The sequence below is a fragment of the Prorops nasuta genome, unplaced genomic scaffold (genome assembly GCF_024137725.1).
Source record: "Prorops nasuta isolate Cenicafe-Biocafe unplaced genomic scaffold, Cenicafe_Pnas_1.2 PNAS00002, whole genome shotgun sequence".
Taxonomy (NCBI): domain Eukaryota; kingdom Metazoa; phylum Arthropoda; class Insecta; order Hymenoptera; family Bethylidae; genus Prorops; species Prorops nasuta.
The window spans coordinates 10735222-11023579 of NW_027116799.1; the positions used below are offsets into that span (position 1 = coordinate 10735222).

The following is a 288358-nucleotide window of genomic DNA, read 5'->3' on the forward strand; positions in this document are numbered from 1 at the left end:
GTCGAGAAGAGGAGGGAAGAGGAACGGGAGAAACGGAGGAAGGAGGAGGCGAGAAAGAGGGAGAAGGAGAGGAGAGAGAAGGAGAAAGAAGAAAAGAAGAGGAAGGAAGAGGAGGCCATGGAGGAGGACCTCCTCCTCCTGAGCGTTTAGCATGTCCGCGTCTAGTGTTTAAGTTTTTTTGTTTTGTATAGAGTCTATTTTTTTTTATGATTAATATTTTTTTTTGTGTATCGAGCCGGATAATTATTTTTTTTTGTTTTTGTTGTTATGTAGGCCGAATTTTTTTTGTGTGTGTAATAAAGTATGTGTGAATGTTAAGCGAGCGTTTTTTTCTTAGTGTAGGATTGCGCGCACCAGAAAAAAAAAAAAAGTAAACCGAATCAGAGACACCCCAGGGTCGACTTTAACCGGGAGGAAGTTGACCAACCCCTACGTTGGTCCTAACGAGGGGGGAGTTGTAACGTTGCGTTCTCGCAACGTTACTATAGCTGCCATCTAGCGCTTTGCTAATCTCAAGCGCTAGATAGGCGGGTCGCGTACGAACTAGGGAGTCATCAACCGATAAGTATTGATCTAGGATCGATAACTTGTCGGCTCCCTAGTGCCGCGCGATGGGTGTAGCGGGGCAGCGGCGGGACAGGCGCAGGGCCTGACCTGCTCCCGCGGACTGCCCCGGCACACGTAGTTTAGAAGTCATAAGTGACAGATCGAGCCGAGAGAAGTTCCCCTAGCCGGTACGAGCCCAGGAGTGACAGCCGCTACAGGACGGAAATTTGGGAGGCACGGAAAGTGCAGCGACTGCCACCGCCACGAACCCATACCGGCCAGAGGAAACCTACTGCCCCAAGGGCAAGAATTAAGGGCGAGAGCGAAAGAGAGAGAGAAGGAGAGACTGAGGCGAGAGAGAGCGAGAGAGAGAGCGAAGAAAGCCAGCCATAGTAAGCCGAATTTAGGGTGATTATTCGTTTTGTAAGAAAGTCCTGTGACGTCCCGGGGTGTGCTAGGGCTTCAGGGCTCGTAGCACCGAACGGTTTTATAGGGAACCGCTGGCCCTGCTCACCTGTCACGGGTAAGCGGGCAACTTAGCGGAGTGGTCATTCCGTCGGACCGATAACGCGTGTCATAGTGTAGAGAATCGCGAATTATCCAGATTGTTCGCGATTACCGTGACCGTTGTGAGTTCGACCGTTGACAGGGACGTTCCCTTCAGTCGGTTCAAGGCCGCGGGCTTATTGTAGTGATCGTGAGGACTCGCGACCTTAGGCTTATAGAAGTAAACACTCCGGGTCGTTGTTGTGTTTAAGTACGCGGGAACGGAGCGAGTGCGGGTAACCGTCGCGGGACGCGCACGCGCGGAAAGGGGGACTTATCCGCGTAGCGCTGAGGAGTAGTTAGTCTAGGGATCCGCCGGTGGCGCGCGAGGACCGCGCGACTCGGTGGGGCCGCCGCGAACGCCAACTAGTGGCTCGAGCGCGAGGCTAGCTAGTACGTCATCGGGACTTCAGCCGCGTCCGCACCCCTTAGGCCGCGCCCACACGTAGGACCTAAGGTAACTTCCCCAATACCGGGTAACACGAACCGGATATTGTATTGATCATTGATATCGTAATAAAGAGAGTCTAACTGAAACTAGCGTTTATTGTATTAGCACCCCATCCCCGATAGTCGCGTATGAGGGTTAGAACCCCCTCTGCATAAATAAATATTCGGGTATTATCAGAAATACATCGAAGGCGCCCGGGTCTAGTAGGAAGTCGCCTATTGGGACGCGAACGCGATCGGTGAGGGATCACTCCTCCCTCCCCTTCTATACTATCCCCGAGGATAGCCAGTAGCGTCACACTACAAAATGTGCAATAGTAGATATACTAGGCGTCTCCGATGACAGGGTGGTGAGGGGTGTGCGGGTGTGCGGGGGAGTGCCTTACTCCCCCCACACGCCCTTCACCATCCTGTCATCGGATCCGCCTAGTATATTTATTTGCACTACATATCACTGCATAAATAGATGGTTTCCAATCTTTATTACATTTTCTGCAATATTAAATAATATGTATTATTAAGAATAACCAACATATTTGAATTTAAAAATAATTAAGATATTTACGAGTATTTGTTAATTGCATCTATCCATAACTGACGCTTCTGAGATTTCTAGGCTCTATGTACACTGGCACGAGGAAATGTATAAAATTTTATTAATGGGATGCTACCTTTGCATTTAGCTGGTGTATTAAAACACCCCTTTACACAGCACATTTTTCTTGACGTAAACATTTCCAAACTTTTATAAATAAATGTAAAATTTGAAGAAATAAATTTTTTTGTATATGTCATTATACGTATCTGCACATAATAATTTTCGATAAAAGCCCAGCAGACAGCTTCGTTAGTACCATAAAACTTCGTGCTTGTTCCCTGTAGCATAGAGACGGATGAAAATTCGTGGTAGCCTATTGTATATTAAGTGCAGTTGATCTCGATTATTCATTTACAATGTACCCCCCCCCCCCCCCACACACCTGTGTTTGAAACGTCACTAGTCGATAGATACTTCATCATCAGCGATCTTTGGCTAGCTGCCGATGGTACAGATGACTTCTGTTTCACCTGATCGCATTCGTTCTTGCGAAAAAGCAACGGTGACAGCACGACCTGCTCCTTTCTACCAAGAAGCAGTTTCTCTAATCGGTGAGTGCAGTCGAAGCGAGTAAAATTGTTGAACGAGCATGAAGGAATTCCGAATTTCTCTTATCTCATCTCGTCCACTCTTCTCTCCGTTGGATTTTTTCGCTTTTCGCGTCGCGCTTGTTCTCTCAGGAGCTTCGTTATTATTAAATTCGAAGTTTCATAAAGTAAAGCTTTCAGTCTTCCATCGAGTGCTCAAGGAGTGCCTTAAATCGCATTTATACCAAGTTATAAATTCCATGATTTAACAATCGAGCACGCTATCTGATAATCGTGCAGCAGAGTTTGGTAAACTTTTAACAACGTGAAAACTCAGTGAAAAGTGCACACTTGTGCTAGTTGAGAAGTTTTGCGGTAACTTGGACAACTCCTAAAAGAGTTTCATTCAATCCACCAGTTTTTGCTGGGAAAATTTTCGATATCGCTATCTTCGTACACTAAATCACTTGGGGAGAATTCATTCCAATTCGAATAGGTAGAGATTCATTTGCGGAAATTATTGATTATTTTTGGATATTTATAAGAATTTCCCTTCTCTGCACGCAGTTAAACGGACGAAAATTAATTTAAATGAATGAAACGCTGTGGGGAAGCTGAAAATCTTTAATTAATTATCATTTGTAACTTGATATTTTGCAGGTAAAATTTCTCTCTCTCTCTCTCTTGGAAGACAATCAGATACGTAATATATAAATATAAAGCATAACTGAAGAACTTATTAAAAAGATTTTCTGTGATTTATTCAAATTAGGTAGAACTGTATACGATAGAGGTATTTTTAAAAAAGACAAATATTATTGAGGAAAAACCTTAAACACACGTCGAGTAATACTTTGAGGAGGAAACTTCTCTTTTAGCCCTCAAGTGTCGGGTGCATTACCCTTAATATCTTAAACGGTTAGAGGAGGGGATGGGGGTTAAATGTCGTTATCATTTTAAAACTCTTATAAACTCCTGGCAAATGCTATACAGTTTATTTTTTCATTTGAACTGGTAGTGTTTAAAAGATAACCCTGAGAAATGAAAAAGAAATTACAGTTGGCTATTTACCCCTGATTTACGAAATTAAATATTAACTATCTAGGCCACCGACTATCCTATAATAAAACAAATGAAGTGCAAAATGTAATAAAAACTTTCAAAGTATTAACTTCAGTGTTACTTCAACAGTTTCTTAAATAATGCTCTGTCCACCTCGACTGCGATTTACAAAACACCTTTTCCTATGTATAGCTTGTCAGTGATCAATCAACAATTTAAACATTTAATTAATTAAGGTGTAATGTTTAACTGAAATTTTTATCAACTGTTAAAGGTCATTTCTCCGAAGAGTTAAGGGGGTGGGGGGTAATTGTCTAAATTGGAACAAAACAATACAGTGTTGCAAAGAGATTTAAAAACACTTGAAAATGTTTTGCTACTCAACCTCTTTTCTATTGAAGATGTTAAGTACGATTACCAAGTTTTTTCATCAAACTATCACTCGTCTTGCTCAATTAATTTCTTAAAATATTTGCGCGTCTTGAAAATAGTTGTTACCTTCGACACATCAACTTGTATAGCCACTCTACTTTGTAAAAAGAGCCGTTGTTTATAGGAGAGATTCGCTTTTTCATCGATCGTATGTCCATCATACCTTTCCGAAAGTTTCTGCCCCAGCCCGAACGACTCACTATAATTCTTATTCCATAAATGTTCGTCCTTCGAGGACTAAAGGTAGTTTTAATTGGCATAGCATTTGATGATTCACGTACAGCCTACTTTTTGAGGTTAATTCAGGTCTTTAACCTAAATTACCTACTTGAACTACAGCATTATATAGGTATATGAAGCACTCGCGAGAGCGCACCATCATTTAAGTTGCAGCATTTTTTTATTCTAGGCTGCTTTCTTAGATTTGCCAAATAATTATGGGCACGGATATTACGTTGTCGAGAAACAATAACCAACCATGGGGATTTCGTCTTTCCGGAGGAGCAGATTACAGTTTTCCCTTAACCGTTGTGCGAGTAAGTCCTATCTAATTAATTCATACTTATACAGGGTGTCCCTAATTGATAATAAAGCCGAAAATCTACGAGAAAGAGGCTATTTCTGAGCAAAATATTCTTAGATAATTTTGTGCAATGTTAATACCTTCCTATATTCATAACATGTTTAGACTGGCAATCTGTATAAACAGTTATGCACGTTGATCAAAATCCGTTTAGTCAAAAATTTATTAGGTTAGTTGACTTCAAACATTATTATGTAACTCGTTACATATATGAGTAATATTAAAAAGTGTACAATAATTTTTAAAAGATATAGTAATATGCAATAAAACATTTAACACTAAACGTACCAAGCGGGGTCAAATGACCCTTTTTAAATGTAGACACACACATGTGTATAAAAATCCTTGGTACGTTTAGTGTTAATTAAATTTTTTTCCAATTATTGATATTTATTGAATTAGATAAGCAAAATGCGTGTGTTTAGACCACGTAAATTTTTAGCCACTGGATAAATGTCAAAGATATAAAATAATGATTAGCTTCTTGTTGCAGAGTATTATACCTTAATAAAATTATTTTATAATTATCTTGATGTTGTTCATATTTAACAAATTACACAATAATGTTTGTAAACTGTCAGCCTAATCATTTCATAATGAAAAGAATGTCGACATAACTTCAAAAATATTACTAATATTAAAACAAGTTTTTATAGAGTTTATTAGAATTATTATTCCATTTACAGGAACAAATAAGTTCTCATTATTATTATTAATATTTGCCAATAATCTGCATAACAGTTTATGCAAACTCTTAACGTGAAATTGTTATTATGTAGCTCTGAAAATACTAATAATACTAAAAAAAATATATAAGCTTTGTCTTCTCAGAATTGGCTCTTTTTCTAGAATTTGCAGATTGATAATTCTTTACGGGACACCCTTTATACATAAATAGATCCGAAGGTATTTTCACCTATTGGCTCAGTCGCGAAATTAGATTAAATCTTCAATTTAAAGTTTATTTTCTGTTTGTTTTTAGATTTTATCGAAATTTAAGATCGTTATACTTCTATAGAGTTAAGAGAAATACAGTCGTCAAAAAAATATAAAGTATAATATGATGAGACTCCCTGATTTTTAAAGAGATACCTGGTTTAAAGATGATATTAATGCAAGTTAAAATTATTGTGGCTCAATTAACTTATTGTTCATACTTACTCAGTGTAGGTACAATTAAATTATTCTGGAAACTCTTCAGTTGTACTTCATCTTACAAGTAGCCTCTTTTCAAGGTCTCTCATCAACGCGTTTACTGACATTGCGATACACAGAAACACACACATATTCAAGCGCGAGTATCTTATGTGAAGAACGTAAATCTCTGTAATAACAATCATCTCTTATCAATTAGTTAAAAGCGATCAAATCATTGTTTCTCATTGATTGAAGGGTTCGTTCCACTTTACACGCCTGAAAATTTAGTTATTCTTGCGAATTTTTCGCACAGTCCCTACAACAAATATTCTTGTGAACTTTCCAAGGTTAGATGCAGAAATTCTTGAAATTTATATAAAAAAGAAATGTTAATTTATTTTGTATTATAAATTTATTAAAAATAGCAGCATTCCCATAGCTCCCCTCCACAAAAAAAAACAATGTCTGCGGCGTTGATGTTATTTTAACGAAAAATTATATGTAACGTATAAAATCCATGGAAATTAACTTAAGTATGAGTGTAGTTATCTTGTAAACTAGAAATATACGTTTTTAGACAATAATAATAAACTGGCGAATGTTTAAAAAGCAAAATCGAAAAATACAAGATATTGTGTGTGTGGAATAATTATAGTGAAAAAAAAAATTATACCAAATGCCAAATAATTATAAATTTCGGTCATACTTATATATATGACAGATATGTGTTTACAATTTCATAGGGATCGTTGGAGTACTTCTGAGGAAAATGTCAACGATGCAGATAGAAAAATCGTTTTCAGAATATCGCTTATAAAGTGCTTATGCAGGTATACGAACATCCAGGAACGTATTCAAACAAATTTGAAAAATACATACTTAGACTGCTCTAATCTTTCTAAAATTTTCATCGAGTATTTTTCACATATTGTACATTCAGAAGCCATAAAAAACTGCAATTTTATAAATCTCACATAGTGGAATGACCCCTTCGCAAAATCGTGTAAATGGATATACATTACTCGCGACTGTCGGAATAAAATCTTACTGCACTATATGTTTTCGCAGAATATTGAGTAATATTTATTAAAAGACAATCAACTGTCGTGCTAATTAGAACACGAAAAATTGGCTTCCATTCAACTGCTTAATTAAGCAACGAGTCTTGAAATTAAAGGCGTTAGTGTTCAGTACACAGCGTGTATTAAATTTATACTTAATCGGACTCGAAGGTACTGTTCGTTATTGATTTGTTCGTTTCGAATTCAATGTTACGATATAATTCGATTAATCATAGGTGGCCGCAATAAACAATGGAGCCTTTTAAGCTGCGTGTTATACGTTTGCCCTGACCCAATTATCCGGCGATGCTGCATTATTATGAAAAATTAATATTATAATGTTTTCTTGCTGATAAGGTGACGATTGGAGGTTTGGCCGATCAGTGTGGTTTAAAAGCGGGCGATATTGTAACTCACTTAAATGGGGAGCCCCTAAGTACGTTGACCCAGAAACAAGCACATCGCAAATTTGCATGTGCGGGCAGCAATTATGATCTTACCATTCTAAGAATCGGACCGAAGAGACCACTCGAAAAGGAATACTACGTCGAATATACAATTTGCAAGTGAAATCTTTCAACCTGCACGAGAGGAGACAGCGACGAAGAAAAAACAAAATTTTGTAAAATAAAAAAAAAGATAGAATCAGTTGGATTGAAAAAAAGACTATTGTCTCGAACGAATCATATAAATACACATATATATGTATATAATAATACAAAAATTTCTATAATAATATATTCTTCACATCTTTTATATATATAAATATTTAAAGTAAGGTTTCATCGATCTGTACAATATTTTGCATATTTCAATGTATATGATTCTTTTACAATGTTACGGAGAGAATAAATAAGTTTGTAAAATATAAAGTGATGCTGATTGGATAATTGAAAATATTCTTCCCGATAAACGAGCTCGTCGCTTTGGCTAAATATCCACATGTTGTTAAACCATCTGTGACACCAACTAGGTAATTGTTTTTATTTATTGGCTGACGTTCATGACCTCCTGGCAGCCGTGATCAATTAACCGTCTACAAGGTCCAGGCAAGCACTCGTCTGATTACGACACGATTGACCCACATCGTACACACTTGGTAGGGCACAATAATTCTCTCTCTCTTTTTTATCTATCTGTATATCCATCTCCAACGTCAAGGTCCCATCGTGTCGCGTCTCGCTCCGAGCGATCGTCTTTTCATCTCAATTTGTCACTACCCATTAAGAGCCAAGCGACTCTCGACTGCATCCTCTTAACATTAAAACCTGCTTCGTGCAATTTTCACCTAAAATCGCCCCTTTTAAGTGCATTTCAAGCTAGCTGCTTCTATCTATAGAGTAAAATTGTAAGAGATAAGTTGATTATAAGCTTCATCCTTCCTCCTCAAAACGTTGATTTCGTTAAAGTAAGATAAATATAACTTGATTCACACACACACACATGTGGTCTTGCTATTACAAATAATATTTATCTTGCTTTCTTTGTGCTATTAGTTATTTTTTGGAGAAATAAGAGAACACGGGATAACATGGGATGTCAAAGAGGAAATACAACATAAATATAGTATTGTATCACATAATTTAGTTTCGCTTTAATATATTAGATATTATTTGTATAGTATAATATATGACTCTCTCGTGCTATTGTTAATCGCAACTATTATATAAACAACGTACATTCTAATCATTCGCACCGTGTGTAAACGATTACTCCATTTACAGAAATTTTACAAGCCATTGTCTTCTATTTTTATTTCTTTACATATTTTGTATGTGTGTTTTTCATTTTTCATGAAACGCTTTCCTAAACGTACCCTTTTCCTCCGGTACTCTCAGACTCCATAAACACGCGTACGTACTCACTAACTCGCTCCAACTTTATTCTACTTCACTCCCCATATATATGAATATATATCAGGTTAGTCGGTAAAAGTGAATTTTTTTTATTTTTACTGAAGCACTCTGCAATTTTAAACTAAATAAATATATAAATATCTGTGTGTGAAACTTGGGTGTGTTGAGAAAAAATCCAAAAATACTTCACGATCTGTTTACTTTTTGTCATTTAAATAACTTGGGATTTTGATGGATCGTGGGCATTAATTTTGGATTTTCCATAATTGTCACCTTAAAAACTTGTAAACCATATAAAACTGTCATTTATATATACTAATGTTTATAAAAATATTTAGCAAGTTTTCTTTCACATACACAAATGTTACAACGCATCATTCATATCGACTCTAAAATTGAGTTTTGGTTAATTTCAGTAACATACGAATTTGTATACGTGTGATCGAAAATTCGCTCATAATTTTTGCTAATACTAGGATCTATACTTTACACATTCATGTGTTTTACAATTTTTTAGCGTAAATATTACGAAAAAGCCAAAATTAATTTCTACAGTTCATCAAAATCCCATGTTATACAAATGGGAAAAATTAAGGTACTCGAGGATACATTAGAATTTTTTCTCAGCGCCCAGAATTCAGGGATAATTTTTTTTATTTATTTAAAGTAGATTTGAAGGATGCCTCAATCAATATTGAAAAAAAACACCATTTTTAACGATCACCCTAACATATATAGGGTATACAAAGCTCAAGTTTTGAGCTGATTATTTTAAGACTAAATGGATTTTGCAAAAAATTATAAAAAAAATTTCTTTGACTTAGTCAAGGACATTAAACGGTATCATTGGTTTGAGCCTGAGTTAACATTCCAAGGTCACACGAAGGTGATCTTAATTTTCTTAAATACAGCACCCTACATATTTTTGCACATTCTTAAAAGACATCTCATGAGCTTCTCAAAACACTGTATGAACGTATCATTTCCCCGAGTCGTTCTCTACGTATTTCAGTTTTAAATTTCAATTAGGTTGAACAGCTACATATATGTAGAATAGCGGTCACGCACACTATTTCAGCCAAAACCCCACAAATTTAGTTAAAATTTTAAATAGAAATATCTAGTTAACTACTTGGGGAAATGTTATGTTCATATAATGTTTTAGAAAAATCTTAAGATAATTTATAAGAAAATAATATATGTAACATGTTCGATTTAAAAAATTAAAGATGACCTTCGTGTGGCCTTCGAATATCACGCCAAAGTGAAACCAATAATACTAAACATTTTGTCCTTCTTAAAGCCATAAAATATTTATTTGAAATACTTTAATCAGAGAAACCATTTGATTGTAAAATAATCAGCTGAAACCACAGCCATGTGTGTGAACACCCTGTATATATATATATATTCTCTCTTCCCGTGACAGCAGAACTTTGTTCAAACAGCGATAGGAGGCGATCTACATCTTTGAGTCAACATTGATAAAAAAAAGGACAATTTTAGGATAAAGGAACATACAAGAGATACGATTTGTACCATAAGTTATAATCATGCAAGGAAACAATTTCTGTATTACAGAATTCTTAAGGCGCGTTGATCCTTGCTTTGTGTGGCCTGCAATCTACGATACTTCATTACGAATCTCTGATTAAAATAGATGCATTAAGAAATTCTTTAGTCGCTTATAGATATTACCATACTTATTCAGTATAGAGATGCGGTTTGATAATACTGCGCAAAACATAATATTATTCGCCACCGAAACACACGATACCAGCAGAGCTTTAAAAAATTATTCTCTTTTCATTGGCATTTTGTGCTATAGGTAGCATAATAGGCGAATGAAACGACTAATGCATGGGAGGACAAATGAAAATTTGTGCATCCCCAGTTATTGGTTTCGCAATGGTTATAACCTCATCGTGGTGATTAGATGCTTAACGCTAATGCCCTTGGTTTCTCTTTTTCCTTTCAAAGATCAAATATCCATTAGTCAATATTACAGAATCCAGCAAAAAGCCAAATTAAAAAATGACAGATTAAAATATAATTTGCGACAATTATTTAAAAAATAAAGTGATATGTACATTATTGATCACCCAATGTTTTCTTTCTTTTTTTCGTTCTTAATTACTGTAATATAGCGATCATAAGCTGTATCTTAAGGTATTGAAAGAATATTAAATCATCCGTGCGATTATCAACAGTGATGTACAGATACATACAAGAGCTAGATTTCGTTTCCAGACAATATGGAAATCATGATCACATATAAACCTCTTTCTCTCTCGATTTTGATTATGCATACCATAGCTCCTCTAATCATTCGATTCAATATTTTAATAGTTAGCCCTAGATTAGCGAGACCATTATATTATAATTTCTGAATGAACAAACACACAACAAAGAACTGTTTAAGCTCTTCGTGATATTATTAACCACGCGGGAACAGTGAGGTACTGCCTGTGCATATGTATTGGTCAAGACGGATCTCCATATAGTAGAAATGCACACTTTGGTGTATATATATATGAATAGTTTATCTAATTTATACATGCTATCGTTTCACCTGGACATTGGCGCTAGCCTTAAAATTATTATTCTTACACCAAAAATAGCTTTGTGTAAATGCACTCAGCAGACAAAGGTTAAATATCATTCGGAATTGTGTGCTTCCAGTATGTATATAATTTGCGCGTAAAAATTGTTAAGCGTGATCGAAGATTCGCTTAAAATGATCCTGATCCTGTGGCAATGTATTTTTATTTCATATATGTGTTTAACATACGAATCTCTTTATCCTCTCTCGACATTGAAATTTAGTCATATCAATAAACGTACGATACGATCAGGTACAAGAGTAGCATCTCAGAGTCCGTCTGTGTTTCTGTTATGCCATTATAGATATGAAAAGGAAGGAGATGATTTTAATGAAGAGAGGAAGAGAATGACAAAAAAATGGATAGGAGAGAGGATAAAGCTGTGCTAAAATATCATCGATTGCTATTAATTCTCTTGACTGTTCAGTCACGGACGTGCTCTGCGTTGATAGAGGATTTTACACAATTTTGGAAAAATTGAGCATCTGTTATTTATATAGAAATCTAGCTATTGTAAATTTTGCTCGTGCACTAAAGAGAGTACGTCTCTCACTAATTGATCAAATTTAACGATGAAATTAAAAGCTATATAGCTACGGGACGGTTCCTGCATGATTGATACTCCCAGCTCAAGAGAATGATAACGCATAATCGAGTCTCGTTAATATCTTAAAATTTAATGGAGAAAGATCGATTTTTGTATGTTAGTGAGGCTTTCCGAAAGTAAGTCAACGCAATCGAAAATTCTGCATCGTGCAGCTTCCGTGTCTGAAATTCAATTAAGAACGATGCAGTATAGACTGTTATTGGTCTGCTTGTTCACTGATTTCCTCGTTATCATCGGACATTGCCGTAGGTGTTGTCCTGTCATGATTGGTGCAATTTTCAGTTTGACATTGGGACTCCGCTATCTCTATCCAATGCTGCTTGTTCTCTCTTACGCCTTTCAATAAGGGGTCCAATTTGTCCGACAGCAAGGCAAATGCCTAGAAAAATACTCTTCGATCAATATTCAAGCGCAAAGATGAAGCTACTACTAGGTGTACACATTGAAGCTGAATAATTGAATAAAATTACCTCGTAAATTGGTAGACAAATAGAGTCGATGAATCCAACCTGCATCATTGGTAATTCGTCTTCTTTTTCCCTATTCATGATATCCTATACAGACGTTTAGATGCAATTAATGTGTTTATAATAATAATAATAATAGAAATAGCGATAATAGTAGTAGAGCAATATTGCAATGCTTACGATTGGTGTAATGTTCAATGTCCGCCTCTCAATGTCGCCCTGTTCAAAGAATTCGCTACTGACTAACTCAGCGACTCTCTTCTCTATTTCCCATGGCTTTGTAATGGCGGCCAAGTCGCAAACGGTCATCAGCATCCCTCTTAAGAGTTCCCGATGATCGCTGTACGCCCAATTATATGTACCGCCACAAGCTAATTGGAGGAAAGCACCTCTCTTTCTGAAATATACAGCTAGGTCTGTAGAAAGAATAGCATCTTCAAGAACCTTCACCACACGGGAATATTCCTCGGGTGATAGATTCGACAGAATCTGGTTGCCTTGACTACTGAGAATCATCAAGCATTGGTCAAAGTGATGATGCTCCATCGTGGACGTTGAATAAAGTTGTGCGAGTGGTGACGATGCTCTATAAATCGACAAATCCAGACATTTACTATTGGGTAACCAACCAACACGAGTGTACAAAATGTGATAAAAGAGGGTGAGCTTACTTGATTTGAAAAGAGTTATTTGTTCCCCGGTGATCCAAGTCGTGACAGAGGCAAGCTATTATTAAAGCCAGACATTCTATTTCACCAAATATCTGCCACCATTGCGTAGCCTGAAAGGTGTGTGTGCGTGTGTAAGAATTTGATAATATAGTTTCAAGTGGATCGAGTGAAAAGAACAAATGTTAGCTTTTAATTAAAATAAACTTACGGTTAAAATAGCGAACATCATTTGAGCGACATTGAAGGCATGGCGCCAATTGTGATAGGTAACGTTCCGGTAATTTTTTTTAACGCTGAGGAGCCACCGACAAAGTACGTCGTAATCGATATGGAATCTTTCAACAAAGTCCAAATCGAGAAACATACGAAGACAGGCTGTCAGTGTTTCATCATCCTCCATATGAATATCGTCAAACTTGAAGTCGTGTAGTTGGAAATGTGCTGAAGATGGTACTCGTAGGCTCTGGTATAGAGGAAGAAAAATAGACTTTGATGAAGAAGAAAGTGAAGCAATGAGAAAAATGCGTACTGAGCGTAAACTATGATTCGACAATTGTTATATTAAACAAATTTACGGATTAAACACATATTCCATTCGATTATTGATTATTCGTGCTGTCGATAATGTAAATTTTTGCTGGTAAAAGATTGGATCGAGAACTCATGGTTGTGTGTACCATGTTCCAGTAAATATGCTAAACTAACCCTCAGTCTCTGTGCATCTTCCAGAGATGCCGAGGCATGGTAGCTGAGAACTTCCAAGGTAACGCTTTGTTTGGCCATTGCTATTACAGCTTTCTCGTACCTGAAGACGGAAATGGAAAATTAAGAAACGATTGAGATAGCTCCTATTAACATTATTACGATGCAATCACGAGTAGACTTACATATGCGTGTTGTGAATACCCATTCCACAGAAAATGGCGAAAGCTTCGACAAAATTCTCGTCATTCTTTGTGAATGCTAGGTCGTCGAACTTGTTGATCAGCTGGATGACACCAATTATCTGACCGGACGAGTTCTTGATAGGCATGCAGAGAATGGTGCGATGTCGAAAACCGGTACCATCGTCGACCGAGGGATCGAATCTCGTATCGTCATAGGCATTGGGTATATTTACAGTCTGAAATTGAAACCGACAATCATTCAATGGTCCAGGAATCGCCTCCGAGGACCGATCATCATCGCACCACGTTGGAAATGATAGTGTCCTTCCGTGTGCTTACACAGGTATCTACGTTAGCACGATAAATGGTACCCACCTCACCAGTCGTTGCGACGTATCCGGTGATTCCAACGTTTATAGGAAACCTGCTCTCAAATGGACTGCAAAAAAGAGCGCAATAGACATTTATTAGATCGTGAGGGAGCACTTTTAGACAGCTATTGTTGGTGATAAAAATGCGAGCGTAATTACAAACTTTATTCACCTAGTGCGAGAATCAGAGTCCTCGCCTGCGAGATCGTTTGCTTCGAAATCAAAGACGCGGGAGAAACTTCCTTTGGACGCTTTGTGCACCAGCAGGACCTGAAGAAACGGTAACCCCAGTTATTAGTACATATACATCAATGATACATCGTCTTTGGCGACCCGGTGTTGCCGAAAAGACGGTTAATCAAATCCCAATTAAATCGTAACAGACCTGGACGCGCTGACACTGGATCAAGGACTGAGTGTGCGTCAAAATTCTAAGAACCATGTGCTCTATCGTGCTTTGCTCCTCGAATATCATCCGTGCCAAGTCCAGTAAGACCTGTTACATCCAACGTTTATAACATTATAAACATATACATCTGTACTATCGATATAAAGATACCTATCACTAAGGAATACAGTTCCGAGCAAGCTTCTCTTCGCCTTACCTGATTCCTCTTTACTTCCAATTGACTTTTCTCGTAAAGTTGAGCATTCCTTAATCCAATACCACAAAACTGTAAGTAACCAGCGAATATCTTCTCATCTTGCGCCGTAAACTGACCCTCGGTACCGAGTTTGTTGATAACCTGCGCGACTCCAATAACATCGCCACTACAGTCCTTGATCGGCATGCACAACAAAGCTCTCGTTCGGTATCCCGTCAGGGCGTCGATCTCTCGATTGAACCTAGAATCCTAAAAGAAACAAGGACAATGAGGATCCCGTTAGAATTTTCGTCCAAGACATGTGGGTTCGGTAGAGGAAAATGGTGTTTTGGGTATAAAGCGAGGGACGGTTGATAGATCGAGCTTGCCTTATAAGCGTCAGGTATATTAACGGGCTCCCCGCTTTCGGCGACGTAGCCGACGATACCGGTGCCCCATGGAATCCTAATTTCTTCCTTCTTCTCCATCTCGACGAGGGTCGACCTTGAGCAGACGTCGAAAAGTTTGGAGACCAGGTACCTGCCTCTCGAGTAAGATTGCCGACTAAGAGGCATCCTCCGTGAATTAGTGTTGTCGCTAGCAGCCGAATTATGGGCTCTGCCATCGTGTAACCTTTGCGAGGACGAGGGCATGTAGTCTCCACCTCGCTCGCCCTGAACCAAGAAGAGGGAGCCACGATCCGCGTGCAGAAGGGTGCTCACGTTCTGCAAGATCTTGTGGCACAAGGATCTTACGTCCAATTCGTTACAAATGTCCTTCACCTGTTGGGTTCGATCATCGATGATTATTATTATTTTATTTATAGCTGCGCGCGGTAGATCCTCATCACTGATGATGAATCAACTGTATAACGATAATATCAATACCAGCTCGAAGATGAGGTCTTTTTCATCGAGATGCCTGAGTTCGTGCCTGGATCTTCTCTTGGTCCTATTGGTCGAGCTGTTGCAGCCGACTGCCGGGCTTCCCGATTGGCCAGTGTCCTCCGGTGAAACACTGAGAAAAGTGGGGGTGCCATCAATCGTGTTGACGATCGGCTTCAAGAGACCTCCACGCTCGAATTCGTGGGCCGAAATTTTTCTCACTGGCGTCGTGGCTCCCGAGCCGCCTGATGCACCTCGACCCGAAGCAGATGTCTGCTGCTGACCTGCGTGGGTCGGGCTCGAAAGCTCCATGCAGCTGCTCGAGGTGGAGGTCGGCGTCGCGTGAGACACGAGCCACATGTCCACCGTCTGTCTCGTCACTTTCCTAAAACAACCAGATTACTCTTTACACATATACTGTACAGTGTTATCGATGGATGGACATATTGTATATGCTTATATAGATTAGTGCACCAAATGGTATTTTCAGAAAACAAACATTTTTTGAAAAATATTTGGAACTATCCATTTGTGCTTCGAGTGGACCGTAAATTGACTAGATCACAAATATGCTCGGTTGAGAGAAGTAGGAAAGCCATCGAAAGAAACTATCTATTTTTTATTAGGTATATGTATAGTTTTGCATTTTATTATAAGAAATATCAAAGAAACTATGCTAATTTGCCTTTCTACCCAGCGGTTCGCTGACTATTTCTCCACTTAACATTGTAATTGAACGAATCGAAGAGAGAGAGGGTGAGAGAGAGTGTGTTTGTATATATGTGTAAAATCACAAACACTACTTCAACATCTCAAACCTATATGCATGGAATTACAAAATAACAATATCTAGCGAATGCCTAGATTAAATAGTAAATTAATATAGTGATGTGAAAAGTTCTTTGGGTAAGCTGCAAGATTATGCAATCTGAAAATAGAATCCAGCTAAAAACCACAAGGTAAACTTTAAAACTTCCATGTTCCTCCATTTAGAATATTTTTTATATAATTACTTCACATCCTTCTAAAGCCATAAATTGAAGTGTTTGAGTAATTTTCTAAAAATTAAATGCATTTCCTGGAAATATTTCTGTTACCCTACGCCACTCTGTGTATAAATTTACATATATATATATATATATATATTAGTGTACTTATTAAACATGATATTTTTTTAATTTAACCGAGGTATCTTCAAAATCTGCTTCAAGAAAATAAAAGAAAGCCCTGGAATCTGAGTGCTGAGAAAAAATCCTAAAGTGCCCCTCGAGCCACTTACTTCCTTACTTAAGCTAGTAGTCTGGTAAATCGATCATTTTTCGAAGTTGTTTGCGCAATTTTTGTTTACCAAATAAACAAAATCCAATCCAACAAAATTTTATATATTTTACTGTTAACATTTTCGAGTGTACCTAACTATTTTTTCTTTTTTCTTACAATATTTTATTCAAGTTATTCGACGCTAATGTAGGTGCGTAAAAAATATATATAAATCGCTGATTCTGATTATTTCTCTGTTTTGGATTATATAAAACAAAAAATTCAGATAGATCATTGTTCTATAGAATTGTCATTCTCGTTGAAACTGGAATTAAATAATTTTCTTGAATAATAGCAAAATGGCAGTCTTAGAAAAAAGGGACAACTTCTCTGTTAATTTGGCTGTAAACGTAAAAGTAGTGGATGCAAAAAAAAAGATCATAGTTCCAACCAGATTTACAGATGTGTATAAAAGAACGTGTTAAAAATTTCAGCCCGATCGATTTGATAGAAAACTGTTTGTGATCAGGTCCGATCAAGAAAATGCGATTTCGAGAAAAGCGCGTTTAGGGTTTGGCCAATAGAAAATTCCCACTCCTATTAATCATCTATTCCTGGTGTGTACAGCAAGTCTTCGGTCTCTTGATATGCGTCAAACATGGGTATATCTTTTTGTAAACCGAAAGGTATAAGAAGCTTTAAGCAGGTATAAAGGTGATGAGACGTAATAGAAAGGACCGACGGTTAGCAGCTGTCGCACGACTATTATAGCGTGCAATTCTATGCGTCGCTCTCAAATATGTACTATAATTTCGTTAATGATTTCAATTTCGGTCTAAAATTTATATACGTATTCTCATAACATTGTACTATCGAAATATGCAAAAATATTGATTTTTCAATTCAAATAACTACGCTACTTCTTTAAATAACGTAAGATTTTGATGGGTCGTGGATATTAATTTTGGATTTTCCGTAATTGTTACCTTAAATGTTTTTAAACCAAATGAAACTGTCAACTATATAGATACTAATATTTATAGAAATATTTACTTAATTTTCTTTCAAACACATACACAAAGACGTACAATAGATACTTCCCATCAAAACGCTACCCTGTCTTTTGATATATACAGGGTATATTGGCATCGATGCATATAATTTAAACCAAGTATTTTTGAGGATATAATGAGCTGCAATATCTTGTAGCATTTATCTGCAAAGGCTTCGTTATTGAGATGATTAATTTTTAAGTCAATGAATCGGGTCTTGAATTCAACAGAATAATTACTTTACTTTCACTTTCGTTAACAGTTCTCTTTCAATAAACAAATGAAGCTCTTACTTCTCAACGTTCTGTATCACCATACACACACGTGTGATTAAACCTGTTATTAATACTATATCCTGACATCTTACATTCATGATCCATGCATTGAATAATAGTAGATTTTGTTACAAGGGACGAAAGTTGACGATTGTGAACGAGTGTGAAGTTGGCAACACGAGCGAAGCGAGGGCTGCCATCACACGAGTACAATTGTCAAATAGTCCCGAGTAACAAACGATATTTTTTATCACGAGTGCATTATAGATTTGTAATGTATTAATAAATTGTTCAGTATGAATTAATTATAAGTGAAGAGTGAATGAAATGATAAATGAATGAGTACGTAAAAGGGTACATGCAGGTTTTCGAAGGCAGTGATTCTAAGAAGGGCAGGGAGGGTAGCGGGGGGTTCGGGGGCGAAGCCCCCGCCGGGGGCAGGGGGCAGAGCCCCCTAAAATAAAAATAAACAAAATTATTATGTGTAAAAAAATAAATATAGTCACTCTAATTCTGCATTATAATTTATATTATATTTTGGATAATCTTATTCGGAGTTTATTAGTTTTTTTATGACAATGAAATATAACCCTTCTTATTTAATTTCTCATATGGTCAATAGTAACTATATTCAGCCCTTGTGGGAAGTACTACACTTTTGTCCCTTGGTAGGAAAGTAGTCATTTTGTACCCTAGAGAGGAAAGTATCGGGCCGAAAGTGAAGTTAACCTCTACTGCGCATGCGCGGCTATACTGGCATGAAAATATTCATTTTCGATCCCAAAAACTATACTGAAATCAGGCAATTTCCATGCACGAGTGATAAAAAGTTTATTTTCTGCGTATTTTAACGGAATCCTTCAACTGCTTATTCAGTTAAAAATTCTGGAAAACAATACGATGTTACCTGGAGATCGATTTTAAAGTCATTTTACCTATTCAGTGACATGCTATGTGTACTGCTTTATATAATAAGATAAAGAGAAAAAAATATATTACAAAAGTAATTTTTACCCTTACATGACACACTATTTTAGTAAATCGTAGATAGCGTATAGGAAGCCATAGTATCCCTAACGAAAAATATCACCACCAAAAAAAATGTATTAACTTTAAATAGATGAAAAATGTCTCGAATGTTCTTCAAGTCTTAAAATCCGGCGTGGAATAATTTTTAAAATAAAACTTAATTTCAAATACTTGCAAAAAATCCGAAAGAAACGATATTGTGAATGATATTAGTAAAAGCCACAAATTAATGTTAAGATCATTTAGACTCTCGTGCAGCATGCAAATGTTAAGAAGATGTTGTTCTTTTTAGTTTCTGAAAATTCTTTCGCTTTATTAACCCATTAACGTCCAAAATGTCAAAATTTCTTGCACGTTTTCAAAGTGATTTCTTCCTATGTAATTGGCGTTGAAAAAATTCTTGAACCACATATTCTGATGTAAAATTGCATGCTCTTTCAGAATCCGTTGCCAGAATCATGATAAAACTCACAGGAAAAGAGATATGCTCGATTGAAACATAAAAAACACCTAAATTTTCGAAAAAAAATATTTTTAGGATTTTTTTTCGAAGTGTTACGGTGAAGATATCACCTTGCGACCGTGATCAAAGGTGATCATGGGAGTTGAAGTTTAAGAGGGAATTTTTTTGTTGACCTTGAACCATCGCTTCTTTACAAAATGGCGGAAAAAACGAATTTTTATTTTTTCAACTTTATCAATTTTTTTCTCGAAATCTATGGACTTTAGAAAAAAATTCATAAGAACAAAAATGTCTTAGAAGCACTCGAGAAATATCCTAAAATTTTTTCAGAATTTTTGGAGACATTTTTGAAAATTCCATTTCACAAGTTTCCCGGAAAATAAAAAATTGTCTCAAAAAATTCTGAAAAAATTTGAGAATGTTCCTCGTGCGATTCTAAGGCATTTTTGTTTTTATGAATTTTTTTCTAAAGACCATAGATTTCAAGAAAAAAGTTGATGAAAATTGAAAAAAAAAATTCGTTTTTTCAGCCATTTTGTAAAGAAGCGATGGTTCAAGGTCAACAAAAAAATTCCCTCTTAAACTTCAACTCCCATGATCACCTTTGATCACGGTCGCAAGGTGATATCTTCACCGTAACACTTCGAAAAAAAATCCTAAAAATTTTTTTTTTCGAAAATTTAGGTGTTTTTTATGTTTCAATCGAGCATATCTCTTTTCCTGTGAGTTTTATCATGATTCTGGCAACGGATTCTGAAAGAGTATGCAATTTTACATCAGAATATGTGGTTCAAGAATTTTTTCAACGCCAATTACATAGGAAAAAATCACTTTGAAAACGTGCAAGAAATTTTGACATTTTGGACGTTAATGGGTTAAATAGAGCAGTCCACACGGTGTATCACCGAAAAGGTAAAATGACTTTACAATCGGTCTTCAAACAATGTCCCATATTGGTCTCCAGAATGTTTAACTTAATAGGTACTTGAGAGATCCCCCTAAAAATGAATAAAATTTATACAGTGCCTAAATCAGAAATGTAAAACATCGAAAGTTAACATTAATAATGGGTGTAGTTTCACATGTGTGCTTGTGTGAACGCAGAACAGTGAGAAGCACAAGCTTCATTTGTTTAATGAAAGAAAACTGTCAACAAAAGTGAAAGCAAAGTAATTATTCCAAAGAATTCAAGCCCTGATTCGTCCATTTTAAAATAAATTAACTCGTAAACCATGTTTTTGCAGAAAAAATGCTATAGAACTTTGTGGCTCGGTATACCCTAAAAAATGCTTGGTTCAAATTATATGCATCATCAACGATACACCATGTATAAAGGTACATGACATTTACAAAAGTAGCAAAGTCCGTGAATTGAAGGAAATACAAAGAGAATTGCAGACCGATAGTCGAGCGAAGCTATTGTTACGCAACAATGTTATTAACCTTTCGGCGTTATATACGAGTCACTCTCCACAAGCAGAATATTTCATGCGAGAGGAGAATATTCGCTCTATTTCCGGTGCATGCTTTAATCGCGCTTGGAGCTGCCCGTCTCTGCTCACGATTTGTTTACCCTAGCGAGACCATCTAGCGTGTTCCCCGTGTAGTTGATAACTGATTAATATACCTGTTTGCATACATGCAGTTAATATCCTTCATACGTGCCACATGTGTATCTTTCCTTCTCGATTAAATTACGAATCATGATTTTCATTCTGATAAAAGTTTTGGGTCCGCAGGTTGTTCTTTGTACAACAGGAGAAATAGTGATGCTCGTCGAGGAAAGTTTCTAAGTGGACATATTCTGGTCGCAGTCAGAATCAGCAATTTTTTTTTTTGTATAAAATAGCAATATAATTTTATATTTGGCTTTTTTTACGAAGCTGAGAAAATAGTCATCGTCGAAACGAGGGTGTCTGTCGAGATAAGGTTCCATATGGACATATTTCGTGTGGCAGTAATAAACAATTTTTTATTTTAAATTTTCTTCCCTTTTTTCGTTTTGAATTCTAAGAATTTTAGTCTCGGGCCTTTACCTACCTAAGGAAGTAGTCATTGACGAAATCGGGATGCTCGTCGAGCCATGCTTCCATGCGAGCGTACTCAGGGTCATAATAATAACCAGCAGAGTTTGCGCCGCTGATAGTTTTACCATCCTGCACTTGTTGCAATGTACTCTGGCTGGCCATAACGCCCTGCATTCCCTGCATCCCCTGCACGCAAGGAGCTGCCGTTTCCGCCGTCATTCTTGGCTCTTCAATGCTTCGCAGATGCAAGCCTATGCAAAAGAACAAATCAATAGGAATTTGCAAGTTGATTTTATGCAATGAATTTCTAATTGATTGCTCGCGTGTCCTCTATTTCATCGCACATTAGGTCTCGATCAATTTTTCGCCATAGCTCGCTTGACTCGCGTGATCTATACAGAGTATAATTAATTTCTATTAAATTCACGGATCCCCACCCTCCCATTTATAATGTATACGTCATTAATAAACACTTAAACTCCTATTTCAGTTGTTAATTACTCTCTGAAAGAGCTTTATAAATGGATATTATATAAGGTCTTGCAATTAAAATGCCACAAAGCATAGATGTAAGAAAATGTCTATCTTCGTAACTATATACTTAAGTTACAACAATTTTTCATATTTAAATACCATATATTCACCAATTTTCATTTTTGTGTATTTAATTTTTTTCCTCAGGCGGATGGAACTCGAACTTACGGCCAATGACAATCTCACGCTCAATTGTCCGATGTTAAATCCACTCGGCTAATTTTTGACTCTTTTCATCGGCCACTATTCAATCATGTTTAGGAACAATTGAAAAATATATTATGTTTTAAACTGATAGAACAGGATATATGCGAAAAAACTCGTTATAACACTGAGTAGACCAAACATCGGGTAGCCAAGTGTGAGATTGACATTGATCGCACATATTCCAGTTCCATCACCGGAATAAAGAATTAAATATACCAAAATAAATTTGTGAACGTTATGGAATATAAATATATAGGTAAGTAAAATATATTGATTTATGAAGTTTCGTATTTTTTAATTATCTTCCTATATTATAGGTCCAACTTTAGGGAAAAGTATCAAAGAGTGGCGTGACTAATGGGAGTTATAAGATCTAGTATAGCAAGTGGTATAGGAGTATAGTATTGGAGCATGGCACATATGCTACAAAATTGCAGGCATAAGCCAGAAACAAAATATAAATTGAAGAGCTTACAAAAGGCAATAGATAAGTGAAGGAGCAAAAAACTAATTTAAGCAAAGAAGTAGATAAGCTTTTCGATTGAAGATTAGATTATGTTACAGTTGTGGTAGGTGGACGCACGAAAACTGTAACAACGTTGAGAGCTCATACAAATGCTACATTTGTGATTTTTGTACCAATATATTTTAACACATAAGTTGTTCGTATTTCCTCTCCATCTATCGAGAAATTACGAAAAAAGGTTTGAATTTCTGATAATAATTTTTGTCTATATATATTCAAATATTACGAAAGTTGATTTATTATTTTATAGTAGATTACCCACAGTGTATCATTTAAGAAATTAATGAGAAGTATAATTTGTATATTTATTGATTTATTTAACTTATCGATTGAATATTCGCAATTCTCCCACTCTCCCCTACTAAGATACGAGTGTTCTTGCATGTATGCATTGCGGTGTTTTAGTCGACGACGGGTTCTGTATGCTAATTTAGATCCACACGCATGTCACGCTAGATTTAAACATTTTATTTTATTTTTTTTTTAATCAATCAATGAAGAATTTCTATATTGAAGTGAATGCGTTAATTCTTGTGAAATTTCAAGATAGTGTAGCTATTGGATATTAGGGTAGTCGAGCTGTAAAGAGAGTTTGGTATTGGTGTGCTCCATAAATTTTTTCCACGACTCGCGACAACTCGAAACAAGGTCGAAGGTCACGTCACGTGGCAATGAGCTGTACAAACTCATGCCGCGCAACCATTAAAAGCGAGCCTGCGTATGTTGGCCACAGTGGAAAACTTTCTTACACCACCTATACAAAAATTGGCAAACTTGTTCGAAGTTATTCATCCGCTGTGAGAAATATATTCGGTCTATTTCTATGGACAAGTAATACACAGGAACCGCGATAAAAAATAAATGATATTGAAATCAAATAGCATTAGCATATCGAGTGGGGGTGGGTGACGGTTGATCGATCGTTAACTTTATTTATAGATTGCAGGCGTGAGTCGAGATGAACCATGTGATCTGCGAACGCAAAACGGAAAGAAGGGCATTTTCCATACACACGTGTACGTAACTTGCAGACAATAGGGTCTGTGGAAACTAAAGACCAAGTAAAATACTGCACAGATATGGTGTGAGCTATATCTATATGTGTGGTAAGACTTTTCCCCTTTCCATTTTGCATTCACTGCCTGTTGTAAAGGAAGTAAACAAAATATTGGAGAGGCGAAGAATTTTTGAGGGAGTAATAAAAAGTAGTATGTACCTGCGATGGAGAAGAGGCTGAGGCTAGTGGCCAATGCCAATAATAGTTTAGTTTTCCACTGAGACTGCACCAATAGATAACTGCACAGCAAGTAAATAAATCATTTTTTCGCTAACGCACTGTATGTGGTCATATAAGCTTAAATATTATTATGCAGGATTTACTTGATACAAATAATGACTATATTTTCCAATAAGAGTAAGATGTAACATTAAAGAAATGTTCGTAAGATTTCCAATTTAATTAAGAAAACATATTTAACAGTTAAAACGTGGATCCTTGTACGCAAATTGTATATAAAAATTGCAAAAGGCTCGTTTTCTCAGCATGATCAGGTTATAAGTCATCTACTGAAGTGTCGATAGCTAGTGGTTGACTGAAACTGCTAGTTAGTCACTGAAATTCAACAGTTTTTAATTTTTTAAACAATTTGTGTACCAGGTTCCACTTTTTAAATACTGTATATGTCTTCTTCATTAAATTAAGAATCTTATATGAATATTTGCTCAGTGTTTTCTCTAGCCTTTACTGGAAAATATAATGCTTATTTGTTTCAAGCTTCTCCTGCACCTTTATATTGTGCTTGTCTGACTATATACAGCGGGTTAGCGGAAAAATGTTTGGTCTACTTGCTCTCTGCAGTAGTAATCTATAGTGATACAGTCACCGGACAAGATTATCCGAATCGGACACTAGAAATCGGTTGCTAAAACTTCAACCTCGTGTACCCACATATGTTATTTATTCTCCTAAGGATATGTCATAAAATATTTCAGTATATGTATATATTGGATGTATCCCTTTTAGAAAGCATTATTTAATCACCTATTCTTTGGACCTTTACAAGCAAAACAGTCTAATACAATTCTTAGGCTTGGCCCTCTATTTTTGAAATAAATTATTATATTCTTGGCGAACCAATCAAACGATGGTATGAGCGGGAAGAGCGTGATCAGCGAAGCCTGTTGCCTATATACTCACGCGCTCCTCTTTTCTTCTGTCGCCTCATTCATTCACTAACAAGTAGAAAATTGCAGAAACAAAGGATGATGAAAGGAAAGTTATTAAAATGTTTACTTCTAATTATCCATTGAATATACGGTTAAAGCGATGCCTCTCGAAAAGTATTAACTATTTATATTATTTAGCAGTATTATTAAATTTTATGCTTATAATTGATTTTTTTTTTCTTGCATTTGCGTAACCTATTCATTCACGAATTTTTAGTCTTTTTATTGTAAAACTGATGACTATTGTAGAATTTGAAAATTCTGATATTACTAGGAAGGATAAAATAGTATGTTACTAGAGCCACCTAAAAATGAAATGTGAAAAAATTAACTTCGTAAGTGAAGCGGGAATATATTTATAGTCGCAAAAAAGAGGTCCTATATATTATGTATATGTATGTATATGGGGCATTCCATGTCAAATCACTGAGTCGCGGACCCGACCATTTTTTATTTTCTTGTAAATTTTTTGTTTTGAAGTAATCACAAAAAAAAGCTCTTATACAAATTTTTAGAACTTTTCATTAAACTTTAAGAAAGTTCCGAATTTTTTAAAATCTCAGAATCTTTAACGTTTCCGATTGTTTAAATGCTTATAACTTTTTGAAAAATAAAGATATTTACATGATCGAAACGCCATTTTTCTCGTCTTGAATTGAGGTTTCTTCGAGAAAATTGAAGCAAATGTAACTTTTTTTTATCTATGATTTTTTTCCAATTTAATCAAAGATTCATGTTTTCGACGACAAACATCATTTTCAATATTTTTAAAAAAATTATATAAAAATTCTATGGCTCAAAACCTAACTTTTAAGCCTATCGCTCCGATGTGTGTCGTCGAAAACATGAATCTTTGATTAGATTGGAAAAAAATCATAGATAAAAAAAAGTTACAGTTGCTTCAATTTTCTCGAAGAAACCTCAATTCAAGGCGAGAAAAATGGCGTTTCGATCATGTAAATATCTTTATTTTTCAAAAAGTTACAAGCATTTGAACACTCGGAAACGTTAAAGATTCTGAGATTTTAAAAAATTCGTAACTTTCTTAAAGTTTAATGAAAAGTTCTAAATATTTGCATAAGAGCTTTTTTTGTGATTACTTCAAAACAAAAAATTTACAAGAACATAAAAAATGGTCGGGTCCGCGACTCAGTGATTTGACATGGAATGCCCCATATATAGTACCTTTTACAGCAAAGGATTAATCACAAATAAAATATAAATATGAACAAAAGGCACGGGGCGAATAAAAGAAAATATTGTAAGATGTTAATCAATGTATTCTTATATAATTATGTGACAACATGTTACTTATTCGTCAATGTTCATAGTAGAAATATATACGGTAATTTTGTTGTTTATTACACAATAGATAATTATTTACAATATTTTCTATTGATAATACTTCAAAGTTCTCAGTCTTCTTATAGCATTTATCAATTTATTTTCTTTACAAACAAGAAAAGTTTCAGATTAAGGTGGTCAAACAAATTAAATGCTCGGTTGTACGAGTTAATCTACTTTAAAACGATTCAAACCTATTGGATTATATGTTGATAGATTGAAAACGGGCAAAGGAAACGTTATTAATGCAAGCGAGGATCGATAATTGATACGACAGCCTCTAGGATATCAAAAGCAATCTTCTTAAAAACTCGCGGCTACTTTGTCAGTTAGAAATTAAGAGTATAAACGTAAATTCCAATACAGCAAAATACCTCATTGAGGCTGGATCAAAGATTGCAAAGCCAGAAAGGAGCGATGGTTCCCGGAAAAAGAAAAAAATCCATTGCAATGGACTCTAAACATCAAAATTGGATCACAGAGAATTAGTGAATAGCCATATGGTCCGACAAATCTAATTTTCGGTTACGTTTATTTAAGCTTTATATATATTTGCTAAAATAAAGTAATTAGTACTAGAGTAAATTATAAAAATAGTAAATTGCTAGGAAATAAAGATTTAATATTTTTATATATAAATTTTCAGTTGTTTGAAACTTCTGACACAGTGTATGTAAGACGACAGGTGGGTGAAGAACACAGCCCTGAGTGCGTCGTGGAGTTAAGTCTTACATGTTGGGAATATTTTTTAATTTTTCTTTAGATCCAAAGAATCTTCTGACTGAACGAATATGTAACTAATTTTTTAATCAATTTTGAAAGAAACATAGTGCATGCATAAAGTGAATATATAAAAGAATCTTAATAAAGTATTTTCTGAGTTACACCAATTTAATTAAAATTGACCCATGTTACCAGGATCTCTAATCCTCACTAGAAGAAAGTATAACGTTGTAAGAGGGTTGCGTGGCAGCTTTGATTGTTAGTAGGAATATAATTTTATGTAAAGGTCATATGAATAGCGGAAAGTAAATAGAAGTCCTAAAAATGATTTGGAGATATCGATATGTGAAATTTTCGGAACTACAAATGTTTACACAGTAAAATTTCAATAACAAAATACTCTACATCACAAGTAAAGGCAGATAATTAAGCAGATTCAGGAAAATTTTAATAATTACTCGAGTGGCCCCTCCACAGTCCTCGTATATTATTTCAACTGAGTACTTAAGGTGTATTTAATGAAAGAAAAAAAAAATAGGAAATTATAGGATATTATGAAAATGATCGCTTTGGCATTCTCTAGAAAAAGAATGGAAAGGCATAGGCGATAAGGAATGTGATAAATTAGTTATGACTATGCCTATAAGAGAGTCGCTTTAGCTATTAAAGTTAAGCATGAGATAAATAAATATTGAAAAGACAGGAAATAAATTGATTATCTTAAAATATACATATACAATTTTTATATGTATACATTTACCAAACCTGATAACAGCTTAGTACCTACAGGGTGTCTAATATTTTCACAACGCTTGAAGGTCCAACAGATGAAACTGCTCAGTCCATGGATATAAAATTATGTTTAATTTCATAATCATAAGAGATATCAATATTTTTTGTAAAAGATGGTTTTTAAGCAACATTCAGTTTACACTATAAAAAGTCTTGTAAACAAAAATTAATGTCGTTTCTAGTTACAAAGACAAACAGATTTTTATGACAATGGTTTGAGTCTTTGTCTCTTGAGGATCCTGCATACTAGGTGTATATTTTAAAATGATCCAGACCAAGAATCACGTATGTACAATCTGTGACGAGAGAAATGCTTCTTAGTATGTACTGCAGAAGTGTACTCCAACGTAAAAACAAATCTATGTACAGTACTGCGAATATTGGACGTATATTATTGAACGCAGTCATAATATATTATTGTTATTATATACTAGGTTTCAAAATTTAAAAGTTAGATTGTAAGCAATTCAGTCTAAACTGATGAAGCAACAAATTTTGATAGAGGCAGTTGGTGTAAGAGTATATACACAGAAACTGAATTTTCGGTTGGGGGAGGGGGATTCAAAATTATTTTTCGTATCTTATTCGTCATTGAGTACTTTTATTGAAATCAAATGGTATTTAGCTTCTAATCGTGTTTTACTGTGAAATGCAAAATAAACATTCATTTTAATGGCTGAGTTAATACAATTTTGTGACCAGGAAAAGTTTGCTCTAGTTAATATAGGTTTATAATTTATGTACATTTTGTATGATATCTATAATATATATATATATATATCCACTTTAAAAACCATTTAATATTTATAACCGTTTTAAATATATCGATTATTTAAAATCCCTACCTATTAGGATAAAAATACGGTAGCAAGTGTACGCCCAAATTTTTAAACACAATATATTTGATATTTTCATCTTATCGATATTTTGTATAAAAAGTAATAGTAAATTATTTTTAACGGTTTAAACAATGTTGCAAATAAATAAAAAAAATCAATCTCTAAGGTGCAAAAAGGGAAAATAGAAAAAGATTTAAACAAAAAGGCTATAGTAAGTAAGCAAGTAATAGTAATTTAATTTATATTTTTTTATTATATTCACTATGTAAGATAAAGTTAATGTTAATTATTAAAAAAATAGTGAACTTTTTTGAATGCCTACTTTCCCAACACTATGGACTAAGAGTGCTCAATTCACAAAAAATTAAAGAGCCACCTGCATAACACCGTTACATTGCTGGTTAAAAACGTATTAAATAACGATAACATATTATAGATTTCTATAGAAAGAGAATCAAATAACTCGTCTGCAATGATTAAATTTCCTATTTGTTAACATGAAAGGAAATATGCGTATTTTGGTTCCAATTGACTATATATTTTTTGTAGCACCGTTTATTACGTTGCCAGATTCATATGTGTCTATGGATATAAAATTGTTTATCTTTATAACTATTAGAGATATCAATGTTTTCGTAGAACACCTGTTTGAGGCATTGTTTGATTTAAATTGAAAAAGGCATTATAAAAAATTTAAGATCTCTCGTAGTTATGGAGATAAAAGGAATTTTAAGTCGGTGGTCTGGGTCATTATAAATATTATAGTAAGTTCATATTGCACAGTATAGCATATGTTGCATGACCCTAATTAATATATACTGCCCAATAGTAACTCTTGATTTTAACAGGAGAGAACCAGAGACAATGGCTTGATCTTATATGGAAGGATTATTCGGAAGATTTATTTGACTCTTATTTATGTAGAAGTCTCAAAATACGATGATTGTGATAGCCATGCAAGATAAAATAGAAGCTTATTAAAATGATGATGTGATTTTACAAATAGCAGGGCACGATATCCACTTGTTTGATGTTTAAAAAATTGGCACCCAATTTTTTTATTTGTGGAATATTGAGAATCACTCCAAGCTATATTCTAAGTTTATTTTAAATTATTTTAAAGCCCTAGAGTTTATTAATTTTAAATAACTTAAAAAATATAAGAAAAGGGATATTCGTTCCAATCCCAACTTTTGGAAAAATTAATATTGTATACTTATTCAAATTAGATTAGTTCTTTTAAATATTATCCTAGAATATTATTTGGATAGAATCCGTAATTATGAATACACGGTAGGATGAAGCTTTATTTGAATTTTCATTTTATTTATTTTTTGCAAATGAAGCTTGCTCTGGGTTCCGCGTCATTTGCATCTAGCTTTACTAGTCCTGGAATAACTCGGACAAAAATTATACGTTCTGAACAATGTTTTTCGGTGTACTTTATTCTAGGACGGTAGGTCAAAAAAGCATTTGTGGTACAATAAATCTCGAGCACGTGCAATTCTTTCCGGATCCTTCGCTTTGAATTTCGCATCAATATTCTTAGAAAAATTCGTATAAATGTTGCATTTTTGATACTCTAAATTACTGATTCTACACATAAGGGTATCTCATTTTAATTAATTCACTCATGTATCTTCAAAACTAACGATCTTATTTAACCTGTTCACTTGAAGTGTACAGTATACTGTACATGAAATAAATAGTTACATTGTAAAAATAGATGACTTTCCTGTCGACTTAAACCCTAAGCAAATTTTTCCAGTATAGACTAAAAAAGAAAAGAAAATAAATATTTACATTAAACTAATAGTATAAATGGTTATGTTAGGACATATTTTTCACTTTTTTAATAAAAACATTATATTTTAAGGTTCTTATATATTTTCAAGTGAACGGGTTAAAAAAGTTAGAAAAAATTGTTCGACTTCGAGGGTAATATGACTAGTATCATTGGTTTGTTTTTAAACCATGAGTAAAATGTGATATGGAGTTTACCTTGAGTTTTTTAAATAGAATTACCCATTTTTTATTGCATATAATCCGGTACAACTTTTTTTTCGCAGTATTATACACAAATATTCCTTTATATTTCATACCAGACGAATATTTAGAACAGCTGTAAACATCAAGATCAATAATAAAAGTCAATTTGTCAAAATTGGGGGGGGGGGGGGGGGGAGGGAGTATTAGCGACTTAAATTTGTATTATACATTAAAAGTTAAATATATTTATTTAAATATAGAGCACACATCTAGTTTTCATATTATGATTCGAAAGAGAACAGTGTTTTTGTACCTATCAACAAAGGGTAAAGTGCTTCGTATACAATTATTCTGATTCTGTGATATATTTTCCGAGTTTATCCTAGGTATATTAAACTAGATTTAAAACAAGAGATTTAGAAAAATCCCCGTTTAGGAAAAAGAAAATGAAACATAGGAATCTAGTACAATTTTTATTATTAATAATTCTTTTCTACTAGCTCTTTGGAACAATATTTAGAAGAACTTAGACAAATCAAGGAGAATCGTCAAATGTAGATTTTTCAAAAAGTGGGAGCTAATTATTTTTTCAATGCTTTTGTTATAACTTATTACTTATGAGACCTTCTTTTGGATTTGTTTCGCAAAGCAATGTTTAGAAAAACTAAGGGGTCTTCTCATATCAGAATGCTAAAAAAATCAATTTTAATTTGGTTGCTTTTTGTAAAAGTATAGATATTGAAATATATCATACTAAAATTTTATGAAGATTCAAGTAACTTAACTCTATTCTTAGTGACTTCTCCTGTCTACCTGAGCACGAATCTGCTCAGCTCGGTCGGACGGTACTACCAGGTATACTGGCTACATGCAGATAAATGAAGCAAGTGCAATAAGTGCACATTCTTTCTATTGTTATTCTCCTCTAGATTCTATAGAAGATAATGAGCAGTATGAAGAAGTAGAAAACATACTCTATGTTGCAGGAATCGTTGATTAACCTCAGGAAAGACTTCTTAAATATCTTTCATTAATAAAAACTTTATAATGCATTTTTCTTGATACTACGTTTCTCAACGCTTTATTGATGAAATCTTCAAAATTATTCAACCGATCCTTATGAAATTTTAAGCATGTATTCTTTGCAGCTATAGTTAGAGCACATTTCAGGAATTTATTGAAATTTTACTTTTACTATTTTTTTCATTGCAAAAACTAATGAAGTGAGACCTTTTTTTCTTTTTTTTTCAAAGAATGCTCGCTATTTTATTATTTTTGCATGTGTAAAAAATAGCATAATAAGAGTTATTTTTATTTATTAATTACTGCTTTAAATAACAACTTTCAGAAATGAGAAAAATAGTATTATAATCTTTGAAAGTGTAATTATTAAATTTAATATTTTCCCCTCAATATCTTTTAACATAAGACTATTAAAAAAATTGTTGACAATAACTTTTTTTTGTAACGTCTAAAGTGAGAATACCCCCAAAAACAATTAAAAACAGTGATTTGAATTTAATTTTCCAAAATTGGGGGGTTGGTACAAAAATCCATTTTTCTCATGTTTCAAGTAATATTATAAAATACGAAGCTAGCGCTTTGAAACAATGTGAAACGCAGCTCGACCAGCTTGGACCAACTTTCAAAACCCCAAAAGTGGGGATCGTAATTGTTGCATATACATAATTGATTAAATTGTTCATATTGCAACGGCGGATATTGCAATTGGGCCTCTGAATTTATGTCGCGAACGGGTACGTGTGTGAGTTAATACCTATTATTGCCTTAACCTATATAACTAAACCGAAGATAGAGTATAAGTATGTTGTAACAGGTGAAAGATGAAACATAGTCAACAGAGCTTTTCTTGAAATTGAATTTATGCGCTTACAGCTCTGTTAAATGGAAAAAATCATATTGGACATCGATAAGCGCTTCGCCGATGAATTGAAAGAGTGGCGCGATGCAGGCAAAGTACCTAATGTTTATATCTACGGCATACGAGGCAAAAGAACCGTTAATGCATTTCTTACGCCATTACGTTATTACCCTTAGGTTACGCAGCATTTTCAGAAATTGCCTAGCGCTGTTTTGATACGGTTTCTGTACACTTATGAAATAATCGTTATAATAAAGATAATAAGCGTTAACCTGATGGAGGTGTGACCCTAGCGTATACACTATTATGCGTTTACTATAGTAAAATGCAGTCGATAGACTCGCACGAAGAAAAAAGAGGATTCATCTCACACGTGTGCATAGCTATATATATACAACTATATCCGATTAATTTCGGGAAACGGGTTTCGCGAGACACGAAGATGATTTTTTTTTAATGAAATTTTTTACAGTTAGACAGCTATAGATCTCAAGCGATCGATTAAGTGTAGAATTAGCCGAGCGGCAAGGTTTATGTGCCGCCGAAATCCGGTAACTTCAGATCGTTGCGTTTCTTGGAAAAATGCCAGAAGAGCTCCATTATCTTAATCAATCAATCTGAGATAAGCCTCTTTCTTTTTCGTCTGTCTATATATATAACAAAAGCTTCACTTTGGATTGGCCTACCAATCGCGCGGGATGTACTTTACCTCATCCTCGTGCTCCTTCAGTATCTTATATGTAAGAATGATCCGTATTCACCATATGGTGCTTCATTCCCTTTTGACGTCGTTAGCCCTTCCACATAAGTGCGTAACTTTTTTTTTACATAGTTAGCCGTGTGGAATGGCATGGATACGCTGTTTACTTTTTATTGTTTAACATAAAATATTTATCAATTCAGATGTACATTGTTTTCAATAGGAGAGAGAGAGAGAGAGAGAGAAGAGACAGTAGGTAAAATGTGATCCCTCCAGGGAAAATGATCCCAAAGTGGTTTAATGGAAATGATTGGTATTATTGGTTTAAAAATGAATGAATATCAAAATAAAAATTTCGAAACATAATATTATATATATATATATATATATATATATGTCTGTATTTAATGTGTAAAAATTTCTTAACAATGTTTATATGTTTTATCATTATTTGATGTGTAACATAAATAATTTTTGAATCATATAGGAAAACATATGTGATATTTTTTAAAGTGTTCAGCTGATTAACTAATCATAACAAGTTTGAACTTATATTTTTCTTAAAGTTACTACAAAATCAACTTCTCTAAACTTTGAAAATTCAATTAAAGATGCGCAATGCATTTGAGACAAAATAATCCCTTTATGGATTCATCGGTAAGAAGTAGATCGCGGTTCAATTGGTAGTAACGAGGTATATATTTTGTATAAATATGTAAGGAAAAGAGCGGAGAATTGTGGGAATCTTAGCGGGCACAATAACGGTTATCCACGTATCTACTAAACTACATATTCACAAGTCGTATTTACAATTTTACCACCCCACTCTACAGCTCCTGACACCATTGTGAATGTCTACTTAATAGCCATCGAGTATTAAAGATGAAAGCTATGCTTTGTTTTTGTACCTCGTCGAAGTAACATTTTGTCTGAATGAAATAAACAGTAAGTTTTGGATTTCGTTAGGTACAAAAATAATATCTTTATGTGTATTTAGTCGAATATTCGGAATAGGGATGTGTAACTTGGATTGTGAATACAATGTATTTTTTTTGTAATTTTCTTTCGTTATGGGTAGTTTTTGGAAAAGGGAATCAGGTTATTTCAATAACCTGCAAAAGTAATGTGCTTGTACAAATTAATTACCTATAAATATAGTGATTTTTTCTCTGAATTCTAAATATATGTGTTAGAGTGACTAACAAGGCTTCGTATCCCTCTGAAACTTTAAAAAAAGCTATGCAGCTTATTCAACTAAAAAGCTATTCTATATGGCAAACTGCTACAACTATAAGCATTCTATTTTCCAGTCTCCAAAAAAGATAAAAAAAAGAATCTAATATGAAGCCACGTCTTGGATGAAATACTATATTGAAGTCTGAAGTAGAAGAGAAGATAGGAAGTTTGGGGAAAGAAATGGCTAATATTTTCTATGGATGTACTACCCAAACCATAATTTTAATAAATGTGCAAGAATAAATGAACATGTTTAGTGGAATGGATTTATGATTAGGTATAATATTTCTGTTAAATAGCCAGAAGCAACAAGTATAAATAGAATCTCAGCTTTTAGCAAAACCGAAATACAGTTGTTTTAAAAGCCGTTATAGAACTAATGGAAAAGCATGGTTTTGTTCCAAGAAATATTTAAAATTGCGACGAAACAAGCATTTCAACTGAACAAGCCCTCGCAAAAATATTAGGGACAAAAGGACAGAAGAGAAAGCTATCTGTCACAAGTTGGGAGAGAGGAAAAAAATACTCTAAGATGTGTACAATGACTTCTGCTGGTGAATTCATTCCACCAATGTTTATATTTCCTAGAAAGAGAATGGCTCCACAACTGGAGAATGATGGCCCAACAGGAGCTCTTTATAAATGCTCCGACAACGGTTGGTTAAATGAAAATCTTCTTCTAGAATGGCTTTTGCACTTTAAGCTACACGTTGATCCAACTGTAGATGAACCTGACCTGCTAATACTAGACAATCATGTTAGACATATTTCTCTCAACGTCTGCGAATTTTGCAAGTGTACCAATATTCACATGCTAACTTTAAAACTATACACATTGCACAGGATGCAACTCCTGGACGTTTCTTTCTAGGGTTATTTAAAGTGGCTTACGAAAAAGAGTGTGATTTATTTATGGAAAGTTATTTCGCAAAAAAATAACACCTTATGACGTAGCATTTTTAGTGAAAAAAGTTTTAAGTAATAAAGGGATTATTGGCAAAGGCCTATCAGGATTTAGAGGTACAAGTATGTTCAGAAGAAGAATTTGTTGCAGTTGAAATTCTCTTATCTGAGTCTTTTGATAATCAACATTACTATAGATCAGTTTTAGCAAATGCTACTGATGCAATTCAAGATAAAAGGTCAGTTTCTCGCTTATCAAAACAAGTTGATCTAATAGCTAAAATCTCAGAAACATCAGATAAGATAATTGCGCTCTACGATTTTATTATAATACCAGAAAAAGCATCTGTCCTCAATGCTAGACCAAGTCGAAAGAAGCAGCTTGCTACAGTATTAACTGCATAGCCTATAAAAGCAGACCTCATAGAAAAGGAAAATAAAAAGATTAGAATGTGTCAAGAAGGAAGTGAAATGGAAAACAAAGAATAAAGGAAAACTGGAAGAAAAGGGCCAAAAAAAAATAATTTATGATCAGAAGAAGAGTCTCAGAAGAGTAAACAAAATTTATCTACAATTTAATAACGAAGGAAACAGATGTATAATATGCAGAGAATTTGGCAAAAATAATGACATGCGGTGCAGGTGTACGTCATATAAACTTTGGGCATTGCGGAGTTCTCTCGACAGGATTCAGTGAAAGCTTATATCTGCAATTATTATTAAACTGTAACTATAATTACCCAGCGGATAACCACCATTAATATCATCACCTCTGTGCAATAAGGTTAGTGTTGATTAGTTTTTAAATATCAGTATTCCGAAAATTGGTTGCTAAAGTAATAACAAATTATATCAATTAATAGAAGATTGACTAAAATTTGTTATGAAGCAGTTGCAATAAAAATAATATTTTGAAATAAGTTTAATTATATTTGAAATTGCACTTAAGTGACTCTTATTACCCTCTTTTACTCTACGACAAATAGTTTAAAAACGAAACTTATAGAGAAGATTAGATTCCATGTACTTTTTTCATTGTTTTTCTGTTTTAAGCAATTGTACTTGAATAACATGTGCTTTTTCTACAAAAAAAAGCAGAATGTCAGCACTAAAATATGCTGTTTTGGTCTTTTTATTGAAAATTTTGTAGCTTCTTTCTATCGTATATATATAGTTATAAGTTTATAATTTAAATTATTCAGCATAGAATCATTTTACCCTCACCCCTGGGATAAAGTGACCCTTTGCAACATTTACTTTAAATCGATTACTATAAAGCATCTTTAACATTTTAAACTTAACAACTACGTAGAAATGTAAGGAAATATGTGATATTTCGTGCGTAATATTTCCGCTATGTCAAAATGAATAATAGTGCCACTGCGATGGATATTTTCTTAAAGGAATTACTTTATCCTACTCTCCTCTAAATATTATCCATATGATTTTCTCATATAGATGTACAAGAGAATCTGCAGTTGTTTAATTTATTTATATCAAGCAACAAAGTAGTGTCACACGATAAATAAGTACAAAAAAAAGTCATGCGAACATTAATTACTTCTACGTGAAAATTTGACAAAATTATGTACCTAATTTTATTTTCAATGAATATATCTTAATTGAGACCGACTCATATAATTGAAAAAAATCAAATATAACTTTCATGATATAATATCGATATAAGCTTTCAAATGAGACTACAAACGCTTAAATCAATTCATCCAGTGCTGAAATATCAAGGTTGTGTAATTTTAAATAGTTACTTTAAGCATTTCTTCTGCTCTCGACCGAAAAGAAGGTCCCCAAAATATATTCTCGTTTGCCCTTTTATGAACCTCGAATTTAAAATTGTTTGATGCACTAAATATTATAGTGCATGATAAGACATTAGTGGGCAAAAAGTTTCCTGAGGAGCATAGGTCTGGTTTCTGAGATACAAGGTGTCTTACTTGAAATATCTCCGATTAAATATCTGAAGAATCGCAGGAAATTTAAAACATTGTGTCAGACAAAACTTTTATTGTTTCCAGTGATACAAACGATATTACTTATTGATTTGATCTTTAATAATTGGTTGAAACTCGCATAAAGATAACATTTTATTTGTTAATGGTTATCACAAGTTGTTGTTCCATGTGCTTATAAGTTACTTGTAACGCTTTTCAAAATATTATATTAGTGAATCACTTGACATATCTCTATCAATTTTATTGTGAGATTACATGGAGGTTCGAAATCTTCCACCTTTGTAAATAATTAGTAAGGGGAGTCCGGGAGACTTCACCAGGTGGGAGACATAAACCATTTGAAATATCTTTTTTATATTTAGGCAATTGGAGCGATTTTTTTTTGTAAATATATACTTAGGCACCGCTTACTCTAGCGCATGACAAAAGAGTGCTATGCAAAGGCACCTAGTTACTATTAAGGAAAAGTTGTTTGGACGTCTTTCAAGTATAATATTGCAAACTCCTCATTTTGCTTCCTATTTCTTCGAATTGTAAGTTATTTATTTGAAACTTTGTATTTTAACTCTTAATACTCTTTAGTTTGATAAAATAAAATCAGTTTAGTATAAAATAATTTCAATTTTTTTTAACAAAATAATCCTAAGTGGTATAGGGAGGGAGACATAATCTATGTTGTGAAGAGAGAGATAAACCACTGTTTTGCGTTTTCGTAGGCGCGTAACCAATTTGGAAATTCTAATAGAAAATTATTTTATTACTTTTAAGATGTGAAATGTCTTTTCAATATAAAAAGAAAGGAAAGTAATAGAAAAAGAAAACAACTCGCCGTGGCAGAAAGCCTAAATAAAACTTTATTTGTATTCAATGCAAAATTCTAAAAGATGAATAAAAAGTAGTTTTTCTTCAAACATGGCTTATTAAGAACTAATTTGTGTATTAAATTTAATATTTAATATTTACATTTCCGACTTTTATTGGTATGGTGAAGTCTCCCACCTCTAGAGGAGATTTGAGCTACTTTACAGTTTTTATAAGAATAAATGCCACACTTTTCCTGATCAATGAATATAAACCTACAGGTTACCTGTATTTGTCAATAAACCAAGCTATCTTTAGCCACCCGCTTCATCTCTCTATATTGTTTTATTAAGGAAATATATTAATTTTGTTGAAAAGTGACTCAAGTCTCCCGGATTCCCCCTATACTATAGTCTACCCTTAAACTGATGATTATTTTTATTTTTAAAAGGTCTTTAATCAATTGTTCCAAAATAAGGTAACATATACCATGATATTAATTAAATTGACAAAGAGTTCCATTTTAACCATATACATACAATATATGAAACGATACGCTGCTTTTGTACCCAAGTTGTTTGGATTCACTATATCTATGTAATAAAACTTCGTTTCAATCCAGTTTTATCTATGCTCTTGGTCACTTCAATGATTAAATTTGTATATTTCACCTCTTGTAACAGCAAATACGTTATTATTTTCTTTGTTATTTTATTATCGTATATCGTAAAAAAATACTTTTCCTTATTTGTTTTGGCTGCAACAAACAAAAATGAAAGTAAAATGATAAGTTTTATTCTATTGCAAATATTACAAACCTACCGATTGTTATTAACAGCTTGCGACAGACATATAACACAAAAAATTGGCAATTTAATGAAATAGACGACATTTCTACAAATAGTAAGCTGTGTAAGTTATGCTACATAATTATTTTAGAAAAACCTTGCGTTTGAAGCACTGTCGATAACGATCAACTAGATGTTTCACGGTACAGAGAAAGGAATTATTTTTCACAATCGATGCGCATTTTCTTGTGAGAATATAGAAAGTTTGGTTTTAATTCCGTAGAAGATTCGTTATGATCTAATAACAAGCTATAAGTTTTTTGCTCAACGAGGTGCTCTCATGTGCATTGATCATGTTGGTATCATTAATTATTAAATGTATGTAAATAGAGAACAAGAGTGACAGACAAGGAGTAAATATTTATCAGTGGTATTAGGTTTTAGGGTATGAAGAATCAAAGATAAATGAACGTCGAGTGGTATTTGATATAGAAAAAATCAATTCTTTTGATGATTCTATATTTAAAGCTTGGTTTACTTATTGTAAAGACGAATTTAAAAAAATCTGTAGTTTTGTTAGAAAAAACGAGGCGAAGCATGTAGCTGTCTTCTTAGGTAAGACACGCACTGCTTTTTCCGATGAGCAGCTGTCCTTTCTGTTTGAAGTTTGCAGTTAAATAATTGCTAATTACCTCCATTTAGCAGGAGGAGATCTAATGGAGCATTTAGTATCGAAATTAATTAATGGCAATATCCGTTCGACATTGATCAACCATAACACATCTATTTTCAAGGGACCATTCGATGTTACCAAAGATAAAGCTTGCATCATCTTTGCTGTAACTTATCGACTTGGACAAAGATCAAAAAACTTTTAAGGCTAAAAACAACTTTGTAATCAGCAGAAAAAATTACACTCGCCAAACATATGGTATACCTGACACCTAACAAGTGGATACATTTGCTCTAGGGCCATATAAAGTTAATCATAATAACGCGACCTTATTACAGGACTGTTTTAACAGGTTGAGAAAGTTGGAAGTTATTGATGCTTTTTTTAGTTGACAGAGGTTTTTGAAATGTTGTAACGTTTCTTACAGATAATAAAAAAGTACGTTTGTTTTCGCTAAGGTCTCGGTAAACTTGACACTTTGAAAGCAATTTCTTCGAAATTGGTCACTAAAGTCCTTGAGTGATAGAAAAGGTTATTGGTCGATTAAAGACCCAATTCAAACTTTTCGCTATTCCAGGTGATAATTCAACTTTAACTTACGGCTTTAATTCCCTTTTAATTGTATTAGTTCTTTTGGACCTTTTTCACCAATAGATAATCAGTAACATTACGCACAAAGATGTGGTTGAAATAATGAAGTACCGATTAACCATACCGAATCGCTGAAAACTAATAGTAGAGGATTACAATTTGTCACAAGTTAGGATATTTTATATCGAAGTTTATTATATATCAATAGATAATCAAGACAATAATGGAAACCTTGATTTTCCTCAGTTTGAACCAAATGACTTGTTTTACCTAAGTCTTGGTTTATACCAAATCAATAATTCAATACCGTATGTACTATGCAGAACATTAAAGAAGGAACAATTCTTATTCATAAGTTTCAGCCAAGTCACACACATGCGATTGCCTCTATTAATTTTGTAAACTATGCTATTGTTGTCGAGAAATCCTTACTTACAAAGGCTTATATTAGAACTCGATATCGATAATGGAAAGCATCATAATATATTTGTACTTGTGGATAAATCACTATAAGGTCGAGCTTCAATAATAAAATACGAATATACATGCGACAAAGTGATGCACACACCGCAGGACGTTGCAGTCACGTTATGACAATCGTCTGGTATATGGAATATGATCAATACAATAATATACAAATACCTAATCCCGAGATCTGCGATGTATCCATAACCATTCAAAATGATCAACATTAACATAATCAAGCCTGTTTTTATTTGCTGGATGGAGAACCGTCTTATGTTTCCTGCTTTTGACGACTAAAATGTTAAATGTTACCTACATAAGAACTTTTCGCGTTGTTATCCTAAGATTAAAAAGATTTTGGAACTTATAATTAATAAATGTGTATGTATGCATAGTTGGAGAATTGTGATTTTATTTAGAAGATATTTTTAAGAGTTCGTACTCGATAACTATGAAGTCTGTATCTTTTCTTTAGAAAGTTGATTTTAGGGCTAATACTCAAATATGAAATCAATTAGTCAACAGCTAATATAATTCGTAATTTAGTTGCTCGAAAAATCCTAGATGAACTGCTGAATAATATTATAAGAGAATGTCACTTTATCTAATTTAAAGGTTATAATTTTTATGCTCCGTATCTCAGAAAGCAAACGTATGCTCATCGGGAAACTTTTTCCTAAAAATGTCTTAACATATACTATCATTTAGTAAATCAATCGATTTTAAAATCAATGTCCAATAAAAAGGCACACTTTAGGTACTTTTCTTGGTCTCTCTATCAGAACCCTCATTCTTACATGATTGAAACCTATCTATAGCATCTTCTGTCCATTACCCCTTCTATCGCGATACAGTCTCTTACTTTACGTAAGAAATAAGTGCATAGTCTGGTAGCTATATATATATATATAAATATATATATATATACACAGGATATACTATTTAAAACGCCCAGGAATATATGTACAAAACCACGCGTATCTTTTTAACAAAAAGAGATATTTAATTTTCCATAGAATGTTTTCGGAGCCTCTTGTTATTTGCTTTGAAAAAAGTTATATGCGAAAATTGAATATCTCTTATAGTTAAAAAGATATATACGTGTTTTTGTATCTATGCTCTGGGGTGTTTTAAGTGGTAAACCCATATACATCTATACGTAATTTACTGTATGTATGTAAGTACATATATATAGCTCTAATATTAAAAAGAATAAATATAAAAATGTATGGTTACAGTACTGTTGGTGTGAGTTAAATGATAGTAATATCTACTGATATTTATCGGTAGTATAGGTGTTTTGTCCATGTACGTTTGACAATAATAAAGTGTAGTTATAAAAATGTGTCTACTGAGTGATTGATTATCAATTGTGAGAGCTACATGCATAAATATGATCTTCATATGCAGGCACAATTAGCACTATACCTAGAAATAGAATACAGTAATCTTAATAAGAACTAGATATAAGGATTTTGTATCATATACGAAATAACAGTACATTGAAACAGCGATACTTTGTGGTTCTTTAATTCCAACAGGTATTAAAAAATAATTATGAATGGACAAGTTGACCGTTAAAGAAGATTCTTAGAAATGTTACGAAGTAGACGAAAATAATGATTGCGAATGAATGGAATCATATAAAGATTGTAAATGGATCATATCATAGGAAGTTGGTGAAATTCCAACTTACGCAGACCATTAACCCTTTGCACTCCGTTGTCCCCTCCGAAGGGACATAATGCTCTCTGTATGATAACAGCGAAGTGCAAAGGGTTAGGACGACTTAGAATAGGTGACGGAAGACTAATTTTAAGGTAAATTGTTATTTCCAATATCCAATTTTAATTAAATTACAGTTTACTGTTAACTCTGTAATTGCTATAGGTAAATTATATGTTTCTAATTTGCAAGTTATTCTAGAAAGCAGCAAAGAAGCAGCTATAAATATTATTTTATATTAAGCATATGTAGGCCATCCAAATAAGCTATAATGGATTCGTCTTTAGTTTACATTTTGATTGTTTTTATAAAAATATTGTATTTTTTCATTATTCTTAAATTTTAATAAAAGCTTTTAATTTCTAGCGTATTCTTATTTGTTTACTTTATCAGTAAAAATAACTAATTCATAAATATATATTTTTCTATTAAATTAGTACTAATCAAGAGACACGGTAGTGTCTCGACGGCAAGTACACACATATATAGTCGAGCGCCACCGTGTAACTTAGTAAGTTTAGCCGTTCCAATTTTTAAATCGACGTATCTCTGTGAATTATGCATTGTCACGATTTAACCATAGCATATCTGAATAAGGTTTTAAAAGAGCTTTCGAATGAGACCTCGGACATTAAAAATGGTTCACGCAATTCAGAGATCTCGTACTCGGTTGTCTATATATATACCGAAATATTACGATTCTTCTTTTTCTCCTTCAATCCTCGGCGGATGTCTTCGCCCTGAAGTTAGTCTCTTTGACGTCATTTTTCTACTACTGCGCTGCTAACCAATTTTTCACTTTGACAGTTTTGCTCTCTTTAATGATAATGAGGTTGTATTTAGTATTGTCTCGCTCGAATTTTGATCTGACGTATTGTCAACTCTGTGTGTATCTAATTAATCTGACGCAGTGAGTCTAGTTTGTGGTTAAAAGTGTCAATTTAACAAATCCACAAAAACTTCCAATTGATTATAATAAGAGGAACCAATAATTAGATAAGTATAACATTCTATTTTACAATATAGAATGCAATAAGCTTTGTGGTACTTTGTGAAGTTTCTTTTTCAGATTAAATGAAAATACAACAGCCCCTATTTCATTGTGGAGGATAGAACTGACTGGATAACCTGAGATTTATATTCATTACTTTGCTAATGAAAAGTTTACGTTAAATATTAATGTGCATCAATCAGTATCAGGATTATATTAATAGGTAGAAATTGTTAAGGTATTTGAAAAACATATATGCTATACTTTAAGGCATTAAAATCAATAACAAAATGCATGTTTCAATTTTTATTTTTTTTTAAAATGATATGGAGACCAAATGTCCAAAAGATTATATCCTACATTTGAACAATTTTCCTGGAGACAATAAAACTTTCTTATTACTATATACGATTAGAGAAAAGTAGATGAATATTTGCTTAACGTTTTATTTAATATTCAATGATAATATGAAAGAATATTTAAACCAAATATTTACCTCTACGCCTCACTAATTAAAGTAAAAAGAAATTATTATCGTCTCCAAAATATAGTATAAATTTGGTATACGTTCTTTCAGAAAAATAGTATGAATATATTATTATTAAATAATAATCTAGCATTCCTGATTTTATAAAATAAATAGTAGCGTCTGTATTTTCATGAAAAGAAGTCTTTTGCAAAAAAAGTTTTGTCTATTAATAAGCACAGTTAACTCTACGTATAATATTCAAAAGATGATAAATATATATAATAGTGGCAGCAATATCGCATAAGCCAAGAAAATTAAATAGTACAGCTAGTAAAATATTTAAGATTAAAAAATATAAACTGTAGAAATAGCTGTTCATCTATTACCAAAATTAAATTAAATGGTTGCAAAATTAATAGGATATTTGCAAATATCACATACTGTATACCATCTTAAACACATCTAACCATCAAGTTGGATAAAAAGTAATAAAAATGGCTTCTGCATTATGTATGGTGTATAAGGTAACAATAAAAGCCTCTTTCAGTTGACTTTAAAAAATGTTAAACGAATAATATATAATAAGTGCAACAGATTTCAGAAAATATATTAAATAAAATATTTAGTAACTAGCAAAAATCTACTAGATATTAGGCTATAAATTTCTATGGACATAATACGTAGTGTATTTCTTTCATTTCTTATCTAACTTGTGCAATTATTAAATTCTGTATTGAGGTATACGAAATTTAAAACGACAATAAAATACTCTAATCTCTGTATGAAAACTGGTAGAATGCAAATTTTATGCGTAAGACCAGACCCTGCAAAAATGTCAAAAAGTAACTAAATTTTCATCAATGTTATGAACATTTAAAGCTTTAAGGTCCATTTTCCCTTCAAAATATATAAAAAAAATTCTAAATACACATCATGATTTGAATTCAGGGCTTTGTATTTTAATTTCTTTTCAAAATGCATTAAATTTGTATTAATTAGCATTTTATAAGAAAAACTTGCAGGTTATTTTGGGCATAAAATGGTGGAAATATAATTTAAATATAGTCAGTGAATATTATGAGGGCACTCTCCAAAATTGTAATTATGATACAAATTCATCATTGCATTATTTTGTATTTTATTTAATAAATTATTAATTTAATGTCTGAATTAAAATTTTACATTTTGCAACAATATTGATATTGGAAAATGTTTCTTTAGCTTGTATTAATTGAAACAATTATTTACTTTTATTTTCTACATTCTTACAAAACGTTATAAGATCCCACAAAAAACAAGCTTCGCTTGTAAAAAAAGGCGGCAAGTACATTAATCATCTAGCATGAATAATATAATAAAATAAAATATTCGAATTAAAAAAATGAGTGAAATCCAAATGTTAGGCAAGTATATATTTTTACTGTAGCAAAAGTTAAATTTTCTAAAAAATAATAGTAATACAACAAAGTTACTTGCCGGGCTCCTAAAGTTCATACCTAAGTGGCTATCTTACAACACAAGCGTTGCTTCTCATAATTTCAAAATGTGGCTATTTAATGGCATTGCATACAACGGGCCTGGCAAGTAACTTTGTTGTATTACTATTATTTTTTAAAAATTTTAACTTTTGCTACAGTAAAAATATATACTTGCCTAACATTTGGATTTCACTCATTATTTTAATTAGAATATTTTATTTTATTATATTATTCATGCTAGACGATTAATGTACTTGCCGCCTTTTTTTACAAGCGAAGCTTGTTTTTTGTGGGAGAAAATAATTACCTAAGATATTTTAATAATTAGAAAAATTATTGAGATTCTCTCGAAAATCACTTACGTATAGGAAACAAATGGCAAGTAATTAAACTAATAATTAGCAACAAAAAATGTTGAAATGGAATGGGAAAAATTCGGCAAGTAACTGTCTTGATCAGTATAACACATTTAAAACATTAAAAAATAGCTAAAAATGTGATTACCTAATCTTCTAAAGAATAATATTTAAAATTCTATTTAAGAGGAAAACATCTGGAGTAAAAGCTACTTGATAGCCCTATGTTACATAATAAGACTGAATAAAATATTTAAATATTAATTTACGAGAAATATCATTTTTATAGTAAGGTAATAGGGGAAAGTTGCCAAAATCGTACCACCTAAGAATTTTTGCATATATCTCATATACAGGGTGTTTCACGTAAGGCGCCCCAGCTCGAAATGAGGACTCAGAGCGCATGGTGGGGGCAGATGCATCTAATTGGCCGCGGAGGGAGAGAGAAGGATTAACGTGGAGGAGGATAGAGCTATCCTTTACTAGACGATACGCCTAGCGTATCACTGCCCCTCCCTTCCCCGCTCACATCAGTCATCTTTGGTCAACTCTTATCCTCTTTCTCGTACTCTCTCTCCAACCGCGGCCAATAAGATGCATCTGCCCCCACCATGCGCTCTGAGTCCTCATTTCGAGCTGGGGCGCCTTACGTGAAACACCCTGTATAGTACACATTTTTATTAAAATTATTGCACGTTATTATGCTGTAATCTTTCTAAAATATCTTTAAATACATATTTTACATATAAAATAATATTAAAAAAGGTATGTGGATATTTTAAAAAGACATTACGAAAGTACGATTTTGGATACTAGTCTCCTAAATCGTACTGCTGTACTGCTGTGTTTCCAAAATCATACTTACCTTAGATTCAATACATTTTATTATGAAAATATGATCTTTAATATATTTTTATTATAGTGAAACAGAAATTATGGAATTAAACTGCTTCTAAATCTAGAAGATGTTGGACAAGCTTTTCTTCAACTTCCAGAGGCAATGTTTGTAAGGCACCATTTGCTCCTGCGTCCAAAGACCATATTTTCTTTTTTCCATGCTTAAAGAAAATTTTAAAAATTCAAATAAATTAAAATTTAAATGGAATTTTAGTTTATGTCCTAAATTGTATGAAATTTTACCGGTACGATTTAGGAAATTAAACGAACTGATAAAAATATTATTTATCTAACTTAAAGATTGTATACATTATATTTTAAACTTACTACATTACAGTACATTGAATATATTTTAAAGAAAATACAAAATTGATTAATGAATTATATTATTTAATTGATATTTGCTTCAAAATAATTAGTACAAATTTATATCATACTTCTTTCAAAATTTCCGGCTTCTATAACTTAGCACTAAATCAACTGACATAAGACAAAATGTGTCCTGTATTATCGACTACACGTACGCTTAATATTTTCACCTCTGTAAATTCGTAATATTGAGCTGTTAACCAAAAAATGAGCTCGTACGATTCAGGTGACCAGTACGATATTGGCAACTCTCCCCTAATATTATATTATATGCAGTATAAGAATAAAATACGGGCCTGGCAAGTAGCTTTTGGTTCAGATTCTTTGCCCTTAAATAAAATTTGAAATATTGTTCTATTGAGAAGCGCGTAATTACTTTTTTGTTTTTTTTTATATGTTATTTTGATCAAGTAAATAACTTGTCTAAATTATCTGATTCCACTATAAACCATCTTATTACTAGGGATTAGTTTAACCACTTGCTGTCATTTTCTTACACGTAAGGATTATTTAGGATTAAATAAACGCTCATACTAAGGAGTGTATGACAACCTCAAATAACATTAGGGCTGTGTTCGGAAATTCTTTATACGGGTAAACCCGGGTACATTCGAGTAATTGGTGGTAGAGGTCGGGTTTACTCTGAGTGAGATTAGGTAAGAATAGTTTTCCGAACTAGTCTCTGAAGTATGGTAAAGAAATTAAGACATTTGGAGGCGGACAAGAATTTATTTTTGTATCAGCATCACTAATATACACACGTGTATTGTATTAGCAATACAAATGGACAACGTAAATTAAAACTGTATTTTAATTGATATGGAAAAAATACAAATTGCTTCTATTATTCATTATAAATATGATTTTAATTAAATAATCTAGGTGACTACGTTTAATACTTAAATTAAACGGAAAATAGTAATTTTACTATAGTAAAAAGTACTATAGACAAATAACACGAAATCTCATATGTATTTCCGCCGTTAGGAAAAGACCCTGTATATATAATAAATATATTAAATAATAATTTAATAATGATAATAAAATTACTTCTTTACTTTGTTGAAAGGAATGCCATAAGGCATATATAGTCGAAAGAACAAATGAAGCTATTAAAATATCATCCACTTTTAACACATCCATCAATTTTATAAATTCTTTAAGCCAATTAATTTAATTCTTAATCGCCTCCAAGGGTATCCAACTGTCTCTGAATTCTGAAGACTGAAATAGTCTGAGTGACTCTTTAATTTTCATATCCCCACCACCCAGTATTTAATATTCACCCGATTCACCCAGAAATTTCAAGGTAGAAAAATTTTACTTCAAGGTGTAACTCGAGACAAATTTTCTGATTTCCGAACGACATTGCTAAAATCACTCCAGTGCAACCCGACAGTTTCCGAACGGCTAAAGTTCATTGGGATCACTCTAGAGTGCACCCGATTGGTGTTTCCGAACACAGCCTAGGTTGTACTACCCCCCAGGGTATTCGAGACATCCCACGCGCTTATTCACGTGTTAGCACTATGTTAATGTCGACACAGGATCAGCTTTGACTAGTGTCATTTTTTGGAAATGCGATCGAAACAGACCATATATCTCCCTAGTTAGTACCTAATGATCTAGTACCTGAATCTCTATTGTTTCAATACTATAACGCGAGATATATCTAGTACATTGATAAGGTACAGCTTTAATATCAGATTGTCATATTGGAACGTCTACTTTGGCATCTCGCGGTATGGATTAGCATATTAACAATATTGAAAAAAATAGCTGTTATGTTTTACCTACTCAGTAAGCAGTAACACTATGGGATATTTGTACACACACACATATATATATATATATATACATAAACCAACTACTACACACCAGCAAAGAGGCTATTACCAAGTTACATTTAAGAACATGTATTAAAGCAGATATTCGTAATAGGAATAGATTGGACAAAGTTTAAGTTCATAAACCATGTTCCCCATAAATCTATTGTCATCTGTAGCCCAACCTATAAGAAAATTCCTACATATCTTTAAATAATCAGAATATACAGTCAGCTACTATGAAGATTGCTTTCAAGAAAGACAATGTTACTGTATATAGGTGGTGCAAATTTTTATCCTTTTCGATAGCAATTTTTTAGGGTTTCATCAAATATACAAAGTTAGTCGGTTAAGTCGTGTCAAACTGACGAGTCTTAATAGGAATGACAATTTAAAGGGAAAAAACCCTAATAAGATTTCTTCCTAGCGTCCGTAATTTAGGAGCAATTATTAATTGAAGCTTGTTATCGAACAGACTTATTATTGGCGGAAAATCTACGAAACGATCTGGTGAGTTGGTACATTTAAACGACGATACCATATAGGAGATTAGTAAACACCTGCTTGAATCTGTGTTAGTAACCGAGCGCTACTGTGCGACAGAGCGGAGACAGGGCTGTAAAAACAATGAAAACGCTAAGACACGTAAATAATACGATAAGTGAATTATTATCTTATAGAATTGAGCTTTGGTAAGTTTACAATTATTATTTATGACTTGCAGGCATTTTTACGGATATAAGATAAGATCAAACACCATGTAAATATGATTATTTTATTCGTAAAACGTGTATAATTCTTAAGTAACACTATTGTAAACTTGTCAAATTCTCATTTTACGAGTTTACAATTTACGTATCGCATTGTTTGGATATCTTAGCGTTTCATTTGTTTTTATAGCCCGTCCGCCGCGCCTGCCTGACGCACGATTACTAACACAGATTTAAGCAGGTGTTTACTAATTTAATGTATGGCATCGAGGTTTAAATGCTCCGACTCACCGGATCCTTCCAATGATTATCAGCCAATCACAAGCCTGTTCGTTAACGAGTTTCGATTAATGACTACTTCTCAAACAGGGTTGCTAGAAAAAATTTGATTAGGAATGTTTCCACTGGACTTCCAGCCTTGTTTAGATTTTTCTATTTAGCATTACTTAACTGACCAACCGGTATACATGCATACCGTATTAAATCAGTTTTAGGACATAATGCTAGAATAACAGCAGATTCAACCACTGAATTGGTATACGTACTATAACTATAAACCGAGATACGGTTCGTCCTTATCATTTCCGAATTATGGAAATACTCGAAGCAGGTGTTCCGTCGAAATTGAGGCAATGTTTCCCACAATATACTGCATGGTACTACGATCACTTAATATTTCAATCGACACTGTTAATGTATTGCACAAGTGTCAGATTGAGTAATGGAGAATTACTAGATTTAGATATTATATCAGTATTCCTAAGCTATTCCGAACAAGTATTAATATCTAGGATGAGGTATGTAAGTATGATCTCGACTTATCGAAGCTGTATAATTCCGATATACTTATCCGGTACTCGAGATATCTCTAAAGGATAAGTATTGCGTCTTAATATTTAAACAATATCACTTGACAACACTTAATATGTATGCGTTTTTCAGCCATATTGATATTGACGCGACAACGAAAATCCATTACATTCAGTGAACCCTTCGAATATTGTAAAACGAGTACTAGTTTTCACAGCTCTTCAGTACTGGGTCGGACGTTCCTATCGACACACTTGGTCGATTCCTACAGAGAATATATAGTACAACGTGCTTTTGGCCCTTCTCGGTGCAGCACGGGGTATCTCATTCTATCGATCGCGCGAAACATCGCGTTAGTTATGACTTATCGAGGTTTCCAAGCACTCGATACTGGATTCTCGGAAGAATCGCCTGAGATGTTACATAACGGTCGATCGATCAATCTCGGAAAAAGTTGCGATACAACGCGAGAATAATAACACTTTGAGAAGCGTTGCTTTGAAAAATAAGAAGGATCGACTCCAAGCAATATACAATATATATAGTGGCAACGTCGCGAAGGGCTAGCCAGCGAGCGTATACAGAGAGGATTGCAAAAGCGATTGCGAGATGATAAAAAGAATTTTCGCAATTTGGAATATGTCGGGCGCTGGCTGGGACGATGATTTGCAAAATTACGAAGAGCGAGACTGGCGCCGCGTCGCATGCTAGAAAGAACAATGGCAGCGCAATAACAATAATCTTAATTGAGCTAATCGGAATAAAAATCTACTTTAGTCTTTGGTTCACGTGCTATTATAGTTAATGCGCGAAGAGAGAGAGAGAGAGAGAGAATTGCGATGAGCGAGCGAGCATGCAGCTGTGCGGAAGATAATTATCGCGAGGCATCAGACAAGACTCTTGTGAATCGATTTGTTTGGTACTTTTATCGGCGAGCTTATCGTCAATAATATTATTCTTATTATCGTTGCTCTCCATTCGACCGGACTCGAGGGAGCCAACTTTATCATCGTCCAAGGCACCCGAGTGGTCGCCGCGGCCTCCTTCCCGCGTTCTTCTCAACCATTGAGCGGGACTTGGAATCCCGAGCCGAGTTAATTCTCTCGGAGCTATCGTCGGCGCGCGAATCATGGCCAGAAGTAGAACGTGTTTTGCAGCCTGCGTATACATACACTGTTAATTTTTTCGCCGAACTCGCGATAATTCTTGCGCTTATCGACCGCGCGTCGACAGACACAAATGCGATACGGATCGATGCTCGATAATATTATACTTTTCCAGCCTCAATTAGCGGGATTATTGCTGAGATAGCCGAACCACAACCGTACGTTTCATCGATCGATCATAATCGTTCTTCTTTGAAGGATTGCGACAATGATGAAGAATCGATTCGAAGTGAGGTGTAGTCTCTCGCATTGTATACCTCGCAAAATGCATCGTGTATACAATATGACGCATCGTATACGCATTATAAAATTGTCTATAATTTCGGACATTCGAAGGTCGAGTACACGGGATCCCCCCCCCTCCTTCGCTCGTATCAAGCCGTTGCTGCGTTATATGACAATCGGCCATTTCTTTAAGCCAGCCATCAGTATTCGTCGAGCGAAATCGCAGGAGGCGACCGCGCAGCGAGAATCGCTGAAATACTGCTAGACGAGAGCCCTCATACCACCCACGTGTTCTCGATCCAAGACCCGATCTCACTTTGTTTACAAAGGAGGAAGGTCGCGAGAGACGAAACGGAGAAGCACGCACGCCATTCTCCCGTCTCAATCTTCCTTCCAGAGACTCCGAATTCGCATTCCTTCGGCTACGCATCGGCCGGCTTGAAAATTATCGAAATAGGAAAAAACGACTAAAAACGCATGCGATTTCTTGGCAAAGAGCCATCATGCTTGATGTTGCTTCGCAATACGGAACAACTTTTTCGGAAAGCAAACCATTGCTCTAGATCCATCGTGTATATATGTATAGCGAGGATGATGGCGGATGACGATAGTAAGGTTCGTACGGTAAATTAGCATTGTCCTCTTCCTTCGGGATAAGTTGGCCGCACAGGATATTTACCGGCAAGTTGTCTCCCGTATTTTTCCATCGAGATCCAGTTGCATGGTTGTCTCTCCGCGCTGCTCAACTTCCCATTCGGATACAAGGATCGCGATGGTCCCGTAGCAGCATTCCATTATACTTGCTGGAGTATTCCGTAAAGTGCGTCAGTCCAGATCCGATGAATCCCTCGATGACAAATTTATGCTGAACTGTATCTACACTGGACGCTAAGAATTTTCATGAAAATCGATAACAGCAACGATGAAGCTTCTTCGTTTAAGTGCACGTTCCAATCGTAAGATATACCAATGCGCGTATGATGGCCGCGAGCGGATATTGCACATACATGAGACGGAAAGCACGTAACGACCACAGTGCGGCGCGTCGGTGCACAATGCCCAACGGCTCAATATACCCGTGCTATGTCGAGGATACGTTGTTCCAAGATGCGTATTGTCTTCGATCATCGAAACTCGGACGCCAATCGCAGTTGTGATAAGAACGAAGCTTCGGACGCACCAACACTCGTGCAGAGGTCTCTTCCGAAGATCTCTGATCCGTTATAGGTGTGTGCCCATTAAGATGATGCCTATTATCGCCTTCATCCTATTTGTCACCTTATACATAAATGCCTAGCGAATACTTACGACTGCCGTGCGAACGCGGAGAACTATGGTACGTCTTATGTAGATGTTCGAGGCCTGCGAGCAAATTGGTTTTGCAGCTATAAACCTTTCGGAAACATTCCCGCCATTCTTCGGACAACTAATAATATTGATAGATTGATCGCAACGGCGGTCATCGTTACGACGACCGATCCATATACCTTACCCCTGAATCCCGAGGCCACTTCGGTCATATCGGCCACCGGAACAGTAGCCTTTGTACCTCTGCCTGAAATATGCTCCTGACCGTTCGTTCATTGCACAGATTTTGGCCTATAGTACGACCGCAGCGACACTCGACGCTATTTTACTAACTTTTGTGTTAACGATTGTTGGGTTAGGTCAACCCATGACGTCAGAGCGGTTAGAATGACCGCATTAATATTTTCGGCTGAGTTTTCGAGAAAAAAAAGTTATTCATAATTGAGATAAGTAGATTAATATGGCAGAGTAATCCAGATTGAAGTGTATGAGTTTAGCGGAACTTACGGAAGATATATCGGTCTCGTGTCGTACTTGTTATGCTATATTTTATTTAGTTTCATTTTGTAGAATATCTTTGTAACGTTATTGGATTCTCGTAGGTTTGTTCTTTTGTTTGATTATTGGCTATTAGTATTGGCAGTGTTGGTTGACTGCTGGGGGGGGGGGGGGGGGGGGGGGACGAGAGTGGCTCGAGTTTGCAGTGTGATATAGCGTAGCCATGGTGAACACTGGGCGGTGCGTCGAGTGAGTGAGGCCAAGCGACCGGCAAAGCGACCAATGCAAAAGTAAATCGGTTTCAAAACTAAAGCAGCTTTCTGCTCCGATGTATTTCATTTCCAGCTCGGCGCAACGGCTCTAAATACCTATGTATACGTCGATCAGAATGTTTTGGACAACATCCAAGGAACTCAGTAGAAACAGACGACCAGTCTGAATAGGAACACGAGAGCAGGAAAATGCACGAGTTCTCTGGATCTCCGCGTTATCAACCATTTTCTCCTCTTTATCACTCGACCGACCATTGTCATCTTTCTCCTTCTCTCGCGCGCATACGCGAGTTTAGTCGTGGTACAAGAACGGTGCTCCACGAATTTTAACATGTCAGCAACATGATGCAATTGCCATATATATATATATATACCACAATATCCGTGGAATGATTGGTCAGTATATGTATCAATGGCGTAACTGTTTGGTCGCGAACGCGAGGCCCGAGCGTTTCTCCTGTTTTTAGAAATATCCAGGTCATTGCGACGACGTTCCGAGAACACTGGTAGCTCTAGAATGCTTTACCTATTGCTGCTAGATGGATTTTTTCCCGAGAAAAAATCTTATGACATGCGTACCCTGCAATCGTCTGGTATATATCGATAGTTTTTTTTACGCTCCTTCTTCTTTAATGACCACTATATCAAATAATCAGACTCTCTTGATGAGACTGACGTGCTTTCAGAAGTATTTTTCTCTTGCTTTTATTTCTCATGGTATTCTCCGAGCGTCTTCTCGTCCTCCTCCTGCCATTATACTACATGCTGGATCCTTAATCGTAACAAATGACGATGATTCGGCTTATTTATAATTAATGCCTCTTTCAGTCACGTTACACTCTCTCAAATCCCATATTCGTTAATAATTCTCAACGCTTTGCAGCTACACGAAATTAATAAACGTAATCGCATTTACTACGGCATTTATCATCTCTGGCGGTTTTCACTCGGTGCAATTCATTAACGACAGCGAAGCAATGCTCGCGCATCGGTGCTATTTAAAAATTACGTAATTTCCACACACACACACACTTGCGCATCGGTGATTTTCCTTTGAGCCGATATTGTTACCGATGTACATAGCTTACAGAAGCATATTTCAAAATGTTCCGTTAGCCTGCAATCACGAGAATCACATTGTAAAGCAACAGCAGCAGACTGCACCACCCACGTACTCGCAACACGTATTTTGGCACGTCCAAAATATCCAATTCGCTAGTGACGACAGCGTATATCCAAAATAAAATCAAGCGGTGCGTGCATCGTGTAAAGTGCATACTGATTAAATCGTTCTTCGCCAGAGACTTGTAAAGTTTTCCTATATAGCTATATATACACCCATATACGAAGGCATTCGATGAATAATGCCGACACACACGTGTCAAAAATGCTTCTCGGAAGGAATTTTCCGAAGAATGGACAAGCTGCATCCAGCAAACTCATCCTGCGATATATCCGACCGTAACTCACTGATGACTCGAGCTGAAAAATGAAACGTCCATTCGACCAGGTTGGCAAGGAAAATTAGCTTTGCTTACGCTGCGCGAGGATCGCAAGGCGAGTGCTTGGGAATCGTGCTGGCGAAAAGAATGGAAAATTTGATGGATGAAAGGAGGATTATGAGTAGCACGCGTGCACGTGCACGCGCACGCGCATTCCTCGCGCAATTCGCCGGCGCCGCGCGGTGCAGCTATATACCAGCACGGTGGCAGCTCGTCGAGGCAGTGAGAGTGTGTGCATAGGTGAATTTTGCTCGTGTCGTTAGTGGCAAGCGTGCATGTGCATGTGCAACCGAGCGGCCTTCGCTCGCCTCGGCCTGGTGGCGCCAAGCTGACCTATCTGTCCCAACAGGCAACAGTAAGAGCACACACGAGTCTTTCTGCCTGCCTGCCTGCTTGCTTGCTTGCCTGCCTCTACCTCTGCATTGCTTTGCTTTCCTTTGCTTGCTTACTTACTTGCCTCCTTACCTGACTGCAGCCCGTCAGACCGCTTTGCCCCCGTACCGTGCAGTGCTTTCCATTCCCGCGGAACAACAAAGATGCACTACCACTCTATACGATATTTATCCAAACAAACAATCTCTTAACGCGGTTTGCTCCCACTTGAATATAAACATCAAATGGCAGTTTGGCCACTTCTGCACTAGACTTTTCCAACAATTCGCTTAAGTGTAAATTCATGATTCTTTTCTTCTTCTCTCATCATTGCAATCGCAGAAGGACAATCCTCGTCGTTAGGAGTTGGAATGTCATTGAGGAAAGTATGTATATAGATACTTATGGGATATTCACGTGCAATGACTCATTATTGATTAAATTAACGAGAATGAACAGCCAAAATAAATCTGTCGGACGTTTAGACTTTCCGAGGATAACTATATAACATCTGCATGTTTTACATGTTTCACTTCTGGCAAGATAAAATGGCATCATGATGAAGCATACGCAAATAAGCAGCTCTTCCTCCCCCCCTCTTTATCGCGCTAATGCCTCTAACTGTACTTGGATGCGAAACATAATAAATCTGTCATTTTATGCCTGTCTCTAACGTCCTATAGATACGCACAATATGCGAGAGACATCGATACTTCTCAGACTCGTCGCGTTTGCTTTTGCCCCATTAGCTATGTATATGAGATAATGGACCTTGATTCTCATATTCCATTTGAAAACTGACATTGTCTCGCTATGCAATCGAGCTTGTATACGTTTGCACAATTTCAATTCGATTCAATACGCAGACGTTTCACCATGAAGAATTCAATTGCTTTCCTCTTCAATTAATATCCATAAATCTGCAGGGGACTGTCGATTTTACTCTCTGTACAAATAAATCATACCAACTCTACAGGACCTTTGATAACAATGAATGTATAGCTCTGGTAAATACATTGTCCAATTGTCGAATAAATCCCAAACACGAAATATAGGATAGTACTCGTATATATACATAGTGGAGCATACGAGGAATCACTATTCAATTCAGCTTATTTCAACTGCAACACTCTTTTTTCCAGAATACCGAGAAAACTTTAAAGGAAGATATATGGATTGAAAATATTTCTAAAGTACCCTCTTCTACCGTAAACTTAAAATCACTTGTCATCGTATATATATTTGTATAAGCTGCTTCGAGTAAAAAAGATATTAATAGTTGTGAGGACATAGGTTTGCTGAACATAGTTAGGTTGCATAGGAAGCACATTTTAGTGCTTCATTCTTTTTCCAAGCAATGACTTTTATAGACCTCACATCCAATAAAAACTTAGCGAAGACTATTAAGTAGAATCTAAGATGATTCGTAAGAGATAAATTTGTCGAAAATGTTAAACGAGTTTGTTTGAAAAGCAACACTCCTCGCATGAAAGTCAGCACGTGCCAGTATCAGCATCCTTGACAGAGAGTTCGACAGTAGGTATACAATAAACATACCATCAGAGTAGCTATTTATCGTACGAGTGTGACTGAAACGACGAAAAGGACGAAGGAAAGGAACGTTACGTTGTCCTCTTAACGACAGTCACACTCACACTTTAAATTTCAATAACAGCATAAAAATACAAAATTCTACCATAATATATAATCGTATACTATTCCTCCAACTTTGTCCCATTTAGTTTTTAAAGGATTGCACAGAAGAAGCCTAAATCTATAGCCGTGAAGAGAAGTCTTCAACTTTTGCCAGACTTATTTCTTCGAGGACACCTGTGGTAATATTAGTTGTTGATATTAAGGATTCAAGTGGGTAAAGCTATAGGAACGACGGAGGAAAGAAGGATTCATAGTTTGTCGAGAATTCGAGGATTGACTGGTCGTTATAGGAGGCCTGTTCAACCAACATGTGGCTCGATCGGATGAAATAACTGCCGAAACCTGCTCGATTCCCGAATTTTCGATCGAGTACTGGCCACTCGCTCGTTCCATCTCACTCCCCCCTCCTTGCTCTTCATCAAGCTGTTCAAGAACCTTTTCCTTATTCCGCGTAACAGGCGTAAGCAACTTCTCGAACGTGTCAAGTTCAATGCTACTGTATCTCCGTTTCTTCCCTCTCTTTCATTATACACTCGACTCTCTCCGAAAACTTTACCGTCTACCCTTTTCCATCGACGTCGCTTTTATTATCGCTTCCCCCTCCTCTCCACTCTCGGTCAATGTTATTCTCCTTCTGTTTTACGAACAAGCATGCCAACTCGCTTTATCTCTCTCTCTCCTCTTCGCTACTCGTCTCACCACCCTCCCCCCCCCCCCCTCTTCATCCTAAACCCAGCATAACCCCACTCGATTCCTCCCTCCCACCATCCTCTCTTCGCTGCCAATCTCGCCATTCTCGCCTCGCGGCGGCCAATTCTCTGGCCATCTTTTTCCGTTTCTCTTTCGTTCCATCCGAGAGCATGCAGCTACTGTGCGCGTCAAAGCCTCTTTTTCCTACCTGCTATACCTATACTCGTCGCACGGTAGCCAGCTGAGCAGCTGCTGCCGGCGATTCGCGATCATAATCACTGCCACTCTCTCCCCCCCCCCCCCCCCCTCTCTCTCCTCATCTCCAAAAGTTACAACCTACTCTCACACATCTGCGATCAAAGTTATCGAGCTTTCAGAAAATTTTCTTACGCACCAGTGACGCATCACCGAGATTCTATACGCGTGACCTTCGGATTTACAGTCTTCTCGCTTTCTTCGTGAATTTGAATAATAATAATAATAGTAACGCGCACAATGATTCCTTAACAGCGTGGTTCTTTTGTGAAAGTTCAAAGACTCTGTGAAATTCGCTCGATTAAACGTAAGGAAGTGTGCTTGGAGCAATTTGTAACAATTTTTGGAATAATTTGCATAATTTTAAATTTTATTGTAATTTCTTAGTGGTAGCTAGCTTCTCTTAAAGATCAATTATTCGTTCATGAAATACAGAAGGAAATTGTTTAGAATCTTTGTTGATCTTAGCAAAAAATTTATTTTTTCAAAATTAGTCGATTGTTACAATTTGCTCCTTATTTGGGGTAAGTTGTAGCAAATGATTTGCAAGCATTATATATTGAAAACGACAACATGTAAAAATCTTTTTGTTTATCTTCCCTTCATTAATAGATGAAAAAAATGTTTACTTAAGTACTAATAAATATTTATGGTAAAATAAGAGGAAGATTATTCAATTAATCATAAAGTTGATTAAATTACTATTAACATAGACACAAACGTACATTTTTTTCCACTCACACACTTTATACGTGTCCACTCTTAGCAAATTACGCATTACACCCATTCTTCTTCATTACATTTGCTATAAACATATTCGCAAACCAAGACTGCAGCTACAATTTACCTATAGAATTTAACCCAACCTACAATTTTGAACGTTTTTCCTTATGAAGAAAAATATAATGCGACTAGATAACAAAATAACACAGCATTTCAAATCTTAAAACAGTCAGAATAAAGAGATATTTATTTTTTATGTTGGAATTAACTAATTTACCTTAAATCAAGATTTACGAAAAATATTTGTTTCCATTTACTAACTAAATTTAAGCATACTACCGTATCTCTTATTTTTCCATTTAGATTAAGCACTGATTATGTTTACGTAGTAGGAATAGTTATATTAGAAATATTCATAGTGAAAAATTTGATCAAAGTTTTCATATAGCTTTGCGCAATGAGAATGTTACAAATTACCCCTGTTACATCCAGCCCCTTGGCTCTCCTATTTCTTTATTAAACTTATACCAACGAATTAATCGGGTTTTCAGACGCAATTGAAGAAATTTCCTTCAAGCGGATACATGGCCGTGAAACATCTTATTCAAGAAAAACTTTTCCAATATATTAAGCAATTCGAATTTCTTTCGAAGGAACGAGATTATTCGTCTAAAAGTATCTTTAAATGGTACGTTGCCGTATATTTGAAGAAAATTCATTAAATTATAAATAATTATGTTTTATATATATTTTTAAAGAAATTTGGTAAATTGACGATGTTTACCATCATTAAGAAAAATTCAACGAGTTTAACTCGAAATCAAATGAACCCAATTCGTCAAAGATGTCCGAATGATGTTTCCTTAATTAATACAAGAGTTTATTGCATATTGCTTCTTACACTTATATTCGCTGTATGATTGTATTTTAATAAATTCATGATGGGTAAAAGTGTAATGCCCCCCTCCCTTTTGGAACCTCTGAAATGCACGAAAAATACAGAATATTTTTTCAAATAACTAACTTAGCCGTTCGATGACCACGGCTCTGTGTCTCATCTTTGCAGGTTCAAGCGAAGTTCGGATCAAAGTGGTATACCTCGCGTGGCATGAACTATAATAATTTGATCCGTATTGCGTTTGAAGCAGAGACGAGACGCCAGACCTAATTTTGTTAAAACTATATTGCCCGGAATAATAAGATAGAAAAAAGAGCAACCTAATTACGGAGTAAGGACCGTATGGAAATTTCCGTTGTGTGTGTGTGTGTGTGTACAAAGAACATGCGTAAAGTTTCTGTTTAGTCAAAACGAGTTATTACATATGATTATTCAAGATGAAAGAGAAAGGGATGTTACAATAATTTTGGGAGCATAGCACGTGCTTTCCTGTGTAGATAGAAACGCAGTATTACATTTTTTTTAGAAAGACAGCAAATATAACAATCTCCTCCTTAGCTGGATTGAACATTGTCCTGTAGCCTGTAGGGGACTAAGGAGCAAGTTGTAATAACTTTTGCAGAAACGTATAAGATTTTAAATGTTTTTTATTATTTCTTGATTTTAGCTTTTTTCTTAAAACACAATTATTCGTGCATACAGCACACAAACAAATCATTCAAAAACTTCATTGATTTTACGAAAAGAAATGTTTTTTCAAAACTATTCAGGTGCTACAGTTTTTTCTGTATCTGGACCTCTTTGTATAACAAATGATTGACGATATTACAATGAAGACACTAGTCTTTATAGAAATCTCGTTTTGTTTAATAATTCTTTTATTAATTATAGGAAAAAGATATTAACTTTAATACTATTAAATAATCTATAGGAAAATAAAACGTAAATGATTTAATTAATGAAAAGACCGATTGAACAAAAAATAGTTCTCATTAAAATTAAAATTAATGCGAGGAATTAAAAATTTTGTTTACTCAAATGCCCCATACGTGCACACTATTTGCAAATTATACATTGCACCCATTCCTCCGTAGTAAAGATACTAAAAGGACCTCCAAAAAATGTGATAGTTACAACTTATCCGAAATCCGAACCCAAACTTTGGTACGTTTTTGCGCATTTTTAAAAATAGAACGTAAGTAATGAATAAATGAAAGCAGCACTTTAAAGATTAATAAATATCTAGAATACATAGGCATTTACTTTTTTCTAAATTAATTAATTAACCTTAAATAAAGAACCGAATTGAAAATGATTTGAAGGTGAGGGCGGGCGAATTTGTTTTAAATGTATATGACAGTGCCTCGACACAGTATGTATATATATATATATATATACATACATATAAGCACATATACTTGCTGTCGAGACACTACCGTGTCTCCAGATTTACGAGTAGTATATTATGCAACTAATACGAGAGACATGTGTTTTTTAACAAGTGAAAAGTTCGTTGCAAGAGCGGGTGTATGATCAGTCACACGAGACAAAAAAAACATCTCGCACATGTTGCATTTATTACCTGTTGAAACGCTATGGTAAAAAGCTTGACTCGTCAAGCAGGGCTAAGCGTACGTACGTATATAGCAGTCGTTTTAGGCACTTAGGCACGTACAGCTTTGAGAAGGGTGCGTAAAACGACTGTTTCTCACACGCTGGCCTTGAACGAGAAATGGAGCTTCTCGCATAACCTTTCAAGAATTTATACGTATTCCTTACGTATAACCATTTGAATTCCAAGCAGCACGATCGCACTCTTCAGATTCTGTGTCGAAAAATCCTAATACCGACAAAAGTGTAAGAAGCGCTATAGTGCCCGCGCCACGCCGCTTGGGATTTATCGACATAAAAAGAAGGAAGTGTTGTCGCGCTCCTTGGGTTTTTTCGTACTCATTTAGAGAAAGCGCGGTCGCGCCGTTCAGGATTTTCCGACAATGTTTCTTTGTTATCCCTTGGGATTCAAACGGTTAACAACTAAAACACAACACGTTAATGTAAACTTTTATTTTTCCGCTTTACTTGTACACTGATTATCTTTACGTAATAAGTCCAGTCATGGAAGACATGTAGAATGATGAATTCTGATGAAAATGTTCAAATATCATTGCGTAATGATTATGGTACAAGTTGTAGCCCTGTTTTAATTAGCTTCTAAATACCTTCTTTTTAAAAAATTACAAGATTCTGGTACAAGGTTAAAAATATTCTTATTCGGAACAGCTTCGGAAATTAGGATATTAGGCGCAGATATAGATACACGAGTGTGTTAATAATTACATTTGTTTTGGTGTTTGAAAGGAACTGGAATATACTGGAAAGATAGATATAGTAAGTGTTATCAAGGTATGTTTTGTTGTGAGATGAGTATCGTTAGAGTGTATAAAAGTAGATAGAGTTGCGATAACACGGATAAGACGTGTTTTGAAGTATCTCTAAATCCGAGCAAATCAGAAATATTGTAAAAGCGTCATTTGTGTTGTTCTTTCGTTCCAAGTTATTAATTATTAAACGTTTGGAGTTCACATTTATAAAACTGAATTATTTATTGCGAAAAGGATTACGTGAAACGTAACCGTATATAAAAAAGCAAAGGAAAAAAGAATGGTGCGTGTTGGCAGTAGCATCATTATATCCCCATCGTCATCGAGTCTCGTCGAATGAACAATGACATATTGCCGGAACATCCGGCCAAATTTCCCATTAATATTCTCTGACATACGTGTGTCACGCGGGCTCCTGACAAATGCCTTTGAAATACAGTCCTCTTGAATTCTGCGCGATGGTATACGAATAATAATCCTTATAATTGCAAAAATAAATTAGCGATAGAAATAGCATTAATGTTGGCGCGCGTTTGCCTTGGAGTATCTTCGAGTAACGCTAGGTTGCAGGTCGCTACTCTTTGAAACTGTAATTCCATCAACGCGACAGCTTTAAGTAGGTAAGATATTGTTGTATTATAGAAGGACGTACAGTTAAGATTTGTTAAGTTTAACAGAATGACCGAAACAACAAGAGATCAACAAGAAAATAAACTTCATTTCTTAAAGTATTTATTTAGTTAAATAAACTTGGAGAATAATGCAGTTACCACTAGGTTTTAATGCAGTTAACAGCGTTTACGAAGAAATAGCGTTCGCGGACTCTTATAACATACGGGTAAGAGATAGGATTTGCATGAAAGTGGATGCGAGAATCTGAAACCAATTAATCTTTGTCGTTGTTCATCCATCGTCATAATATAGCTGCGTCCATCGCTCTTCTCTCACGAAGATTTTATATGATTTTCTTAAATTTCTGACTGGTGTATTATAAATATAATTAGGTTTAGTCGCCTGCGCGTTATGACCAAGTGAACGAGTGATGAAAAGGAGGTAAAGAATTTGAAGAAAAAATTATGACCTATGTATGTGTAGCTTTACGGTTATTGCCAATGTTTGACTATTTTCTATATGATGTAGACTCTCGTATTCATCGTCAATGTTCCAAACATTAATTAACCTGCCTGAATAGAGTAAACCATTTACTGGTTATATACGTACAATTTCTTCCCTTATTTCGTATGCTGCAGTATTCTTGTAGACCAGCATATTGTATGCATCTCGCCTAGGGCACTCTAAGATATTACACTACCACATGTCGCAAAGAATTTTTCAGCAAGCTTTACATTGCAGTTTTAGCAATCATGAAACATATCGTCAATTGTTTGACTATTTACCGAACTGTAATTAGATTTGGCAGAGCGAATATCAATTAATTTTGTTATTCTTTCATATTAACATTGAATTATAATCCATTAAATAGTCAAACACTTGACGATATGTATCTTGATTGTTAAAAGTATATTGTAATTTTTAGTAACAAATTTGTTTCGTGTACACTATACAAAATTAATTTGAAGATGTTGATTTGGGAAGAGTAATTTAATGTTTATATGAAATTTCGTGTTTTGGGACTGGATACGAACTTGTTTGAAAATTACAGCCATTAAAAGAATTTCTTTAGTTTTTAGAAAAATTGCTTATAAATTTATTTTCCTTATTACTTTCATTTTATTACAGTAGTATTTAATTTTTAAGTAAGGTGTAAAAGAAGTCCTTGAAATTTTGTAAAGTGAGTTTAAATGCCTTAAGTATTTCGCGTTAACCTTTATAAATATTATTAAATATTTGAATAAATTATGCATTGCGAATGAATAAATGAAAAAAATCGATTAGACGTATCATCAAGTGAATATCTAATGGAACATGCTTCAAGCAGATTATAATTAAAATCCATTTCATTGAACGGTTAAGTTAACATTTATTAACATCATGAAAAATGATGAAATCTGACGAAATTATCGAGTCCCTTGTTTATTATAACCTTCTCCTATCTATCTTCAATATATAATATTGACGAGGTCCAAATGATCTAGTTTCTTGATCATAGCGTTTTAACCACGTCACCTGAATGGCTGAAATACAAATAGAGTAAATCACGCTAATCAGACTTTTTTCAAGTTTATACACTCGATATACCACAATATAAAATTTTATCACACATTAATTTGTCATCAATTTGATTAAGGGGGTATCCTGCTTTAGAACACGTTCAAAAAATCGAATTTTTTTTTATTGCTTAAGTCTATTCCTTATATGTATAAGAACATATATCCGAAGTTATAGAGTCGGATTCGAAGTATTTCCGAAGATACAGCACTAAACGCAGCGGGGCATCGAGCAAGTGCCAGTGCTCGGTCAGACTGAAACGCGCGCGCTCCTCCCCTCGTCATCGTCTTGCATCCTTCAAACATTCTGCTCGATTGATTGACGAAAAAGTGGAGGAACATATTCGTCCAATCTACGAAGAACTTTCGAATGACGATCTCATGACGCGATGCTTAGGTGGACACACGCAAAATTCGAACGAATCGTTCAACTCCACTGTCTGGCGCATAATTCCGAAACATCTCAATTCTGGTAAAAAAATCGTAGAAATTGCTGCGTATATGGCTGCAGGAATGTTCAATGAAGGATATTCAGCAGTTCTGCATACCATGCAATTACTCAATTTGAAAATTGGCCAGCAATGTAAAATGTTTGCGAATAATGTCGACATACAACGGATTGAACGAGAAAGACGACGTTCGTCTCTTTCCAGTAAAGGAAGCTCGTACGGCTTGTAGACTTGAACAACTTCAACAAAATGAGTTCCATGAGGAAGCTGAAGGTCTATTGTATGGCGCAGGAATAGCTGATTAGCGAATTATTGCCGTAAGTAGTCGAAAATTAACATTTTTCCAGTTCATAAACTTCAAAGCGCTTTTTCTCGAGTTTTCGTTTTTCCACTTTTTCTAAACTGGCGGGCGTGTTTGCAAAAAAAATAAATAAGCTATCGTAACGATCCGAAGTTTGTTAGCTTCAGTTTTATCTACTCTTCTATATGAACCAAAAAGGTTTTTGGAAATAAATTTCTAAAAGACTTTTTCAGCACATTGAAGAGATTTTTTTCTCGTAAAGAGCACTTTTTGCTTCAAATTCGGAAAAAATTTCAAATTTCACAATTTTTTCGGAATTTTCTTTGTTCAAATAGAAAATACATGTATGAAAATGAAATATTTTTTTGGCTTTCTGTTTCAGATCAAAATTAAGAGCTCTATCACTCCCGCCAATAGAAGACTCGGATTACGGATTGCCCAACAAATGTGTCTAATAATCGGCTGCATTTTGATATTTTTCCTTAAAAAATTTTTTTTATAATATTCAATTATATACTAAAATATTCCTGAAAGTTCGCTGGAGTTGGTTATTTTTTTCTATCTTAAAAAAATTCCCTAGAAAACGGTTTTTTAGGCCTTCCAAAGCAGGATACCCCCTTAATAAGCCTATTCAATGATGTAGAAAAAACGTACAACCTATTATCATTGACTGCAGCTGACTGGACTAAAAAAGAACGAATGCGACGACGCGAAAAGTGTTGGATTGAAGAAAGGTGAACTGCAGGAAAGCAGGGGCGATCCGAGAAATTATGCAAAGAAGCAAAGTTGCGTGGGTAGTCGCTGCTACAGAGAGCGAATCAAGTCGGATGATAAAATAAAGTGTAAATTAGTTTTACAAGAAGATGACCAAATTCGCAGTTAACGGTTTCCTGTTGGTTCGTGTGTTGTTGCACCTCGGTTGCGGGCTGTTGGATAATTGGCCCTTTTTATACGAGAGAGAGAGAGAGAGAGACGAAAAAGTGTCGTTGACTGAGCAGACAAGGGAAAGAGGAGAGCTTAGCGTAGAAAAGATGCCAGCAGCTTCCACGGTGTGAAATGTCGGGCGTGGGGCGTAGAGCAATCTGCGGATTAGCGATATTTCCGTTGGCAACGTCCATTCGTCGTCTTATTGTCGTCATCGTCGAAAACGGCATAAATCTTGACGTAACTCGAGATGAGATAGGAATCGGTCCGGCGCAAAATTACTTATGCAAATGAGGAAAGCCGCGTGGGCTTCTTTCGGAAGAACATTAGGCTATCAGCTGCCGTGTAAATCTTGCTCGAGCGATATATGTAACTGGCAGGCAGGCAGCAGCAGGCGTAGCGGCTTTGGCCATAACCGCCTGCGTCAAAGTCCAGTTTAATTATCGATTGACTTTGGAGCGTCGTCCATCGAAACCCAACCACGATCCTCGCTCTTCCACTAAAATCTATGTATGATACGAGACACGATGTTCTTCATCTTTTCCACGCGGGACTTTTCGTTCGAGCGGGACAAAGATTTCACTCGTGCAGTAAAATGGCCGATTCGAGCCACTCGCCAGGCAAGCAGCCAGACAGGGAACGTCACTCTGGTTTACTAACCCAATTAATTTTGACGAGTCATCGCTGGAAATCATTGATTGCTTCGAGACAGCCGGCGAGGTCCCCAGCCGTTTTTTTCTCAAACACATGCATGCATGCATGCGAGTGTCGAGAAACTCGATGTAACAATTGATCGTTATGCACGTAGAACCTTGAAATATGTTAAGTTGAAGGTGAAATATATGTACACATATATATTGGCGATAACTGCGAATTTATGATCCAGCTATTTCAAAGAGTCTGATGCACCATTGGACTCTCTTCGAGGCTGCAGCTTTGGAAAATGGATGAGAGGAAAAAGACATTGTTGTTTTCTTTCGCTATTTCGTTCAACATTTGAGGATTGTCGTTCGTGTTGCTTGTAGATTATTTAGGATGAATAATTGCTTCTGTTGCTGTTGTTCTTGTTACGCAATAAAGAGAAGGAAACTCGATCTGCTTTGAGAGCGTATGAAAGGAGGGCTTTTGATTTAGAGGCGGTGTTCCGAAGATTTTTTAATATATATTTAGTTTCATGAGGACATACTGGGTAGTATTGTAGTCGGATATGTTTTAAGGGAACGAAGAGTCTGCTCGAGCTAAATTGAAAAATCTATTTTTTCTTTGGTTTTTGTTTTGTTTGAAAACCTTCACACATGGCCAGTACATTTTCAAAAATATAACATTAAATTCGATCCTAATATTTATATACCTATATGTTAGAAAAAGACTGAATAACTCAGATAGGCATCTTTAATGTTTTGATGTAGCCATTGTGTTGTTTTTTAATGTTTGATGTGCGCATGACGTTAGGGAGTTGAGCAGTGTTTGATAGCGTCACAGTCAAAAGCAACTGTGATTTTAAAAACTTATAGAAAAAGTTTAAGTTTGAGCATTTATTAGTGAGAATGACAGTGCTCCTTTATGACAATCGTGCATACCTGTGAATTCTATTAAAAACAAAATCTAATATATAGGGTGTTTTTGGTATGTTTTACGTAAGACGCCCCAGAGCATGGATACAAAATAATGCGTATCTCTTTAACTATAAGAGATATTCCATTTTTTCATATGACCTTTTTGAAAGCAAATAACAAGAGGTTTCGTAAAGGTCCTACATAAAAATTGAATATCTCTTATGATTAAAAAAGTACGCATCATTTTCTATTTATGCTCTGGGGCGTCTTACGTTAAATACTCTGTATATATGTATATGTATAGTTACGAGCAGCCCCCCAAGCAGGTAAAACCCAAAACGGTGTATGCCAGAAAATTCTCAAGGTGGTTTTCCATATACACCACTTTTTTCAAGCTAGCGGCAATCGAACCATCATATTAAGAAAGTAGGATCTGCAGTTTTTTGTACTTTTATTTATGCTTATATCGTCATATTTATTCCAATTCTGTGTTCGTAAAATCTCGATAATACATCTGAATTTTTTTAGCATTTTTATCACCTTAAACCACTTTTGAACCATTCATGCACATGTATCTTAATTGTTAAACGTTCAATTATTGTGAAATATCATAAATGTCGTTCACAACTTCTAATCTTAACACGATAACGTGCCTCATCGAATTTTCTCTCATCTGACTTAATCCAAAGTTTAAATTAAAGATAACAAAATTTCTACGCAAATGAACTTGTGAAATTTAAAACTTATTATTATCATACAAAGTTATAGAGAAAATAGGAACGAATTCTCTCATTGTCTTTTCTTCTCGTCGATATTTTTGAATTTTTATTTTTTGCTTTTGGAATTCCATTTACTTTATACATGACATTAAAAATTACTTTTCTTAGATTTTATGTTTTAAAACTTTCTTTGAAGACTGAACATTTCCCGCTGTTTTCCTGATTCCTCTATTTGCACGGCTCTATCTATACAGGGTGTATCACCGAAGATGCACCAGAAGTCGAGCATAAAAATTCATTTATCTGTGTAAAGATAAGAGATATTAATTTTTGTATAGCACATTTTTAATTGCAAATGCAAAGGAGCTTCAAAAATGTTATATACAACAAATTAATCTCTTTTATTTTTTCAGAGATAAATGAATTTTTATGTTCGACTTCTGGTGCACCTTTGGTGATACACTCTGTATATACACATATTCTTATACAATTTTTAATCTAATTCTTTCTTTTTTAGACATGATTTCATACGTATCAAAATTTTTGCAAAGCTAAATAAATTGTAATCATGAAAAACTGCGTTTGAGAATAAGCTTTGTTACAATAGACTCCCTCCTTAAATATATAATAAGGGTCCCTAGGGGTTTTCTTTTGCTCTAAAAATGAAACAATATCAAGTTGGTCACACGTGCTGAATATTTGCATTGAATAAATTTAGAACATATGTATTTTAAGTTTTAACCGATATTATAATTACTACTAGCAATTCTATACTCCCAAAGGGCTCGAATAATTCCAATTTTATACTTTTCGCAAAAATTGCACAATGTTTTTATCTACATTTGTTATGAATGTAGTTGCATAAACCATATATTTATGCATGATATGACTCGTACATAGTATATATTATAAAATATTTCAATTTGGAGGTGGTTGCGGTCTTACGAAAAAAGTATGTATAATCGAAAAAATTGATGAATTTTTGGCAAGAATAAAAAATTATGCATTGTTGACCCCGTGAGGAAAATGTCACATTAAAATTAATACATATTTAAAATATTTATGTTCCAAAATAATTAAATTCAAAAGCTCTTATGCGTGATCGATCTTACGCGCGCGCGCGCGCGCGCGCGCGTTTTCTTTATTTTCAAGGTCAATAAACCCCCTAATGAATCATCATCCATTAAATCAACAAAATTCCCTTACAATTTAATAATTCATTATGAAATATCCACAAATAACAAGAAAAGGAGAAACCATGTAATACTTTATTAGAGATTCATACATCAATTACTGTTTTTCTTCATCAACTTAATTTTTATATTTTTATAGAAGACTTTTTAATTCCTCTATCCAGTTGGCATCTCATCTAGAGAAATCTCATAAACAATAGGACTTTTTCCTATAGCACTGCAAATAATTCCAGTGCTGTAATATGTTCAGAACTAGTTCTATATATTTTCTAAGATTAATAAATTTACTATTTATAATGTCTAATCTCATGCTATAAATCATAGTTGCTTCTCACATAAAATTATTTTTCTTAACCTTTCCCTAATATGGTTCTATTGACCTACCGCTTTTTAAGAGAATAGTTGTTCGGCTTTGAGAACAAAAAAAAAGCCTTTAACCCGCCAATAGGCGCGTGCTTTTTTTTTACGTAGATAGGCGCGTGGGGTGCCACGGACACCCCATTTGTTTTTCGTTATTAGACGTAAAATATTTACAAATACAGATTTATTTTTCAATAAATATCATCTATGCGAAGTTCCCTTTGGTATACAATAGCAATTGCATTTCTTTACATTATTTGTATTAATTAAACGCTAATATTTTTAAGTGACTGCACCAATTTTTCGCTACGTTACCAATAGATTTCTATTTTTGGGGTGTTCTGAACACCCCGCGCGCCCATTGCCGGGTTAAACATAGGTGTTTTTTTAAACCGGAACTCCATCTCAAGTAAGATGCTGCTGCAAATGTCTTTGACTTACATCGATTTTGCCCCGGAAAAATTGACGGTCCAGAACTTTTAGCCACAATATATTCTCTCCATTTCTAACCTTGGTAGGAAAATCAGTCAAAGTCGCGGCTGTACATATGTCCATCGCTATATAATGTTGTAACGGTGCGAATTTTAACTCTTCAATTAATGATATATTTTCCTGTTATTTACAATAATTTAGGAATTTGCTTGGCAATCCTTACTTGAATTAAAATTTCACATTGATGCCACTGCAACATTCTACGCCAGTACATTAAAATTTCCTACGTCGACTCAGCAGCGTCACGTGATATTTTATTTGTTACACACATTTATAAATTATCCCCATACCACGAACAAGCTCACATCGTAACTGCTAACAGTTAAAATACACGAAATTGTATTCTCTAATATGTAAAAATTTTTTTTCCTAGAATTCTTCAATTTATTAGGAATTATTGGAGTGGACGGAGCAACTGGAATCTCCCACAGAACTATCTTCGGAGCATTTCGAACATTATTGACTAGAAGTTTTTATTGTCATCTGTGATACCTTGTAAAGCAAGAAATACTAGGCATGCAACGTTAAAACTTGACTTTTCGACGTGAATTGTTCTTTTCAAAGTATTTCTTACAGAGAGAGAGAGAGAGAGAGAGAGAGAGAGAGAGAGAGAGAGATGAAAGAAAAGGCTATTACTAACAATAGCATGTTCATACCTAAGAGCGTGCAAATACTGTGAATAATATATGGCGTTAATAAAAAATTATTCTTAATTTTTTGGCTCGTCTTTTTCCGAAAAATAGAAGAAGGCTTTATTTTCAAAGAGATCCTCGAGCTTTCCTCTTAGGTAAAAACTTCCAGATAAGACTATGGCATTATTCGAAAACTGATTTTCAAGTCATTTGATTCTTTCAATAATGTAGCAATATATTCTAAGTAAGAGAACAGTAAAATTTTAAACAGCGAAAAAATTTTTCTTAAAATTGCTTTTTTAATATAATATTTCTTTTTTGACTACCTTATTAGATATAGCAATTTATAAGGCTCATTGCCGATAAGATAAAAGGACTTTAAAATTAATCAACAAATAGCGCCTTATGTATTGTTATCTAGAATTTTCAGCTTAACAGGCGCTTTTGAGGATCTTTTTTACAATAGGCAGAAAATAAATTTCATACAGCACCAGGATCAGGTAAGACGTCAGGAAATAAGAATAATAATGGGTATATTTTCACATATGTGCGTTTGGCGGCATAGAACGGTGATAAGTATGAGCTTCTTTTGTTTATCGAAAAAAAGTGTCAACAAAAGTGACAGTAATGTAATTTTTCCGTTGTATCAAAGCCCAGATTTATCGGTTTAAAATTGACTTATCTCAGCAATGATGCTTTTACGGAAGTAATGGTACATGCCTTTCAACAAAATTTATCCTCAAGAATATGCGATTAAAATTATATGCATTGTTACTGATACACCCTGTATACCAATACCCAACAAGTTAGCCGCTTGAAATTTTTTCAATAATAATTAACTCGGGTACATCGTACCAAATGTGTTTTTCGATCGTTAAATCAACAGAAGATTAATGTTTTATATGTTTCTCTATAAATACCATAAAAAATCGAGTTTTGAAGGGAGATTTAACGAATGAAACAACTTCTCCAAAAATACTATAAAATAGGATGCAAAAATTTCATAATATTAACGTCAAGATGAAAAATGAAGTGGAAAATTGCTTATATTATCGAATAATATTGAACGTAAGTACAAAAGTGAATGACTTTGTTTAATTTTTTTAATATTGTGTGTTATTCAAGATATTTAATAAAAACCGAAGCTAGTAGATACTAGGATTGAGATTTGAAAAAAAAGTTGACTCTAGTATGGTCGATATCGAAAAGTACAAAGTTGAGGGAGAAGAATGAACGGAGGGTGCTTGAATGGTAACTCGCGTGGTCTGGTCTCACTCGTGGTGTTGCGTAGTTGAGCGTCGCGCGTCGCGTTGGTATATAGCCGGGGGCCCCATACGGTTAGTTACTCTCTAGAGACGCGCATACACATATATACACACTTATGCTCAGCCACGTAATCCACGAAGGCTCGATGGTGATTCCACAGCCGGGCGAGTTTGCTTTTCCGTTTGCGTTTGCGACTCATAGCACTAAAAATACACGAGTTAATTCATATAAGGAGAGCGGAAAGTAATCTCCGAAAAGTTGCGAGGGATTAGCAGAGCGCGCGCCTATACGTCAGTGGGTTTAAATTTAAACGAGACGTTGAGCGCGGATTCTTACCTATCGTCGGACATGCCTCGGGAAAGACTATAATCGTCTTGCTCGTTTAGAGAGAGAGAAAAATTGCTCGAGTGTGGAGCGAGGCGACAAAAATAAACACACGGATGGGATCACGCACGTTCCCGAACGAATGTTTTCGCCGATCGGTAATATTGTGAATGGTGATCTAGATGGGAGGGGGAGTATATTTGTACAAAATAATCGTGGTTCGCGTTGAGCGACACTTATACACGACAATCAAGGATTGTACAGAGAGCGCAAGGCAAGCTTGAAAGAAGTACTGAACTTTTGGGGCGACATTTGTGTGTGTGAATAAAATAATCGCGATTCATTGAACGACACTTACACAATAATCAAGGATTGTACAGAGATCGCGGAGCCCGCTTGAATGAAGCATGAAAGTTTTTGCAACATTTGTACAAAATAGTTGCAATTCGTTGAGCTACACCTATACATATATATACATAATAATGAAGGATTGTACAGAGAGCGCGAAGCTCGCTTGAATGAAGCATGGAATTTTTGGCAACATTTGTACAAAATAACCGTGGTTCGTTGAGCGACACCTATATATATATATAATAATGAAGGATTGTACAGAGAGCGCGAAGCTCGCTTGAAAGAAGCACGGAATTTTTGGCGATATTTGTACAAAATAATCGCGGACCGTTGAGCGACACTTATACAATAATAAAGGATTATACAGAGAGCGCGATGCTCGACTGAAAAAAGCACTAAATTTTCGGCGACATCCATGAGGGCGGGTGAGCGAAGATCGATGCGCTAGAATGTTAACGAGACTGCTGCACGCATCTTGGATTTTTCCCATTGACGTTTAGAAGCGCGCGCGCGCGCGCGCGCACATAGTCGACATGTGAGATTGCGATTAAAAGGCGCCGCACGGCGCACGGACAGCGCGCTTGAAAACGTGCATTCGCGCGTGGTCACACGTGATTGGTCGTCACGATAGCAGGCATTCTAAACGAATAACGACGCGCATTTGCATTGTCCAAGGTAACCGGCGCTATTTCTTACGCAACTTGTAACTAGCGGCGCGAGTACAGGAAGCCGAAGCATCTCCTCCTGTGCGCGTCGCTCGCGCCCGCCACAATGCGAGGTCCTCTTCTTCCTCTCTCGGGGCCCGAAGTACCACGTACGTACGCGCAACTCCCTCGTGTCGTTGCGACGTTCCCGCGCGCTCTTTCAGCGACCGTTCGTTGCCTCTTTTTCCTATTTCTTTAGCATCGCTTCGGCTTGGTCTCTCTTTCCCTCTTCCACGCGCGCTCCCTGGATGCGTGGAGGAACACGGTGTGGAATTGACGCGCGTCGAGCATGACTTTGCACTCCATCGCTAACCAGCTAAACACTCTCGGCAGCAGCTCACGCCAATATGAAATTCCTCTATATTTATTTTCGTGCCAGATTCTCAGGATAAATTCTTAGGACTGGTCATTGAGTGCATCACCACGCCACGACACGGCGAGAGACTTTCTTGGTATATACTATATATATACGAATACCGACAGATTACGGTGCAGGAAATACATATACATATATATATATATATATAGCCATTGGCTCTGTTAGGTCGGGAAATATTCAGTTTTGTACGCATGGGCATTATTAGTTGTGTGGAAAAGTGCTATAATGTTGGAGAGGGAGGGGGGGGGGGGGGGCATATTTAAGAAGAAAATCATCGCTGAGCGAGCGACCTTTTGGAAATCTTTTTCCTCGACTCTCGATAAACAGCCACTTGGGCACGACGATTTAGTACGAGAACGCTATATACATTGCGGGCACGTTTCTGATAAGTCGCGCCGGGGAGGAAGACTCGTTCCTACGTGGACGAGCAAAGCTTTCTTTATGCGAGGGACTCTTTGGTGCGCGTCCGATACACAAATGCTTAATATACATATATCTATTATTGAGGGGGGGGGGGGGGGGGAGACAATTTTCATCGTAATTCGTTTGTCATATCTATATATATACATATACAGGGCTGATCCACCACGACGCCATCGTTTTTCGGATTAAACGAGCTTACAGTACGTACGTGCGATAACCTGATAAAACTTTCGATCTCTCGCGATACATACAGGTGTGTGCTGCGAGTGGCTGTTATTCTCGCGGAAATTCCGTCGCACTGCTGCAATTTCCTTTTATTCCTACCGGTAGATAAGACTCTTTGCTTTTCTTTACTCTCAATCTCTTATCACTCTGTACGAGATTATAGAGCTCCTACTCCCTCCTCCCTTCTGATTTCAATTGAAATAATACGAAATGTCGCAATGCTTCGCTCGTAGCCTTTCCGATGCTTTTTCTTACATAAATCGCATTTCGAGAGAGATAATATGGTAATAACGCGTGTACGATAATAAAATGGAGACAGCTGCAACCGTAGCTATAATTTGCATGTGGCTATAGCAGTCATTTGCTATAGACACGGAGGGAATAGAAATTGTCGAATGAACGAGCTACTCTCCCGGTGCTGACTAGATTTCACGGAAAAGCTCGCTACTCTACTTTGCTTTTTTAAACTATCCTTCATCGGTCTTGCTTTCGAATCGATCAATTCTTCCATTTTATATATATATATATACAATGTATATTGCTAGAGCGAGGTGCGTAGGATTACATTATCCAGTCTCTGTCTTGCTCTAAATGGCTGACAATCGAAGTAGGAATAATATCCAAGTGTTCCTCGCACCCTACGGTATATTTGACAGTTTTACAGGAAGTGACAAGAAACAGGTTATTGGATATTAATTGTATCCTATGGTATATACAACCTACCACTCGTCATTAGAGACCGAGTTACCGGAGATAAGCTCGATTATACTGGTAAAAATTCCACATTGCAGTCTCGTTTGGTAAAAACTACAGGAGTCGGTTATCCATCGTCTTCCTCCCAACATACGTAGATCGATCCTCATTCTTATGCACCGAAGGTAGCATGTAAAAAATCAAGAAATCGCGCTGACAAAATTCGTCCATTCCTCGTTCCCATGTCAACAGCTCGAATCTTGGAAATGTTTTTGAACGCAGCATTGGTATGTATATATATATATATATATATTATATATAGAGCTCGACAGGTAGTTTCTCCAATTGGAAGAGTAGCTTGGAATGCAGATGAGAGAGAAAATTTCTCGAGGCGAATCTTCCAGCGCGAGTTTTCCTGGATTGTTCGAAGAAACGCAATTGGACGCGTCCCAGTGAAAACATTGAACAATCGTGGTTGTTCAGGAAGTTGCTTGTATAGAGCAATCGCAGGCGCGGTTCTATTCTCGGCGTAGTAACTTTACCTCGACTCTATACGAGAACGTTTAACGTTAAGCACCAGCGGTACTTTTATCGGCTCATTGTCCGATCAGCTGCGGTGTGAAATGGAAAAAGAGCTAACGAACCTTGGGAAAGTCTGGTAGAAATAGGTGTGAGGGGAGGGGGGGGGGGGGGATAAATTCGAAAGAAGAGGAACTCCGCGCTGCTCGGACGACAATATAGCGCGTAACGAGCGGCTAGCTGAACCCTGTACAGCATCCAGCTTCATGGAACTGTACATTTCCGAAGGATCGTTTCATCATCGAAGATGTGGAATTTCTTCGCTTCGAGACAAAAGCATGAAAATAAGAAATAGGCCGGATAGTATGATCGATGAACGGATCCTAGTTACTCACATTGATCGAATATCTTAAGCATAGCTTTCTTGAGCTGCATAATCGTGCGGTGTCCCTGTGTAGGCACCTGGACGAAAAGGCGTGATCGACGAGATCGGCGAGATCTTCGTGGCCGAAGGATCGCTGAGGAATCGAGTAGGGCGAACGGCGTCTTTTCCGACTGTGCAGTCCATCGTCCGTCGAGGCTGCTCGGCAAAAAACTCGGCGGTTTCAAGGCTGCCTCGACACGCTGGGATGAGGACGCTCCGTCGTCCAGTGAGCAAGAAGAAACATCCAGCGCGACATCACTCGTGCAAAAAGCGTTGGAATGACTTTACTCGTTCGTGGCTCGCCTCCTTTTCCGCCAGTCTTGTGTGCGGCCTGGTGCCTCCACCACTCTCTCTCTCTCACACACACACACACACACACACACGGTGTCACTGTACGATGGAAAGAACCGCGATGCCTGAGCAGCGATTAAATACTTTGGGCGCCGGTTGAAAAATCTTCACTATTCGTCGACTCGCACCACGGATCACAAGTCACAGTACGAAGAATATCAGTGCATCCTTTTCCTGTCTCGGGACCACTGGAGATTTTATTGGGACGACAGCAGCAGCCACGTGGTCTTGCGCCTTTGGCCGCGCTACATTTGCAAATCATATCGGAGGATTTTCATCGCGGTACTGCGGGGAACGGTTGGGGGGGGGGGGGGGGGTATATACGCGCAGCGTCGACGTTAGGAACGAGCGAGATGCGGATGGCCACGCTATCCCCTCTACTGTGCTTTTGGTACTTGTTATTCACCCGTGTAAATATATATATATATATATATATGCTCTGGTACAGCATATGCACAACTCGGACGATATTATAGACAGTCCCCTCCTGATTTACGAGCTCCCTACTTCCGGACTGATGGCGTTCGCTCGCTCGCCACTTTTCCTTCCTTCTCAGACGTCGCAGGATGGTGGCAGTGCCGCGGTAAAATTCAACGCTGTCGGTTGAATGGTGTGTGTGTGTGTGTGTTGGTGTATCGGTAAAAAGTCTGGTGTATCGGCGTGGCACTCGAAAAAAGAGTGGACCAGCGAAATCGTGCATATACACACGAGAGTCAAGTCTCTCTCTCTCTTTCTCTCGTAAATGTCGTAGGCTTGAATGATGTTTACGATAAGGCGTCAGGTTAGGCTGGGTTATCGCGCTTGGCTTCTATATTGCTGATTGGAGGTTCGCGACACGATCCAGCAGCATCCACGGTCTACTCGAGGAAGATGATCCAGCACCGCTCTGCAGGCGTATGTCGTGGTCGTTGTTGTTGTTGCGTCGATGGTGTCAGTGCAGGAGCGGAGAGACGGTGCTACCACCTTGCAAAAGGGATCAGCTGAAAGACACACCGCTAGCCAGCCAATGACCAAGCGCAGCGTGCATTCAGCGCTCATTCCGCCGCGCACACCGTTTATTTAACGTTTGTTCACCACTTAGTCGTTGGACTTTGCTCCGTCGCTTCGGAGAGCAGTGTAGCTGTCGAAAGACGCAGCCTGCTCCTACAGCCCCGCTGTGTAATCGCTCGTTAAATTTCTCGGCAACGATAGGTAGCACTGCCGCTTTTACTATTTACTATTTCACGCCAGTCTGGCGTCGACGGAGCAATTTGGAGAGAGAGAGAGAGAGAGAGAGAGAGAGAGGGATGAACGATAGTCGCCCCGCGTAACTCCTAACCAATGAAACTCCTCGAAGAACCTCCTTCCCGACTATCGTTTTGCGCGGGAAATCCAACAACTTTCCTTTTTTTTGCAAACCTTTTTAAGGAACAGGGAGGGAGTGAGAGAGAGAGAGCGTTGGATTTTCGATTTGTTTTCAGCGTACTCCTGTCAAGAAACGGTTTCCGTTTACGGACTTTGGTACACGCGCGATCAAACACGTACTCGAGTGTTTCGCGATGCGCGTGTCGTTGTTGGTGCGCGAGTTAAACCGCGACTGGCTGCACTGCGCGTCGCCGAACCGACTAAACTAAACCGAGTCGAGTTACTCTCGCGCTGCGGCTGACTCTGGTGGACTGAGGAGTGAGGAGGACTGAATGTGAGCGACAGTGCCTGAGAGTCAGAGATGGAGGTGGTGGGGGTCTCGCCTCGGCTTAGTCAGAGTCAGGCCCGTTCGTATGTATGTGTGTGTGTGTGTGTGTATGAAATACGGTAGGTGAGGTGCGAGTGGGCAGGGGAGTGTTCTGCTGGAGGAAGTCAAGGGGGGGGGGGACACGTGGGACTGGAGGGGAGAATTTTAAAACGATGCAGAGGAAAGAACGAAGAGAGAGAGAGAGAGAGAGAGAGACAAAGTTGAGAGGTACGAGCTTGCACCGCACCATAAAAATCCTCGAGGGAGACATTTTTCGGGGAACGCCCGGAAGAACGTCACGTAAGCTACGAATTTTCCTAAAGGAAAATCACACAGTACGTAATTGTGAGAAAAACATAAAGCGACGAAAGACGCGTGTCTTTATCGACAATTTATTATTCAGAGATATCGTCGAGAAACGTATCAGAATCTTTCGTCGCGCGTTCGACGAAACTCGCGTCTCTTTGTATTTTCACGATTCATGAAGAATATTGGCCAGTGAATGGGAGGAGATTCGATTCGTTTTCCTTGCAACGATATATGCCACGCTTGTATTGGCTACATGCACATACGTTTCACGATAGTCCCCGACGTTGTGTCGTGTCGCTCGAACCACATAACTTCGGTACAGAAACGGATGAACAGTGATAAAAAAAGCCGAGAGCGGGCCAACGAGCTACGAGATAATGCAGGATAGAAAGAGACGGCTGGAAGGTATATGCCAGAGTTGCATGGCTAGCGAAGCGTTTGCCTATAACGACAGCTTTATTCCTCAATTACGAACAGATACCAAACCAGATCTCTCTCTCTCTCTCTCTCTCTCTAGAAAGCAAATAGCAGAAAAAACTGAATGACACAGTGGTGCAGCAAAAATTTCAAATCGGTGCAATAGGCGAGTCGTTAAATAGGGAAAATATTCGTACGTGGTATATATATATAGCTAAATGGCAAAGTGCATTAGCGTGGTGAAAAAAGAAGGCAAGACGCTTTCCCGTAAAGTTTGTCAGTCGAAGCCAGGGCCCGCACCACAGATAACGTGTCTTATCTGTTCCGCGACCCCCTCGCTCCGACGGCGTAGTCGCTGTGCTCTGCGCGCGATAAGTGCGACCATATACTCTATGTATGTGTATATATATACCTATACTACACGTTTATTTACGTAAGTATACGCGCGAGAGTAAAGAAAAGCGGGAGGAATAAACCGATGACGATGAACGAAACGTTAGCGAAGCACCGGAAGTGGCAGACCTCCTCTTTTTATCATCAAGAAAGGACAACCTTGTACACCGACTCGATAGTCTCTTTCGATTCGTTCGTTTCCGTAGCGCGTTAATTACAGCTGCATATCCAAAAGACCTTATTTGCTTTGAAACAACGAGCGATGGGATAAGAAATTTCTTTGTAAAATCGATCGGTTCCAGAGGTTTTCAATGAATTCTGGATAAGCGACTAGTTATCGTGGGTCGCGACGCGACGCGACGCGACACAGTGTCGTCACGATTAGTCAGCAGAGCCAGGGAGAGTTGCTAACCTACGATTTGCCGCATGACTAATATCACGCGCGTTCCTAGAGATACCTATAGTGACCACTACACAGCGAGCAACATGCTTGTAGAATGTGTAGTCGGTAGGGAGTGCCCGTTGTGAGAGCAGCTTCCATTTTTCTAGGTTAACGACTCTTGGGATGCTATGCTCGGCTGACGTGTAAAATTGAACGTAGCCCGGTCGTCTAGCTGGCCCGTACGTACCTCTCCATCTCCATCTTCCTCTGCCTCCCAGAAATATCTTCTCGCTTTTATACAGAAATCATCTAAACCCTCTGCTCTCCGTATCCAGCTCTTACGATCGCTTCTTCTTACCGCTCCGCGCGAACTTCGAATTCCATTTCGGGGATCGTTACGTAACTTGACGATCCGTGAGTTTCACCGATGTTCGACAAAAGCGATATCGATCATTGTGATCACCTGCAGGTGTACCAACTGTTTGGTACATGCTAGTTTATTAACGACGTTTTTTTTTCTTCTTTTTTTAAATGGTGTGCACTTTGCTGAGAGGGAGCCCCAAACCACGTTCGAGTCTAAATAAAAGCTAAACTGCCTCGGCATCACCTCTACCCTTCGCCAAATATGCTTTCATGGACTATAAATAGGAAACATTTTCAACTTCAGGGCTCCAAAGCCTGCAGGATGCTTTTGCTCGACCTACCAACAATCGTCTCGTCTCGCGCTAAATTGCATTTCAAAGTCCGTTGTGTGCATCGGTCGCTGTGCAATAATAATAATACATGTATGTATAAAAGCAGCAGTCAACGAAATAAAATCTGAAAACCGCTAATTTGAAGAAACCGCGCCTGTCCATTTATTATATTATCGTTGCCCTATACAATGCACTTGTAGGTTTAAAATCTACTCGAGTTTTTGACAGGACGAAACTCGTTAATATAATCAAACTGGTTTGTCAATTAGGCATCGACCAATCGTTTTCAAACTGTTATAATTTTATATTTTTCTATAATCTTTCTGAGTTAATAAAATATTTTCCTTAAGACAAAAAGGTAAGGTTCCTCAAATGCATCCATTAGGGTGGTCTTTAGGAGATAAATTTTCAACGACGCCCCATAAAACGCTAGTATTTGATGAGAAACTGTACAGGTTTAAATCTTTTCGCGAAAAGATGAAAGAAGCAGGTGCCGCGTCGCTTTCAAATTGTGTTTCTCAAGGATTTTAAAGTTTATCCGGGATAGTCGGTTAAATATACACTTTTTTTTTTCTTTTAGAGTCTTTAAGCTACAAAAGTGCTATATGACTACGATAATATTGACATAATACAATAAAACAGTTTTACACTGAAAAGCATTGCATTGCAGTACATTACATTACATTGTAAATAATTTGACAGTATTGTACTATTTAGAAACTAGTATACTATTATGCTTTTTTATATAAGAATATCATGGTATTTTATAAAATATACACTTTGCGGAAAAGATGTATACAGCATTTTCTCTAACGGAATTTAAACTTAAAGAAATATATATATATATATATATATTTATTTATAAACGGTTCTATAAACTCTTTCATCATACATCTCATATTAATTGAGATTATCCTAAGAAAATTAAATTAAAAGTGGCACGTGTAGAAATTGAAACCACACGTATTTCTTGATTCTTGGGGCATGAAATAACTCTCCAACATTCAAGTCATTGTAATACATTAATATTTATATAAATAAAAAATGTATTTTACCTTAATCCTTTACAGAACAGTGGGATGTATTCGTCCCACCTTTTTCCTTTTGAATTTTTACACATTTGTAATCGACTTTGATATTTGTGATGTTCATAAAGTACTTTTTAGACTCTAAAGTATCCAAGTTATAGAAGTTTTACGCAAAATTGGGTTAGTGGTTAATGTTGGATTTTTTTTATAAGCAGGCTAAGTTAAAAAGAAACTCGTTTCTTTTTTTACAGAAAAAGCGGTTTTTCTTCATTGCTATAATTTATAGTTCTTATTCTTTTTTCATGTATTCTACCTCTGTATAGTATTATAATATATATATTTAATAATTTTCGATACATCAGTTATTCTGAGAAAAATTTAAATATTTGAAATTTGAAATATTTTGCATTTTATCCTAGATAATATATCAAAGCTATTCCAAATTGGGATGGACGATTTATTTAAGTTTGGTTGGGGTTAACGTTTATATCTGTTCTAAAATCCGCTAATCTTCTATCTTATTTTTACTCTAATTAATACAAAAAAAAACTTAAAATTAATTAAATTATTTGCCATATTAAATAATTCCGATTTTTTTCATTCTAACTATGAATTGTAAACAGCGATCTCAAAAACTATTATATCACTAATAATTTTCACGATATGTTTATTACAAAATAGTGTCCCTGAAAGGGTTAAGCAATTAATAATTTCGCTCGAAATATTTTTACAAGCATGCGTTCAATGAAAACACTATGTATATAACATTTCTTGTGTAAAATTTAATTCTATACATCCTCTAGAAAAACGTATACATTCAACAAACTATCTTAGAAATATGACAAAATTATCCCCAAAAAACCTAATTTAAAACCGATGACGTATTTGTCACTCTCCATTAACTTTCTATAGAACGGCGCGCGTTGAAAATGTAATTTTTAACAACCACCCTAATACACGCACATAAAACATATTAAATCCATAATTTGTAATTATCTATGCAGAATCGATTTGAAAATGTGTAGCCAAGCCACATTCATTATGCAATCAACATCTATAGTTTGAAAAAACTCGCAAGAAAGCTTATTTGTCACACTCTAACGACTCATAATTACAATTATCTTAGCTGTTTTACCCATCTGTACAGAGATCGAAATTATTTGATTCGAGTACGTAATATTTTAAATAACACCACAACGATGATTATTTACTTAATTTTAAAAAATAATCTTGTTCTTTTATAAAAAGAAAGTCATTTAAATAAAACTTATTAATCTGAAGTGAATAATATTGTAGCCAACACTTCAAGCATAATTGATTTGAATCAAATCATGTTTTCCTCTTCGATATTCATATAACAACATTTTTTGTGTGTGGTCATTCTAACATTTTTTCTTTTTACAGAAAAAAGTATTTTCTAATCGTAAATAAACAGATTTACTTCCGTGCCAAAGAAAAGAGTAAAACAAATCGTTTTCTATACATCGTACTAAATAATAGCAGAAAAAATAAAATTGCTTGTAATATCATTTCGAGTTTTTTTTTAATTCAAATAGCTATGTATAGTCGCGTAATGTATATTGGAAAGGATTGGAGCATGTAAAGCTTTATGCAGTGCTCAATAAATTTATTCAAAGTAGTTTTGCTTGTTTTGTTTGTCAAGCAATAATTATAATATAAGATTTAAAAAATTAAAACGATTTTTTTTTGTGTCATTGATTCCAGAGTGACCCATACGAATGTTGTTGTAAATGTAAATATCTAATCTTATTATAGTTTCATGGTATCAACAACTAAAATATTCTTATATATAGTCCAATATAAACTTACAAGGACAGTCAAGAATTAAAAAATGGCAGACGGCTGTCATTGTAATTTTGCAACAATTTTTCACAACGATAGTCTGTGTACGTGTGTGTATGCAATTGAATTATAAGACTGGATTATTTTATCTGCAGGATATAACACGCGATATGGGTTTTACTGAAAATCACAGATGAGATAGCAACTGCTCATCGGAAATGGCGGACCACGGTGAAGTTGTCTGAATGAAGCTGCTGGGCGATAAGCGTTGGCTGGGCAATCTAATCGAAATGAAAAAGTGCAGACTGCGGCAGTTTACAACAACGGTTGAGGAGAGTCTCGTGTCAAGATGATCGAGGACGATGATGAAGGAGACGAAAGCCGAGATGGAGATGGAATGGCTGTGTCGTGCACACGCGTGGCACGCCGTACGTGTCGTTTCTGACTTCGGCTTTCATCAAGACTAATCGTTCTACATAGTGCGTACATGCAAGCAGAGTACGATGTACGATTCGAGTTCCTACCTATCCCATCTCGCTTTTCATTATATATACCTATATAGATAGGCTCGAGGGAGTTGAAGCGCAAACCGACACTGGAACGTCCTTGCCACGCACGATGCCATCGGGGGCACCACCTTGGTTAAGATATGTACAGCGTGATAATGGGAGGGTCGCCGTATAGGAAAAAAAAGGAAGATGCAGCTGGAATGTTGCCTTTGTTTCGCACGCGCCACAAATGTATAGGTCTACGAGTACTAAATCCTTATGTGGTATACCAATAACACTACCCTGTGATACATTAAAGTATCAAATATTCCAAGAAATCACATATTTTTTTTTATTTCAACTGATCTGTGCCGTTAAGGCAATAGTTGCTTATCAATCTGGCAAATAAATCATTTTCTTATGTTTAGAGTACTACATTTATGTATATTTATAAACATTACAATCTGAGCATCAAAAAAAATAAAAGTACAAACTGAAAGTTTCGACTGAGCGTTTTATTTTTATTTAAAAAATCAGTAATAGATCAACGTAACCTGCAGGGAATAATTATGTAAACGAATATGATCATTATTTAAATAGTTTCATTTGAATAAGTTTTCTATCATTTTGATCAAAGTATCGACAATATATCCATGATTAGAATGTGGTTTCTCAACTGATCATGAATTTATTCTATGGATGAAATAGGAGAGTTATACGTTAATCTCTTGCAGTTCACGATATAAATTCATTTAATTATACAGGGTGTAACGAAACGACCGCATTTCCTCGTAACTGGAGGTTCGGGGTGACAAACTGAGTGCACGTGTAAAATTTCGTTCGAATCGTTCAAGGGGTTTAAAAGTTATTTACATTTAAAAATCACCCTTTTTCGGTCCTTTTCGAACGACTTTGATTGCACAATGGAAAGTGAAAAAACAATTGATGAACACCCCAATGAGAATGTAAAAGTTATCGATCGCACGCGATAATACTTTTGCTATTTATTCCATTAATCTGGCTATCAGATTAATTTTAAAAATAGCAAAATCCTTTTCTTTACATTTCCAATTCAATTCAGTACAATTGTCATTGACTGAATTTATGGAAAGAGCGAGAAGACGCAATGAAAAGGAAAGTATCAAAAACTAAGATGTCGCGCGAACGCACTGATAATTTAATAGGAAACGCATGAGGGCATTCTCTTTCTACTAACGAAGCTAAAGAGAATGATTCAAAATCAATACATTGATGATAGAGAAAACTAAACTTACCCATTTAATGTTCTCCAAGTTCTTTTACATCGAAGTTTTCGAAATAGCTTCAAACTGGCTCTTCGATGATTTCCAGAAAGCACACTATCACTGTTTTTGCATTTAAGCATTCGTGAATTTAAACAAATTAGGTATTAACCTACGTTTCTTCAAAACACTGGTTAATTTGACACTTTTGAACTGTTTGAAGTATGCTGAAGAGAAAGAGAGAGAGAGAGAGAGAGAGAGAGAGAGTCACAGAGAGGAGAAATAATAAGTAATTCGTTTCGACTACTCTTAATCAGCCTACTTCAAACAGTTCAAAAGTGTCAAATTAACCAGTGTTTTGAAGAAACGTAGGTTAATACCTAATTTGTTTAAATTCACGAATGCTTAAATGCAAAAACAGTGATAGTGTGCTTTCTGGAAATCATCGAAGAGCCAGTTTGAAGCTTTTTCGAAAACTTCGATGTAAAAGAACTTGGAGAACATTAAATGGGTAAGTTTAGTTTTCTCTATCATCAATGTATTGATTTTGAATCATCCTCTTTAGCTTCGTTAGTAGAAAGAGAATGCCCTCATGCGTTTCCTATTAAATTATCAGTGCGTTCGCGCGACATCTTAGTTTTTGATACTTTCCTTTTCATTGCGTCTTCTCGCTCTTTCCATAAATTCAGTCAATGATAATTGTACTGAATCGAATTGGAAATGTGAAAAAAAGGATTTTGCTATTTTTAAAATTAATCTGATAGCCAGATTAATGGAATAAATAGCAAAAGTATTATCGCGTACAATCGATAACTTTTACATTCTAATTGGGGTGTTCATCAATTGTTTTTTCACTTTCCATTGTGCAATCAAAGTCGTTCGAAAAGGACCGAAAAAGGGTGATTTTTAAATGTAAATAACTTTTAAACCTCTTGAACGATTCGAACGAAATTTTACACGTGCACTCAGTTTGTCACCCCGAACCTCCAGTTACGAGAAAATGCGGTCGTTTCGTTACACCCTGTAAACATTAAATTATTCTTATTCCATAATTTTTTATTTGTTATGTATATACCTTCAATGTTTGTCTTTCACTGGAGAAAAAAACACTTTGTAATTTCTTCTTATATTTGGATTTAATATCGAGTATAATGTTAAAATTTGTCTTAATTAATTAACGACGAAGATGGTCGATTTTAGCTTACAATTTTGTAACTAAATGTCAGGTATGTAAAGAAGTAGTAACTGCGTCTAAGGTGTGATTCTTTATATTTTAGGGTCTACTGAATTAGAATCCGGGCTCAAAATCCAAAAATTGTGTTTTCAACATTTTTGAATTTTGAGCCCGGATTTTGATTCAGCACACCTAAAAATATAAAGACTCACACCTCAGACCCAGTTACTACTTCGTTAAATATCTAAAATTAAACTACAAAATCATAAACTAAAATCGACCTTCTTCGTCGTTAAAGGGTTAACTGAACAGAAACTAGTCCCTTAACGATATATACATACTTGAGAACTGTGTCAATAATAATAAAAAGAAACATCACCTATCTCCTTTTTAAATGGATATAAAAATATCGTGTCCCGAAAAACAAAGTGTAATGCTTGCTACTTCGCTCCCCTCTAACTTAATTTTACCACTTGACGCGAAATTCTATCGGGTTTCGGGCCTCGACTGATACATAATCGATTTATTCATCGATAATCCCGCATCTCTCTATACGCCTCTTCTTGTTTATCCATGAGAAAAATGCGCTCTGGTCTGCTCGTATTTCATCACACTATTTACTCTCGAAGCTTCTCTTGCAAGAACAACGATGCTTTCGTGTTGATCAGTTATTCGAAGCATTCTGTATTACGTAAACTGAGCCGAACACACTAATGTCAGGCTCTTCCTCTTCCGTCCGTTTCGCGTTCCGTTCCGCATAGTAATCTTTCCTCTATACGTATATTTTTCAAAACCATTTTAAGTAAAGCTTTACTTAAATCATGACAATTGATCATTCATAGAAATAAATCGGTTTGAAAATTGGGACGGCTAAACTTGCTGTATAAGTTACACGGTAGTGCTCGGCGGCATAGACATGTCATTATCTACTTTTATATGTACTTGCCGTCGAGACACTACCGTGTCTCTTGATATATAGGGTGTAACTGCAGCGATGCGCGATACATATTTAAGGCTCCATGCAATACTTCATTGGGCAAACAGTTTCTTGTCAAGAAATATTTGGTTCTTACCTTCATCCCAGTTTCCTGGAATATAATTTTTTCAGTAATTAAAACAATTATTACACGCTACATGTAACTAAGTGAAAACAACTAACTGAAAAAGTTTCTTATAGGCTAGGCTGAAGCACTTGCAAAATCCTGAAGGTAATGGAAAACAAAATTTTATTTTTCTGTGTAACGCTGAGAGATATCAATTTTGTGCCCAATATCTCTCTAAGAGACTGCCACAATAAAAATTGTTTGTGAAATTACAACGACAGCCGTGGGCAACTTTATTACCCATGATTTCGTTGTAAATTTATATTTTTTAATTTAACAATAATTTCGCAATAATAAAAATTAAATTGTTCTTTTTATCACCTATGTAAATTTACAACGACAGTTATGGGTAACAATGTTGCCCACGACTGTCATTGTAATTTTACACAAGTTTTTACAGCGAAGAACTTGATTAACAGGATTCCACGCTAAACAATGATATCTCTCATAGATAACGAGATTAGATTTTGTTACACTTGTATTAGTACAGGATATACCAAGTGCCTGATCCTTTAATTTGATGAAATTTCAAAACCAGTGTTTATACGATACACGCCAACGGTACCCACATTATACTCGTACTCGAAAGTTGAGTCAAAATGTTCTGCACGCGCTAATCCTATATCTATATTCCAGCAGTATATATACAAGTTGTGCAACCGTGGCTGAGATTATATACCAGGGAGGGGACACCTTTCGAAAATCTTACTATAAGCTCCCGCAGGGTTATATTGTGCAGGAGAAAGCTGCAGAATGGGCCAATGTGCGATTTCCACATGCGCGGATATCGTCGTGGAACGCTTGCGTAGCTGTTGTCCGATCGTCGTTCTCTCATATATAATCTCCGTTTATCTATCGGAACTTTATAACAGTCGAAATTATAGACCAAACAGAAGCTCTCCAACTCTAGCTTAGTAATTATAGAGAGTGTTTTGCTTAATTCGCATGAGCTCTTCGTAAATATAACCGAAATCAATTACTTTCAGGACCTTTTATTCCGAAATTATTTTTTACTCAGATTCAAGAAGATTTTATCAATACAAAAATTCATTTCTTTATTATTACATGGAGGAAATATTAATGTAAATTCAGTGATTAACAGGTTTGTTACTCCATTATTCAGGAACGTCGTCGAATTCTTAATTTCAATTTTTGAAATTTGTATATAAGCATAAACAATAAAAATAAGGACATTGTTACAACAGCATCGCGTACTTTGTACGTGGCATGTAAAACAAAGCTTCATTTATACAACATGTATCACTAATGTCGTACCACAGCAAGGACGCAAAACTCACTTCTTTTTTGAAATTATAAAGCATTCATTTCTTGTCAAAACCTATTAAAATGTAAATAGGTAGAGGCTTCAAAAGGATCTTGCCACAATACAAGCTATATCTTTCTTCATATAATCACTATTATTTAATTGTTTATTCCTTAAACCATGAAAAGTAGAAACCCTTATAACATTTTATTTCATCGCTCTTCATTTTCGAAATATACCACACTACAGTGCAATGATCGCATATTTCCACCTAGAGTAACTATTCACATATACAAGCCGCTGTAACCGTGTGATTGGACAAACGTTGTCACATTACACGGATACGGCGGTTGTATGTGCGAGAAGTTACTCTGGGTGGAAAATATACGATCACTGTTACAGTGGATCAATCAAGTGATAAGATGAACAGGAAAAACATGTGTGTGAAAAACTGAACTTCTTACCTACTTGCATACGCGTTCTCCGCTCGCTATACATCACATTGTTGCTCCGTTGGTGTTTGACAAACAGTAGAATATTTCAAAAACGAAGGGCAGTGACAACAAGTTTTTTTATAATTCGTTACTTCCAAATGGCCCAAGAAATAAGCGTTAGTTAAGTACTGATACAAATGCTTTAGTGAGAGTGTGTACTGATAAACGTTCATACACATTAGCAGAGCTGTCCATCGGTAACATTTAGTTTTTTTAGCGTGACTTTTCCTTATACGAATATATATTGGTATATACATATTCTCGATATATTGTGTTTAGCGTAGTACCTAACTAGCATATATGGTTAAAATAATACTTATCGGAAGGGATACACCCTGTACATCTCTTATCGTGTTACCATGATACCTGAATAACTTATGTGGATGTTCTGGTGTACCTTAAATGGTACACCCTGTATAAACGAATCGAGAGATATCAGATAGCGTTAAAAATGCCTTAACCATCGAGTGGCAGAGCTATTAATCCTTCTAAATAAAGCGTTTAATTAATGACGTAGTATAAGAAATTTTATTGTAGACTACACATCTGATAATACAAATGCTATATAAAATCGTAATTTTCATTCTAATTTCAATTTCATTGCACGAAAAACAAATGATTAGTACACAGTAAAATTTACATTAAGATTTTTTCAAAGAATTACTCAATAATGTTTCCTGTGTATTTTGGTAATAATTTAAGTGTGAAAATATTAATTCATCTAGTTCCCTATATAAATTGCTAAATTTTTTCTTCTAAAGAAATTATATTATAAATTACTCTTTGAAATTTTAAATCCCACTGAAATTAAGCCATTTTTCTTTAAGATTTAAAAGTATGATGTCAGAACTGTAGACACACGGTAAAATTTAATTTAATATTATCTCCATGTACGAAGAGAAATGAAATTTTTTACATTTCCATGCTCTGTGGGACGAATTAAGTGACACCATATTAAGACGAGAACCATGTTTTGCTTTGAATTGAAGTTTCGAGTGAGACAAGTTGATTCCAGCTAGAAAAGCAAGCTTTAAACTTAAGTTCAGTCTATACAGATATGATGTGATATATAAATACTTGCAGGAAATTCCGTAAATGCTTTTTAATCCTTCCTATTTTATTCAAACACAAAATATTTTCTGAGCAAAAATTGAATCTTCGATATTCGTCATATCTTCTCATTCATGTCCTGCTCATGCAGAAAAAATAAAAATTCCATTTGACCATAGATCAGCGGAAAAGGCACTTGAACAATACATATGCAGGGTATATTAAAGCATATTTAAGAGGGGAAAGGGAAATCCATTTAAAACCTTTAAAAATCAATTTTTACCCTTTCTTATATAATCATGCATGGTAGGTTTATAATTTGAAAAATATTTCCTCATAGTTTCAAAAAGAAATTTGAAAAACTAAAAAAGTTACAGGTTTCTGAATACTGCGTCTCTTCTAGTCGCTCGAACTTAGAGCGATACGCGGTGCCGCACGAATAGGGTAAAATGGAAAACGCTCAGGTGTAGGTTTACGGAGACCGTTTTTTTCTAATTCTGAAAAATTCATTTTTCCACTATACGAAAATTTGATTAGAACCAATTCGTTGGAAAGAGGTGCTTAGGAAGCCACACCCAGAATGCAAATGACAGATTTAATTCCATCGTTTGATATCTTGCACCTAAACATTTACATTCTGGATTTAAAATAGTAAAAATTATAGCTTATTTAGCAGCAGGGTTATTTAATAAAAGCCATATATCAATATTAAACATAATAGATTAGTTGGGGTTGCAGATTGGACCTGTTCACATAAAAATTTCGCAGATAATGAAGATTAAAAATTAATAAAGCGGTAAAACCGGTGTAGCATTTCAGCAACCAAGAAAGTCCGGAAAGCAAAAAAGGGAGCTTTATTTAAGCAAAATGATGTTTTCGAAGCGACGGTAAATCTACTGTATGAGCAGTATCGCTAATTAACCGGTTGACTGATTATATCACATATGTACAAATAATGATAACTTTGCAAATTTTCACAGGATTTCAACCAAATTTGTTATACTATAGTTTTAGGGGTGCTGAATAAAAATTTAATATATATAAGATTAAAAAAATTCAATATAGCGGACTCAAAATGGTCTACTCCAAATGTTTGACAAATAATCAATAAGAGACACCAAAACAATGCTTTATGTGCATTAGTTGAAATATTATGACAAAATGAAGAAAATCAATTGTAAATCCCTGAAACTAATAATGCAGGGATAAAAATTATAAAAAAATAATTTTTATTGGTCAATTAAACGTTCTTATACAAATGAGTTACAAATAATTGGATAAAGATTTTTTAGCAATGAAAAGATTGCCACCGACCCCTATTGTTCACCCTTTTGAGGACGTTAATTCGAAAAATCACCATAGAAATCGATTTAACAAAATGAAAAACACTTAAACACCAAATTTTGTTGCATTTAATAAATTTTTCACGCAAACAGTTGTGGCACGAAAAGTAGAAACTGCTTGGCCAATCAACCAATTAACACGTATGTAATATTGATCATTGGTTTTTCGTGCATCGACACTTTAAACGCGTTTAACTCAGAACTCATTCACGGACTTGGCCTATAATTTACAGCGAATACTGTTCAACCAATTAATTTAAAATTTTAAATAAATGTAACAAATATTAGTCATTTCTATATGACGAAAATTGATTTTTAAAATTTTGAAATAATATTTTTTTTCCATAGTTAACATCATTTGAAAATATTTGTTTAGCATGCAAATTTTTAACATTAGATTTTTTATTCATTTTTATCGACGTTGTATAGAAACTACTTATGATATAAACAAGAAAATTTGTTTTGGATACAAATCAAAGGCTACGGACAGCTATATAGTCGAGTACACCACCGACTTTAAACTGCTGCTGCTAGTGCATGACACAGCTCCGTTATATTAACATTGATTTTATTAAAAAATATATATATATATATGTATATATTTGAATACACACATAAATATATATATATATATATATATATAATTTATACTAAAAAACCTGCACTAATGTGAAATAATTTATTTTTAATTATAATAATTCAATGAAGAGTATAAAATTTTCGTAATGTAAATGGATATCTCTCCTTAATTAAAGCCATGTTCACCACTTAATTGTCGTCATGCTAGTAAATTAAGAAAGGATATACGAGGTCTCACAGGAAAATTGAATTACCACAATATGCATAGCAGGGATGCAATTGTCAAAATTCATCTATATATTTATTCTATAGCTTTCTCGAAAATGTAAATATTTTCTATAGTCGTATCTGCAGTTCATTCAGAAAATTGTGACTTGGTACAGAAAACTTCAATTAATTTGCATCTTGCGAAAAAATATTAAACTTCGTATAGTCCTCACTGATTCTTCATTTTTAAGCTGCTATGTAGAAATTCTGTAAGTCAATTAGTTTGTTGACTCAAACTACTGCGTAATTTAAAGAGGCAATAAGGTATCTACCATAGTTTCATTTGATAATTCAGTGCACATTGGACGGTGCAGGAGAAAACAATTTAAAAGCATAGTAAATTATTCATTTCGCTGAAACAATTTCATAAATCTACAAGCGTAATTACGAGTCACTCGGTAAGTTTTAGTGCCACATTATTTTCGTATCGGTTTCTACAGTTTTTCTGATAAAAGCGAGAAAACTTGTTAGCATCTATTTTTCGATCGAATGCTACAAGCAGGATGGCTAGCGTAGGTGTGTTTATTATCTTACTGTTCCACACAGTGAAAATTCAATTGGTCGCAAATCAGTACAATCCTTTACAAACTGATGCTACATCAGCAAGTCCTGATATTGTAAATAATATAAAAGATGACGTACAATCTCCACATATTTTACTGCGACATCGTTTCCTAATCTCGATGTAAGGGTTTACAGCTCAGATGTTAAAAGTGTGGTCTGCACTGGTGTCATGTGGAATGCGCAGACGTTGATAAAACGATCAAAAAATTTGGCTTGCGACATGGATAAAATGTAATGTAGCGCCATATGTATATGTCGTCTGATCATTATTACTATACATATAGATACAACTGAGATAGTATTTATAGTATTTTATTTTATTTATTGCAAGTTTATATCTTTGATAAAGAAGATTTTATTAAGAGTAAATGAAATAGAGCGCAAAAGAAAGTGGGGTAGTTTCTTTTTGGTCCTAACCGCTTCAAAATAATTACTTTATTTTAAAAAATATATTCTTATTTAAGAAAGTATACTTAGTAAGACGTACCCTTTCCCTACTAATTCCATTGAGAAAATTTCGATCCAGAAGTACCGCAGTAGGAAAAAGAATTTTCTTCGTGTGAGTCAGCAAATAGAGAGACAGCTGCTTCGTTATATTTTAAAAACTCTCTATTCGTTTATAAGATAGTCATTGCGACGGGTAGATTAAACTGTTGATCTTTTATAATAAGTATTCTTCACAAACATCATATTTTCTTAATTCATTAAATTTTACATAGTTTATAGTTAAGTTTAATTGAATTAATTTATTCGCCTCTGTCCAGCTGCTTTTCAGATTTTCATCGATTCGAATGTTCCAAATTGGTCGACCAGTACGATAATCCTCACATGACGACAAATAATAATTCACAATTGCATATTCATCTCGTTGATTGGATTTTATTCAAAGATTGAACCGGAAATAATTTAAAGCTATCCATTATTGTCACGTTGTTTTGGACCGTTGTACATGAGCTACCAGAGTATACTTGATTAATAAATCTTTCGTTATAATAGTTCTTTAATAAGATAATTGAAGCTGCAAAAACGATTTCTTGCACATCTGTGATCCAGTTCACTCCGATGCAGCAACTTTATCATGAATTTTTCGAGACTTTGGTGATATTTTTGGACTGGACAGCTGAGTCACACCGAATCTGTAGCAGAAACATTATATAGAAAATGACTTGCCGGCAGGAATTTCAGAGTACAAAAACGGGAATACGTCATATATCTCGTGGTTTCCGGCCAATGAAGAATCGAGACGCGAGAATATCGTTTCTTTCGATTTGCTCATCTTTCGTCAGTTCCTTCTTTTATTTCTATTTCGAGACATCTATCTTTTTGACTTTCAGCGTCCGCTATACGTTGTACTTATATCTCCTGCGTAACTTCTTTAGCTGCCTGCACATCCGTGGCTTGTCTTTTACGATCCTGTCGTGTCTTTTATACCGCGCTTTATCTCCGTCCTTTTGCATTTTCCTACCGTCGCGTCGACCATAAACTGTCAACGTTTCCTCGTATTTCTTAACAAACAGCACCATCTATTTGATCCATTTTTGCTCAATCCTATAATATTGTATTATGTGTGTATGTGTGTGTGTGTGTGTGTGTGTGAGAGAGAGAGAGAGAGAGAGAAAGTTACATTAAACTTGACATATTTGCACTGTTGAAGAAGAAGTTTGAGAAAAGAAGAAAAACATTTGGACAATATTCAGTGGAGCATACTTGATTGCTTCGCCACAGATTAAGCGTTAAATTTTCCATTACGGATAAGCTTCGTACGATACAATTCACCTTCCTAAACACATGATTTTCCATTGCCTAAAAAGTATAATAAAGTTAATCCTATAACGTCACGTATATACAATTACGATACTCGGTGATTCTTTCAATTATCTTTGGGAGAAATTCATATATTTTGTTTAACCAAAGATTTTCGCTAATATTTACTCTTTCCGCTCTCTTACAAGACAGGTTCTGACGGAGAAACGGTTTCAACGGAAACGACAATTAGGACGTAGCTAATTCTCTTTGAGGTTTCGGACGTTTCCGTTGACGCGCGGCCCACGCATACACGGTTCGTGTTAAGGGAACAACTCCAATGCACGCGAAGCACAAGGCCTGATATAATAACGAGGATTGGACTGTTCCTTTGAAATTCGCTAAACTCTTTCACGCTTTAATACACGTGTGCTTTTAGCTTGGTCAAGGTTATTCCTCTACCTACATTAGATATTTTCTCCGGAAGGATTTTCTACTTCTGTGTGGATGTGGAAGCGCTACCCAAGATTGACTGCAGGTCGAGGTCAATAAGACGGGGTCAAGCGTTCGCAACTCGCGCACATAATGAAATTAGTGTGTCGCGGAGAAATTGACCCCTAGGCCAATTGCTCCTTCCACAGAAAGATCAATGACAGCCAGCTTCGACCCTCGCAAAAGTAGCTTATGTGCAATGTTGAAAACTATATTGCAATGTAACTGATACAGTTGTTTCTTGTGTTCTCGGCTCTTGGATTCGTTCTTGTTTTTCTTCTACAATGTTGTCGCGAATTTCTTTACTCGTGATAACTTCTCGTACAATAAATGTAGCTTTCATCTGGTTTGCATCGCGAATACTCATTTACATCATTCACTCTGTAGTATATTATCTATTCTCCATTGTGAATTTGCGACTAGCACCAGAAACTACGATGAGATCTGACCGCAGTGCTGGGTTTCTTTTGAAATATTCTACAGTACCTGAATATTCATTTCGCTATTTCTCTTTAAATTTTGTTAAAAAACATTTTTTTCTGGACTTTTTTGAGAGGTTAGATCAAATTAGGATTTTGTAAAAAATATCTTTTTTTATTTATTGAACAGTTACTAATTAAAGATTAAATAAGTAACATACTAAACTATTAAGGTTACCTAAAATGTTCAAATAACCGAATGTTGACATTTTCCTCAGCTGTTCGTGGTCAGATCTAGCCAACATTGTGGTATTTATGTTGTAGAGACAAAGTTATATGCAATTTGTACGTTTCTGAACATAAACCAGACCATCCTGATAATGTTTTTAAAATTGCGGAACCGACTTATGAAGAATGAAGAATTTATAGACTTTTTACTAGTTGTCTTGGTAACGAAATAGGCAAAATAGCAAGAACAGTTTACTTTCACTGTTTGGCTTTCATATAGTTTTAAAAATTGTTTCGCGTGGCGAATTAATGGAGGTTCCAACCAATACTATTCTCTGCTTATGTATTGATGATCTTGCTATGGATTACGCCTATTTTTTTACTCGTGGGCATGAAAAATGATCTCAGCAACTATAGTAAATTCTTCTTAGGGGGCTGATTTATAATGCTTCAAACCCGCGAAGTTATCACCGTTTCAGGGAACGAAACAGATAAGGATTAGCTTATAAATGTTTAGTAAGAGAGTAGAGAAACATGATATCAATCTTAATTGCCAAATACATGGTACAGATCTAGCTAATTAAAAATTAGACAAAATTTTGTACGATTTTTTTAAAACTTTATCGTAAAAACTGGGCAAAAATAGAACTTGACTAAATTTTGACTCTAATTATTTTGAAATTTTTATCGCATGGTTTCATAAATAGATTTTTTACAAAAGTGTGTAGTATCTTTTTTACTTGTATAGTTTTTTTGTGTGAACAATTATTTGTGGATGTTTCTTTGAAATTTCTAAAGAGTTTTTAAAAATCACGATATAAATATTAAAAAATCAATATTTTCAAAAAAGAATAGTACGTATTTCTGTAGCTGTTTATATATTAATTTGAAAACTTTTTACAATTTTTCTTCTAGGTTGAAAATTACAGACGCTGCTTGTCCGCTAGTTTACCCATTTAATACACGAAGCATTAAGAAAAATAGTTTGTATAGTCATTCGGGATAAGAGTACGTATATTTTCTTTAACATTATTAAACATCTAGTTTAATGGTAATATCAGAGTTATTTGGTGTTTTACTTCCGGTAAATCCAATATATTATTATTATTTGATAAGAGAAAGTATTTAGCCAAAGCTGTAAATGTTTCTTGGAAGGATCGCTTTACATTTTTTTTCGGATTGCGCGTATTCTTGCTCTATGGTGTGTGAGTAAGAGTATGCAGAGCTGCTTTGTCAAAATAAGAATTCAAAATACCTGAAGGTCTTTTAATAATCAACATGAACATTATATGGTGAATATAATAAATATAAATTAAATAACTTCTAATTGATGGTTGCAAACATTTTATCTGATTTTATTTTAATGTTTCTATTTGCATATTAAAAATTTGGGTCCTTTTCGATTTTCTTATAATTGTACAAGCATTGTTAGAACTGTTACGATTAATTTAATATCATTTCTTATACGAAATATTAATAAGACCAAAATACCGAATATGCAATGTATAAAATATGTCTCCATATTGTTCCCGTACTCTTATCATACATGCACATGAAATAATTGGCGTATTTAACAGGATTTTAAAATCTAGAGTGTTTTCAAAATTGACATATATGTATATTATAGTAAGCAACATATACTGTAACTAGCTTACCTGTATATAGTAGAGCAAACTTTTCATTGCAACGAAAATTTTATAATTAAACCATTAGTTGTAATATGTGTACAATGCACACACACACATTTTACTGAAACAATAACATATAGCTATCTACCATGTGGTTTCAATAGAACTACTCAATAGCTAATAAGATATCATAAATATACATTTACCCCCCCCCCCCCCCAATTCAAAATAAGTTTCTGCATAACGTGTACCGAATGACTCTATATGCGACATTTTGTTATATATAATTATAAATATTAATGCTATTTTCAATTTTGAATGTTAATTTATTCAGACTCATACATAGAGACTTACGATTAATTTTATTTTCTTGTAAAAAAATTATCAAATTATCCTATTTTTTCCTTCCTTTAGAGTTGTCTGACCCCTTAAATTTCAAAACTAGATTTTTCAGATATCAGCATGAGAGGTAGGAGAAAGTACCCCAATAGCAGACCCTTATATGTAGGTATATACGCGTTTTATGAAATAAAATTATCAATACTCTCTAAACTATATAGTAATTCAATAGAAATCATTCTCTATTACATATATTAGATCGTTTCAGTTTTTTTCTACTTTCTATCCCATTTACCTAACTTTTTACTTTTATCTTTAAAATGGTTTTCTCGCAACGTGAAGCTTGTACGATATTTTTTAAAGGTCGCGTAACGACCATTTGGTTTTTCCATAAGATTAACACAGAAAATTTTGGTTTAAATTGGTTTTGGTATACCAAACGATTTTCCACATTATACATATATACTATTGCAAGTTGGCATTAGATAGTTGAATTACACATTTGTTTAGAATGTCTCATTACACATATATTAAGAAAAAGTGGTTAATTTCAGATTAATTTAGAGTTGGATTTTATTTGATTTCAATTAAAAGCATGATACATCCAGTGATTCAATTAAAAAATAGTCAATAATGAAAAGTATTCATGTAAAACATAAATAATACTTCCAACAGGTATATTTATTGCAATTACTTATTATAATGATATAATTTTATTATTTCAAAGCCTTGATACTATTAATGGAAAACGTGACTACATAAGTACACTCCATAGTTAGCAGCACTGATGATTAGATTTCGTCACGTTTCGAGAAGAGTGAAGCGATGCAAATGAATGCTACGATGTTTTCTATTACTTTATTTTTGTTCGCTTCAATTATATAGTGAAAGTTAATAAAAATTATATGAAAATGAAAAGGATAATTTCTATCATTAAAAAATTAAAAATTGGATTCTTCTTTATTTTCAAACGGTTTTAAACGTGTTCGATTTTAGATAATCTCCAGAAGAACACGTATCAAAACATACGAACTTTATATCGCCATAGCTTTTAAGAAAGTTGAATAGTCAATCGAAAATTTACGAATGATATGAAATCCTGAGAAATTGTTTATTAGTTAAAAAACACCAACATGCAAAACTTCAGCTAAGGTTGCCTATTAAACTTGCGAGAAAAGACATTTTGAAAATCGGTATTTTAACATGGGCTCTTATGAGAAACCATCTGTGTTTACGTTAAATTGAGTAAGAGTTAGTTACGATAGAGTTAAAAAATAACTAGGTACGGACATCTGTTATTTGTATAGTTTATGACAACTTAAAGCTGTCATTAAATATAAATAGTCAGTGTTCAGGGTGTTCTGTTAACCTGGATTAAATATACTTAAAAATAATAAATAATAAGAAAGAAGAAATATAAGAAAAAATTGAAAATGGAATTACAAGGAATATGTGAATTATTTTCGGGTTATATATCAGACGATGACTTAGATGTAGTAGAAGATGAATCAAGAGACACGGTATTGTCTCAACGGCAAGTACACATATATATAGTCGAGCGCTACCGTGTAACTTATACAGTAAGTTTAGCCGTCCCAATTTTTAATTCAACGTATCTCTGTGAATTATGCATTATCACGATTTAACCATAGCATATCTGAATAAGGTTTTCAAAGAGCTTTCGAATGAGACCTCGGACATTAAAAACGGTTCACGCAATCCAGAGATCTCGTACTCTGTTGTCTATATATATACCGAAATATTACGATTCTTCTTTTTCTCCTTCAATCCTCGGCGGATGTCTTCGCCCTGAAGTTAATCGCTTTGACGTCATTTTTCTACTACTGTGCTGCCAACCAATTTTTGACTTTGACAGTTTTGATCTCTTTAATGATAATGAGGTTGTATTTAGTAATGTCTCGCTCGAATTTTGTTCTGACGTATTGTCAACTGTGTGTGTATCTAATTAACCTGACGCAGTAAGGCTAGTTTATGGTTAAAAGTGTCAATTTAGCAAATCCACAAAAAGTTCCAATTAATTATAATAAGAGGAACATATAATTAAATAAGTATAACATTCTATTTTACAATATAGAATGCAATAAGCTTTGTGGTACTTTGTGAAGTTTCTTTTTCAGATTAAATGAAATTAAAACAGCCCCTTTTTCATTGCGGAGGATAGAACTGACTGGATAACCTGAGATTTATATTCATTACTTTGCTAATGAAAAGTTTACGTTAAATATTAATGTGCATCAATTAGTATCAGGATTATATTAATAGGTGGAAATTGTTAAGGTATTCGAAAATCGTATATGCTATACTTTAAGGCATTAAAATCAATAACAAAATGCATGTTTAAATTTTTCTCTTTTTTAAATTGATATGGATACCAAAGTCCAAAAGATTATATCCTACATTTGAACAATTTTCCTGGAGACAATAAAACTTTCTTATTACTATATACGATTAGAGAGAAGTAGATGAATATTTGCTTAACGTTTTATTTAATATTCAATGATAATATAAAAGAATATTTAAACCAAATATTTGCCTCTACGCCTCTCTAATTAAAGTAAAAAGAAATTATTATCGTCTCCAAAATATTGTATAAATTTGGTATATGTTCTTCCAGAAAAATAGTTTGAATATGTTATTAATAAATAATAATCTAGCATTCCCGATTTTATAAAATAAGTAGTAGAGTGTATTTTCATGAAAAGAAGTCTTTTGCAAAAGAACTGTAGTCTATTAATAAGCACAGTTAACTCTACGTATAATTTTCAAAAGATGATAATTATATATAATAGTGTCTGCAATATCGCATAAGCCAAGAAAATTAAATAGTACAGCTAGTAAAATATTTAAGATTAAAAAATAAAAACTGTAGAAATAGCTTTTCATCTATTACCAAAATTAAATTAAATGGTTGCGAAATTAATAGGATATTTGCAAATATCACATACTGTAAACCATCTTAAACACATCTAACAATCAAGATGGATAAAAAGTAATAAAAATGGCTTTTGCATTATGTATGGTGTATAAGTTAACAATAAAAGCATATTTGAGTTGACTTTAAAAAATTTTAACGATTTATATGTAATAAGTTCAACAGATTTCAGAAAATATATTAAATAAAATATTTAATAATTAGCAAAAACCTACTAGATATTAGGCTATAAATTTCTATGGACATAATACGTAGTGTATTTCTTTCTTTTCTTCTCTAGCTTGTGCAATTATTAATTTCTGTATTGAAGTATACCAAATTTAAAACGGCAATAAAATACTCTAATTTCTGTATGAAATCTGGTAGAATACAAATTTTATGCGTAAGACCAGACCCTGCAAAAATGTCCAAAAGTAACTAAATTTTCATCATTGTTATAAACATTTAAAGCCTTAAGGTCTATTTTCCCTTCAAAATATATAAAAAAATTACTAAATACACATCATGATTTAAATTCATGGCTTTGTATTTTAATTTCTTTTCAAAATGCATTAAATTTGTATTAATTAGCATTTTATAAGAAAAACTTGCAGGTTATTTTTGGCATAAAATGGTGGAAATATAATTCAAATATAGTCAGTGAATATTATGAGGGAACTCTCCAAAAGTGTAATTATGATACAAATTCATCATTGCATTATTTTGTATTTTATTTAATAGATTATTAAGTTAATGTCTGAATTAAAATTTTACATTTTGCAACAATATGGACATTGGAAAATGTTTCTTTAGATTGTATTAATTAAAACAATTATTTACTTTTATTTTCTACATTCTTACAAAACATTACAAGATCCCAAAAATAAACAAGCTTCGCTTGTAAAAAAAGGCGGCAATACATTAATCGTCTAGCATGAATAATATAATAAAATAAAATATACTAATTAAAAAAATGAGTAAAATCCAAATGTTAGGCAAGTATATATTTTTACTGTAGCAAAAGTTAAAATTTCTAAAAAATAATAGTAATACAACAAAGTTACTTGCCAGGCCCGTTGTGTGCAATGCCATTAAATAGCCACATTTTGAAATTATGAGAAGCAACGCTTGTGTTGTAAGATAGCCACTTAGGTATGAACTTCATGGGCCCGGCAAGTAACTTTGTTGTATTAGTATTATTTTTTAGAAATTTTATCTTTTGTTACAGTAAAAATATATACTTACCTAACATTTGGATTTTACTCATTTTTTTAATTAGAATATTTTATTTTATTATATTATTCATGCTAGACGATTAATGTACTTGCCACCTTTTTTTACAAGCGAGGCTTTTTTTTGTTGGGATCTTCTAACGTTTTGTAAGAATGTAGAAAATAAAAGTAAATAATTGTTTTAATTAATACACAAGCTAAAGAAACATTTTCCAATGTCCATATTGTTGCAAAATGTAAAATTTTAATTCAGACATTAACTTAATAATCTATTAAATAAAATACAAAATAATGCAATGATGAATTTGTATCATAATTACACTTTTGGAGAGTTCCCTCATAATATTCACTGCCTATAATTGAATTATATTTCCACCATTTTATGCCCAAAATAACCTGCAAGTTTTTCTTATAAAATGCTAATTAATACAAATTTAATGCATTTTGAAAAGAAATTAAAATACAAAACCCTGAATTCAAATCATGATGTGAATTTAGTAATTTTTTTATATATTTTGAAGGGAAAATGGACCTTAAGGCTTTAAATGTTCATAACAATGATGAAAATTTAGTTACTTTTGGACATTTTTGCAGGGTCTGGTCTTACGCATAAAATTTGTATTCTACCAGATTTCATACAGAAATTAGAGTATTTTATTGCCGTTTTAAATTTGGTATACTTCAATACAGAATTTAATAATTGCACAAGCTAGAGAAGAAAAGAAAGAAATACACTAGGTATTATGTCCATAGAAATTTATAGCCTAATATCTAGTAGATTTTTGCTAATTGTTAAATATTTTATTTAATATATTTTCTGAAATCTGTTGAACTTATTACATATAATTCGTTAAAATTTTTTAAAGTCAACTCAAATATGCTTTTATTGTTACCTTATACACCATACATAATGCAAAAGCCATTTTTATTACTTTTTATCCATCTTGATGGATAGATGTGTTTAAGATGGTGTACAGTATGTGATATTTGCAAATATCCTATTAATTTCGCAACCATTTAATTTAATTTTGGTAATAGATGAACAGCTATTTCTACAGTTTTTATTTTTTAATCTTAAATATTTTACTAGCTGTACTATTTAATTTTCTTGGCTTATGCGATATTGCTGACACTATTATATATAATTATCATCTTTTGAAAATTATACGTAGAGTTAACTGTGCTTATTAATAGACTACAGTTCTTTTGCAAAAGACTTCTTTTCATAAAAATACACTCTACTACTTGTTTTATAAAATCGGGCATGCTAGTTTATTATTTATTAATAACATATTCAAACTATTTTTCTGAAAGAACATATACCAAATTTATATAATATTTTGGAGACGATAATAATTTCTTTTTACTTTAATTAGAGAGGCGTAGAGGTAAATATTTGGTTTAAATATTCTTTTATATTATCATTGAATATTAAATAAAACGTTAAGCAAATATTCATCTACTTTCCTCTAATCGTATATAGTAATAAGAAAGTTTTATTGTCTCCAGGAAAATTGTTCAAATGTAGGATATTATCTTTTGGACATTTGGTATCCATATCAATTTAAAAAAGTGAAAAATTGAAACATGCATTTTGTTATTGATTTTAATGCCTTAAAGTATAGCATATATGATTTTCAAATACCTTAACAATTTCCACCTATTAATATAATCCTGATACTGATTGATGCACATTAATATTTAACGTAAACTTTTCATTAGCAAAGTAATGAATATAAATCTCAGGTTATCCAGTCAGTTCTATCCTCCGCAATGAAAAAGGGGCTGTTTTAATTTCATTTAATCTGAAAAAGAAACTTCACAAAGTACCACAAAGCTTATTGCATTCTATATTGTAAAATAGAATATTATACTTATTTAATTATTGGTTCCTCTTATTATAATTAATTGTAACTTTTTGTGGATTTGCTAAATTGACACTTTTAACCACAAACTAGCCTCACTGCGTCAGGTTAATTAGATACACACACAGTTGACAATACTTCAGAACAAAATTCGAGCGAGACATTACTAAATACAACCTCATTATCATTAAAGAGATCAAAACTGTCAAAGTCAAAAATTGGTTGGCAGCACAGTAGTAGAAAAATGACGTCAAAGCGATTAACTTCAGGGCGAAGACATCCGCCGAGGATTGAAGGAGAAAAAGAAGAATCGTAATATTTCGGTATATATATAGACAACAGAGTACGAGATCTCTGGATTGCGTGAACCGTTTTTAATGTCCGAGGTCTCATTCGAAAACTCTTTGAAAACCTTATTCAGATATGCTATGGTTAAATCGTGACAATGCAAATAATTCACAGAGATACGTTGATTTAAAAATTGGGACGGCTAAACTTACTGTATAAGTTACACGGTAGCGCTCGACTATATATATGTGTACTTGCCGTCGAGACACTACCGTGTCTCTTGATTTAAATGATAGAGAAAATAATTATAACACAAAACATTCACAGACTCGTACAGTAATAGAGCGTGCATTCGGCATTTTAAAAAATCGATTTAGAAAATTAAAGTATATCTACATGTACAATACTGAAATGATTCCATTAGTGATTATTACATCTTCCATTTTACATAATATTTGCATAAAAAATGAAGACAAACCAATGTACATTCACCCAATAGATATGCAAGAGACGCAAATTAATGAAGAGATGTTCTTTATAAGTGGATTAGATAAAAGAGATATTATATCTAACTTATTATAAAAATTCATGTTATTACAGGAATATTTGGTGGATACTCTTATATATATGCGTTTGTAATAAAAAATATTTTCTGTATTTTAATAAAAATTGTTATAATGAAAATAAGTTTTATTAACTTTTAGAGTTTTATGAATCATATGATTATTTACGAAAACTAGAAAGAAGAAACTTAACATGTAATAATCAAGTATTTGTATTCAACCTTTGACAGAAACTTAAATACTTACAACACCTTACATTTTCACAAGGTGTGTGCCAAGCAAAAAGTCAAAAGAAAAAGCTATAATACTTGTAAAAAATTTAAATATCATAATATCTTTAATTTGTTTACGGTCATAACTAAATTTTTAATATGACAATATATTAATCTTAATCAAGTCCAACTAAAATACTATATCGATGTAATAAGTAGTAAATTTGACTTTGCATAATATTGTTGGTACAACATATTCTGCAAATTCTTATTATCAATAAAATTTACAAAATATATATAAAAGCAAAACCTTTAACAAGTGTTCTAATTGCAATTTGTTTTCATCTATACTAGCACAACCATGAATGTTTATAAAAATAAAATCCTATATTTTCAAACATAGAACAGCATAGAAAATATTAATTTGAGAATAATAATTAACTAAACTTAAATGATTGTTCAAAAAACACTAGAACAACACAATAAACACAGATTTACTTATTTACATATTTTTCAAATAATGTTAAAAATCTCTCTCTCTCTTTGTTCATAATTTTTTAAATGGTGTTTTTCTCTTTGTTCTCCCAGTTCTGAAACTCAGCCTGGTGCTTTTACTTGTCTCTTTCTTATTGTACGAATTGAATTTAAATTAGATCCCATGGATGATGAATTTTCTTTATCCTCTTCATTATCACTGCTGTTCATTTCTATAGTTTCAACTCTAGATATATTTGAAGTAGAAATAGTAGGATTACTTAATTTAAATCCACTTGTGCTTGAAGCTATAGATAATGGTTTAATCTCTGGACGCTATATTAACATTTCATTTAAAATATCATAAAATTGCCAGTTACTTTTCTTTCCAGAACCTGCTTTATTACTTGAATCTTTTAATGTTTTATATTTCTTTTTCAAACTTGTCCATTTAATGTAGCAATTTTCTGCTGACAATTTATAGCCATAATTATTCATATCTACTGCAATTTGTTTTTAAATTCTTTTATTTACTGGGCTATAGAAAGATATCACACGATCCTTTATTGCCGTTAATAATAATTTTACCATGGAATCAGTCCATTGAACTCTACAGTTTGTTAAAAAAAAGGCAAAATTACAATAAAAAGGAAAAGTAAATACTATTAAATGAGGTTAAAAAAATATATATATGAAGAATTTTTCTACATACGAATTCCATCAGATAAGTATTCAGAATAATTATCTTTATCCATTTTTCTAGCAATATGAAATAAAAAAGAGTCCAAATCTTCTTTGATAATTTTAACCAATATGTAAGCACAAATCCATTACCTTATTCCATTCTTTTATCCAATCATTAAAGACAGCTTTAAGTTGTCATAAACTATACAAATAACAGATGTCCGTACCTAATTATTTTTTAACTCTATCCTAACTAACTCTTACTCAATTTAACGTAAACATCCCATGACTGTATCACCGAAAGTACAAATGCATCTTTTACAATTCTATTACCATCTTACTCAAAAACTAAGAAGTTATAGTTCTAATATTTAATTTTATATCGGGATATTGAATACTATACATTAACGGTCAAAATAAAAAGAAATTAATTAACGAAGTTACAAAAATGCAGGTTATGAATTATTGGAGATTATGGTGCGAAATTCAAATAATGTTTATGGTGATTTTCACGTTATTGTTGAAAATGTCGTTTTTGGATATGGAAGGTTGGAGGTGATGCACGTCTCCTTTCGCCTTCTCTTTCTAATATTCGTGCTGGATTTCTTCGGTTAGGAATTGTTAATCAGGAGTCTTCAGTATATAGCTTTATTTTGTCTTGCTACAGTACTCCAGGCTAGCTTATTAAGGTCTAACCAATTTTGCTCAGTGCCGTGAAACATTGCGGACACATAAGCCTGGAGGGGGAAACTGTACACTATTTGTACTTTCAATAGTTTGTGTCAAGGGACGGAGAACATGCTCCAACATACCCCCTACCATGGGAAGTTATGCTCGCCATAATTGACCATAGAATTATAACAATTTGAATAATAGCAATGTCATAGATAAAGCATAGCCCCCTTTCTTTAAGATATGAATATAGTTAATGCGCAAATTATAATTTAGTACAAGAGAATGATTAAAACAATTAGTGTGCTATTAATCAATTTCCCTTTATGGGAAGAGGATATAATTTTGTTAAAGATCTTAGTGAAGATGCCGCTAGCTGTTTTCATTGATGCGACTCGAACGACGCCATTTTTGCCTGGGTGGGTGTCGATGATTCTCCCAATTTTCCATTTGGCAGGTGGAAGCTGGTCTTCCTTCAATAGGACGAGTGTGTTTGATTCCAACGTGGGAAAAAGGCTTGTCCATTTGTTTCGTGTTTGGAGCTCTGAGATGTATTCTTTGCTCCATCTCTCCCAGTAATGCTACTGGATAAATTGTATACGCTGCCAATTGGATAAGCGTGCCTTAGGTATGTGATCCAAAGGGGGGTCAGCGACGGTGGTAAACGTTCTACCTATTAGAAAGTGGGCAGGAGTCAAAGGACTAAAATCTGTAGGATCGAGCGATAAAGGTGATAGAGGACGGGAATTGAGCAGAGATTCTATCTGTGTCAAAACCGTGTAAAATTCCTCGAAAATGAGATGTGTATTTGAAGCAACTCTTTTGAAGTGAAATTTCATTCACTTGACGCCAGCCTCCCATAACCCTCCCATATGAGGAGAATATGCCGGTATAAAATGCCAATTGATACCCCAGGAGCTGGCAGATTCACCCAATGCCCCGTTCTCATTCTTCAAGAACAATCCTAGGTCGTTTAATTCATTATGAGCACCAACAAACGATGTGCCATTATCAGAATATATGTCCGCAGGTTTACCGCGTCTCGCAATAAATCGCCTTAAAGCAGCTATAAATGCATTTTTTGACAAATCAGACACGACATCCAGGTGTAACGCCTTTGTGCTAAAACATACGAATAGAGACACATAACATTTCTCTAGCTTCGATCCTCTCCCTCTCTTATTTTTTATAAAAAATGGGCCAGCGTAATCTACGCCAGTTGAACAGAAGGGATACGATGAGGTGATCCTGCTGGGTGGGAGATTTCCAATTTTAAAAGATAATATAGCAGGTTTTGCCCTGAAACACCTTATGCAACCGTGTACAATTTGTCGGGCTAAGTTTCTACCGCGAAGAGGCCAGAATCTTTGGCGAATCGAATAGAGTAGCTGCTGAGGACCTGCATGAAGTAATTTAAAATGTTCGTTAAGCATGATACGTCGCGTTAACTCGTGCTTGCCAGGCAGTAAAATCGGGAAAGTTTTATCTTCAGGGTAGTTAGAATTCGCCAGTCTCATCCACAAATGGTGATAACTTTGCTAACTTGCCCCTGAGAGAATTTTGCTTGTTCAATATCCTTATTTCTTTACTGAAGCATTCCGATTGAATGCACTTTATTAGGAAAAACAGGGATTCGTTTATCTCTAAGGGAGTAATAAAACCCGTTTTTGAAACGCCGCTTCTTAATCTCTCTTTGAAACGACAGACGTATACTAAAATTCTAGAGCATTTGTCAAAATTGAAAAACGCTGCAATATTTAATTGCAAAGTGGGTTTGAAGTTTGTTCTAACCGCAAGCAATTATAAATTATCCGCACCCTTTCAGTGATGTTGTAATCCGTTATGTTTTTTGGCCAATTAATTTGATCCTCCTTCAGAAAGTTAGGACCGATCCACCATAAAGGATGTTTTAGAATTTCTTGAGGCAAAAGGCCTCGAGAGAGAGTCTGCTGGATTACTGGTGGTAGGTACGTAACGCCAGCCTTCTACAACCGTTAGTTCTTGTATACGAGCTATGCGATTAGCTACAAAAACAGGTAAGGTATTGGGCTGCAACCTTATCCAGGACAAAACTATGGATGAGTCTGACCAAAAGGAATTGTTGCAGATATTGTTTTCTATGGCAGAGGATACGATTGCCATTAACTCTGATAATAAGAGTGCTGCACAAAGTTCTAATCTTGGTATGGATTGTGTTTTTAGTGGGGCGACTCTGGATTTTGAGGAAAGCAGATTAATATGGATTTTGTTTTTCTTGTCAATAGACCAACCATAAATGCAAGCCCCATAGCCATTCTTAGAGGCATCTACAAATCCATGGAGTTTAATTCGAATGCAATTCTTACATGAAATTAAGCGGGGTACATTGATAAGTTTAAGATACTTCAACTGGTCTTTGTACTTAATCCATTCAGTGTGTAATTCAAAGGGCAGTGATTCATCCCAAGATGGTTTCGCTTGCCATAACTTTTGCATGAGAATTTTTGCCAAGATAGTGACGAGACCGATTGAACCCAGGGGATCGAATATTTGTGAAATATCCGATAAAATTTGTCTCTTGGTAATCTCTCTTGAATTTAGCATTTTTACTATGTAACCAAGTTGATCGAGCTGTGGGTTCCATTTTAATCCTAATATTTTAACTGATTCAGATGTTGATGGAAAATCTAGTTTTTCAGAGTTCACGATGTCTGACGCATTTTTAAGTACCGTAGGATTATTTGACACCCATTTTCGGAGATGGAAACACCCTTCTTTTAAGACTTCCGATATATGAGTGATAATGAAAATAGCCTCTCCTCTATAGTATCAGCGCCCGTCAGAAGATCATCCACATAGAAATCATGGAAAATGATTTTGGAAATTGTAGGAAATCTGTCTCGACATTCATACCCCAGGCTGAAACAGCGACCTATCGAACAGGAAAGAGGCTGAGGCTGTACCGTAAGTTACTATGTTTAAGCTAAAAGTTTTTATAGGTTCATGAGAGTCAGAGCGCCAGAGAATGCGTTGAAGAGATCGCTGCTCCGGATCCACCAGGACTTGCCTGTACATTTTCTCTACGTCTGCTGAAATTATGTATAACTGTTTGCGAAACCTAATGAGAATGTCGAACAGGGTGGCTTGAATAACTGGTCCAACCATTTGAACGTCATTTAGGGAAACTCCTGACAAAGTAGGAGCGGAAGTATCGAAAACCACACGAATCTTATCTGATTTGAACACGCAATGATGTGGAAGATAGTAAGTAGGCTGAGAATTATCATTATTTGTTAAACTCATATAGCCGAGATGCTTATATTCCTCTAAAAAATCTGCATAGGCCCTCTGTATTTCCGGTTGACGGTTTAACCTTTTCTCAAGATATACAAATCGGCGTTCTGCTAATTGGCGAGAGTCACCTAGCTTGTCCACGTTGTTTCTTAACGGAATTCTAACTATAAACATGCCGTCCCTGTCCCGGCGAAACGTGTTTACAAATAAGCTTTCGCACTCACTTTCTTCCAAAGATAAAGGTTTGTGCTGGGACAGATGCTTTAATTGCCAAAATTTTTCAATTTTGTCATCTAATGTAGAATTGTTTAAATGAGGTTACATTTAACTGTTCCTACGTGAGCGATTGAGACAGGACCACCCACAACCCATCCGAGCTTAGTTTTTTGCAGTGTAAGCCCTTGCTGATTTAACGATACCTGTCCCACACATAACAAGCATCAGAACCATTCAGCACCTAGCAATAGATCGACTTTATTAGGTACGTTGAACGAAGGATCCGCAAGTTTCAAATTTATTGGTATCTCGGTTTTGGTTAAATTAATCGGCGATGAGGAATACGTTCGATTATCCTTGGAGCAATAAGGCAAGCTAACTTTGTCTTGAAAGAATTATGATGGGTTGATAGGTTCACCGTGCATTTACTTTTTATAACAAATTCAGAATCCTCATTCAAGGTTTCTATAGATATATTTACTGGGATTCTTTTTAATTGAAGGCTTTCACATACATCCTCGGAGGTAAAATTCGATTGTGAACAGGAATCGAAAACTAAACGAGCTCGCGCAGTACGTCCGCCCAAGTAGAAAATTGTTAAGGCTCCAACCCGGGTCAAGCCTGACATACCTTTGGTTAGGTCCGGCCCATGTCATGTTAACGGATCTGGTCCTAGTGTGAAATGTAACGCCTCATCGAAAAAGGCCCTGTGTACACTTCACAGTCTAGGCCCTGAGTAGGGAAACCTGATCTAGCATAAATCTTAAAACTTAAATTTGGCCCTAATTTAAAAAAACGGATTTGTGGTGCGGATCTAAATTCCTAGTCTAGCCCAACAGTCTCGCAAACCGACTTGGTCCTAACAGAAAATGTAACGCCTCAGCAAAAATGGCCCGTTTCAATTTCCCTCTGTAGGCCCTCATTAGGCTAAACTGATCTCAGTGAAATCTGAAGATTTGGATTTGGCCCTAATCGAAAAAATCGGATTATAAAATTCGAAAAAGGAGAAATTAACTATCATAATTCTTATTTTTACAGACTCCAATTTTCCATTTGTACCTTTATTAATAACCAATTGTTTCTTATTAAATAATTACAATGTATATATAATAATCTGAAAAATTCATCTTATATTTAGATATTTTATAATTCCTACGACTGGACGCGAACCTGGAACATTGATCCTTGCGTACCGCAACAGCCTGCTACCTTATCCATTCGGCTATCCTAGAATTTACGAATGTTGTCTTTAACCGTTTACTTAATTCTTATGGGGCTTACTAATTTTATTTTTTATTTATAATTACTATTGCTCCAAATGTAAACTATAATGTAAATAACAAAAAGTAAAATTCGAATGTATTTTATTAATGATTTTAATCATAAAGGGAACTAATTAACATTAGAATAGGTATTTTTATGTAAGGTGAAATTAATAGTTTGAATTAGAGCAGACTATTATAATACTAAGTATTCGTATAAGCAGATGATGTTAGATTTTCAAAATTGTGGATCTGTAAATAACTCTGCTTTGGCAAAAACATCTCATCGACAGAAATAAAGTTAGATATCTCCAGTCAGTTCATACGTGTACTAGATTTCAATTCTTCTCTTTCGAATCACTCACTATTTGAAATCATTATTTCATCCAGAATAAAACAATATCTGTTTCGAACACAATAAATAGGGGAAGCTAATGTACAAGCTTTATGTAATGTCTAAACGTGAGTTATATAGCACAAGTTCTATTAAATTTATTACACTAAATTATAATTAGATAGAATATATCATATATAATTTAATATAGCTTGGCAGGTCTCTGTATAACAAAAAATCTGTAGGCTCAGTATTTAAAATTTAATTGCAGAAAAAATTTATTTTATAATTATCTTATAAAAATATTTAAAAACCAACTTTTAAAATAAGTTTTTTTATGCACCTAATATTAAGAATTACAAATTATCAGTAATGTTATTTTTTGGTGTTGTGAAGTACATAGGACTTGAAGCTATCAAAGGCACTTGGTTTCTATGCTTGCGGTGACCATCCCAATCCTTTGCGTTGCTTATAACTGCACCTAGTGCTTCATAAAACTTTTTTTCTGTCACAGGAGAACTGTTTGGAATCTCATTGCACACTTTTTGTACAACACCTAAAAATTAAATTACATAGGTTATTATAACTAATAAATGTAATTACTTTTGACAGGAAAAATTAATTGTAAATGTGAGCTACTTTATAGACTAATTTACTACTTTAAACAAACAGATGGTTACTATAAAGTGTTTCGCAGAATGTTGTATTCTTCAATACCAATTTGCTAGAAACCTGTTTTACAGCGGTAAAGTTCATTATTAGGTCCCTATTAAAGAATTTTGCCAAAATTCTGCTTATAGACTTGGATAGTTTTTGTTTTGGCTTTATTAATGGCCACATCATTGAAATCTGCAATTAAGAAACATTACTGCAGATACAACATTTTATATACAGTCATTTTTACAGAGAAAGAAACTTACTATGTCCTTTCGAAGTGATTCCTTCTCTTTAAGTGTGCCATCAAATTGCAAGAAGCTTTCCAGTGACGAAAAAGGCAGAGTTAAATTATTTTCAATATTGTTTAATACAAGAGGATTGCAGCTTGATGTTTTCAACATGGTTATGTTATCTTGCATTGTTATTAATTCCCTGGTCATTGTTCCTAGCTGCGCCACCAATTGATCAAATCTTTTATTCAATAATTGCTCCAGTTTATCTTAAAAAGTATGATTATAATTAATAATCTTATTACAATATGCTTGCTTATAAATGCTGTATTTCAATTTATATATCACTATACCAACTGCGTAGAAAGTACATTTAAAATGAAATACTTTTTGATATAAGGAGAATAATATTATTAACAAATTTGCTGTTACGTACCAAATCTTTCATAAAAATGTTGGCTAATATTTTTTGCAGGCTCTAACTCTTGAAGCATTTACTTGAATTTAGACTTGAGCTTAAGCTGGACAAGCTATTATTGCATTCGTTGCTTCCTGAAAATAGCCTCTTTCTCTTTCTTGGAGCTTTGATTAAATTAAAAAGTACATTTATATTATCTACCTACATTGTAAAAAATTAAAATATACTACATGGATAAATAATACTTACAAGAATACGTATCCATCAAGTTGAATTTGCAGTCATTTAATATTCTTGACACATCAGCCATATTTTTATCCGAACCCTTTATACCACTCCTATGCAATTTTGTTTCGGACTGTTGTTTCTGAGTATTATTTTCAGAGTCTGTACTGAACACGTAGGGCTGCCTTTCTAATTTTTTTATTTTAATTTCAGCTGCTTCATAAGTACCTTAAAGTAAAGTGAACACATTTCAATAGTGTTTTTCAATAATAATTAATAACAAAATTTTATAAATTGTACAAAAATTTAATAATTGTAACTTACAGGCGTAACCTTTTATTTCCACTTGATATTTTTCCCACTCTTTCAATGGGCTTTTTAAATTTTTAATTGAATCCCTCAAAATTTAAAAATTTTTGTTGGTCACTTCTTTTGGAAATTTACAATATGGCGTATTTCTTTCAAACGTGATCCACGATAATGGCACAATATTAATGGATTTCTTCTCATTTTTTGAGGTACAGTTCACAAAAAGAATTAGGGCAAACCTACTTTCCATAATTAATGGATTTTCCTTAATAATTAACTGTTCAATATTCTTCACCAATGCGATTATTGCATTGTCCTCGTTCGTTAGTTGTTGTAGCACTGATGGAGAACTGCAGTGGCACGATAGGAATTGGGAGTGGTCAACCTTCAAAACGTTTAGAAACAAATGAGTCTCAACGGTGAAACCATAACATGACACAACCACAAGTCACTCTACTCCTGTTTGTTTTGAACTCTCCCCTGTTAGTTTTTTATTCCACAGTAATGTGTCTCTGTGTTTTTTGTTTTTTCTATCACACATACACATACATAGTTACAGTCAATAATACTAATGTTTCATTATAAATGTAATAGTGGCATTACATATACTTTTTACTTATCGTTTTTAATCATTTGTAATTTAACCATTTTATCAACAACAGCATCTAAAGAGAATTTAGCTTGTTTTTTATTTTGTGTTGTAACTTTCCATAAGTTTAAAAATTCGCAATTGCAGGGATAATTTAACGAAGCCCCTAATTTCCTCAAAATGTTGCCACTTATTGTAATGACTCCTTCTTTGGGGTTTATATAATTGGATGCTGTTATTTTTTTTATTTCTAAAATCTCATTATTTTTTAATAAAACTGTATTATTTGGTTCTTTTGTACTTAACGTAAATCCCTTGTAAATTATTTTTAAAATATTTCTTTCATGTATTTTCACAACTTTAAACGTGGGTCTTAAATTATTTATCCCTACCCACAAAGTTGTGTTCAATCTTCGGCAAACCTGAGCTAGAGGCTTGTTTCCACTTCTTAAGGTAGTAGTCTAGTTGTTTGGGTCGAAAAAATTTTTTTTTTTCATATTTCGATAGTATACCAACATGAGAATGTGGTGTATAAATTTTAAACTGATATTCAAAATATTAACAAAGATATAACATATATTCGAGAGCGCCGCATAATTGAACGCTGTAAGGTGCACGACAGCTACTAACGGTTATTCCTGACTATTATGACTCATTACCTTTATATTTCCTTGAAGTTTCGTATACCTTTTGATATACGAAAGAATATAACCAGATATACCCGCGTTTGACACGTATGAAGAGACCTAAAGCTTGTTGCACGCACCGGGGATCGACGATTAGTGTGAGGATGAAAGTTCTGTTAGCCAAACTTTAAACGCGTTTTTCTCGAAACCACGTTTTCTCGGTCGGCCCGAGGCATAACAGATTTTCTGTTGAACCGATCGGGCTGAAATTTTTACAGGTTATTCTACACATTTGTAATTTTGGCCGGAACTAGAATCATTTTTTTTCATCCATTATTTTTCAAGTTACAACCCAATTAACACTTAAAAATTGTACCTTTTTTTCGAAGTCCGCCATTTTGTTATTTTTCAACCAAATTAATTTTTTCTAGTTCCGGCCAGAATGACAATCCTATTGAACAATAATCCATTGCACTTTTATTTTCGATTACCCAAACTGGAGATACCTCACGGGCCAGCAGTACATATTATTTTTTTTCACCTACTTTGAACCCATATAATTTAAATAAAATATCGTAAAAATTAAAAAAATATATATATTTTTGTATAATTCAATATAGTGTTAATAACATATAAAATTTTCAGAGTTTTTGCACTTCATTTAGGTAGTCAAAAAAATTCCCGAAGAATACCTTGCAAAATCGGTCGATTTACTAGACTACTACCTTAAGAGTCGTTTCATTTTACCCAATTCATTTTCAAACGGAAAAGCTGTAAAATTGCTTAATGAGGCGTTTAGATGCTGACAATCGTCTGTTAGATGTATTAGGGAGTGTAGATTCATGACAGCACATTCTTTACCATATAGCATTACAGCAGTCGTTACAAACTTGACCAACATTGTGTTAGCTTGATCCTTTAATTTCAATGCAATTGAATTGGATGATAAAATTCTGCAAGCATTATGCAGTAGAAGAAAATTTTTTAGTAATTGTCTGAAAGACATTCCTTTAAAATTATAGGTCCACAGTACAACAAGAAAAACCGGAACTCTGTAGCGTTCCATTTTTGTATGTCTATGATATCTCTCATAGTTCTTTGAAATTCACAGGGTATCTGACCACGAATTGATAACAATATTTCTGAGAACCTTCCTTTATTTTGCTGGCTTATTTTTGCGATTGATTGGCTATTCAGCCAGTAATCTACTAGCAACTTTTTCATCACGCCTAAAAATGCTAAGTGCATGAAGTCTAATACAAAATGATTAATCATATCAATTGATTTAAGATTTAACAATGGAGATATTCCTGTATGGTACTGTTCATTTTTTTGCTCTACAAACGTTTGATGCGTTCTCTTAGCACAATCAGTCTCTAGGTAAACAGTTCGTCTGGATACTCTATTTCCTTTGACATCGCATCTTTCGCAAGCATAATATCCTCCTTGATTTTTTATAGCTTTTACAAAAGAGCGAGCAGGCCTATCGTAAATAAATGCTTTTATAGAAACGCTATATTTCTGCTCACCGATTAGTATTCCGTCAGTTCTCAGTTCGTTCATTTCTTCAACAAATGTTTCTAAATATTTGTGAATATTACTAGGCTTCTTTCTTCCTGAATAAATTCCTAAAGAAAATGGCGAATAAACTGCTTTTTCATTATAAATGCAGCCTAAAATAGGCCAAAATTCTTTAAACGAGGAATTAAACAGTGGAGTTCCATCAATATTAAACAACAATTCAATTTTATTATCAAAATGTAGTGTACTTGTTTCAACAACTTTCTTTAAATATTTTGTTATCCCAAAGTAAACAAATTCAGACGAATCATCAAACTTTTCAATTACATATTGCTGTTTATTGGTCAGTAAAAACGTTTTGGCACTTTTCGGTAGTTGCGGAAATGCTTTTCTTCTTAAAATGCATAGCAGATTATCCAGTTTGTTGTGGGGAATTTGAGATGAAGCAGCCTATTCTCGAAGTTTCTCAATATCGCCTTCATCATCGGCATCACTATTTTCATCGGTTTTATAATTCACTGGACCCTGCATTTCAGTTTCACTACTTTCACTAGAAATGAGTGAATTACTGTTTTTAGTGGCAGTTTCTTCAAAAGAATCATTATCCCAAGGCAAAGATACAGATTCGTCGAAAAATAAAGTAGCAGGATATTGTTGAACTTTTTCTTGAGTTTCCTTTCGAATTCTTTTACGAGCTCGGAAACGACGAACTCGTCATTGTGTGATTATGCGTTTAGGTGCACGATTATCACTCATTGTCATCTGCACTCCGAATGATCGTGCATACACAATATTTTTGTCAAGATATATACCTATACATAAACGAAAGGGAACGAGACAAAGTCGGGGCAAATCATATATGTTCATATAGAGGAATTGAAATTAGAGTCTGATAGGACTATACGGACTGGGGGCACACCAGATATTTGCTGTGTTTGCGCTCCGTTTAAAACATTAGGGCCTAGTTTGGTATTAGAAAAGGGTTATAAATACCAAATTTAATTAGTTAGGGCCAGACTGGATAATAATATGGTAGACCTCATTTGGGGTTGATAGTATTCTACGGATTCGATCCGCACCAGAATTTTCCTATACGACTGCGATCCGGCAGTAACTTTAGGCCCAGATCTGACTTCAATAAGGCTTTTCACATTGCATTTACGCTGCTAGGGCCAGACTGAGTCCCAATATAGTAAGCAATATCAGGAATCAATACATTTTTTCATACTAGGGCCATTTTAGAAATATCCTAATTAGGCTGTACTCCGGTAGAAAATTTCGGGTGCATAGCTGGTTTCCGGAAGACATTCTGATTTGACTACATATGTCTGAGCCAAACCACGCCCAAGTAGGGACTTTATAAATACGACATATCAATTCTTCTAGCCTAACCTGGCCCAAACCGAAATCAGGCATGCCCCAGTTAATTTCTACTTGGTTGGTAGGACCTTCTAATAGTACCATTGCAGTGGCCAACATGTTCTGGGTTATCATATTATTTGAGCAAAGGGAAACCGATGGGTTATTCTTTTCGTCAAAATGAATTAAAGTATTGTGTTTTTATTACACTTTTTGCACACCCCGCTTTTGCAACTGGACATTATGTGTCCCTTTCTTAGGCAATTTAGACACGCAACTAACTCTTTCAATTTTTTGGCACGCTCCTGGGGCGAAAGAGCTAGGAAATTCGCGCAATTTTAAATAAAATGCTCTTGTTTGCACAAAATACAAGATTTTGCCCTTTCTACGATTGCAAAGGCCTTTGTTTTGACTTGTTTCTTCTCTGAAGGATATACCGACTCTATTCTATTTGAAAATTCTAACGTACGCAAGAATTCTGCACGTGATATTAAGAAGCTAGTAAAATCGTTTAATTAAGGATCGTCTAACCGCACCTTTTCCAATTCCCAGCTGCGAGCCGTAGTCGCGTCAAGCTTAGCAGCCAAAATATAAATAAGGATAGAGTCCCACGAATTTGTTGACTCTTCTAAAGAGGTCAAAGCATGTAGATGCTTGGTTAACGTATCTAACAATTGTCGAATTTCTTCTGATGACTCTCGTTTCATTTGCTTTACGGTAAATATAGATTTTATGTGGTTGTGTATTAGCAGTTTCCTACAATTTTAACGGTTACACAAGGACTTCCAGGCGCATTGATAGTTCAACTCCGAAAATTCTAAGGACTTAATTGCCTCGCTTGCATTGCTGCCTAACGACGCCCTTAAATAGTGAATCTTTTCTATGTCGTTTATAGAATTATTGTTATAAATAAGAGATTGGTATGTGTCTTTATAGCCCAACCATTCCGATAAATCGCCATTGAATTTTGGTAATTCGATGGTGGGTAATTTAATGTTTGGCGCACGTAATGGCACCTCGTCAATAGTTACTTGTTCAGAAACAGGAGGAGACCGATTTTGATCATTGCAAACATTATTATTTGAATTTTGCTTTAACGGTAAACCTCGCAATAATAACTGTTTTGCCAACCGTACTATCTCGAAATATTGACCTTCAAACATTTCGCGATACTTTACGGTTTCCGCGGGATCATTAAAGAGCGAATCTATCGACTCCTGGATTTCGTCGTACTGTCCTAGAGTTTCTTTGGCTCTAGTCAACCTTAATACTAATTCACTTTGAATTTCGTCTTTCAGCTTCTCATTTGGATTTGGATTCGCCGCCAATGTGTTACTGATGAAATTTTTGAAAACTGTTAATTTGGCTTTAAGACAACGGTGTTTTTTGTTTAATGCTTCCATGTTAATCGCCACAGATAAAATTGTGCTTGATAAGAAGAGGATAAATAGCTAGGAGCCCACTTATCTTTTTTGGTGTGCCGTTTTTCTTGATTGGATCAAAGACGAAGAGGCGCTTCCAAGCTGCTTTTGCTATCACTATCCGGCTCGAAGGACCAACAATTTTGAAAATGTCGTTTTTGGATGTGGAAGGTTGGAGGTGATGCACGTCTCCTTTTGCCTTCTCTTTCCAATATTCGTGCAGGATTTCTCCGGTTAGGAATCTTTAATCAGGAGTCTTCAGTATATAGCTTTATTTTGTCTTGCTACAGTACTCCAGGCTAGCTTATTAACGTCTAACCAATTTTGCTCAGTGCCGTGAAACATTGCGGACACATAAGCCTGGAGGGGGAAACTATACACTATGTGTACTTACAATAGTTTGTGTCAAGGGACGGAGAACATGCTCCAACAGTTATTATTGTTCTTTAATTTTGTAAATCGTCCTTTTGTTCTTTCTCTAATTTCTCTGCTTGAATGTTTTTATTTATTTTTATCTATATTTTGTAGATTATGGCAGAAAAAGATCAAGCCACACACCAACGTAAACGAGGGAAAATTTACGAGTGAACTACACAGCGCTAGTCGACTCAATTACAACGCAATTTAAAATCATTTTAACAAAACCACATGATTTGAACAAGTTAAGCCCGTTAAAAGCAATTAATTAATTATCTTAAATCATTATTAATAATATATAAAAATTTTACACGTGTTTTAAAAATAATATTTTTTACATCGCATTGACTTCAGAGTCTCTATAGAACCTTCTTAAACGACATTGTGAATCTATTAAAAAAATTTTAGGTTACTTTAATAAACTAAAAGTAATGTATAATAAATTTAAAAACAATTTTTTAGCATTTTATTATGATACACTGGGAACATCCTTGAAGGAATTAATTAATTAAAAAGAGTAATATGTAATAGAAAGAATTAAATAATAATAACTACTATTTAGTTATTGCGTGTGATTGAAAGACTTTATTAATTTTTATGGTTCTCCTTAAATGTACAGGATTTTACACGATCCAAAATTTGAGGTGTTTATCATTTGGGAATCGGGTTTGAACACGATTAGTCCCTACTGCCCTCACGTTATACATTCTTGTAGCGAGAGAAAATAAAAGAGCATTGCGGTTTAACTCTTTTGAAACTATTTTTTTTAATTTCTGCGAGTTCAATAGTTTTTATAGTCAGTAACTGATTTACAAGTATTTTTATTGAGAATTTCGAAAAAATTAGTTTTTCTTTTTGAAGAAACAAAAAAATACTAGTACATACTTGTACCAGCCATTTTTAAATAATGGAACTAATATGTACCACCCGCCCTAACACGAGGAACTTATATTTACCGGTAAACTTGAGAATTGGTACACAAATGAACCAGTAGTTTTTACTTGCAAAATTTCTTGAATGCATTTCTTGAGGTAGGGAGGGGGGGGGGGGATTGTTTTGGTTGCATGTAGACGGCGAGTTAGTCTAAGTTTGTACCGCTTTAAATTAAAAAATCAGCGAACATTATTTGAGAAAATTATGCTGGTACATATGGTTATCTGTAGGCTCGAAAGGTTTAAAAGATCCAATGAAATAGTTGCAAAACCTAGGGACTTTCCACATTTTGAATACTTCCTCCTATAAATTCAATAATGATTCAGCACTTACCAGATCTTCTGCGCGAGCTCCAAAGTACAGGAGGATGCGCGGACGCACCGGGACTTCCTCCGGGGGCAGCCAGCTTGTCTGCGTTTTGTGAACCTGCAAAAAGAAGAGAGCCAAATGAAAAAAGATATTTGGCTCAGCTGCTGGATGGGAATATTAAATAATAAGAGAGTCGAGCAAGAGAAAGGATCGATGGAGGGGGGAAGAACGTGCGACGTTGCACAATCTGTTGTTTTTGACTTACTAGCAGGGTCAATTTTCGTTCCGTGGCCGGATTGCTAATCACCGGATAGATATAGATAACGGTTAATGGAACAGAAAACAGAAGCCAAGTGCACGATAATCAATCAGTTCCAGCGAGTACCGAGTATCGATTACCGTCCACCAATTCCAAGAACAGTGATTAAGGATCAGAGCGTGGATTAATAATCACACGTTCGGATCAAGCAGATTCAACAGCGCTTTGGCTGTGTGCAGGATTCCATCAACTGGCAAGCTGGTAAAAATCACCTCCGATGTCCCAATAAATTCATCAATCGCCTCCTCTTGATTGCTTCTATTTTTAGCTGGAATTTTATTTAACGCAAAGTCTGTAATTATAAGTGTAATTGCAACGAGTCCACTGCCGCGTTGAATATATGTCATGCACGCTTGTAATCCGATATACGCATAATCGCGTGGCGGGACAGCAAAATTGTGCCAGGGTCGTCATCGAATAAACTTTTATACATACTTGTTTTCCTATTTTCGGAGAAAATTCTAATTTCTACGCTTCCTAGATCTCGTTAGTATGCAGAGGGTATACGATTTGATCGACAAACATGCCGATTCGTGCTTTTGAATAAAATAAATAATGGTATCAAGTTCTAAGCAGATTTTGGTCAATCGCATCAAGGCCAACCACAACCATCTGCGTCACTCGACGCTTGCTAGAATTAATTTTCTCACAGATCCTCCCGTCCACCCTCGTTCCGACGTTCAGGAAGAAGACACGAACCACGTTGTCCGGAATTACTCCTTACGTTAATAAAGAAATCATAAAATAGCTGATAGGTGGGTTGATAAGATTGGCTTCTACCCATCGCTCGCCATATCGGAATTTCTAGCTGGACCAATCAGGCGTTTAGGAGGATCTTCAAGTTTTTAAAGAAAGTACGCGTGGTCCTATTATCTATATTTAAGACTGGTGATATTTCCTGTTTTATCAAGTATTTATATTTAATATAACGTAAGTAGCTTTGTATTTCATGGACCAACCATCATAGGCAAAATTGCCAGAAATTGCTCTTTTACAGTCAATTTGAACGAAAATACAATCAAGTTTCACAAGCATCTACACGGAATACGTGATTGTGTTTTAATTGTAAAATAGTAATTTCTAGGAATTCTGGGAGAAAAACATTTATTAAACAAAAATGTTACGAGCAATTCGCAATGTATAAGAAGACACAGTTGTACAGTGACTGCACCATGCGTTATCCTTTTCACGTTTTTTCACTTTAAATCCTTTATAATTCCACGCCCTTTATCCTTGCCCTATATTTGCATGATACCAACACAATGCATACTATATATATACACACTACATAATATTAGGAAAACCTTGACTGTCCTTATTTTTTACACACATACGTAGAGAGAGATTTAAAAGAAAAATTATATTGTCCTTATAGTTAAATTTCGGAAGAGCATAGTATTTGGATAGTTGTCGAGGGAGATACCTTATGCGTTATTATGCGGCATTTGCACGCACTCGCTGTCTGTCACTTTATCACTACGATAGCGTAACGGGAAACACGTACGGGATATATAGAGGCTCGTATTACATGATGTTGTATTCGATCTCGTAAACCATGGACACAATCGCAGTAACACCGGTGGTCCTTTCTTCATGGCCCCTACAATAGAATAAAAGATGGTGGTCTGATACGTTATTCTATCAAGTTACACAGACAGCAACTTATCAGAACGGTGTCTTGTGCTCAAAGCGAGTATCGTAATCCGCGAGAGAACAATAAGATATCGACCTACTCGCACAATTAGTATACCGCTGACGACTAACTAGCTCGAAAAAATACATGTTATTGCTTTTCTCCTTCAATCGTTCCTTCAACTATAGATCATTTTCACGAGGAATGATCCACGTGTCATCCTCTATACACTATTCAATTTATTTGTCATTTATCCTGTAGAGGATCCGACATTTTACTGCACAAAGTTGATATTTTTTTAGGTAAAACTTATTCAAGTATGTATCTAATTAGGTTAGTATATATAGATGGTAAGTTTGGTACTGACCATATTTGTAGCAATCCTGGTCCTTCATAGTTTAAAAGCGTTAGATTGTTATATTGGTAATATATTGCAGTCTAGATCTTCGAGTAATTCTTCAATATTGGGGAAGCTTAAAACAAGAGAAACGTGATACGAACAGATCATTGTCCTGATTGCCGGATTTCAAAACAAAGAGAGAGAGAGAGAGAGAGAGAGAGAGAGAATTAAAGAAATTATAGCAAACAGAAGTAGTCCCTTTTACGTAGAGCTTCATTAGGAACGGTTTTGCTACACCTGGTCCCTACAAAGCCTGCTTCAGCTTTTAGATCCAAATGAAACCCTCAGCTTTACGAACAATAATTCAACTTGATCCTTTGGTAGAGAGTCGATGCAGCAGGTATAATATATGGTAATGAAAGGTTCCCTAATGTAATACAACTCCTCTGGACTATCTCTCCCTTCCTAACCCTTCCTATTCCCTATTACTGCATGGAAGCCAGACTGAATTAGACCCACAAAGCGTTTTCAGCCATGCGAATCACCAAAGAATATACCTAATACTTCTTTACACTACGTGATCTTCCAGGGTCACTTCTTCCAGTAAAATTAAACTAGTTGCTAAAACACGATGGATACAGCAAATACGATTTATTTACTTTTCTCCATTGAATTTTCGAGGATATTCGTTAGCAGCTGAGTATTTATTTTGAAGAGGAACGAAAAGTTAAATCTTAAGAGAAATATGTACAGCAAACTGTTAATTTTAATATTTCTTTTACTATTAACCTCTTGGATCCAGAAAATATTAGGATCAACATATAAAAGTTTATATAAAAGTTGACTATAAACTACGCAGAGGAAGCCGTCCTATCGTGTATATAGTTGTCACTAGCTGTTGTTATTTCGTGTTGAAATATACATCACTGTTGTGCGAAATTTACAAATCTTCAATTTCCCGAGAAGATCAGTAAACTGTTAGCGGATGCTGAAAATTGTCCCATCGATCAATATGATTTTCCATTGCCCGTGTATTTGTGCGATCCTTCTTGACATCTATATTCGCTACTTGATTGAATCTTGAGTATCAAGATCGTCGAGAGGTAGTCTAAGCGGTGGACTTTCAGATTCGATCAATTTTACATTTGGTCTTTCCCACTGCAGCGGGTAGCTATGAAATTGAGGATACGATACATCATATACTCACCATCTACATCAGTTTACTTTTATAATCACCAGAGTTATTATATACAGTTAATTTGCCTTTTATCTTCCAATTATAAATTATATATTTTTAATTTTCAAATCCCCTCCCCTCCTCTAAGCTCTGAAATATATCGAATATTATCATATTACAACATCATTCCTAAAGTAGAAGCCAACTTCAAAAATGAACATTTTCTCAATCTTTCTATTATTTATAGCTCTTATTAAGTCGAATGTATCGCGCACGAGATAAATACTTTTTTATGTATCGTTTTAAATTCTGATAATCCGGAGAGAGGGAAAAGCAGCAGGGGGAGGGTAGTAATAAATCCTTTATCACCGTATTCGGTAGGCATTGACGAATGGCCTGACCTTGTCGAGGCGCGAGCCTATTTTATTAAATAAATCGGTCCACGAAGGGAACGTCTTTTTATTATTATGTTTTCCTTCTTTACCACCTGCACTCATCACGAAAGACACGTTGAATCGATTCATTAGAAGATACAGTAAATTAAATTTTATTCGCACACTTTCGTTTTTTAATTGTATTTATCTCGCTTACCGAATCGATGTCGTGTGACCGATACGGCGTCACAGCCTGCATCTCATAAATTAGTAATCGATTAAAATCAAGGATTTCGTTGACATATAAATTCCCTTTAAACACCGGAGACCTCGGTTCGTAAAAAAAATTAAATGGACGAAAATCGATAAAGTGCTGATTCATGTAAAATATTTTAACCGCTTACCTTCCAAATCGAAGGATTTTCTGCTGGCAATTAAATTGTGTATAGAAGATCTTGTGGCTACATTGAACGAGGCTAGCTACAAAGTCGATCTGTTGATCGACTCAGACATATCTGGTTATGGAGTAGTAGCACTATGGCGCCAGATCATTTCGCAAATAGCAGCTGATTATATGTTCTTACGGAGGCTAACCATTCGCAATTTGATCGCGTTATCGCGAAAGACGATCGCCGACGCCAGTAGAAACTCGTAACGCATTGTTACCTGTTCGTGTAACCGAGTTCCTCATAGTCAGTCTCGCGTGTGCGTCATAGATTCCTTCCCTCTCTCTCTCTTTCTCTCTCTAACACCCACACACCCTACCCCCACGTATACACACAGAGTCACGAACACCGTACAGACCAACGCAACAATATTCAATTAAGAATGTGTAAAAATAAATATACATACTATTAGTGTTGTTTATCGATAATTTCTCTAAATTTTTTAATACGTTTTCGTAAACGTATGCAATTATACATTCTCTCTTTAGTTTCGTTGTATTGATGCGCACGATATTCAAGATTACAAATATCTTTTCTTAAATTTCCTTTTTCTTCACACACACACACACACACACAAACATTTCTACTACTAGGTGAATTACTTTAAATTTTCAAAATGGGCTATGACTGTGAATATTCTGTTATTTATATGTGTGAATGCAATTTTATATATGTGTGTACTGTTTTTTTGTACAATTTTTTCCAATAAATATTACTCAATTTCTTTTTCGTCATAATTAACCGGAATAGTAGTTGAAGTTTAGTTGGATGCGTTGTATACGTAAAATGATAATTATTTTTCAAATGCAAATATCGTAGGTACTCTAATCTTTCTTATCGTATATACAAGGTGTACATTATGTGAAATTGAATTCGTTATATTTCAATAACTTCACTCAGCTGTTTGTACTATAGTATAGTACAGAAATTCTGCTATGAGAGTATATAATTTGAAGTTAGCTGGAATGTAACCAAATCAATTTTTCAGTGCACCAATGCAAGCATACTATATATACATATAGAGCATAGATGTAGAAATTCGGTTGTCTCCGAAACTCCTTCGATAACAGATATCTGTTTTTCATTTTCAACTTTTCAAGAAACAAGTAGATAAGAGTTTCTAAAGGTACTTTGAAAAAAATCATATCACATAATGTGACGATGATAAACGATCGAGACACAATGTTCATACTCTGGTCAACCTTCACTAGTGAAGTCTGTACATAGAAAGTTTTTTAGCTTCTTAGTTTTTCTTCCATGTGCATTTGCTTTAGAATTCTTGTCGATTTTACGTAGAAACTGGACGTGTATGGTTTCAAATCAAGCGTCAATAATCTGTGATATCTCATCTCTTCCGAGATGATGCTCTGGATCATTAATGTAGTGAACCGTACAACGAAATTCCTTAGCGACCTATCAGTCTCCGATTCAGTGAAGAGAACAATGATTTCGCCAAAAGTGTAGAGAAGAGCAGACGATTTTCTCTAATGATACATTAAATCGTATTACAAACGGGTGAATTTCAAGTATGCGAATCGGCATTTAAGAAAAAAGTGTATACAACTGGGAGGCGAGCCACGATTAGTTTTGGTGACGCGGACGTTGAGGAGAAAGCCTGGTTAAACGGGGAAAAAATCGATTTTTTGTTTTATTATTTAATAATGTTCTTATACATGTGGAGAACACATTTTCGAAGTTACAGGACCTGATTCGGCCGAAAAGTATAATTACAATGGAAAAAGGTGAGTGGTGTGCGCCAAACAACTAGGGCAAAGTGGTGTGTGTTAAATTTAACCGAAAACTTTTTAAACGCGTTGTTCTGGAAACTATGTTTTTCAACTTGGCGGGAATCATTAGAATTTCCATCCGATTTACAAGTTCGTGGTCTTCAATTAAAGCTAATAAAATTTCTAGGCGCTCTAAACTCAAGAATGAGAAAAATAATAATATCGTAAATATATTGCAAATGAAATGCGTAATTTATCATTCATTATCATTTTACTTATGCCATTTTATAAAAAATAATTTTTTCTTGGATTTTGGAGGTTCATGCGCATACTATAATCATACAGAATTAAAATATTCTGATTTTTCTTTTAAAACTTTTTATGGTCTGTATATATTTCCCGCCATTTTCAACGGAGTTTACTACATAGAAAGCTCTACCTATATACATATACTATATGAATTTTTACATTTCAATATGGTTTCTTGTTCTCAAAATATATATTTATATGTACACAAAGTTACATTAACATTAATAGATTAAAAGTATGAAAATCACTGAGTTGAAGAAATACCACAGATTGACCACAATCCTCCCTTGAGGCTTGCACTGCGCCGACTATTAACGTTGTATATTGGGATATTAAAAGGTCAATAAGGTTTTTCTCATAAATTCAATTGAACATTCGAGGACCTGCGAGAATATTGCCCGCAAGCTGACGGCCCGCTCGAGAGTGATTCACGTGCATCATGAATATGAGAAATAATTCAAGAAAAACGTAGAGAGAACGCTTAGGTAGGCATAAAACAGAAAACCTGAAGTTCGAATTTCGCGCGTCGAATCAGAAACGAGTGTCGAATGTCATATAAGATATTCTATAGGGTTCCTCGTCCAAGTTCTGCACGCAAGCTGGTGTCCTCCTGCAGTTATTTGCCCTGCATACGCAGCACGACTTTTATCACCGTTCAAGCATCCTTGTTCGAACAAACCAATCAAACAACCACAAAAAGCACAATGTCAATGTTTCATTTGGAAAAACGTCAGTGCATTGATTTTTTGCATGACCAGAGTCAGACAATTAGGGGATAGTAGAAGAATTTTGACCACGCGACTGATTTATGGAAATGGAAAAATAGTAATGATTTATATAAACATAAAGTGGTGCCCTTAAAAATTCTACTAAACGCTAGATAATAAACAAATGTATTCATCGGTAGTAATTTAATATATGAAAGATAAAAAGCTTATTTACAGAATTATAACTTTCAATTCGATTAAGGAAACGGATCTTATAACTTTAATCGATAACATCCTAAAATGGACCATCAATTAAAGAAAGTAAACGCACAATCGACGTAATAATGTTTTTCTTTAAGGGCTTCACTTTTCTGTGACATCATATTCCACATTTGAACACCGAACCATCTTTTCAAAGTTAATTTTTCTGCACACGTCAAACAGAACGAAGTATATAAACTTGATTTTTTTAAATTATTTTTCTTCTGTCTTATCCTAAACAATTTTTATAAAGAGAATAGTAATAATAGAAGATTTTCAAATTATTCCTTTATTTTGAATTCTTCACCACTAGGTTTTAAACATTTTCTTACTGGATGTGATATGGCATGGTTTAATTTAGGAAACTATAAGCTGGTCAAACTCGAGCAACTCGTTTTAAATATTAAAAGTAATAGAATAAACACTCTTTAAACTTTAGTTAATAAAAGTATCACGGCTGTTCCTAATTTAATAGAAATGCTCTTCAAAGTTAAAACAGTAAAAGCTTTGTTGTTTGCTTCAATCCGATTAGCTTCCTTATTTACTGCAAAATATTCAAAATTCTAGCAGTGGTTTAACAAAGAGTAAAGCAGCATCACACGGACTCACAATGACGCGTTTTTCCACTGTTATTTTACACGATATTACATCCTTTCACGGTACTCGTAATAATTGACGAATGTGTCAAGGGAGTAGGAAGCTGTGCGTCATCATCACGTCTGCATAGAGACTGCAAACGCAGGATTGTCGCATTTGCGATCAGTAATTGTTTATTTTACCTGCCAGTATCTCAACTTAGATACAATAGTGACGCGCATCATCTTCCTCCCTGCAACATTCGTCAATTATTACGAGTACCACGAAACGATATAAGACTTATTAGGGTCATGGTACGCAGAAACACTTAAGCAAGATTTAAGCGGTAGGATGAAAACGAGCCACATGGCTATATTTATAGTCGTCGCTCAATCTTCAAGGGTGCCTCGATTGCTACGGTAAATGTTATTCGTAAACTATAGATTTCGAGGCATTCTTCGCTTCGAGCAACGTTTATAAATACAGCATCCAATAACAGTTGAGAATTTTGACAATGGCTAAATGTGTTTATCCTTTCGATTTTATCTTACTGCTTAAGTTAAGTTTTGTTTAAGTTTTCCTGCGTGCTATGACCCTTGGTGCACATAAACCACTTAACGCATTACGTTACTCTTACGTGACAGCTTACATTATTCGACACGTAAGAACGGCGTAAGACAAAGCACATAATATTGCGTTCCGTTACGCTGCAGATTTCTAACGTAATGCAACGCAATGCTGTGTTCTTTGTCGAACGTCGTTCTTACGTGTCCTGTAATGGAAACTGTAGCGTCAAAGTAACGTAAGGTGTTAATTGATTGTCTAAATGCATTAAGTCTAATGTTGTAACATGTAATAATTAGAATACTTTCCGATGCGTTGGCATACTGCGACGAAAATACGTGTGCAGCGATCCTAAGTTTTCTTTGTTGCCACCGTACGCATACTGAATGCAGTAACATCGGTAAAAGTGCAATGGTATATATAGGGCAGGGCTCGGAAATTTTTGCACATTTCAATTGTTTACTATAGTCACTAATAGGTATTTCCTATTAGTGACTATAGTAAATAGCTGAAATATGCAAATAATTCCGAGCCCTGATATAGGGTATAACGATCGATATACGACTGCCTTTTCTTGACACTGGAGGTTCGGGTTAGCAACCTGAATGCAAATTTTAAATATTGTTCAAATCGGTTGAGGGGCTGAGAAGTTATTACCATTTTATTATCTTCCTTTCTCGACCTTTTTCGAACGACTTTGACAGCAAAGTGTAGGCTGGAGAAAGTAAAGAAACAAGTGACAATGAACGACTTACGAAGAAGAAATAACTATCGATCGCATGATTGTGCAGTTCCCAATTATTTCTTTAACTTGGTTATTAATTTAAGATCCGGTTTAAATCAATCCTTTCCATTGCAATCTCGAGTTAAATCCGTAAAAAATGAAACTTCTGTCACTATTTCACTTGATGAAAAAATGGAATTGACATAATGAAATGGAAACTATCAGAAGCTGTGATATAAAGATTAATCTATCAAGTAAATTGGTAATACACGAAAGTATTTTCAATTTACTGAAACTGAAGAATGTGATGTAAAATCGATGCATTGATGATACGGAAAATGAAACTTATCGATTTCATTGTTACGCGTTAGCTTCAAGCCGAAGATTTGAGAGACACTCCAAGCGGGTTCATTGATGGGTTTCTCTAATACAATCATTTTTATCACTTTTAAACATTCGTAAATTATAAAAATCACTACTGACATACATTTACTATCAATGCTGATTTCTTTGACATGATTAAAGCAGGCTGATAAACGCTGATCGAAACTAATTACAAATTACTCCTTTCCTCCCTGTCTCTCTCTTCAGCCTACTTCAATCAAGTCAAATAAATCAACGTCAACAGAAAACAAGTTAATAGTGACTTTTTAATTTACGAATGTTTAACGATGATCAAAGAGATAATATTAGGGAAAAATACTAAAAAATCCGTCTAAAGTATTTTTCAAATCTCCGCCTTGAAAAAAAAATAGATAAGTTTCATTCTTTGTATCATCTATATATTGAGATTATAAATCATTTTTCAGCTTTATTAATAAGAGCATACTTTCGTTCGTTAGTTATTTAAATCATAGCTTCTGATATTTTACTTTTCATTATGTCAATTCCATTTTTTTATCAATTTAAATAGTTATAGAAGTTTCAATTGTTCACCGATTTAGCTCGAGATTGCAATAGAAAAGATTGATTTAAACCGGATTTTAAATTACTAACCAAGTTAAAGAAATAATTAGCAATTGCACAATCATGCGATCGATAGTTATTTCTTCTTCGTAAGTCGTTCATCGTCACTTGTTTCTTTACTTTCTCCAGCCTACACTTTGCTGTCAAAGTCGTTCGAAAAGGGTCGAGAAAGGAAGATAATAAAATGGGAATAACTTCCCAGCCCCTCAACCGATTTGAACGAAATTTGAAATCTGCACTCAGGTTGTCAATTAGAACCTCCAGTTTCAAGAAAAAGTGGTCTTTTCGTTACACCATGTATTTTAAAATTAATTTGCTTAACATAATCAAATTACTTTTATTTGCTTTCATTTTTAACATAATACAGTTTGATTAGTATTGATCCATTTTATCCCATATGTAGGATGTAAGAAATATAAGAGAGAAGGTGTAAGATCAACAATTTCTGATATATAAGTTTAATGTTGTAACTAGCAATTTTTAATATTTACAAATAAAATAGTAGTCATTATCCGTTTTAGTTAAAATATTGTCTAAAAAGTTGATATGTAAATAGTTGTCAAAACAAAATACGTTAATATATGACCTGTTATCCCTGTCCTACTCTGTAAGTAGGTAGATAGTGTGTGTACCCCCCCCCCCCCTGCCAAGTAAGAGAACATCTACAATTTGGAACCAATTTTGTTTCGTCGAAACATAGATCGCCTCTGTTTGGTAACATAATAGTTGAATAAACTTTATGACTAACAGACTAAGATAATTAACACATTGCCATCGGGCGATTTTTGCTCAAACTTGTCTATAAATCGGGGTATTTTTAATGAAATCAAACTATTTCGATGTGTGAATTAAAACTGCGGTTATTATTTGTCTAATTAATATATTATCCATTATGGTAAAAAATAGAACTAAAATAAATGCTTAAAAATTACCAGCAAAGTGCACAAATGACGTACGTATTTTTTTTAAAAACGAGAAATCTCGTTTCCCGATCGAAAAGTGTTAAGTAAGGAAGGCTTGATATACCCTCGCTGAATGGTGATGTACTCTGGCTGTAAAAAGTATACTGATATAATCACGAAAGAATATTAACCGTTCTCAAAGGATTCTTTTATCACATTGCTGTATACAATCAATTTTTGTGATTACAAATCTATCTAAATATCTAACAGTTGTTACGATTTCCACGAAACTGATAAATTTCATAGGATTCGACGGGTTTACTGACCACAGCCACCTCGCCGGTTCCAAGAAGAATCTCACTGACATTTGATGGCGTGTCGACAATAGATCACGGTTTATTTTCCAGGAAACGCGCTACCGAGATTTGCAGTTGAAACCGAGAAAACGTGTTTATCCGGTGTTTGCGTGTGATTCATGGTTCGACCAACTGAAAAGGCGGCAGAATTGGAGAATGGTGGTTAGACACGCTTCGGCCATTATATGTGACAGATTCACTATTAAATGAGACCTTGACGCTATAGTCTGTTTTGACGCGCGGTTACATTACAGGCACACGTGTTTGTGGAACTTACTATACAGGAATTTACTATTGACCTAGTAGTGAGCCAAGACAAAGTTGCTAGCCTACCAATATTGGCATTCAAGTCTAGCCCAATGTTGGTGCTAGACTCTCATGATAACTAGGACCCAATATTGACGCCAATATTGGCATTCAAGTCTGGCTCAATGTTGGTGCTAGACTCTCATGATAAGTTGGACTCAATATTGACGCCAAGACTTGATCAAGGGCTGGTTCTTTCATAGTTTATTCGTGACTTATTCATGTCCATTTAAGGGTTCACTCTTAGCCCTCTATAAACATGGTCTCAACCACGAGCCCAACCATTGCCTAAACTTGGCACCAATCAAGACCTTATCAATAGCCAACAAACGTCTGAGCGCTGATTAAACTTGATAAAATTGTAAAAGAAGCACCAGATTAATTAATATACTTATAACTTTATCATATTGCTCTTCAAATCAAAATATATAAGCACATGGCATTATATTTAAACTCTGGAACATAATGATTTATATAAATATCACTTAAATAACCACTTTACGATGTGCCAGCACTGCAAATAAACCATCGTAGAAGAATTCGAAAGAGAAACACCAATATATATATATATATATATACGAAGCATCACCTAAATTCAATACAATTCCTGTTTCCTCGGAATTTACTTATATAAGAGGTAACATATTCACAGTCACTTGCGAGAAATTGTTACTTTCTCATGACTATCTAGCTGTACTTCTAAAAATTATTTTATGCCAATAGTACAGTAATAAAAATTTATTTTGGAATTTTTAAGGGCACTTAAATGAAAAACAATTTTTAGTTTAATTTTATAACAATTAAGCATCCTTCAATATTGAAATTATACACAAATTAGTTGTTCGTATATATTTATAAAAATCCGTAATATTGCTACCAGTGTGGAAAAGTGCAGACTAATGAAATAAACTCTTAGATCATTTGGATATTTACTTTTTAGTATCGATTTTTTGATAACAATCGACCGAGCTAAATTTTTCGATTAGTCCACTATTGCCCGTAATACCTTATATATATATATATTTTTTATTTAGTTCATAGATTTGGTTTGCGTGTATTGCTTTTGTAAATGTTAATATCTAATCACCTAATAAGACGTCAAATTATTGATAAAATCATATTATTTAAATTATAGCTGCAAACCTACATTCTTAAATAAAAAAATGATTGAAATTTTATGTTCAAAAAGTAAATTCTAAATCAAAATTTTGCTTGCCAATCCCCTTCTTTTTACATAAATACTATATCACTACAGTACTATCATAAAATCGTTGTTTGTTTTTAATAAAAATTTTGGTAATTTTTTGCAATTTAACAAAGCATGCGGTCCCGGCAAGTAGCTGCATGATTTTTTAGGTGCTATAGAAATTATGTTTTGGACAGCAGATTTCAATTATTTTTCTATTTAAGGACGTATTTTTGTGATTATAATTTAAATAATATTGTTTTATCAGTAATTTGATATTTTTATGTTTATATGTTTATTCCAGTGATTTTGATTTTGTGAACATTTTATTTAAAAGAATAATTGAAGCCAAGTCCTACTCTATTTTGATTTTAGCTATGTTCTAAATTAATGCACATTATCATCTTTTGCTAGGATTAATAATATTTGCTTACAATATTGATTTCACTATGTTTGCTAATCAGAAATTGTTATAATTTTAGTACATGTTTCGTAGATTTTATTCGTTGAAAAATAACTTTAACGTTATTTGTAAATTTTAAGAAATGCATAATTCAAAAATATTACCTCCTATTAGCCTACTAGATTTACTAGGATTTGTATATCTATGTACTTGCCGCCATTTTTTACAGGCGAAGCTTGTTTTTGTGTGAGTTGTATAAATCCTGTAATTCATAGTCGAAGTTAAGTAAAAGTGTATTCATTTCGCATAACTAACTCTTAACATATAACACATTTATAATAAAGAAATACTTCTCTCAGTAATAAGCTTATACACTACCGTTCATAAGTATTTGCCCATCTATAAAAATATGCTTACTTTCAACAAGAAAAAACTTATCACAAATTTAAATATTTTTACTTATATGTTAGTCATTTTAAAACGAATTTTCCAATAAACAAATTAAAACATTCAAATTTTAGCTTCATCAATATTGCCACCATTGTCAAAAATTGATGGTGGGCAAATACTTATAAACGGTAGTGTACCTACGTGTATCATTACTCGGTACGACAGTCTTCGCGCTACAATGCTTTTTCCGTTCTCGATCGGTAAAATATTTTACGGTGTGCCACTCGTCACAGACGAGTAAAGATGCGCAAAGGTATAAGCCAAGCTATATACAAAAACACAGCATGAATATTTCTACTTCGCATTTCTCCTACTCGTAGAGTAGATAGATATGAAATATGACTCTTCTATCCACAAGCCGCCTAATAGCCCTCTTATATCTAGAAATACCACCCAACGCAATTCAGAACTTTTCCTTCGTTTCTTTAATGATTTAACAAATTGCTACTATAGGATAAACATTAATATTCTGGTTCGAGTTATAGCCACAATCAAGGTGGGTCCAAATCTCCCTACATGTTAAGTATCAGACCATTCTTCACTAAAAAACCATCAACGAAACTGACATTAGATTCTTCGAAGAGACTATGCGTATACTGCCATTTTAAACAAGTTGTTTATATCAAGTGAATAATAAAATCGTTTTCGTATATTTCAAAGAAGTGTTTTATGTCAAACCTTCAGAGGATCTTAGCAATATCTATTGTAGGGGATATGTGAAAAATGCTCAAAAGTAGCTGATTTTACGAGTGTGTAAAGTGTAATGTGCCCCTAAAGTAGTCATAAAAGGTTCAGTCTATAATTTTCTAGCAATAAAATACCTCTTAGCCACATTAGCGTAGCAATTAGAATACGCTTGAATGCCATACAGTCAGCATATGCTCTTTATTTAATTTTATAGAGATGTATCTTTTAAGGATTAGTATATATAAGTTGCATAGTTATTTCTGTAGGTTATCGAACTTACCGAATTCACACCTAAACGGATACTTATGTAATTTATGAAGTAATATCTATACAAAGAAGCTTATTAGGCTCTTTTATCCTCATTATGATATCTATATATATACAAAAAACGTATACAATTTATTAATATGATTAATATTGACCAAAAGCTGTATAAAAATTAATGCAAAGTTTGGTGGGCCTGAACCTATTTCTATATAAATCGGTAAATATTTTGCCAATTTTAAAAAATTCTGTAAATTTCACTTCTCAAACTGGATCTTTAAATTGGGGGTTTTCCTACTCGACTACGACTTCTGAGACACCTTGCATACATAGTGGAGCCCCAAAAGTAAATGAAGTATTTTCAGAAAATACAAACAATTCTCAAAAAAATATTCGAATACGAAAATACATGCTTTGAGGGTGCCATAGAGTAATTATATAAAAAATATTCTTTATAGAAGAATGTAGAAGTTATAAAGGTCACTTATGCTTTCTAAACGAGATCCTATATTTTATTTCCTACACTCGCAGCTTATCTCAAGAGTATTCAAAAAGACTATAATGATTTCCCAATTTATCCAGTTATTCGCTAGACATTTTCATTTAAATGTTCATATAGGGATAGATTTCTCTGCACCAATATATGCGGCCACTAAACATACACACATCTATATAAGTCCCTTGTATACTTATAACTTTAAAACAAAATATATTTATAGCGAAAGTTTGACTGAAATGATTAATTAATTATTATAATGTTTTTCAAATATCTTAGAAGAAGCTGCCAAAGAATGCAATAAAAAATAGTGAAATTCATGTAAATAAAATTCAAGGTGACCTTAATAACTATTATCGTGTTCTTACCTAGAATTTATTTTATATGTAGTGCCTTCATAGCTCATTACAGCATAAATTGTCATTCCAAGTACATTTTCAACAAATTTTTCTGCACCTAAAAATACCTCTTATTTTTTTGATGCACTATACTGTATAAATATGAATTACAGTTTTACCAGAATTGCAACTTGGCATAACGAACCGCTATAACGAAATCACGAAGGCACGAGGTTGCGTGCGTTGGAATTGGAATGCATGAATGAAAATACTGCTGGTTTGTATACCATGCGAAAAACAACATTTCTTAGGTATCTTCCAAAATCATACTGTATTTACTATTAAATGTGTTAACTATTCTTATAAAATGATGGGAATCACGGTTATTATTATTATTATAATAATAACGATTTTTCCATAATTTATAATTGTAGAAGGAATTGAATAAATCCTGATTAGAAAATACTTTTTTTCTGTTAGGTTCTTCTAATTACTCTTCTTTTTGTTAACAGGGTATTTTTAGTATTTAACTCAACCAAATTTAATATTTTCGGGAGACGACGTTTCTTATTCGGCGCTAGACAGTCCCACAAGGTCATCCGTTACTATCATCGACAGTGTTGTACTTTGGGAAAGCAAAAACGCTTGTAACTACGTGACAAAATTGAAACCGGAAATAGCACAAAAGAAAGCTTCCTACAATTCAAATTAAAAGTTTAAATCGTATTTAGAATATGTTTTCGTGCCAAATTCCAGAATTTTCTTTTAGAAATTTTGAATACATTTATATACCGATTATACAGGGTGACCCATGAACGATGGCCATGCCGAGACCATGGGTTAGGTGATTAAATTCTATGAAAAAAAAAATATTATAAAATTTGTTTGTGACGGACCCTTAGTTTAGGTGTAATTAATAATTAAAATCTGTTGATTCTTTGGACTTATTATTAGTTGGCATCGTGAGGTGTCTGAGGAGGATTCAATAGGTTCAGTTAACTGGCCTATAAACCTTATGATTCCATGTATGGAGTTGACGCACAAATACACAGATGTACTTATTTTTGAATTTGTGGTGGTAGCCAAAATCTACGTATTGAAAAAGTATTATAAAAAGTGGTAAACCAAAAAAACCCCTCATGAAACGGAGTAAAAGTTGAAACATTTTACAATCTCTGTTTTATAAGATTCTATTTTTTGTTTCCGAATCGAATGCAACTTTATAATGAAGTAAGTCCAAACTGGGCATGAATAAAATTGCTTTTAGTGAGCAATAATTGCAATTGATAGGAACTGTAAATTGATCTTTAATATAATCGTAATTATCTCATATTTGGTATCACATTTATCTTATATAAAAATGTATACAATTCATAAATAAAAATGATAGGTTTATTAAATGAAAATTGCAACAATTTTCATTTTTTTATCGATTTCACTGAATTTATTGAACGTATTATTATTTTGCTAGTTTTCATAATGCTCGCTTTGCACTCGGTTTTTAGCTACCACCACAAATTTAAATAAGAATATCTGTGTATTTGTGTGTCAACTCCATAAATGGAATCTTAACATTTTTAAGCCAGCTAACTGAACCAATAGAATTATCTTCCGACGCCTCCTACCGATGCCAATCAATAATAAGTCCAAGTAGTTAAGAAATTTTAATTGCTAATGAATCCTAAATGAAGAGTATATGAAACATATTTCATAATTTGTTTCATTGAATTTCATCCCCTATCCGATGGTTTCGACATGGCCAACATTTGTAGAACACACTGTATACAGGGTAATGTCCAGTATTTAAAACGCCTTAGAGATTAGATGCAAAAAGACAAAAGTATTTAGGGAATTTTTACATTTTTAGTACCTATTATAATTGTAGAAATACTTGCCTTCTTTTGATTCTGTGCTTTAGAACATTTTAACTGGTGGACCCTGTACATATACATATAGGGTAGAACGTATACGAAAATTAAGCCCTTCTTAATAATTGCAAATTTAAACGTTTTTAAAATAAATTTTTCAGACTAAACTTGTACACCTTAAAATATTCTATTTACTGGTCTCACAAATTTGACTATGAAAGGTCATTTCAAAGTTACATGTAGGTCACCTTCAATATTTTAAATGGGACACCTCATATATTTTTGCATATTATTGTGGTTGACCTCAAAAACTTTCTAAAACCCCTTTTAATTTTCTTATTTCACCCACTCATTGAAGAGATATATCAATTTAAAAATGTACATATATATAGAGAGCTGAGCGAATATCTGTGTGTAAGCACAGTGTTCTCACATGCACACAACTTCAGCTAAATCTGTATCCATGTACAATTTTAACAGAAAATATCTCGTAAACGGTTCGATAAAAAGGAAAATTGCAAAGGGGTTCTTGGAGAGTACTTCGTTTCATCTACAAGAATTTATAATAACGTACAGTGTGTTCCGTTTAAAAAACTCAAGATGACCTTCGTATAGTCATCAAATGACATTCGAAGGTCAAGTCAATGTCATCGCGTCCTCCCCCCCCCCCCCCTCCAAAGCCAAACAATTTTTATTCAAAATTTGTTTTACGAGACAATTAGTTTCAGAGATAATTGGCCGGGGAAATTAAAATAGGTCATTCTACATAACTATATATATATATATATATAAGTGGGACCCAACGAGCTTTATCTGAAGATTGATAAAATAGGCCAAAGTTTGCAACTTGGTGAATTCACTTGGAAATCTCTGGATTCGAACACGATTGGATAAGGTTGATGCCTTCTACACTTTTTATTAGTTTAATTAAAACTCGTAAACTTAAAATGCAATGAGCCGGAACTTGTTACGTCATGCTAAACCGTGACGCAGTGTATGAGAGCGAATATGCAATATGTCAGCGTACATCCGGTACCAGCGTAGTGGCGTGGGCGTATCCGCCATACCATACCATGCCACGCGAGCTCGTCAAAATATTGGCTAAAACCGTTGACCGGACAAGCGAGCCAGCTAAAGAGCAAACCAACGAACGGACGTCCCGTCTCGTCATTTGTTCGTTGAAGCGAAAGGTTTACAGGGGGAGAGGGAGGGGAGAGTGTACGACACGCGTGTAGTTGTCACCGATCACCATACTGCAATTTCTATCCTAGTCTTCGTTATACCGCAGAATTTTCCGTTCTTTCTCGTGCTCTATCGAAAAAAAAACAATTAAAGAAACTCCACGACAAAGTAAGGCATTTATTTTCAATTGCGAAAACCAACGAAGAAATTCATTTTTATCACTCGTGCATGGAAAGTGCCTGATTTCAGCATAGTTTTTGGGATCGAAAATGAATATTTTCATGCCAGTATAGCCGCGCATGCGCAGTAGAGGTTAACTTCACTTTCAGCCCGATACTTTCCTCCCAAGGGACAAAAGTATAGTACTTCTCATACGGGCTGAATATAGTTACTATTGACCATATGAGAAATTAAATAAGAAGGGTTATATTTCATTGTCATAAAGAAACTAATAAACTCCGAATAAGATTATCCAAAATATAATATAAATTATAATGTAGAATTAGAGTGACTATATTTATTTTTTTACACATAATAATTTTGTTTCTTTTTATTTTAGGGGGCTTCGCCCCCGAGCCCTCCGCTACCCTCCCTGCCCTTCTTAGAATCACTGCCTTCGAAAACCTGCATGTACCCTTTTACGTACTCATTCATTTATCATTTCATTCACTCTTTACTTATAATTAATTCATACTGAACAATTTATTAATACATTACAACTCTGTAATGCACTCGTGATAAAAAATATCGTTTGTTACTCGGAACTACTTGACAATTGTACTCGTGTGATGGCAGCCCTCGCTTCGCTCGTGCTGCCAACTTCACACTCGTCCACAATCGTCAACTTTCGTGCCTTGTAACAAAATCTACTATTGTCGATTATAATCACTAAAATAGTACATTGCAACGGTAAATCAAGTTTCTTGTCATTTACATTTACGCAAAATAGAAATAATTAAAATAAGGACGAAACAAAATGGTTTACAGTGAAAGTTAGGTATGTAAGAGAGAAATGAGAATGTCGTTCTGGTTCGGACACTGGAAGGAGTTTCTAACAGTAATCATGCATCTATATATATAAAAATCTTCTGTGCTCCTTTATTTTATTAAGAAATTGTTGTTAAGTAATGTTTCTTATCCGCAGCAGGAATAGAAATTTATGAAATGTACGTTAAATCTTATTATCTAGTTTATTTAGATTGGAGTGCATTCAGTGACGAAGCTTTGTAGAATATTGAGTTTGGATGGTTAGGTGGAGAATAATTCCAAAGCGGCGTCCTTCTGGCTGTTTCCTCTGCGTGCGTTCAAATCTTGTAACAGTCGATACTCCTGAGAAAGACTCTGTTAAAAAGCAAATCTTCCAATATCTCCATTGCTTTTTACTATTCTCTCCCTCTTCATACTTCCTTCCCATTTCAGCTAAAATGCATTCTGCCAGAGAGAATGTAAATATCTTTTTGCTCTATATTCTTTTATCCAATTCATCGTATTTCGGTTCTTCCATCTTGGCTCTTCTTGGCAAAAGCTATGCAATAAGTATACAATTCTGCGAAAATGATAATATTGAGAGTGACATTGGATCGAGAGAGGAAGAAAATTTGAACAAAGGTGCGCAAATTATATAATTCTTCACGATCGTCGTTGCGATAGCGGAGTCCTCGTAGCAAATAAAATAAACAAATTCATAAAATTGTAGAATTATTTTGGTGAACATAAAGCTACAGCGTTATTGCGTATACGGTACGAAATTGTTACTTTTTGCAAGTTTCACTACCTATCAAACGAGTAGTTTTAATTTTAAGTAATTTTTTTAAACACTTGTTATTTTATTGGTATAAATGTATAATAATTTATAGCCTATATATTTATATCTAAGGTAAATTTTAAAACAACCGAATGTACAGGCTATTAGGTTAAATATGAGCAAACCGTGAAATTCGGATTGGGGATGAAATTCTGGGAAAAACAATATGTAAACATTTTTTTCCTTAGTATCCTTATTTTAAGTAGTATGAGTAATTAAAATTTCTTTCAAAGATATTGCAATTTGAAACAAAAATCTCTTATGAATTTTTTTTTGTATTATCGATATCTATCGAATTACTTAACAACATGTTTTAACTACATGTGCTCCTGTTTAATTCAATAAGTATTAATAATATGAAAAAAGGTCGTAAGAGGTTTTTGTTTCAAATTACAATTTCTTTAAAAAGATATTCTATACATTTTTTGAAATTGTTCATATTTAACGAGTTACATAGCAATTTATGTCCGCTATCTGGATAGCCAATTTAGATCTAAGCATTGTGTTTCTTAACTTGAAAAATATCAAAAACATAAAAGAAAGTTATTAGACTTATTTATTTCCTACTGTTATACCTACAAAATATTCTTATAAAATTTCTTCATATTGTTAATAATTACTGAGTTGTATAACAATTTATACAGTCACTTCGACCAAACAAATATTGTTATGTAACTCTGTAAATATTAATCATATTAAAAATATATTTTAGGAATTTTTTCTTAAAATCTTCTCCTCTTTTCAGATTGTCCGGGTTGGCACCAATTAATCACACATTCTGTACATATACAAGTGGCTTGGATCGGTAGTAATATTCTATCGACTATACAAATTATTGTATCATAAACACTAACAAGCCATAAATGGAAATGATATGCAAATACACAGACACACCTATATCAGTCTGTAGTTCAGTAGCCGCGTAAATTGAATTCCGATCAAACGCTACAACAAACTAGCAAAACAAAAAATCACGCTCTATTAAATCAATAACAGAAATTAATACGTTTGCAGTTTCCATTTACCAAATTATCAATATCTATATTTCTGAAGTGTACAGACTTTTCTAGTAAAAACGAATTTGTGTACGACATTACTATTTTTATTAATATTATTATTTTTAACTGCAAATTTAAATTTTACTCTAAAACAGACGTTATTATTGTGTATGGCCCAATTTAAATCCTAAAGAACTTTACAATTCAAAAATAGCAAATAGAAACTTTGTGAAAGGAAATTGTAAGACTTAAAATTTTTCTTATCGGTTTAATGGAACGAATAGGCCGGGTAGAGCGTTACAGGAGTACGAACTTAAAGTTTGACAGTTTAAAAAGAAAATAAGAAAAAAGGTAAAACAAAACCTGAAGTATTACTCCTTAAAGTATTTGTTTAGGAAAGTAGATTTTTATATAGTTAAGTAACTAAAACATTTAATTGTATAAATTTACAGTCAATGAAATAGTAGTATTTGCGTACGTACTCTTATACCACGCTAGTTGATAAAAACACGCACGAAAGGGTTTGAGAGAATGCTTGCACAGAATTAATTTGTTTATTCACCACATAAATTACATATAAAGTGACCTTCATTTCAGTAGCTGATACAGCTATCGCACCACCATATTAAGTATTGAAAGCACTCTATGTGTATCCAATCCTCTACAACAAGCTCGTCATAAATAACTTTCAGAATTCAGCAAGAACCGCTATGTCCAATTCTGAAAATTCTATTTCCTGGGCTTTGATTTCCAAAATAAACTATTTTATTTTGCTTCTCATTAATTTTATAGTCGTCGATTGTATTTAATTCTTCTATAATAGGGGAGACCGGGGCTAGTTGTAACATTTTATGTTTAATGTAAAAATTATCAAATAAAAAGTACCCGTGTCTGTAATTACTGAAGTGAATTTGAATAAGTAATTATTGAACTATAATGTATGAGAAAAAATTGGCATCAAGAATTGTTCGTTAAAAAGATAAAAGATGTTTCTTCAAATATGAGTAGTTGTTACTTTTTGCCCCAACATGGGGCAAAAAGTAACAGTGCTGGGGCAAGTTGTTCCACGCGTGAAAAACACTTAAAAATCTGGAAAAATGTATTTCTTATATCTCCTTCGTCTACCTATTATTAAAATTAAATAGAATATTAATTATTTATGACTTAAATAATAAAATGAAAGATTACAAGAAGCAATATAACGTGAAAAACTAAATTTTAACTTTATTCCGTAATAAAGTAAAATTGACTTGAATTAATAATTTTATACATTAATCAAAATAACAATATTCATATAAAAACTTTATTTTATCAGTTTTTACGCATTTGTCGTGTGTCCATTTTTGGCAACTTAGGCACTGAATCCATTCTTCGCCAGATTTACCGCTGGAGAAAGGCTTACAACTAGCGCCTTGAAAGTGTTACCTTTTGCCCCATTGGATATATTAATATTTTTAAAAAAATTTTTAAAAGAACAGCTATATTTTTGTACGAAATCAAATCGGAATATTGTTATGGGCTAATAACCTAGTTTCAATGAAATATTAGATTACATAAAAGTGTATTCTGTCAACAAATATACCAAAACTTAAAACTTAAAATTTTAAACGTACTTGATGCTTTTTAACCTCGAATTAGATTATCGTTTCCTATTACGTTCAGGTAAAACTAATGCTATGAACAGCTCATGCAATGTCTCAATATGTTTCCTAGTACAAATTGACACATGTAACGCTTCGTTTATATCTTTCAATCATTAGATACGAGTACTGTTACTACGTGCCCCTGTTACTTGTAGCCCCGGTCTCCCCTATGTATTTTAGGATATTATGCGCGTACTCTTATCGCTTAACTTTTTCGAACTTTTATGTAACCCTTTAATTTTAAACAATTTTATTATAACGTTTGCCACACTGCATGTTAACAAATTTTACAAGTAAAATATTCTTTTTATACTCTACGTATTTCAATGTACAAAATTATACAGTATTATGTTTTTATTAAGTTATAAGTATAAGGGCAGCACTAATTTCAGTATATTCAAACATTCCTATATAAAGAATTAGAAGAAACATTGTCCACTTATGTAATTTTCACTCCTTATTACTATTTGCCTTTATTCTGTAGAATGTACGCAAACCAGATATAAGTTTGGGTTCAAGAAACTAAAAATCGATCCAACTTCGAAGTTTTATATCTCTATAGCTCAACAAATGACACATGGATCTATGTGGTCTCACTTGAAAAGTTATTTCAAGGTCTTTCGAGTGGTATATGGTTGGAGCAATCTATAATTTTTGGTAAACTTTTAAATTAGCTAAACCATACAGTAAAAAATTTTAATATTTAATCGCTTTACAATTACCTACATAATATAATGGAAAAGTGATATTAATATTAAAAAGAAAAATATGTGTTTGGACAATTTATTTAGTATATACCTTTTTTTGGTGCTTGTGGAAGAGTAATCTTTAGTATTATTATTAAAAAAGTTGTGATATTTTTCATGTAAAAATGGCATTTCCCAATACTTCAAAATAACTCAGAGGTTTCAAATATGTGATGAAGAAAAATCTACAGAAAAAATTGTGTTTTCATACGAAAAATGAGTATAAATTTTTTCGAAGCATTTAAAAATTAATATTTTTATGGATTTTTCGATGCTCCAATCAAGAATATTATATACTGTAACGTTGCGTTCCCGCAGCGTTACAATAGCTGCCATCTAGCGCTTTGCTAATCTCAAGCGCTAGATAGGCGGGTCGCGTGCGAACTAGGGAGTTATCAACCGATTAGTATTGATCTAGGATCGATAACTTGTCGGCTCCCTAGTGTCGGGCGAGGGTGTAGCGGGGCAGCGGCGGGACAGGCGCAGGGCCTGACCTTCTCCCGCGAACTGCCCCGACACACGTAGTTTGGAGGTTCATAGGAACAGTGTTTGGAAGAAACCCCGCCGCCGGAATAAGCCGCAGCAAGGCAGCAGCTGCCGCAGCGAACCAGAAAAAGGGCAGACGGAAGTGCAACGACTGCCACCTTGCCGCGAACCAATACCGGACACCGGAGCCTACCAGCCATTCGGGCAAGTGTCAAGAGAGAGACGAGAAAGATAGAGAAGAGAGCCAGCCCTAGGTAGCTAATATAAGGGTGATTATTCGTAATGTGAAATATCCAGTGACGTCCCGGGGTGTGCTAGGGCTTTAGGGCTCCTAGCACCGAACGGTTTTATAGGGAACCGCTGGCCCTGCTCACCTGCCAAGGGTAAGCGGGCAACCTAGCGGAGTGGTCATTCCGTCGGACCTGTAACGAACGTCATATTGTGTAAAAGCACGAATTAGTAAAAGTGTTCGCGATTACATCGATTCGTTGTGAGCTTGACCGTTGACAGGAACGTTCCCTTGAGTCGGTTCAAGGCCGCGGACTTAGTACAATTATCGTGAGGACTCGCGACCTTAGACTCCCAACCTAAACAAACCGAGGTGTTGTGGTGCTTGAGTACGCGGGAACTTAGTGAGTGCGAATAACCGTCGAGTGACGCGCACGCGCGGGGATAGGGACTTATCCGCGTAGCGTCGCGTAGTGGTTAGCCTAAGAATCCGCCGGTGGCACGCGAGTATCGCGCGACTCGGTGGGGACCACCGCGAACGCCGACTAGTGGCTCGAGCGCGAGGTTAGCTACTACGTCATCGAGGCTTCAGCCGCGTTCGCACGACTTAGGCCGCGGCCACATTTAGGACCTCGCGTAACATACTGATACCGTGTAAGGAGAACCGGGTATTGTATTGAGCACGGAATTTAAAAGAGAGTTTAACCAAAGTTGAGGAATTATTGTATTAGCACCCCTTCCCCTATATTCGCGTACGAGGGTTTGAACCCCCTCTGTATAAATAAATATTCTAGTATTATAAAAAAATTACATCGAAGGCGCCCGGGCCTTGCAGGAAGTCGCCTATTGGGACGCGAACGCGATTGGTGAGGAATCACTCCTCCCTACCCTTCTACACTATCCCTTGAGATAAGCAGTAGCGTCACAATTTGGCGCCCAACGTGGGGCCCACGGAGTGAGGTCTCGTACGCGTGGTAGAGTGCTAACATTTTTTTTGGAATTTGAGAATAGATTTTGGGAGGGGGGGGGGGGGGGGGAATCGAGAACAGTTTTTTTCATAGTAGGTCGAGTGGCGGAAAATTTTTTTTTCTCGCACCCCTACCGCGGATAGAATTTTTGTTGTGGTTTTTTTTTTGCGGAAATAGAAATAATTCTTTTTGTTGTGGCAATTAGTATTGGGAATAGTAAATTATGTCGGATTCCGATAAATCGAGTGGAATGTCGGTACGCGATCGTGAAATTTTAACGGAATGTAACGAATTACGACGGTACGCGAAAAATATGCCGCACAGTAAACTAATCATTGCATTAACGGACGCGGAGCTAAATACACGCGATTGCTCAGAAGATCAACTACGCGATCGACTTGTACGTCATAGGCTACGCTAGAGTTTCGGACCGGAAGCAGCTCAGTGGAATCCGCGAGTGGATGACTTGGAATCATTCAACACCGCCGTCCCACCTCAGCCGCTCCCAACACCTTCGGCGATAAAAACCAATAATGACTAATTAGCGACACCGAAAATGAACCCGAAATTAAGTCGGCAATCGGAGGATGCGCTTCGCGAGTTATTTGAGACCCCGCGTGGAGGGGAAACGTCGCGACAAATAAACATGTCAGAGGAGAGTAGCGACTCGAATTTGACATGCATTGATAAAAATCGCAAACTAACGCCGAAACCGAAAGGAGGGGTTACGTTTGAATCAGATTCAGACAGGTCGGGCTTCCGGAGGCGTGATCTTGATGAGCGGTCTTCGGAACCACACGACCAAACCCCAGCGAACCCGAAGTATTCGAGGGAAAGAAATGCGCCGGTAGGAGCGGGAAATCCAGCATTAGGAGAGGTTCCGCCCGAATTATTAGCTAGCATTGTGCAGTTAGTAATTGCGTATCAGTCGGCAGGAGCGCAAAGGCCTGCACCGGTCGACAGGGCACCGGAGATGCCTCAACCCCGCGAAATTAATAGAGATTCGCCGGGAACAAGCCGGGGTGCGACTAGCCGCCGTCGACAACCCTCAGAATACCGATCGCGATATAGATCATCGAGTTCGGAAAGATCGAGCGAGTCTAGCTCACGATACTCCAGCCGGAGAGGAACACGGGTAATAGATGCTTTCCGGAAGTGGGGTATTCGGTTTAAGAATCACGATGCTCACGACGCCGAAGACTTTATAGAGAACCTAGAACATTGCCGCAATGTTTCCGACCTAACGTTTAGCGAGATTAGGGAAACCCTCCCAGTCGTGTTGAGCGGGGAAGCCAAAGCCTGGTTTAAGGTCGAAGGCAGCTCCTGCTCATCATGATGTGACTTCCGCGAGGCCTTCCTCAGCCAATTCGGGGATGAGGAAGATAACGACGCGAAATGGGAGAAAGCGCGACAACAGACACAAAGGGAGGGCGACTCGATCAAGGCGTATTTAGTGCGTATTCGGTCGATTCTAAAAGAAATTAGGCCGACCCCTTCCGTCTCGGTTCAATTGGACCTGGTTTATCGAAACCTACGTCCCAATTACCGCCGTAGAATGTTTCGTAGGGATTTTGATTCATTCACGGGTTTGCGCGAAATAAGTCGGGAAATAGAGAAGAACGCGGAGATAGATAAGGCGTTCAAACCACCGCCTGGAGCTACGAAAACGCGCGAAGAAGATAAATCGTCGCGTAAAAATCGTGAAGCTCTCTCTGCGATTTCCGAAAAGAGCGAGAAGAAGTCAGAAAAACAGCAGAAAAGCGACGCAACCGGCAAGAACGAGAAGAAATCGGACGATGAAAAGCCGAAAAAGAAGAAATCGCGTTCAAGGAGAGGAAAACGCGGTAAATCCAAACGACGCTCGTCTGGATCGACCAGCGACTCTAGCTCAGGGTCAGAGAGTTCGCGGGAATCTCACAAGAAATCGTCTAGGAGATCGTCCCGAAGACATTCTGACAAAGGGAGTAGGAAAGAGAGCTCAAGCCATAGCGGACACCGTAGCAGTTCGTCGGACGAGCTAGGTGCTATCGCTGCAGCTCCAAAACCAGGTCAGCGAAGACCAACCTCCTCCTCACGAGCGCCGGGGTGACATGTAGCGGGTCAGTCACGATATCAGGATCATGGGGGTCAATTCCGCAACACAGCGATATGCCATCGTTGTGGAGGAAGAGGACACTATGCGAGCGAGTGTCCTTCGCGTGAGCCGACTCAAGCCGCGCGCGATTACGCCTGCACCTTGGTGGACTCAACAAGCCGCCGGGATGCAAGCGCCGATGCAACCGCAGACGGCGACCTATACGCAAACGGTGACCATACCCACGCTGTCTTATACTGAAGCGCAGTGGCCACCAACAACGTCCGCGTCGACTATAGGACAAAATCTGCTGAACAACGTTTACGGGAATGCGAGAAATCCGGGAAACGGGCAGTAAGACTCGCGGAGGAAGCTCGCGCGGGCCCTGCTAACAATCTTCGTGCATCGGGTAGGACGGTACGATTCACCGACCCCGAACCGTGGAGGGACTCGTCAGTGAGTAACACGGATTACGAAGATTACGCGTCGGAAAGCGATCAGATAGATTTGCGGGACTCATCAACCCAAATTCGGAGGACGAGTCCAATCCGTCGCGACCGGACCTTAGAGCCGAAGAATCTAGTGAAGAGAGCGTTTGCAGTTTTACCTGGGAAATAAGGCTGCGACCTTCAATAGAAAGCGAACCCGACGATTCGGTAAACGATATTGAACCAAGTAGTTTATCTGACCACCTGTGTGCCTTGGACGATTTATTAGCCAAGGAGCGGACCGCGACTCTTGGCCAGGTAGGGGGGAGAGGGAACGTCATACTCCGAGTTCGTCGCTGTGTACGGAGTGATGCGTTCCCTAATCAACCGAATACCGATGGCCGCTATTATTTGCAGTTAGAATTATTAGGACAAATTTTTCCTGCGCTAATAGACACGGGAGCATCGCGATCGTACCTCGGACATCGAACGCTGGAAATAATCCAAGCGAAGATCGATAGGTCGCAAGATAAAGTCATGCGTACTGCCGATGGTACAGAGACACGGGTATTGGGGTTATTGCGCTAGAATTAGAGTTAGAAAGAACGAAGAAAGTAATGTATTTCCGCGTGGTACCGGTTTTAGACTACGACTGTGTCCTCGATATGGATTTTCTCCGATTATTCAGAGTTATAATTGATACTTCGCGCGATTTATGGCAAACGCGCGACCGAGTAAATTTGAGATTCGCGAAAATAAACGCGGCAAGCTCAAATGAGACACACGTATCTTCGTGTTTTGCTATCGCTGAAATGACTAGCGAGCAAAACGCGGTATTAGAGAAGTTTCTAAGTGATAACTTCCCCGAGATGGTTGGACCAGACCCGGCGACTACCCTGGGCAAACATCATATAGATGTCCAGGGTCAGGCTCCAATCCGCCAAGCGGCAAGGAGAATGTTGCCGGTGATCTATAAAGTAGCGCACGAAGAGGTCAATAAATTATTGGGTGAACGGATTATTGAACCCTCCACGAGCGCTTGGGCCAGCTGTCCGGTTATAGTACCAAAACCGGGTGGATAATATCGATTTTGAATAGATTTTCGACGCGTGAATGAAGTAACACACAAAGATGCGTACCCGATTCCGCATATCGATAGCATTCTCGATAAACTCCGCCACGCGAGATACATTTCGACATTAGATTTAAGTCAAGCATACTTCCAAATACCGCTAGGAGATGAGAGTCGAGAAATTACAGCGTTTATAGTACCCGGAAAAGGGCTCTTCCAATTTAGGCGTTTGCCGTACGGTCTTACGAATGCTCCTGCGACGTTCCAGCGAATGATGGATCAGTTAATTCCACCTGAATTTGATCCGTATGTGTTCGTCCGTCTGGACGATATAATAATCGTAACGAATACGTTCGCGGAACACCTAGGATGGTTAGAGCGTGTGTTAAACATTATTCGATTCGCGGGTTTAGAAATCAATCGCGAGAAAAGTAAATTTTGCAGGTCGGAGGTTCGGTTCCTAGGGTGTCTGATAAATTGTAATGGTTTAGCTCCGGATCCCGAACGAACTGCACCGTTAATGAATTATCCGCCGCCAAAAGACTTAAAAACACTACGCCGATTCCTAGGGATGGTTGGGTGGTATGCACGGTTCTTACCCAACCTGTCGAAGGACAAAATTCCACCCGTCTTGTTATTGCATAAAGGTGCACGTTGGCATTGGGATCAAGATCAACAGACTGCCTTTGAGCGATTGAAGGAAGCGCTGTGCTCGGCCCCGATCTCGGCAAGGCCCGATTTTTCGAGACATTTCTAAGTACAGACAGATGCTAGCGACTATGCAATAGGAGCGGTATTAACTCAGCGACACGGAACTGAAGAGCATCCAATTGTATTCACTAGTCGAATACTGTCCAAAGAGGAGCGGAATTACACGACGACCGAGAAGGAGTGTCTCGCTGTCGTGTGGGCAATTCGGAAACTAAGACCGTACTTAGAAGGCTATCATTTTACGGTTGTCACGGATCACAGTAGCTTGCGTTGGCTACATAATTTGAAATATCCAGTAGGGAGATTAGGTCGATGGGCCCTCGAATTACAACATCATTCGTTCGATGTGGTTCATCGTAAAGGCGCATTGCATCACGTACCCGATGCATTATCATGCGCCCTCCCAGTAGACACCGAAAATGAATGTGTCTCTGCGGTTAATGAAGAGAATAGCGAAAATTCGAGCGAAAATTTGGTCACACAGTCGCGTATCGACTTCGAGAGCGACCTGTGGTATACAGCACGACGCGGAAAAGTAATTCAGCGACCACGAGCTTACCCGGACTGAAAAGTTGAGGGAACCCGGCTATATTGCCATCGGCCGGACGGGATACACGAATCGATAGGTCGCGATTATGATGCGTGGAAGTTAGTCCTCCCGCGAGAGGCTCGACTTTTAGCCCTACAGGAAGCTCACAATAATACTTCCGCAGGACTTGCTGGCGTTCAGAAAACTCACGCTAGAATCTGCAAAGATTACTATTGGCCGGGAGTTTTCAAAGACGTTGTAGCACTTGTACGCGGGTGCAAAGTCTGTCAGCAACATAAAGCTGTACAGCTTGCCCCTGTAGGACTTATGGGAACTCGGGTAGTGGAGCGACCATGGACTGTTGTTGCGGGAGACATAATGGGCCCCTTCCCACCGAGTAAGGCCCAACAGCGTTACGTAGTAATCTTCCTCGACAACTTCAAACGTTACATGGAAATGCGAGTGATCCGCACAGCTGACAGCAAAAGCATCTTGAAAGCTTTTAGCGAGCTGGTTATTTACCGTTGGGGATCACCAGAAATATTTCTTTGCGATAACGGTACAGAGTTCGTCAATAAGGAAGTGACCAAATTTCTAGATGAGCATCAGATTAGGCAATTTACTATTCCGCTGTATCACGCGCAGGCTAACCCTGTAGAACGCGTGAATCGGGTAATTAAGACGATGATTAGGATATTTGTAGAGAGCGACCACCGAGACTGGGACGTACATCTCGCAGAATTCCGTTTCGCGATTAATTGCGCGATGCATTCGTCGACTGGAGTATCTCCCGCGTTACTTAACCTCGGTCGAGACCCAGTAATTACTCCGAATCTACGGCGAGAGATTGAAGGTTCTCGTACAATACTTAGGAGCGACCCCGAAAGTTGGGTGGCGCGACTAAAACGTCTCCCTTTGATTCATGATATCATGCAGGTAGAGACAGAAAAAGCGAGTGCCCGTCAAGCCCGCTATTACAATCGTGGCCGGCGCGATGTCAAATATCAGGTGGGAGACTTGGTGTGGCGGCGCGGTAGACCGTTATCGTCGTCAACCGATAATTTTGCCGCGAAGTTAGCACCATCGTACGAGGGTCCGTTTAAAATAGTTCGCGTAATATCGCCGGTCGTCTACGAGCTTGAGATTCAAGGCCGTAGTAATCCGAAGGTCCACGTTTCGGATCTAAAACCGTTTGTCGCGTCGTTTTGCGTTCCGGGCGCGTCGATGAACCGGGTGAGGAAACCGTTGCGGGGGAAGGGATCGACGACCCTGCACCTTCCCCAAAACCGACCGGTAAACGGAAAGGGACTCCGGGAAAACGGAAAATGTCGGTCGTGAGCGTTTCGACGGATTCCGCCCCGTCTACGTGGACGGCACGCCTGCGTCCACGTCGAGACCTAGCCTAACCCTCGCGAACCTGAGTGCGGACTTGCGTGTGTGATGAATGGATGAATATGTGTATCGCGTATTTTTTAAATTTTTTTTTGCGGAGGGATGACGGAAGCCTCCTCTTATTACAGAAAATGGACCCATACCTTCAGCAGGTGGTGAACCACTGCTGGCTCCAGGGGATTCCCCTGCCGGGCCCCCTTCTAGCAGTGGGCCCACCCACCGCCTACCCACCACCCTCCCACCACCACCACCACCAACACTCCACCCCACACCAACCGGGGTATTCTCTCCCTCCGCCTTCCTACCCTGAGCGAGGTACCCCTACCCACCGGCCTACGACCCAGCCCAGGCCTCCGGGTACACCGGGCCGCAGCCCGCCTGCTGGGAGGTGCAGATGTGTGCCGTCTTCGCCGGGAGAATGAGATGCTCCAGCGGGAAGCGGGCCACTCCCGCAACCGCCTGGGCGCTCATCCTCCAGCGCGGAGGGCCTCTTTGCCACCAGCGGCGGGAGTCGGACCAGCTGTACCCAAGCTGAAGAAAAAGGCGCATCGGGGCAGACGGGGTAGCCGGAAGGGCCAAGGAAGGGCCCAGCAATGGCGGCGGGCGGAGGAGAGGAAGAAGAAGTAGGAGGAACGCGAGAAACGGAGGAAGGAGGAGGCGAGGAAGAGGGAGAAGGAAAGGAAGGAGCGGGAGAAGGAGGAAGAGAAAAAGGGGAGAGAGGAGGCAATAGAGGAGGACCTCATCCTCCTAAGTGTTTAAGTCCGTCCGCGTCTAGTGCAAGTTTTTTTTTTATTGTATCGAGTCCTGTTTTTTTTTATATCGAGCAGAATAATTGTTTTATGTTTTCATTTTTTTTGTAGGCCGAATTGTTTTTTTTTTGTAATAAATGGTATGTGTGTGAAGCGAGCGTTTTTTTTATTAGAGAGCTACCGTAGGATTGCGCGCACCAAAAAAGGAAAGAGGATGGAGATGAAGACACCCCAGCGGCCAGTTTCAACCGGGAGGAAGCTGGCAACCCTCACGTTGGTCCTAAAGAGGGGGAAGTTGTAACATTGCGTTCCCGCAGCGTTACAATAACTGCCATCTAGCAGTTTGCTAATCTCAAGCGCTAGATAGGCGGGTCGCGTGCGAACTAGGGAGTTATCAACCGATAAGTATTGACCTAGGATCGATAACTTGTCGGCTCCCTAGTGTCGGGCGAGGGTGTAGCGCGGCAGCGGCGAGACAGGCGCAGGGCCTGACCTGCTCCCGCGAATTGCCCCGACACACGTAGTTTGGAGGTTCATAGGAACAGTGTTTGGAAGAAACCCCGCCGCCGGAATAAGCCGCAGCAAGGCAGCAGCTGCCGCAGCGAACCAGAAAAAGGGCAGACGGAAGTGCAACGACTGCCACCTTGCCGCTAACCCATACTGGACAGCGCAGCCTACCAGCCATTCGGGCCAGTGTCAAGAGCGACAAAGAGAGAGAGAAACGAGAGCGAGAGCGAGGAGAGAGAGAGATAGAGAAGAGAGCCAGCCCTAGGTATCTGAATTAAGGATGATTATTCGTATTGTGAAATATCCAGTGACGTCCCGGGGTGTGCTAGGGCTTTAGGGCTCCTAGCACCGAACGGTTTTATAGGGAACCGCTGGCCCTGCTCACCTGCCAAGGGTAAGCGGGCAACCTAGCGGAGTGGTCATTCCGTCGGACCTGTAACGAACGTCATATTGTATAAAAGTGCGAATTAGTGAAAGTGTTTGCGGTTACATCGATTCGTTGTGAGTTTGACCGTTGACAGGAACGTTCCCTTGAGTCGGTTCAAGGCCGCGGACTTAGTACAATTATCGTGAGGACTCGCGACCTTACACTCCAAACCTAAACAAACCGGGTTGTTGTGGTGCTTGAGTACGCGGGAACGGAGTGAGTGCGAATAACCGTCGAGTGACGCGCACGCGCGGGGATAGGGACTTATCCGCGTAGTGGTTAGCCTAAGAATCCGCCGGTGGCACGCGAGTACCGCGCGACTCGGTGGGGACCGCTGCGAACGCCAATTAGTGGCTCGAGCGCGAGGCTAACTACTACGTCATCGGGGCTACAGCCGCGTTCGCACGACTTAGGCCGCGGCCACATTTAGGACCTCGCGTAACACACTGATACCGTGTAAGGAGAACCGTGTATTGTATTGAGCACGGAATTTATAAGAGAGTTTAACAAAAGTTGAGGAATTATTGTATTAGCACCCCTTCCCATATATTCGCGTTCGAGCGTTAGAACCCCCTCTGTATAAATAAATATTCGGGTATTATAAAAAAATTACATCGAAGGCGCCCGGGTCTTGTAGGAAGTCGCCTATTGGGACGCGAATGCGATCGGTGAGGAATCACTTCTCCCTCCCCTTCTACACTATCCCTTGGGATAGACAGTAGCGTCACAATACATAGTATATCTGGAGCATGTACATTAGAAGTTTTAAATATGCATAGTATATTCATTTTACTTCAAAAAATATCCATAGGATATGAATTTTATATGCAAATGAAACCAAAAAAATGTTCAGTAGATGTTCAGAGAATGTACATAGGGATGTTTTTTGAACATTATTTGAACATTGTTTTATTTTGCAAATATAGCATATAGCTTGCACTGGCAATACTAATTTGTTAAGTAAATAAATGATGTGGTTAACATTACCTAAATTGTTTATTCAATAGCCTTTAACAAAAAGTTTTATTAATATCTTATAAAATTATATCGTTAAATTTCTAAGTGTCTCTTGGTAGTGATTATGTGGTACCATTTTCGATTTATAGCAAGTTCGCGTATCTAAATTCCATTTTATAAATTGTGATTGCGTAGTATATCGCTCGCCTATCTGCCTATTTTGCTCTTCCATCCATTGCTATGCCTTATTTTATTCGAAAAATTCCTGCCGATGTTCGCGGTGTTCCCAATGGGTCACCCTCCAAATTGCACTACGCGCCTATGGCTGCTTAACCTCGGGATCTAAAAAAACGCCTATGACCTGTTTCTAAGACCAACTGCAATTATTGTAGTAAATACTTATGGTTTCTATCTACATATATTACAAAATTAGATTTTTACTACTCTCATGCAAAATTAACACATATCTGATTTTTACAAAATTGAATATTATGCATTTAACTATATTGATTAGAAAACAGCTTTTATATGAGTGTTGCTCTTCCGATTGATGTTAATTAAAATATTCAAGTCCACGGAGACTTAACCTACTGCCAAGCCAAGAGTATTCTTAAATAATAAAAAAGAACAATCATATTTGACAATTGATAGAAAGACCTAACCAGAACGATGAATAATATAGAATACTTATTCTCATCTTTATAAAATGTACGTATGTTATGTATTAAATAATATGTACATTAACATATGCCGGTCAAAAGTTTAAGACCACTTGAGAAATTTGGTTGAAAATCAGTCACTTCTTTAAACGTGTATAACTTCGTAATGAGGAAAGATAAAATAACATTCAAAAAACCGTTGGAATGCTGATAAAATTCTACATATAGTGGAATTAGCTCAATGCACGGAAAACGAGTAGTTATCAAATTACAATTAAATAAAACTGCTGCTAAATTTAAAATTTTTTATTTTTCGTTACGTCAATTCAACTTTTTGTAGCACTTGCAATAATTATGGTAATTCTGTGAAACTTTGGTGACATAAAGTTCAAAGTTTCAGCTTTAATTTAAGCCATCAAACGTCACGATATTCATTGTATTTCCTTATTTTCATAACTTTTTTCTGAGTAATGTCGAGAAAAATTTTTGACCAAAAAACAGCTGCCCAAGCATTTGAAACAATTTCAGATTAAAGAATCCGTCGGTATTAAACGACCTATTCTACTTGTTTCATATTGCACTTTTATGCAGTTAAAAGAAATATGATAATTGTAAATCTTAGAAGTAATAAAATAGATTTGGTTAATCATTACTCTACTTTTGTTGATTTAATTTAAAAATTAATGGTGTTTTATGTTAATTGAATAAAAGTGCAATATGAAACAAGTAGAATAGGTCGTTTAATACCGACGGATTCTTCAATCTGAAATTGTTTCAAATGCTTGGGCAGCTTTTTTTTGGTCAAAAATTTTTCTCGACATTACTCAGAAAAAAGTTATGAAAATAAGGAAATACAATGAATATCGTGACGATTGATGACTTAAATTAAAGCAAAAGCTTTGAACTTTATGTCACCAAAGTTTCACAGAATTATCATAATTATTGCAAGTGCTACAAAAAGTTTAATTGACGTAATGAAAAATGAAAAATTTTAAATTTAGTAGCATTTTTATTTAATTGTAATTCGATAACTACACGTTTTCCGTGCATTGAGCTAATTACACTATATGTAGAATTTTATCAGCTTTCCAACGGGTTTTTGAATTTTATTGTATCTTTCCTCATTAGGAAGTTATGGACGTTTAAAGATGTGACTGATTTTCAACCAAATTTCTCAAGTGGTCTTAAACTTTTGACCGGCAGTGTATATCTTGGTCATATTAAAATAGGAATATACGGCTCGATATACTATTTCTGATATTCGTCGTATATACGAATTCAAATATTAATCAATATGCGTGAAATGTACTGTCTTATGGATATTCAAGCATGAATATACGTATTATATATTTTAGAGAATATATCTGGTATATACGCAGTATATATATGAAGAGTAAGCATGTTCACAATATATACTGGTACATTTATTAATGTATATACTTTTTGGATGTGCTATGAATATTATAAGGACATACAAAAGTGTATATATACAATTGGTATCTAATTTGAACATACTCAGTATATGCATGTACATTGATTCTTGACTGGGGCGTATATAAATTGTATATAATTCTATTTTTTTTATTTTTATTTGTGATATCAAAAGTTTAAGCATTATTATTTGTAATTCCAGTAACAAAATAGTCTTACATTAATAAAATTAATAACGTAAGTTGAAAAGAAGCAAGTGCAGCATATTTCTTATGAAAAAAAGCTTTCTCTAATTGTAAATAAATTTATTCATTATTGTTGAAAATAACTCTAGATCCACACACCACCTATAAAAAAAGACCTTACTCATAAGAAACAGATCATACAATTTACAGAACTGATACCATTAAATGGGGGGTAATTAAAAACAGGTAAGGGTAATATATAACTAAGGTTCCCATTTATAACCCCGGACACGTTAGACATATTGAAATAAAGACTGTTATTATTGAAAATAGTTTTATAGGAGCAATGAAATTATTATATATTTATTAAAATTATAAATACCCCTATTGAAATTCATTAGAATTCGCTTGAAAGAGAATGATATGCGGGAAAAACAGGACGGGATGGCTAGCCTATATATAACACATCTACAATAGTTGGTTTCGTTCTGTTTACCGCCTGGTTACTTGCTGATTTTTATCAATATAATCTTTGTTTATAGCTGACATAAGCTACCAAGCATCTAGACGGTAGTAAAAAAGCAAAACACTATTATAGATGTTTCTTATATTAGCCCCCCCCCCCATCCCTGTTACTAATTAGAACATTTGACGGTACTTTGTTTCTCTGTTCATGTCAAAATATTAAAATAATTCTTCTCCTTCTTCAATCTCCAACGGATATCTTCGATCTGAAGTTGGTTGCTAATATCAATGATTAAGTGGATGTATAGTATCATAATCAGCGTAGAGCAAATGTATAAATTCAACCGAATCAAATAAGTAAACATTTGTACAATAATGAAAATGTAATGTACTTGGTGGTACTTTCTGTAATTTTCATTTCAGGTTAAACTAAAATAATAACAGTCATTTTACAATTACTGAAGTTTCTGAATGACAGCTGATTATGATGTCATCATTATGAGCTTGCTGGTATGGGATCAAAGAGTGTTAATTAAGACATAAGTATGACATTATTTTTAACCCTTTGCACTTCGCTATTATCATACAGAAAGCATTATGTCCTTTCAGAGGGGACAGCGGAGTGCAAAGGGTTAATAATCTCTTTCAGAATCATTTTCAGTATTGATAGATATAAGATTATATAGGATTTATTGGACAATTTTCTGTGGCTGGGAGTTTTTTATTGAAGAGCCAGCGGGGGGGACTCATTATTTCTTGCACACCGTACCAACTTTCAAAATATATTTGAAAAATGAAAATATTCTATTGAAATTTAATGGTCAAATCATATAAGGTACAATTAGTGTTAATTACTGTGTAAGTATAATATGCTTGCTTTAACAATATTTCTGACAGCAAAGTCAGTAGAAGAACTATATAATTAGACCACATAGACTGTAGTTCATAGTAGTTATTGTGTTACTTCTACAATTTCTGTAGCATGTAAATTTAATGCTTCCAATATGACAATTTAATTTAATAATACAATTTTTTATACGATTTAAGTTAAAGATATTAATTGTAATTATTTTTATTTGAATAAAGATGATTGTTGAGTAATGGAAATTCATGTATTTCATACATCTGCGGAGGATTCAATTGAATAGAAGAATGATATTGACTTTTCGATCAATGATTGTCCTGTAAGTCATTAAAAAGTGTAGGATAATTCTTTCTTTTAAGGTTCATTTAAGGTGGTAATCAAGAAAAACAAGCTTTACACTTTCTGTCTAGCACTCGAGCACACGTCTTTATTTCAGGTTCACAAGCCTCCTGACTTACAAGCGCTTCTTACAATGTTTCGGCGGGAACTGACTCCCATCTCGCTATATCGGTTATACCGACACATACATCCTAACCCGCTACCTACAAAAGATAATATCAATGACAGCCAATTTTTCTTGCTGAAAGTATAAGAAGAAAGTTACAATTATAAGAAGAACATTACAAGTTTTATCAACCTTTCATGGAAAGGTAATGACGTAGATATAGTCAATTATTAAAAGAATTGTGGTTTTTAGTTGAAAACAACTACAAATAGAAAAAGGTTTCTTCGAAAAATAAAAATAAGTAATATAAGACGATATTTTCAATAACATTTTATGCAAAAATGAGTTGGTAAATATTATTAAACATTAATTTTTGCAGGAGCAAAAAAGCCGTTAATAATAAATACAAAAACAAGAAGAGGATAGAATTACTGCAAATAATGTTCATACATAAGGTTGAAAGCATAAGAAGATAGCACAGCAATCTGAAATAACAATTAATAATAAATCTTTCCAACTAATAACTAAAAATTCTAAAAGAAGTTTATTTGCAGAATATGATAGTTTCTGTAAATAGTATTATTTTATGGTTTCATCACAACAGTATATTTAATCTATATTTTTCTACCAAGTACACTATCTGAACTTTCCATTGTTTCGAAAAAACCAAAAACGTTAGGTATAGTAACTTCTATTATGATACCTAAATATGCTGTATGAATGCTTACTGTATTAGATAGTAATGCTCTAAACGGGATGGAAAGCTTAATATCTTTCAAGGAAAACTTAATTAGTTCTTATCATCAGATTATTTTGAATTAGTCTCCCTGAACTTGAAGACCAATTTTTATTATTTATTAAACCATTAAATAAACTGAAAATAAAAAAATCAGAGTGTACACTAATAATTATGTTTGAATCATTTAGTGCACTGGTATTGTATTTGAGTAAACGTAATATTTATTGTAGCATTATCTTGGACATTGATGTTAATAGAAGGATATATGCCATTCATAGAAATTTTATTAGATACTAGAGAATCTTCAGTTCATGTAAATATCTTTTAGTGAATGTGTAATGTGTATATTATTAACTTTTATTATGCCATTAATTTATATATACGTAATGTAAATTAACTTTGTTCATTATAATATTTTTTGTATCATAATGCTTATTCCTATCAAGAGATACGGTAGTGTCATAAAAACAAGTATATACATATACACTAGGATGGTCGTTAAAAAAGAAGTTTTCACGGAACCTTAAAAAACACTAGCATTTGATGAGAAACTACAAGGGTTAAAATCTGTGGACTGAGAAGAATGATGGGAACATGTGTCTCATAGCTATCAAATACAGTTTTTGATGAATTTTACAGTTTTACGCATATAAGTCATTAAATATGCAATTCTGTGAAAAAATACATAAAACCTTTTTTATAAAGAATTATATTTTCCACAACAAAGATTTTATAGATTTTTCTCCTAGAATATAAACTTATTGAGATATTCCTGAAAAATCAATTCTCTTTTTCATTTATACACATTATATTGACATGTGATTATATATGAGTAATTATTCTTAGTTTGCTGTACAACAAATAAATTTTATTAAATTAATAGAAATACAGGGTGTTTCACGTAAGGCGCCCCAGCTCGAAATGAGGACTCAGAGCGCATGGTGGGGGCAGATGCATCTAATTGGCCGCGGGGGGAGAGAGAAGGAATAACGTGGAGAAGGATAGAGCTATCCTTTACTAGACGATACGCCTAGCGTATCGCTGTCCCATCCCTATCCCGCTCGAGGACCAAGAGAGAAAGAATAATTGGAGAAGGAAGGAGCTATACATTGTTATACGATAGCGCCTAGCGTATCGCTGCCCCTCCCTTCCCCGCTCACACCAGTCATCTTTAGTCAACTCTTGTCCTCTTTCTCTTACTCTCCAACCGCGGCCAATTAGATGCATCTGCCCCCACCATGCGCTCTAAGTCCTCTTTTCGAGCAGGGGCGCCTTACGTGAAACACCCTGTATATTCTTGAGTATTAGCTAAGTCGAAAAGTCATGTACCATTAATACCGTAAAAGCATGATTGCTGAGATAAATCAATTTTAAACTGATAAATCAGGGCTTCGATTCACGGAAAAATTACTTTTTATGACAAGTGCATGAAAAGTGGCTGTTTTCAGCCTAGTTTTTGGAACTGAAAGTAATTGTTTTCATGCTAGTCTTACTCGCACATGCGCAATAGCGGTTTACTTTACTTTCGTCCCTTGGGAGTTTTTAATCAAACGAAAAGTTGCTTTCGACCCTAGGGCTGAAAATTAAATAGCGTATATATATTGAAAAAAAAGATCAATCGATTACAATATTTATTGAAATTTTTATACAGATAGTATGGCTATGTTCGCTTATATACTGCCAATGTTAAAACCCTGTATTTAGAGCAAAAGTACATAATAACAATACTAATAGTTCCCATGATTACATAGCTTTGTTATTCGTGATAATTACAAATAAAATATTTCTACATCAATAAACACATCTGAAAATGAAGCAGCTATACAAAATATTAATGCCATTGCAGCTAACATGACAAAATATTTGCTCCCAGAAAAGAGCAGTGAACGCTATAATCTAGTATATAAGGAGTTTTTGAAGTGGCTGAAGTCAGAAAACATTAAAATAATATCTGAAGAAGTACTGTTAGTTCATTATTGTAAACCTGCTATAATCCTTTTTTGGGGGGCTCTGCCCCCAGCCCCCCGCAACGGGCTTCGCCCCCTTGACCCCCCTTTCTTGTTTTCATCTTCTTACACTACTTAGCTTGATACTGATCTATTATCAATATTCGGACTGTTTGCTAAAAACAACAACTTTTCCTACACTTGTCATAAAAAAATATCGTGTGCTACTCGGGCCAGAAATTGACGATTGCACTCGTGTGATGGCAGCCCTCGCTTCGTTCGGCTGCCAACTTCACACTCGTTTGCATTCGTCAACTTTCGGCCCTTGTAACACAATGTACTATTTCAATCACTTTCGTTGACACTTCCCTTTGTATAAACAAAATGCGCTCGTACTTTTCCATTTCGTATTGGCACAAGCACACATGTGAAACTATACCAATTATAAACATTACCTCCTGACGCCTTACATCCCTGATTCTAGTACTGATGAAAATTATGCTTTGTCTATTTTTAAAAGGATTCTCGAAAGTACCTATTAACGGGATCCCTCATGCTCTCTGTAGCCAACATTACGGAACGAAAAAGGAGGGAGAATTGTCCAGCGTTATTTTTCGACCGATTTTAATGATTTTGGGCTTGTTGGAACCGTTAGGACTCGCACTTTGTCATAAAAAAGCCTTATTTTCCAAAAAATGAAACAAAATCAAATTGTTTAAAAATTCGCATTAATAATATTTAAACGCAATACAAATTGCAAAATAGGACTTCTTTATGACGAGGTGCCAGACCTAATGATTCTAACAAGCCCAAAAACATTGAAATCGGTTGGGAAATAGAGCAGTACTATTGTCCCGCGTTTCTCAGGTGATCGAAAACCAAAAATTTTTAGGAAGGAAGCTAGGCTTCCGCCCCACTCGTGGCTCACGCTAACGTGTTTCCCCACTTCAGCATCGAAACTTACTGCGAAGCTTTCATCTCATATTTACGCTATTCCCCTATCTGTAGCTATACATATATAAATACCGCTAAAATAATGTTGAGAACATTTAAATTCGCCGTCATAATGAAATTGCTAAAAATGCAATTGTCATTTTGAAATAAAATTGTAGAAAAAGAGATTTCGTAATGCTTGAAATATAAGGCATACGGCGAAACGCGGGACAATAGTACAGGTGTATTTCTCAATAGAATTTGATGAGACTAGTTATAACTAAAGCCATTCTTCATGTTGATTGTCCTAAAGAGCTCGCCTTTTCGATAAAGCTTATAGTTTTCCAGTTATGAATGATTGAAGATGGACGTACGTAACAACTGATCTACGCGAGAGAAGAAATATGTATTTGTGTGCCGTGCAATTTCAATCGTTCATAACTGAAAAACTATAAGCTTTATCGAAAATGCGAGCTCTTTAGGACTATCTACATGAAGAATGGCTTTAATTATTACTAGTCTCATCAAATTCTGTTGAAAAATACGACTGTACCATTGTCCCGCGTTTTGCCGTATGCCCTATATTTCAAGCATTACGAAATCTCCTTTTCTACAATTTTATTTCAAAATGATAATTGCATTTTTAGCAATTTCAATATATAACGGCAAGATGAAATGTTCTCAACATTATTTTAGCGGTATTTATATGTGTATAGCTACAGATAGGGGAATAGCGAAAATATGAGGAAAGCTTCGCAGTAAGTTTCGATGCTGGAGTGGGGGAACACGTAAGCGTGAGAGCCACGAGAGGGACGAAAGGCTAGCTTTCTTCCTAAAAATTTTTGGTTTTCGTCCACCTCAGAAACGCGGGGTATTGGTAAGGCTCTATTTCTCAACCGATTTCAATGGTTTTGTGCTTGTTGGAGTTGTTAGGTCTGGCACCTCGCCATAAAAAAGCCCGATTTTTCGATTTGTTTTGTGTTTAAATATTATTAATGCGAATTTTTAAACAAATTTTTTTTTTCATTTTTGGAAAATAAGGCTTTTTTATTACAAGCTGCGAGTCATAACGGTTCCAACAAGCCCAAAATCATTAAAATCGGTCGAAAAATAACGCTGGACAATTCCTCCTCGTTTTTCGTTCCGTAATGTTGGCTACAGAGGGCTTGAGGGATCCCGTTAAGTTAAAAATTCTGGATAACGATACGGCGTTATTTGTAGATTAATTATGAAAACGTTTTAATTTTTCGGTGAGGCGAAATATGGACTACTCTAAGGTAGCCAAAACTAATTATTATATTAAAAAGCGATTATAAGAAATTTTATATATTTTTGTCTATTTTTCAAAATCTTACTGTTTTATAAGATAGAGCAGTTTGATGCATCATTGGAAGAGCAAAATGACTCGAAAATTGGTTTTCATGTAAAGCCATAGTCTTCTCTGGAAAGTTTGACCTAAGTAGGGAGCTTAAGAGATACCTTTAAGAATGAAAAAGCCTTTTTTATTTTATAAAAGGACAAGCCACAAAATTACGAATAATTTTTTGTTAATGCATTAAATTATTGTTCATAATCTTTGCAAGCTGTTAGGTATAAGAAGATTCCAGATAAGTTAGTAAATGCTTATGCTTTTCCCTTCACTTTTTTACGATTTGCTTGGTGAATTGTAAAACATTTCTTTTTGGTGACCATATTAACTTCTAGGAACTTAAAAATAGAATCTGGTCTATCACACATTTGGCTAGTTTTACTGGCAAGTTCCTTTAGGCAGACAATACAAAAAGTAGTAGGCAAATACTATGGACTATCTATACGGTATAAAGAAAAAATTATTTTTAATTTGTAGATTGTCTTTTCCTGAAATGAAGAAAGGGTTATTTATTCTTGAAGGGATCCCTCAAACTCTCCAAGCTCTCCACTTGGGTAGAAATTTCCAGAGAGGTCTATGGCCTTACTTGAAAATCTATTTTCAAGTCATTTTGCTTTTCCAATGATGCTGCAAACTGCTCTATCTGTTAAAGCAGTAAGAATTTCTAAAACAGAAAAAATCAAATTTCTTATAATAGCTTTTTTAATAGAATACTTATTTGTTGATTACCTTAGACCAGTTCATATGTCGCGTCACCGAAAAAATAAAACGACTTGAATATTAATCTACAAATAACACCGTATTATTTTCCAGACTTTTCAACTAAATGGGTGCTATCGAGGATCCTTTTAAAAATAGGCAAATAATAGATTTCATTAACACCAGGATCAGGAATATAAAACATTGGGACATAATATTAATAATCGGCGTAATTTCGTGTGTGTGTGTGTGTGTGTGTGTGTGTGTATGTGCGCGTGCGTGCGTGCGTGCGTATAGGACAATACGGATCGGCGGAGAAGTACAAACTTCTTTTGTCTTTTAAAGGGAGACTGTCAACGAAAGTGAAAGTAAAGTAATTTTTCCGTTGAATCAAAGACCTGATTCATCGGTTTAAAATTGATTTAGCTCAGCAATGATGCATTTCCGGATCTTATAGTATAGGACATTTCGACAGTTTAGCCCCAAAAATATGCGGTTAAAATTAAAAATATCATTGCTGTTACACTCTGCATATAAATATTCAGACATCCTACAGTCTTTCCATGTTGCTATATCCTACTAAAATAGAATAAATTAAATGCAAGATTGCCGTTATCTGATTCATTATTTTAATTTAGATTAGATCTAATGCTTTTTAAAGATTTAATGCAAAATTATCACTCTTTCTAAAATTGCTGTCATCTTTTCCATGAATGGTGTGCCTTTTAGGTGATTCCAAAGTTTCAAACAAAAAAATATTTTTTTCTTTTCGTTGTTTTAAACAGTATTTGTCGAATTTCTTCTTCTGAAATCTTTCATAGTTTCTATTGTGTTTGAAAGATTCTTTCATGCACTTTGAATCTAAAAATAAAATTGTACTTTGTGGATTACAAATTATTGGAAATCGGATCGGAGGAGCGTTGATGCGAGCTGTCCGGGACTCTCGGGCCGTCTCGCTCTGGCGCACTCTCCGTCTCGCATCCTTCCCATAGTTCGGTGCAACGCCACTAGGTGGCCAACGCGCGGAGCGTTCTCGCTCATGAAAAGTCACTCATCCAGTACTTAAGTGAGTGAGAGCTTCGACAGGTCCGTTGCTCTCGACTTTGTCGGAGTCTAGGGACCCTGCACACTATTTCCTTTTCGGAGTGCACTATCACTGTCTATAATATGGATCCTGTTCCTTAGATTATTTGAAAATTTATCTGCATATACCACTTTGGTTGCGCAGTCTAACTCCTCTCCTTTTTTTTCTTGGTTATCATTATAAATTTACGAAAATCACATACTGAATCAAATTACTTACACAAATATTTATATTAGTATCAGTATGTCTTATGCACAACTGTAAGTAATTATACCAATTAGTAAAACTAGCCCTTATTGTTACGGAGTTAAAATGTTTAAAAACACTCATGCTTCGAACTATTTAATATGATACACGCTATATAAGTAAACATGATTACAACTAACCTTTGCGCCGTTTAAAATTTATTTTTTCCGGTGAATAATCATGTTTCATGGTATTTCTTTTAAATGATGTATTGTATAATTTCTTACTAATATCTACAACATAATACTGTTTTAAACAAAATGTCATTAACATTATAAGACTAAGTACTAAATGGATTATGAACTGTAGACTACGCTTAACTGATTCAACATATTCATTATGATTAAATCTAATGTTTTCGAAAGCTTTTGATACAGAATTTTTTTAAATATCAGGCAATTTAGAGGTTACAGTATTCTGCAGCTTTTGCTTTAGCAGTCACCTTATTGTCCGTTGAGTAAGCATGGCTATTGTATTCCAAGTCCGAAACTAATTCTTCCGCTTGTAAATAATTTTCTATAATAAGTTTAATGTAATAATATTTATATTACAATCTTCATCATAATGCAAAAATATATAATTATGAAAATGGAAATAAAAGCCATTATCATTTAGATTTTTATTATATTAATTTTTATAAACTTGGAACATTTTATAATTGTTCAATAGGATAAATTTTAACCTAATAAAATTTATAACAAAGTCGTGTTATTTAGATATAAAAAGTAGGTTATGAAATGTATAACGGAGTATGTAAATATTATAAAATGAGGCTGATTGTAAACGGAATATGTAGTAGCTCTTACCTTTATTTCTATATTATAAACTGGTCAATTACTATTTGGTTTTTGAGCTTCCCTTACCATTTCTTTTAAAATATCGGGTTTTGGTTTTGTGTATGGTCCTGGCATAAATTTGCACTTTTTGAATCGCTTGTTGCGTAAAAAAATATCCATTCATTTGGAACAATTTCCACTTCTTTTCTCCCTATTTTATGATTAATAAACACTGCTTGTCGATATTTGTATTCAATTGCATTATTATGATTCAACATTTTATAATAATTGTTATAGATTTGCATACAAGAACTGTCAAAAATTTTCTATTGGTGTTCAATCGTTTAATCGATATGACTGTGTGAAAATTCTTTTGTTTTCATTTTTAGGTTGTATGATTTTCAATTCGATATAGACGATGAAGTTTCCCGCGCGTAACTCCATACTTTAGAATAGTTTTTGCAACAATTAAACCAGAGAATTAAAGTATGCATAATAATGGAAAAAAGGAAATATTAATCAAACTGTTATAATTTCATATACGGAGCAACGGGATGACATGTTTTTTCTTCCCATATTCCCTGCTCTAATTTAGATAAACCATTTTTTTTCAATTTCAGTTATTGGATAATCTACACTTTCAGTGTTGTTTCCGCTTACATTCCACATTTGAAAGATGGCTGAATCACAAGGATAATTATAGCTAGGTTTCCTTTTCTTCAATATATTTCCCGAAATTCTAATAGATTTTTCATTTTCTGTATAATATTTATATATATATATATATATATATATATATATATATTAGTGATATGGATAATACGTTTATTTTTCAATATTACAGTGTTATTTGGAGAACTTGTTGTTAACAGAACTCCTTTAAATTGGAGTCGTTTAACAATTGTGTTGCCAAATTGGTCTGGATTTAATTTTCTTAGTATTATAACTTCTCCTTTATTATACGGTTTTTCAATATACAAATTAAAGTTTTCATTTAATCCACGACATAATTGACTCAAAAATTTATTGATATTGCGAAGCAGTTTCTTTAATTTTCCACTGGCATTTTCGAACGGATAGACAGAAATTTGTGGTAAAGAACAATACAAGTATTCTACGTCATCACTAATATGAAGTAAGTTATGAATGTTGCCAGTAACAAACTTGTTTTTGTATAACATTGGTGCAATTTTTACAAGCCCTTTTAATAAATACTGGGCAAATTTTAACTTTCTATAGAAAATTTTTTAGTTAACAATATTCTGCATGCCGCATGCATTAGCATGAAATGTTGACACATCTCTCTATTTATAATTTATTTCAGAAGTATAGGCCCACAATATAATCAAATAAAACTGAATTCTGTTGCTTTAAATTTGTGAAATTCTTATAGAGGTCTCATACTTCGTTGAAACTCATTTGGAATTTTCAATCTTTGCAGCAGTTTGGAAAATCGTATTTTAGCACTAGGCATTACATTAACTTCTTTTACTCTTCTGTCAATCCATTGTTCCAGAAGCTTTTTTATCGTGCCTAAACTAATTAAATGCATTGAGTCTGGTATGTACGAATTCACGAGCCTTCAATCTCTTTAAGCTTCCTGCCATGCTTAAAATCAAACTTTTCACTATTACTAAAAGTTAAGTAAAAATAGGTTATACAAAGAAATAAACAATTGGTTTAATAAGCCCAAGTATTCTTACTTTAAAAAAGTTGTTCCAGATTGTTTTATTTGCATCCGTATTTTAGCAAAATGATAGGTGTAGAGGATTTCATATACACAACACACATATCAAAAGACGAACGTAATTTAGCTTTTTGGATGGCAAATATCTAAGCCCTTACTACTTAGAGTCACAGAACATTTGATACAGACTCGATATATGCGATACCATGAAATTGTATCTTAAGATGTAACAACCACATATAAATGTATCATGACCGATCCAAAGTCGACCGTGCTCCGCACGTTACTTAATGTCAGTGGTGCCAAATATAATTCTTTTGCAGCCAAATAATTGAATGCAAGAAACACATGCAACGATGCACGCACCACAATTGCATATCTACATAATACCACTTTCCCTAGTATTAGAATAATTTCAAATATATATTTATCAATTTGTTCTACCGGATATCAAAAACCGTTCAATTATATACAACTTAAGCGGTATTCACAAATATAAATGCAACTCCATTGCAATTGCGTTTACTTTATATTGCATCAAGACCTCAACTTTATCATCAAATTATTCAAGGCCTTGTAGACACTGATATTAAATTCATCGAAGATCATGACCTCCTTGTTGCCTTTGCAAAAACTGAATGGATTATTAAAAAAATATTTGTTATAGGAGTTCTCCTTTTCTTATTAATTAACACGTTCGCTGCCATTGCCTGCAGGTTTGTGCCACTAACCCTCTTTCGAGTTTTGTATTTTTTTTGTTAAAAATGATTAAATATTCGTATTGTTTGCATGTCTACAACAAAATATGACAAGTAACGTAAAATTTAATTTTAGACGCGCTGGAGCGTCGGTGGCATACTAGCACAATAAAATAATACGCGCCAACGCGTCGCTGACAGCGAACGTGTTAAAACACATTTGTACGATAACGTTTTCAAATTGTACATCTGTGTGTTATTATTTTGGCAAATATGTGAGGAAGTCACAATTAGGCATGAGTAAAAATTGCCTTATTAGGGCGAAGTGAAAGTCGCCTAAGGAATGAGACATTGGATTTCATTAGGATACTCTCTTTTGGCTCTTATTAGGTGATCGTTAGGCAGGCTGATTTTTGGTTGCTTTTAGTTATTTCCAATCCAAACAAAAAACAGACTTCGCCTGTAAAAAAAAAGACGGCAAGTACATAAATCTTCCAGCGTAAAGAATATAGTGAAATAATATTTACAATTAAAAAAGTTAGTGAAATCCAAATGTTAGGCAAGTATATATTTTTATCATGACAAAAGTTGAAATTTTGAAAAAAAATAGTAACACAAAAAAGTTACTCGCCGAGCCCGTAATGTTCATACCTATGTCGCTATCTTACAATACAAGCGTTGCTTCTCATAATTTCAAAATGTGGCTATTTTATGCCATTGCGTACAACAGGCCCGGCAAGTAATTTTTTATGTTACTATTTATTTTCAAAATTTCAACTTTTGTCATGATAAAAATATATACTTACCTAACATTTGGATTTCACTAATTTTTTAATTGTAAATATTACTTCACTATATTCTTTACGCTGGATGATTTATGTACTTGCCGTCTTTTTTTTCAGGCGAAGCCTATTTTTTGTGGGATTTCATAACGTTTTTTAAGAATATAATAGTTACAATACCTCTAAATCCACCTTTTTCTTATGTGTTACTCTCACTATCAACTTTGCATTATGGCTCTCTCTCTCTCTCTTTGGTAAACTTGTGCCATTAATATATTCATTTGATTAATATAAACTGTAAAATATATACCAGCTAATGCAATGGAAACCTCTGTTTTTTAGGTATATTACTTTTAGTTTCCCAAATTTATTCATTGTATACTCTATTATATATGAAATATTGAAATCATGAATTCTTTTCATATTCACACATCTACATGATTTTATTATAATTTTCATTAACTATTTGATTTATATTTCTAATATTTCATGTCCAAAATGACCTGCAAGCCCTTCATTCTCGAGGATTTGCTTAGAAATTCATCCCTTTTTCTACCATTTTCTTAACTGGTATTCACAATACCAACTTTGAATTATGGCTTCATTTCAAGCAAAGTAGTGACATTCATATTTCCCTCTCATTAATATAAACTAGGGAATACACCAATTAATACTATAGAATCCTCTCCTCTTTTTCAGATGTACAGCTTTCAATTTCCTAAATGCATTAACTGTAGGCCCCATCAAATGTAGAATATTGCAATCATGAATTCTTTTCATATTTACATATCTACATGATTTTATTATAATTTTAATCAACTATGGTTTCTAATACTAAAATCGAAAGCCTAAAATCACCTGTAAGCCCTTCGCATTCAAGGATTTTCTTATAAACAAACTCATTTTTCCACCATTTTCTTAGCTGTTACTCTCAACATCAACATTGCATTATGTCACCTTCTCGAGCAGACTAGTGCCATTTATATTTTCTTTTGATTAATATAAACTAGAAAATACACCAATTAATGCAATGGAAGCCTCTTGTTTTAGATATATAGCTTTCAGATTCCCAAATTTATTGACTGTATGTTCTATCATATGGAAAATATTAAAACGATGACTTCGTTTCATTGTTTCATTTCTAGATGATGTTGTAACAAGGCAAATTCTCTTGCCTTGATATATAATTTAATTCTGATTTAAAACGCCGCGCGTAAATGAGGTTGCTCCCGATCCCAAGTGGCGGCGCTGTGCACGCGTGCACAGTTGCCACGCTCGCCTGGACGAGCACAAAAATTTAGGCGGACACACCATAATCACCTGTCCGAACGGCAAGACGTCTGCTGGGAGAGAAAAAGAGACTTTGGCTCGATAGGAAATTTGCCCATGTAAGTGGAAGCAGGACTGAACTGGACACTATTGGAAGGAAGGACGAATCGTGGGAGAGAATTTGATTACTCTGGCTGCATCCCCGCTACTGTCCATCTAACCTGCAAATTAATAATGCTGTGCATGCTGTATATAAGTATTGCTTAATTGTTCACACTGCATGGAGATAAGCGTTGTGGCTCCCGAAAGGACCCAATGTTTCACTATTAATAGTTCTTTGTAAATTGAATAGTGGCTCCGGTGTGAGCAGGGCATAGTAGGTCCAATAAATAAAGGTGTCACTCCGACTCTAGTTATAAGAGGCAGATTAAAATCAATTCTCTTACCGTAGTAAATTCCAATATTTTTATATATAGAGGAAAAATCTCTCATGTTGTAAATAATTAAGCTGAGACGTATCAGCCTGTTCGGTAACAGGATTTAGGCTTTATGCCACATATATACAGGGAGGTTCTCTAACGGCGGCATATAGGAGATTCGTGTTAGTTGACTATAGCGCTCAGGATGATGGTTTCTGAGAACGCTGATTGGTCAATATCATGTAGTGCCAATATGAAATGGTCCGTTACCAATAAATGAATAAGAAAAATGAGACCCATCTGCCATTTTGGAGTGGAGAAGTGTTTACATGCTAGTTGTAGCAGAAAGAGGTGTGAAATGGAAAAATGTCAAATAGTGAGGTTACTAAAGTAAAAATAGAAAATAATGAATGGAAAGTTCGAATATTCTTACTTTCCATTCATTATTTTCTATTTTTACTTTAGTAACCTCACTATTTGACATTTTTCCATTTCACACCTCTTTCTGCTACAACTAGCATGTAAACACTTCTCCACTCCAAAATGGCAGATGGGTCTCATTTTTCTTATTCATCTATTGGTAACGGACCATTTCATATTGGCACTACATGATATTGACCAATCAGCGTTCTCAGAAGCCATCATCCTGAGCGCTATAGTCAACTAACACGAATCTCCTATATGCCGCCGTTAGAGAACCTCCCTGTATATATTCTAATCTTTTTCTTTACTTATATTCTTGTACATAGTTTATATCATAAAGTACTTTCAGACTAAGGGTTAATATTGTATCCTGAATAAAATATTGTTAATGAATTGGTGCTTAAGCACACTGAAAAGAGAGTGTAAGAGACTCCATTATATAACCCTAGTCACATAACCTTCTTAATAATGATTTAGATATTGATGGACCTGGCTACGCCTTGCTTGACTTGGTGTCACATTTTTGCTTGTGCCTTTTATATTTCCTACAGGAATAGTATAACAAGTAATTAGGTTCTTGAAGGGCTAGCGTTGGATAAATTGGGAAAGAGACTCCTGTCCAATCAGACTCATTCACAAATGGTCTGAGGGTCCTTCAATTATCCCACATCCTCAATATTCTTTAATATTCATTTTTCTTATATATATATAATTACTTTCTTGTAAATAGTTATAACTTCATGGCTCTTGTCTTTATAAGTTAACGGTAGATTTGGGGAGAAATCCCATGTATAACTGTATAATTATCTTAACTTTTATACTTGTAAATTGATTACCCGAGCAGTGATAGAATATAATTCTTATTTTAATTTTTATTAATGTGTACTGGTAATTTTCCTAGAGAATCCACTTTAATTTCACAGCATGCATGTCCTTGAAAAGTCTCAAGCCGGCAAGCATCAGACTGGCTCATACATAAGGTTCATGAGCCTGGCGCTCTTTATAAGTAAAGTCTGTGTGCCTTTGCATTGATTACTAGTTAAAATTGTGTCTTCCCCACAATAACAGGAATCATGTCGCAATGTTAACATTATATTTAATATTTAATTTACATATATTTTAAACAGTTTATGCCTAAAATCACCTACAAGTCTTTCACTATCAAGAATTGGCTTCCAAATTTTTTAATTCCTCCACCTTTTCCTTAGATTCAACTTTCAACATTAATTTAGCATTATGGCTCCTTCTATGGCAAACCGGTATCATTTCTGACTTCTTTTATTTGATATTACAGCTCAAGCCTGTACAATGACACAATAAACAGGTTATTGTAATTAAATCTGAAATAGAATATCACTAAGTACCAAAAAATATATTACATATTATATTATAAAATTCAGTGTTATTCTTATAAAATATTAAATTTTAATAATTTTGTTGGAGGTAATAATAATTTCTTTCTATTCTGATTAGGGAAGTGTAGATAAATATTTGGTTTTAACACTTTTTTATATTATAATTGAATATTAAATAACGATTAGAAAATATTCATCTACTTTTCTTTAATCGTAGTAATAAGAAAGTTTTATTGTCTCCTGGAAAATTGTTTTTATATATGATATAATCTATCGGAGAGTTCAATTCCACATCAATTTAAAGAAAAAAAAAGTTAAACATGCATTTTGTTAATGATTTCAATATCTGATAGTATAGCATATGATTTTCAAATACATTAAAAATTTCTTGCAATTAATATGTTCCTAATAATCATCAATGCACATAAATGTTGAAAGTATACTTCTTCTTGGCACAGTTGAAAATATGTAAATATTAATCTTACTTTATCCAGTCAGCTCTATCCTCAATAATGAAAATAGAAATGACCTATTTTAATTTATCTGAAAAAGAAATTTCACAAAGTATACTAACATCCTGTATTGTAAAATATAATGTTATAATTATCTAATAATTGTTGATTCCTTATGTCATTATTATTCGAATTTATTTATTATTTTAAAAATTAAACACATTCACTAACAAAACAATGAACAACCTCACTGTATTAAATATCATGACAATTGATCATTCATAGAAATAAATCGGTTTGAAAATTGAGACGGCTAAACTTGCTGTATAAGTTACACGGTAGTGCTCGGCGGTATAGACATGTCATTATCTACTTTATATGTACTTGCCATCGAGACACTACAGTGTCTCTTGATTAGGGCCAAATTAGGCATTACGTATTTATATTCACTTAGGCAATTTTCATGTGGCCCTAATATAAGGTTACGGTTAGATATGCGAATTTTAGGTTATTCCAAGTGTTGCACAATTTGATCCGCATTAGGCCTTTGGTACTACTTTGACCAAACTTACAATCTCAAATTTTAAACATGTCGTAAACGACTGGACGAAACGAAAAATTAAAAAGAAGGTTTTAGATAGCTCTCAAGATCAGTTATAAGAAAATGTAATAAATAATAGGGATGCAATACAAAAAACACGGTGATCTTAATAACTTGGTAAGTGCATGATATTTGAAATTAAATTTAAGCATATCTTTTCTTCTGTTATATACCGTATATATTTCTTTAATAAAATTTGTTTGTAACTCAAACCTGCAGTGAAATTATGTCCGGGATGTTTACAAAGGCGTACACACAGGGTCTACGAGATAGAATGACCTAGACCATGAACATACAATTTTGATTAACTTCATAACCATAAGATATAAAATGTTGCGGACTACCTTTTAAAGCGTCTTTCGATTTACACTCAGGAAAGTCTAATATAAAATATTAGTATTTCTTCTAATTAAAGAGATAAACAGATTTTAATGTCCGTTATTTGGGCTCTTTTATCAAGCGGACGCTGGGCAGACCATTGGTTATACAAATAGCTAAGTGGCTACTCAGTATAAGGGAATCACGCAACAGAGATAGTAGGCCATATAATAAAATCGTAATTCAAACGATTAAGAAAATCCATGTATGATATAAATAAAATCTTCATCATTACCATATAAAAGGGTGGGAGGCTGTAAATTATAACTAATTCAACGTAACATAGTAATTTACATTGCTGTGTATGTATATTTTCCGATCCTTATAAATTATTAAAGATATATTTGATAACAGACTTATAACAATCATTAGAGCCAGATTTTACGAGTGGATTTGATAATCTTGAATGGAATAGTTTTGAAAAAATTCCAAACTTGATATAATCTCTTATTAAAGTGTAAAGTAAATCATATTTTACTATCTAAATGCCGCATATATTAAATTTTATTTTTTTAAGATTTAAGCGCTTATCATTTCATTTGGAACACGAGTATCTTATATATAATAAAAAGACGAGAGAATACACACAAATATATATATATATATATCCTCTAAGATATTGTTAGCCAGAATTTAGCGCAAGGTCGTCAAAGGCATCAGCATCAAAGAATAAGCAGCTGAAAAGTGTTCTTTTATGGGCTTTATATTCTACATCGAAGTAGAATTAAAGTTGAGTTTCTATTAAGTTTAACCAGCGAAAAAGCATCACCTTTGTCGTAGGTAAATTGAAGCATTCTCGCTTAATTATCATAGTCTGCCAATCATCGAGTTTACATAGCTGTTATGTAACTGATCAAAGGCGGATCTACCCATCGACAAACTAAAACTGGCATAAAATTGGCAATGCTTCCTCACTAGATAGAATATAGATTCGACCGCACGAGCGAATTTTCTAAGGTGTTTCAACCGCGCTATTCTGGCGAATTGGTATGATCGTACGGAAGAGCTGATGCAAAATTTTCATCGAGTTTCCGGCGATCAGCGAACAGACCTTCCTGATCTTTACGGTTCTGCGTCAAGAGAACCATGGAAAATTACTCTTTACCACGTGACTGCGTGTATGTTTATGAAAGACAGATGTGGTCCGAGGCTTTCGTTAAAATGACGTCAAGATTCTGCTGGAAACTCGCAGTCTGCTGGCGAGACGCGGTGATTCACTTTCCTTCAATGTCTCGCCGCATATGCTACCTGCACGTTTCAAAATACGGCTCTCTGCAGTTACTCCACCTACATAAGTGACGCTCCGATATGTGTCAGATAAGATTCAGCAAAGCGTAAAAAGATAAATTTATATCGAATCCTTGATTGATGAGTTTTTAAATGCAAGCAATCAAATTGGCCTTAGCTATAAAATTTCGAATGTTTACTTATGGGAATATATATAGAGAGTAACCCAAAAATCTGAATATGCTTGAATATATATTGAAAATGATAAGATTTCGAAAGAAATAATGGAAACATGTTTCTATGTATTTTAAGAAAAGTACCTGGTGATTATATCTGTATGATCTTGAAAAATACTCTGAAGGTCGTATGAAGATTAATACAACATTTTTAAAGTATAACCATTATTTTTCATTGCATATATTCTTGTAGCTTATATGGAGAGCTTTCGAAAACCCTCTTTTCACTTTTTCATTTTAATCAATCGTGTATAAGATATTTCGTTTTAAAAGTATACGTAAATAAACGATTATGCTTTTGTTGTGCTTAGCGGATATGCACCCTCCTTCCGCCAAACTTCCAACTGTATGTAAATTCAGATCGAAATATCTCGTAAACGACTAGATGAAATGCAAAAATTAATAGAATAGTTAAGGGGATCTCTGACTGACGAAAAATTACCGACGGTCCCATTCAGCGGCACATAAGCGTTACTGCACGTCTGTTCGCGGGGAAAAAGGTTCCTCTAAGCCCCCAGTAGCCTAAACATACTCTCCAGCCTCTCACACGCACACAAAGAGCTCCTCTTCAATCTTCCTCCATTTGAAGAGCAAGCAACTAGAGCTCGGAAAAGCATGGATTGCGTTTGTTATTATTTAAATACGAAGTAATCACCACGCTTCCAGGAGGGAAATATATGCAATCAAAGATGTAAATGTATAATTTGTTAGTAATAGATTAAAGGAATTTAAAATGACTTCTCAGCTCCTTTATCTTAGTATCGAGAACTAATTGGCATCGCACTATTAATACTAAGCTACGATGAGCCGGCGTGACAAAGTCAAGAGACCGGTAGTGCATCGACGGCAAGTACACATATATATAGTCGAGCGCAACCGTGTAACATATACAGTAAGTTTAGCCGTCCCAATTTTTAAATCTACGTATCTCTGTAAATGATGCAAGGTCACGATTTAACCATAGCATATCTGAATCAGGTTTTCAAAGAGCTTTCGAATGAGACCTCGGACATTAAAAACGGTTCACGCAATCCAGAGATCTCGTACTCTTTTGTCTATATACAGGGTCTTTTCCTAACAGCGGAGCATAGGAGATTCGTGTTAGTTGACTATAGCATTCGGAATGATTGAATCTGAGAGCGCTGATTGGTCAATATTACGTAATACCAACAGATAATAAGCCGTTACCAATAGTTGGATACAAAAAATGAGATTCATCCGCCATATTGGTGTGGAGAATGTTTACATGCTGATCGTAGTAGAAGAAGTGTAAAATGGAAAAATGTCAAAAGTTGTCGTTACTAAAGTAAAAATTGAATACTTTGAATGAAAATGAAGAATATTCGTACTTTTCATTCATTATTTTCAATTTTTACTTTAGTAACGACAACTTTTGACATTTTTCCATTTTACACTTCTTCTACTACGATCAACATGTAAACATTCTCCACACCAATATGGCGGATGAATCTCATTTTTTGTATCCAACTATTGGTAACGGCCTATTATATGTTGGTACTACGTAATATTGACCAATCAGCGCTCTCAGATTCGATCATTCCGAGTGCTATAGTCAACTAACACGAATCTCCTATGCTCCGCTGTTAGGAAAAGACCCTGTATACCGAAATATTACGATTTTTCTTTTTCTCCTTCAATCCTCGGCGGATGTCTTCGCCCTGAAGTTAGTCGCTTTGACGTCATTTTTCTACTACTGCGCTGGCAACCAATTTTTGACTTTGACAGTTTTGCTCTCTTTAATGATAATGAGGTTGTATTTAGTAATGTCTCGCTCCAATTTTGATCTGACGTATTGTCAACTGTGTGTGTATCTGATTAACCTGACGCAGTGAGGCTAGTTTGTGGTTAAAAGTGTCAATTTAGCAAATCCACAAAAACTTCCAATTAATTATAATAAGAGGAACCAATAATTAGATAAGTATAACATTTTATTTTACAATATATAGGGTGTTTTTCTAACGGCGGCATATAGGAGATTCGTGTTAGTTGACTATAGCGCTCATGATGATAGTATCTGAGAGCGCTGATTGGTCAATATCATGTAGTGCCAACATGAAATGGTCCGTTACCAATAGATGAATAAGAAAAATGAAACCAATCCGCCATTTTGGAGTGGAGAAGTGTTTACATGCTACTTGTAGCAGAAAGAGGTGTGAAATGGAAAAATGTCAAATAGTGAGGTTACTACAGTAAAAATGGAAAATGATGAATGGAAAGTAAGAATATTAGAATTTTCCATTCATTATTTTCCATTTTTACTTTAGTAACCTCATTATTTGACATTTTTCCATTTCACACCTCTTTCTGCTACAACTAGCATGTAAACACTTCTCCGCTCCAAAATGGCGGATGGGTCTCATTTTTCTTATTCATCTATTCGTAACGGACCATTTCATGTTGGCACTATATGATAATGACCAATCAGCGCTCTCAGAAACCATCATCGTGAGCGCTATAGTCAACTAACACAAATCTCCTATATGCCTCCGTTATAAAAACACCCTGTAGAATGCAATAAGCTTAGTTGTACTTTGTTAAGTTTCTTTTTCAGATTAAATGAAAATAAAACAGCCCCTTTTTCATTGCGGAGGATAGAACTGACTGGATAACCTGAGATTTATATTCATAACTTTGCTAATGAAAAGTTTACGTTAAATATGAATGTGCATCAATCAGTATCAGGATTATATTAATAGGTAGAAATTGTTAAGGTATTTGAAAATCATATATGCTATACTTTAAGGCAATTAAAACAATAACAAAATGCATGTTTCAATTTTTCTCTTTTTTAAATTGATATGGATACCAAATGTCCAAAAGATTATATCCTACATTTGAACAATTTTCCTGGAGAAAATAAAACGTTCTTGTTACTATATACGATTAGAGAAAAGTAGATGAATATTTGCTTAACGTTTTATTTAATATTCAATGATAATATAAAAGAATATTTAAACCAAATATTTACCTCTACGCCTCTCTAATTAAAGTAAAAAGAAATTATTATTGTCTCCAAATATTGTATAAATTTGGTATATGTTCTTTCAGAAAAATAGTATGAATATGTTATTAATAAATAATAATCTAGCATTCCTGATATTATAAAATAAATAGTAGAGTCTGTATTTTCATGAAAAGAAGCCTTTGCAAAAGAAATGTAGTCTTTTAATAATCACAGTTAACTCTACGTATAATTTTCAAAAGATGATAATTATATATAATAGTGTCAGCAATATCGCATAAGCCAAGAAAATTAAATAGTACAGCTAGTAAAATATTTAAGATTAAAAAATATAAACTGTAGAAATAGCTGTTCATCTATTACCAAAATTAAATTAAATGGTTGCGAAATTAACAGGATATTTGCAAATATCACATACTGCACACCATCTTAAACACATCTAACTATCAAGTTGGGTAAAAAGTAATAAAAATGGTTTTTGCATTATGTATGGTGTATAACGTAACAATAAAAGCATCTTTGAGTTGACTTTAAAAAATTTACAATCAAACTTTCTTATGACTCCGATTAAGGAAATGCAGATGAATATTTGGTAATCGTTATTTAATTATAATATAAAGAAGTATTAAAATCAAATATTTATCTACGCTACCCTAATCAAAGTAGAAAAAAATTATTATTATCTGAAAAAAATTATAAAAATTTAATTTCTTATAAGTATAACATTGAGTTTTATAATATAATATGTAATATATTTTTTGGTACTTAGTGAGAATTTGTTTCAGATTGAATTATAATAACATGTTTATTGTATCATTGTGCAGGGTTGAGTTATAATATTAAATAGAAGAAGTCAGACATGATATCAGTTTGCCCTAGTAAGAGTCATAATGCAAAGTTATTCTTGAGAGTTAAATTTAAGAAAAAGGTGGAGAAATTAACAAATTTGGAGGCCAATTCTTAATAGTGAAAGGCTTACAGGTGATTTTGGGCATGAACTTTTTGAAATATATAAGTCAATTAAATAATAAATATAACATAACATCATCTAGAAGTGAAACAATGAAAAGAAGTCAACATTTTAACATTTTCCATGCGATAGAACATACAGTGAATAAATTTGGGAAAATGAAAATAGTATATCTGAAAGAGAGGCTTACATTGCATTAAATTATGTATTTTCTAGTTTATATTGATGAAAAGAAAATAAAAATTGCACTAGTTTGCTTGAAAAAAAGCCCTGATTCATAGTTGATATTGAGAGTAACAGTTAAGAAAAAGGGATGAATTTCTAAGCAAATCCTTGAAAGTGAAGGGCTTATAGATGATTTTGGGCATACAATTTTGGATTTAGAACTCATATGATTGATACAAATTATAATAAAATCATGTAGATGTGTAAATATGAAAGGAATTCATGATTTCAATATTTCACATGTAATCAAGAGACACGGTAGTGTCTCGACGACAAGTACATACAAAAGTAGATAAAGACATATCTATACTGCCGTCGAGCACTACCTCTCTTATACAGCTAGTTCGGCCGTCCCAATTTTCAAACCAATTTATCTTCGTGAATGATCTATTGTCATGATTTAACTAAAGCTTTTCCTAAACTGGTTTTGAACAAGCTTTCATTTGAGACCATAAACATGAAAATCGGTTAATGCAATCCAGAGATCTCAGACTATGTTAGCTATATATATATCGAAATTCAGATTCTTCTCCATAATCTTCTTCTTTTCCAGCCAGAATGTATGTCTCAGGCTGAAGTTAGTCGCTAAGAAAAGTGACGTCATTTTCACAACGCTTCCAACATAATATTCTCAACGACCAAACTATATATGGTTGTGAACTGTCAATTCGGCGACTATATTGAACTGTGTATATTATAATGTGAGGTTATTTTCATTTAATGCAGTGAGGTTATTCATCGTGTTGCGATATTGCATCTGTTAATTTCTACAATCACAAATAATTCAATTAACAATGACTGAAGGATTCGCGAATTAGATAAGTATAACATTATATTTTACAATACAGGATGTACTATACTTTGTGGTACTTTGTGGTATTTCTTTTTCAGATTAAATTAAGACAGAACATTTGCATATTCATTGATGAGGATAAAGCTGACTGTTTTAAATAAGATTAATATTTACAACTCTGTGCCAGTGAGAAGTATACTTTCAACATTAATGTGCATCGGTCATTATCAGGAGGATATTAATTGAAAGAAATTGTTAAGGTACTTAATAATCATATGCTAAACCTTCAGGTAATGAAATCATTAATCAAATGCATGTTTTGCTTTTTGTTTTCTTTAAACTGACATTGATTGTAACTATCCGATAGGTTATATCATATATATATATACGAACAAATATTTCGGATTAAATTATGGCAATGCTTATTTGAAAGATGTGAAACATTCCAAAGAATCTTCATTTACGTAAAATACAAGTTGACCAGTATTTGGATTTGAACAAATTATACGATAGTAGATGTTTGCAAAAGATGCGAAGACAACCAAATATTACAGAAGTTAGGTCACCACGCAATAAAGAAAATGGAGATGGGGCAAAATCAAATACTCGTAAATAACTGAGATGTTTCATGTTCTTTCAAATATTTATTTTCTTTGAAGATTAAGATTGTTAAATGATGAATTTGATTTCAGGCTTACTCATAGTGTTATCATTTAGTATTTTACAGTCACTGTGCAAGTGTATTATAGCAAATAGTAATACTTGTGCTTTGACTTAAGTACATTTAGTACAATGGAATTAGAAATCCAAGGAGCAAGATTCGCACACATACTGACTATTGGAGTTGAATAAAAAATTGGGCTTTTCACTCCTGCATTCTGGAACTTGACACAGGCAAAGATGAAAGCATTGAAAGATTGGCAAAGTAAGAATAAGCCAATATTCAGAAAAACGTCATCCATTGCTCAGCCATAATTTAAGGATGAGACTCATTGGATGAAATTCTGTAAAATTGAGTTAATAACTGTGGATTGTTTTCCTCTGTTACCTATGCTAGTATTCTAGGCCAAAGGCAGTATACTGGTCATTGGTATAAATGAAAAAATGCACGTTTATTCTCAATTGAAACTCAGTTCAAAAATTAATGGTTTCCACTCCATTTTGCAGCACCAGAAATCCGACCAGTTTCAACAGTGTATAGAAATTAGCGAAACGAACATTTGTGGACTCTGGCACAGGAAATGTTATAAGGACGACTCGCCAATGTATCTCCTATATCACCTTTGTCAAGAATTAGCAGCATAAATGTGATAGTAATTGGTGCTAAAAAGAAACGTGGTATGCAAAACGACATTGTCAGCTTTGAATATATGCTTGATTGTAGCTTATTCAAAGCTTTGCGAATTGCTTGTCCAGTCTTGCCCCTGTATCAACTCAAGTAGTTGATGCAACTAGTGAAGTCTGGAAAGGTCAGATGGTGGTAAAAGTCAAATGTTGATAAACAGAAAATGTAAATTAATTAAAACATACATTTTACTTAATTATTTTTATATGTTGAAAGTATGTTTATTGATTATGAAAAATTTAATCAAACTTTTATTATAGTGAAACTGAAAACATTAAACAAGTAGTCGGGGCATTAATTATGAAGTTCATTTATGCAGAATGCATTACAAATATCAATAAATTCAATGTGTTGACTGTGATATATTTTCAATATTAATATATATTATTTTATTAGTTAAGCGCTGCTGTTTCAAAAAATGAGAAGTGTGGAAATTTTCTTTAAATTCTATAGAAAAATTAAAAGAATTATTTAATTTTTTAAATATTATACTCTTACAAAACGTTATGAAATCCCACAAAAAACAGACTTCGCCTGTAAAAAAAGACGGCAAGTACATAAGCCATCTCGCATAAATAATATAGTAAAATTATCCAATTAAAAAAAGTAGTGAAATCCAAATATTAGGCAATTGTATTTTTTCACCTTAGCAAAAGTTAAATTTTCGAAAAAAAAAGGAACAAAAAAGTTACTTGCCAGGCCCGTATTGTCCATGCACAGTGAGAAATAGAATCGTTTGTGGTTCGGCTAACTTCACTCTGTATTTTAACATGAAATTTGCTATACAACGCTATAGATGAATCTCACACACAATTCAATTTCCCACTGTGCATGGACATTACGGGTCTGGCAAGTAACTTTTTTGTTCCTTTTTTTTTTCGAAAATTTAACTTTTGCTAAGGTGAAAAAATACACTTGCCTAATATTTGGATTTCACTACTTTTTTTAATTGGATAATTTTACTATATTATTTATGCGAGATGGCTTATGTACTTGCCGTCTTTTCTTTACAGGCAAAGTCTGTTTTTTGTGGGATAGAGTATACAGTGTGTAACTTCAGGCAACTGAAAGCAGTAGTATACCTAAAAAACAGAGGCTTCCATTGCATTAACTGGTATATATTTTACGGTTTATATTAATTAAAAGAATAAATAAATGGCACTAGTTTACCAGAGAATGAGCCATAATTCAAAGTTGATAGTGAGAGTAACACCTAAGAAAAAAGTGGATTTAGAGGTAAATTTAGAAGCAAATTCTTGAAAGCGAAAGGCTTTAAGGTGATTTTGGTTATAAAATGTTTGAAATATAATTCAAACAATCATTGTGAATACTACGTTAAAAGCCTCTAAAAGTGTAACTATGATAATAATTCATCATTGTAATATTTTTTATTTTATTTAACAGAATAATAAATTAATATTTTGAATTGAAACTTTACATTATGGAACGATGAAAACATTGGAAAATGTTTTGTTATTTTGAATTAGTTAAAATAATTGTTTAGTTTTAACTCCTATATTTTTACAAAGCGTTATAAGATCCCACAAAAAACAAGCTTCGTTGGTAAAAAAAGGACAGCAAGTACATAAGTCGTATTTAGCATAAATAATATAGTAATATAAAATATTTTAATTAAAAAAAATACTGAAATCCAAATGTTAGTCAAGTATAAATTATTGTTACCATGATGAAAGTTAAAATTTGGAGAAAGGAAAATAGTAACACAAAAATTACTTGCCGGGCCCGTAATATTCATGTGTAAGTTGCTATCTTGCAATATAACCGTTGCTTCTCGTAATTTAAAATTGTGGCTATTTAATACGACTGCATACAACGGGCCACCGGCAAGTAATTTTTGTGTTACTATTTTCCGTTTTCCAAGTTTTAACTTTCATCATGGTAACAATAATTTGTACTTGCCTAACATTTGGATTTCACTATTTTTTTTAATTAAAATATTTTATATTACTATATTATTTATGCTACATACGATTTATGTACTTGCCGTCCTTTTTTTACAAGCGAAGTTTGTTTTTTGTGGGATTTTTAATAATGTAGCACACACAACACGATCTACAGATTAGTGCAAGAACAATAAATGATCACACCGTCATTCATCGAATTTCTAATAGTTAAATAAGTACATGACAAAGTAACAACAGCGTGAATTTGTTGATAATTTGCTTTAAATAACGGATAATGAGATTTTTCTTGACCAGAGTACTTTATTCTAATAGTGATAGTGAGAACTGTGGTATATGTCATTCACTATATGGAATGTGTAGCACAAAGAAGCCATTAATAACTTTTGCAAACTTGACAGATTATAGAAATGAAATAATAAGAAAATTAATTGAAAAGTCTGAAAACATGAAAAACAATTGTCAATATTGTACACTCTGGGAAATTGAATCGTTCCGAAATGTCAAACGAAATTAAATAGGCCTAAGTTAGCTGGTGGACAAGATTTTTCCTTGTTGCACAGCTTACCTGCTATACCACCGAGTCTCAAGCAATAAACAGGGCAATAAACCAACCGAAAATACTAACCCTTATATACCTGCACTCGAATGATCAATCAAATATTCTAATTTTAATATTATTAATTAAACATTTTTAAAACTGTTATCAACACATTGCTTTTATATTTGAGATGAGAATGAGCCCAAACACGAGGCTAATCGTAGGATTATTTCTGTATTAGGTGTATCCTGTATATATATATATATATATATATACACTGCAGGCCAAAAGTTTAGGACCACTTGGTAAAATTGTCAAAAGGACAGGCTCTTCTTTAAGTGCGTATAGTTTGGCAACCCTAAGAGGTAGAACAAATTTAAGGATATCGTCGTGAAGCTTATTAAATTCCGCGTCTCACTACATTGGTTTTACCTAAAAAAATCTAATTGGTGCCTGTATTAAAGGTGAGAGATAACATACAATTTTTGATGTCTTTTTATATATGTATATCCAATTTAAATGACTTGCACGGGGTATAGTAATAGTCTTACGAAGTTGAAACTTAAGTATTTGAAAGCTTGAAACTTAAGCTTTCAATTAAGACCAAAAACATATATGAATTGTTACTTGATCCACAGTTATTTGAAAATTAGTCGAGCAGTGCGCGACCATCATTTTATCTGCAAAACATTTGCTCGCTAACCTCTAAGAACAAATGCAGGTAGTATAAACTATGAGTGCCAAACGGGTACCACTTTCAAATTTTTTTATTTTGATTATTAACAACACTACGTATTCCAATTCAATCACTAAAAGTATAAATATGTTAATTGTATTTAAGCTTTCATTGATTTACTTGAAATCGTAGAATAGTAGTTAATCAAATTAAAGAAAAGTTAAACGTGGTTCCCCCTTTTGGCACCCATAATTTATACCAACCTGAATTTGTTTCAAGAGCTTAGCGAGGAGATGTTTTACGGAAAAAATGTTGGCCGTACTCTGCTCGACTAATTTTCAAATAACTGTGGATCAAATAACAATTCATATATGTTTTCGGCCTTGAATGAAAGCTAAAGATTCAAGCTTTCACCTATTTGAATTTCAAATGTCTCAGACAATTATTATGAGCGGTGCAAAGAATTAAAATTTGATATCCATAAATGAAGACACATCAAAAATGTTGTCATGTTTCTCTCCTTTAACACAGGCACCCACTAGATTTTTTCAGGTCAAATTAATGTAGTAGGACGTGGAATTTAATAAGCTTCACGGCGATATCCTTAAATTTGTTCTACCTCTTAGGGTTGCCAAGCTACACGCACTTAAAGAAGAGCCTGTCTTTTTGACAATTTTACCAAGTGGTCATAAACTTTTGGCCTGCAGTGAATATAGTTCATATTTTATTAAATTCTAATGAAACTCTATTTTATTTTGTATATATGTTACTTAGTAAATTAAAATATATATAAAACAAAATAGCAGAAAGGATCGATTAACAATTATCGGAGTTAATACGGTGTCAAAGAAAATAGGAATTTTTCAACCTTCAAGAAAGGGTGAAATATAAATTATGTACAAAAATATTATTAAATAATGGATAAATATTTATTTCATTTAAATATATATGTAATTAAAAAATATGTGTAAATACTTTAAATTCCTATCTAAATTTCTAAAAAAAAAGTTTTATTAGAATTAAATAATTCGAGAACTGCAAGATAAATCTATTACAGAAATAATCGTACGATTAGCCTCGTGTTTGGGCTCATTCTCATCTTAAAAATAAAAGCAATGTATTGATAACAGTTTTAGAAAAGTTTAATTAATAATATTAAAATTAGAATTTTTGATTGATCATTCCAGTGCAGGTATATAAGGGTTAGTCATTTTCGGACGGTTTATTGCCCTCTGTTTATTGCTTGGGACTCGGTGGTATAGCAGATAAGCTATGCAACGAGGAAAAATCTTGTCCACCAGCTAACTTTGGCCTATTTAATTTCGTTTGACATTTCGGAACGATTAAATTTCCCAGAGTGTACTTGAGAGATATAGTTAGTGCAGAAACCTTTGTAAGTTGCTAAAAAAGCAATAAAAAAAATTCATACATACTGCATTAATTTTAATTAAAAGGAACTAATTGATAATTTGGTTAGTCAATTGTACGGTCAGAAATCAGTGAAAAACGCAATTCATAAAAATATGTTTATTATAAGATAACTACTGTAAATAATAACTAAGTAATTCGATTTTATATTTAATAATTGTTTTACGTATGTATGAACTTATATATAAAGCATTTGCAATTTTTTTTTTTAATTTGAATCATTCCACATAATATATTCCTAAGCTTAGCCACGAAAAACCTGTTTTCAGCAAATAACCAACAAACGTGTACCCAAACAGTTTAAATATTCATATTTCTATCAAAAAGGAATTTGAATTCTAATAAAGTGCATTTTTCACTTTGTATGAAATTTTTTGTTGATATCTATTTTTATGGTAACGTAAGGTGTAGTATATTTTTGTGTGCAATTTTCTCTTCCTGATTGTTTGGAAACTTTCATTTGTCAGTAAAAACCTAATTATGAGATTTTTCAGATGTTTTTGGTTTCGAGTCCATTTTTTAAGGACGTTGTTCCTACAATGTTATTTAATGCAGAAACAATTCATGTCCAATGTACCACCTTCGTTAAACTTCATAATTTAAATTTTTATTTGATGTAAAGAGTATTTTCAATGTTCCATCAAATCGTCTTTCTAGTGTTGGCTGTTTACGTAACTTAGAGCCCAGTAGGAATTTGTCAGAAAATTTCATCCACCGAGAAATGATAGAAGGTTAATTTTTAAAACAATAAACGATTTTAATTTTTTATTTAGCACATTTTTAATAATGCACCGATTATTATTATCGACATCTAACACTGAGGTAATGTAGGGTAATGGATAATTTTTTCAGAAATTTTCATCCACCGGAACTTGTTGATAATTTAATTTTTTAAAAACGTTCAAAATGTTACTCGCATCGTGCATAATCGTTATTCATACAGGCGTACATAGTAGTATTCGTTTACTTATAACTTCACAACGAAATATCTAATGATTAACTGAATAAAACGATAAATTCGTATATATTTTTAGAAAGCTTTTGAGATAAACTACAGGAATGTGCAATAAAGAGAAGTGGATTCTACGTGAAGAAAATTGATCTGTCAGTTATATAACCTTCACATGACCTTATATGAACTTAAAGAGAACAATTATAACAAATTGTGGAAACAGCAAACATTTTTTTTTCTTTTTTTTCGAAACTGTATACTTTTCGAAATAGGATGAGGGGAGGAGGAGAGGTAGTTACAAAAGTATTTATCAGTAAAAAATAATATGGTATAGTTCCTACAGATTCTATCAGAGAGTATATAATATAAGAGGTATACCACTTATATTTCACCTCACGTAAAAGAAATATTAATTATATTTACTAAAGCACCAAGATAAATTTCTTGCAATTAATAATGTTCCTATTAAATTTCAGGTGGATCAAAGTTATAAGAGAGGATGCTTAGTGCGAGTTTGATATGATTAGATAACATTCAGTAGGTAAACACAGCTTAAACTGTATCGTAGTAAATAATTTAAGGGGGAAAGTTCGTTTAAAACCATAAAAAAAATCTTTTTTTGTTTTATTTTTCAATCGATAGAATTATATTTGAAGAATATTTCCTCGAAGAATTGAACAGAAATTTGAAATACTAAAGAATTTACAGACTTCTGACTGCTGCGCCACGTCTTAACACTCAAATTTAGAGCGATATACGGTGCCACACGCATCAATTTATATTCAAAGCGCTCACGTATAGGGTTATACGGAAACTCTTCTTTTATAATTCTCAAAAATACATTTTTCCAATCTGCAAAAATTTGACGAGAACTGATGCGATGGAAAAAGATATTTGGGAGGCCACGCCTAGAATGCAAATAAAAGATTTAATTCCACCGTTTGATATCTTGTGCCTAAGCATTTACATTCTGAACTTAAAAAATCAAAAATTGCAGCTTATTTAGCAGCAGGGATATTTACTGAAGGCCGTACATCAATATTAAAAAGATAATAGGTGAATTGAGTTGTAAATTGGGCCTGTTTGCAAAAACTTCGCAGATGACATAAATCAAAAACGATTAAAGAAGCAGAGCTGGCATAGTATTTCAGCAGTGGAGAAAGCCCGAAAAGCAAGAAAGGGAGCTTTAATGAAGCAAAATGATATTTTTAAAGAGGCTCAAAATCTGCTATATGAGCCTGGCATCGCTGATTAACAGGTAAGTTAATATAAATCAATGGTTTTTTGTGGGTCTAAACTTTAAACACGTTTAACTTAAAATTACCTTCTCGGATTTGACGTACAGTCTAGCGCGAATACTATTATACCAGTTAACTTTAACTTTTATATAAATATTAAGAATATAAGTCATTTTTATATAACGGAAATGGATTTTTAACATTTTGAAAAAAAAACTTTTTTTTCCACAGTTAACTTCTGAAAACATTTTTTATTGCATTTAAATTTTTAAAATTAGTTTTTTTTTATTTTTGTCGATGTTGTATAGAACTACATATAATTTTAACAAGAACATATTATTTTTTGGATATAAATCAAAGGCTACGGACAGCTATAGTGCACGCCGATGTTAAACAGCTGTCACTACTACTTAACAAGGTTCCGTTTCATTTTAACATTGATTTCGTTAAAAGAAATATATTTGAATACATAAATATACGCATAACTTATACTGAAAATTTCATTCATGTGTAATAATATTTTTTAATTAAAACAATTAAGTATAGAAAGGATAAAATTGTGGTCGTGTATATGGACTTCCTCCCCTAAGCATAGGCTCCTTATAAAAATAACAAATAACGTATAATAATATCTTTAATCTATCGTATATCTTTTTTGAAGTATTTGAATTTTTATTTGAGTTTATAACTAAGAATGAAAGCAGGAGAATGCGGCAAAGTCGGATGATCTTCCTTCTTTTTGCTCTTACCGCTTGAATAATTTTAATAAATTAAACTAAACATTTCAATGATTTAATAATGAAATATGTGACAAAAAAAGAATTGTTAACACATCAATAGGCGCATGTCTTTTTTTTACTTAGATAGACGCATGGGGTGTCACAAACACCACATTTGTTTTTCTTTACTTGACGTAAAATATTTACGAATTCAGATTTATTTTCCAATAAATATCATCTATGTAATGTTTTCTGTGGTATACAATACCAGTTGCATTTCTTTCAGTTATTTCTATTAATTAAACGCTAATAGTTGTAAGTGACGGCACAAATTTTTCGCTAAGTTACCGATAGAATTTTATTTATGAGGTACTCTGGACACCCCGTGCGCCCATTGACAGGTTAAACCTTTATACTTTAAAATTTTATATGGAATCTACGGTAAAATTATCAACTGTGATATATTATGTACCTTATATGCATACTGGATCCGCCCAATAAAATGACGCAGTCCATGAACAGAAAATCCTATTTATCTTTGTAATTAGAAAGATCTATTTTTTATATAAGGCTTTTTGAATGTAAAACGAAAGAAGCTTCAAGATGGTCTTATACAAAATATTGGCCTTTTATGGTTACAAAGTTAAATAGAATTCTATGCTCATAGTCTTGGTTGTTTTATCCGGTAAACCTTATATTACAAAAAGCTAACCCATTCAAAACAAAATGGTAAAATATCTTATAAATGGAAAAAGGATATGCAAAATCATCTCAAACAAAAGGTGCATTACTTCAAGGGAGACATAAAATGACATTGTCGCTTGAACCTTGAAAGAATATATGAAGGTCGGGTAAAGGTCACATAAACTTTTCTTTAACAGAGCGCCTTATATATTTGTACATATTCTTACAGTTGATCCCAAAAGGTTTCCAAAACATTATATTAATTTTGTATTTTCTCCAGTCGTTTATGAGATATTTTGATTTTAAAATATACATACAGGTGAGCGAATATAAATGTGTATTCGTGGTAGTTACACACATACTATTTCACACACACAGTCAATTCTATTCCAATTTCAAATGAAAATATTTAGTAAACGACAGGAGGAAATCAGGAATTAATATAGTGTTTTACAAACTTCATAAGATAAGCTACAAAAATATGTAAAAATATAGAGGGTGTTCCGTTAAAAAAAACATTGTGGCCTTCATATGACTTTCACATCACCCTTCAAGGTCAAAGCAAAAATGCAAACTTATATTCTCCTTGAAATAACGAAGCTTTTCCCTAAAACGATTTGCATATTTTTTCTCATTTAGAGAATATTTTTTCATATTGTTTTTATAATGGGCTAACGCGTATATGTATATATGTATATATACATACACATAAAAGAGTGTTACTAATTATATATATATATATATAACGTTGTTACTAATTCGTTTTGTATAACAAGCTGCATAATTGGTGCCGCGAATGTAAGGAACGGCTAGTTACGAAACGCTTCTCTACTTCTAAAATGCATCACCGGGTCATCTACGGCTACCTCGAACATTCGCTAACGATCTTGTGCGCAGAAGCTTAAAGAATTCGCGTAACGAGAGCACTCCGGTACTTGAAGAAGTGCCTACGTCACGGGAGGAAGAAATTATGATTCTACACGGGGGTCTCTCTCTCTTTCTCTCTCTCTCTTAAGCAACTTTTTCCTAAAGTTGGGTAACGACGCTTCCCTACTTGAAATTTCTATATACCGTAGCCCCCCCCCCTTCATCTGTCAGACCAAGAGAGACTTTCGACTCTTAACAACTAAGTCAAGATCAAAGATTCAATGTTAATTGCGCACAACGATTATCGATTTCTTCGATATGATTTTTTCTCAATAAATTTAACGCATTTATTTCCACCTTGAGTTATTTATTCGCTTTAGAAAAACGCCAGCTTTCTGCAAATAAGCACTTAATTCTTTCCCGTCCCACTCGATCAGACGACTCTTTCAAAAAATCCAATTTCCCTTCTTGTTATATATATTTTAAATAGCACTGAAGCTGGTAGAAAGTTTGCCAGCAGAAAGCTTCGCGTCGTGTAACATGGACTCGAACGCCAACTTCAGAGGGAAGAAAGATTAGATGCGTTTAATTATTTTGGCTCAAATTTATTGACAGGCAAAAATAATTATAAGCATTTTCAACTAGATATTCTAATGTAGAATTAAATCACGTACATAATGGTACTAATTTCATCGGGGAGCTCGATTCCATTAATAGATTTTTTGGACAAATTATGCCAACATGAACATGGAAAATTGACGTTTTTCACCTTTCGGTCAAGAGTTGCACGTAGCAGGACATTTTTTTAATTGTTTGCAACTGCATATTCTTATGCAGAATTAAATAACGAAGAGAATGATGCTAGTTTCATCGGGGAGCTCGACCCCTTTAATAGATATTTTGGACAAATTATGCCAACATGAACATGGAAAATTGACGTTTTCCAACTTTCTGTCAAGACTTGCACATAGCAGAAAATTTTTTTAATTTTTTTCATCTGCATATTCTTATGCATAATTAAATAACGAAGAAAATAGTACTACTTTCATCGAGGAGCTCGACTCGCATAATAGTTTTTTTTAACAAAAAATGACGGAAACTAATAACGAAAAGTCTAAAGAGTATGAAAATACGATTTGGTTATTTCATTTCAACATTCTTCGTCAATAATAACTATTACGCGAGTCGAGCTCCCCGATGAAAGTAGTACCATTTTCTTCGTTATTTAATTCTGCACAAGAATATGCAGTTGGAAAAAATGAAAAAAATGTCCTGCTATGTGCAAGTCATGAGCGAAAGGTGCAAAACGTCAATTTTCCATGCTCATGTTGGCATAATTTGTCCAAAAAATCTATTAAAGGAATCGAGCTCTCCGATGAAATTAGTAGCATTCTCTTCGTGATTTAATTCTGCATAAGAATATGCAGTTGAAAATGCCTATAATTATTTTTGTCTGTCAATAAATTTCAGCCAAAATAATTAAACGCATCTGATCTTTCTTCCCTCTGAAGTTGGCGCTCGAATCCATGTTACACGAGCCGAAGCTTTCTGCTGGCAAACTTTCTGCCAGCTTCAGCGCCATATATTTTATATACAGTTATACTGTGTATAATGAAATACATTTCTTATATTAAATGTCAAACGCTCGTGAATATATAGAGCTAGAAATTCTTGTAATCAAGTAAACTCTTGGAAAATTAATAGATTTGTGATGCGTTTATCACGTCAATTTAATTGTAATCGAAAGATGAATAGGGATACTGAATGGAAAATTAGGTTATCCTTAAAACCCAGTTTCTAAAATTTGAAATATTTTTGGTTCTTTCTGATATTTGATAATTTGATTTGAAAGAATTCTAAACTTGTGGGTCTGTCAAATTTTGTATATACTCAATGTTTCATTTAATTTTGCATAAACGGAAGAAATTTGATAAGGATAAAACTAAAACTAGCATGAGTGGTTTATTATAAAAGTGCAGAATAATGCCTTTGAATATAGTTATTCGTATTTGAAGAATTCAGTATTTTAATAAAATTGAACATGACAAAATTTTGACAAATTAATCGTGTAATACCTATAGATATAAATTATTTTAATCGAATTTAAAATTATGCGAAATCTTGTCTAAAAAGGAGCTGTAGTAGGCAGCTCAATTCCTCGTGCATCTCCACACACTACAGTCCTATGTACTACATAGCATGAAAATCAGAATTTTCAAGGGATCAGCGCAGGACCCATAAACATTTGAAATTTTGGACTGCTTTCTATAGTTACTAATAGGGAATCCCAATTAATGACAAAATATTTTGTAAGAAGTCGAAACCTGCAAATCTTTGCGAGGGCTGGATTAAGAAATAAGAGCATAACGGAATAAACGCGACTAGTGCTCGGCACGAATACACCAAGAACTTAAAGAGATATATGCATATAGCCTGGCATTTTTAAAGCATACGTTTATAATACGTACGAGTAAAAATCTTGCGCACAAAACGTTGGAATCCACTGATGGTCTCGTTTATAAAAATAATTGTAATCAATAATGACTATATAATTTACGCAGCGATGTGTATAATCGCATTATGCTCTTACTTAGAAATATACTTACAATTTATGCTCGCATAGAAAATTGAAATTCTTGCGAATGAAATATGCCAAGTCTGATGTCACATAGAATAATCGCCAATAAGCAAGATCACTCGATCATGTGCGCTTGTTGGTCTCTCTATCTGTTTGATAAAAAAATTATTGAAAATTAGTTATACAGCTATGTTATAATAGCATTTTCAATAACATTATCACTAAAAGTATCAATTAACGCGCATATGGATTCTCGTGTATTTATTTAGTTTGATATGACGAGCTTCAAGAAAGATGTTGTGCTAGCTGTTATTTACAATATTTGTTGCCAAATCATGCATATAATAATAATATATTGGTACGTATATGTACATATGTAAGTATAATACGTTTTTGTATGCTAAAACCATACGCATCGTGTCTATTTGAAGAGAACGACGACAGTCGAATGTGTGTTATATACACACATATATATATATATATATATATATATATACAAATAATATATAATAGATCCAACATTTTCACAATGTGTGACGCTACAATATTTTCGCTGCTACAATAATAATAAACACTTTCTATAACAAACGAGACTGCCAAACATATGCATCGTGCTCTTGTTGCAGTTTAATGGAAAACTTTCATCATGGATAGAGATTTTAGTTTTCATGGATTTTTTCAAATTTAAGTTTAAAATTATATTTTTTCGATGACCTTGTTTCGAACTTATCCTGTATGTAATAATTATATCAATGAATAAGATTCTTTGCACATGGTTCAGAGTTAGCTATAAAAATATGATTACTGTTAGAGTTAATGACATTTTTAAATGACAGATGGCGCTGAAGTACATGAGTTTTGGCAACGCCGGTTGCAACCGTTTCTTTTTCGAACTTTAGTAGTTAGTGGTTTTTGGCGTCTGTATGTCCTTAGTAGATAAATTATCCTTTGGTTACAACCAAATTATATACTGATTTGGATTCTTATAATAAACGTGAAACTTTTTTCTTATGCATTTATTATTGCCACTGCAACAATTACGACTCGAAAATTAAATTAGTTCGATTTTTCGTTGGAGCGTATTTTCAAAAATGGGGACAGTTATTCAGTGCATGGATAAAAATACTGTAATTGCTCAATGTACCAAATACTTAGTGATTTCGAAAAATGATCACAATATTTTTAGCTAAAATACTATTAGTCCTACTTTATCGTATGCTCGTACACCGTCCTTGATTTGTAATCTCTCAATTATTGTCGACCATAAAACGTTGAGAAGAGCCGATTGTCAGAAGGAAACTCCTATTATAATTTTTCGATATTAGTAATATTTTGTCGAATTATGTTTCGACCAAGAATTTATAGAAATTGTTATGCATCTTGGTAAATATTAATAATACGAAACCGATTTATAAGAGTTTATGTAGTACATGATAATTATAATAATAAGAAAAATGTAGTAATTTTTTTCATAATTTTTAATACTTTCCATGTTACATGAAACCCTTGAAAAAACCCGTCCATGTGTAAATTCATTAGGTCGATAACCTACAAACATTTTTAGCATGTAGCTCTTTAAATATAATAGTCGGGTAGAAATGGTACAAAAATATAGCACTTTTTCCACTTCGTGCCATAGAGAATTTTAATTTTTATATATATAGTTTAGAACGTCCATAAAGAGCTCCTAAAGTCTCGAATACGAAGGAGGTCGGGAAGGTTATTATTAACTCAAAAAATGTTGAAAAATGCGTTTCTTTCTGGTTTAACTTAAATAACTCGTTTATTATTAATCGTATCAAAAAATGTGTCAAATAAAACTTGTTCGTAATTAAATTTTCAATAAGATAGACGGGGTTTAAAAAATCAATTTGTTTTGTTTATTTATAAAATCATTAATGAAGTACAGGAAGTAGAGAAAAGTTTAAGTAATGAAAAACCATATAACAAATGCATGATTGCTACTGAAAGTTCACTAGAAGGTGTCTTTTAGTTAGTAGAATTTGCTATAAAAGCCATTTTTCGATATCTAAAAATAGTGGCCTATTGCAAAATTATTTATGTCAAACATTTAAGTAGCTGCTAATTTTTTCCTGGCGGTCATAAATTAATGAAACCAATTGCTAAAAATTGGTATTAACGTTATTAACAAATGGTGTAAAGAGCATATTTTTCAATAATAAACAAAGCATTTTTAATTGAAAAAACCCGTTGCTATCGTTCGTATTTCAGCAACTATTGGATTTTAACAATTGCAATAAAATTCATTGTAATGTTTATAAAAAACCATGAATTTAAAAAAAAATCATGGCGATTGGAGCAGTAGCAGCTGAGATCATCAAGTTTTACTTCACGGTGCACTACGTCGAATATATTTGACCTTTCGACCTGAAATTTGGCACAGTAGTATTGTACATATCACCCTATCACCTAAATTTTTTTCTTAATCTTTCGTTCAATTTTTCTTGTTTACAACGAAGAAGAATCTGTTAGAAATCACGCGTTCGGTGGTAGCGATCTCCTCGCTACGTAGCGCGGTGGTGGGGGTAGCGCCTGAACAGTGGAGGAGGCGCGCTGGAGATATTAAACAATTTAATTGAAAAATTTATTTCTACATAACCAAAGGTCGTAGATGGATGATTTTTTTTAATTGTATATCACTTTTTTCCGTACTTTCCAGCAATATTTATAAAAATTTTATAAGAGTACGGCAAGTGTCAGAAAACTATGGTTTTTAACTTATTTGTAATTTTCCAGGATTTCGAAATAAAGTACAGACATCTTTTTAAATTGCAGTTAAATATCATATGTATATTTAACTATGCAATTTAAAAAGATGTCTGTACTTTATTTCGAAATCCTGGAAAATTACAAATAAGTTAAAAAGCATAGTTTTCTGACACTTGCCGTACTCTTATAAAACTTTTATAAATATTGCTGGAAAGTACGGAAAAAAGTGATATACAATTTAAAAAAAAACATCCATCTACGACCTTTGGTTATGTAGAAATAAATTTTTCAATTAAATTGTTTAATATCTCCAGCGCGCCTCCTCCACTGTTCAGGCGCTACCCCCACCACCGCGCTACGTAGCGAGGAGATCGCTACCACCGAACGCGTGATTTCTAACAGATTCTTCTTCGTTGTAAACAAGAAAAATTGAACGAAAGATTAAGAAAAAAATTTAGGTGATAGGGTGATATGTACAATACTACTGTGCCAAATTTCAGGTCGAAAGGTCAAATATATTCGACATAGTGCACCGTGAAGTAAAACTTGATGATCTCAGCTGCTACTGCTCCAATCGCCATGATTTTTTTTTTAATTCATGGTTTTTTATAAACATTACAATGAATTTTATTGCAATTGTTAAAATCCAATAGTTACTGAAATACGGACGATAGCAACGGGTTTTTTCAATTAAATATGCTTTGTTTATTATTGAAAAATATGCTCTTTACACCATTTGTTAATAACGTTAATACCAATTTTTAGCAATTGGTTTCATTAATTTATGACCGCCAGGAAAAAATTGGCAGCTACTTAAATGTTTGAGATAAATAATTTTGCAATAGGCCACTATTTTTAGATATCGAAAAATGGCTTTTATAGCAAATTCTACTAACTAAAACACACCTTCTAGTGAACTTTCAGTAGCAATCAAGCATTTGTTATATGGTTTTTCACTACTTAAACTTTTCTCCACTTCCTGTACTTCATTAATGATTTTATAAATAAACAAAACAAATTGATTTTTTAAACCCCATCTATCTTATTGAAAATTTAATTACGAACAAGTTTTATTTGACAAACATTTTTTGATACGATTAATAATAAGCGAGTTATTTAAGTTAAACCAGAAAGAAACGCATTTTTCAACATTTTTTGAATTAATAATAACCTTCCCGACCTCCTTCATGTTCGAGACTTTAGGAGCTCTTTAAGGACGTTCTAAACTATACATAAAAAAATTAAAATTCTCTATGGCACGAAGTAGAAATTCAAATGCTATTTCTCCCCGACTATAAATAATATTAAAATTAGAACGTGTATAATCATTCTTTGTGTATACGGTACTAGAAAATAAAATACTAATGAATTTTTTTCGTATTATTGATATTTGTTATGTTCTACAATACAAGGTATATATCATAATATATTTTTATGTAACTTGATAAATATATCTATCCCACGAAAAAAAAAATGACTTATTTATTCCCTATTACCGTATCTATAAAATATTATTCTGTACTCTACTTTTAATATAATTCATATTCGAAGAGGAACATTAAATGTTTACAGGTTATCGAGCTAATGAATTTACACCTAGACGGATTTTTATATAACTTGGAAAATATTAGAAATATAAAAGAAAAAATTACTATAAATATATTTTTTTATCATTATTTAACAAATGTACAAAAAATTATTATAAATCCTTTCAATGTTATTAATACTTATCAAGTTGCTTAATAATTTATACAGACTCCTGGCCTAAATACATTGTTATGTGACTCGGTAAATATATATCTACAATATTACTAAAGGATTATATACTTATTTTCATCCCAGAATCGGTTCTTCTATCTATGATTTTCAAGTTGACAAAAGTAGAGCGGTCAGGCCACACATATGCTTATAAGTGCTACATAAATTCAGTAATTGATGGCTCGAGATGCACCTATCACGTTTCTTGTACCAACATAAATATAATTTTTAAACTTTTAACAGTAACAAAGCAAAATTGCATCTTTTTCGACAGGTTATTTTTAGAAATTTAATGTAAAATGTAGGACCCGTCGAGACGAAAAATAAAATACGGTAGTACAATAACGTCCATATTAATCAGTTGCAGTGAGAAAAGAGAAAAAAATAGCACCTTGTGTATGTCTCTGTTTACAAACAGTGTAAAATCTTCGATTCCTCTATTTAAAACGTTCTAAACCTAAGTTTTAAAAAGACGCTTATTTTGTTACCATTAGGATCGTCAAAATTTTCCTTAAAACCTTTTCTTATTGTAAATAATAAGACTTTTGAAGAAAGTCAAATATAAAAATTATAACCTCTCTTATGATATCGGAAATACGTATCTCACTAAATCTATGCTGTAAAACATTTGAAATATCGAACACTGCATAATAATTATGTGGCACCTGTGCCTTGAAAATAATTGTGGAATAAAACACGTGGATTTTCAACCGTCTGAAGTCCACTCAGTCGAAGTTGTGCAACATCTGATCAGGATGAAATAATAATTGGTGTGCTGAATTTTCCGATAATCGTATGTCGAGCAAAGTGTTGTTTTATGATCGCTCTAACAAATAGCCGAACGAAGAAAGATAATGAGGAAACGAGACGAAGAAAAATTGTATGCTTCGTAACGCTGCAAGGGGTCACGACCAACCTTCGATCCGATCCTGGCTACATAGCACAGCAGCACGACAGTCTAGACTACGCAGCATGATAGTGTCCAGTACGCAGTCACATTTTCACACACAAAGTCATAGAACCAACACACTCGATGCTTCTTCCATGTACAGGCCATCCACACTATCGCATCAGACAGACGTCCTGTACTGCACACGATCTTAGGCACAGAGACTGCGAGAGAGAGAGAGAGAGAGAGAGAGAGAGAGAGAGAGATAGAGGGAGAGAGCTTTGTTTCCTTTCCGCAAGACCCCGCCAATAAGTGTCATCTTTGGAAGATTTCCAGTGTCCAACTGAAAACCTTAACCGCCGCACGGGAGTTTCGAACATGTAGCAAATTCATTCATTAACATCGCATTATAATGGATTTTAATTACCCTCAATTCTATTTTTAAAATATACACACATAAATTATTTATTTAAAAAAAACGTAGATAACAAATGACATTTTCTTAGTAAAAAGCAACGAGATAAGATACGTTACTTTTTTTACATAATTCATTGAATTCTCATTGACGAAAGCATGACACACTTGAATCAAATATTTGAAGATAGAACGTGATTTATGGTTATATTATTATTATATTACGTATTTGTTTTTAGATTTATAAAAAAAAAATTAATCTCCAAGTTTTAATCATTTTTTTTTATTTTGTTGATATAAATCTGGATTTCCTGTCTGTTAGTAACTTTTAAGATAATTCATTTATTTTTATAGAAAATCTAAAAGAATCTTCTTTGTTTTAAATTATCCACCTTTTTTTAGAAAAACGTTGCAAATATTTACTTATTAGAAATTTCGACGAAGGGAACTGTTTTATCAGCCAATCCAAGTGAACGTTTCGTCCCCGAGACTGCGAATAGTATTCAAGTTCTCTCTACTCTGACAAGTAACGCTACCCTGTGGATCCTGAAGTAACTAAGAGACAAAACGCATTTTATTAAAACTTATCAAAAAAAGATAACTCGTGTCTAGCTACGTATTATTAGCGTATTATAATATTACTGTATAAGCAACAACAAAAAATCCTTTAACATACATATATATATATATATAAAGAAAGCCACAATTTATAAAGAATGCAATTACAAAATTTGTTTGAAATAAAAATTTCCCACAATGCGATTCTTCGACGTTAATACGCGAATAGGCGGTGCACATATATCAGCAGCTCAATAAAAATCTGATAAGCTTGCTAATAGTGTGCGATAACCTTCATAGTATCATACATTTTACAGAGGAAAACTTTTCTCAAGGCCTGCTGAAAGCTGAATTTCTCGCTGCCTGTCAAATTTAAACGATGCTTTTGTGAACTTGGGTGTTATTGCGCTTCCTGCACAGTTTGCCAACTACAACAGAAAGCAGCTAAGTAAGCAGAAAAAAGGCTTGAGTTTCCTCCTCTCGCATTTTCCTCACTGGAACAGCTGGCAGAATGGATGTTGCATTGTTTGTGGCCTATTGACACTGGCATATCGATTCCATCGCAAATGACGCCGTTATGTAAATAACACGCAACTCCAGCACGCACCTCGTATACTACTGATAAAACTCCAACCGTATAGTCGGGTAGTAATGTGCCAAGTTCATATAGGTAATCGGTCTAATTCCTAGCAGCAGTTCGCTGACAAACTTATCGTCTCAGTGATCCCTCGTCATGGCAGATCACTCAGTCAGCTTCCTTAAGTATAATAATATCAATATTGCAAGAGAACTCTTCCGTTCTCTCTTCAAACAATAGAGTGCAACACTAATTGGATTATAATCTCCTTATCTTATATTTTGTAGAATCTGTATTTATGCATGGATATGTATATACCTTAAATCGTCTTAAATTTTTTATTTCATTTTGCATCCTACTTGCCGAAATTTTACTCTTATCTTAAGATTGATTTTCTCGCGAAGTATAGAGCTTGCACGATATTTTTAGAGGTCGGACAACGGCCATTTGGTTTTTTCACACATAAGATTAACATAGAGAATATTTGTTTAGATATATATATATATAGGTTTTGGTATAGCAAACTATTTTCAAAGGTATATATGTGTATTCTGTTGCAAGTTGATGGATAGTTTAATTACACATTTTTTTTAGAATATCTTATTGTTCGCTTTTAGTGAAAATCAGTACAATATAGTCAATAATGCTTTTTTCATGGTTTTCGATAAATTGCTATATTAAACAAAAGCCTAAAACAAACGAAGTAAAAACGGATTATTAGCTCTTTGTATCTCAAGTATGTTTTAGGTTTTTTTTCTATAGTAATTTAAGCATCGAAAATCATGTAAAATCATTATACTGACTATATTGTGCTGCTTTTTACTGAAAATGAGGAAAATAATAAAATGAATAATGAGATATTTTAAATAAATGTGTGATTGAATTATTTACCAACTACAACGGAATATATAGTGTGGAAAATTGTTTGGTATATCAAAACTTTTATTAAAACAAATGTTCTCTGTGTTGATCTTATGAAAAAACCAAATGGTCGTTACGCGACCTTTGAATAATATCGTACAACTTCCACGTTGCGAGAAAATCATTTTAAAGATAAAAGTAAAAAGTTTGGTAAGTGGAATGTAACAAATTTAGACGATCCAATATATATCACGCCTGACGAATCTCCTTAAAATTGGAAAAATACTTTTTAAACTACGAACGAAAATCACGTTTTAGATAATAAATTTTATCGAGTAAAATGATTACTCTTTAATTACTCTTTATACCCTCCTTTAAAACAAATTTGATTATTTATACCACAGATGTAACCCACACATTATCATTTTGTTCATTTTAACTTTGTTTCACAAAAAATGTCTTTCACAGCAATCTGAATTATCAGTGCAAACAACCCTATATTGCAGGATCAAAAATGTAGTTTAAAAAAATGACCTATACAGCAAATGTAACACTTATCTATTATCAAAGAAAAAATGAAATATTTCACAAGTTTCATAAGAATTTCGTTGTAAAAAGGTGTCGAATAAAAGTTTTACATAGGGAATATATATTCTACAGGTCAAGTGACCAATGAGTAAAACACTGAACACACTCTCATAAAAGAAAAATGGGTACAGATAATTTACACTATGTAGATCATAGAACTCTCTCAATAATTCGTTTGTTTCTTTTCGCTGCACTATCGAACTAATGCAATTAGTTGAAATAAGAGACAAACATGTTTTCTCCACCCTAACTTATTGCACTAGTGCAGCAAACAGCGAATAAGAACAGACCTAATAATTCGATACTGATTGGCTGTATTCTCGACTACTGCGCATGGAACCGAAATATTGGCAACATATTGTTATCGACACGCACACCCGAACAAAACCGTCAATTTCTTAGACACGATCAGGCTGGTTGCGGGACCCCGCGTCCTCTTTTACCCAATCATATTGCATATCAGGTTAATTAATTAGCAACTTGGCAAGGTTTGGTCTTTGATATCGCTTGTGGTATACTTAATCGAAACAATAATATATAAGGACGCAAGTGGAGAACGCTAATTAGGATCAATCACACACGATTCGATGAGCGTCGTCCTCTACCTCTTCCCGAAGCTTCTAAAAATGGCTCCCGATCGCGTTACGAGTTCAATTTCGATTTAACGAGGTTGAGCGTCGATGAACCGTGTAGGCTATCGCTCGCGAGCGAGAAGGGTTTGATAGTTTATTTATTTCTTACGATTATCCAAACTCCCTACAGAAAACCATCCGTTCCATCAACGTCAGAACGCGGATCTAATTGAATTGATCGCCTGGCTCTCGCATCGCCCATTTTATCGATGATTGAATTTCTTCGTCCGCCAGTGCTACCATCGGAGGACCTTTGCAGTTTGCGTGTGTATGCTACGTATACATGCATGTGCCAAGTTAAGTAAATGATTTTCGGGGCTGACCTCTCTGCTAATTATCTTGATCAAACCTCGAGATAATTTATGAAAGTCTACTTTATCGGGTAACTGTAATGCACTAGATGAATAAGTCAATTAGCAATAATCTCCATAAATTAATATCGTCCCTTTTCAATTATAGAGTTTGATTTGCACTGCGTTAAACAATGTTTGTCCAATTGTGTTTCCCTATACTCTTTTACAATTATAAATTGTTCGCGTTTTATCATATTCAACATTTTTGTCAAACCCGAAATGAATTTAGAAAACAGCCTATGTTTAGTATAAAGAATAATATAGACAAAAAAAGTAAGTATAGTAAAGATTATAGGAATAGTATTGTAACAAGTCCCTTAGTCCAAAAATGAGAGTTGCTATAGTTTTAATATTATAGTTTTAAAAACAATGACTTAAAATGAAGGTGGCAGAGCAGGGTCGATTATTATTAAATTTATACTAATTTAAAACTGTAATATTTACAAATTTTGTACTAACATTATAAATATTACAATATGAAATTAGTAAATTGAACCATTCTACAATGTAATGTTGAAAAATTATTTTTAAAACGCGAGCAATAATTGCCACATCACGATTGAAGGATTTGGCACAGTACTTTTCATGAAAATTTTACTAAACACATTTTTCCGCGTATAAGCGAATAAGCTAATAAGCCATAATCTGTGCGCATTACGGAAGACCGAAGTCAAATGCTACACAGCTTGTCTGACTACATCTATATTTTAAGTTTAAATCAAAATAACGGTAGATAATAAATATAATTATTATATATAAAATACGTGTGTGTATATCTATGTTGGAATACTGTGTTTTCATTACTTTGTACATACGGTGTAAAAATTGTGAATTTCATGTACAAATATAAAAAGTTACTTCAGAATAATTTTCTTTATAATCGGTATTGTGTGGCTTTTTGATTCTTTAAAATTAGAGTTTTAAAATTAACTTATTAAGCTATCATTTGATAAAAATTTATTAATATAATAATGCTTTTCGTAATAGCAAAACTTTGAATCTACAAATAGTGTAGAAGGTGCTAAATGTGTGTAACATACTCTGCGATACCGATTGTAATATGATAGAATCGACAACGCATTCCATGCTGTGTATATTCACTCATTTAAAGGGTCATGACACTTTGTCAATTTTAAAAATTGAAGTTTTAACAAATTTCTAACGTTTACTATTTTAAAAATATTCGTTGAAGATTTCATAAAGATTGGAGCAATCAAAAAACATATTTTCAACTTTATTTCAGCATGTTCTCCACTGTACGTATATTTACGTAAGCACTTTAAACGCGTTTTTCGCAAAGCCATTTTTTTTTGTGGCATTGACATTTATTTCTAAAGTAGCTACTGGATCGATTCGTATGAAGTTTTGGGCATATACTCGTAACCTGAATATATATATATATATATGGCCGGAGGAAGAATGATTAAAAAATTTGGTTTTTTACTACTACTTTTATTCCCTGATAAATATAACCCCAGAAACCTGAAATTTTCCTTCTTTTCTTCAACCATTAAATATTTTATTACAAAAGCATAAAAATTAACAATTCTATAGTTCGGACTAAAACCATACTCATGCAGGGTCCAAATCTCTCTGGATTTTGAGTACCAGATAAGTTTTCACTTGAAATGCATCAACGCCACTGACATCGGTTTCATTGAGGAGACCATGCGTATGCTAGTATATTTTAAACAACTTGCTTATGTAAAGTGAATAATTAAATCGTTTTCATATATTTCAAAAGTGTTTATATGAAACTTTCAAAGGTTCGTAGCAATATCCATTATACAGGGGATGTGTGAAAAATGCTGAAAAATAGCTAATTCTGCGGGTTGTAAAGTGGTATAAACCTTTAAATAATTTACTTGCTATAACCAATAAATCTCAAAGGCAAAACACCAGTGACAAAAGGTTTCTTTTAATGATATTTCTTTCGTTTCTCAGCTATAATTAATTTTTTAATACTATATATGTTATTATTCGTTAACTCCATAGCAAAATCAAAATCTACTAGATTTCCATAACAGTCTTCTACTGTTGTTTAAAATATCGTATATATTACAATGAATATTTGCCCTCTTACAATTGACACTGCCCTGGTGTCAATTGTAGCAGCTTACATTGAGATATAAATACTTTGCAACTTAGTACTTCCTTTGAAATAATAACAAAATCAGATATGAATGTATGTAGCAGAATGAGAGGTACCAGATAATCATAAAATTTAAACTAAAGCTGTAATTGTTAGAAAATACTACAAATCAGAAAATTTTGCTCATTATAATTACAACAATTGACATCTGTCTCCCCTAACGTCTCTTTTCAACCCCAAAATTTGACTTGCACTGCACTAATAACAATTAATCACAATTGTGTTTCTTTACTCATTTTTATAAATAGTTTAGTTTCGTCAAAGTCAATATTTCGATAAAATCAGAAAAAAATTGATGAAAAAATGTAGGTATAGAAAATAACAATATATAGGTAAGTAAGTCATAATCTGCAAGAAATCAATATCATCGTCTTTCCAGCTATAAAGTCTGATGCATCCTGCAGTAAAGATTGTCCATCCGCCTTTGTCTTTCCCTCCTCCCTCAGTGCACCACTCGTCCATTACATCAAAGTCAAAAATCACTTACTTTTCATCCTGATGGATCACATTCAACGATTTTATCTATACGTCTTGGGAGGGTAATTTTGAGCTGCATCACTGGTTAGAGAATGATTTAATGGCGAAACTTTGTTGCGTCGGAGCTTATATCGGTTTGAACGATCAGTCGGTATCTGCATTGATAAATTTGATAATTCGTCTTTATTGCTTTTATTGATAAGTTGCAAGGATAATCTTTCGGATTAATAAGAAATTGATCCATCCGCGATCGGACGTACCCACCTACATATACATACGTACATATATATATATATATATATAGTCTCTCTCGTACGCACGTATCGATTCGTCCGTTAGTTTCTTCTCAATTCCACTGGCTAAGAGTTTATTGAGCCCTTTCTCTCCGTGAGTTGCAATAAAAATCAAACGCTCGGAAAAATGAAAAATAAAGCGAGGAAAGGAGGAAAATATCGCGTCGTTCATGAAACGAGGGTATCATCAGTTTTGCAACTTCCTCGTTACTCAATTATGACTCTATTCGCTCCGTGCATTTCAATACCAACATAATGAGGTGAGAATGTGTACTAACTGCAACTTCCCTACCTGCATACAGACACAACGATGTTGAGATGAGAATGTATAGCTCTCTGCATATGCATGCATACCATAGACGCTGTCTGTTGGTGAATTTTCTTATTTTTCAAGGAGTCGTGCCGTGTCACCTGTACACTTACAAATTGTCTCGCTTCGTTCGACACGTGTATTTTTGTACGACCGAGAATACCAAGACAAAAAAGTACATCGAAAATGATAATAAATGGTGGCGTTAGGTGATGTTGATTATATATATATATGCATATACAATATAAACATTCCTACTTTATTATATGTTGGTCTGCGTTTGAATACACGGAGCGAATACATATATGTATATGTGAAATATTCTCACGCCATCGGGTGAGATTCTTGAAAAATATTTTAGTTTTGTTTGTGCAAAAAATTCTCCCATGCTTTATCCATATTCTATAAAAATATTTGCTTCATTTTCACGTGTTATCATACATTTATAAAAATTATTTTAAAAAACTACTCAACGTTGATCGTTTCTTATAGTTCTACGTACTACGTGATAAAAAACAACAAAAATACTAAACTGAGGTAATGATGCAATCCAAAAAACAAAACAAAATGTTAAGTCCTTCGTTTACATATATATATATTAATCTCAATACGAATTGAAATATCCCTCTGGGGTGTATTCAGGGTCCGAAAGATGAAGTGGGTCATCGCAAAAAGCGTCTAAACTCGCGATTGTGGACAATTGGTATATGATTGGTTCAGAATAAACAGAGAGATTAACGATGATTCGCTATCTCTCTCTCTCTCTCATGCACACGATCAGTCGTTACCTATATTTCAGTCAACACACAGGTAATAACGAATCTGCTCATTTATATTGCATGTGTGTGTGAGAGAGAGATAAGTGCCCTATTTCTTTCTCACTTCGATTACACCGATTTTCTTATATATTGACGAATGAATCGAACTTATTGGAAAGAGCAATAGGAGAGACAGAGAGACAGAGAGAGGGAGAGAGAGAGAGAAACAATGAGTCACTCGCGTTTATCCTTCTCTCCATCACCAACCAACCAATGATACGCCGATTGCCAAGCACCGAGATTTTACGCTCTTTACGCCCTGATCCATTTTATAGAGCATTGCACATACAGGTACACGTACACGTGTATCTTTTTAACGTGGAAAATGGAATGGAAATTGTTGCGGAAAAACATGAGATAATAATCAGTATACAGGTAAGTACCTTCTATAAAAGAGTGCGAAAGCGTATTATGGCAGTCGTGCGGCATCTACTGGGAAAAACAGGAATCGAGCAAGAAGAGTTTACCGAGACAAAATGCTGTTAACGGCGTAATTATTTATCGTCTCATCGTAATCTCGTGCTACCGTTGTGCGGTAGTTTGCATAACACGTAAATACCCCTCGCTCTCGCTTCTTGCTCTTCCTATGACGTCATCTCTCCGCAACTGCCTTTCGGAGATTCGTCTTAATCGGCCTCTCGACATAATGACAAGTTAATTATTTTTTCATTCTTACGCGTGCATTCAGCCGCGAGCGAAGCGATGGAGCATTTTCCTCGGAAAAATTTACTGACGTCGTTTTCCGGAAAAAAAAACCATCAAGGTAATTCCGGACGTTGGTTGTAACGGCCGCGCGACATGGTCCGATGGCCGGTATAGGAAATATTTTAATTTCGACAACTCGAAAATAAAAGCCTTAATTATTTTTTCATTCTCATGCGTGAATTCAGTCCCGAGCGAAGCGACGGATCATTTTCCTCGGAAAAATTTACTGACGTCGTTTTCCGGAAAGAAACCATTTAGGTAATTCCGGATGCTGGTTGCATCGGCCGGACGACATCGTCCGATAGCTGGTATGGAAAATATTTTAATCTCGACAACTCGAAAATAAAAGCCTTAATTATTTGTTCATTCTCACACGTGCATTCTTTCCAGATCGAAGCGACGGAGTATTTTCCTCGGAAAAATTTACTGACGTCGCTTTCCGGAAAGAAACCATCAAGGTAATTCCGGACGCTGGTTCTAACGGTCGGACGACATCGTCCGATCGCCGGTATAGGAAATATTTTAATCTCGACAACTCGAAAATAAAAGCCGCTAAAAAGGTGAGTTGTTGAAGCGGATTAACGACAAGGTTGCTTCTCGTAAACGTCGGCATTAACGCTGAGCATATCGTGGAAAGTTAAAGCACAGGCACGCAATGACTCTGTGTACTCTACATGTATAGATGCATCGGTGTAAAAATTCCGGAAAACAAACGATACCAGTGGAATAATTTTATCCACTATTTTCTCATCTCTCGTTCGCTCCATTCACAAATAAATTCCCTTTTAAATTAGCGATGCAGTGCAAATATTTGTATAATACCGACGTAACGTGGAATAAACCGCGGCAAATCATTCCTACCAACCAATCCACCAGCAAAAAATGCTAAACGCTGCTGGCTTTCGGTGCTCCGATCAGCCAGTCGAGGTCGAACTCGTCGCTCGATGAGAAACAAAAGTAGAGAAAAAAATGAATAAAGAGAATCTCGCTTTTCATTAATTGCTCCTACATAAAAATCTCTTAGTGGAATTAGTCAAATTGATCCTGAAGAGAAGCTGAACCATTATTTTTGCTCTCTCACACTCGCTGGGAATCGAATAACTCAGTATAGTTCGTATATAATTATTATTATTATTACATAAGTTCATTATGCGGATAAAAGAATTGGAAAACATTAAATTATTGATTTTATTAATTACTTTCTCTCTTCGTATATCTGCTTGGTAATATAATTACACCTCAATAATAATCCACCGTATTTCACACGATAACTTCAATGTTTAATCTTTTTACATCTGTGTAGCGTGTACACGCACTTTTGTGTGAGTTATCAGTCATTGTACCAATTATAGGTTATACCATACACCGTAAGCGAGTCGTGAGTGATCGGTTCAAATGATGTCACCCGAATTTAGAATTGTGGTCATCGCGGAGTCGGAGGGGCGAGCATACAGTTTTCCGCCTCCCGATAACGATTCGCATTCGCTCACCTTACGGCCTGCATAGATAATAATTATTGACGTTCCTCGTCGATTTTTTAAGGCAGTCCGTGAAGAGTTTTATTTTCGCCTCGGGACTCTACGAAAGTCTGGCTGATCGTGCGAAAGAACGATTGTCTGCGTGGCCGGAACGAGGTACACGGATAAGCCAGCCATACTGATATATATATATACGATGCTCGCTAGTTTCTTTTAAGCCTGCAATTTATTTAACGCCAACAAGATTTTTAGGTGTGCAAAGGGGAGCTTCGTGTAGCGCAAACAGAGGCCAAATATAACCGCTAGCTGGATCGCATGTTGCATTGCCATGCACAGTATAGATGAGTGCTCGTTCCAATTGCAGAGATTCGGCAGCTGGCTCACCTGCGTCCGAGCTGCACCTACATATATGTATATATATATGTGTGTATGTTTGGCCAGGAGACAACGAAAAAAAGGGCTGAATCATCATTTTTTTAAATTAATCTATGGATAATATGCGAGGAAAGACAGATAAATTAATCAAAATTGAAAATGCTAGAATAGACTGCGCTTGATTAGGGATTTATACCAGTGTAAATGCTCAAAATGTAAGTAATTCTTATAATTTATTTATTGAAAAATATTTTATTGAATATTTTGAAACTATAAGGATATGTTTACATGTAAATCAACTGTATCATATTGTGTTTTTGTTCAAAATTATTGTAATGTGAGCGAGTTCTGCGCTATTTTCGAAGATGCCGACAAAAATTGTTTTTCAACTGCTGACATAATTTAGATTGTTAGAATGGCTAAAATATATAAAAAAAAAAAGAAAAATTAAGTTAACCAAAAAGGTGTTCTCCTTCCAATGACGTATAGGATTTTTGATAAATATTAAAATCTATTAAAATGGCAGAAAAGGAATAATTTTTTTTGTCTAAAAAAATAGTCGTTCCTTCGATGCCAAATTGACGAATATTCTGTAAGGAAAATTATCCTACGCGCGTCATTGTAAAATAAATATATTTTAGAAAACCTGGTTATATTTTCAAGTCAAACGGAGAATTGCTCTTCGAATTAGAATGACAAAAAAATTTGAAAAATATCGTTTCGAAAAAATCGCATTTAAAATTCTAATTACCGATTTCTCTATGATATAATTATATTCACCATAGGAACATTGATCTACTATACCTGGTCCATATAATAAACCCTTTTCTTCCTTAAATAATGCCTGCTGAGACGCTAAGACAAAAATCGATTTTTTTTTAGTATTACACTGGAATAGCCCTTAATAAACAGATCTTATGATTATTTAAACTAACATTATATTGATTAAATAAACAGAATTTAAGGCTTTAAAAATTACCGCCCGTGTATCATTAAATATACCATAATTTTTAAATATACACATTACGAAAGAAAGACATGATATTAATAAAAAAGTTATTACAGATCAAGAGACACGGTAGTGTCTCGACGGCAAGTACATATAAAAGTAGATAATGATATGTCTATATCGCCGAGCACTACCGTGTAACTTATACAGCAAGTTTAGCCGTCCCAATTTTCAAACCGATTTATTTCTATGATTGATCAATTGTCATGATTTAAGTAAAGCTTCACTTAAAATGGTTTTGAAAAACCTTTCATTTAAGCCCATAAACATTAAAATCGGTTCACGCAATCCAGAGATCTCATACTCTGTTAGCTATATATATTGCCGAAGTTGAAATTCTTCTCCCTTCTTTCTTCCCGAGTTCTGTATGTCCCAGGCTGATTCTGTATGTCTCGGGCTGAAGTTGGCCGCTAAGGAAAGTGACGTCATTTTCACATCTCTTCCAAGAAACTATATTCAACGACGAAACTATAGTTGTGAACTTGCAAATAAATCGATGTAATCGATATAACTAATCCGGCGACTTGTCAACTGTCAATAGTAATGTAAGGTTATGTATATTTAATGCAGTGAGAATGTTCATTATTATGTTAGTGAATGAGTTTAATTTTTAAAATGACAAATATATTCGAATAATAATGACATAAGGAGTTGACAATTATTAGATAAGTATAACATTATATTTTATAATACAGGATGTTAGTATACTTTGTGGTACTTTGTGAAATTTCTTTTTCAGATAAATTAAGATAGAAAATTTCTATTTGATTTGTTAAGGATAGAGCTGACTGGATGAAGTAAAATTAATATTTACATATATTCAACACTGTGCGAAGAAGATGTATACTTTCAACATTTATGTGCATCAGTGATTATCAGGAGCATATTAATTGCAAGAAATTGTTAAGGTATTTGAAAATCATATGCTAAACTTCCAGGTGTTGAAATCATTAACAAAATGCATGTTTAACTGTTTTTTCTTTAAACTGATGTGGAATTTAACTCTCTGATAAGTTTATCATATATACAAACAATTATCCAGGAGACAATAAAACTTTCTTATTACTACGATTAAAGAAAAGTAGATGAATATTTGCTAATCGTTACTTAATATTCAATTATAATATAAAAAAAGTATTAAAACCAAATATTTATCTACGCTTCCCTAATCAGAGTAGAAAGAAATTATTATTATCTGCAAAAAAATTATTTAATTTCTTATAAGTATAACATTGAGTTTTATAATATAATATGTAATATATTTTTTGGAACTTAGTGAGAATTTCTTTCAGATTGAATTATAATAACGTGTTTATTGTATCATTGTGCAGGCTTGAGTTTTAATATTAAATATAAGAAATTAGAAATGATATCAGTTTGCCATAGTAAGAGCCATAATGCAAAGTTAATGGTGAGAGTTAAATCTAAGAAAATGTGGAGAAATTAACAAATTTGGAGGCCAATTCTTGATAATGAAAGGCTTGCAGGTGATTTTGGGCATAAACTTTTTGAAATATATAAGTAAATTAAATAATAAGTATAATGAAAACATCAACTAGAAGTGAAACATTGAAATGAAGTCATCATTTTAATATTTTCTACGCGATAGATAATACAGTGAATAAATTTGGTAAAATGAAAGCAGTATATCTAAAATAGAGGCTTCCATTGCATTAATTTGTGTATCATCTAGATTATATTGATGAAAAGAAAATACAAATGGCACTAGTTTACTTGAAAAAGAGCCCTGATTCATAGTTGATATTGGGAGTAACAGTTAAGAAAAAGGGATGAATTTCTAAGCAAATCGTTAAAAGTGAAGGGCTTGTAGATGATTTTGGGTATACAATTTTGGAATTAAAAATCACATAGTTAATGAAAATTATAACAAAATCATGTGGATCTGTAAATATGAAAAGAATTCATGATTGCAATATTTGACATGTGATGGGGCATACAGTGAATAAATTTAGGAAGCTGAGAACTATATATCTAAAGAAGAGAGGCATCCATTGCAGGAGTTGGTGTATTTCCTAGTTTATATTAATGAAAGGAAAATATAAATGGCACTAATGTGCTGGAGAAAGTGACATAATGCAAAGTTGATATTGAGAGTGACAGCTAAGAAAAAGGTGGAAAAATGAGTCAATTCATAAGAAAATCCTTGAGAAGGAAGGATTAGCAGGTGATTTTGGGCATACAAATCTGGATTTAGAACTCATATAGTTGATGAAAATTATAATAAAATCTTGTAGATGTGTAAATATGAAAGGAATTCATTATTTCAATATTTCACATGTAACAGAGCATACAGTGTGTAACTTCAGGAAACTGAAAGCAGTACACTTAAAAAACATAGGCTTCCATTGTATTAACTGGTATATATTTTACAGTTTATATTAATCAAAAGAATAAATAAATGGCACTAGTTTATCAGAGAAAGAGCCAAAATGAAAGTTGATAGTGAGAGTACACATAAGAAAAAGGTGGATTTAGAGGTAAATTTAGAAGCATATTCTTGAAAGCGAAAAGCTTGAAGGTGATTTTGGGTATAAAATATTGGCAATATAATTCAAACAGTTATTGTGAATAATATGTTAAAAGCCTTTAAAAGTTTAACTATGATAAGAATTCATCATTGTAATATTTTGTATTTTATTTAATAGAATAATAAATTAATATTTTGAATTGAAACTTTACATTATGGAACGATAAGAATATTGGAAAATGTTTTGTTAGATTGAATTAGTTAAAATAATTGATTAGTTTGAACTCCTATATTCTTACAAAACGTTATAAGATCCCACAAAAAACAAGCTTCGCTTGTAAAGAAAGAACGGCAAGTACATAAGTCGTATCTAGCATAATTAATATAGTAATATAAAATATTTTAATTAAAAAAAAATAGTGAAATCCAAATGCTAGGCAAGTATAAATTTTTGTTACCATGATGAAAGTTAAAATTTGGAAAAAGGAAAATAGTAACACAAAAATTATACTTGTCGGGACCGTAATATTCATGTGTAAGTCGCTATCTTGCAACTTAAGCGTTGCTTCTCATAAATTAAAAATGTGGCTATTTAATACGATTGCATACAACGGGCCACCGGCAAGTATAATTTTTGTGTTATTATTTTCCTTTTTCCAAATTTTAACTTTCATCATGGTAACAAAAATTTATACTTGCCTAGCATTTGGATTTCACTATTTTTTGTAATTAAAATATTTTATATCACTATATTAATTATGCTAGATACGACTTATGTACTTGCCGTTCTTTCTTTACAAGCGAAGCTTGTTTTTTGTGGGATAATAATTACTGAAAGTAGTGTATAGGTCTGCTCAAATATTTACTATGTATAGTAAAAGCTTAACAAATATATCAGAGCTCGAGCAGCTCCCGTTGACTTACCAACACAGTAATGTTCCCATGATAATATGTAATTATACACATGTGCGACACTATCAGCATTAGCTATCAGTGAATTCTGGCATTATTGCATTTTTGCACGGACTTTTTCGTATAAGCGTATACAAATTGAATATATTTACTGCATTGTGTTTGTGTTGGTGTACACGAATCGGACATACATATTGCACAAACTGAACTGGTTTGTTTTGTGCATTTATAAATCACTCAAAATGTACTTATTTGTCATGGAGAACGTATATATACCTAAACATCAATATGGTATATCGGGATCGTTACTATTTTATACATACCTAAGTATTAAAGTCAAAAGCTTCCCTTGTACATACAAATCGAGAGGTGTGAGGAGCACCAGCGAGAAACATCAGATATGCCTCAGCCACATAGTGGCAGAGTTATGAACATCTATGCATTTATAAAAAGATTCCATGAATTACATAAATGTGTTTATGCTAACTATAAAATCAACTGAATAACTTTTATTTTTGTAATTCAAGAAACCTTCTTATAAAGTCATGTACATATTTATATAAAGTTAATAATCTTCATGAAATCACATTTATATAGACAATAAACGCTATTTTACTATATTCATAAAACCAATAATGAAGCAAGTACAAGTTATTCGCAATATTTGTAAATATACTTACATTGTTACAATAAAATGTATTTCGTAACCGCTGTTAATGAATATTACGAGTGCAGCTTTTCTGTGTGTGAGTACAGGGAAGGGTATAAACATTATTGGCTTACGATGGTCAGAGCGAGCGAGAGAGAGGAACGAGCAATTTGCTACCTCCCTCTGTCGCTCTTATTGCTCCTCCCTATTACCTAAATTCATTTATTAATCGAAGAGATGATGTAATGAGAGTGAAAGAGAAGCAGGGCACTTCTCTCTCTCTCTCTCTCTCTCTCTCTCTCTCCATCTATTATCAAACAATGATATACCTATTTCCAAGCCCCCATCATTTTAGCATTTTTAGCCTTGATTTATTTAATCTGGTAGTCTCTGTATAATAAAATGGAGGAAAATGAAAATAATTAGAAAAGGATGGAGAGATAAATAACAGTTACAGCGTGTGTGCGTCACACGTCTGCGTAGGTAACACGCATCAAACTTATTTGATTGCGATGGAGCTTTCTTGCAGTGCTGCAATGTAACAGCAATTCTATCTGAAATAGTTGGGATTCAGCTGAAGGCACAGCTACGTGTGAGTTGCATGCGCATTACACGAGAAGCTAGCAAGAAAATGGCTGCATGATTATCTTTTGAAAATAATTTACGACTGACGTAGAGGGTGAGGCACTTGCAAGACGCCCCACAGCAGGGACGTAAAAAACCACTTATCTCCATAACTATAGTAGACATCTCTTTTTTGTACAACTTTTTTGAGACTCGATTTTATTTTAATTCAGAGATATCTTATTAAAAAAAATGGCCTTTCTTTTAATTACTGAGACAATTTAATTTTTATATTTTAAATTTAGATCGTTCCAAGTACCTCCCATATGTGATGGAATAGAGGAAAAGAGACTAATTAAAAATGGTGCAGAGGGAGAGAGCGTGGTAAGTGTTGCATTGTGCGTCACGTGCGCGTAGGTCAAACTTATTTGATTATGATGGAGGTTTCTATACGTTTCACATAACGTGCTGCACAGGTGGAGATCGGTCTGTGTGACTCACAAACTAATAGTAATCATAATTAGAAGCACTTACGAGTGTATATAACAGTATCTATATATATATATACCTACTGTGCGGTATACGCGTCGTATCGGCTTAGACGAACAGAGAGATTAGAAAATAATAATGATCCGTATAGAGCATCCAGTTTGTGACGACGCAAATACCTGATAGGCTCTATCTACATGCACGATGCTGCTATTAGCATACTTTACGAGGATATGGGGATACACGATATACGTCGACCCTAAATTATTGACCGCCCAAATTGAAACTCTCTCGAGATGTAACCCTTCGTACCAGAAATTAATTCATTTTATGTAATCGCATAAAGGAAAATATGAAATAAAAAATAAAACTGTATATCACCAAGTCCACTGACCAAAAATTAATTTATCGTGATTATTAATTTAATTTTATTGTATCAAGTTTATATTGATGCTAATGTGCTATATACTATGTATATGATTGACGATTGGATCAAATTTGACCCAGTGTTGGTAACAATCTTTCGACATTTTTGGTTGGTGCTTAGTGACCAACGATAAACTCGTACAAAAATGATAATATTTTGCTGCCAATATTGACTCAGTATTATCATTTTTTAAGAAATTTAGCATTGTTTGTCAAGCATGAACCTAATTTTGAAAGACCATTGTCTCTCTCATTACTAGAACAAAGTTAAACTAATTATTCATTTCAACGCATGAAACGGAATGTACTATATTCATCAATCTACTTTACATCTATTTGGAGGATCACATATGTATGTATTTGATCAATCTATCCTCTTCGAGGGGTTAAAATTGTCACGAATTACCCAACGTACACTCCGGGAAATATATTCTGTCCAACTTATAACCAAATGTTTTAAAAGGCCATACTGCAATAGCGGTCAACACTTTTCCACATCCCGCTGGTTACCTGGTCTAGCACCGAGTCCTGAGGGTCCCGAGCAATAAACTGGGAACAATCGAAGAACCCTAATATACCTGATACTCTAATCACTAATCTAAAATTACTATTTTTGTATTTCTAATCAAACATATTTGAAATTATTATAAATACATTCCTTGTATTTTTAACATGAAAATGAGTCCAAATACGACATTAATCAAACAATTATTTCTTTTAGTTATACCTTGAAGTTGCTATTTTATTATCTATAAATTCTAATAAAAATTCAATCTTACTATATATCTTCGTTATGCGTTAAGTTAAAATAAATCTCTAAAATATTGGAAAGGACATAAACATATTAATAAAAAATTAACAAATATAAATTTTAGTTTAAGATATAATTGACAAATAAATGTAAATACTTTAAAATACTATCTTCAAAAAGGAAAAGGTTAATCATCTCATAAAAATAAAAATTTCAATTTTTTAGTATGATTCTGCTACGGGTTAATTGATGCTTATTTGGATTATTTATAGACATATTAGTATAAAATAAATTTGATTTTTAACAAGTTTTAATAAAATGAGAGATGCAAGATATAACTAATATAGAAATAATAGTCCGAATAACGTCATTTTTGGATTCATTTTCATGTTAAAAATACAAGCAATGTATTCATAATAATTTCAAATCTATTTGATTATAAATATAAAAATTGTAATTTTGGATTAGTGATTAGAGTATCAGGTATATTAGGGTTCTTCGATTGTTCTCGGTTTATTGCTCGGGACTCGGTGCTAGACCAGGTAACCAGCATGATGTGGAAAAGTGTTGATCGCTATTGAAGTACGGCCTTTTAAAACATTTGGTTATAAGTTGGACAGAATATATTTCCCGGAGTGTACGTGATATATTAGGATGGTCGTTAAAAAGAATATTTTTTTATTTTTACAGAGGCCCCTCCACACACACACACACAAATCTACTTCAAGTATATATAAATAAAAAATAACCCCGAAGTTTGGTTTTGATACAAAATTGTAAAGAACCCCTTAATCCTCATACTTTTTCTCAGTTAGATAACACAGGATTTTCATACACTTTGGAAAGTAATTTTGTATTTGTTGTGTGCAATACGTACCTTAAAAATGTTTAAACTTTATAAAACTGTAAAATGTAATTGCTAATATTTGGAAGCATTTGGAGCAAATACTAAAAATTATATATGAAAGTTTTCATGGTTTAACATTTTTTAGGTAATAAATATAAAAAATCTAAAATTCATTTCTAAAAAGTTTATCAAAATCTGATGTCATTTAAACATGAAACAGTAAGTCAGGGAACGTTTTATACTGTCTTCAGAGCTCAAACTCCAGGAATCTTTTTCTCGAGTAGATTTGAAGGGTATCTCCGTTAAAATAAATAACATCCCTTTTAAAGACCACCCTAATTTTATATTCATAATATGAATGCTTCGTTTATTATATATGAATGTGTCTTGCGACGAACGTTAGCGAGAAACTTCAGAATGATTCACCACCTATCGGTAGAATATAAAAATTCAAATGTCACTAATAATACTGACCAGTTTAAACCTTTAGACAAGTTCAATTTCAAGCTAATTCTGAAAGTAAGCAACTGGTGTCCGTACAAAAATTATGTCACACTTATTCCCATATTGCGTTTAGTAAAAATTAATATATTTTTCAAAATAGGTATCAAATACTGTCTCGTTCTAATATTATTGTCTAGTTAAATATCGGGACAATTCTGGAAGCTAACGTTCGACATTGAATCAAGTGCCTATGTAGTGCCAGATTTGCTGTCAATATTTATACACATTAAGGTGACCGTTAAAAAGGGAGTTCGCGATTATTTTTTTATTCCACCCCTCAAATTGGTTTTAAATAAAATAACTAACATTTTCCCACCGAAAGAATCCTTTTTTTTTAAGGACAAATTGTGCCTGGAAGCTCGATTTTTTACCTTTCATTAGCACTTGTTTTCGACAATGGCAGTTATAATTTTCTTATAAGTATATAATGATTTTTAAAAATTGTACAATAATAAAAACTCATTCTCCTGCTATATATATATATATATATATATATATATATATATGAGGAGAAAATTGAAACTTATTTAATTTTACCCTAGCGCGTTGCAATGGCTTAATGAACATGACGTTAAAAATCAGCGAATAAAAAAATACTTACATTACCGAAATCCTATATAAGTTATGTTAAGGTCTCTTTACACATGTATATTCAGAAAAATATTAGTAATTGGGGTATTTTTTTAAATATATATGTGTAGAGAGAGCCTTAATATAACATATATATTTTGAGAATTTCGGTAATGTAAGTATTTTTTTATTCGCTGATTTTTAACGTCATGTTCATTAAGCCATTGCAACGCGCCAGGGTAAAATTAAATGAGTTTCAATTTTTTCCTCATATATATAACAAGAGAATGAGATTTTATTATTGTATACGATTTTTAAAAAGCATCATATACTTATAAGAAAATTATAACTGCCATTGTGGAAAATCCAAGTGCTAATGAAAGGTAAAAAAGATCGAGCTTACAGGCACAATTTGTCCTTAAAATAAAGGATTCTCTCGTTGGGAAAATGTTTGTTATTTTATTTAAAACCGATTTGAGGTATGGAATAAAAAAAATTCGCAAACTCCCTTTTTAACGATCACCCCAACAGACAAATATAAGTTTAATGTTTACCTAAATATTGGTCATAAAACATGGCGAATGATCGACCTATATTAAGCCAAAGCTTAAGTCAATATTAAGAAAAGTTGCTGGGCAATTAAGATTGGGTCAAGATAAAATCGATTGTCACCATTGGCAGATTAACGCAAATGGCATATGGATATTAGTTGTAGTCATTTCTGAGACTGTTTCGTTTGGGATTTAAGAAACGTCATGCGTCGCGTTGTGGTCGCTCTCGCACACACAGACACACACAGAAGGAAATTGGTATACAATGAACAACACTATATACACTGCGCAGCGTTACCAAAAGCTCTAATAGCGTCTCTTGCTCAAGCCAACGTCACATGTTTTGATTTAAAATTCATATTATCGATATGACATTCCAGGCCCGAGTCCCGGGGGAAGATTGCGATATTGCGCAAGCAAAACGTACCTTTGCGATTTAATTCAGGCCACGTACTATGGCTATACATATAAGTATAGTTGATTTGCATGCACCTGTAGGCGTCAAGTGCCGTAACACACCGCCATAACCTATCGGACATTATCTTCACCGCGCATGTCAATAAAGGATTCCAATTATACTCCTACACGTCCGTATATACTTTTTCCGAAATACCGAGCGTGCCACGCAAAAATTAATTACATGCTTCGCAGCGTGAAATCCTTCGGAGCATTGCAACAGACGTATTCTAGCTTTGATGAAATTTCATGATGCATGATATTCTACTATAAACATACAGGGTGATTCTCTAACGGCGGGACATAGGAGATTGGTGTTGGTTGATTATAGCACCCGGAATGATGAAATCCAAGAACCCTGATTGGTCATATCGTATAGTGCCAACTTAAAATAGGCCATTACCAATAGTTTGATACAAAAAATGAGACCCATCCGCCATTTTGGTTTAAAAGTGTTTATACACTTTTCGTAAATAGAAGTAGAAGGAAATGAATGAGCTGTCAAAAGTAGTGATTCAGTTTAATTTGTGATGAGTGTAACTTTGGTAAATAAAAGTGATGATTGTAATAAAAAGAGGAGATAGGGAAGAACTTGGTTTTCATAAAATGTGTTATTTAATGTATTAACCATGCGTGACTCAATGAGAACTTAAATATGTTTTTCTTTGATGGAAATGGATAACATCTGATAGGTCATTGTGTCCACTGGTATAACAAGAAGTTTGAGTTTGTTGTTACAAAAATACACTTGATTATTGAAGAAGATGGAAACGCTGTAATGTAAGGCTTTGGCTGAATATGGTCTTGTCATTTATTAACATGAAATTGCTTGTAATATAAGCAATTTTATGTTAATAAATGACAAGATCATATTCAGTCAAAGCCTTACATTACAGCGTTTCCATCTTCTTCAATAATCAAGTGTATTTTTGTAACAACAAACTCAAACTTCTTGTTATACCAGTGGACACAATGACCTATCAGATGTTATCCATTTCCATCAAAGAAAAACATATTTAAGTTCTCATTGAGTCACGCATGGTTAATACATTAAATAACACATTTTATGAAAACCAAGTTCTTCCCTATCTCCTCTTTTTATTACAATCATCACTTTTATTTACCAAAGTTACACTCATCACAAATTAAACTGAATCACTACTTTCGACAGCTCATTCATTTCCTTCTACTTCTATTTACGAAAAGTGTATAAACACTTTTAAACCAAAATGGCGGATGGGTCTCATTTTTTGTATCAAACTATTGGTAATGGCCTATTTTAAGTTGGCACTATACGATATGACCAACCAGGGTTCTTGGATTTCATCATTCCGGGTGCTATAATCAACTAACACCAATCTCCTATGTCCCGCCGTTAGAGAATCACCCTGTATATATGCACACAATATAAGCTTATTTCGCGCAAGGGATTAGTTTGAAATTTGGGTAGGAAGTACTCAGAAGCAAGTAGCATTACAGTGTCTCCCAAGAATATCTCATTTTGCGTCTTAACAGTCTTCCAGTCAGTTGCGTCTCGTGCAATCGCATCATTTGTCACTTGCGATCTAGCTCCTTGTTGATTATTTTATCGTCGGAGATGACGCGATAATATTTAGATATGGAATCGAAAAAGTGCATGAAAAGGAAGACTACTTCTCCTATCATATATATTGTAATTATTCATTTGGCGCCGCTGTTAATCGTTTCTTTATGATTCCGTGTGTTAAATAAAGCATATATATATACCTATATTGTTATACAGGGTATATGGCCAAAGGAACATAGGAGCACGAGTGTAAAGCTCACTTATCTTTTCGAAGTTGTAACATGTTTCAACTTTTTCTTAAGACCTTTTGGAACGTGGATAAGTAGAGGCATTAAAAAGGTCTTATGAAATAAATGTTATCTCTTATTGTTACCAGGATAAGTGAGTTTTTATACTATATCTATGCACAGCTTCCCCTTTAATTAATTGTATATATACCTTGTACAGACATCGAGCAACCTGTTCATAGCAGAATCTTTCTCATTTTTAAGAAAAGCTTTGCCAGTGGAATATTAATCAACGAAAAGATTTTTTTGTATAGGGTGTGTTGCATTTTAATTTGAATGATAGAAGATTGTGAATTATATTGATCCTATAGCAAAAAATGCCAAACAAAAGTTTTTGCACTTGACCTGCTCACTAGAGGAAATCTTTATTTTTGGCTTTGATAAGTGAGTCATTCTTATATATATTATACATCCACGCAAAGGTTTCCTTTTAATTAGTTGTATACTCTGTACGGAAAGAGTAATATGTTCATAGCAGAATTATTTTTCATATTTAAGAAAAGCTTTTGCCAATAGAATATTAATCACAGAAAATATTATTTTGTATAGAGGGTGTTGCATTTTAACTTGGATGATAAAAGACTGCGAAAAATATTGATCCTATAGCAAAAAATGCCAGACAAAAGTTTTCCGACTTGACCTGGACATAAGAGGAAACCCTTATTCTAACCTTGCAATGTCACTTGAACGCTATACCAAGGTCACCTCAGTTTTTATAAATTCAACACTCCTAAACGTTTACCTATCCTCATTGACGTATCTGAAAAGATTTCCAAAACTCTCTTTTCATGTTTTTATTACATATAATTGTTTACGAGATATTTTGTTTTGAATATGCACGTGCACGTGTAGTTGTCACGCATACCACTACAACTAAACCTACAACTATATCTATATGCAATTTCAAACCGAAATATCTCGTAAACGCGTGGATGAAATTGAAAATCAGTACAACGTTCTGGAAAGGTCTTGAGATACGCTATAGGAATAGTAAAATATACAGGGTGTTCCATTTAAAAAATTAGACCAACCTTCGTTAAGCATTGAAACGACGTTTCGAAATTAAACCAAACGCACAATTTCACATTCCTACTCTTCAAATCACGCAATTTCCCTCTGAAATTTCTTTGTACAGAACCACTATAGTTGTCCATATATTTTGCTGTCCAAGTTAAATCGGAACACCCTGTATATATATACACGTATGATTTGCGAGAAAAAATGTCTTGCGGAAGCTATATAGGTCCGTGTCGGCACGGCAATCAGGAGAAATTCAAAGACTATAATGGGATTAGAAGAGTAATCAAGAGAGCCATTACTCGGAAGAGCAGAGATTCTTGGAAAGGTTGATCCCGAACGGCCAAACTCGCGTTACCGTATTTAATCCTACACTTCTAGCTCTATAATTTACTTATTTTAATAGTCCCAAGAAATTGAAGGTTTCGAGGTAAAGAGGAAAATTTGTCAGGACCATCAGACTTATGGCGGTCGGTTTCTCGATCCTTTATCATTCATACATATCGAACTCCGCATGTACAACTCGAACAATTATCACCAATGAACGCACACACTCACTTTGCAGAGTCTCCCGAGACAAGTTGGCAGGATTCAGTGGGGGTGCAGCAGCTGACGGGATATTCCAAATTTAGGGAAGTGAACCACTATATATATATATATATAGGTATATAGCTCCGCGCGCAAAAAGTTTCAAACTTACGAGGGAAGCTTCGATAGCCAACTACGCCAAGAGCAACTTGGCGTCACTCGTTTATACAGCTCTCTCTCTCTCTCTCTCTCTTTCTCGTGGCCTACCACCGTGAGGAAACCAGCATTTCCGTCGAAAAAGAAACAACTCGGCTCGCCACGTCCGGTTTTTGTTTGTGAGAAACGCCGAAACTGGATCTTTGAGACAAAGTTGCGAGTAGATTTTTTTCACTGATCGATGCGTGCAGAAATTTGCGGATTAACGGAGCGCCGTTGAAATCCAAATCCTTCGGGCCTTTGTTCATGTGCATTTCTAATCGAGGGAGTGTCTCGATGCTCCTTTACTCGTTTCACCGTTGACACTGAAAACATCTTTTATTACGCTTATCGCTTGAAGTCTGCTCTACATATATATATATAACATATAAATACTTGGTTGTTGCATCGGCTCGCTTATCGCGCTTCTTTTCGAGGCGTAGGCGTAAGTATATATGTATATATGTATATATATATATATATATATATATATATATATAAAATAGGGTCTAAAGATTCTCGCGAACGAGCAGCAGTAGAGTCGCAGACTTTGGTTATTAGGTTCATAGCTACCGGCTCCTCGGCTCCTCTCCGACGCACTGAATAATAAAACTAACTGACTGACTGACTGACGGAAAGTGGTACTGCACGAGTGGTAAGATGCGAGCTTGGCGCCTTCGGGTCCAAATGGTTTTCGCTCTTTACGCTTTTCCTAGCGCTCGTATAAGAAAGCGAGCGAGCGCATCCATTCCAACTAACGTCATCTAGCTCCATAGCTTCTTCATCGTCAGCAAATACGTCCGGCGTGCTCGCCTCATCGCGACTACTATCGATCCAACTTTCAAATTATCCCATGGAAATACTCCCACCAATCGAGTTTTCCCAACTTTTATCCTTTACTCGTGCATGAAACGTCAATTTTCCACCCACTCTAACGGCTTTCATCGATTTTCCTACAGAGATTAGAAACGGAAAGGTCTCATTGGCCGGAATACCTTCAGCATCAATTTTTATGGGAACAGAATCAATACTGCCTGGTGTAAACTGATTTGCATGGATTTTCTTTGGAAATTAAAAGTACCAAGAGAGTGAGAGTGTGAGAGAGAGAAAGAGATCCCATTAAGGGTAAAACACCCCCCGATCATCAATGATTCGGGAACAGAATCAATGCTGATCAGAGTACGCGACGAGAAATTGATTCAGTTATGTTTCAATCAACTTCACTCTCTATGTTGCACTACTAGATTATGTAAAAGTAGGAAACTCGTCTGAAGTCTCAAAAAACAAGAATTACAGAAATAAAATTTAAGGAATAATTTGTCGTACCTCAAGCAATTTATCGAATGGTGTTTAAAGCTTAATATTGGAAGTAGTAATGAGCAGAATATAAGGGTCACCTTGATTTATTTAAATGGAACACCTTTTTTTTATTGCATATTTTTGTAGCCTATCTCAAAAGCTTTCTAAAATCCCAAACCGATTTATCATCTCATCTAATTCTTCACGAAGTATTCCATTTGGAAAGTATACGTACATGCGAGTAACTATGTGCATGTTCCCCACAGTGTCATACTCGTTAATCGAGCCAAACTCACTGTTATACGCAATTCAAAATGGAAATATCCCACAAACGACTAGACCAAATGATAAATCGGTATAACTTTGTGAAAAACTCTTGAAACAAGGTAAGCCACGTAAAATCTTGCAGAAAAAAGGTGTGTGTCCCATTTGAAACCATCGCAAGGTGACCTACATATGTGCTTCGACCCTCCACCGAATATTAAATCGAAGAGACCGTCTGATGAATTTTTAAAAGTACCATAAATTATTCCTCGAACCATTTTCATTCCAAACTATTATATTTTGAGATTTTAGAGAAATTTTGTGCTTCCAACTCACTCTGTACAGTAGCAAATTCAAAGCAAAGTTAGCTGAAATGTAACCAAATAAATTTCCCTTAGCGCAGGTACTATAAATACTATAATAGGACTGAAAGTAGTGGAGCACGAGTGGCAAGCAAGATGCGAGCATGGTGCCTTCGGATCCAAATGGTTCTCGCTTTTTACGATTGCCCAGTGCTCGTATAACGACGCGAAGGAATAAGGCGTCGCGCGCGCCTCCGTCCCAACTGACGTCCTCGTCCTCCAGCCAGCCAGTCCTATAACTTCTTCATTGTCGGCAAATACGTCTGGTGGTCAGCACACCGCCAGCCTCGCGACAACCATCGATCCAACTTTAAAATTATCCGAGGAAATACACCCCCTCCACCGTGCCAATACAGCTTTTTCCACACTGTTATCATACACCGCTGCTCTAAACATAAATGTTCCTTCGAACTATTAAATTCCTGCCTTACGATATAAATCAGGATACTCGTGCAGTATTTGATATCGTCCCGCAGTGAGAATTTAATAAAATTATTATACATAGTGCCCTATTCATAAACCTAACTTTGAGATTAGCGCTGCCTTAGCTGGAGAGCAACTTATTGTCTCGCTTTAACCTTCGATGCCATGTGCTTAGCCTGTTTTTCGTCCAAAGTAATAGTTAAGCTCAAGTTCGAGTTTAGTTTGGTTTACAAATTCGCCTCGCGTTATTTAAGGTACTTAATAGCACTCTGCGTCGAATATAGTTAAAATTAACTGAAAATTCATAGATTCTCATGGTAGCGTATGAGTCATTACTCTTATTTCTTATAAAAAATTATACTGTGTTAAAGGGATTGAACCGAACCAAGAGAATAAAGCGGATATCAATTCGAAATTTTATATGCAAAGTTTAAAAATGAATGTATCGTTGTAAAAAAATTACTTTTTTTATAGCAGAAGTGAGAAAAACGTGAATTTTATCGATTGCGTACGAGTAAAATTAATAAAAAAGCATTGATGTTAAGCATAAGTACGTGGTTTCAAAAAATACAAGATGTAGAATAATTATTTTCATTGCAAATATTTTATAATTAAATAGAGAAATGTATTAATTACCGTGTGACATTTTTATAGGTTCATTGAATTGCAGCAATCGAAAAATCGAATCGCACTTCGGTTCAAGCTTAAAGGTGCAATAACGAATCTCTCGAAGCTTCGGTGGAAAATTACACACACACACATTAATATATATATATATATATGGTTAGGAAGAAAGAAGAGGAGGGAAGAGACGCTCCGGTCGCAAGTTTGACGACTTTCTGCTTAAGATTCATGACACGTTCAAACAAGTATTAGAAATTTCACGGTGGCGTTGTAAATCAAAGCGTATAGTTCTCAACTTTCGTTTCGTCGATTTCGTGCCTGTCAGCTGTCTCTCGCTCGCTCACTCGCTACCGAGGAAAGTTAATTCTCTGCATTTGCCTCTCTCAAGATTTTTTTCTATTAGCAATGATTTTCCCACAATTTTGTGACCAATTGCTGTATACTTCAAAATGAACAAATCTGTCGACTGTACTATAAATAAACGTAAAGAGGGAGAGGGAGAGAGAGAGAGAGAGAGAGAGAGAGAAACTGGTAAACTTAAATAGCAGAGAGGAATCCCTTACGCACCGCACCCGAGGAATAAAAAAATGAAAGAATATCTATTTTTTTCCCTTTTTACACGGTTATCCTTGAGAACGTAAGAGCAAAAGATTAAACATGACAGAATTCTGAATAAGATTTAGCAAAGTCTTAGAGTCTCGCGACGGTGACTGAAAAATCCTGTGTGACCTGAGAGATTACATTTCAGATAAAACATGTCCGTGAGCGCAATTTAAAATATAAATCATAAATGTCAGAAAGGCATTTTCTTCTTCTAGAAATGATATATTTGCTTATTTATCTTTTTATTCTCGTTTCATACAGTTTTACTCGATCAACTTTGATTACGGGGGAAAGTTTACGTGGACGGCATAAAGGTGCTACAGTACAGAAAAACGAACTCACCAGTGCAATTAGCAAGCAGGCTCATCGGATTTCAACTTTCGATTCTATTCGTTTACCACTGAGTTTTACCATCGAATTTACTCTGATTGTACGCAATAATCTGGCCAATAAATTACTCGATCATATCAATTTTTCATCTGTAGCTGCTTACCTCCGTACATACATAGAAAGCAGAAGGCTCGCAAACAGAACAATCTTACGAGGCTAATCATCGCAATATCTCCAAAAGACTATTGTAGATATCCTATCGCATTAGCCCATCCCGATACTTGCCGAGGTTTTTTTCAATATCAATTCCAACACTATTACCGATACTATAAATAAATGTCACAATACAAACTTATACTTAATTTGATTTATTTGATTTTTATATTTATCCTTTATATAAGTATTGACAGACAAAGGATATATTTGTCGTTAATTTTACCCTTTTCGATTCTTTTACTACGATAGAACTCGAATCTGCGATCGATTCTAATCTTAAGATCGACTATCGAAAGTCTTGTTCAATTGACTAAATTACAGCATTTATTGACTATCATTAGAGTGTATGTTAAAAATTCAGAAATATATTACATTTTAAGGTATATGAACAAAGTCCATGTGAAGCAGCTTATAGTTTATAGCCGAGTATGGACAAAATGTAGAACATCCTAGCTTGATATTACAATGGGTCGTACAGGTTTTAATCCTATGGCAGAAACTAATTTTAATCCGGTGAAATTACGTAATAAATATTTGTCAATTAGTATAATAGATAAATATAAAAAGAAGATAAATAAAATAATTAGAACCTTTTTGCACTTCAAAATTTGTTTCTACTTAATATCGCAACAAGCTTAAGTATAACAAGTATTAGTGTCAAAAAAATAGTATCGGTAATAATGTTGTAAGCAGGCTCATTAATTAATATAATTATCGAGATAAAGAATAAATGCGATACGATATCTGTGATAGTCTTTCCGAGATATTGCCAATATTCTCGCAAGACTCTTTACATCCCTTTTTTCTACGCCGATACTATTAGGATGATCCAAAAGTGCATGCAGGAATTTTTCTACTTCTCTCATTATATATGGTTAAGCTACTCCACAATTTTGACCACACACACACACACACACACACAAACCATTTTATTTTTCTTTCCTGTTTTATCTCTAAAATTCTATGGTCAAATTTTATGAATAGGTAAAATGGCTGCACACCTGAATTTTCGATTCTATCATAGTTCTTTGATGTAGTACAATATTTTCTTTGATATCTTTATAAACGTACTTTGTTTTTTCAATATTATATTTTCCAATTCACACACACACACACAGACGGAGAAAAATATATAGTACCGATGACTCTAAAAAATAGATAATAAATACTATATTTTATAATAATTTTCGGACACGCGCACACGCGTAAAGCAGTAATAGTAAATATTGATATACCAGTATAATACTATGCACAATTAATAACTCAGTAGAAAATCATATACGACATAGTAGTATTTGCTATCTTATAGCACTTAGTACTATAATGTTGCAAAAATGATCATGAAAATATAGTACTATTTATTTTTTAAGAATAGGAATAAGTGTAAAAATTGAATATAGTTTAATTACTATTCAAAATATTGAATATTTTACTTATATATAGTAAAATATACCATGTGTATGGTAAAATTTACTGTAGATCTATGAATATGTACTATATAAATATTAAAGACTTTAACAATAGTAATTTTTATTATATAATAAAATTTATTTTTCTCCATCTACAAACCTTAACTGATTTATTTCAAATTTTAACTATATATTCAATATAACTTCCAATGAAGAAATAGATAAATATTTTTCAATATATTATATAGCTCTTGTCTTATAAATAATTTCGTAAAAATTTTGTCTTTTTAAATATTTTTTTCGGTAAGGCATCATCTTCGCCAGTATAGGTGTATACATAACAAAATATCCTATCAACTTTTAAAAGTGTTCTTATAATTTAATCCAAGAAACTTTGTAGTTTAATTTTAAATTAAGAGGTGAAATAAATCTAGAAGTTTAAAAAATTGAAGATTTTCCATTGTATTGTTTATACCGAAAATTCGATTCTAAATGATTGAAATTAGTATATATAATAGTTAGTATCTTTATCGAAGGAAAACCTTTTTTTTAGCATAAAACGGACAACTTATTCATGCATCTTTATGACGGCGCAAAGCTCACTTCTCAAAACGGCGTACTTTACTGATATTCCAATTACTATCTGAAATTAAAAAACAACTTATAAATTTGTTATTTACATTTATAGTTTCTATTTGTACCCTCGAAATTTGATAACTCTTTGAATTTTGAAAAGTTATACGGTTTTAAATAAAAAATGTTAATTCTGACGTTTTTTTTTCATTTTTTTGCTTAAAAATAATGTTTTGTTTATGAATATATAAAAACAATTAGGGTCACACAAAAGGTAACAATATTATAAAGCACTGCTAAAAATCTCATCAAGATCGGGTGAATAGTTTTTAAATGATAGCTTACATAAATTTTTAAAAGTACGTTTTAAGAAAAAGGAGCTTAAAGTTTCAATCTCTCACCTACTTGCGTGCCGTGAAGCATTAGAGCTACTCGCGTCGTGCGACTCATTTTAGGCTATAAATTCTTAGGTTTTGTGAATTTTACTTTAAAAGTTCAGAAATATAATCTTGAAGATATATTATATTCATTTATGAAAAAAATGCAATTTTGCTGGCTTTTAAATACATTTCTCCCCTTTAGGACTGCCTATATATCTTTTCCTGGCGTAAACAACTTCAAAACAAGACTGTAAACAAAGAAATGCTGTAGTCATAATTTTAACACTTCAACATTCGGAACAAATTATTTTATATAAATTACTAGTTATACAATAATGATGTCTAATAAGAAACTCTATATGCTTCATAGTTCCGCTAAAGAAGAAGTTGAAATCTGCTTATCTTTACCTTGTCTACAATGTGGCCCAAGCTCTTAACTAGTTAAAGAGATACGTGCAGTTATTTTCCGAAAAAAACCTCTTTTTCGGAATTTTTATAAAAAAATTTCTACATGCTTTAAAGAAATCTGAGTAAATTACATGATGCAGTAAGTTATTAAGTATATATGAATTTTAATAAACAACAAAAATAATTGTTGTGGCGTCAGCATGCGACGTCCTGGATGGACTTTTAAAAAACTATGTTTGTAGTGAGCAGGATTTTTTAGTAGTGGATCACCCCTACGGACAAAAGTCGCGATATATTTCGAAAGTAGAATAGTTTCTCTCGGCCTTAATCAAAAGATATTCAAAAATAATAAACAAGAAGATAATGACAACATTTTAAAAATGAAAATAGAATTTTGATGAAAAAAATAATGATAATTTTAGCTCAGAAAAAAAAAGTATTCAAGATAATAAAAAATCGTTCGATTAAGGCCGAGATTTTTATCCTAAAAAAAGTCTGTGAAGTTTGAAAGCTATATGTGTTGAACCGTATTGTAATAATCTCACTCACCGTTTTGAAAAATCATGTTTAGAGATAATCGTGTTTAAAAATGTAAGTTATAATGGTACAAGCCGTTACCGCACTGTACATTTTAACGCAATAAATCGCCTAATTTTATTAGAAAAGAATAAAAGTTTGACCAAATATTCCTAAAGTTTAGTAGGGAGACCGGGGATAGTTGTAACAAAAAGTAATTCTCATTTTTTTCCGAGGATCCTACTGATTTTAAAAATCTCAAAAAAATACTGATACTTACTACATATGTCTAGAATGCAAATATATTTTTATTGAAGTAATATTTTAATTAATCCATAAGCAAACAATTAAAGTACCACGTGCAATTTGGGACATTCGGCCCCACACAGGAGTCTATTGTAACACATCGTTTCTCAATTGTAAAATGTGAATAATTTCCATAGTCCATGGATAAAAAAGTAGTTAAAGATACTTCAATAAAAAGAGTATGTTATCTAAAGGTTAAAATGCATTAAAAAATGAAATTTACTTGTAAATAATCAAAATATCCACCATTAACTGTTTTATAAAAATAAAATTCGTTTTAAGAAAAATATTTTTATTCCTTGTAACATTTGAACATTTCCTTGATCAAAACTATGTTTATTGCAATATGTAAAGTCTCAATTAGCATGGTACAATCGACACTAGTTTACTCGTTATATTTGACCCCACACGTTTCAAATTACTACGTAGTAATATTTCGCCAAGATAATTTCATATTTATAAATCATTCGACATTGAAAAATTTACTCAAAGCAATGACGATTTCAGTCATGTAGTGAATTTTAATATTTACACAATAGTTAATGAGTAACTCAAAGTTAAAGAGCAAGTGAAATAATCACAAAAGAGTGCAGCAAACTGATTTCCTCATTTCTACAAATAGTGGCTTGGCATTGTCGATCCTAAACTATTGCAGCTATAGCGTCTTATAGTATTCAAGAAAGGTACTAAATGACATTAAATTTCATTAACAGACGGAGCCACAAATTTGAATGTTACAATTGCCCCGTGTTACAATTGTCCTCGGTCTCGCTACTTTTAGGAAATGTAAAAATTGATTTTTTCAAATTTACTGACTGCACGAAACCCCTTAATCGCTGGACTGATATCTGCTCTGAGTTTCGTAGAGCCATGATGTTTAAATTTAATTTTTCTACTCTATCATTAATCTAGGCATCTTGATTACAAATAACATTTTATTTCTCCAAAATTTACAAAAATGTTGAATACGTCATTTTGACCACTCTGACGTCATAAGTTCACCCACTATGACTGCCGCTGGATAAAGTTAGTAAGATAGCGTTGAGCGCCGTGGTGGTCGCATCGTGGGCCAAAATCTATGCAATCAACGATCACGCAAGCAAAAATATTAAGTTATTACAGCAGCCAATATAATGAACTTGGCTTCAAAGAAAATGAATGAATCAGTCACAATGACTGCTATGGCGATCAACCTGTTAAACGGTTAGCCTATTCTAATATTTTGGAAGGAACAATTTCATTTATTCTGTTAAACTTGCGTAAGGATCATAAAAATATGATACTAAACTATTAAGGTCCGCTAAAACCAATAAAACCTTAAAATACATGAATTAGGATTTTTATGCAGTTGTTCATGCCACGGTAATATCGAGCAGACCCTGTAGTATTTATGGCGAGAAGTGAGAAGCGAGAAGACAAAGTTATATGCAACCTTCACATTTCTGAACATAAACCAGATCTTCTTGACGATGTTTACTTTCAAGTGACGGAACTGATTCGAGAAGTATGAAGAATGTATAATCTTTTCGCTCGTTGTCTTGACAGCTATATAGGCAAAATAATAAAAAAAGTTTTAGTTTCACTGTTTGACTTTTATATAGTATTAAAAATTATTTCACGTAACGATTCAATGCAAGTTCAAACCAATACTACTATCTGCTTATGTATTGATGATCTCGCTATCGATTACGTCTATTTTTCAACTCGTCGGCATGAAAAATGATCCCAGCAGCTATAATTCTTCTCACAAGGCTGATTTACAAAGCTCTCGGAAAGATCGCCGACGTCTCAGGGGGCAAAACAGACAAGTATTAGCTTGGAAACGCTCCGTAAGCGAGTAGAAGAGCATAATATCAATTTTAAATGCCAAATACGTGCTAGGGATGCTGCTAATCAAAGGTTGGAGAAAATTTCCTACGATTTAATCGTGCTCGAAACTCAAACGCATTTAATAAAACTAAAAGGAAGTAAAATTCGAATAAATCTTTACCAATTGCTTGGAAATTTTTACCATGTTTTACAACTAGATTATCTACCGAAGTATGTAGGATTTTCTTTTTTCACTTGTGTCTATTTTTTTTCCTATTAAGAGTTGTCTGCGACTTTTTCTATGAAATTTTTCAAGCTCTTTTTAAAAATCTTGCCAAATGTTAAAAAATCTGTATTTCCGAAAAAAAAAACAACGCATTTCTCTAGCTGTTTATATATAAAATAAAAAAGTTTTGCAATTTTGTCGTAGGTTGAAAATTGCGGACAGTACCTTTCCGTCCGTTTATTCTTGAAAATGTTCAGGCATCGGTGCTAACATTTCGTATATCCGTCATTCTGTTATAATTATGAAAATTGTTATTCTCAATTTGGAATGTTACTCTGTAAAAAGGCATACGAAGGGTTACAATTGAATCTATTTTCTTTCAAAAAAAAAAAATCATGAAATTGTGTCGCTTTGTCCTTATCTTTTAAAGTGGCGTATTGCCTAACCCTTTAAATTCATAGAATTCGAACATTTCGTGTAGCTTTTCGCATACTTGTTGAAAATTCGATATCAACGCTATACAATACCAATGCTATATTATACATAACACGATCGGTTAACTCGTGTCAAACCTTAAAATCCATATAAAGCGAATAAAGTGACGAATGAAATTCTTCTAACAAGATTATTTCGTGCAGCTCCTGATTACGCAGTTATAAAGAATGAAAAATTGTTTCATTTTAGACCCGACTCTTCTTGAGAAAATTATCGAATGACCGTGTCTTATTGGTCAGGCAAAACTAAGGCCATTCAACAAATATTTCCGAATCAAGGATTTTCTAATTTATTATAATTTTCTCATCAAGAGCTGCGCGAAAAAATGTTACGTTTAAAGCATAATTTTCACTGTATGATTTTCTCTGTTTGGCACGAGTTAACCGGACACCCTGTATATTGCACTATATACCTACAGAGAATATTAGTAGACGTCAGACAGAGTTTTAAGATAAGCGTCTCGGTTTTCCGTAGGTAAGCGTTTTGAGAATACAAGAATTCTAACTAAGAAACAATAATTGCTTGGAAAATAATAAGTAAAGTTTCTTAGATACGCGTACAAGTATGCATAATCTTGCACTTGTAAAAATATACCTCTGCATCACTGTACGAAATGACATGCTGCGCACTATCATCGCGCAGATATCACTCTAGCTTTTCTGACCTTTCTAGCAGGTAAATTCATTCCATTCTCGTGCACACTTTGCGTTATAAATTTACCGAGATCGTCTCGGCAACTCCTTTATCTCGATAACGAGTCGAGCCAATAAATTGCGCTAAATAAAACCGTGGGTAAAACTGCAAGTGTTCGCCACACGTTTGATCGTAGCGTACAGATCGCAAATCTTTCCATGTGGTAAGTCAACTGTCAAAATCCGGCAAAACACTACTACATCGTTCTCGCTCGACCGAAGAGGCATCAAAGTTTTAAATAAACTCGCAGTTATAAATAATCGGTCAGGCATTGGGTTAAATTATTATTATTATTTCCTATTATCAAGTCGACCGTCGCAATACGCGAGATAAATGTTTTATTCGGTTGATCACACACACACACACGCACACGTAGCGATGTCCTTGAACATCTTTATTAAAATAACAATAAATAACAGTGGTGAAAAGAGGAAGAACGATTGGAGGAAACTCGATCGGTCGATGTGACTGTAAAATGTTCTCGCGATGCTACACAAAAACATCACCCGAGTTTTAAATATACAGTCAAACCGGTGCGTGGCTCGATGAGTAGCGCAGCTCGCGTGTCGCCGAGAGTCACGTTGACATAACAGTCCATGTAAATGTGGGAGCAATCGCGTTAAAGAAAATTTCAAATAATGGATGGGAGCGTATTCTCGCGGCAAATGTTGCATTTTAATTGGCACGACGTGTCGCGCATAGATGCGTAACCCTGGCAACCAGACGACGCGCCCGATAAAGCGAGTAGGTATGGAAAGACAACGCGCTCTGTCGCGCGAGAAACATGTACTGTACTACCTGTACATCTACGCTCAAACATACGTATATCTACAGTAGGGAGAGTAAGAAAAATATAGAAGCAGCAGAGAGAGAGAAGAGATCGACAATCGAATCACAACTGGCAATGAAATTGGAAGCAAACACCGGTGAGGAGCCCACTGACTGACTTTTCTGACGTAAAATTTTCAGAGTGGATAAAGGTTGTGTATATTCATTCTACTACGACTACGAGCAAGCGAGTTGGGATATGAGTGGTGGGAAGGGATAGATGGAGTGGGGAAGGGGGCGGTAGAAGGAGGAGAGAGAATGGGTGCACGAGCGAGTCAACGTACCTTGGAGGATGAAAAGCGGCTAGTTGCCGCAGGTTGCTGCGGAATGCCTGAATGCAGTTGCCGAATACACAGAGCGCTCCTTGGAGCTACCGCCTGCCGGCACTCGCCAGGATTTCCTTCGTTTCTGCCACGAGGACCTACACACCACCTACGCAACAACTAGCGACGTCTGTTGCCGCTCTTGAAATATTCCAAACCCGATAACGCGTCAGCGAAACTCGGGAGCTTGCTCGGATTTCCAAGTGTAAGCCGCGCCAACTTGATACGCGATAGCAGGGCAAAGGGCGGTCGCCACTCCAAGTGAGAAAGAGAGAAAGAGGGGAAGAGGGAGAGAGAGAGAAAGGTGACGCGGTTGGGGGGAAGAGGGCCTCGAGCGAGAGAGAGAGAGAGAGAGAGAGAGAATGTCTACGCCCGGCGTGGCGCAGCGTGGCGCTTCCGCTGCAGGCTAGCGGATGACTGACGAGGCGAGAGAGAAGCGAACCAACGCGTCTCGCAGGCCCGGCTCTACCTCTACGCAGCGCCCTCGCCCCCCCCCCCCCCCTCCTACTCCTATTACCTTTTATTTTTCTATACGATCCTCCCTCCCATCCTAAGGATCATTCCATCATCGAACAGAACATTCAATTTCCCCACCACGTTTCTTACAATTTCTTATCTCTCTTCCTCCTTCGTTATATTCCTAACAAATATTTATTTGTTTATTTTTATTTTCCTTCACAATTCAATTTATTCTCTTGCGAAGCATTCGAATTGATTCTATTTTTAAGCAAATAATTTTGCTGCTGCTTTACATGCAATATTCCTTGTCAAAGTGCTACTGAAAATAAACTACGATTTACTTATATAATCCTTAATTGCTTCGCTCTTATTGTATTATTTACTTAGACTTGTATATATACTCTGTTTTTGTCTGTCCTTTTTTTATTATTAAACAAAAGTATGATTTTATTGCAAGATTTTGCATCATGTTTTTAATTATATACTGATAGAATTGTTTTGATAAGTATAAATAAAGTTTAACACAAAAATAGGAATATCTATGATATACTTGATTTTTTGTCATTTTCTTTGTAAATGTAGAAAATAATTTAATAGCGTAATATATAGTGCGTCGCTTTAATTCTTCTTACGGTGGAAATGTAAAAATTGACTTGTCTCGTGCATTAACAGTAAAATATATCAATTTTTTAAGTACTTGATTATTTTTTCAATCAAAAATATAATTGTAATACCATAATCACATTTATACCAATTTTTGTTAATTTTGAATTCTTTTAATTAATATTATAATTTTATTTGTAATTTATTTATTTGACTCGTGTAATTTTGATTTATATATATCATTATAATACTAATATTTACTGAAATTCATCGAGTTTTAAGCAAGCTATTTGATGACAATAATAAATAATGTTGCGAAATAGTTAATAAATCTGCGCTCGTGGTAAAGTTATTGTGTAAAACGTAACGTTAACATTTGGAAATTCCATAAGACAGTGGCTAGTGCCACAATGATGGTGACTGAATTTCCCAAGTTTATCCTAATGACAATGTAGAGAAAGTTGTAATATTTCAAAAGAAAAAAGTATTTGAATAACATACTGGGGTTGCAAAGGTCAATTAGCTTTACTAGTTCTCGTATTGTTAGTTTATTTTAGGAGTGAGTTCTCAGTGACGTTGAAACAGATTTTACGGAAATTAAGGGTACCGCAATTTAAAAGTTCAATACTGACATTTTACAGCCGACCTTTAAATATATTTTAGATTAGAACAACATATATGAAGAGAATTGCATTTCTACAGGTTTTATCACATTATTTCATTTACACTTCTCCATATAAAATGACATGAAAATAGCCTACACGACTTAATAATATTGGAATTCAGTACGTGATAAAAATAAAAACTTATCTACATACGGGTCTCGGGAATTAATTAAATTGAATCGTATACACACACACGTAAGCTAACTTTACTTCGTATGACACCTAACAAAATTTTATGGTAAACTGTAGGGCAAACGCATGTACACACCAATAAATTTCTCACAATGAAAAACCTTTTATCTTTTATTAATATTAGTGCATATATGAATTAAGATGCGCACGCTCGCGTGTTCATTGTGCGTGTACAATGGTCAAGTGAAAACACTTCGAATCCCATTGAGCATATCTTTTATTGTTAATTTTATAAATAAGTTATATATATATTTTACTATATATTAGAGGTTCTATATTACTTTTTTTTCCTTATAGAAAGTGACCTTACTTTAATACATAAGTATTTTTAATTAAAATACCGTAGGGCAAAATAAATATCAATGATATAAAAACAAATGAATTTATAGTAAAGAGAATTTCTAGACATAATATATCAGCATTATTATGACCAGTTTTGTTAAGTAAGATCCGTAGTGCGTCGTTCAAAATAGTAGGAGAGCATCGTTGGATAGCCTAAGGCAACAGCCTCAAGGACTTACCTAGTCAGTAAAATCTTATTTCATTATATTTCAAAACAAAAAATATTCCAAATGAAATAATTGCAACGAATTACAGTAACATTGTATGCGTGGTGTCCTATTTTAGAAACTCCACAGACACGATGGACTCCCCCATAAGGCTAGTCTGTAACTTCTTATCAAAGTTTCAGTATCTTCGAAACCATAGTTAACGATAAATATCGTTGATGAGCAACTTACCTGTCGGAATCTTATAACGGCGCAGCGCCACTGCCGTTTCAGTCAGTTCCAGCGACACCAGCCACCAGTATAGCCCAACCAATCGACAAAATTAGGCCGAAATTTTTAAACGGAATAATAATAAGCTTCGGCTTTTCACGGTCCACGAATATCTTCTATTGTTTTAAGCTTCAATGGAACATTTAGCTTGGTTTTAGTCACTCAATTTAGAGCTTATAACTTAGTTTTAAAATTTGGCTACTGTTTTGCCCGTCACATACGCTTGCATCGCACACACGCTTACGCGTGTGTGTGGTCCACCCACATACTACCGGCTATTCAATCGTTAATTTAGTGGTATGGTATAGTGTAGTAGCATATCGACTAACTTCACTCTATACTCATCTGACTTATACAGAGTACTTCAGTAATGATGCTTTTAATTTTAACCACATAGTCTTGAACATAAACTAAGTAGAAAAGTCATGTACCATTCATACCGTAAAAACATCATTGCTGAAAGAAATCAATTTTAAACCGATAGATCAGGCCTTTGATTCAACAGAAAAATTACTTTACTCTCACTTTCGTTGACAGTTCCCTTTCAAAAAACAAAAGAAGTTTGTACTTCGCCACCGATCTGTATTATCGTAAGAGTACACACACACATGCACACAACTACGCCGACTATTAATATTACATCCTAATGTCTTACTTTCTTGTTCCTGATGCTAATTAAATTTATATTCTACCTATTTTTAAAAGGATCCTAAACAACACCCATTTCATTGAAAATTCTGGGTAACGATACGGCGTTATTTGTAGATTAATTTTCAAGTCGTTTTGTCTTTTCGGTGATGCGATAAATGAACTGCTCTAAAGTAGCCAAGAAATAAGTATTATATTAAAAAAGCTATTATAAGAAACTATATTTTTATTTTATTTTTGGAAATCTTATACTGCTTTATCAGATAGAGCAGTTTACTGTGTGTATCATCGGAAGAGCAAAATACTCGAAAATAGATTTTCAAGTGAGGCCATAGTCTTCTCTGGAAATTTCGAACTAAGTGGAGAGCTTGAAGGATCCCCTTAGGAATAAGTAAGCCTTTTTTCATTTTATGAAATGACAATCCAAAAAATTAAGAATAATTTTTTCTTTTTGCCGTAGATTGTCTGTAGTTTATGCCTTTTTGTCTAGTACTTTTTACATAGTCTCTGTCTAAATGGACTTGCCAGTAAAACTAACCAATTACTACACTAGATTCTAGTTTATAGTGAATATAAGTTGCTATGGCCACTAAAATGAAATATTTTACAATTCACCAAGTAAATCGTAATTAACCGAAAAAGAGAAAGGATGAATATTTACTAACTTATCCGAAATCTTCTTGTACCTAAATGCGTGCCAAGACTATTATATGAATAATAATCTACAGCATTAACAAAAAGTTATTCTTAATTTTGTAGCTTATCCTTTCATAAAATGAAAAAAGGTTTATTTATTCTTAGAGGGATCCTTCATGCTCTCCACTTACTAGGCCGAAATTTCGAGAGAATATATTGCTTTACTTGAAAATCAATTTTCGAATCTTTTGATCTTCCAGTGATGCAGCAAACTGCTATATCTGATAAAACAGTAAGATTTTCAAAAACAGAAAAAAATACAATTTCTAATAACAGCTCTTTTAATATAATACTTATTTTTTGACTACCTTAGAGTAGTTCATATGTCGTGTCACCGAAAAAGAAAACGACTTGAAAATTAATCTACGAATAACGCCGTATTATTCACCACACTTTTAAATTAGATGGGTGCTATCGATGATCCTTTTAAAAATAGGCAGATTAGCACCAGAATCAGGAATCTAAGACATTAGGAGGTAATATTAACCCATTAAGGACGAACACGGTCCATCTTAGAGTATTTTTGTAGCTAAATTTCAGGTACTTAACAAAGTAGTGTAACGGGGTCTAAGGTGTGATTATTTATGTTTTTGAATGTACTTAATCAGAATCCGAACTCAAAATCCAAAAATATGTACTATAAAATTATATATGACGAATTTTTTTGCAAAAGCATGCCAAATAATTATCATTTTCAAAGTTAATGTTTTTTTTTCATATACCAAACGCATAACTATATGGGGTTTTGATCAACCATCGGTGCACAAGTTTCCTGAATTTTAACGACAAAATTTTTATGTACATGCTTTTTTTGCCAAAATGTCCAATAAAATTCAATAAGTCCAAATAATTGAATATTTTTCTTATTAATTTATTCATTTAAAATTATAGGTTTAAATAAAAATTGTTTGAGAATAAAAATATTTTAGAATTGATTGGAGAATAATTATATTTTTGAAGATTTCATGGAGACATTTTTAGAATATTTTGATTTTGTGATTTCTCAAAAAATAAAAAATTATCTCCAAAAAAACTAGACAAATTTGAAAGTATTTCTCAATCAATTCTAAGATATTTTTATTGTTAGAAAGCTTTTGTAAAACTCTAGAATTTTCGAGAAAACCATTATTTAAGTTTCAACTGCCTCTATTTTAATAGTGTGAAGACATATAATTTAATAATTGTTTTCTCGAAAACTCTAGAGTTTTACCAAAACTTTCTAAGACCAAATATATATTAGAATTGATTGAGAAATACTCTCCAATTTTTCTAGTCGTTTTGGAAAAAATGTTCTATTATTTGACAAATCGTAAAATCAAAATATTCAAAAAATATCTTCATCAAATCTTAAAAAATTTAAGTGTTCTTCAATCAATTCTAAAATATTTTTATTCTCAAACAATTTTTATTTAAGCCTATAATTTTAAAGGAATAAATTAATAAAAAAAATATTCAATTTTTTGAACTTATTGAATTTTATTGGCCATTTCGGAAAAATAAGCATGTACATAAAAATTTTGTCGTTAAAATTCAGGAAACTTTTGCACCGATAGTTGATCAAAACTCCATATAGTTATGCGTTTGGTATATGAAAAGAAAAACAAACTTTGAAAATGACAATTATTTGGCATGCTTTTGCAAAAAATACGCCATATATAATTTTATAGTAAAAAATTTTGGATTTTGAGTTCGGATTCTGATTAAGCACATCCAAAAACATAAAGAATTACATCTTAGACCCCGTCACACTACTTCGTTAAATACCTGAAATTTAGCTACCAAAAAATAGTCTAAGATCGATCGTCTTTATCTTTAAGGGGATGCATTGCGCGTGGAGAAAGTACTTCCAAATTATCTTCTACAATTTTAAAAATTTGAATATATTCATAGGGACCAAATTGGCTCGTTTTGATCTGCTTAATTAACGTAAAGGCTTATTTTTTGGATAAAAAAAATTTTAATCGGATATTAATAATAATATTATATTTCCCATCAATAACGTCGAAAAAGGTAGCTCTTACGACGCTGCGCCAAACTTCAACGAGTAATTTAAGATCAACAAGAAGCAAATATTCCCATAAATGTAGAAGATTTTTTGGTAATACTATTGTAGCGCTACAAGGAAAAATTTGCAAATTTGCCATTGTTGCGCTACAATAGTATTTCCAATAAATCTTCTACATTTAAGAAAATATTTGCTTCTTGTTGATCTTAAATTACTCGTTGAAGTTTGGCGCAGCATCGTAAAGGCTCCCTTTTTCGAAATTATTGAAGGGAAATAAAATATTATTAATAATATCCGATTTAAAAAAATTTTTTTTTTAATCCAAAAAATAAGCCTTTACGTTAATTAAGCAGATCAATACGAGCCAATTTGGTTCCCATGAATATATTCAAATTTTTAAAATTGTAGAAGATAATTTGGAAGTACTTTCTCGACGCGCAATGGATCCCCTTAAATAATTACCAAGCTGAAGCTTAGTTTGGTTTTTAAATTCGGCCATTTCAAATGGGGACCGCTCTGTAGTATCTACATCCACCTTGCGTTTAAGCCGAAATTAGGCAAGATGATCTTCACTTGCTAAATCGCTTGATAGATTTCGAACGCTATTTATTGATTGGTTATAACAATGCACATATTCCAATTAACAATCACCATTCTCTAAATTCATAAGAAGCAATGCAGCACATGATATAAAACATCATCGTCTGATTTCGGCTTTAACACCGGTATTCCTAATCAGAATATATGTATAGCTGTATTTATAGTTGTCACTCTCAACCCTCAAGGGAGCCTCGAATAATGTAGAGTGTGGTATATACAGGGTCTATTAGCAATGGTACTTATAATTTTAACCACATATACTTGAATATAAACTAAGTCGAAAAGTGTGTATGTGTGTGTCATATACCATTCCATCCGTAAAAGCATCATTGCTGAGATAAATCAATTTTAAACCTGTTAATCAGGACTTCGATTCAACGGAAAAATTACTTAACTCTCACTTTCATGATACTTCCTTTTCGATAAATAAAAGAAGCTCATACTACACGGTTCCGTATTGCCACAAACACACATGTGAAACTATTCCAATTATAAACATTACCTTCTGACATCTTACATTCCTGATCCTGGTACTAATAAAATTTATTTTCTGCCAATTTTTAAAAGGAGCCTCGAAAGCACATATTAAGTTGATAATTCTGGGTAACGATAAGGCATTACATGTATCTTAATTTTGAAGTCGTTTTATCTTTTCGGTAACGCCACATATGAACTGCTCTAAGTTAGTCAACAAATAATTATTATATTAAAAAAGCAATTATAAGAAGTCGTATCTTTCTATTTTTGAAAATCTTACTGTTTTATCATATAGAACAGTTTGCTGCATCATTGGAAGAGCAAAATGATTCGAAAATAGATTTTCATGTATAAGACCATAGTCTTCTCTGGAAATTTCGACCTATGTGGAGAGCTTGGAGAGCTTAAGGAATCCCTTTCAGAATAAATATGCCTTTTTTCTTTTTATAAAAGGACGAGCCACAAAATTAAGAATATTTTTTTCTGTATGCCGTAGATTGTCCATAGATTTTGTTTAATACTTTTTAGATAATGTGTGCCTAAATGGACTTGCCAGTAAATCTAACCAATTGCTAGACCAGATTCTAGTTTATAGCGATTAGAAAGTGATATAGTCACCAAAATAAAATATTTATCAATTCAATTAAGGAAATCGTAGTAAAATTAAGAGGAAAGCATTATTATTTACTAACTTATCTGGAATCTTCTCATACCTAAGAGCATGCAAATACTATAAATAATAATATACGGCATTAACAAAAAATTATTCTTAATTTTATGACTTGTCCTATTATAAAATGAAAAAAATTTATTTATTCTTAAAGGGATCCCTTAAGCTCTCCAAGCTCTCGAATTAGGTCAAAATGTTCAGAGAAGACTATGGCTTTACTTAACCCGCCAATAGGCGCGTGCTTTTTTTTACGTAGATAGGCGCGTGGGGTGCACGGACACCCCATTTGTTTTTCGTTATTAGACGTAAAATATTTACGAATTCAGATTTATTTTCAATAAATATCATCTATGTGACGTTCCCTTCGTATAAGATAGCAGTTGCATGTCTTTAAGTTATTTATATTAATTAAACGCTAATACTTGTAAGTGATTGCACAAATTTTTGGCTAAGCTATCATTAGATTTCTATTCTTGGGGTGTTTTGGACACCCCGCGCGCCCATTGACGGGTTAAGGTAGTAGTCTAGCTGTTTGGGTCAACAATTTTTTTTTTTTCATATTTCGATAGTATACCAACATGAGAATATGGTGTATATATTTTAAACCAATGTTCAAAACAATAACAAAGATATAACATATATTCGAGGGCGCCGCATAATTGAACGCTGTAAGTTGCGCGACAGCTGCTAACGGTTATTCCTCATTACTCTATGACTCATTACCTTTATATTTACTTGGAGTTCCGTATACCTTTCGATATACGAAAGGATATAACCAGATATACCCGTTGAAACAAGACGTTTCCTCCGCCGCTACTCCATATACGATACCGCGTAGTGGGGGGAATCTACAGTGCATGTGCCCAGTGAAGCCAGACTGAGTCTAAAATGCTTCCCCACTCTGCCTCCATAGACTCACTAACACGTAGAGCTACTGAAGCATCCGTGAGAGCACCCCACTTCTGCCTCCTCGAACGTTGCACGCATACCATTACTGCAGTACGTGCATGTTTCGGTCTCCTTCGTATAGCTCCGGTATATTTCGAGTACGAGAAAGAGAGGTATACTTTTCTCGGACCTCTCTTTCTCGCGCCACCACCTTCTTTCGTTTAGCCAACGAGCCTAAACGAGAGAAGCCGAGCTAGCCGAAAAAAATTATGAAATGTGTTTTTCGCGGCCAGCTATGATAAAAGCTGACCACACGCTAAATGTAAATATAAAGATAAAATATTTATAAACAAACAGCCATTAACTATTGGTCAATTTTCTTAAGACTCATATGTAAAGTATTATTGTTAAAAATATTTTATTTTCTTAATTTATTATTTAATCTAGTAGGTTAATGGTAATAAAAAAAAATTCATGACGAAAAAAAAAATAAAAAAGTTTGCATGAATCTGCGGGAATCGGACCCGAGTCCGCGAAAGTAGCAAGCAAGCGCCTTACCATCTGCGCTACGAGACGCACTTTTTAACTTAGAAGCTTAGTGGCCTGTTAGAGCGATGGAAGCTTTCTCTATGAAATTCAATTTACAGAATAAAATATCAATTATAATGGTATATATATTTATTTCGTATGTCTTTTCCTAATGAAATAAAATATTTTTTTTGCATATTTCTAATCATTAATGACTTTAACAGCTGTAGCTTCAAAAAGTGACTCCAACATTACGAAGAATATTTTTGATGGCTGTGGAATTAAAAATAAGTAACCCAAGATTTGTATTTGGGATTTAATTTATTATTTCTATTGCAATCAATTTATTTTTAAATAGCTCATTTATAGAAAAACGATTCATCGTTCTTGACAAGTAAACGCGCATGACTGACAGAGTTAAGACGATGTAGCCAAACAAAGTATTTATATAGCATATATACTGTACTAAAAGGCTATCAGAATATAAAACGTACATATTGAGTAAGTACAACAGAGATAGCCTGTGTTATGCAGCGAACAGGTAAACTAAAGCGTGCGCTAGAGAGAGAGAGCCCGCTATTTAAAGTGCGAGAAGAAGACAGACTGATAAACACACAACATTCGGGTAAATGCCGCAAAAACCAAAGGCTATTGAACTCAGAGTAATTGCTTCGAAATCAAACAGCTGATCTGTCAAATAGATCGAAAAATGATTCCTTCTTCTCTAATATTCACATACGGAAGGAGAAAATCATTTTGACTTTAAACATAGCACAATTGAAAGTTACAACATTTCTTAAAGATATAAATGCATATATTGATGCTCTGTGGATATAATAAGTATTTATTTCAACAGACACATAGACATCCACTGTTATTATAGGACAATCATGTTCTGATTACATCTGTATTGATATTTGTTAACTCCTTTGTGTTTCAAAGTTAAAGGAGTATATGCTTCAGTATCCGGAAGATACTTATATATGTTTCCAATTATTTATTAACCAACTGTTTTACATTTATTTTAACGTTTATTGGGATGGGATTTTGCTTTCTTTTTTTAAAGAGGTTAAAATGCCTTTATGCACACCAACAAGCAGACTTATCATTATAATTCTTGTCTCCTTGCTGGTAGTGTGGGACTCACGATCCCCAGGAATTACCATTGCTCCGATTATTTCAAAGTTGGTTCAAGCTCCCTGGTTCTTTAAGGTCTAAACACTACCCACTAAACAATCCTTCTTTCATTACTCTTTACAATTGTAATGATTTTATTCATATTGCTTTGCAAAGTAGTCGCTGAATGCAGACTGAAATTATTTATTATTGCTTTGCAAAGTAGTCGCTAAATATAGACTGAAATTATTTATTATTGCTTTGCAAAGTAGTCGCTAAATGTAGACTGAAATAATTTGTTGAAGCTTTGCAAAGTAGTCGCTAAATGCAGACTGAAATAATTTGTTGAAGCTTTGCAAAGTAGTCGCTAAGTGCAGACTTTTCTTTCACATTTTATTCTACTTCGATATCATCATCACTATCTTCATAAGTATGCAGATTTAAGTTACTTTTAGCTGTAACAATTTTTGTAGAATATAATGAATTTTTCATTAATTCTAAGTGCTGTTTTGTTACAGTCATTGATAGTGATGTTTCTTCTTTGGATCGAAGTGCGTATTTTACTACGCAAATTGCATTCAATGTTTCATGTAAAAGTTTATTTCTTTTTCTTGTTTTACTATCAGGTATGATAGAAAAACATCTTTCTGCTTCCGCGTATGAATGAGGAAGAGATCTTACTAAATTTAGTAATGCTCGTAATTGTGGATATCTCAGCTCTTTATTGCTATTTTTTGCTGAACATATTGCTTGCCACATATTATCGAATGATAATTTCGACTACTATGTCTTTACATCATATGTTTCATTAGAATATAGAGATGTCCATTCAATTTTGATTGAATGTTCATCAAAATATCCTAAACGACGGCAAATTTCCAGTAATTTTATACTACTGGTTTCTCGATCCTCATCAAACAATGCTTTTTCCATTTGAAATATATTTAGATTTTCCAAAAATTTATCAAATATTGGAAAACGATTACGAACCTCTTGACTGGCTTTTATCAAGAAAGATAAACAGTTTTGACAAATCAATTGAATTTGTTCTTCGTTCAATTTTTCTTCAATCAATCCATCTTCTAAATATTCAGCACAATCAGGACCGATATCTATTGACTGAAGGGGAAGCTGGTTATCAGTTGTAACGTTATTCCCGTCAGTGTGAGGGACCACTCACACTACGGGTTTTCTCATTACCTTCGCTCGTCCTTTTCCATCGGTATCAGGGCGCCAGTTGGTCAGTTAGGTGGCCAACAACCCTACGTTATCAATTGAGTCTTCCGACTCCATTCTTTATGCATCTAATCCGGCCCTGCGGCCATGCAATTGGACGGTAGCGGTAGCCAGGGTCGCTCAGTATGCTAGATCGTGGAGAGAGGGGAGGGTTCCTTACGGAAGTCCGAGCCTCGCAGACCTATCTGCTGAGGGGCATACATCTATCCCTCACCACCCACACCCAGGCGGTGGTGAGGAATACGGGAACATGCGGTATCATTTTCCAAGCATAGAGTTTGCCAGGAGCGGACCACCACGGAGGCAATGTTCGCGGCTCGCCCAGCTATAGCGCAAGCCTATGGGATTACGGAGGGCACCGGGACACATTCCAACGGGCTAACTACGCCCCTGCACAACCCGCTATGCGTTGGCCGGTAACCAGTCGTGACGTACGTGCAGGCTGGCCTATAGCACATACCTCACGTACGCGAACCGACCCATGGCTGTCTGGGTGCCGCGTCACGCGCTCACCAGCACGCACGGACACATCAGCACAGTCCCATGGTCGCGTTCCGACTGCCTGCTATGGCAGTCTGCGCACATTCGCGCAGCCTGCTTGAAGCGCGTAACCAGCGTTCAAGCCAGACTCGATGTTCTTCTCCCCTCCTCGTGGGGACTTACGCCCGTATGCACAGCGGTACATCGACTTGACTTAAGTTTTACTTCAGCAGTCATTTCTTGAAATTCGTTCAGCTTCCTTGACTAATACTTAAGCACCCCTGTGCACAGCAGTATATACTAAAGTCAAAATTCGTACTTGAAGCGTCAAATTCAAATGAAGTCAAGAGGTCTGTTCGTTTTAGCAGAGAAAGTTTCTACACTTTTTACACTTTTTACACTTTGTGCACTTTTTAGGGTGTCAACTTATACAATGGATAAAGATAAAAATACGGAAAGTGTAGAAAGTGTTAAAATTGTAGCTAAATAAAACACAGCTAAGATATCAAAGTTTATTTGAAATCTGCTGATGGTGCCTTGATTAAAATTGTTAGCTTGAAAACTAGAAAAAGCCTTTTTATATCTCCGCGTTGGCTTCGTTCGAACTTAAGCTTGTTCGGTCCATGTAGATACGTAATACATTTTTAAAGTTTCGATGAAATAAAAAATTCGAAATGTTACAAAGTTGATGATTCTGATGTTCTTTAAGTCGATTTGCAAGATGAAGATATGATGTAAAACTATAATGATGAGATAGATGATGATGATTATGACCTGCAAACTGAATTACAATTCAGAAACCAATTTATAGCTACACATTTTAGTTAAATGGAACAATTAAATATAATAATGCATATTGTACAATGGCCAGCCGGCATATATGGCGTCCCTTGATGCATGTAGGTACCGCATTTTAGGGCCCCCCTCACCATCAGTAAATCAAGATGGAAAGCGCGAGTTAGCATACAATTTAGATTAAAAAATCTTTGAACAACAAAATTTAAAGTTTTTCTAATCTAAAATGAATGCTAACTGGAGCTTTCCGTCTTGAGTTACTAATGGTGACTATGGTGAGTATTGGTGAGAGGCTTTATAAAACGCGGTTCCTAAACGCATCAAGGGACACCATATATGCCGGTCATTTATGTATACATAGTTTAACACAAAATTTTTGAATAAATTAGTTTTACAAGCAATCATATTGATATATCAATGAATCTTAACATATATATTAATTGTACCTACTATGGAAAAAACAAATATATATATATATATATATATATGTATACATTTTTCATGAAAAAGACCCCCTAGCTGCTTTGAGCATGTTTAATCTTTCTGACAGAAAAAATTGTTTCAATTAATAAAAATAATTAACAATATATGAATAGCTAACGATGTAACTATATAATACATATTATGAGGGGAAGTAAAATTTGCAGTAGAAATAACATTTTAAAAAAATAATAACATTTATGGAAAAGTTATAAGAGCAAGTACAGGCATTTTATTTCTAACAAAAAGCGTTTATAACAGATGTTTTATAACACATTATCACTTTACAGCTGTTAAAAAAAAAGGAAATTATGAAACGACTAATATTACAGTCTTTCCTTGTATGAGAAATATTTACTAACATGTAAAGTCTATAATATTTATCAAGTTATTTAAGCATCATTTTCTTCATTTTGATTTTCAAGCGAATCTTCTGCCTTTAATAATTTAAGTATTTTTATTTGGGATTCAGCTCGGCCCCGCATCTAACTTCAATTTATGTATTTCACGCTGCTGCACTATCGACTCTTGTGATTTTAATTGCTATCAGAGTTTCTACATACTTTTGTATTTTAAATTCTTTTACGTGTGAACAATATTTATTTAATATTTTCTTCACTTTAATATTGAACAAATTTTCTTCATTATTCAGGTTTATAGTGTTTAATGGACTATTTAATTCATAAGATTCAGTTCTAAAATGGTAATTCATTTAAATATCAAAACTATCAGCACTTTTATGATTTCTTTCAAACTCTGAAGTTTTATTGAAACTAAAATTCGATTCTCGAAATTTTATAGAAGTATCATCATGATTATGCTCTTGATAATATGTACCATCAAAATTCTTATCTGGTGGAATTCTATCTACTATAATTCATGAAAAAATTATATTTTGTATTTAAGAGACTTTAAAATTAAAACTTATCAGTTAAATTTTCAGAGATGAAACTTAACTAACTGACGATTCCTTTCAAATGCAGCAGTACTATCAAACGAATGAAGTAGTTCTACATCACAATGTGCTATAATAGCATCAACTTTTTCTTGAATCGTATCGCTGCCTGTTACTATAATGGTGGACAACCACCAGTTATAAGACGATAAGCTTTCTGCTCAGTGTGTCGCTTCCTCGATCTACAAATTAATATTAGATATTATATTTTTTAAATATATATTCATTTATTAATATTTGGTCCAAATATATTTATAAAAAATGTTCCTACAGAATACTTTATACTCTATATATATACTAATCAAAAGGTAACATACGTTTGTACTAAATTTTGCCAACATTTTCTAAGTTGTGCCGGAGTTCTTTGCGAAAAATCATAGGCATTAAATATGTTAGTAATTTTTATCCAAGCTTCACCCTTCTTTTTGCAAATTGTTGCATTTGTGGATTTATTTTGTAAGATATATGCTTCTACTGTTCAACAAGATCGCATAGAATTTCCTTTTCTCTATCAGTATAAGTATAATTCGTCCCATTCCAAGATGCTGAAATTTGACAAGCAAGGTTATAGATAAAATAAGTATATTAATTGCTTACTTATCATAAAAATAAAAATGTTATTATATACACTGTCATCCTTTAAGTTTATAAATTTTCTTTGTATGAAAATTGGTTATATAAAGAATTAATGGATTGAAAAAATAAAAATGGTACTACACGGAGAAACTTTGCCATTAGAAAATTTTTCCTCTCGTTCAGCTATTGCTAAGCAACAAGAAATGTCACTTCATATATTGCACTGCGCATCGGCGTAAATAATGTGCGAATATCAACGATTTGTATGTTTAATAAAGTAACAATTCTCGTTGCTAAGCAATAGCTAACGCGAGGAAAAAAAATTACTAATGACAAAATTTGTCCGTGTGGTACCATTTTTATTTTTGCAATCTATCAATTCTTTATATAATCAATTTTCATGCAAAGAAAATTTATAAATTCAAAGGATGACAATGTATATAATAACATTTTTATTTTTATGATAAGTATTGGATTAGTATATTTATTTTATCTATAACCTTGCTTGTTAAATTTCAGCATCTTAGAATGGGACGAATTACTTATACTGATAGAGAAAAGGAAATTCTGTGCGATCTGGTTGAACAGTACAAACATATCTTACAAAATAAATCCACTAATGGAACAATTTGCAAAAAGAAGGATGAAGTTTGGATAAAAATTACTAACATATTTAATGCCTATGATTTTTCGCAAAGAACTCCGGCACAACTTAGAAAATGTTGGCAAAATTTAGTACAAACGTATATTACCTTTTGATTAGTACATATATAGAGTATAAAGTATTCTGTAGGAACATTTTTTATAAATATATTTGGACCAATTATTAATAAATGAATATATATTTAAAAAATATAATATCTAATATTAATTTGTAGATCGAGGAAGCGACACACTGAGCAGAAAGCTCATCGTCTTATAACTGGTGGTGGTCCACCATTAGTAACAGGCAGCGATACGATTCAAGAAAAAGTTGATGCTATTACAGCACATTGTGATGTAGAACTACTTAATTCGTTTGATAGTACTGCTGCATTTGAAAGGGATCGTGAGTTAGTTAAGTTTCACCTTTGAAAATGTAGCTGATAAGTTTTGATTTTAGAGTCTTTATTGTAGATAATATTCCACCAGATAAGAATTTTGCTGGTACATATTATCGAGAGCATAATGATGATGATTCTTCTATAAAATTTCGAGAATCGAATTTTAGTTTCAATAAAACTTCAGAGTTTGAAAGAAATCATGAAAGTGTCGATAGTTTTGATACTCAAATGAATGAACATTTCAGAACTGAACCTTATAAATTAAATAGTTCATTAAACACTATAAACTTGAATAATGAAGAAAATTTGTTCAATACTGAAGTGAAGAAAATATTAAATGAATATTGTCCACAAGTCAAAGAATTTAAAATACAAAATTATGTAGAAACGCTGACAGCAATTAAAATTGCAGAGTCGATAGTGCAGCAGCGTGAAATACATAAATTGAAGTTAGATGCGGCCAAAGCTGAATCCCAAATACTTAAATTATTAAAGGCAGAGGATTCGCTTGAAAATCAAAATGAAGAAAATGATGCTTAAATAACTTTATGAATATTATAGGCTTTACATGTTAGTAAATATTTTTCATACAATGAAAGACTGTAATATTAGTCGTTTCATAATTTCATTTTTGTTTAACAGTTGTAAAGTAATAATTTGTTATAAAACATCTGTTATAAATGCTTTTTGTTAGAAATAAAAAGCGTGTACTTGCTTTTATAATTTTTCTACAATAATATTATTATTCTTTTAAGATGTTATTTTTACTGCAAATTTTACTTCCCCACAATAATATATGTTAAGATTCATTGATATATCAATATGATTGCTTGTAAAACTAGTTTATTGATACATTTTTTTTTGTTAAACTATGTACAGTATACATTATATATTTAATTGCTTCTTTTAACTAAAATGTGTAGCTATAAATTGGTTTCTGAATTGTAATCCAGTTTGCAGATCATAATCTTCATCGTCTATCTCGTCATTATAGTTTTCCATCATATCTTCATCTTGCAAATCTACTTCAAGAACATCTGCATCATCAACATCGTTTTGATTATATCTTAAGGATATATTGTGCAGTACTGCACATGCAGCTATAGTGGCAGCTGATGTAATAAGTTTAGTCCTTAGACCAGAATGAAGACAGGAAAATCTCCTTTTCCATACTCCAAATAATCTTTCAACCGTATTTCTGGTTTTGATATGAGCTGTATTGTATCTATTTTCATTATCAGTCACAGGATTTAATACTGGTGTTAACAAATAAGTTTTATTGGCATATCCATTATCTCCTAACAAAATACCATTAAGTTCATTTCTCTCGAAACGTGCACGAACAGCACTTCTATCAAAAATGAGAGAGTCGTGTGCAGATCCTGGATGCCTAATTACAATATCCATAATTTCTAAGTTTGGCCCACCAACCACTTGAACATTTAACGAAAACCATCCTTTTCTATTACGGAAAGTTTCACCATAAGGACCTCCAGGATTAGTTATCATGATATGAGTACAGTCTATCGCTCCAATCCCATTAGGAAAATTACTTATTGAGCTAAATTTTTCAATGGTTTTCCTAACATGCTGAGGTGTATTTGGAAGGAAAATATAAGTACTAAGTTCCGCAGCAAAACAGTTAGAAATTTGTTTTACAATTCTAGATATACTGCTTTGATGGATTTTTCGTATATCTCCACTGATAATCTATAATAATTATTTATTTATTGTTATAATAATAGTACAAAGTTTAATTAATATGTATATAAATATAGTCTCATACTTTAAGCTATTACTTACCTGAAAACAGTTAGACCCATAATATCTTAAACATACCCATGTAGGAGTTGCCAATCGTGACGATTGGTCCGTTCATCGGTACAATAATCGGGCCAATGCTTGCGTCTGACAATTGTTTGTTAGGATTGAGCCAATACTTGGCCAACGATTGTTAACTGTTTATCGGGAAAAATTGATAACAGTTCTTATGCCGATGCTTGGCTATCGATTGGCAACTAATGCTCAGCTAACAATGACTGCCAATCTCGTACCGATCCTCGGTCATTAATTCACAACCGTTGCTTAATTAAGCATTGATTGCCAATTTCGTGCCGATCTTCGACCATAGATTGGCAGTTATTACTCAATAAAACAGTAATTTTTGGATTATACATGCTAATACTGATTCAAATAACTGCAGGCATGAAAGTTCGACAAGCATAGTCTGTTAAACCTGCGCCAATGTTATAAGTCAACAATCAAGAAAGTTGTCTTATTTTATTGTGGTATATGGTTAGTAAGATTAGATTACCGAATTTACTGCAATATATGATGCTAGGAACCCATTGAAAGTAGTATTTTTTAAATATTTTTAATGTTTTTTATGTAATTCTGTTTGCTACTAGATCATTTTTTTAATCGTTATCTTTTCAATTAAATGATCAAAATAATTTTAAAAAAGTACCAACAACTATGGAAATCAACTAATTTATAAAAAATTTATTTTTTTTTCTAATCTTCTGATAAGTGCGATCTGTTGTTTTCATTAACAAATTTTAATCTCTTCATGCAAAAGATAGCAATGTGTGTACCCCAACTTTTTAAAATTACTAGCCATGAGACACTAGCGCTTCTGTTATTATAATTGAATTCAAAAATAATCATTACTTTTCTTGTTAACGATTTATTTTAAGAAAAATTAAAAGTTTTAACAGGACAACAAATTTTCTTCATTAATATTTCTTCTATTTTGTCTTCCTCCATTTCGATCACAAACACCAGCAAGCCATTTGCCAACCTTTCGAGAAATTGACTCAACACCAATACTGTCACCGAATTTAGCCATTATTGCCTCTGTAAATGTACATACATCAAATTAGTAACACAATATTAATAATAATTGCAATCAACATTCAAAACGCTCTACAAACTGGTTAGACACCATCAAAAAATTTGTACCAAGTTTTACTTTATTTAAATATGGTATTCTTTTATGAATTTAACAGCCATATAAAAAATTATCATTGATACAAATTTTCCTGCGCTAAAATATTGACAAATATAAATATATCAAAAATTGAATTGTTGAGTATAATTAAGTTCGCCTATATTTCATAAATAATTCAAAATTAGTAGAATGGTTATTCACTTTTACAATTTGAGTTTTACTTTTAATTTTATATTACTATCAAATTACCATGAATACAAGTAAATGTATTTGTTTCACTAAAATTTAATTTTCCTTTGCCATTTATTTTTCGGCCCCTTCCTGAATAATGCACTTCCACTTCTTTTGTGGTGGTTGTAGACATTAATTTGTTAATACATTTATTTACTTCAACTATACCATAAATAGAAGTTTTGTAAAAGGTAATCTGTAACGAAAAGTGTATTATTAAATACAAAATTTTACCCATTGACATGAGTGCAAGAACATAAATTTTTTCTAAAGTAGTTTATAAGGCTTTTTTGATAGTTATTATTACAAAATCTTTCTTATTTTCTATATTTTTTAGCGATTCATCAAATTTTTTGAATTCCTCTAAATCGGTAATTGGCAATTCAACCCCTAAATTTGCCTTGAACTGGCCTATCGTTACATGGGGTGAAGCCAAGGAAACGGTAATTTGGGATTTTATTTCATTAATTTTATTGTTAAAATCGTATTGAAGACTTCGCTTCACATTTTGAATATTTCTTTCAACATATTGGCGCAGTTCATTAATTTTTTCATCAAAATAATCTTTAGTTATCACTGAAAAATATCAAACAACCGTCATTAAGAGAATCTGCTAATTCTATTTTAATTATATACATATAGTAAGGACAAAACTATCCTATTTAAAAAAAAATAGATGTTTAATTCAATAAAAAGACATATTCTGGTACATGTCACTTACACAGATGTCTCCATGGCTCTTATATATTTTGTTATTAATTTATGATGCAGAACGATTCTTCATTATTTAATGAAATTGACTAACCTTCTGTTATATTTGCTTCATCTAATTCTGAAATTTGCCTTTCGATGCAAGGTTCATCTAGTAAAAACGTATCTTCAAGAGTAGAAGGTAGATTTGTCTTATCTATATATTTTTGAATGTGTGATTGTTAGATTATAAATTAAATTAATAATCTAATATATACCAAATACAATCAGTGGTCATTATTTTATAAATTGGAATTTTATGTATAATATATTTACATATCATGTTCGTCATAGGCTTTATAGTGCTCAAAACAGATCTTATGTCATCGTCACATGTATTTGGAACTTGTGTTTCTGTCCTGAATGATGACATACAGCTACTAGCACTTTCGATCTCTTGCGTTTTAAACGAACGTGTCAAACGTTCTTTTCCTTTTTTTAATGTTTCTATCCAAAAAATTAATAATAATTATAAAAATATATCTGATAAATTTGGAAAACATAACAATGATTAAGTTGAATTAAAATTTTTATCCTCGATACCAAAGAGAAAAATAATTTAAAATAACTTATTTTCCGAGCTTGTATTTTTTTAAGGTTAACATCATACTCATGAAAATGATTCAAGGGGGAATAACGAAATCAAGGGATGAATCTAATACAATATATAAGAAATAACTATAATTAAAACGTTTACGTACTTGTACGAGAAAGTATTTGCACCTCGAATGCTTTCCATGTTTTTTTGTATGGTAAGTTTTCTGCAGTCCATCTTTCTATATTTTTATATTTATTTTTAGGTGGATAATAACAGAAGTATTTTCCATCTTTCTCAAAAGTCCACGAGGATGGTACTAAATCCACTAAATTTTGGCCGAATGATACAATAGAATAATTCTTATTTGCCTTAATGACTGAATTATTCATTTTATTGTATACTCAAATATGCAGTCTTAAGAATCTTTGCTATTAAACTAACAAATGAGTTGGTCGATATTGTTCAACATGAAAGTATCTATATTCGATAAGTAGAATACTCTACATCGAAATTTGATGGATATAGTGAACCTAACCAACATCAATCTTACTTTTGAAATTGGTTACAATGAAGTGTATTGCCAAAATCTCAAAAATGTCATAGTTTTGGAGGCAAAATCAATGAAATTGTAGGAGTACTAAATACATGTGTGTTCCATTAAATGACCGCAATGCTCACAATGTATAATGTGTAGTACATTAAGTATTATATAAGAGGTGCTTTGGATTTTAAGTGGAATCAGTTTTAGTCATGAATGAATAAAAGATTATTCTATTATATTCTATGTTATCCCGTTTCATTTAAACGCGTTTTTTTAATTACATACATTAATTTTACGTAGCATAGATTTTTTTGTAGTATTTGAACATCAAAAACTATATAATGATTTTATATTGCATGTATATATTTTTTGTGGAAATTAATTTGTGACTCGAAAAATGAATAGGTAACAATTATTTACCTGGGTGCTTTTTTATAATCCCATTATTTAAGATACGAAATCGTAAATGAAAGACGAATAAATATAATAAATTTGTTGAAATTTCACAGCATGACAGCTAACAAATTTCAATTTTATTAAACATATTAAACACAGAGCCAAATAATGACGTCAGCATTCCCTATAAATACATTTAAACACGCGTAAACAATTTAGTTTGCATTTAACATAGATTCCAAAGAGGGCACTGTTAACGCTGGGATAGTAATGACAATGAAGTTTGTAGCCTCTGTTTTGTAGTTTCTTCTGAAGTGACTTGAACCTGAAGTCACGATTAATTTACATTGCTGTTGCCAAACCGCTAAATTGATTTTATAATGTCACAAGGATATTATAAAGTTAAAAAATATCGTAAATTGAGTAAAGAAAACTACGAAATATTGAATAATAGGCAAACGCAGGATGGCAAACCTGTTGCGACTGTTGATAGGGTAGAAAAGAGAAATAACATTAACATTATCGAAAATATTGATAACTCTCAGATGACTGATTCCGTAAATGTGGATAATAACCTAGATAATCTAGATATTGCAAATAATTGTATGGAAATTGACAATTCAGATTGCAACGAAGAGTTGTGTTGCGTCAGTACAAATAATATTGGAATAGTAAAAGGGTTAGTAAAATTTTTACACGCTTTCTTTCTCATACTTATTTTTATATAAAAATAACTTTTAGTATTTTTACCAAACTCTTTTTTTGTATGATATTTGGTATAGCGATTCATCGAAAGGTACCAACCATTTTGTGGATAAGTTGAGATCATGGGGTTTAAAAAATATTACCACGTTACGTTTAAACGTAGTAACAGAGTTACTAACATTATTAAGAAATGAAAATAATCATTTTTCAACTTTACCGAAGACAGCACAAAAACTATTTGGAACTGTGCATTGTCGGCCATTAAAAGAAATGATAGGCGCAAGAGGTACGACAGGGAGATACGTATATTTAGGTATCTATAATGGATTAAAAAAAACCATTCCAGCTGAATACATTAACGGAACAATTCGTGTAATGGTTCATGTTGATGGAATGCAATTGTTTAATAACTCACAGATGGAAGTTTGGCCAATTTTAATTAAAGTGCATAATTTAAAATATGAATCGAAGCCATTTGTAAGTGCTATATTTTGCGGGGATTCAAAGCCAAATAGCGCTACAGATTTCTTGCATGATTTTATTCAAGAATCCAACGAATTGACAAAAAATGGAATCCTTTTGCATAACAAAATATATAAATTTTCAATAATTGCCCTTATTGCCGATTCGCCTGCTCGTGCATTTTTAAAATGCTGTAAATATCCGGGAGGCTTCTACGCATGTGAAAGGTGTGCCATTAAAGGAGTGTCGGTGATATCAAATTCGTTATACATAAATGATAAGAAAAAGAAACACAAAAGAATTTATCCGGAAATTGATTGCGAATTACGAACGAATGAATCATTTCATGAAAAACGACAAATAGAGCATCACCATAATGGTGTAACTTCGCCACTTTTGGTCCTATCTAATTTTAATATGGTGAGTTCCATGATAATTGACCCTATGCATCTTTTTTATGCGGGGGTTATGAAATTCCTAATTGACAAATGGATTTCAAGAGGGAGCATCGCAAAAATAAAGCTTAATGATGTGCAACGATTAAGAAATCGCTTAAAATCATTATCAGAAAGCGTTCCATGTGAATTTCAACGAAATCAATTTAACTTAGATTTCATTAAACAATGGAAAGCCACCCAATTTCGATTTTTTTTACATTACTGCGGTCCAATTGTTTTACAAAATATTCTGAAACAAAACTTTTACGACCATTTTATGCTACTATTTGTAGCATGTCGTATATTAAATAACAGAGAATCTATTAAAGTATATGTTCCATATGCCAAAGATTTGCTGCGTAAATTTTTTCATCTCTTACCGTCGTTATACGGAAATGATTCACAAACTTTAAACATGCATAATCTTATTCATATTGCCGATGACGTCGAGTATACCGGTTTGCCCTTAAATGAGATATCCGCTTTTTGGGGTGAAAATTTTATTAGTATTTTTAAAAAATTAGTAAAATCTCCAAAAAAACCACTCACGCAAATTGTAAATAGATTGAGTGAGATCGAAAGCAGTGACAGATTATTAATGAAGAAGAAAAAATATGTAAGCGAATATACATTGGATAACGGAGGTCATCTTTTATTACACGAAAACAAGAAGTTTTCTATGGCTACTAGTATAAAGTTAAACGGATTTACATTAAAGGTTAAATATCCAAATAATTTTACAATATTAAAACAAAATAAGGTTTTTAAGATAGATAGCATATATATAAGAAAAGAATGTAGAGAAAAAGATATTAAAGTGGAAGATGTATTTTTTGGGGGTTATGAAGAAGAGGTGCGCGAATCTATAGGGAATTTCCTACCTCATTGGAAGATTTAGGTATTATATCAATTGTCAAGTTTAAAGACCCTAAATTAATAATAAGTGCAAAGATGATAGTAAATAAATGTGTTATTATCAATGATTGTAAAATGAAATGCATTGCTATTCCATTTCAGCATCAATAAATATTTCTTTAAGAAAAACCTAAATTGTGACACCAGCTTTATTAGTAGATTATACATATTATATAATTTGTCCCCACGGAAAAATAAATATTCCAAAATATAATACAAAAAATTTCTAATATGTTAAAAAATATGCGAATATTGACCGAAGTATGTTACATTTTATTTTATTACATTTTGAAATACATATTTGTTCTTATGGGGGATGTGAAAATCATCGAAATTCGAAATAGAAGATTGGACAGTTTAGGCCATTAATCTTGCACTAGGCGAAGGGTAGTAGGAGGCAGGGAGAGAGGTTATCTAGAGATTTAATTTGACACCGTATTTTCCAGTATTTTTTGTATTCACGAAGATTTTACAAAGGTTAGTGTTTGATAGATAACTTAATTAATCTATTTACTGAAATTAAAAGGATAATTTCAATTTTTAGAAATTATACTCTCGAAATTGTCATTATCCTTTTAAGTAAATAGATTAATTAAGTCATCCATCAAACACTACCTTCATAAACTCTTCGTGAATACAAAAAATACTAGAAATTACGGTGCTAAATATAATTCCCTAGATACCCCCCCCCCCTCTCTCCCACCCTCCTGTCTCCTATTACCCCTCGCCTGGTTCAAATTTAATGGCCGAAACTAGACCAATGTTGGCTGACACATGGGCAAGCATTGGCCGATGTTGAGTAAGCACTGGTCTATAATATTGGCACGAGGTTATCATCCGATCAATTGCCATGATCGGTACAAGCATGGCAGTACTACTGGGCCAATATAATCGAACATTCGCCGGTCATGGGCCATGCATGGCCCGATGAAAAATTCCTACATGGGATGAGTAATTTTTTAATCATTGAAATTGGATGAGATCCTCTATATTCAAGCTTATCTGTAATTATTGGCAATAAAATATGCAGTACACATTCTTTGCTGAATCTGTATCTTCGTTTAAATTCCATATCGTCATAAATTTCAAAATGGTTTTCATTATCTTTAAGATATTTACGACGTAACTGAGCTATAGGTATCCGATTCCTAAGTTCGAATAATTCTTCTTCCGATGACAAATTTTCGTCATCGTTAGGATATGAACACGACATTGCAGTCATCTTTCAAATAATGGAGCCGTATGAGCTAGCTAAGAGAAAGCTGAATATTATAAATATATTAAAAACTATTACAAATAAAGAGGTACAATTAACACATTACTAAAATAACTTTATAAAGATGTTTTATTTATGTTGTAACACTTTGAAGTTTTAATTTAAATTAAAATATGAAAATATATTAGGTATATATATATGTATCAAGTAGTCTTAATTTTGAATTAAGGTCACGCGAAGATATTAAAATGCTTTTTCTAATTTCCGGCTAACAATTTCAATCAAAAGAACAGCGGTATTCGATCGTATTCATAGTCGTTCCTCCACCTCGACTCGAGTTTCAATACTACAATTACGTAACATTAGCCTGAGTCGAGTTCGAGTCGAGATGGAGGAACGACTATGAAAACGACCGATTATCAGGTTTCAAGTAAATTTTGATAAACTTGACTTGACTTGAATTTGGCGCGTCAAGTTCGAATTTTGACTTTGTACTGCTGTGCATACGGGCCTTATAGACACGGGGCGGGATTCACAGTTGATACTTAAGATTAAGTGCAAGCTTAAGACTGTTCTTAAGATGGCGTCAATGCTTGAGCTATTTCTTAAGCACAGATTTGAAGATAGATCTTGAGTTCTAACTTAGCCAAGATAAATGTTTCAAGTAATTGCTCAAGATCTGTCTCAAGTGGCTTTAAGTATGGTCTTGTCCAAGTCGACGAATTTGTGGACTTAAGAAAGACATCCCACCCACTGTTACTCGCTAGCGCCAATCATACATCCTTTCTGTTGTCTGCTGCAGTGTCATTTAAATTTTACAATTTTAGAATTTATTACTTTAAATTGTTATAAAGGTAAATCTAAATTTACAGTTATAAAGCGATGTAGCATTTAATAAGCTAAAAGGCATGAATATAAGGTCATTTATTTTATCATAATATATATACATTTTTTCACGATGCCTTTTTGAACCTCTTTTATATTTAATCATTTAATATCTGAAATATAATCAACAGACCATTATATTTATGCCTATGATATGGTGAATTAAAGTGTGCTATTCACACACATTTGAATAATTATTATAAATACAAAAATAAATTTCAGAAAATGAACAAAATGAATAATTGTGCACTGTATCAACAATTCAACGTGACCTGGTACAGTTCAGATACTTCTTCAGAAGAAGACGAATATCAAGTTCCTACGATTGGAGCAAGAACATATATAAGGGATGTAATGAACCCGTTTGAAGCCTACGATGAACAAAATTTTCATATTAGATACAGGTTTTCTAAAGATTCTGTAATGCATGGATTACTACCATTGGTGAATTCTAGCTTACAGAAATTTACCAAGAAAGGTTTACCCATTGACCCTATAATTCAATTGCTCATTTGCTTAAGGTTTTATGCCACAACTAGTTTTCAGGTAGTAAAATATTTGTTCTTTCTAATGTAGATTTTATTATTAAAATTATAAAAATCATTCTTACTTTTTGTTATTACAGAAGGTTATTGGAGACTTAATATTTCTGTCACAACCCACAGTGAGCAGAATAGTTTTTAAAATTTCTGTGATATTAGCAAGTAAGTTGCATACATATATTAAGTTTCCAAGGAATGAAGAGTCCATACAGGAAAATCGCAGACTATTTAATAGATTAGGGTATGGCAATGGGGCAATTGGGCTTCCAAATATTGAAGGACCAATTGATTGCACTCATATCAGACTAGGAAATAATAATTTTAGTAGCCGTGCAGAATCATACAGAAACAGAAAAGGATATTTTTCTTTGAATGTACAGGTACATATTAATAATATTTAACGATTTTCTAAGGATATATTTACATCTTATCAATAAGTTTATTTGTATGTTAAAGGCTATAGTAGGTCCACGTATGGAGTTCCTCGACTTAGTGCCAGAATTTCCAGGAAGGGAGCATGACTCCAGGATTCTTCAAAACTCGAGGATTTTTATACGCTATCAGCAAAGAGAATTGACAGGAATGCTAGTCGGTGATGCTGGTTACCCTTCTCTTACATTTCTTTTAACACCATTCCGCAATCCACAAAGTGAAGAAGAGGAAAGGTAATATTCAAAATGTTTAGAACTACATATATATATTATTTTTTTATACTTTGAGAAATCTTAATCGCTATAAAAATAAATTTTCACACATATAATATCATTCAATCTCGAACAAGGATGATTGTTGAACGAACCTTTGGTGTCTGGAAAAGACGTTTTCCATGTCTTTCAAAAGGATTAGCTTTAAACATCAACACATGTACCGCAGTGGTAGCAGCTTGTGGTGTTTTACACAATTTATCGCTGCAATATTATGACATTCTTGTAGACATCTTAGATAACGAAAATGAAGATGACTTAATTGTTGAAGATGAATATCATCGTGATGAGCCTGGAGATGGGTGCATTATAAGAAGAAATATTGTACAGCAAATGTTTGGTTAATTAAAATTTGAGTTCATAGTATAAAATTTTCTCTCAATATTTCTTCATAAAATACGAACAGAAAGAAGTAATAATATTTGTAAATACTATACATAGCACAATAATTTCTGTACAATATTGGAAGCTTCCCAATTAGCCTACAAATCGACACAATCGAACACAAATGGTACATTGCATGTCACAAACTGTACATTTGTGTCCGATTGTGTTAATTTTTAGGCTAATTAGAAAGAATCCATTATTACAAAATTAAAATTTATACTAATATCTTTATATTTGAAACATTGTGCAAAAAATACTGCATTTTTGAATTTCAATAAATACTGGTATAAAGGTTGTAAAACATTTTTTTAATATATATTTTACATAATTATAATTCATACAAAAACATGAGGCAAAATAAAAGTCACAAGAAATTTGATTTCTCAATCCGAATTATAATCAGAACCCCTAAAATTGATAAAAAATTAGATTATGCCTGAAATCGTTTTTGCAATATATCAATACTTACATTTCTTTTTGTGCAAGGTACTTTGATAGTTTTAGTCTCTCCTTTAACTCTTTTTGTTCTAGTATAAGTTTTTCCCTCGTCATTTTAAATAACATTTCTTGAAACTCCTCCTTTTGCTTGCATATTTCAATCTCATGGTTTATTTTAATCTCAGCCATTTGTAGCTCTTTCTGGCAGATGGTAACCATCCTAACCCTCTTCACTTTTTTAATAATATTTGACGCTTTATTAGTAAGATCTTAAAACAAGTTTTTGTTATATATTTCAAAAAATTATTAGAAGCATAAAGTATTATATGTTATAAATAATATTTTTAATTTATCACCTGATAAAATTTGGGCTTCTTCTATAGACGGGTCATCACAATCATCAGCGTTGAAGATATATCCTACATCAGAACAATGATTCTCTAATTTGTACATACATATTGTATCATTATATAAACTAATACATACCTGTGTGAGATGATTTGCCTTTCAAAGAGATAGATGGTTCGTGTGTTTGTAAATACACATTGTTGTTCGACATATTTTCTATTTTCCTTTTTTCACCAGATTGTACTGCTAATATAATATCTTGATGCAGCTCTGAAATATTTAAACTTTTTAATATACTATAGGTTTTATAGTAAATATAGTTTATTCTTTTATTCCAATGTTTTGAGTATTATTTTAAATATATACCTTCAGATTCCTGTTCGTTTAAGTTGCTGGATCCAATGAAAGGTGCTGTTGCATTTAATACTGGTAAAATTTCTAACACTTGAGCATCCACCTGAGGAAGATTTATTTCTGGTCCACCTCCGGTTAAATACCTTGATTGTTTTTCAGTGGTTAAAATATTTTTATTGATATGTTTAAGATTGGACCAGTATTTCTTTAGTTGACTCATATCCCTCTATATTATAAATATTAAATGGTAAAATTCATTTTTATTTCTACTCCGTTGCAAAAAAATTATAAATACCTGAGTTGAAACTAAAATAGATTTATTATATTCCTCTGTAATTAGTGACCATGCTTCAGATTTTTCTTTTATAGTTGATGAATTTGTTGCCCTAGATTCTATAATATGTTTATATTTTTTTAATATGTCTAAAAAGACTTGTTTCTCCAAATCAGAGTATACTGCCCGCTTGTGTGACATTACTCTATCAACATTATTTCGGGATCAACTATCTTAGTAACAAATGGGATAAAAAGTTAATTGTTAAAAAAAATATGAAAGATAAGTACTTCAAAATGTTGTTAAACTAAAAGTAAATAGGATCAAATTATAATAAAATTGATAAGATTTTATTATTTGTATATTCCTGCATAGAAATTTATTGGAAAATGTAGAAAATTAAATGCATTAATATAATATATATAAACGTTACAAAACATGTAAAAAAGTAAAATACGTACCGGATAAAAATTTATATTATTTATGTTAATTATTTATTGACAATCTCGTATACCATTCATAACCAAAGAAAGAAAAAGCAGCGTGTTGATAAGGGTAGTTTACAATGAAACTGTCATTTTCTATGCAAAGTGATTGGTCAATTCCAATAAAACTTTAGTAACATTCAAGACGCGTCTTCAAGTACAAGCTAAGCTTTAACTTCGTCAAGATATTCTTAAGATCCAAAAAGAGGTCTTAAGAATCGTCTGTGAAACTGAGGTTGTCTTAAGCAGAACTTAGGACTTTAGACAATCCTGGTCAAGTCAATCTTAAGTACGGACTTGAGTCACGACTGTGAACCCCGGCCACGGTCATTCTTTTAGGACTCCCCGAGGACGCTTCTCCTTATGTCAGGTTGCCTGGGTTGTTTGGCATGGCCCTGCCATACTTCCCAGGACAACCTGGACATCGTTTCCTGGAGCGCCGGTCTTTTCATCCGGGCCTCTGCCTGTCAACGGGGTCTATCCTTGACGTTAGCTATACTCCACTCGTGAGCCTATCTCACGAGTCGGTAACGTAGGGATTAATAATATCCACTCTTCGGTAGCTTTTATACTTTTTATTCGGTATCTCGTATACGTAACGGAGAACTTCGTTACATATCCCCCTCCGTAACGGAGGTTCCGACCCGAAACCGAAAGCGCCCGAACACGAGTTCGTTTTTCGCTGCCACGCCCAAGCGTGCAGTGATGCACTTCAGTCTGGGTTTACTGTTGCGGCAGCTTAGGCTTGTATGGCTTGATGTCTGCCGTAGACATTTTGCCAGTGACGTTTCCTGCCAAATCAGACAATTCTACAACTGTCTCCGATAACTTTTTCGCAATCATAAACGTTCCACCGAATGGTTTGTTCAGTGCAGCCGATATGTGTTTTGCGGCATTCGAGAGCTGTCGGTTGCGAACTAAGACTAACTCGCCAACCTCATAGTGCTTTTCACGACGACGTAGATTATACGGTCTTGCCTGCCTTCGTGCGCTTCTTCGAGAGCATACTTGAAAACTGTTCTGAGTGTTTCTAAGCGTTTCATGTTTCTGTCGGTTGCTGCATGATTTCGGTATCGCCTTCTAATTCACGTCGCGTCGACCTTGCCGATTCTGGTTCTCTACCCAGATTAGCGAATGCAGGTGTAGCTTGCAGTGAACCATTGTGGGCAGTATTAAATGCAAATCTAAATGCATCCAAATTCTGATCCCACTCTGGATGATCAGAATCGAGAAAGGCCCTCATCATCATCTTCAGGCTTCTATTCACCCTTTCGGTGGGGTTTGCCTGGGATGATATGGAGGTGTCGTGGTTTGCCTCATACCCGTTAATTGTAATAAAGCAGTTGTCTTTATTTACAAATTCGGTACCATTGTCGGTAACTAAAACTTTTGGTGTACCCCATCTATGAATCACCAAGTTTTCGATAGCCTCTGCAATCTTTTTGCCGTTAGCGCGTCGAAGTGGAGCTACTTCGATCCATTTTGTGTATAGGTCTTGGATTACCAACACATACGAGAACCCTTGTTTACTTGGCGTCAGTGAGCCCATAATATCTGCCGATATTAAAGTCCACAGCTGTTCAACAATTCGACGTCCCATGAAGCCGACGGGAGCTTGTTGTTCTACCTTGCAACGCTGACATTCGTCGCAGTGACTGACGTACGCCATTACATCTTTGAACATACCTGGCCAGAAGTAATTTATCGAAAGACGTCGATATGTACGATCGATACCTTGATGGCCGGCTTGCGGTAACTTATGGCATTCTTCGAGCACTTTCTGCCTGTACTCTCTGGGTATCACCAGTTTCCAAGCATCAAGATCTTCGAGCTCAGCATCTGCCAAATCTGAACGTCGTTGATGATACATCAACTCTCTATCTAATTTCCAATCAAGAAATTTTTCTGGCGTTCTTTCGATATCCTTTACGCGCTTTAAATACCACGCATCCTTGGTATCGGCGTAAGACGGTAGCAAACCATTTAAATTTTTCTGTGCTCTTGACAAAGCATCAGGAACATGATTTAAAGCTCCTTTACGATGTACACTGACATTCATCGAATCTGCTCGTGAAGAATGGCCTACTAGATTTGTAACTAGCTGGACAGCTTCAGGTCTCTAGTTCTCACCAAAGCGTAAAACGTCACGGTGACGTCAGATGACGTCACGATGACGTATTGGAGTCGTGGTGGGGAGAATAAGGAGAATCTGGTAAATTGCATATACTCGAGTGTAGCGGTTGATCGTCTTACTTTTGTCAAAAGTATATCATCTCGGGATAAAATGGTATAGTAAGAATTTTCTTCTTTCTCTGTCTAATAGCATAAGAGTGAGAGAGAAAGACATATGATACCCCATGTGCCCATTGATTCTGCTCGAGCACGTTTTTGGTATAGTGATAGGAATTTTGGTATACTGATAGAAGCGGTAATAATATAGTAATCAAACGACAGATCAATAAAAAGAAGAGGGCATATTCCAATGAGTGAAGTGTCAAAATGTGCAACTTAACCTCTGTAATTTGTATTAATTTATTAAAATAACTTGTAAGTGATGAACTTTTAATAAAATCATATTAAGTGTTATAAATTTGTATAAAAAATATGTATTTTAGTTTTAACCTATTATTGTGTAACATATGGTGTATAAAAATAACTGAAAATATATATTTTAAATTAAATTTATGTTGTTGATATTTTGTCAAGAATAACACATCATTAACTTTTATATTAATAATAAGGAGCTATATTCTTGAGTCGTAAAGTCCATTGGAGCTTGCAAGTCAACTATGGATCCCAAGCTTACAGCAATAAGATTCTACGAATAAAGAAGATGCAATTCATTATTAAAATAGATAATCGTTAACTCAGATTTTTTTGCAGAAACCTAATATCAATAGTGACAAGCTTTCGTATCTATTTCCAATTGGTGATGCTGGAAGAGAACCTCTGAGAGCTCCTGACAGCTCAACTGCCACAGGTCCAAGAAACAGCTATTTACGTAAATCTGTCCAGTGTCATGCAATACATTATCCAGAAGCCATTCTGCTATTATCCAGCTAATGTTTCTACGCAATATAATTAATTACTTATTAATTTTCAAATATACTAAATATGTAAAGAAGAAAAAGCCAATATATTAAAATCCATTTACTTACACTACATCTCATTACGTAACCATGAGTGAATATTGTTGAATGGTGACAGAACAGTTTATAGTTGCAGAATCAGAATACATTCCTGTTGTGGGTAATGTTGCTGGGTCCTTTTGTTCTTTCGCAGTATCCAAAAGCAGCAAATTTGCAATGATTTTACAATTATAGCCTATATTCGAAGAAAACTTTAATACTTAAACTTAAATTGAAGAATATTCAAATGATTAATAGTAACTCCTTACGGATTAAGATATCTTGCATTATTTTCAATTTCTGCTACCAGTGCGTATAGGCAAATTCAGTGGTAAATTGTTATTCTCATCACTTAGAGCTTGTTAATCCTGTAAGTTACGTAGCACTTTAAAGTGGGCAAACAAATCCTTACGCTGCATTATATTAGTCTTCTCTTCCTTCGCTAACTTTTGAAAATTCATATATTACTGTTATCCACGAGTATATTTACCCAGTGGCTGAAAAATATTAGAAAGAGTATGAAAATTCATTCTTAAAAGTAAGCATAAATTATTTCCATATTCATAAAGTTATACATACCTATTCTATTATTTAGCTGGATGTTAGCTGCCACGAAGACATCCATATGTAATGTGCCTGCCCTCCTTCCTTTTTAATCCAGTGTATTATCCTAATAGTTTGCTGCAGGACAGTCTTAAGTCAGAAATAGATTGAAGTGTGATAATTCGGTTCTACTTTCTCTTTACCCTGGCCTACCATGAGGAGATACTCTTTTTTATCTTGATTTTTCATAACGTAAATGATAAATAATTATTCCTGAAATAAAAACGTGCACACACACATATATATATATATATATATATATATTATTGTCTTTTCAGATTATATACTCTATTTTTTATCTTATATAATTTATTTTTTTTTTCTTTTTTTCAGTACTCCGAAAATTGATTTACGTTAAATAATATTGGTGGCCCTGAAAAGGGCCGATTTTTGGATCCGACACGTGGCAGAGCACATTCCTTTTTTATACCATGCAATCCGATCCATCTAAAAAAATACCCATTCGAAACCAACAACAGTAAAGCTCATTCAATAATCCGTCCAGTAGCCATTCCGCTCGATCACTTGATTAAGTCGATTAGGTATCGAGTTAGTCAAGTTAGCTAAGAACTCTGGGTCAGACCTAAGGCCTTCCCAGATATTCTTCGCTTGATCGAGAATCGCTGCCCTCGTCCTCGCGCCTGGCTCTATCCATCGTCTGGACATCAATGCCCAGACGTTCTCAATTAAATTGAGATCCGGTGATCGAGCGGGCCAATCCACCACTTCCAACTCCGGGTGTCGCGCAAACCACGCTCGCGTTTCGCGTGAGGTATGGATCGCTGAATTGTCCTGCACAAATCGGATCACCGGTACTTCATCCGCGGGATATACATTACGCACGCTTGGGAGAAAAATTTCTTCCAAGATGCGAATGTATTCCCGGGAATTCATACGTGGAGAAATCTCCACAAGATCACCGATATGTTCACCGGAAATCCAGCCCCATACGCCACACGATACGCGTCCAGACCGATGAGTCTGGAAGACGTGGTTTGGCTGCAACCGGGTATCGTTCGGGCGCCACACGTGCAAGGCCTGAGCCTGAGAGGGCAACGATATGAAAACCTTTTCATCGGTCCATATCGTAGCCTTCCAATCTGCACGGCTCCGCGAAAGATTCGCGAGGGCATAGCCAACTCTCTGCTCACGGTGAGCAGGAGTTAATGGGATTTTACGCGCTGGACGACGGCAGTGAATACCTGCAGAGTGTAAACGCCGCAGGCCGGTGGTCACTGAAGCTGGATAATCTATCTCCTCCACTATGTCGCTGACACTAGCGAAGGGATCTTCTTCGATCCTGCTCAGCAGCTGCTGGTCATCGATCTCCGAAGTCCTTTTCTGCCCTCTGTTCTCCGCTCTCCGGTCACGCAGTGCGTGGTCTCCGCCTTCGCGGTACCGACGTATCCAGCGCCTGACGGTGGTCTCGTGTGCCCCGCAGAGTACAGCGATCTCACTCGCGCTTTTCCCGCACTCAAAATAGCCAATGGCTCTTCCTCTGGTAGCCTCACTATGCTGTGACATCGTCGACGTATCCAATAGATATGAATGTTATAACAAATTAACGTTATTATCGATACTTCTAATTCAATAATCGAGGCATTATTCACTTTTATCTATAATAACGTTAATTTGTTATAACATTCATATCTATTGGATACGTCGACGATGTCACAGCATAGTGAGGCTACCAGAGGAAGAGCCATTGGCTATTTTGAGTGCGGGAAAAGCGCGAGTGAGATCGCTGTACTCTGCGGGGCACACGAGACCACCGTCAGGCGCTGGATACGTCGGTACCGCGAAGGCGGAGACCACGCACTGCGTGACCGGAGAGCGGAGAACAGAGGGCAGAAAAGGACTTCGGAGATCGATGACCAGCAGCTGCTGAGCAGGATCGAAGAAGATCCCTTCGCTAGTGTCAGCGACATAGTGGAGGAGATAGATTATCCAGCTTCAGTGACCACCGGCCTGCGGCGTTTACACTCTGCAGGTATTCACTGCCGTCGTCCAGCGCGTAAAATCCCATTAACTCCTGCTCACCGTGAGCAGAGAGTTGGCTATGCCCTCGCGAATCTTTCGCGGAGCCGTGCAGATTGGAAGGCTACGATATGGACCGATGAAAAGGTTTTCATATCGTTGCCCTCTCAGGCTCAGGCCTTGCACGTGTGGCGCCCGAACGATACCCGGTTGCAGCCAAACCACGTCTTCCAGACTCATCGGTCTGGACGCGTATCGTGTGGCGTATGGGGCTGGATTTCCGGTGAACATATCGGTGATCTTGTGGAGATTTCTCCACGTATGAATTCCCGGGAATACATTCGCATCTTGGAAGAAATTTTTCTCCCAAGCGTGCGTAATGTATATCCCGCGGATGAAGTACCGGTGATCCGATTTGTGCAGGACAATTCAGCGATCCATACCTCACGCGAAACGCGAGCGTGGTTTGCGCGACACCCGGAGTTGGAAGTGGTGGATTGGCCCGCTCGATCACCGGATCTCAATTTAATTGAGAACGTCTGGGCATTGATGTCCAGACGATGGATAGAGCCAGGCGCGAGGACGAGGGCAGCGATTCTCGATCAAGCGAAGAATATCTGGGAAGGCCTTAGGTCTGACCCAGAGTTCTTAGCTAACTTGACTAACTCGATACCTAATCGACTTAATCAAGTGATCGAGCGGAATGGCTACTGGACGGATTATTGAATGAGCTTTACTGTTGTTGGTTTCGAATGGGTATTTTTTTAGATGGATCGGATTGCATGGTATAAAAAAGGAATGTGCTCTGCCACGTGTCGGATCCAAAAATCGGCCCTTTTCAGGGCCACCAATATTATTTAACGTAAATCAATTTTCGGAGTACTGAAAAAAAGAAAAAAAAAATAAATTATATAAGATAAAAAATAGAGTATATAATCTGAAAAGACAATAATATATATATATATATATATATATATATGTGTGTGTGCACGTTTTTATTTCAGGAATAATTATTTATCATTTACGTTATGAAAAATCAAGATAAAAAAGAGTATCTCCTCATGGTAGGCCAGGGTAAAGAGAAAGTAGAACCGAATTATCACACTTCAATCTATTTCTGACTTAAGACTGTCCTGCAGCAAACTATTAGGATAATACACTGGATTAAAAAGGAAGGAGGGCAGGCACATTGCATATGGATGTCTTCGTGGCAGCTAACATCCAGCTAAATAATAGAATAGGTATGTATAACTTTATGAATATGGAAATAATTTATGCTTACTTTTAAGAATGAATTTTCATACTCTTTCTAATATTTTTCAGCCACTGGGTAAATATACTCGTGGATAACAGTAATATATGAATTTTCAAAAGTTAGCGAAGGAAGAGAAGACTAATATAATGCAGCGTAAGGATTTGTTTGCCCACTTTAAAGTGCTACGTAACTTACAGGATTAACAAGCTCTAAGTGATGAGAATAACAATTTACCACTGAATTTGCCTATACGCACTGGTAGCAGAAATTGAAAATAATGCAAGATATCTTAATCCGTAAGGAGTTACTATTAATCATTTGAATATTCTTCAATTTAAGTTTAAGTATTAAAGTTTTCTTCGAATATAGGCTATAATTGTAAAATCATTGCAAATTTGCTGCTTTTGGATACTGCGAAAGAACAAAAGGACCCAGCAACATTACCCACAACAGGAATGTATTCTGATTCTGCAACTATAAACTGTTCTGTCACCATTCAACAATATTCACTCATGGTTACGTAGTGAGATGTAGTGTAAGTAAATGGATTTTAATATATTGGCTTTTTCTTCTTTACATATTTAGTATATTTGAAAATTAATAAGAAATTAATTATATTGCGTAGAAACATTAGCTGGATAATAGCAGAATGGCTTCTGGATAATGTATTGCATGACACTGGACAGATTTACGTAAATAGCTGTTTCTTGGACCTGTGGCAGTTGAGCTGTCAGGAGCTCTCAGAGGTTCTCTTCCAGCATCATCAATTGGAAATAGATACGAAAGCTTGTCACTATTGATATTAGGTTTCTGCAAAAAAATCTGAGTTAACGATTATCTATTTTAATAATGAATTGCATCTTCTTTATTCGTAGAATCTTATTGCTGTAAGCTTGGGATCCATAGTTGACTTGCAAGCTCCAATGGACTTTACGACTCAAGAATATAGCTCCTTATTATTAATATAAAAGTTAATGATGTGTTATTCTTGACAAAATATCAACAACATAAATTTAATTTAAAATATATATTTTCAGTTATTTTTATACACCATATGTTACACAATAATAGGTTAAAACTAAAATACATATTTTTTATACAAATTTATAACACTTAATATGATTTTATTAAAAGTTCATCACTTACAAGTTATTTTAATAAATTAATACAAATTACAGAGGTTAAGTTGCACATTTTGACACTTCACTCATTGGAATATGCCCTCTTCTTTTTATTGATCTGTCGTTTGATTACTATATTATTACCGCTTCTATCAGTATACCAAAATTCCTATCACTATACCAAAAACGTGCTCGAGCAGAATCAATGGGCACATGGGGTATCATATGTCTTTCTCTCTCACTCTTATGCTATTAGACAGAGAAAGAAGAAAATTCTTACTATACCATTTTATCCCGAGATGATATACTTTTGACAAAAGTAAGACGATCAACCGCTACACTCGAGTATATGCAATTTACCAGATTCTCCTTATTCTCCCCACCACGACTCCTATACGTCATCGTGACGTCATCTGACGTCACCGTGACGTTTTACGCTTTGGTGAGAACTAGAGACCTGAAGCTGTCCAGCTAGTTACAAATCTAGTAGGCCATTCTTCACGAGCAGATTCGATGAATGTCAGTGTACGATCGTAAAATCGTATTCCATCAAGGCGAGAGCCCTACGAACAAGTCTTCCAGATGGATCTTTTAAATTATGCAACCATCGGAGACTGCTGTGGTCGGTAATTACAGTGAAGTGATAACCCTCAAGGTAACATCGAAACTTCCTTATCGACCAAACCACTGCCAAGCATTTCTGCTCGGTTACGGTATACTTTCTTTCGGGATCCGTAAGCGCTCTACTCGCGTATGCGATTACTCTTTCTTGACCTTCGATAACTTGTGTCAGAACAGCACCTAAGCCAACATTGCTAGCATCGGTCTGTAATGCAAACGGGATCGAAATATCTGGGCATGCAAGCGTTGGCGCGATTGTCAAACATCCTTTCAGCGCGTCGAATGCTGACTGCTGATTGGCTGTCCATTCCCATGACTGATTTTTCTTTGTCAATTTCGTTAGCGGTTCAGCAACTGTCGCAAATTCTGGAATGAATCTTCTATACCAAGATGCCATTCCCAAGAATCTACGAATTTGCTTTAAATTCTTCGGTATCGGAAACGTGATTACGGCTTCTGTTTTCGCCGGATCCACGCGAAGACCTTGACTGTCTACGATAAATCCGAGATATTTTACTTCCGTTCTACAGAAGAAACTTTTCTCCCTATTTATCGTTAGCTCATTTTGCCTTAACTTTTCGATAACTTTATCCAACCATAATACGTGTTTGTCAAATGTTTTGGTGACAATGATAATGTCATCCAAATAAACGAATACATGTGTATAAAATTCGGGACCCAATAACTTATCCAGAGCACGCTGGAATATTGCGGGAGCTTTAGTTAATCCATAAGGCATTCGCTTAAATTGAAATAAGCCTCTGCCTGTAACAATAAAAGCCGTGATACCACGTGACTTTTCTGCTAGCAGTACCTGCCAATACGCTTGACTCAAGTCGAGCGTTGTTAAATAATTGGCCTGTCGTAACTCATCTAGGATCGCAGCCATGTTCGGTAATGGGTACGCATCCTTTTTAGTTACCGCGTTAACGCGCCGGAGATCCACACAAAAGCGGAGCTTGCCATTGGCTTTCTTCGCCATGACTACCGGGCTCGCCCAATCACTTTGCGACGGTTCGATAATGCCATTGGTTAGCATATCGTCAACCTCTTGCCACATAGCTTGGTGGATCTTATCCGTGCACCTATGAGCTCGCTGTCTGATTGGCTCGTGATCGTGCACGTCAATTATGACTACCGGTAACTTTGAAATTCCAGGTTTTCCAGAAATGGGGGGTAGTTTAATTTCTTGGCGTTATCATTATCGGGAAGCATTAAGCCGTTATTCACCACTACACAGTTTAGTGATTCGTCATTCGAGAACCAATGTTTATTTTGAGGTTTTTTCATGTAAGCCCATTCTCCCGTGGAGAAGTCCACGACAACATGAGCATCTTGTAGGAAATCAAGTCCCAAAATAAAATCACTCGAAAAGGAAGGCATCCATAGTGTGTCAACTATAGTTGTCTTCCCCTCAAGAAATATCGGGATCTTGGCGGACTCAATTACTTTACATGTGTAATTGTTGCCAACGGTAACTCTTAAGGGTTCTATTTTATTGGCTTGTATACCAATTGAGTTAAACAATTCAATGGCTACTTTGCCTGCAAACGTGCGTGAGGCTCGCGAGTCCACCAGCGCACGCAGCTTTTTCCCTTGTACAATGATCGTGGTGTAGAATGCTAGTTTCCTAGATCTATCGCCAAACGTCGTAATTACTATATCTGTAATATCACCGACCGGTAACTTATCGACCGATTGATCATCGTTCGAATTTACGGTAGCAACCACTCGAGCGCTTGTGTCCTCTGAGTGTTTGTTTACATTCTCCGTCTCCAACATAACATGTTGGTCTGAGAAGTCGTGGGAGCGATAATTATGGTTAATATTCACACATTGCTGTACTGAATATTCTTCAACATAATTATCCGGGATCATATTATCTTGGCTTTCACCCAAGATTTTCGGTATCATGTTTTTCCGCTCTTGGAGTGGCGTAACATGCTCGGGAAATTTTACGAACTCCTCTTGGCGTTTTTTGAACAGCATTTAGGGCACTCCGCTGTAGAAACCCCTTTGCTGCCACATTGGTAACAGAACATTGTTCTCTGCTCTTTACACGCACTCCAACCGTGTCCAGCTTTCCCGCAATTAAAGCAGGTAGCGTTCGGGCCCGGTTGTTTACGTTTTGAGCCCTGCCGGCTGTTATTGTTGCCAGCTGCCTTATCTAACGAAGGTTTCGACTTGGAACTGGTTCCTTGTCGGTTCCTTGTTGATTTGAAGGCTTTCAAATGCTCTTCGTTATCATTCGAATCCTCCGTTGTTGATTCGTCGGTATCAGAGCTGGATGTTTTATCCACTTCTAGGGCACATACACCGTGTCGCCTAGACTCTCGGAATCTTCCATGACTGCTGGTATACGCCAACTCAGGAACTAAACTTTCCTCAGGCGCGGCAGGTGGACGGTATTTTAATGACGGCCTATATGCGGCTTCGAAATTGAGCGCCAAACGCTCGAATTCTCGATACGTCACGTATTTGTGTATAGCAATGCCTCTTCTATACACCGGTAACATATTCTTGTGGGCGATAGCGATTCGGCTCCAATCCGATCTTTCTCTGCCTATTTTCCGAATATACGACTATATATTATGCAAATAGGCTCGCACAGGTTCGTTAGCACCCTGAGTTCTTGTTAGAAGCTCAGTCTCCAGTTCTTCCTCCCATGTTTGTGATCTGAAATAAGACCTTAAGGCGGACTTAATGTCAGACCAGGTTGAGAATTCGTTATCCTCAAACCACATCCTCGCCACACCTGTTAGGATGTGGGGAAAGACGTCAACAAGGTCGGAATCTCTTACCCTGAGAAGGTTCAGGACGGCATCGGTTCGAGAAATAAAACTCTCAACCGCCTTCGTTCCATCGCCCGCAAAGGTTAAGTTTGACCTCTGGGGAGATTCGAGAACAAGCCAACGAGGCATACAGTCATCCCCTTGGCCGGTAGCTTTTCCAGGTTTTCCCTTCAGGATCCTCGTCCTGTAGGCCCCCTGGAATATTTCAGCCGAAGCATCGTCCGATGTCGGTTGGGATTCGGGATCATCACTCGACCTTGTCACTGTCAACAAAGGTTGACCCTGATTGGTCGATGCCGGTAGAGCGGCCGCGGTCTTTCGCGGTCGGCCTCTAGCGCGCTTTTCAGTAGCAGAAGCAGCTGCCACTGCTGCTTCATCGGGAACAGTCTTATTTTTCAGCAGCTTGTCAAAAGCCTGCTGGACTTGAGATATGAAATCCTGGAAAGACCCTTCCAGTTTTTCCATTCTCTCGTCTAGACTCGAGATCTTCTTCTCTAGGTTCGCCTGGGAAGCATCGATAGCCGTCGGTTCTGCGAACTCATCAGAGTCGCCCGACCCGGTACTCCTTTTCCGTCCTGTGGACTCAGCCATCTACGTATAAATATAATAGTGCGTTGTTCGTGTCCTTGGTCCAAGGGTTGTCGCTGGAGTGAGCCGGCAAAATTTTGTTTTGCCGCGTCAGCCGTCCGTCGGGTAGGTTACCCCCACCCGAGCTTTGGGCATGCGCAGACGATCTAAGTGATTCTCGTATTCTCACTTATCGCTTCTGCTCGATAATAATCGCCCTTCGATTAATCGAATTTCGATCTAGGCGATTGATAGCTCTTCTTCATCTACGGGCCGCTAGATGGCAGCACTAGGATCGAGTTTATCGACCTCTAGTACCATCGATCACGACCGACGGCAGTACTTCGACGAATTATTGATTCGTCTTGCTGTCGATTACCGCTAGATGGTAGTACCGGTATCATTTTTCGACAGAGGGTCCACGTGTGGTCTCTGTCTTACCTCGTTCTGAAAACATTGGCCTTTACTGGCTCTAGCTCATCAATTTCTGTTTGTTTGGATGGATAAGAAAGGAATGAAAAGGAAGGAATGAAAAGGAAGGAAAATAGGATGGAAAATTGATGGGAAATTCACCGAGGTGTACGATAGCGTGCGGGATCGTACGATTTCTCGTACCGGTAACATTCGATAACTTGCAGGAGGAGTATTTCTAGGGCTCGACTACCTGCGAAACCCTATCCATACAGACCTCCTTACGAGCCGCCTTCGTCTTTAGCGGCTTTGAAGGTTTTTCCTTCGGTGGGGTTACCACCTGGGGAACTCCCTTCGGAGTCGCCTCGGAAGGCCGTGGTTGGGCGTGTACTTTCCCACGCTCGGATTTGTGTTTTGCCGCTATCACCTTACGTGGTACACTCCGGGAAATATATTCTGTCCAACATGTCAACAAAGGTTTTAAAGACCTTACTTCTCAAGCGGAGAAGGCTTCCCCCACCAAGTAGCCTACCTGTACTTGCATCAAGCTTAGGGTAATAAACCGCAGGCCATAAATAAAGGCAAATCAATTATACCTGTTACTCCAAATGCTAATACAAATTTTTAACTTTTATATTGTTAATTAAATATTTTTTAAATTATTATTAAGATGTTGCTTACATTTTTATGATGAAAATGAGCCTAAACACGGCATAAATCGGATAATTATTTCCATATTAATAATGTTTTACATATTTCATTATAATAAATTGTAATTCAAATTAAGCTTTATTTTTTTTATTTATTTAAATAACACATTCCTAAAGAGTATAATGGCTTATTAATTGTTATCAGGACTGATACCATGTCTAAACAGATATTGGGCATTGTTTTGGTTTTTAATTTAAAGCTCTATCAAGCAATAATCGAAAGACAATACTCTTTTTTTTATTAACGACTGTTCTTGGTTACTTTTCTATGAATTAAAGTTAATGTATGTTTCTCAGCTGCTATATTATTATTGTTATTGATCTTCCTCAAAAAAAAGTTAACAGGCATATGAGCTCATCTTATGTAATATAATAGGTCTAGTGTAATCATAACATAATAGATATTATCTATTTGAAATAATATGGGCTATAATCCCATCTATTTGAATTTCACTGTTTACTTCTCACGAGAAGCTGTCAAACGTGCGTCAATTTTAAAGTACCTCGACGAAAAATTTGAAATTATATAAAATGAACCCAAAAGAAATATTATTAATAAAAAAAGGTATTGCTGTGGGAATGTTTATATGTGGTGCTAATAATCGTGAAATATCCCGTAAAGTGGAAATATGTGAAAAGACAGTGGGCCGTTGGTTGAAGCAATACCAAGATCACGGGATAGAAGGGCTTCAAGATCGACGTGATACAAATAGTGCACCCAGCAAAAATACAGCGGAGCAAGACGTAGCAATTGTTGCTGCAATGGATGCTCAGCCTTTTGAGCCATTAGTTAGAATTTTAGACACAGTGAATGATTTAAATGTTTGTCCAAGAAACTGTACGAAATAAATTACACAAGGCGGGAATACACTGTCATCGACCAGCGAAGAAAATTAAACTAACCGATGAACATCGACGGAAAAGAATTTTGTTTGCAACTACATATTTAAGAGCCCAGCCAACATTTTGGGACAATGTGGTTTGGACAGACGAGAAAGTTTTCGTATCAACTATGGATGGCAGAATGCACGTATGGCGCCCAGACGATAAACGGTTTGATGACAAATATGTTTCACCGAAAGACAGAAGTGGTAGAATTTCTTTAGCATTCTGGGTATGGGTGACTAAAGATGGAGTTGGTGAAATCCATGAAATTGAAACAAAAATGAATGCAGAAATTTATTGCAATGTTTTGGAAACTGTCATGCTTCCTACAGTGAGAGCACTATACCCTGAGGAAGACGTTCCAAAAATTAAATTTGTACAAGATAACTCAAGTGTGCACACTGGACACATGACTAAGAATTGGTTCGCCGAGCATCCGGAAATCGAATTAATTGACTGGCCAGCAAAGTCACCCGATCTGAATGTTATTGAAAACATTTGGGGTATAATGACAAAGAGGTGGAGGCCTGATTAAGAAAGATCAACAGCAGCATTACGACGACATGTTTTACAATCATGGAACGATTTAAGAAGAAATCCATCCATTTGTAAACATTTAGTCGAATCGCTCCCAAGACGTTTAAATGCTGTAATAGCCAATAAAGGACACTCCATTGGTTATTAAGGTAAATTGTTTAATTTCTTAATACAATTAATCGTAAAGTAAAAATTTGTAAATTAAAAAGAAATTGTTTCCTTAGATCGTTGATTTTTCTTGGTCTGAATCTTGCCGATTTGTCATATGGCCCATATGTTACCATAACATTTAAATTGCATGATGCTACCAGTCAATTCAATTTATTTCCGGAGCTTTGGAATCTTGTACGAATTTAAATTTTGGACATCATCTTCAGGGAATTCTGCGATCACTGGAATCATGATTGGTACCAAAACATATACTTCTGCATTCATTTTTGTTTTAATTTTATGGAAATTTCCAACTCATTTTTTCGTTCGAATCTACTACTTCTGTCGATTGATTACATATTTGTCATTGAGCCGTTTATTGTGCCTGCAGCATATCACTGTTATCCATAGTTGATATAAAATCTTTCTCGTTAAAATATCTTAGTCTGCAAACAAAATTCTTCTGTCAATGTTTATTGGTTAGTTTAATATTTTTCGCTGAACAATGATAGATATTCACCATGCAATTTATTTCGTATAATTCTTGGATAAACATTTAAATCATGCACTGTATTTAAATTTATAGCCGATAGTTCATCCATTGCAGTAACAACTTTTAGAAAAAAGAAGTTCACTAATTTTATTATTGACAAGGCCCCTTTACAGCCGCTTTTTATGAACTATTTATTTTTTATTAATTTGACGATGGTGAACATATTTATTATTTTGAAATTATTTTTTTATCTACGTATATTTGTTCTTATTTATTTATCATTGTATCACTATTTATTTATTTGTCATTGTACTGCATGTGTATTTGTTCTACTTAACGGGATCCCTCAAGCCCTCTGTAGCCAACATTACGGAACGAAAAACGAGGGAGAATTGTCCAGCGCTATTTTTTAACCGATTTCAATGTTTTTGGGCTTATTGGAATCGTTAGGACTCGCCTTTCGTCATAAATAAAGCCGTATTTTCTAAAAAAAACGTAAAAAAATAAAATTGTTTAAAAATTCGCATTAATAATATTTAAACGCAAAACAAATCGAAAAATCGGGCTTCTTTATGACGAGGTGCCAGACCTAACGATTCCAACAAGCTCAAAAACATTGAAATCGGTTGAGAAATAGAGCCGTACCATTATCCCGCGTTTCTGAGGTGGACGAAAACCAAAAATTTTTAGGAAGGCAGCTAGGCTTCCGCCCCTCTCGCGGCTCACGCTAACGTGTTCCCCCACTCCAGCATCGAAACTTACTGCGAAACTTTCCTCATATTTACGCTATTCCCCTATCTGTAGCTATACACATATAAATACCGCTAAAATAATGTCGAGAACATTTCATTTCGCCGATATAATGAAATTGCTAAAAATGCAATTATCATTTTGAAATAAAATTGTAGAAAAGGAGATTTCGTAATGCTTGAAATATAGGGCATACGGCGAAACGCGGGACAATGGTACAGTCGTATTTTTCAACAGAATTTGATGAGACTAGTCATAACTAAAGTCATTCTTCATGTAGATTGTCCTAAAGAGCTCGCATTTTCGATCAAGCCTATAGTTTTCCAGTTATAAACGATTGAAGATGGACGTGCGCAACAGCTGATCTACGCGAGAGAAGAAATATGTATTTGTGCGTCGTGCAACTTCAAACGTTGATAGCTGAAAAACTATAAGCTATATCGAAAATGCGAGCTCTTTAGGACAATCTACATGAAGAATGGCTTTAATTATTACTAGTCTCATCAAATTCTTTTGAAAAATACGACTGTACCATTGTCCCGCGTTTCGCCGTATGCCCTATATTTCAAGCATTACGAAATCTCCTTTTCTACAATTTTATTTCAAAATGATAATTGCATTTTTAGCAATTTCATTATATCGGCGAAATGAAATGTTCTCGACATTATTTTAGCGGTATTTATATGTGTATAGCTACAGATAGGGGAATAGCGTAAATATGAGGAAAGCTTCGCAGTAAGTTTCGATGCTGGAGTGGGGGAACACGTTAGCGTGAGCCGCGAGAGGGGCGGAAGCCTAGCTTCCTTCCTAAAAATTTTTGGTTTTCGTCCACCTCAGAAACGCGGGACAATGGTACGGCTCTATTTCTCAACCGATTTCAATGTTTTTGGGCTTGTTGGAATCGTTAGGTCTGGCACCTCGTCATAAAGAAGCCTGATTTTTCGATTTGTTTTGCGATTAAATATTATTAATGCGAATTTTTAAACAATTTTATTTTTTTTTTCATTTTTTGGGAAATAAGGCTTTTTTATGACAAGGTGCGAGTCCTAACGGTTCCAACAAGCCCAAAATTATTAAAATTTGTCGAAAAATAACGCTGGACAATTCTCCCTCGTTTTTCGTTCCGTAATGTTAGCTACAGAGGGCTTGAGGGATCCCGTTAACATTGTCTTTCTATTTATTTATTTATTTATATATTGTGAGTAAGTAATTTATAAAATGACAAATCTTTTATGTAGAGTGCAAATGGAAAATATGTATTGTGATACACAAATTAATGCGTGATAAATAAAAGTTTTATTTACAAGTGTATTTATAAAATTTATGTATATATTTCCAAACCATATCCTAACTGTGCAAGAAAGACTTCAGAATGGTTCAAAATAAATATTATTTGTGTTGCATTACAGTAACATAAATCTGATTTATCATTAGAACTTAATGGAATGAAAACTGTTAAACATAATTAATATAGAAGTAATTATCCGATTTATGTCGTGTTTAGGCTCATTTTCATCATAAAAATGTAAGCAAAACCTTAATAATAATTTAAAAAATATTTAATTAACAATATAAAAGTTTAAGATTTGTATTAGCATTTGTAGTAACAGGTATAATTGATTTGCCTTTATTTATGGCCTGCGGTTTATTACCCTAAGCTTGATGCTAGTACAGGTAGGCCGCTTGGTGGGGGAAGCCTTCTCCGCTTGAGAAGTAAGGACTTTTAAAACCTTTGTTGACATGTTGGACAGAATATATTTCCTGGAGTGTACGTTCGTACCCGCTTTCGCCACGTATGGACCGATTCTCTGCCAATGCGGCCCACAGGCAGGGCAGGTGCGCAACGTTTTCCCGGTGCGCCCACACCCTTTACAGAAAGCATCTGTAACTGGTGTAGGGCATTCGGAAAACCGATGGCCCTTACCCTTGCAATTCCAGCATATACGTATGCCGAAATTGCCGGCAGCGTGCGTGGCCAAAGGATCGGAAGGCTTCGCCTTCTTCACCAGTGGTGCCGGAGTCACCTTAGGCGGCAATGGTAGCCTTGCTTCTTTTGGAGGCTTAGCGGACGCCATCGCTGCGTACGACGGCCGCTTCGTCTCCGGAACAGCTACCGCTGTCTCCCGTTGGGCCTCCCTGGCCCGCTTACGCTCCTCTCGGGAGAGTTTGCGGACAGGGGTGCTCAACCCAGGTGCCTTGGCCACCTCGACCGCTGCCACGACTTCGTGGTAGAGACCGAGGTCCGCTCGGAAGAGAGCAGCCAGCAACTCCACTAGACTACGTCTAGGAAGACCCTGATTACTCCCCTCCATAGGCGTCGGGGTTACCGAACGCATCCTGCAGTGTCGCTGCATTAATTCGCTGAGTACATGCGTACCCAGCTCCTCATGCCCAAACTCCGCAGGGTGTTTCGCCAACCCCTCGGTAACAGATGGGCTACCGCCCACCTCGGTAACAGCAACGCAGGTTGCCGCCGGAACGTCAACCTGCGCCACGAGAACAGGTGCGGGAACAGGAGCGGGACCCTCAGACGGGCCCGCAGGAGACGGGGATGCCAGAAGGGCATCCTCGTCGAGGATGTCCAGCGCCATCGGCGCTGGGCCGGGACCGACGCGAACGACGGCAGTCGTGGTCGAGGAAGAGGCGTTCGGAGATGCCATTGTAGGCAGAAAGAGAGAGAGCGAGGAAGGTGAAAGTGAGAGAGACGGAGAGAACGTAGGTTCTATCGTGATCCAGGGTAGGATGAAGTGTGAGGCGACTTGCCGGCTCGCGAAGCGTTAGCGAGGCGTTATCATCTGTTGCCAAATTTCCGATTCTGCGCTTAATTCGGTAATTATGTTTGGCAACATCTCGATAGCTAACTAATTGAACTGCTCTGACAGTTAGCCGGTCGGGCTACGCCAGGCAGCATGGCTCAGCTCAGCCGGTCGACTTGTTTACAAACAAGCGCTCAGCTGTCACTTGCCAAGTCAAGAAGCCTTTTCGGTAGCGTTAGATTTTAACACGGGTGAATATAATATTAAATTATATTTGCGCCCGTGGTTCTCATCCAATTTTTCGTTAGCTTAGCATGGGTTGCTCGAATTCTACGTGAACACGTCAATTCGATCAGGTTATCAATTCTTAACAGAATTTGATCCCTTTTACAACCAGATGATATTTCCATGCTTTTTCAGCGTTTCCGAGCCTCCAGAAAATCCACCTATTCCCTGAAAACTCCAACACTTCCGGTAACTTCTCGGACTTGTGGATTATTCGTTCGCCGAATAATTAATTTATAATCAGAAACCACGTTGGGCGCCATTTGTAACGTTATTCCCGTCAGTGTGAGGGACCACTCACACTACGGGTTTTCTCATTACCTTCGCCCGTCCTTTTCCATCGGTATCAGGGCGCCAGTTGGTCAGTCGGGTGGCCAATAACACTACGTTATCAATTGAGTCTTCCGACTCCATTCTTTATGCATCTAATCCGGCCCTGCGACCATGCAATTGGACGGTAGCGGTAGCCAGGGTCGCTCAGTATGCTAGGTCGTGGAGAGATGGGAGGGTTCCTTACGGAAGTCCGAGCCTCGCAGACCTATCTTCTGAAGGGCATACATCTATCCCTCACCACCCACACCCAGGCGGTGGTGAGGAATACGGGAACATGCGGTATCATTTTCCAAGCATAGAGTTTGCCAAGAGCGGACCACCATGGAGGCAATGTTCGCGGCCCGCCCAGCCATAGCGCAAGCCTATGGGATTACGGAGGGCACCGGGACACATTCCAACGGGCTAACTACGCCCCTGCACAACCCGCTATGCGTTGGCCGGTAACCAGTCGTGACGTACGTGCAGGCTGGCCTATTCGCTATGTGCACACCTACACGTTGGCAGTCAGGTAAGAATGTGTAGCAATATACATAAACAAAAAATGTCCGGCAAAAATGACAAAATTTACCGACAGTTAGCGCTGATATTATGCATATGCATCACTACACATTCTTACCTGACTACCAATGTGTAGGTGTGCACATAGCGAATAGCACATACCTCACGTACGCGAACCGACCCATGGCTGTCTGGGTGCCGCGTCACGCGCTCACCAGCACGCACGGACACATCAGCACAGTCCCATGGTCGCGTTCCGACTGCCTGCTATGGCAGTCTGCGCACATTCGCGCAGCCTGCTTGAAGCGCGTAACCAGCGTTCAAGCCAGACTCGATGTTCTTCTCCCCTCCTCGTGGGGACTTATAGACACGGTCATTCTTTTAGGACTCCCCGAGGCCGCTCTTCTTTATCTCAAGTTGCCTGGGTTGTTTGGCATGGCCCTGCCTTACTTCCCAGGACAACCTGGACATCGTTCCCTGGAGCGCCGGTCTTTCCATCCAGGCCTCTGCCTGTCAACGGGGTCTATCCTTGACGTTAGCTATACTCCACTCGTGAGCCTATCTCACGAGTCGGTAACGTAGGGATTAATAATATCCACTGTTCGGTAGCTTTTATACTTTTTATTCGGTATCTCGTATACGTAACGGAGAACTTCGTTACACAGTTCTTCCAAAATCAATATTCCGTAAATAAGGAATTAAGATTTCATCTTTTAATAAAGCAGGCTTGATACATTTTTGTAACAAAAACATTAAAAATTTCATGCAGGATTTATGCAGTACATGAATTCTAGTTTCGCTTGTTTGAAAAAATGCATTAAAAGTATTAATTTTTTTCAATATATTTTCCAGAAAATATAAGTAAGGTTTTGTTTCTGGATTATTCATTAATAAAAGCATTTCTTCTGCTTGACTTTTATTTTCTGACATTTGTTCTAATACAAAAGTATGAATAATGTTCCATTGTTCTAAAATCCGTTCTATGCATGTATGACGAGAGAGCCAACGCGTTTCTGCATATTTTAATAAATTTTTAGTCTCTTTCTCAAAAGACTGCTGAAAATCTGTAGATATAGATGTCCTTTTAGGACTTCCATTTATAAAAGTGACTATTTTTTTTATAAAGTTTCCGCATTCTACTGGCAACGTTTTACATGCATTAGAAGCTACTAGTGCAGAGGAGTGACAAATGCATGGCATTGTTACTAATCGTGGACAATTCTTTAAAAGTCTAGTTTGGAAAGAATCGTGCTTTCCAATCATTACGGATGCATTATCACAGCTTAATCCAATTATCTGTGTGATATTGACCTCAGTCAAGTTGGCCGGAAATAATTGAATAATGGAAAAAAACTACAGGAGTTGTTTGTTAAGCGTTTGTAGATGTTTGTTATATCAATAAAAGCGTTTGTTAGTTGCTAATTTTTGAGAAAATGCAAAAATAAAAGCCAGCGTTAAGTTGGCCGAACATTAATTACTTTTCTTTAGATAGGGTGTTATATCGATTCAGAATCGTTTGTAGTTTCTATATATAAAAGAAAAAATGTTTGTTAGTTAATGGATTTGAACGAAGATGAAATTAAAAATGCACAATTTAGTTCGAGAGCAATTATAGGTTATATATATTATTCTATTTTACGATTTTACAACTATATTGATAATAAACGTTTTTTAGTTGTTTGTAGATTCTTGTCACACCAATAGAAACATTTGTTATGATTGATAATTTTTGCAAAAATGCAGAAAATAAAAATCGCGTCAGTGTGAAATTGACTGGACATTAACTAAATTTTTCCTTAAATAATGTAATCACATCGATTTAGGAACGTCTGTAGTTTCTAAAAACATAAGTTACATTTGTTAGATGTTAATTATGAAGAAAAATCAAATTACAAACATTTCCAATTTTGTCCATGCATATGTATGTATGTACATACTACATTATTATGGACAAAATTGGAAATGATTGTAATTTGATTTTTCTTCATAATTAACATTTAACAAACGTAACTTATGTTTTCAGAAACTACAGACGATCCTAAATCGATGTGATTACATTATTTAAGGAAAAATTTAGTTAATGTCCAGTCAACTTATTCACACTGATGCGATTTTTATTTTCTGCATTCTCTCAAAAATTAGCAACTAACAAACGCTTTTATTGATATAACAAACATCTACAAACGCTTAACAAACAACTCCTGTAGTTTTTTTTCCATTATTCAATTATTTCCGGCCAACTTCACGGACA

General features: G+C 34.6%; 6 protein-coding genes across 7 annotated transcripts; 3 read left to right on the plus strand and 3 right to left on the minus strand.

Annotated features, from left to right (window-relative positions):
* Window positions 1-8524: 8524 nt before the first annotated feature.
* Window positions 8525-78851, minus strand: Pde11 (Phosphodiesterase 11). Its single transcript, XM_066743730.1, has 15 exons — window positions 76818-78851; window positions 21992-22229; window positions 15876-16257; window positions 15378-15770; window positions 15010-15258; window positions 14790-14900; window positions 14577-14674; window positions 14409-14472; window positions 14034-14269; window positions 13852-13951; window positions 13355-13609; window positions 13147-13256; window positions 12656-13061; window positions 12479-12562; window positions 8525-12387 (listed from the first exon to the last, which is right to left on the minus strand). The coding sequence occupies exons 1-15, from the start codon at window positions 76855-76857 to the stop codon at window positions 12205-12207; spliced, it is 2949 nt and encodes a 982-aa protein (XP_066599827.1). The 5' UTR covers window positions 76858-78851; the 3' UTR covers window positions 8525-12204.
* Window positions 78852-112023: 33172 nt separating this feature from the next.
* Window positions 112024-237263, minus strand: LOC136783512 (uncharacterized). Of its 2 annotated transcripts, XM_066743743.1 has the most exons (8): window positions 236748-237263; window positions 121397-121489; window positions 114213-114582; window positions 113913-114116; window positions 113682-113827; window positions 113279-113514; window positions 113039-113207; window positions 112024-112914 (listed from the first exon to the last, which is right to left on the minus strand). In XM_066743743.1, the coding sequence occupies exons 5-8, from the start codon at window positions 113737-113739 to the stop codon at window positions 112715-112717; spliced, it is 663 nt and encodes a 220-aa protein (XP_066599840.1). In that variant the 5' UTR covers window positions 113740-113827; window positions 113913-114116; window positions 114213-114582; window positions 121397-121489; window positions 236748-237263; the 3' UTR covers window positions 112024-112714. The 2 variants fall into 2 exon arrangements, with proteins under 2 accessions (XP_066599840.1, XP_066599848.1); XM_066743751.1 differs by lacking the exon at window positions 114213-114582.
* Window positions 148362-148895, plus strand: LOC136780960 (RNA-binding protein with serine-rich domain 1-like). Its single transcript, XM_066739581.1, has one exon. It carries the CDS (start codon window positions 148362-148364, stop codon window positions 148893-148895), a length of 534 nt encoding a protein of 177 aa, XP_066595678.1.
* Window positions 237264-249886: 12623 nt separating the features above from the next.
* LOC136780970 (uncharacterized) lies at window positions 249887-253217 on the plus strand. The gene is made up of 4 exons (XM_066739594.1): window positions 249887-249898; window positions 252154-252377; window positions 252513-252682; window positions 252751-253217. The coding sequence occupies exons 1-4, from the start codon at window positions 249887-249889 to the stop codon at window positions 253215-253217; spliced, it is 873 nt and encodes a 290-aa protein (XP_066595691.1).
* A 366-nt stretch (window positions 253218-253583) lies between these two features.
* On the minus strand, window positions 253584-254500 carry LOC136780977 (putative nuclease HARBI1). The gene is made up of 2 exons (XM_066739607.1): window positions 254481-254500; window positions 253584-254379 (listed from the first exon to the last, which is right to left on the minus strand). The coding sequence occupies exons 1-2, from the start codon at window positions 254498-254500 to the stop codon at window positions 253584-253586; spliced, it is 816 nt and encodes a 271-aa protein (XP_066595704.1).
* Window positions 254501-262937: 8437 nt separating this feature from the next.
* Window positions 262938-264294, plus strand: LOC136780983 (putative nuclease HARBI1). The gene is made up of 4 exons (XM_066739616.1): window positions 262938-263252; window positions 263332-263625; window positions 263702-263905; window positions 263995-264294. Exons 1-4 carry the CDS (start codon window positions 262938-262940, stop codon window positions 264292-264294), a joined length of 1113 nt encoding a protein of 370 aa, XP_066595713.1.
* The last annotated feature ends 24064 nt before the right edge of the window (window positions 264295-288358 follow it).

Coding starts and splice junctions, on each gene's coding strand:
- LOC136780983 (XM_066739616.1), top strand. CDS start 262,938: ATGAATAATTGTGCACTGTATCAACAATTCAACGTGACCTGGTACAGT. Junction 263,626..263,701: donor ATTTTTCTTTGAATGTACAG/GTACATATTAAT, acceptor TGTATGTTAAAG/GCTATAGTAGGTCCACGTAT. Junction 263,906..263,994: donor ATCCACAAAGTGAAGAAGAG/GAAAGGTAATAT, acceptor AAAATAAATTTT/CACACATATAATATCATTCA.
- LOC136780960 (XM_066739581.1), top strand. CDS start 148,362: ATGTTTCGTAGGGATTTTGATTCATTCACGGGTTTGCGCGAAATAAGT.
- LOC136783512 (XM_066743751.1), bottom strand. CDS start 113,739: ATGCTTCAAGAGTTAGAGCCTGCAAAAAATATTAGCCAACATTTTTAT. Junction 113,208..113,278: donor AATCACTTCGAAAGGACATA/GTAAGTTTCTTT, acceptor TCTTAATTGCAG/ATTTCAATGATGTGGCCATT. Junction 112,915..113,038: donor ATTCTGCGAAACACTTTATA/GTAACCATCTGT, acceptor TTTAATTTTTAG/GTGTTGTACAAAAAGTGTGC.
- LOC136780977 (XM_066739607.1), bottom strand. CDS start 254,500: ATGGGTCTAACTGTTTTCAG. Junction 254,380..254,480: donor ATGGGTCTAACTGTTTTCAG/GTAAGTAATAGC, acceptor ATAGATTATCAG/TGGAGATATACGAAAAATCC.
- Pde11 (XM_066743730.1), bottom strand. CDS start 76,857: ATGCAGCTCAAGAAAGCTATGCTTAAGATATTCGATCAAT. Junction 15,771..15,875: donor AAGACCTCATCTTCGAGCTG/GTATTGATATTA, acceptor CGAACCCAACAG/GTGAAGGACATTTGTAACGA. Junction 13,610..13,851: donor AAGATGCACAGAGACTGAGG/GTTAGTTTAGCA, acceptor CCTCTATACCAG/AGCCTACGAGTACCATCTTC.
- LOC136780970 (XM_066739594.1), top strand. Junction 252,378..252,512: donor TGGCAAAATTTAGTACAAAC/GTATATTACCTT, acceptor ATTAATTTGTAG/ATCGAGGAAGCGACACACTG. Junction 252,683..252,750: donor TGCTGCATTTGAAAGGGATC/GTGAGTTAGTTA, acceptor TCTTTATTGTAG/ATAATATTCCACCAGATAAG.